The sequence below is a fragment of the Diadema antillarum genome, unplaced genomic scaffold, assembly GCF_040938485.1.
Source record: "Diadema antillarum isolate AM-2024a unplaced genomic scaffold, OU_Dant_1.0 scf00000040, whole genome shotgun sequence".
In the NCBI taxonomy this organism is placed as follows: Eukaryota; Metazoa; Echinodermata; class Echinoidea; order Diadematoida; family Diadematidae; genus Diadema; species Diadema antillarum.
The window spans coordinates 165,396-379,416 of record NW_027270929.1 but is presented as its reverse complement, the minus strand read 5'-3'; the positions used below and the strand labels follow the sequence as shown (position 1 = coordinate 379,416).

Below are 214,021 nucleotides of genomic sequence, written 5' to 3'. Positions count from 1 at the left end.
TGTGTCTCTCTTCAAACTGTCCCTCGGTTGGTCCACCCGCAGTCCACGTGTGACCTTCCTGATGTGGTTGATATCCCCTTCGCGGCTAACGTGCTGAAACTGTCTCGCCAACTTTTCTTATCCTGCGCGAAACGGTCACCTCATATCCCCGCCTTATCACTGATGAGAAGAAGGAGGCTCTGTGTGATGCCATTCTCCAACTCTGCCTTGAATTGAGACCTCTTGATGGCCCACCATCAGTTATATCCGCACACACCCAGCTCCTGGCTTTTCTGGTTTCCTTTCGTCCCACAATATTCGCATCGTACTTGGGCATGCAAAGAACAAGGACTGAAATCATGTTGCTGAAAAAAGCAATTCGTGAGTTGGAAGATGAACTACTCCGCCATGACCCTTCTGGTGCCTCCATTACATTTCTGATCATTGATGTTGCCACTGCCTGCCTAAAGAGTCGTCTTTGATCCCGTGGGTTGTCAGCAAGGGGAATATAAATGTTATGATCATCTCACAAGCGAGTAGGTTCCTTTTTCAGACAAGGGTCTAATCACTGCCCAATATGTTCAGCGACTGAGAAATCATCCATACAGCTTGGAGTCAAAGACTACATCAGGCCTCACACTTTCTCCACCTCGCAGCTGCGTTGGTGCCCTCGTATACCTCCTTGCTGATCGGTCATAACAACATATCAGACCACGTCACCTGGTTTGCTCTATCGACGGCGAGTGGTGCAAACATCCGGAAGTTCGTTGGCTCGACCATCTTCCTACCGTGTCAGACATTCCGACTGCTTGAAGGTCCCTTCTACCCTTTCTCCTCGTCACACATCGCCTCTTGTGGAATCTGATGATGAACTTGAAGGAGACGCTGAGGTTCAGCCCCACCTAGCCATCCCGCCTGGTTAGGCCCTACCTCCTACCCCTCGAACCTGCCGCCGATACTCCTTCTGCATCTCCTGATGACCTCCATGACACAACTGAGGACCCTGCTCCACCGTGCCCTCCCTTAGATGCTCTTCCTAGAGTTCCAAATTCGGCACAATTCTCAACATATCAGTTACAATAAGGGAGTTTAAGTGAAGGTTGCTTACCTGTACTGTTGTATGAAGACTTGTTCTAAGACATTTCAGTTAAGTTTTATGTGATTTATTATTCACTGTGGGAGAAGAGAAATCACGCCATTTGTTACATCGCCATCTTCTGTTATGAAGCGCTACCTGGTTCAGCCCTAGAGTTACTTCACGTGATAAAGCTCCTGGAAAGCTGCAGTGAATTGTGTGATTGTGTTCTTTATTACTGGCGCTGTGTATTGTGTATAGGACACGAGTTTGCATTTGCTTGTTGATTCTATTCAGTGACGTCACAAATATATCAAACGTGATCGGCGAATTCCGGCAGGTTTTTGAAAAAGAAAGGAGAATAGTAATTCTTCTAGCTTTGTGTTGCACAAATCTTTTTCCGTGAGTTTTCCGTTAAAATGATTGGGGCTAAAACTGGCTAAAACTCTCATTTACTATTCCATTCAATATGATTCATGTGTAATATCTTTGAATGTAAAGTTTGATATAGCAGTAGAAGTACAGCTTTAGTGAGCAGTTATCACTTCGATTTTTAGCAACACATGTTACTTCTCACTCTACCAATGTATCCCGTTTGCTATTTTTTTTTATTTCTTTCTTTTATTTATCCAGCCCCCGCGTCCGGTGCCAGCCAAGACTGGGGCTACGCATCATACATTAGTGGTGAAGATAAGATGTCGAGCGGTCTTGGTGCCAAGTACTCCTACATAGTTGAGCTCCGAGATACCGGAGAGTACGGTTTCTTGCTCCCTGAGGACCAAATCCTCCCAACGGCCGAAGAGAGCTACGCGGGCATGAAAGCAATGGCGAACTTCATCATAGCTCGAGAGGGAATATAACATCTGCACCCATCTCGCCAAGTGTAACATGAATAAAGAACCAGTAATTAAAGCTTGTGATGTGCAGGTAATAGATTTATACAGTGATGCAATTCAAGTTGACATTATACATACGTATAAGATAATTAAGAAATTTACACCTGTAAAATTACTTGAATATTCCAGCATCCTCAGCTCTTCTCTTTCCATTATCTCTATGTCAGGAAAGCCTTAAAATCAAAAGCAAACATGTCACGCAGCAACATGATGAACACCCTCAAGGAAATTTGCGAAATGTTTCTCAGAAAATTGCACCACACTGCGTGAGGGAAAGATCGAAAAGATAGCATTTTCAAATTGTTTCGGCCCTTTACATACATAATCTTAGTAGTGTATTAAGCTTATTACACGAGACTTGCTGTTCTGCTTTCAGCATACAACCAATTCGGGCATAACGGGTTTATTTCTCCTTCTTCTCCTTCATCTTCATTGTATTCTACTCTTTTATTGCCCTATATAGGATATGGAATCCTGGCTTGTGGAAACTGCTGTACAACGAGACTTAATTCTTTATCATTGATAAAGAAAAGAGGCATACGGATAATTAACTTCGCTACATTTCTGGAACACACTAATGCCTTATTTTTTGTTTTCCCAGTAGAACACTTAAGATCCAGGATTAATATTATTTCAATATCGGATCATTCATGTATCAGTTAAACTCAGGTGGTCTCCCCAATGTGTTTTCCTCGAAGTTTGTTTAAAAAAATCCGGAAGTTCATTCTTACCCCACAAGACAAAAAGATTCCTTTCATCTCTCTCCTGTACCGACTGTATCTGCTTTAAAAACAATAACTACTACAGTACCTAAATTTTGGAATGATTTGGATAGAGAAATTATCCAATCTCAGTCTCTTATTTCATTTAAGCATAAACTTAAACTAGTTTTTCTGAATTCATGTTTTTAGCTATTCTTCAATCCTCCTCGACATTCTCTGTCCATACTTTGTATTACTGTCATTATCGATTATGTAACATGTGCCTCGCTCGCTATTTCTTATTATCTCCTGGACTTTGTGCATATTTTGTATTTCTGCTATTGTACACTGTATTTGACTTGTACCTTGCTCAGGTGATTACACAACACTCAAGAAGTCTTTGTTTTCTTTGTCTTTTCTTTGTCTTTTTTATTCTTCGACGTTTATATTTCCCCAATTCACAAATTGTCATTCCTTACAATTGTAAATTTCAAGTAAGAATTAATCTCACATCCTCATCTGGGAATCTACAACCTACAAGCAATGCTTCTATGTAGATTCTTCATATTTCTCATGTTAAATTGTCCTAAAGCTGTACTTTACAATTCATCCATGCTTTTGTATTGTTATGTTCATGGTTAATTTATTCGTTGAAATGTCGAATATGGAAAAATTAAAACAAACAAACAATCTTCCTTTCTCTTCTTTTTCTCCTGCTCCTCCTCTACTTATTCTTCGCTTCACATCGGTCTCCCTCCATTGTGAATAGTATTAACTTCTGCATGTAATGACACCTTTTTTGAGTGATTAGAAGAATACGTATGACGATACTGCGAGCTCTGCATCAAGAACGGCAATACAATCCACTTCATACACGATACATACACTGATTTTATATTAAATATATTGACAGACCGGACTATGGGCCCTTAAGTGATCATGAACTACATTTTGTATACCCAGTTACCTGAATTACCCATGATGACGCCCAGTACGTCAAAGATTTGTAGATGGCCATTCAAAGGATCCATTCCTGAGCCTGAGGAGTTCCATGTAGAAATTAGATAGTAAAACAAAAATACAGCTGAGGCCAACATGATGGTATGCTGATGCGCATCGTCGTATATCTTATTTCTCTTATAAAATTCAAACAGAATGATGATAGATCGTCAGTTGTTGTTGTTGAGTTTTTGGCGCTTTACAGTCAAAATTGACTATTTACGCCACTCTGTACGGTGCGTTTGTTGTGCTTGTACAGTGGTCTAATCGGCACCGCCTGGTCTTTTGTTGTTGGTTTGTTATTCCCTTTCTTTTGTTAATAATTAGCTTTTGCACTGATGGGAATAGATCGTCAGCTCATCTTTCTTGCCATTTGAAGGGGGGGTGAGGGGCAGGAATCGGAGCTTAAAGGGATCATATAGTTTTGGTTGAGACGTAATTTCAGGTTTCTAACATTTTTTGGTGAGATAATGCGAAACCTCTCATGAAATATGAAAGAGCATGTAATTCCATGATGAATTCAAAGTTTATTCAATTAGAATTGGTTTTGAAATGGCTGAGATATCCCAAACAATAAATTCTAATAAAGTGTGGGACCCACCTTTTATTACAATCGCTTTTTTACTTTGTTTTTGGATGTTTCAGCCATTCCAAACCCGATTTTCATCAAATAAACTTTGAATTACTCTTTAATACCAATACTGTACCTTCCCTTTAAGAACGGGGAGTTTTGATCAGATTAAAAACCATAATTGTTTATTTCAGAATAACTATATACAGGTACAGAATATACATGGGAAATGATGATAGGAGCTTAAACTGAATAAATACAAAGAACTCACTCACTCTATGGGGTTTCGCCACGTTTCCACTCAGATTCATTATTCATCAAATACAAGATTTTAAAAATCAAAGATTTGTTTCTTTTTCAACTAAGTCAATTCATGTTCAAATACAACACAAATGCTCTCCACAATATATTTAATTCACTGTTTCCACGAAATCGATGTTTTCATGATTATCCTACTCGGCAGCCTAATGAGTTTCATTTACCTCTTTTCAGAGCCTTATTAGCTCAGAATACATTTATATACACCGGCCCTAAATTTTGGAATTCATTAAGTTCTGAAATGAAAAATTCTCCACCGTTATAATCTTTCAAGCGTAAATTGAAATCTTTTTTGTTAAATTCTGGCTGAGATATTTATTTTCATTACCTATATAGGCCACAGCAAACATGAGGTTCATCATCAGTTATTGAATTCATCCTTATGTAATGAAAATACGGCATCATAAAGTAATGAAATTCGGCATTTTATTTCCTTAGTTTTTCCACAGCTGAGTGCAGTCGCCAGCTGTTTGAAATACTTCCTCAATCCCCTCTTCCGTTTCTCTTGTCCAGCGTGTAGGCATTCTCTCTATCTCTTCTTTTTTTTTCCTTTCTTCCTTTAGATTTGTTTTTGTTATAGTCCTTTCAATCGTATCCCCCTCAGTTTAGTCATGTCATGTTGTTCTTTCATGTTCTCTCTCTCTCTCTCTCTCTCTCTCTCTCATGTTGTCTCTGTTGTTTGTTTCATTTTGTCTTATTTTCTGTATTATGTACTTGTAATTGCAATAAGTATTTTTGGAGATATTTTGAAGTGGTCCACAATCTCCAAGCAATGCTTTTAGTGAACCTCTCGGTTCTCATTTTTTAAGCCTTCAAACATAACTTTGTAATTCTAGTATGTGTGCATATCTATATAAGTTTGTTGATTACCATTGATTGTCACACCTTGTAATGTATATATGCTTATGATAGAAATTCTGATTTACTTTGTGTTATGTTTTGTTGAAAGAAAAGCGAGAATGAAATAAATGAAGTGAAATAAACCCCTTACGCAATGTTCTCTATGCCATTTTATTTCATTTCAGTGGTCAATGCTTGTAACTGTTGTGTGTTTACGTATTTTGTGGGGTTGTCGCGACGTAGAATAATATATATGTATATATATATATATATATATATATATATATATATAAATGTATATGATATATGTGCATACAATATATAAATGTATATATATATATATATACATGTACATACATATATGTTTATGTATATAGTTATATATAATGTGCGTGTGTGTGTTTGTGTAAAAAACACAACAATAAATCGTAATCAACAAATTACTTGAAGCAACAGCAGTCAAACGATATACACGTATACGATGTGGATGATTCAGTAAATAATGTCAGCAAATATATATATATATATACATTATATATATATGTATATATATATAAATTTTATATATATATATATATATATATATATATATGTATATAACAAACATTGCAATTGTTCCGCGTATTGGCAGTACTAGAAATAGCAATAATAAAGTCACAACAGAGGAATGCAGGGAATGCATTAATAGCCAATCTTGATTTAATGAATAATCCGAATTTTCGAGGAACCTTCCTCTTCTTCAGGGATGACAGTGCGAATATTCACAATGATTATTAAGAGTCATTATTATATTAATGATTATTAAGAGTCTCTTAATAATCATTGTGAATATTCGCACTGTCATCCCTGAAGAAGAGGAAGGTTCCTCGAAAATTCGGATTATTCATTAAATCAAGATTGGCTATTAATGCATTCCCTGCATTCCTCTGTTGTGACTTTATTATTGCTATATATATGTATATATATATATATATATATATATATATATATATATAAATAACAGCAAATAATAGTTTCTGCTCGGAGTCATAAGAAAGTATAGATTCACAACAGTAGGTCAATATAAACTCCGTTGAAGACGTAAATTTGACGAATTTTCGCCCATAGGGCTTTGTCAAGTCAATACATTTGACACTTTATTTTGAAGCAGATCAAAATAAAAGATGCGTCGTCACTGTGATGGTAGCGCGTCCATAACAAGATGCGCACAAACACAAAAAGCGCACAAGGGCGCACATAGACAAATAGCGCACAAGGTAGGACGTCACAAAGAAAACTAGGAAGGTAAGGAAAATACAAGAAGCGTACAAAATAGGACGTCACAAAGAACAAAGAGAAAGCACGTCACAAAGCAAGGAGGTAGAAAATTGCAGATGAGAGAGAGAGAAAGAGAGAGAGGGAGAAGGAAACGAAGATAAAAAAGAAGGATTATTCCCTAACGGAGAAAGAACGGAAAGAAACATTCAGTCCATTGGGGTGAAGGCAGCCGAGGCGATAGATTAGTTGCTCTTCTCGTAGTTTGCGGATTTCGTCTGGGCCATTATGACAGGTCGTCATTACACCGATCTTCAGGTGGTTGATGGTGTGTCCGGGCCGGTTGAAGTGCTGGGCCACTGGAAGTCCCGGTGTATTGAGCCTTACTGATCGGAGGTGTTCGGTTGCGCGGTCTGCTAGTCTCCGTTTCGTCTCACCTATGTAGATCTTGTGGCAGGCTGTACAAGTGATCGCGTAGACCACATTCTCAACGGTACAGGTGAACCGATCGCGAACAACCCAGGTGTATTTAGGACCTTTGATGTGTGCTGCCCTATCCACATGGCTACATGTGTTGCACCTTCTCCTTCCACAGGGATGGGTACCGCATTCCAAATCTGCTTCTGACTGTGCCTGGACCTTCAACCCCGTGTGGACCAACAGATCCCGTAGACTCCGGTCCTTCTTGTATGCTACGAGAGGAGGCTCTTTGAAGATTTCCTTGGTGGATGCATCTTCCTGTAAGATGTGTGTGTTGTCCATAATGGTAGAAACGAGCTTTTGCGTTGATGGGTGATATGTCAACACTAGTGGTACTCTGTCGCTGTTACGTTGTCTCCTCGGTTCCAGGGCTTCTTGCCGGCTCAAGCTAGACACTTTTCTTGTCGCCTTCTTGACAACCTGTTCAGGGTAGCCACGCCGTTCAAAGAAACCGGCCATTTCATGCGATTTCTGTTGGAAGTCTTCATCATCACTGCAGAGACGGCGGAGTCTAGTGAGTTGGGAGAACGGTATTGAGCGTTTGCAGCTGGGTGGGTGAGATGATGAGTAGTTCAGATAGCAATGCGCATAAGTAGGCTTGTAGTGTACGCTTGTCTTTATTCGATCTCCTTCTAGGCTGAGTTCAATGTCCAGGAATGCGATCGAGTCAGCGGAAATTTCATGTGTGAATTTCAGTGAGTTATGGAAGTTGTTGAAGTGGTTGATCAGCTCATTCAGGTGTTCGAGGGAGCAGGATGCAACTCCGACGTAGTCGTCGATGTACCTCTTTAGAAGCAGCGGTTTGGGGCCTTGGAAACTCCTTATAATTTGCTCCTCGATGAAACCTATGAAAAGGCAGGCGTACGAAGGGCCCATTTTAGTTCCCATGGCAACTCCCTTCTTCTGATGGTAGAAATTTCCATTGAACTGGAAGGTGGAAAGTCCCAGCACTAGCTCCGCAAGACGCAGGATGGTGGTGTCATCTGGCCGGTCAGGAGACGGGAACTTCCGCAAGAAATGCTGTATTGCCTGTAGGCCCTCCTTCTGAGGGATATTAGTGTAGAGAGAAGAAACATCCATGGTAAACAGATATTGGGGGCCTTGTGCTGAGAGCACAACTCACTAGACTCCGCCGTCTCTGCAGTGATGATGAAGACTTCCAACAGAAATCGCATGAAATGGCCGGTTTCTTTGAACGGCGTGGCTACCCTGAACAGGTTGTCAAGAAGGCGACAAGAAAAGTGTCTAGCTTGAGCCGGCAAGAAGCCCTGGAACCGAGGAGACAACGTAACAGCGACAGAGTACCACTAGTGTTGACATATCACCCATCAACGCAAAAGCTCGTTTCTACCATTATGGACAACACACACATCTTACAGGAAGATGCATCCACCAAGGAAATCTTCAAAGAGCCTCCTCTCGTAGCATACAAGAAGGACCGGAGTCTACGGGATCTGTTGGTCCACACGGGGTTGAAGGTCCAGGCACAGTCAGAAGCAGATTTGGAATGCGGTACCCATCCCTGTGGAAGGAGAAGGTGCAACACATGTAGCCATGTGGATAGGGCAGCACACATCAAAGGTCCTAAATACACCTGGGTTGTTCGCGATCGGTTCACCTGTACCGTTGAGAATGTGGTCTACGCGATCACTTGTACAGCCTGCCACAAGATCTACATAGGTGAGACGAAACGGAGACTAGCAGACCGCGCAACCGAACACCTCCGATCAGTAAGGCTCAATACACCGGGACTTCCAGTGGCCCAGCACTTCAACCGGCCCGGACACACCATCAACCACCTGAAGATCGGTGTAATGACGACCTGTCATAATGGCCCAGACGAAATCCGCAAACTACGAGAAGAGCAACTAATCTATCGCCTCGGCTGCCTTCACCCCAATGGACTGAATGTTTCTTTCCGTTCTTTCTCCGTTAGGGAATAATCCTTCTTTTTTATCTTCGTTTCCTTCTCCCTCTCTCTCTTTCTCTCTCTCTCATCTGCAATTTTCTACCTCCTTGCTTTGTGACGTGCTTTCTCTTTGTTCTTTGTGACGTCCTATTTTGTACGCTTCTTGTATTTTCCTTACCTTCCTAGTTTTCTTTGTGACGTCCTACCTTGTGCGCTATTTGTCTATGTGCGCCCTTGTGCGCTTTTTGTGTTTGTGCGCATCTTGTTATGGACGCGCTACCATCACAGTGACGACGCATCTTTTATTTTGATCTGCTTCAAAATAAAGTGTCAAATGTATTGACTTGACAAAGCCCTATGGGCGAAAATTCGTCAAATTTACGTCTTCAACGGAGTTTATATTGACCTACTGTTGTGAATATATATATATATATATATATACTTACAAACTGGCATACCTGGCGCTGGCATACCTCACATTTTAATCCGAATTCAGGTAAAAATTACATGAAAGGTCTGAACACAAATCATAGTGAAACTTCACCTGTGTTAAAGTTGTCTTCAACAGCTATAGGTTACAACAGGTGATTTTACAATGAGAACAAAACAAAACAATTCAGAGCAACATAATAAAGACAGAAAAAAACGTTCAGAAACAAAAAGCAACATCCTATATAAATCTTAAAAGTGATTTGCATGCTTGTATTTTATATCATATCTTATCTATCCCAATCTATCCCAAATTTTCTCGAATATTTCAGTTCGTTTAGAAAAAGTAGCGAAAGTACTTTGGTGCAGGCAATTGGTTTTTACAGGCGGAAACTAAGCATGAACAAAAAGGGTATTCATCGCAAAAGCTCGGAAAATTCCCCAAATCCGGTCAGAGTTGTACATATGCGCTTACATAATTTCCAAATTGTTGAAGTAACTTTTTCCAAAGCTTATTCTTCCATAGCGTTTAAAAATGTTGCCATGTGTTATAGATACATGTGCATTGTACTATCATTTCTGGGCGCTTTATTGTTCCGCGGAGAAATATGTAAATAAAAGAGTTCGACAAGATGACCGACATCGACCAAACACCCTGTTTGAGAGTCTGGGTATTTTTGGAGGTTATGATGGTTCTTTAGGCCAAGTTAACCTCCGTAACACATGATATAAAATAACAAAGATCCATCTATGTCCCTGTGCAAAGAGAGGAATGGAATTTCTCTAGCTCTATCTGTTTTGACCAAGGGAGTAATCAGGCAAGCACCTCGTTCTCCATGATGGAATGTCAATCATGCATGACAAAGGACCTACTTTAAAATGTAGGTCTACTCAGACTAGAATCTTTCGGATTATGCATTCTGCAGAGAACTAACATTCCCGGAGTGAATTCGCAGCGGAAGACATTATTATTTTCGTCGGAAGAGACACTTTGTATCTATGCAAATAAGCCTTAATTTGCGTAATTTATGCAAAAATATTTTTATAAATTAATTTTAAAATATATATATGCATCCAGCAGAAATACCTAATTTGGTAGAATTATTCTATAGAGTATGTGGAAACAAATCCTGCAAAAATTGATTTCATACCTATGTAAACAAACGTAAAATTAGCGTAGTTACGCAAGTTATTGTGCTAAAATCTGCATTTTTGAAAGAATTTCTAATCTATTAGGCTCGTTTTGGGGTGACCTCAGGGATCACTCGAAGATTTTGGAGTGATCCCTAAAGTCACTCCAAAAAGAGTGAAAATGAACATTTTCACTCAAAATTCAAGTCAATTTCACTCTAAATTCACTCTTTTTTGCATTCACTCCTTCAAGAGTGAATATTTCACTCGATTTTTGTTTATAGAGTACGGAAATTTTTGAAGAGTTTCATCATGTCCTCACAAGTTGATTTCCATTTCCACTTTGACCAGGGCAGTGTCTGGCACAAAGTTAGTTTTGCTAGATCGAATATACAGTGGAACGGTTTATACTATCAACGCGGTCGCGTCTGGATATTCAGAAATCCACCAGTGTAGCTACCTGCATGTTCAATATACACGTCACTGAAATAGTTAAATCATGCGTGCCAGCATTTTGTGTTGTTAATACAGACAATTCAAGGGGGCTATTTCTGCAGGGTGTACAGGTTAGATATATTCGGCTACAGTACAAACACGCAAGTGCATTACTCCTAATCTAGGTAAAATGTAAAAGCATTTTCCTCGTCGGGAGGCCATTGAATATGTTGATATGTTTCAGTTCAGTTCAGTTCAGTTCAGTTCATTTAAGTTCAGTTCAATTCATTACAGTTTAGTCAGGTACAGACAAGTTCAGTTCAGTTCAGTTCTTTTGTATTATTATTCAGTTTTACATTCATGTCCAAACATTAAAATGTATAATCACAAACGACGAATTAATTTTACATTCCATGTAACATAAAGGCATATTATAACAAAAGAAATGCATCTTCTTTCCTGAGACTGCTAAGGGGACTGCTAAAGACAAACTTGTATAATGCAGTCCCTTTGCTTACAGTACAATATTACACTCAGCAAAAAAGAAAGTAAACGCTTTTTCAAGTTTAGATTTATCATAGAATATTTGGCTGAAAGCTAATGTATTATATCATATTGATGGTAATTTAATTGACTATCAACCTGGTAGGGGAACAAAAAGGGAATTTTTGCGCATGAGTGAACACCCTTGTGTTTTTTCTTCCAGGGCGCAAAAGTAAAAACTGTAAATTTTAACAAGTTGTCAGTCATGCATATGTGCTCTTCCATAGAACAATAAGTACAAAACAACAAACTTCACACAAAAAGAAACATGAATTGAGTTGCAAAAATAAACCTTTGATCTGTATGATATCTTTAAAGCCAAAAAGATCACTATCTTATGCCAAATCTAAAAAAAAAAATGAAATAAGAGAAGATATTAAGTAATAATTAACAAAAATGGTAGAAATTTGAGCTTTTTTTTCAAATTGGGAAATTGTAAATAATGTTTGCTTTTTAAATTGTCACATGGATTCTTGAATCACTAGATTAAGAAAAATAAATACCATAATTCTACTCATTCAATCATGTTTATGCTTATTATTACCTATGTCACTTGAAGTTTGACTTGACAGAAAATTCCCATTTTTCCACTTTAGTTTCCCACTTTTTTTTCTTAGAGGTTATAAAGAGATGAAGAGTTTATATTCCACTCATGTCTCTCATTGTGTTAAACTGGTTTTTTGTTATCAATGTTTTCGTGAAAGGCAATTGAATATGAAAGAAAAAATGTAAATTTTTGCAATTTTTAATTTTGTGCCTTGGAGGACAAAAACGAATGAGCTCACTCATGCGTAACCTATTAACTTATTAGCCAATTGAATTACATTTAGTATGGTATAAGATACATTGATTTTCATAAAAATCTTCTATGAAAAATATGACCTCGAAAAAGTGTTTACTGTTTTTTGTTTTTGTTTTTTGTTTTTTTTTTGCTGAGTGTATAACACATGCACGAGCATACACGAATATTGAAGAAGACAGTGGAAATACCTGGCGTGATGAGGAATACAGAATGTAGAAAGCAGGAAACCAGCTGAGACTCAGACGGATACCCATTCATGATCTTCATTTATTAGCCATTTGTATTTCAGACACGTTCAACCGAATAAAACCAATACACATATAATACTGCATTCAGAGTCAATGTCATGTACAGATCGGCAGTTGCTGCCAAAGATGTATAGAGAAGACACTGTAACTATATCGGAAATATGTCTCCATACGGTTACAATGACACTTTTTTGCTGCCATGGTCTTGAGCGGGTTAATGGAATAAATGTTATCTGGTTATAGTTCGTCGACGTTTAACCACCGATGCAAGACTGGGTATTCGCGTGAGTGTGGTAGTGCAATAAAACTTTGTCCTAAACAAAACGCAACGCAACGCAACGGAACAAAACAAATCTGTTGACGAAGTTATGGTCGTTCCTTACCTCCTTTCTAGCTATGTTAGTTGATCAAAAATATTGTTAGGTGTCGGTGGTTGGCTTTGTCTCAACTCCGCTATCAGGTAATTTGCCATTAAATCGTTTTGGTGAACAGATGGCGCGCGACAAGTATCGGCAATCGCGCGTAGTTTTGATAGCTTATCACATTAATTGTGGCTCTGAAGGATCACGTTATCAGGTTATGTAAACAGTTTGAATGTTTACGGAAGTTTTTACCTCCTCCTTCTACAAAATTGCCACAGCACTCATTTTTCCCATCAATGTATGAAGTATATTATACCAGTCACGGGATTTGAACAAAATCAAGAAGTTGATCTAGATATGAACAGCTTTATTGGTCCGTAACCTATTGCCGAGGATTAACTGTATGATAACTGCGAACACCTAGTGTTGCACAGGTCAGAAGAGAACTCGACATCGACAGGATGAAGACGTGCTTGACTATTACTCTCTTGTTGGCGTGCGTTTACACAGCGCTGGGTCGGGGCTACGATGGGTACGTATCAAACCAAGAGATAGGCCCTATATCTTATATCATGGATATTCATCATGTTTCTATCTCTTCGTATCTCCATCTTATTCCTTACTCCCCCCCCCCCTTCATTATTTTTTTTTAATGTAAACCTTGAGAATTTTTCTGAAAGCATGGAAAACTCCAACGAAAGGGTGACGATTTTTTTTTGTCACTAATTCATTGAGCATTGCTGAATGCAAGCCTGGGGAAATTATCATGCAAAAGATGATTTCCTGTAGACTAAGAAATATCCCGGTGGTTTCTGTTATTCCTTCTGAAACACTCTCGTCTCTCAATTGTAAGTCATAGCAGTCATACAATTAGACACATATGTTATGAAATCATGATCAACATTAGTGGCTAATTCCAGGTTCAGGTTAGTGGAAATTGACGCATTTCATTCTTTTTTCTTTTCGAATGTATTCCTTCTTTGTTGGAAGAAAAGTAAGAAATTAACTTTTAATATAGATTTAGTAAACTTTGATGGGGTGAATGTAGGATTTTTTTGGGAGTCGTATTGATAAATAATTTCGATACTTGCCCTAGATAATTTTCGACACTTGGCCCCCGACAAAACGCATGATTTCCAAATTGTTTATTAGGTAGTTCGTAAATGCGGTTTTATTTCTCTTTCCATATGTTTAGAACATCCGCCAGTACTCACAATATCGATATAACAATAAGGATTAATAATTAGCAGTGCTTGCATATATAGGGTGTAACACATAATAAGTATGCCCCTATGCGCTCAAAAATGGAAAGCTTTCACAAGGACGAACAATATTCCAACTACATAGTGTTACAATGATAATTACGTTTGTGATTTTATCATGTTTGATGCAGAGATTTGCTTGATTCAATCAGATAAAAGAAATAAAGAAAAGATGTTTTGAATAAAGTGGTATGCACATGATGTGAGTGTTCACGCAGGTTTCATTGGCCATGCGATAGTCTCAACACGCAATTTTACCACATGTTCAAGTTGATTTTCAAAAGTTAAATGAATATGATATTATAGATAAATAACCATTCATAGAGGCAACAGCCATCCCAACATTTACACACCTGCAGACGCACAAACGAGATCGCGAAAGACAATTTTGCAGTCATTCGTTTATTCATCTATTTTGTATCTGTAACTGATCGAGACCATCACAATAACAACCCATCGACGTAATATCTTTCACAGTGTACCCTTTTACAGTACATTTCTTAGATACACTGTGCTTGTAACACGATTCCAATCGATTTCGTTGGTAAAACACCTAGTTGCACATTAATCTCGTAAAAATATATCCCATCGATCTCAAGCCCGTTGTGTATATTTATTATACTCGAGCTTTTTCAATTTACACGTAGTTGATTTCAGTCGTACGTGTAGTCACTGCTATATGTTTTGAGTTAACCATACCCAACGCTACCCAAGCCCCGGTGTATTTGGAAATGCTATAACTGTACTCTCCGGAGTACTGAGCAACGTTATTTCTGAAGTCGTGCAAAGTTCATCATTGTATGTTGGGACTTTTATATTACAAGACATTGCACTAACAGTCATTAACAGTGTCCATGGGAGTGAGAAAAAAAGAATCATTCTAGTGGAGGAGTGTATTGATCTAAAAACACCCCCCCCCCAAAAAAAAAAAAAAAAAAAACAAACAAACAAACAAACAAACAAACAAAAGGAAACAAGGTTTGTATTTCCGCATCCTCGTTTGAAGGCACCTCCTTTCGGATTAAAAATTATTTTCGGATGAATGATCCATATTTCTTTTTCAGATTTGATATACGGACCGTCGGAGTAACGAACATCAACCATACTATAACTCTGACAGTAGGCCTTTAAGCTTTCCCAGTTCCCCTCCCCACCCCCTCCAAAAAAAAAAAAAAAAAAAAATGGCGGATAATAGATTAGTGCGTTGTTTCTACTTAAGGCAATCAATTATTTTTCTTTATATCATTTTTAAATTTCAGTGTATAATTTCAGTTCCTGTAAAAATACATGGATTCATTTATCACATGCTTTTGTGCATTCAATTTAAAGTAAAAGACTATCAATGTCAGTGTCTGTATACATACACGTACCGTTTGTTATTATTGTTATCTTCATTATTACAATCATCATTATCATAATTACTACTACTACTACTACCTCTACTGCTATTTTAGAATTGTTTTCATGTATTCTGATTTGGATTAGGGAGGCTGAAAGAGGATAGGACTACAGGACTACAACCTGTTCCGCTAACTCATTTTTTTTTCTATGGAAATTGATTGTTATTTGTGATTTACGTCTCGATAACAATGACGTCTAAGGTTGTAATCATGATCTATATCAATCCAGAAATGCATCTCGATTAGAAAACCACTTTGCATCATTGTATAGTGTGTGTGTGTATGTGCATGCATAGATTTCATAAATTTGATTTATATGAATCGTAATTTGCTCTTTTTTCACTGAAACAATGTTGAAAACATATTAGTAATTTTGTTCATTTGCTTGTCTTTAATGTACGGCAAGGATCCCTCTGAAAATCAGCCATAACAATCAATATTACTGAAAAGACATTTCTTCCATACCTTCCCGGGAATCTTTCATATGAGCGGAGGATGACTGACTGACTGAATGAATGAATGAATGAATGAATAAATAAATAAATAAATAAATAAATGAATGAACAAACAAATTAATAAATGTATAAATGAATGAATGAATGAATGAATTAATTAATTAATAAAACATGAATAAATATATAAATAGATGTTCTCAGTGATGCATGTTCTGCCGTTTCAACGAGTAAAAGAATTCCTCCTAGATCTTATATCCCTAGTTTTCCCTATTGAAACTCATTCTAAGACGATGCTACACTTTACATCTCGAAAACTTAGTTTTCGTACCTGAAACAACTGTATAAGCTTCAGGCTACTTTCCCAAACTATTCGAACCATTCTTCCATTCTTATATTAATGTTTCGTCCATAGGTACGAAGTATTGCGTCTGACGCCCTCTCACGACGAACATCGGCAATGGCTACGGGAGCTTGAGCATAACCTGGGCGATATGGTAATTACATTCCGTCTAGTAATATTTTTTTTTCTCGTGTAAAAATTCGATGCAATGTCGTCTCTTATGGGTAACCCAATACGTATTAAAATGTGGGCTAAAGGTACTTTAACATTTCCGTTCTATACATAGGTATTAACTTGCTTTTGATGAGTAAAACAATCTTCCTAAATCATGTAAATAGCTAAATTCATTTTCCAAAAATTATCACAGAAACACAAATCTGCTTTCAAACGTGTTTTACTCGTATTTCACCCTTGAACAGACTCGGGTCTGTGTTCTTAACGACACTTGACGTCACAAGTGGGACAAGAGCTTTTTAAGAGACAAAAGAGCACCCCGAAGTCCCCGGATCACCTGTCTGTATGATGCATGCCTAAAACAGCATTTACCAGGTATCTCATCAAATGTCTGATCTGCGGGAGGAAGTTTGATAAATTATTTCTTTGAGATATAAGTTCTACTTCCAAGAAATTTTTTTGAAGAACATGTACAACTGAAAGCTATTACAACATTCTCACTATTCGGATATTTAGTTAATATTACACTGGTACTCGCGCATTGGTCGAGGAATGGTCTGGGCTCTGGCTGAGCTGAGCGCGCGCCGGCACTAGCCCTACGGGGGCCTGCACTCTTGCCAGAGCTGAGCTAGTCAAGGCTGAGCCGTTGAGCTGCTGCACCGCTGAACTGGCGATTGATCCATTATGTGCATTGGTGGTAAGCTGGAACCACACTTAATGATACATTTTTTGTTCTAATTTTTTAATGTGTATAGCTATTTTGCAAATTTAAATGGATTGTATTAAAACATATAGTATTGGTTGAGACGAGAATTCAGGTTTTAAAGGGGCATTCGAAATCTATTTTCAAAATTTCACATCATGCATGTCATGTGGTACATAAATCGACAGTTCCATTTATATAGATTTGTGGAATTCATTGTCGACCTTGACCAGGGAAACCAATATGCGGAAATTTTAAAACAAATTACACTGAACAAAGTTGATGACATGGAAGCCTCACAAAATCTCGGAAATGATGATGATGATGATGATGAAGTCTTGTATAGCGCCGGTATCCGCCAAGTCAGGCGCTCATGGCGCTTGCTCCAAAATAAATACATAATTCATAATAATGAATACATAATAAATGTAGCGGTGTAATTCCATTTAAAATTACAATATATACCGCTTGCTTAACAAGTTCACCTGTGTAGAATCTATGCACCAATTCTTCTTTTGTTCTGCTTCCTTGAGCCCCAACTCAAGCATTCTTATGGTGAGGCTGTTATGTCAGGTACTGTTCGTTATTCCGAAGGATCGTTATTCTGAAGGTTCGTTATTCCGAATTAGGTACGTTGATCAGAAACACACAAATTCCCCATACCTAGAGGTTCGTTAATCCGAAAATAAAAAAGGGTTTGTTGCATTTGTGGAGTTATTCCGAAGGTTCGTTATTCCGAAGGTTTGTTTATCCGAAAATGAAATAGGGTTCGTTATTCCGAAGGTTCGTTTATCCGAAAATGAAATAGGGTCCGTAACGGATCTCGAATTAACGAGCTTTGTTTTATTTTGGATTAACGAACCGTCGGAATAACGAACCGGATTTCATTTTCGGATTAATGGTCCTTGGGGAAAACAAACCTTATCACATTTTCGGATTAACGAGCCTTTGGAATAACGAACTGTAACCGTTATGTCATCATCCTTGTTCATTGCAATTTGATATAAATTTTGAAAATATTGTTATTCCAATAACTATACAGTCTGGAACTGTGTTCCCAGTATACGGAGTAACTAATCTTTAGTTGTTCAGATGGAATGCAACAAAAAACGAATAAATATCTGCAATATGCACCGAAAATAGAACTGGACGGCATTACATTGTAATGGGAGGCTCGCGAATCACTGTCATCATGGCCATCATGCCAGGTCTACGAACAGAGCATCATCAACACTCATTATGCCAGCTAGCTGGAGCTACAGGCCAATACCCGAATACAAAAACACCTCGACAAATTACACAAAATAGAAGGGTATTTGGATATATCTTTTAGCAAATTCAATCTTCCATTTTGATAATGTCCTTAATATGAATAGTCAAGTGTAACAATAACTGTACGAAAACTTGTTATTCCATCTTCAGCATACCAGCCAAGCCAGCTGGCCTATCTAATAAGTGTGAGTCATGTGAAGTCTGGATGGTAATATACAGTAACATGTCGCGCTCTAAACCTGCTTTAGGCGAGAGATCGATGTCGCCCAAGGTCCCACTTGTGACGTCATTAGTGTACTCGGTTTATTTCGTGTTCAAGCCAAGTGCATTCGTTCTGAGAAAGGTTTTGGAAACTGCTGCTTGCCGCCTTACACGTCGACGTTACAAACCTCATGGTAGATTATTTAGTTTGCGGTCTGATCAGTTCAATTTGTCCAATCTGTTTTATGATTCTTCGCGCAGGTACTTTAAAGGCATAATTTACCATTTGCCGAAGAAATAAAAACCCAGTATTAGCGCTTTGAAATATTAGTTCTAAAATGCGAGGTAAGGAAAGAAACAGCTACTGTAAAAATTTGAATCCGTATAATCGATGTTAGGTATTATTGAATACACAAAATTTGAACAATAGTTGTAATCATTTTTTTCTGATTAAACCGTCTACAGTTACTGTTTATTGAGAAAAATACTTATATTTCCTTATAGTTTAGACTTTATTGCAATATATATATATATATGATAGGATGTTGTGTGACACAATAGACCTACAAATATGCATCAAATGTGATATCTCGAAAATTATCTAAATCACTACTCACAAAGGTAAACAGGACCTTTAAAGAAAGAGTGAATCTATGTATATATCAATCCAATTCATCAGCTACGGCCGATGTGACTATTATCATTTTTAGAGCATGTATAGACGATACATTTGTTTGAAAATAGCGTCTCCTACCTATAGATTAGAGACTTACCGTGACCTGCAACACGTAGAAACGGGTTTGACAATTCTCTGTAAAGAATGATATTATTTAGATGTTACAGTAATTATAGTCAACCGGTTCTTTCTATACGTATCGCTTTAATACACGAGCCGTTTGTACCATATACACAGTACATGGGGGATATTACCAGCCATAGACAACACGCTGATATGTAACAGAAAAAAAGAACACGTCAGCTATCAAGTTTCCGTCACTTTCTTGATCTATTTTCCTTAATATTGTCTTGAATATCTATAAAAAATTATTCGTAATTAATCGTACTTTTTCACCGATTTTATTCAAAACATCAGAAAGATACACTTGGAAAGCAAAGTAATCCATACTCAATTTGCTTTCCTATTCCTAGAAATCCAAAAGATCTGTGAAATGTTGAAACTCAATCGTGAAAATTCTTAGCTGACACCCAAATGGTGCCAATGTCTCCATTATTGTATAAAATTAGAAGTAATGCAAGAATTATTCTTTTTTTTTTCAAGTATGCCTATTCGGTAGACGCTTCAAATCATATATTTGCAATTTGTTCATGGTTCCATTCTTCTTTGAATTGTGAGACACCAAGAAATGGTGTTGACAGCGAGAGTAGAAAAAAGATGCGTCACCAATTTATTCTGTAATCTGTCAATATTGCAATTATACACTACTCTCAATTCAATTCAATTCAATCATAGTCTATTTTCAATCAACGAAAATAAAAAAAACATAATACAAAGTATACATGTCATGAAATAATATTGTTCAAACGTTTGCTAAAGATTCATGTAATATACGAGACAAATTATAGAACAACATATAAATGTATGTACAATAATTAGGAAAAACACTGTATAAATACTTAGTAGGCGAGCGGAAAATAAATTCGATAATGGAAAATAGTGATCCACTAAAAAGATTGTGGACACACGTTATCAACCATCAAATATCAACTATAAAGTTTGGTGCCGTTTGATAACGATGTACCTCCAGCCAGATCCGATTGAACGTATAATCATCGGTTATCAGTGACCAACTGCTGTTTCACATGGCGAAAATTGGATTCAAGTTGACTTTGGGTGTCGTAATGGGAGTTGGCCCATTATTACTCGATAATGAATATTTGGAATTGATGTAACAGAATTTCCTCCTTCCACTTCATATCAACGAATTATTCTGCCCTGTTTAAACATTGCTGAAATGGGAGACTTACACTAAGTAGCACCTTATCAATATATTATCGTGATTCTCTGATATTGTAAGCAAACAAACGGTTAATACGCTAACGAGTAGAAGACGATAAGCGACCCATCAATCAATACAAACCGGGCACTGTGGTATAATTATGTTGAATAAGACTCTTGACAAAATGATGACCCGAGTTCAAATCCTGCCAGGTGCACACATCCTTCTTGAGTTAGGTGTAAAATAAATACTTGGCAATGTAAGGATTTAGATAATTAGAAGGTCCTCTAGACAAGGAGGAGTGGTAACAGTGAAGAGGCTCCCTTGGGCAAGGTTGGGTATGAAATATTGCTAGCATAGTTATTATTTATCATTATCAGTAGTAATAGAAATTTAGTTGGTATTACATTTTTGGACCCTAACAGGGAATCAACTTTCATATTCAACATTCGGACATTTTCTGACATATTTAAAGAAGAAAACAACAAATTACTTTCCCAAGAGTTTTCATTATGCACATCATCTTTTGATAGTTTGAGATACTGTTTCTTACAATTCAAATCTTCTTTAATTCTACTACAAAATTCTTCTTCGAATTAATTATTTACATCAAATGTAAAACAATCTTTTCCTGTTTTATTTCTTAAGAGAACATACAGGACAATGTACCAAAAAGCAATTGCCAAAGTCAAATGTAATTCGATCTTTTAATGAACTTTTAAGTAAATGCATTACTGTTACTTTCTTTACAGATTTACTAATAATAAATTGTACATAATCTTCAAATTGAATTACCTTGATATATTTTCTTTACAGTGACGTAATTTTATTCTAAATACCTTCGTCTAATCAAGTGGTTAATCAATTTATTGTTCCCAATACATTTAACACCTGTTTTGTTACTGTCGGGCCCACCACATGAAGATAAAAGTTTTAAAAATGTGTTTATTTGAAACATCATGAATAAGTTAATTTTTTTTCAAATAACTGTACGAATCATCATGGGCGTCAGGGGGGGGGGGGAGGGGTGCGTTGGGTGCGAATGCACCCCTTCAGCCCCTTAAGAAGTTTACATATCAATTATGTTTTGCATAATACATGACAATATATAGGGTGTAACTTTTTTTTTGACTTGTTAACTGATGAAACCTGGAAGTGGAACCAGAAATATAACAAAAGGCACCCCCTTGAAAAAAAAGCTGGTGACGGCCCTGATCACAGATATTTCTAATCATTCTTATACTGTAATAGTACATGTTGCTGTACAATCACGTTTTAATTATTCAGGAAGAGCCTGAAGTAATAAAGTATATAATAAAAATCAATTTTCGCATACATTTCTGCGTTTTGAATTTCTATTATGAATGCAAAATTACAATTTGTAAAAAATATATTTGGAAAATAAAAAAAAAAATCCGGTTTGATACAACGCGACGTTTTCATGACAAGTTTCATATCAATTACGCCACAAAATTGTGTACATTGATTGCTCGGTTCATACAAACCTTGGACCTACACTTAATATTATTCTTTATCTTTAACGAAGCCTCTCATATTTCAATGTCAAACATTGGAAGTTGTTTTTACATATCCATCTTATTATATTCCTTATATCCCAATTTGAATTCGGCAAAAGTTCTCATACACACACAAAAAAAAAATAAACCAATTAAAACCTATTTTACTCTTATTTCCTATCTTTGCACCAAGAGTGCTCCTAGGGCATTCCAGTGGAAAGCTGAGTGTTGGGATTTGTAGGTCAACCATTTAAATATTCACCCCTCCTTTTCTAAACTGTTTGGTCATGGTTGTTCCTTTTACTTTTTATATCCCATTTTGTTTACCAAATGAAAGTAAATTTAGACAATTTAATCTTTTTCATTATTTTTGTTTCGTTTTGATTCAGACATTTTGTCAGTCACAAGTATATGAACTATCTGACTTGTGATTTTCTTTTTCTCCAAATATCTGAAAGGTTTTACAAAATTATGAAACAGATCATTTAAGTTTCCGAGCTTTTTGAAGTTTTACGAACACCAGGCATAATTGTAGTTGATTTGCTCATGTAGGTCCATGATTTACTGGGGTCAATGTTGGCATGGTAAGAAATGATGCAGGATCTCCTTTCCGGTGGCACTGAATTGATATTGAGGACTTAACAAATTCCCCGAAATAGCATTTCCAAACATCTGTTTATGAAGTTGGAACAGTCCCGACAAGCCAGCCATCACGGTTGTCCTTAGGAGTGCCCTATAAAAGAATTGTATCTTCAACTTGCCAGGATGATTAAGGTACCCGTTGGGTTGGTAAACTGACTCTGTCATTCTTAACTGTAAATGTGTCCCCCTTCTATACAGCTCGACTTCTGGTCAGACGTGAAACAGATAGGCGGCTCGACGGTGGACATCATGGTTCCACCGGCCCTCCAGGCGGACATCCGCGACACTCTGGCAGCCAAGGGATTGGAATTTACGGTAATGACGGCCGATGTCGGGGCTACTCTAGCCTCTCAGGAACAACAACGAGTCCAACGACGGGCCTCCCAACCTTCCACCCAAGCCCTGAGCGATTTTGACTACTACGTATATCACACCTACGATGAGGTATACTGTAATATGGATGGAATTTTGCTGTCTTTATTTATGACATACCCTTGCATTTTTTATTATGCCTCCGCCACAAAGTGGTGCCGGAGGCATTATGTTTTCGGGTTGTCCGTCCGTCCGTCCGTCCGTCCGTCCGTCTTTCCGTCCGTCCGTCCGTCCGTCCGTCCGTCCGTCCGTCCTTCCGTCCGTCCGTAATGAATTTTGTGGACAGGGTAACTACCAAAACCTTTTGAGGTATCCTAATGAAACTTGGCATGTATGTGTATTAGGGGGTGAAGTTGTGCCTATCAACTTTTGGGTGCACATGCTCGAGGTCAAAGGTCAAAAGGTCAAGGTCAAATGCTTAAAATTTTACTATTTCCCCCATATCTATGCAATGCCTGAAGATATTTTCTGGAAACTTAGTGTATACATGTACTACCCAATTAAGATTCTCTGGTGAAAGGTTGGGGTCATGAGGTCAAAGGGTCAAAGGTCAAAAGGTCAAATAAAATGTTAAATTTTCACTTTTTTCTCTGTATCTTGGAAATTGTTCAAGGTATCTTCATGGAACATAGTATATATATGCATCTACTGACTGGCAGTGGTTATCTAGGGAATTTAGGGTTCATGGGGTCAAAGGTCAGAGGTCAAAGGTCAAGGGCAATACTTCAAAATTTTACTATTTTCCTTATGTTTATGCAATGCCAGCAGGACTTTTTTTTTTTAACTTGATGTATGCATGTATAACCCAATAGAGATTCTCTGGGATTTTTTTTTGCCAAGAAGGTCAAAGGTCAAAAGGTCAAAGATCAAGTGAAAGTGCTGAACTTAATTCTTTCTCCATATCTCGGAAGTGGCTCAAGTTATCTTGAAACTTAGAACATGCTGAATTTATGTATGTTCTGCCTGACAGTGATTCTCTTATAAATCAAAGGCCAGATGAAAATGATAACAATTTACTGTTCAATACAGAAATTGCGCTTTTTCTCCATACCTTGAAAATTACTCAGTGCATAAACTTATGAAATGGTCAAAGTCAAGTTAAAGTTCTTAAATCCCCAAATACATGCTCTCCTATTCATCCAATAAACATAGGTCAAGGAAGGTAAACATTCAATACATTTGTGACAAACATGTCATTTTAATATTTTGCCAATTTTGTGAAAATGTAATCACACATTGTCCACATGTACTATAGACCTATTAGGAGAATCATGCATTATGGCGGAGGCATACCAGTCGCCATAGCGACATTTCTAGTTTCACCTGTTTTTAAATGCCCAATATCCTGCACGCTCTTTTGTAAGCTTGAGGTCTAGGAATTTATGTAGAACTTGAATTGGATTTAAATGAATAAAAAAAATATCGTCCACTTGATGAGGTTTTCGTCGTGACAATTTTTACCAGCATGCCACAGACGCACACGCGCTCTTGCTTATCTTTATATTATATATATATATATATATATATATAAAGATATATATGTATACATATTATATATATATATATATAAAGATATATATATATATATATATATATATATATTTATAATACATATTTATATATACATAAATTATGTAGATACATAATTGGACTTGTAAATGTATATGTATATGAAATTATTTCCTATCCCTCCACCAGAGAGCTTTGCTTTCGTAGCAAATTTATGTAACTGTATGTTTAACTTAATGTACAACAGAGTAGAAGGTTGAGATGAAATTTTAACTTAAATTTCAGATCCAGCAATGGGTTAACGACGTGGTGGCTGAGTATAGTAGTCTGGTGACAAGGTTCGAGCTGCCGAGTGAATCATATGAGGGCCGAGTAATTTCCGGATTAAAGGTGAGGTCTTTGCACTGAAGCGAACAAATGATAAAGACATATATTCCTCTGTCTCTTTACCCGTCTGTGTCCATCTGCTCATCATTTGAAAACTGTCTCAACTTCCTATCATTCCCTTCCCTTTTGGAAACTATGTTAGATTTTATCCATCCCAAATGCCCGAGAAATAGGAAATGATTATTTGGTCTATATCCCACATCTATTAACAAACTTGAGATTTGATAAAAATGTATTCCATCAACCACACAGATTTTTAGTTTCTAATCGTGTTGAATATTACAACACAGGCGGTGCAACCGCTGTCCGCGGCAGTGAAGACTTAAGACTATAACAATTTGCGACACTGATGTGTCGATGATTATGTGATGTGTACGGATGTGTGCCACTAGAACCGCTTCTCGCGGACTTGGCAGTGGCCAATCGCGGGTATGGTAAAAAGTGCTTACGATAAAGTATATCACATAGTTGTGTGATACTAACACCACATGGATGCTGGGAGAAAAGAATCTCTCGATCACGTGTTCCAAATTCAAGTAATCCTACTGGTCTAACATACTGAAGTGGGATATAAAGCGTTGTAATGTCATGAACACATTGTTAATCATCAAGTCATAGTGGTAACCCTATCCAGGCCGAGCTTTTTTTTGGCCGGGGAGGGGTTGATTCAACCCCCCCCCCCCCGAGATCTCGGCCGTCGATCGCACAATCGCCATGAAATTTGGCACGTGCATTACCTGTGGCGTAATCTACCAAGCTATACAAAAAGAAATGGAAATTTTCGTCATAATAATTAATAATTATGCTAATATGTGCATGAAATCATACATTTTGCTCTAAATCAGAAATTAAAGCTCCTAGAATCCTAATTTTTGGTGAAACATTCTTTGTAGTATTCAAACAATGTACTTGAAAAAAAAATTTGGTATCAAAATCAGTTTCTTATGTATTTTATTGTTTTATGAATTTCTTATGTATTTCTTTGTTTTTCGACCTTTTGTTTTATCATTTTTTTTCCGCAAAATTTATAACAGAACCTATTTCAAGCATAATTATGCTAAAATTAATTAGTTTCAGCCAATGAAAGTGAAAATAATCATATCTTTATGAATAAGAAGAGAAAACTCCATTTGCATAGACTTTGTACACAAAATCACGTTTTTGAGCCTTTTTCGGTTTGACAGGCATGTATAAAACGTTATGCAGCGTCGTAACGGTATGCGCGATTTTCGCGAAAATGGCGTCAAAAGATGCGTGAGACTTGAAAGTAAAAAATCAGCGAACGGCGCAGTCAAAAAATTTCGCGCGGCGGAGTAGTCGCGAAAAATGTCGAGGGGGGGTTGATTCAACCCCCCCCCCCCGGCCTTTTTAGGGTTAAACAGAACTATACTATGTGAACACCCTGAACACTGTGAAACATTACAGCTGAAATATTTCTCTGAATGTTTGTATTTTCTTCTATGTAACTATACTGTTTGTTTATATTGCTCATGTAAGGGACCCCTCTGTAAAACAGCGCTGTTGCGATAACAGTGCTGAGTAGGGTCATCCCTCCGTTGAAGGTCTATTTCATGTAATATGTCTTTCTTTGTATATCTTTTCAATGACTGAAAATAAATACAATACAATACAATACAATACACCAAAGTGTGAAATCATTTTCACACTATCAACCCGTTTCGTAAAGGAACCTGGAGCCTGTTTATTAAGTCTATGAGGATTTCAGAATTTAGTATCGAACGGGTTAAATTCGAGAGTTCCCACATTGCCGACTATGTGAACACACTGTGAACACTCTGTGGGACCCTCTGTTCTTTCCATCAGGGTTGTTCCTTCAACCCACCTCAACCATCCTCATGCAAATCAAATCAAACATCATAATCTGCCAATCCTGTGCATATTCTTATGCAACGGATTCACTAAATGACGACATATACAAAGTCGTCACGTGACTCTTTCTCTCTCTTCAGATCTCGTCAGGGGGCGGTGGCAGTAAGCCGGCTGTGTACTTCGAGGGTGGCATCCATGCCAGGGAGTGGATATCTCCTGCAACTGTCATGTACATGACTGCCAATGTGAGTAAGATATTTTTGGGAAAAAAAACCCACACATTTCAACATCAGCAGATGAAAATGAGATTATGCTAGAAAAACAATAACTGAATTCAGAAGTGTGTGTATTATCGTTAAAACTTTGTTATTCCTATATTCGGTATAGGACAAGTATTAGCACTATAGCAATACGTATATATAGAATAAGATAGGTCTATAGATATGAATGTGGTGTGTTCAACAAGAGAAGCCTCGTCGAACTATTTCAATGTTCCCATCATTTACCCCAAACATAAGCATGAGTTAGGTCACCGAGATCAAGATGAACACAGTGCATAAAACACCTTGTCAAAGATATCAGGCTGATCATCACCATTTCCCTTTGCTTACTTTATACTTGTCTATAGCTGCTTAGCGACTACGGTACTGATCCAGACGTCCAGGAACTCATCAACAAGTTAGACTGGTACATTGTCCCATCTCTGAACGTGGACGGATATGTATACACGTGGTCAGATGTAAGTGATGTCTCCTCTCTCCCTCTTCCTCTCTTCCTATCTACTCCGCTTGTATGTTTTGAAGTATGAATTATTATGATATAGGGATATATCACAGCTCGACGGGCCACCACTTTTTTAGAATATGTATGGTCTGATGGCCACCAAAAGAAAAATGATATATATATATATATATATATATATATATATATATATTATACATATATATATATATATATATATATGTATATATATATACATACATATATATTAGTCTAACCCCCAAACCCTAATTGTCTCAAGGGGCGACCAATGTTGTACAGAGGCGGATAAATGTTGGTCTGGTCTGTTAGCTTCTTTCTGTACTGGTCGGGGGTTAGGTAATCACATAGACACCAATCATCATCAAATTTCTCAAAAGTTAGAAAGAGACTAGATATTGATTCACAACAACAGTGAATATAAAATGCGGGAGAAGGATAAAATTTACATGGATAATGTCAATGCTGCTAACAGCATATTTATTCAACGACCTGCCTTCCCGTAGGTCTGAAATAGAGACAAGATTACTACACAAGCTTCTTCCTTCTGAATGCAACTGAACATTTCACTCATCACTTAACTCTTCTACACCTTTGGAGACCATTACTTCATATGTACCATCTTATGCTATGGGAAGGGAAGGGATTTGGTTAGTAGGGAAAATGATGTTAGTGGGTGTGGCCACTTATCTCGACATCGGTACGGTCGACGAATGAGGTCGTCGTCTGCATGTCATTGTCGATCTCGTCAGCGGGGCTGGGGCGTCCATCGAGCGGTCTGCTTTCACTGGCTCATTTAACAGTTCATTATCATCATTGTCCACTTCGTGTCAGTCTGACAGGGCGCTTCAACATCTCCGATGACACCAGTTGACTATTTGGAGTTTGTTGCATTTGGGTAAACCAAAGTTCTGTCTTGTCGTGATGGACCGTTTCTCGACTTGTCGTTGTTCACCGGCTAACTCATTAACTCTTGGGCAGTCCAACCAAGATCCTCGTCGCATTCACAGCGTCGATATAGTTGATTAAGATGGAGGGGAACATGATGTACAAGGAAGGGGATCTCCTGACTCTATCTCTGTGGTCTCCAACTGTTCTTGCCCCTTCTCTATCTTCCGGTCTCTCTAATCACGTAGCTCCTCAATCTCTCTTTCCCCTCTCTTAATCTCAGCTCAAACATGGTCTTTTTTTCTATATTGGTATCCTTTCCCTAAAAATATTTCAATGGCTCAATCTTATTTTGGGGTGTGATTTTCACTGGAAATTAATTTCTTATTGGTCAGATCTTCCATTGGCTCCTCCCAGTTGTTTTTGTGGAACTCAGTTTTCTCTGATTCATCTCAATTTCTGATTAACTCGCCCACTGTCTTTTAGTTTCTTTATTTCCTTCTTCTCTGTAACCACTGGTCAAGACTTTATTATTTCTTGGATAATAAAATGATAAACCAAATGAATGCTAGTGTCCTAATGACGTCCAACGTTATCGTCATCATTGTTCTGGGTCGTTGTCCCTGAATTTGACTTTGGAATTCCTGTCTGACCTACTCCAATAAGGTACATTGAAATAAGAGGCAGGAAAACGACATTCCAGCCCAGAGGGTCATTCATGTTTAGGGATCAGAGGGCAAAAACACATCATTCCCGTAATCTGGACTGGGGCTTTGGGGACGGAGAGTGCAGTGAACTGACCACAAGCGGGGGAAAGTAGCCATTGTCAAACTCATAAATTCCTAAGACCAATAACTTTTCTTGGGAGAGGAGAATTGACAAAAAAAAAGGAAGTCTAGCTGGAAGCAAAATAAAGGGTTTCATAAACTCCAAGAAGGGGAAAAGACTGATTCATATTGACGTCACGGGAAAACTAGGAAAACAACTGCAGTGTTTTGTTTTCTTTTACTTTTTATCCTTTTCTATATATTTTGTTTTATTCGTTATTATATGTGCTAGTAGCCATCTGGGCTACATATATATATATATATATATATATATATATAATTTTGGCTACTTGTATAGCGCACATGTCCACTTTTCAGTGCTCATGGCGCTTCAAAAAGGAAAAGATATATATTTACATGCATATACATATTCAAACATTTCAACAAAGAAGAAAATGGTAAACAAAAACAAATATATGCGAAATAAAGAATACAACATATACCAATTAAAAATACAATATTGGTCCAATATTAATGACATACAGCAATTACAGTCCTCAGTATGAAAAGAACAGATAAGTTTTAAGTTTGGATTTGAATGACTCTGTAGATGACAGTTCCCTTAACTGAATAACTGCAGATGTTGGTATTGTATGATTATCATGTGTTTATTTGTATGTATTTGTTCATGCAGGGCCTCCAAGAACAACAGTGTTTAACCCACTGATGGAGCCACCCTGTGAAAATAAAACATATAAATAAATAAATAAATAAATAAATAAATAAATAAATAAATAGGTAACTGATTCCACAATTTTGGTCCCATAACGGAAAAAGCACGATCACCATATTCATGTTTTACTCTGGGTGTTTGGAGTAAGAATGTATCTGATGATGAACGTAGCCTTCGTGTCGGATTGTATTTTTGAACAGAATTACTTATGTATATGGGGGAAAAAGAATGAACTGAATGATGTACTAATAGCAGAATCTTGAAAATAATCCTTTTTTCTACAGGTAACAAATGTAAGGAACGGAGAACTGGTGACATGGAATCAAACTTATTACTAAAAGTAAACAATCGGGCAGCAGAATTTTGCAACCGTTGAAGTTTTGTGACACCTTTTTTTTTTGGAAGATTACACAACAATGAATTCAAAAAATCCAACCGAGAAGAAATCAAAGCATGAATAAGTATCTCAGCTGCAGATTTAGACAAATATTTCCTTATGAAACTTAAATTACGCGACTGATATCGAACATTATATATATATATACATATATATATATATATATATATATATATATATTAATATTAATATGTAATCGTATAATATTAATTATAACAATAACAACAACAATAATAGTAATAATAATAATAATAATAATGATAATAATAATAATAATAATAAGGTTTATTTACCCAGGGTAACCTCTTCAACGTTACCACTGCTCTACCAGAGGGCCCTGCCATTATTATTACCCTAGCGTTGCCAGGTACCCATTTATACACCTGGGTCGAGAGGGACATGGTGGGTAAAAGCACCTTGTCCTAGGACGTAAGCACCGGGCGGGATTCAAACTCGAGTCCTCCGATCGGGAGTCGGGAGTCTTATCCACTATGCCACAGCCCCCCTCCCCCCACATGTATGTTTATATATATATATATATATATATATATATATATATATATATAATTTCCAGATTTTAGAGATGCTGGGCAATTTATTAATTGGTCTATGATTAATTAGAACAAAAGGGAATTCTTTTTCAAAAATGATATTATTTTTGAGAGTTGAAGCCAAAGAGCATAAAAGCGCTTGTACTCGTTGGTTGGAACTAATCTTTCATGAGATAGATAAGTTAAAATATACAATAAAGATGAATATTGGTTCAATTCTTCTTCTTTCTTTCTTTTTTTTTTTTTGGGGGGGGGGGAGAGAGGGGAGGGGGTTTTCATATTCTCCAGCAGTTGTCCTTGTCATTTTTCTCTGTTATATTATGCATGATTTCTCATAAACAATTCACCTCATTTTTGTTGTTGACAAAGTCATCGGAATTGTGCATTTGCGATAGATTGTTAGATATAGAAATTCAATATATTTCTGTAATTTTGATCTTGTAAATCAAACCAGTGTCAGATAAAAGCTAGTAATGTGTACACAGTTTATCATAATATCTACAGCGACAGACCCATTTGTATAGTGGTGACAGGCAGATTTCTGAGTGGCCATTGTGGCACCTTTACTCATTTTTATTTATGGACTACATACCTTACGCTGTGCAGGACCGCCTCTGGCGTAAAACTCGCTCCAGCAATACACAAGACACTGGCTCAGGATGCACAGGCACTGATCCCAACAGGAACTGGCCATACGAGTGGGGAGGTATCGCTCATTTAACAACGTTATGACAACTGATTTGTTCCTAATGCCCCTTTCATAAACTCAGTTATTCGGATGATGCCGGCATTTGATTACAGGGTCGTATCAACCATATTCGAACAATTTATTGTAGTTGATTTTTAATCTATTTTGTAGGCACGTACGTGTCCCTCATAGTTATGAAAGTCAAATTTAATTTTGATTTTGATCCATGTCAAGCAGCTGCTTATTATCGCGGTCTCCTACTTTCTTTTCTTTTCTTACAATATTCCCAAATTCATCAATTCAAATTCCCCTTCTTCTCTATTTTTCTTCTACATTTTGGTTGTCGTAATGACGTAATTTATTTTGAATGATTATTCAATCACTATCTAGCTATTTAGTTAACAGTTGTTGTTTTTTAATCGGGCCTGTGAATCATTTTGTAATACAGTATGCGAAGGCTTATTCATGATTTAATGTTATGCTCAGAATGCATGTCTGTGTCTTTGTTACGTGTGATTTGAAAAAGCAGAAATAAAACCAACCAATCAAACAAACGAGGCAACGAAAAATAAAATTCAAATTGTTAATGCTGCACATTCACCCCCCCCTGCAGTACAGTATATTAATATTTTTTGTGCCTTTTTTGCTGAATTCTTCGTATCATATCACCCTTCAAATGAGGATGTTTTAATCGATGCGTTGAGACTTACGCTTATCATGACGCTGATCATTCACTTATGTTGTTTACCCAATTTCCAGGAGAGGGCACGAGTGCTTTTCCTTGCTCCAACGTTTACCGCGGCACGGAGTCTCTCTCCGAACAGGAGGTCGAAGCTGTGGTCGATTTCCTCAGGGAGATAAAAGCTGGCGGACAGGACTTCATCTGGTTCATCGACTGGCACAGCTACTCACAGCTCATCATCTCGCCGTGGTCCTTCTCAGCCGAAGTAGACGATCCAGAGGACATGGCTGATCAGGTACTAGTTGTGATGTGGCCCTGATCTTTGGCCACCCAGGATCTTTGTTGTATTCACTCCATGACATCACCGTCCATACACTTTGCCATTCCTGTACACTTGTCACGTCGATCTATAGTTCTGGTTTATAAACACCATGCCACTTTATTCCAACACACACACATTGATGTGGAACTGAAATGAGGAGAGCAATCGAGGATAACCTCTTACCCTTGTGCCTTCATTGATTCTCCTCCTATCCAAAATTACATGTTTTATTTACATTCTTCGTTTTGTTAAAAGTTAGGTTCTAGTTTGGGGGGATTCGGGTCGTTGATTTGTTCTAGATCTTAAAAGAGAGGCGAAGTGAGAGGGGCGGTGTTTTTTTTGTGTTTTTTTTTTTAAGGTCAATTTTGATAACGGTCACTTGACGGTGGAAAGGGTGTGATACGGCTTTGGGAAAATGAAAGAGTTGTGAGTTCTACCAGTGCCTTGACCATCTTTGAAAGGTAGATAGTGACTGGAGAGGGATCGGAACTTTATGTCGGGCTTTTCAGGGGAAGAGAATGACTGTCTTCTTCTAGGACGGAAGGAATTATAATACAATTGTACTGTCTTTCGAACCGGGGTTCCACATGACAATAGTAACGCATGCAATCCTGGTAACAAATCGATTTCTCTTTCCCTTCCTTTTCTGTCTGTCTGTCTGTCGGTCTGTTTGTATGTCCCCTCCTCCCCTTCCCCTCTCTCAATTTCTTTCTATACTTCTGCTTGTGTTTTGCTATCTTGTTTCGTTTGTTTCTCTTTGTTAGTCTTTGTCGTCTGTCAGTTCGCATGGTATATATATATATATATATATATATATATGATATATGCATTTATCTTTGTGTCTATCTATCTATGTGACTCTCTCTCTCTCTCTCTCTCTCTCTCTCTTTATCAATGTTCCCTTCTCATTTTGTTTTTGTATGTTTTTGTTTTTCTGTCTCACACTGTCTGCAAAATACGTGTGGATCGATGTCGATTCCAATGACTCTGTCATCATACACTATACACAGCTTAGTTTGTGAGGGTGATAACTATTTTGAATCTTGTTATATTTTTCTCGTCTTTTTCTTCTTTTCGTTCTGTTGATACCACAATGCATGTTCACGCCATTTAAGTCCAATTAATTCTGCATTCCGTTTTCAATACGACATATAACAGGATGTAACAAAATGTCATGAATCGTATGATTTGTTCCTACGCACTAGCACACATTATGGAGTACCGTCGTACAAAGGAAAACAAATGAAGAGATAAATGTAACACAATGTCAAATTGAATGTACACTTTGTACGAGAGGGAACACTTCGAAATAAATTTCAAGCTCTTTCCTTTATGTCTGCATCATATTCATTCAGTCAGTAGAAATGTGAATGTCATTTCCATTTATGAAATGAGCTTTAGAATATTTGCAATCTGATAGGTCAATCATCATATATTTCTTTTTTTTTTTAGTGATCCGTACTGAGCCACCTCGTCCGGTAAAATCCGAACGCATGGCTCAATCCTCGTATAGCAACTGGACGCATGATGGGGGAAATTTAGAATTTCATGAGTTTATAGGCCCGTTTTATAAAACGAATAATGCACAGGCCTATTTCATGGATCGGTAAAAATTGGTGGAAACAGTTTAAAAACCACTCGCTGCGCTCGTGGGTTTAAACAGTTCCAAAGTTAAACTCCTGCTTACAATATTCTCACCGATCCACTCCGTCCTGATACATCATCAATCGTATATTAATCCAACTCCCCTCTCCGCTCTTCATTTTAACTCCCCCTCCCTCTTTCTCTTCTTGCTCTCTCCCTCTCTCTCTCTCTCTTTAATGTGCGTCATCAGCTTGATGCGGGGAATGCAATGGTCGACGCAATCCTTGCCACACATGGCAAAACTTATACAGCGGGACCAACAGCTAAACTATTATGTGAGTGCCCTTATACATTTTCTCTTACAATCTATATTTGTATATTATGAACATTAACTTGTCCTCTTATTTGATGTGTCTTTAAAAGATAAGTAAAGAAAGAAATGGTATCGCTGGGATTTTTGCTACGTAAGATCCTTTACTTTTAGTTATAATAACAAGACCGACTTGAACGACACATTCAGTAAGATACGGAAAATTAGTTTGTTTAGGCTGAGGAACGTTGGAGAGGGTTCATTTAGGCCCTACAATTTAACCGGTTCTGTCCTTCAAAATTACTGGTGCGTACCTGCTCATAATTGTAACTTTTTTTCTCACTCAGAAATTGACGTATAATATTCTATTCTTGCAATAGCTCGTACGAATTCGCACCACTGCAGCGTGTATGTCGACCACTGAGGTGATTTCATACACAAATCATTATCATTATTATCACAATCAGTTTAATCATAACCTTATTCAGTGTTATCATCAATGTTACAGATGCTATTATGATCAACATTGTTGCTGTTGTTTTTACTTATACTACAGTGTAGTAATATAGAAGGGGAAGTAGTAGAATTAGTAGTAGTAGTAGTAGTAGTAGCAGTAGTAGTAGCGTACTACTACTACTACTACTGCTTTTTTTTACTAATACTACTGCTGCTGCTGCTTCTATACTACATAGGTGTCCTACTACTACTACTATTCACTGTACTACTACTATTCACTACTACTATTAGTAGTAGTAGCAATAGTGCTGCTGCGTCTATACTAATATTTCTACAACAACAACTACTACTACTACTACTACTGCTTCTATACTACTACTACTACTACTACTACTATACAACCGTGTTGTGTACTTAAAGTAGCAGTAGAAGTACAGTTTCAGTGAGTAGTAAGTCTACTATATACGGAATATCTCTTTCATTTTCTATTTCATTCCGTCTTTTATACATCAGACGCCGCAGCCGGTGCCAGCAATGACTGGGGCTACGTACCGTACGTTGCTGGTAACGATAAGAGGTTGGGAGGTCTCGGTGCCAAGTATACTTACGTAGTTGAGCTCCGAGATACCGGGGAATATGGTTTCTTGCTTCCGGAGGACCAAATCCTCGAAACGGTGGAAGAGAACTACGCGGGCATGAAAGCAATGGCGAACTTCATCATAGCTCAAGAGGGCATATAACATCTAAATCCATCTCGTCTAGCGTGATATTAATTAAGAATCAGTAATTCAAGGTTGTGATGTGCAGGTAGTCGATTTAATACAGTGATGCAATAAGCACCGCGGCATTCAATATACAAAATCCCACCCTTTACACCTGTAAAATTTGTAAAATATCCAAGCATCCGCAGCTCCCTTCCCACTATCCCTATGCCAGGAAAGCCTAAATCAAGAGCCCACATGTCTAGCAGTGCCATTATAATGAACACCCTCAAGGAAATGTGCGAAATGTTTCTTTTAAAAAAATGAACCACACTGCGCTGAGTGAGGGAAAGAACGAAAAGAATATCATTTTCAAATTGCTTCGGCCCATTACATAATCTTAGAGATGTATAAAAGCCTACTAATGAGACTTGCTGTTCTGCTTTCAGCATACAACAAATTCGGGCATACCGAGTTTATTTCTTCTCCTTCATCTTTCTTTCTCTTCTCCTCCTCGTGCTCCAGCTCCTCCATTTATTCTTCGCTTCATATCGGTCTCCCTCCATTGTGAATAGTATTAAATTCTGTAATGACACTTTTGGCAGTGATTAGAAGAATAGAAAGATACTGTGAGCTCTGCATGCATCAAGAACGCCAATATTATATTTTACTTCACACACGCGTCTGATTTATATCAAATATTTTGACAGACCGGAATATGGGCCCTTAAGTGATTGGGAACTATAGTCTATATCCAATTACCTGAATTACCTATGATGACACCCAGTAAGTCCAAGGCTTGTCATGCTTGTATAGGGCCATTCAAAGGATCCATACCTGAGCCTGAGGAGTTCCATGTGATGGCTTAGAAATTAAATAATATAAACAAAAATACAGCTGAGGCCAACATGATGGTATGCTGATGCGCATCGTCTTACATCTTATTCCTTTGATAGAATTCAAACAGAATGATGATAGATAGTCACCTGACATTTCCCGCCATTTGAAGGGGGGCAAGAATGGGAGCTTAAGAACGGAAAATGTCCACCAGATTATAAACCATAATTGTTTATTTCAGAATAACGTTACAAAATGATGATAGAAGCTTAAACTCAATAAAGACAAAGAACTCAAAATATTACGCAACATGGTCTATGCCCTTTTACTTCATTTCAGTGGTCAATGTATGTAACAGTTGTGTGCTCACGCGCTTCTGTGCGGGTGTAGCTATATATATATATACATATATATATATATATATATATATATATATATATATATATAGAGAGAGAGAGAGAGAGAGAGAGAGAGAGCAATGGGTATGTATAGATATAGAAAAACTAGAAATGCATATTACGAAAAACGGTATGATGGTTTTCCTTTGAATATTCGGAGAAATTAACGATTTATATTCTGTTTTTGCAGCGGGTTTTTCTGTGTCTATTTGAACAACAGTAAAATGAAATATAAATGACACAGTAATCAAATGATAAACGAACAAAAAATACTGTGTACATAGATGTTTTTATATTCAATACAAAACCTCTTGATAAAAAATAAATACAACTTTGATTAAGTCAGAAGGGAAACAATATATCGTAAGCAATACATTACTTGAAGCAACAGCAGTCAAAAGATACAGACGTATACCGATATGGATGTTGATGATTCAGTAAGTAATGTTAGTAAAATAAAAATTTGCCACTTTATCTGTCATGAATGAAAATTGTATACGTTTATACGTAAGTCTGCGAGAGTGAATTGTACAGGCCTACTATAGTGCAGTTTGTATATTACTGTGAAATTCGACTCAGAGAGGGATTTGTTTGGTTTAAAATGAAAAGATGAGAAAGCACAATCACGTCTTGACATTCAAATCAATGATTCATTTAAAGATAGTATTAATAATAATAATAATAATAATAACAATGATAATAAGTAATTTCTTATATAATGTATATATATATATATATATATATATATAGTGCTATAGCTATTTACAAGCTACTCAGAGCGCTGGCATACCTTGCATTTGGATTCGCAATCCGAATCCTGGTAAGCATTACATGAAAGGTCTGAACACATATCATAGTGAAACTTCACCTGTGTTAAAGTTGTCTTCAACAGCTATAGATTACAACAGGTGATTTACAATGAAATTAACACAATTCAAAGGAATATGATAAAGATAGTTAAAAAACGATCAGGAACAAAAAACGAAGCAAAAAAAAAACCCACCATTTTCAAATTTCAGATATATTTCACATTGAAATATCGGTTGTCGTGACATCATGGTGACGCAACATCCTATATAAATTGTAAAAGTGATCTGCAAACTTATATTAATACCAACTTTTGCTTGTTTCGGTATTTATCATTGCTTGAGAATACAACAGTTTAATCGTTTCACGAATATTTCAGTTCGTTTGGGAAAAGTAGCGAAAGTACGTTGGAGCAGGCGATTGATCTTTACAGGTGGAACTACCCCTTCAAGGCCCAAGGGGGGGGGGAGCACATATTGGGCCCCCCCCCCATATAATTATGATGTATGACCGTCATATTTGGCACATGAGTAGAGCAACTCATACTCTACATGACCCAACATTTGAAATTTCTCAAGGTCATCCTCTAAGGGCGCTATTTACCAAAATATAAAGAAATATTTAGGAAATACGCTAATATCATGTTTTTTCTTTATATTTCTTTATCCCCAGTATACATGATTTTATTTTATATCAATTATTTTCATATTTACCAAAAAGGAAAAGCAAGTCAACCTCCACTGTTTGTTACAGTTGAAATTTCTCAAGGTCAACATGTGGGGGCGCTATTCATTACAATATAAAGAAATATATGAAACCTATGATGTATTGCTTGAAATAGTACATATATTGGTTTCATATTTCAAAAATATGGAACTTTTGAGTTTGCAAATTGATAATATGATAAACAAATTATATTACAGGCAAAGCTTGTGTGATAATAACACAAAATAAAAGGGTAGTCTTTGGAAATGCTGTATTTTTATTATTTCTATTATGTCTATTATTTGATGATTATGTCATACAGAAATAAAGGAAATAATAAAAAGAACATTTCGGGGCAATTCAAAACCATAATCACTTCACATTTAGGTCCTCCAGAAAATTACAGCCAAGAAAACCCTCATTTCATCCATTATTATAATCATAGCTAACTGAAATTGGAACAGAAAATCGTGCAAAATCTGACAAACATAATATGGTTGTCAGTTTACTGTTGCCATGGCAACCAGCAATATCGGACATGGCTAAATTATATATCAAAATGTTTGGAATAAGATTTCAGGAAATGTCACCAAATTTGGTTGAAATCGTGTAAAGGGTGTGGGAGTGGCAAATGAAAAATTATGGTAAGAGGGCACAATGTGCCCCCCCCCCCTCCCTTGGGCTTTATAGGGTTAAAAAATAATGCTGCCATGATATAAAATAACCAAGGTCCATCTATACCTATGATAACTTAGATATCAAGGAAGTGTAATGCAATCCAATTTTCACGTCGATTTGAAGAAATAGAGTAAAACCAAATAAAACATTCGTGAAAATCGGACGTGAAAAAAAAAAGATAGTTTACAAAAAATACCTGAGTTTACCGAATAATGGTATTAATCATTCTCATACCATCACCTAATATGTTCAGACTCTATTGACAAAAAAAGGCAAACTTTAATATCAAAAATAGAAACTTATTCTGGTCAGTATAAGTATAACAACAAGCCATTCCACATAATACTCAGCAGTGCTGGATGATTGCAATATAGAAATAATTTGATTACCAGGGTTAAAAGTAATTTTTGATTCTGTTTGTACAGTATACAAATGTAAGACCTGTAGCTACCAGTAATATCACTGTTTCTTGAAAGGGTGTGAAACATCACGACAGCCGAATTATAAACTACTTGAGCTAGTACCATACATAGTGTTGTCTGTTACACTTTACTCAATTTATCAAATGAAATTGAACTGCAACTTAAAAAGAGTCACAAACATGACAAACCTCACATGAGCGATATCGCACTCGATTTTATCGCGAAAAACCGTCACGTGATGGCGCTCTTCAACTTTACAGGCTTAGAAATGTCCCCGAGCTTCTTTGTACTATTCAGTCTATAATAAATGGAGAGTTTGAGTCTTGTGTCAAGTTAAGATCATTTTTGAGAATATTTGAGATATTTGCGATTAAACCTCCTCAAAGAAAAGAAAATATCTAGAAGCTATGGATTCTTTTTATCATACCTTCAAGAATGATCCTTGTTTTGCAAAAAGTGAGGCGCCATTGGAAAGGTTTTATTTTTGCTTTATTATTGATGATTAAATGTTTTAAAATGCCGCTTAACACATTTTGCGATTAAACTCTTCATAATCATCTATCCAAGGCTCAACATTAGCGGTGGCCCGGTTATATGGTGGTATACGGGACCACCAGAAAGAGACGTCGGGCCATTACTTCAAAGAAATCGGATAATTTCTGGTGGCGCGATTGGACCATCAGAAATAATATGAGTGCTTACACTGTTTTACGGTTGTTTTTCTCATCCAGAATAGGGAAGAAAAGCTCGCTGATAAGTGTTTGATAACTGCACGCATTTCAGCTAGCTGTCGCGACCAGAATTGTCAGGTCGGTGCAAGTCTTAGTGATGGTCTCACTCCGACCCAATGGCTAAATTCGACCTTTTTTCATTCTCTCACAGCCCAATCCATTGGCGATTTTTTTTTTCTATGCACTGTTAGAGCTTTTGAGTCATTCAGTTTCGCCTATGGGCAGTCAAATTCCAACCATTTTCATTAAAAATTACGTCATGTTTTTTTCTTTTTTCTTTTTTGAAAAGTTGAGAACTAAACGTGTAATTCTATGTGACTTTTTGTTTCATCCACACACTGTTAAGCAGTAAAAGTATCATATTATTTTTGACCTTACATAACTCGAGTTTGTTGTTCTGTAACGCCCCTTTTCTTTCATACATGTCATTATGGGCCTACATGTACCAATACTACAGATTAACTTCATTTTTTACAGTCATGACAGCACAAGTTAGATACAGACATATATCTCAAGACGACAGAGAAAGAATTACAGGAACATTTAGTGATCATAACCTTGACTTCCTAGAACTGGCCGACACACTCGGAATAAAGCGCTCGACGGCCATATACGGTGGCCACATGCACTATCTTCGGCAGAGCGGACTGGGAGACTCGATAAGTACATGGGGGAAAGAAAGGTGTTGCCAAAATCTCCAAAATAAATACGGAATATGAAATGTAATGATGCTTACAAAACAACTATGATGAAAAAGAAAAGAAAAGAAAGGAAGAACCAAAGCGTAAACATGTCTGTTAAATTGACTGCAAAAGATGTTAACTTGGATGTTCAAAATTGAATTGAAATGAACGAGCGCAGCATTACGCGATCACGTGACTACATGATTCTAAATTGAATGAACGAATAACGAAATGGTGCTTGTCTTGCGAATTTCAGATGAAAAAGTATTGATTAGAATGAGGTTAAAGTTAATGTGAATGCTCCAAAATGAATTTGAATGAAGAGATCATGAAATTGAAAAACCGAACATGTCATTTACGCTAAAGTTTGCTATAAAGTGAATGCAGCGATGACTAAAGAATTGGACTGACAAAAGTGCGAAAAGTGCACTATGTCATACCTGCTCATTTTTTTCATAACTATCATGGTTCATGATAATTTGGATATCTTATGAAAAAGAAATGATTGCAAAATGTATTTCTTAAATGCTTTTCTTTTTTTTTTACTTCTTAGTCACAGTACGGGGTATTTGAAGCTCTTTATCATACCTTCCAATTTTCACATGATTATCAAGTTTATTTGTTGCATTTTGATACTTCATTAAGGGATTTCATTTTTCATATTTTTCTTTTTTTTCAGTGCCAGCAACTTTAATTGTTGGGCCACACACACAAAAATATATATATATGATTTTGGTAATCCGATCAAGTTACCAAGAAAAAAAAAATAAGCGTCAAGCCTTGGTCTATTTCACTATGCGTCTATCTATCTATCTACCTATCTATCTATCTATATATCTATCTATCTATCTATCTATCATTTTCTTTGTCTCTTTCTTATAGCTATTTTGGAAAGACAGGTTCATACGATCGATATGGAGAAAGAAGAAACAAGTACACTCTAGTTTTCGCTTGCATGGAACATTCGCATGCATTGAATTGCGTTTTATTGGTTGCCTATTAAAGGGATCGTATAGTTTTGGTTGAGACCTAATTTCAGGTTTCTAACATTTTTTGGTGGGATAATGAGAAACCTCTTATGAAATATGAAAGAGCATGTAATTCTATTAGGAATTCAACGTTTATTTGATGAAAATTGGTTTTGAAATGGCTGAAATATCCAAAAAAGAGCGATTCTGATAAAGTATGGGACCCACACTTTATTACGATCGCTTTGTTTTACTTTGTTTTTTGGATGTTTCAGTCATTCCAAACCCGATTTTCATCAAATAAACTTTGAATTCCTCTTAAAATGGTATGCTCTGTACTATATCATAAGTGTTTTCTTGGTATCTCGCAAAAAGTTTAAAGCCCAATTCTCATCTCCACCAATACTGTACTATCCCTTTAAGCAGAGAATCATGTATTCAAAACTTTGTAGATAGTATAGAGCTATTCATAGTACAGCACCGATGTATTATACAGGAACTTGTAGAGTTAAAATCATCATTTCAAACATTAACCATCTCTGAGGTTCACGGGATCAAACACTATTGATATACCAGTCAAGAAAACCAAAATGTCAAACACTCTTGAGCCTTTTTATCTTTGCCTATGAGTGTCAGACTCGTGGGTCTTGTTTGTCTACCGGGTCGGACTCATGGACCCTATTTGCATACTCAGTATTGTCGAACTCGTGGGCTGTATAATGACTCTAGACTTGGGTGTCGCACTCGTCACGTGCACCCGTAGTCGATCACCGAGGTGGCAAAGGAACAGCTCAATTATGCCTCGACCTGGTGAAGAACGACTGACCAACTAAGAATGATCGATTGAAAGAGTGAATGGATAAACGAATGAATAAATGATTAATTGACTGGCTGACTAGTTGAGAGATCAAGATATTTAGTAAATCACAATGATTGATTGACTGGATTACTGACTGACTGGCCAGTGTAATGACTGAATGAATACGCGTTTTGAATGGATGAATAAAATGATCATACTTGACCGACTGACTGACTAATAGTTATTGAATAATTCAATGGAATCAACAAAGGAAGAAAGACGACAATTGGAATCTGGAATAAGAAAAAAGTATACCTCCGTTTCTTTTCACACGATCCATTTTCTTGTTTTTGTTTGTTACTGGTTATAACCCAAATTGCCCGAAAGAATAGAATTCCTTGGTCATCTTTTGTCAGCTCGTAGGCCTATACGTTTTGCGAGCACACGTGCAAATAGCATGTAAAACAAAAAGAACACTGAAAATTATTTACATGCATGCACGCATGTACAAAGGGTTAGTTTAACATAAGCATTAGCATTAGTTTAGTATAATGTTGAACCATTGAATGCCCGAAGTGAAAGAAAATATGCATCAAGTCAAGATCTTCAGCTAAAATAACTAGAAGACAACTGTTTCGTCACGTGTCTTCTTTTACTGACTATCAGTTTCTATTTGGGTAGATTTTGGTAAGTATTATGCGTGTTTGTTAGTGAATGATTTGCAGCCCATTTTATATCGATCCGGAACCATTTCTGAACAGTTCACATTTGCTTTAGTGTTATGTGAAAAAAAAAACAATTATGACGTAGGTGCTATAACATGAATACATATAAAAAAGTTCTAAATCGAAGAAACCACACTTAGTATACCTCGCAAACAGGACAAGCAAAATGAATAGAATGGTTTACAAAAAAAAAGTTTCTTTGGACAGGACGAAAAGAGAAAAGTTACAAGGTCTTAACGTAATATCTCAACACGATAGAGATATCAAGCTTACCACGTATGCAAATTAGAAGGATGTTCTGAGGTCATTCTCATCGTAAGTCTCCCATTGACTTAGACAGCAATATTCACTCTTTTTTTTCAAGTGCAATGCAAGAGAAGAAATTGTAGATTCTCCACAAATTACTGCAGCCCTGTAATAACCAAGCAATTATGACTTGCACAAGGAAAGCGCAGTTGTAAAGTATATACGCGGTGTAGTTGGTAGACCAGGATATAATTTTCGTAATTTTTAGTGCGTGTTATAGACCTACAACTCAAGGGTGTTGTAAGGTAGTGACACCTTTGTCTCTGTCAATCTCCATGAGGACGGTTGCAACTTTTAGAATCGCCAGCTCCTTGAAAATGAGCGAAAAATGAGTGATTCCACACTCCGTCACTGGTAAACACGATGGTGAACCCCTCGAGTTTTATGATAGATGTGTTTGGGTGCCATAACATGTCTAAGGATTCCGATAAAGTAATTTCCTATTGATGTCACATAAAAACATTTAAAAAAGTACTGATAATGCGCCATCAGGAATTTAAAAAAAAATGAATAAGTAATAATGTGTTTTACATTGATTTGTGATAATTACCTTGAAGCAACTTAATTGTAATGTCACATAAATTCCGGGTAGTCCAATTGCTATTTCAAGTGATAAACTATCGCTGTTACAGAATACTTTTGTTTGTGAACAGCAGTCTCATAATATCCCCGTCACTCATAGATGAAACTGAAGAAGAAAACAAAAGGACACTGAAAAGAATAATGCTGCCAGAACTCATTTGGGGGTGGGGGGGGGGGGGGGGAGAGAAATGCCGTCGACGTTGAGGTGTAAAGAATAGGCCTATACCTCATACATAATTCATACTGACATGACACCAAGATCTCCGCAACAGCTCTATACACAATGCCGAAGTTTTATGGGAGGAAATGGCGAATTTAAAAGAAAATGCCGGTCTGCCGGCCGGCGTGCTTTCTTTGCGGTTGAAAAGACCCAAAAGTTTCTCCTGGTCGCACTGCACCTGAGTGGCCATGAACCAGTGTGGATTCGAGTCGGCGTACATGAAACGCGAGCACTTGTTTGCCAGCGTGTAGTGCCTTGCCTGTTGTTCGCTCCCGTTACTTGCTCGTAGTGTGATCTGTGTACTTTCACTACGTAAACTTCAAAACGCAGGAGTAGCACAGTAGTGACCAGATCAGGAAGCCGTGAAAGAGAAAAAGAAATACAATGTACGCAACGAATATGGACGGGGACTCGATGTCCCCGTCATTGACGTTGTGTTTCTGGATTGGTTGCCTCGTATGGCCACTCCTTTTCGTCATCTTATGGCTGTCTTTAACGAAGATATACACCGATGTGGCTATGGCCTGCGGAACCGCAATGAGGTAAGTAGTTATTAAGTCAGCTCATATGCAGCGCAGCGTCGGGCTGGCGGGGCAGTCCCTCGCTACACAGCTGATCGCAGTGAATGCTCAGATTTTTCTTTTTCCTTTTGTTGCTGTTGTTGTTGTAATATGATTATGCTAAGTGTTAGTTGTCGTGTGAATATCCTTGTGATTACTGGAGAGTTTGACGTGTATCGCAGCATCACTATAAATAGGTATGTCGATCAAAAGATGTTTACAAAACAAAGTAGGATTGATCGCGCACCTGTGTCTGTTTGTGACGTATCAGCTGATGATCTGTGCTCTCTTATTTTAACTCATGATAGTCACTGTTGCATGTTTCCCGCCCGGTTTGCACTATACCCATGGCCGAAAGTCCTCATCCATTTTGGTAGTGACCTAGCGCTTTAAACTATGGTTTGTCCCTTATATGTACCTCAACCTGTGCTGTGAGGGTATGATTATGTCTCCACGGGCTTAAACTGATTTATTCATCCAGTCTTAATAGTATATATACATAAATGTATGATGGCACGCACCTACAAAAGTGGGGTGATCGAAATAGCCAGCTCCCTACTGCTTACACTATGTTCAGGTCTGAATCCTTAATGATGTCAGCCTTTCACTGTTCAGTATTGACATCTCAGTGTGCAACGACAAGCGGAATTGGCAATTAACTGGTATGATAACTGGGCCGAGTTTCGTTTTAGGCCTATTTACACTCTCTGGCTGGGTCTTTTAATTCATGATGCAATGTGTTCTGATCCTGTAAAGGAGCGTTAATCGTTGCTGGCAATTCATGCATCAGCATGAGCAAGGACATCACATTAACCCCGATCCTTGGCTTTAGTGAGTGGAAAACATGCATGCGGTATAGTGCACTCCTTTAGAAGCCTGAGCGTGGATTCATATCATTAACTCAGTGAATTCGTGAATATTGTTTGCCTGAGGGGGGAAAAACATTATATAGATATTTGCTGTACCACGTGCTGTGTAGGGGCATGATGTATGTAGACCTATAAATATGTGTAGGTCAATCTCAGCGGATGTGTATTTGCTGAGTGATTGTCTAGACATTTTCTCACGGCCATGGGGCCGCGTCTTGATATCGTGGCTGTATATTATGCACTTGATTCAACGCTCTCGCCGTGTATATTATGTCTTCTCCTTTTAAGTCATACTTCATTATGTTATGTCAGAATTGGAATGAATGGCGTGGGTTAGCTAGCTCCCACGGCGTGGAGGCGGCCATGTCCGACCAATCGAGGGATACTACATAGCATAATATGGACGTAGACGTATCTGGATGGCCTTGACATAATATTGCCGAGAGGCTTGCGAGCATGTGTCGATCGGATATGCTGGTATCCGGCCCCTATCTCCTGCTACGCTGGATCACCGCCATGCTGTAGCAGACAAGAGTACCTATGTATACCTATCTCTTGCAATTACGGCCTTACACAGTCAAATCTATCGCCCAAGTGCTAGTGACTTTTTCCCCCCTCCATGCAGCGAAGCACGAAATGCATGCAATGACTGAGCCCTCCGTGTATGCGGGTAGGCCCCTATAAGAAAAGCGCCCTGCCATGCATACACGCGTGTACTTGATTTGACACATTGTTCAAAACGTACGTGCGATATTTTCCCTCCGATATATTCTTGAAATACGAAGGCACATTCCTGCATCTGCGACCAAGCGTTCAAGACACACATAGATGCGTGCATGAGGTTTGATGGATTATGAGGAGACAGAGAGAAATACAAAGGGCAAATAAAGGGCAAGAGAAACAGTTACCATCAAGGAAAGCTAGAGAGCTAAGAGAGACTGAGAAATATTAATAAAATCAGATATGAGCGTGAAAGGGCAAGAGGAACAATGACCATCAAGGAAAGCTATGGAGAGCTAAGAGAGACTGAGAAATATTAATGAAATCAGATATGAAGGATTCTGTCATTCAAATTTTATTCAACTTTTATTCCCACATTTGTAAAGTAAATGTTAATACAAGATAATATATACAAAATGCTTACATCTATAAAGAATTTCATATCAAATAAATTTCATTGATACATAATACAATCATAGTAATCCTGTCTTCATTTTTCGACAAATGAACTATTAAGCAATTAACATTATATTGTTCAACTGTGTACGGAAAAGAAAAATCCACAAGAAAAAACTATTAAGAAAATAGAAAAGGAAGAAGGAAAAGGAAAGGGCATCTCAAGATCAGTCATTTCATCAGGGAACAGTAGGAGAAGGTAAATGTACAGTATAAATGAGAGAGAAATCTTTAGAGGAGGACAAAATGAAAGAAAAAGTCAAAGAAAGTGTCAAAGGTAGATCCATGCAGTCTATAATCATGGGGGTAGAGAAATGGGCGAAAAGTTTAATCAACAGGCTAATTGATGGGGGGGGGGGAAGGCATTAACTTACATGTAAAAAATAACATGCATCATATTACACATCTTTCCATGCAGTATAAAAGCTGAACTGGATAGAGAGGCTAAGAATGCGGGAAGTCGGGAGCGTTACCATTTGAAATTCAACGAAATTGGAAAAGCATCATCAAAAACCAATGACAAAAAAAGAAAAAGAAAAGAAAGATGACAGTTACGGTGTTCATGAATATAAAACGATGATGGTAGTGATGATGCAAATATTGATATCACTGTTTTCAGTCCTATACGGTTTAATCAATATGATTATTTATGTAGGATATGATAGTACAGTGCAAATACAGAGTTAATCAAGCTTAAAGTGCTCTAATAGACAAACCGGGCATGTTATACGCTACAGATATTGAACATTATAAATGACAGTGTCGCTTGGCTTCAACGGATGAGAGTCAGTATATGGTGAATTTAGGTAAAAGTGCAATGCAACATTTCAAATCAAGAAGACTTTTGTATATGAATGAAACGAAAACCAACGGAGCTGAAGACATTTTATTAAAATCAAACATGAAATGAGCCACCGATTTGAAAGTTTCCACTATACACTTACAAAAGACTGACGTATAATGGTGCTCGCAACAGCGTATATTTTGTTACATGCAAATTATAATGAGTCAGGTTTGGCTTCACTTAACATCTCTTGCATTGGTTTGTATTCAAACTCGGTTATAATTTTAATGTGTGTGGATAATATATCAATTTGTAGGTTGGAACAACGTATGATTACCACAACAACTACAATAATTTGATACAGCAGACAAAACCTGTTAAAAGTAGATTAGTCAATATTTGAAAACATGTCAGTGGGAGAACTTAATTTCATCATTACCAACTTCATTTGTATGTCTTTACCTTTCACAACGTAGTTTCAATCGACATCACTCTTTCCTGAAAACATGATTGAGCCTGAAATCCCCTTCTGATTTTTTATAATGCTTCTGATTCGAATGAAACTTATGTTATACCAAACGTGTTTACAAGTGTTTTCTAGATACTTATAGGATTAGACTTGAATGTAAAGATTGGTATTCCACTTTAAATCCAATATTGGAAAGTGCATTGAATACACTGGGAAGGTGAACTGAATGAAAAGCAACGTCCGCCGTATGATCTTGAGACTGCCAGAAGTCTGCAAGTCACAGAGGGGCAGTGTATAATATCTAGCACTGACTGGGTGATCTTCCTGATTGTGGCTAGAAATTGACGCAATTTGCACTGAAAAGAAAATTGTGTTTTCCTTCCTCACAGGCTTGTCGCTATCGCCCACGCTGTCACCCTAACGGCCTCAGGGATTCACGTGATGTCCGTCACCTACAAAGACATGTTCTACCACGAGTAAGTATATCTAAATAGTAATACAATGAAACCTTTCCTGACAATATCATCCGTGTACATACGGTACACTCTCTTCTGAATGTCGACTGGTTTTTAACTGATTCATTAATCTGTATTGTAGCATAAATATACGTTAAAGCCATGTCTAGCTACACATAACCAATTGAATTTTGGAGTATATAGATAATCCATATTATGACATCAATATTTGAATCATGATATCTATATACATTTGAGCACACACACACATATATGTGTATATGTATATATATATATAATACATATATAATATATATATATATATATATATATCGCATATACATATGAATTTACGTATAAGACATAAAAGTATATGATACATCTGAGTATAGCATATATGCGATAATATATAAATATATATTCATATATATATTCATGTATATATATATATCATATGTATACATAATATATATATTCACATATAAGCATATACATGCATGTATATCTGTGCTTTCCATCTATCACTTCATCTGTGTATATCTTGCGTGTGCCCTTTTTCTCATGTTTCTCCAAATTTCATTAATCAATAGCTTGCATCAAACATTGAAGTTAGGAGAGGTGACAGCAGTAAAGGTTCATTTTGCGGTAATCCTGTCCGATAATTCTTAATGAAATTGACAGGAAACAATTAACCTACGACACATTGTATGTAAATTTTGCCAATGCATGAATGTCATGCAGCGACGGTGTTCATGCTTGTTGGATACAGCTTCAAATTCTACCATTCCTCCCTATTTCCAGCATTTCCGTATACTTAGAATATTTTATTTTGTAAACTTATCCTGTATAATAACATTTATGTATATTATGATAGAATTTATGTATTCAATTTCTGTAAAATATTTATATGTTTCCGTTGGAAATGGAAAATGAAATGAATGAAAACATATTCTGTTCTTCTGACTGTGAAACAGCTGCCACCTACTGGATCAGAGTCTCGCCTTTACCGGGATCTACTGGCCCTATGACGTCATCGCTCTCTACCTAACATACCAGCGGGAGAAGCCGCAGGGGGAATCCCCGCCCTTCTTCCAGAATCTGAAGATGTTTCTCAGGGACCACAGACTAATTGTCTTCCACCACATCATCGTCGTCCTTTTCGGATACCCGCTAGTTTTGGTGAGTACATGTACCTTGAAAGTACAACCAGGTTGAGCTCTATAAGCACTTGTAAGGGGTATATACTGTGTCCCCTTTGGATGTACTATCTAAGCCAGTATATTTATATGGGGGTATTTTTTTTTTATTTGTTGAAGGGCCCCGTTCAATTCAAACTTATGATGGCAGTCTCCGGAATAAAATATATTTTGTTTTCTGTTTCTTGTGCGTGTGCTGATAGCATTCAGTATTTATTCTTTCTGACGTTGGATATGCTGTTAAAGGGGAATGAAATCCAAATAATGTATCTTTAGTTGATGCAGAAGTTGTATAGGTTTGTTATCCATTTTGCAATTTCGCTAGTCGTTAGACTTGTAAAAATAAAAACAAAACAAAACAAAACAAAACAAAACATGTATAGCGAAGTGGTCATTCAATTCAGCGACAAATTGTGATGTTGTGCAATTTGCTCTGTTTTAGTATTCAAATTGTTGTCGGAGCAATCTATTTAACACTTTGAGCAATAACACGATAGCTGTTGATGTATCTATCTCATGTATATTGTTACAGTGTATTATGAAAATGTCTTCTGATTCGTTGTGTTTTATTGTGTACATTTCTTTTTTCATGTATGCCTTTATTCCTGCAAAGGTTCGTATTATTCTATTGTAAATGAAATTATGAAATTGCACTCCGGTATTTTCAGTCTTTTAATATAGGAGACTTACATGAACACCAATGCTCATTTTCCTTGCTTTTGAATACATTATGTTGTGATATATGTTATTCTTCCTTTGATAAATGTCTTGTTTTTATTGGGGAAAGTACATATGATATATATTTTTTCATTATTAAATTTTGTTCTTTCATCGGAAAACCAAGTTGTTTATATACACCTAAAGATGATTATTGATATACGCATTTGCCTTACGCTTTGCTCCATAATTGCAAGTTGAAGTAAGAGAAAGAGATATAAAATGAAATTAATACTGACCCTTGCAGACATCGAGTGCAGAATCATTTATTTCCTCCTTGCAGCTATTGTAACTTACTCAAATTTGAATAACAAAACAGGCCATTTATTAATATTAGTATCATTATATTTGAAGTTCACTTTTTAGAATGCCAGTATTTATTATTCGCAGCTCATTGTTACGCTCAGGTGCGAATTTAAATCCTATGGTCCAGAATAAGCTTCCTCGGTTTCTGACTAATGTGAATGCTCTCGAGGGGCATTGGTATGTACATGATAGATTGTTTTATCAAAATACGAAATTTAAAGACCGAGAAACAAGTTTTATTGTCTAACTCCATGGGGCTTTTTTCGCGTTTTTGAATGGACCGATAATCAATTATTGAATGATCTGTATTAGTAGAACATATTCACACGATACATTTCTGCCCAGATGAGATTTCTGAAGGTTGTTAGAAAGCAATCTTAAATGTGTATATATATAGACGCAGGAATTTATATTCGTAAGCAGGAGTTGCTGTAAGATAATTCCAAGTCAAAGCTGAGTATTATTTTGAACGTATTGAAAAACATCGCAAAGTAATTGTTATTAATCAATATAAGAGACCGTGCATCATCATTTCACGTTTGGTCAGGCTCAAATTCTCCGAGAATGAAAAATGGCGGGTGGTTACTGGGCATGCAAATTTATTCAAAAGCTATAATGGGTGCCAATAGCCTTCTGATACAAAGTGGGAATGCGGCAACATCCAACACTTGAATGGAAGGAAACAGGAATGAAAAGTCGACTTGAAGAGACCGGCCCGTCCTCTGGCCGACTTTAATAGTACTGTAGTAGGCCTATAGCCGATGAAAATAGAACCTTGCGAATCACACCACTTTTGCCACGAGTATAACACGTGCTCATAGTCACTTGCCGGTTGACGAGGGTATCTAAAGGGTCATGTGGCGGAGATCAGGGGAGGGGCTCAACAAGTTTGCCATCATTCATACATGTAGGCCTGCAATTCAAGTGAACCCTACAAGTATTAACTTAAGAGCAACTCTGTGCAATGACAGGAAGGGAGACCCTTAGGATGCATGCATCTTTAATTTTCTCTAGCTCTATTAGTTTGACCAAGGAGGTATCAGGCAAGCACCTCATGCTCCATGATGGAATGTTGGTCATGCAGTAATTAGGACCTATTTTGAGATAAACGTAGGTCTACTCAGACTAGAAACTTTCGGATTATGCATTCTGCAGAGAACTAGCATTTCCCTGTGTGAATTCGCACTGGAAGACATCACTCCATAGATAATTGCCTTTGTTAGTACATTTGCATGAACAGAGCAAACTGTCCGTGAAAGGGGATATTGTAGAATTCATTACGCCTCAGAGAGCGGGGAAGAAAAGGGTCCCAAATGGGGGCAGATATAGTGTACCATTATTGTAAAGGAGACATTAAAATATCAGGCCTGGTTGCCCTCAACTATACCGTATTATAAATGCCATTAAACTCTCGTGCTGAACAGTTTTCAGGTGGCACGTACCTGTACATTAATGCATATGGGGGTAAACCGCACTATGAAGTTATTACGCAGTATTTGTTGCGGAAAATGATTATTACTGCTCATGTAGAAGCGAATCTCTTATTTGGCACTGCGTGGATATCACGTGGGCACCCACACTCGATCTCTTGATATTTCATTCTATTTTGGGAGTTCAAGGAGTAACGTTTGGCCACGTTCAATGCCCTTACTGCCCAGAGATAGGTATTAACATGCAGTGTGACAGACCAGCTTAACATGTCTCCGGAGTATTACAAGAATCCATTTCCACTTTATAGATCATGGAACACTTTTTTTGAATGATTATTCTTCATTTCTTTCGATATCGTTATCGTATTTACAATGAAACGAAAACAACTGAACAAACAATTATTTTATGCAGATTCATGCAAACAATAGGACTTACAGTATACAAAACCTTTCACGATGTAGGGTCTATACAGAAGTTGAGCAATATCATTCACAATTCTTACAGTTCAATATTTCCCCTGATAAACTCGATCAAATAGACAATGCAAGTCAAGCTGAGTTAAATGTCTAACATTTGAAGTTGAAAAATGTTTCAATCACTATGCTACAAATTGTGGGTGAATGTGTAGTATGTTCTGACATTACGGAGATTTTTGAAGGGTTTCATCGATCAGCTCCACACAAGTTGATTTCCATTTCCACTTTCCCCAGGGCAGTATCTGGCACAATGTTAGTTTTGCTAGATCGAATATACAGTGGAACGATATACTATTAACGCGGTCCCGTCTGGATATTCAGAAATCCACCACAGTGCAGCTACCTGCATGTTCAATGTACACGTCAATGAAATAATTAAATCATGCGTGCCAGCATTTTGTGTCGTTAATACAGACAATTCAAGGGGGCTATTTCTGCAGGGTGTACAGGTTAGATATACTCGGCTACAGTACAAACACGCAAGTGCATTACCTCCTAATATAGGTATAATGTGAAAGCATTATCCTCGGCGGGAGGCCTTTGAATATATGCGCATTAGTTAACCCGACCCGGAGCTCTGTTTCACTATACTATGAACATCCAATGCATAGACTTGCCCATGATAGGGACAGAGTGAAATTCGAGGCTACATTATAGGGGCCTGGACGGGCGAACCCCTTCCTCTCCTCCCCGTATCCAGTCGACCTCGCCACTTGCTTACTTCTGAAAGATATCTTGAAATATTATCTCTTTCTTTGATGTAATATATAGAGTGCCGGTGCGTTTAAAAACAAACAATAAACAAACAAACAAACAAACAAACAAACAAAAGACGATGCTTACATAAAATCCCGTGCGTTCACCATTAGAACAGATCCAGGTACAAGAAGCAATAATAGCTGCTTGTGCAATGGTTAAAGCCACTATTTATCATTTGAAGATGGAAAAAGAAACACTGCTTTATGCCTCAATATATTGTGGGTTTTTTTTTTTTTTATGCCTCCGCCACGAGTGGTGCCGGAGGCATTATGTTTTCGGGTTGTCCGTCCGTCCGTCCGTCCGTCCTTCCGTCCGTCCGTCCGTCCGTCCGTCCTTCCGTCCGTCCGTCCTTCCGTCCGTCTGTAATGAATTTTGTGGACTGGGTAACTATCAAAACCTTTTGAGGTATCCTAATGAAACTTGGCATGTATATGTATTAGGGGGTGAAGTTGTGCCTATCAACTTTTGGGTGCACATGCTCAAGGTCAAAGGTCAAAAGGTCAAGGTCAAATGCTTAAAATTGCACTATTTCCCCCATATCTATGCAATGCCTGAAGATATTTTCTTGAAACTTAGTGTATACATGTATTACCCAATAAAAATTCTTTGGTGAAAGTTTGGGGTCATGAGGTCAAAAGGTCAAAGGTCAAAAGGTCAAGTAAAATGTCAAAATTTCACTTTTTTCTCTGTATCTCGGAAATTGTTCAAAGTATCTTTATGGAACAAAGTATACATGCATGTACTGACTGGCAGTAGTTAGCTAGGGAATTTGGGGTTCATGGGGTCAAAGGTCAGGGGTCAAAGGTCAAGGGCAATACTTCGAAATTGTGCTATTTTCCTTATATTTATGCAATGCCAGCAGGATTATTTTTTTTTTAACTTAATGTATGCATGTATATTACCCACTAGAGATTCTCTGGGATTTTTTTTTTTGCCAAGAAGGTCAAAGGTCAAAAGGTCAAAGATCAAGTGAAAGTGCTGAACTTACTTTTTTCTCCATATCTCGGAAGCGGCTCAAGTAATCTTTAAACTTAGTACTTATTTATGTATGTTCTGCCTCACAGTGATTCTCTTATGAATCAAAGGCCAGATGAAAATGATAACAATTTACTGCTCAATACAGAAATTGCACTTTTTCTCCATACCTTGACAATTACTCAAGTGCGTAAATTTATGAAAGGGTCAAAGTCGAAGTTAAAACACACGCTCTCCTATTCATCCAATTAAACATAGGTCAAGGAAGGTAAACATTCGATACATTTGTGACAAACATGTCATTTTAATATTTTGCCAATTTTGTGAAAATGTAATCACACATTGCCCACATGTACTATAAACCTATTAGGAGAATCATGCATTATGGCGGAGGCATACCAGTCGCCATAGCGACATTTCTAGTTTTGAATGTGAGTTAGATTAGAAACAACCAAAGTAAAAATGTCAATCAGTTGCAATCCAAAGTAAAAATGTTAATCAGTATAATCAATGTGACTATGTGAACAGTAGTTTTAATAAAATCGTTTCTAGAATAAACCGTCTACGGTTATGTAGGTATTGAAACACTTAACGCGTTGCATTAAGAGGTGAATTATGCGTCGTGTAAACGTGAATGTGAACGCATTATTCAACATTGTCATTGCACGTAATTGCCGGTCAGTATTCAAAAACAGCGTGCCTCAATGTATTCAAAAACTTTGTTGCTGTTGACGGTTTGATCCTGATACTATCTTTTATTCTTGTCTCGTTCGAATCTTCTTTGCAGCATTATCGTCGTGGAAGAGGCGCTTTCCTCATATCGTGTGCACTCCTCAGCGAGTTCAGCAGTCCCTTCGTAATTCTCAGAAAACTTCTCCTAAAGGTAGGTGAAAACGGTGATGACAAAGCATAATTATTGTGCTATGCGAACTATGCCGCAACTTAGGCCATGACAAACCAAAATGTATGAATGGAACCAGAGAGGTGAAACTGCAACGAGCTTTAGTCAAACCAAGCAGTTTTCCTTTGCGAGAGCTCGCCTAGTACCTCCTTGATCAAACAAGGGCTTCGTCTTTATCCAGTCACATAGTTCTGTTTGGATGATATATCAATATAATCACAAAATAATTATTGTACTCATAACAATAGTCTTCCCCGTTTTCCCAAATTGCACAGGAGCGGGTCGTATTGACTTTGGACACTGCAGCCAGTGCGCGCACACACCATGACACACACACTCACACACACACACACACACACACACACACACACACACATACGCAAACACACACACACACAACTCTCTCTTTCTCTCTCTCTCTATCACACACACACACGCACACACACCCTCACTCATCACACCACTCGTATGAAATCATTTTGTGTTTAAGTTCTGCCCTTGAACCAGAACCTCCAGCGCAACTATTAGTGTTACCAATAACAACTATTTGAATGGAATAGTGGGGCGCGCCAAGGGAGCCGTTGTCTGTCTGTCTGTCTGTCTGTCTGTCTGTCTGTCTGTCTGTAGCAGCTAACTCACTGTACCTTTCTAAGAGCGCTCTGTGCAGCATAAATGAAATTTGTCAGTCACTGACCACTGCTTTAACTTACTGAAATCCTTGCATCTGATTGGCTGAAAGCATTTTTTTTTTTGGTGAAAATCACTGCCAAAACACTCGATGAACTGCCCCCCCCCCCCCCCGCCAATCATGGGAAAATAAACTGATTAACACATATTCCCATAAAAAGTCGTAGAAAAATTTAGGGCAAGAAAAAATCAGTAACATGCACTTCTCCTATACGTCTCCTCTCTCTCTCTCTCTCTCTCTCTCTCTCTCTCTTATGGTGTGACTCAATCCAAATTTAATTTTGTTTTCATGCGTTAAGTGTCGACACAAATTACATGTAACATACATCCACAGAGATCAATGAGTGGTAACAAATTTTTGAAAAGTCAGTGAATATTTTATGATACATAATATTTGGTTTATCAATAAAGTTTGCTGTTCTTATATTAACGAGTTATTCAAGTGCTTGAAAAAGTGCTTGAAAAAGTGAAGATATGGGCCTATAATCAGAAAAGGTTAGGATTCCCTTTTTTAAATCAGTATTACCTTAGCCATTTTGATTTTTTACGGAACAGTGTCAGTTTTGACAAGTTAAAAATTATGTACTGAAGAATGAATTATTTGAGGAGCAACATCTTTCAATGAATTATTCGAGATATCATTAAAACCAAAACTACTTTTGTTTTTAAGCTGTTTTATTTTTATCTATAATTACATTCAATACTTCTGGTTCATTCCTTGGGTGTAAAAATAAAGATTCGGGAAGGAATCATGCAAAAAATATGAAAAGGCTTTGGAGGGGTGCGATTTCTGCACCTAAACCAGAACCTATATTCACAAAATGGTTATTGAATTCCTCTGCTATAACTTGACTACATTTTTTCAATTTCATCACATATTGTCGTTTTCATTTTATATTTTTATTTTATATTTTCATTCTATATTTTCATTTTATATTTTCTAACAATTTCTTAAAATAAACATTATTTGTCACACTCTGTGTTTCTGAAATAAGGGGTAAACTCGTATTAGTATCCTTCAGTGTTTTATGAACGTTGGTTTTGATGTTGATATTCATAATTGATTCATAATTGATGAGCTCCTTTGTGGAGACAATATGAGCTCCCTCGTGGAGACGATATGAGCTCCCTCGTGGAGACTTGGTACATATAATATTTAATAATCTTGTTTATATTTTTCTAAGATTTATAATGTCTGTTTTATGTTGAGTGCTGTCTGGGGCAAATTATTTGTATGGGGCCCCATTTTTCTCTGTCTTCTTTCTTTCTATAAAACAACAACAACATAATTGATTAACAGAAAAGAAATCAAAACTCACCCGAAAGACTTGGAAGATGTGTTATGAAGTGCACTATATCTTTTAACCTTTTTTTTCGGAAAATTAAACTTTCAGAGCAGGTTTTTTCTTTCGTTTGGCCCTTGCAGCACATCATTATTCATTACGAAACTATTGGGCCTAATTAAAGTAGCACTAAAATCAAGCTTAATGATGGGGCTTATACTTTCAGTCCTGAAAACTGTCCACGAAGATTAGGTGTATATGTGAGTGAGTGTGTATGTGTGTGTGTGTGTGTGTGTGTGTGTGTGTGTGTGTGTGTATGTGTGCGTGTAATTTATAACTCTCTGATTGCCTGCCATCACACTTTGCAGTCGTTTGTCGAAAATTGTCTCCTTTAATCTTATACAATCAGGCTCGTACTTAAATATCACTAATCAACGCACGTTATCCTCGTGGATAGAGTCGTCAACAATAGAGCAGGGGAAACTTTAAAAAAACAAACAAAGAAATAGACAAACAAAAATATAAACATAACAAAGAGTGATATTTGTCTGAAAATGAAACATTTGACTTATAATTTTTTTTTTTTTTGGATGAATTGATAATTTGATAGCTGACTACTTCCAGACCAAAATGATGTGTTTTCTTTCGGTTGTGTTTTTGAATGAAACATGACTGGTTGTTTTCCATTTTGAATGGGTCTAGAACGTGTCTAATGACATGTGCGTTTGACTGCGTCTAAACATTTCATTCGATTTTCTCAATTTTTGATCGGATGACTTGCTTTCTTGTCATGTCTGTTGTAGTTTGTTGGTAGTTTTATTTGTTTGCCTGGTTATTCGTTGTTTTAGATAACTTGTAAGGGAAAATGATAGCAACAGATTGCCAAGACTCCGGAGAATTTGACAAAATTAAAATACCAAAATGAGAAATTGCAGTAAAATAGGCCTCTTATATAAACTGGTCATGGGATATATATCTCGCCTTTAAATACACTACAAACGTATGACTGCGTGTTGAATCTCTCATAATACTGGTAGGTGATTGTAATAGAGACAACGGTGTAATCGATACCATAGTGGTATAGGAACTTTGTTGGCAGCTCGTTTGTGCAGATTTATATACTGAGATCCATATGAACAAGCAAACGAGTCTGGACAACATACGCCATGCAAACAAGATAATTCAAAAGGGTGCCCCTTCCTTGTCTGCAATAACTTGACAAACTACATAACATCGCCATAATAATATCGTCATATAGCAGCAATGAATGTCATGGAGTTACATTTTCATAGCAGACTTTCCTATGAGTTTTTTATAACGATAGTATACAGCTTAATCATCTTACTCCGTAATGATTATGTATTGGCCCAAAGCGAAATATGATTACATGAGTGTAGAGAAATGTGCTCACATGTGCATAGTCCTCGAATAGTACTATTTTCTGACCCTATTAAAACGGATTCCCAACTTTCTAGAACTACAGCGACCTCAGTAACCCGCACATGATGTGAAACACGGTCTCATTTACGTCTTTGAATTTATGAGGGTATTGACGCTGGGGTAAACGGACTATTGTGGTTTATAGTAATAGCAGTGATTATCCATAGTCTCTACTCCACATGTAAGCTTACTGCTCTGCGGAGTGTTACCCTGTAATGAGGTTGCGATTTTGTTCTGACATGGTATATAGTTCACGCATGGTATGATACTCAGTGCATGTTCATTTTTTTTTTATTGTATCACACATTTTCTTATGCCGTGTATACAGAACGATCTCATATTAGAAGGAACGTGTTTTCATATATAGGTCTATGTTAATTGCTATTTAGGGTGGTTCTGGTATACCCTTGTGTCTAGGAAAGGTACTTATCTTTTACAGTATTAACCCCCCCCCCCCCACCCATTTATTCATTGATTTATTTGGTTTTGTATTACTCTACTTTCCGTGAAAAACAGCAACAAAAATTCACAAGGATATAGTATATTAAGATTATCATGGATCTAGGCGTGTACTTATTAGAGTGAATGTGAGTTCGTGTTTATATTGAGGAGAAGAAGAAAAAGCAGAGAGACAGACATACTGACAGACAGACAGGCAGACAGACAAACAGACAGACAAACATAATGACTGGAAATGCAATTCTGATACGGTCTCCTATGTGAAGCAATCAATACATTGACGAATAATTATGTTCGTACGGTGCTAACACTGCTCTACCAGATTCGAGAATAGCAAGTCTTCATTGTTATCACGTTAGTCTAGCATACTCTCTAAAAAAAGAATCGAGTGAAAATATTCACTCTTAAAGGAGTGAATACAAAAAAGAGTGAAATTAGAGTGAAATTGGAGTGAATTTTGAGTGAAAATGTTCATTTTCACTCATTTTGGAGTGACCTCAGGGATCACTCGAAGATTTTGGAGTGATCCCTGACGTCACTCTAAAACGAGTGAAAATGAACATTTTCACTCAAAATTCACTCCAATTTCACTATTTTTTTTGTATTCACTCCTTTAAGAGTGAATATTTTCACTCGATTCTTTTTTAGAGAGTACTGGGCAATTGACATAATCTGGCAAATGTCCCGCTCTCTTTCTCTTTTATAGCGATCTGCAGACAGTGATGTTTACATGCACACTTTGTCTGTGTTTGTTATGTCATAATACATGCAGCTAGATGTGTCTGTGTACATGGAGAGTTGGCTAAGCACCTTTTTCAAACAGTTAATTAATTGTAAGTCTACCATCAGAAAGCGCAAAATGTGTTTTTTCTTTTCTTTTTTCAGTGATACCTCGCTCGCCATGTTGCCTGTGGGCTCAACATCATACAAAATGTAGGGCCTGTTGCATTGGTTATTGTGTTCCCCCGAGTGTCAATAAAGTTTACTCAATACTGGTATACGAAGCGAAATTGTCGGTCTTAACACTACCATGATCATGAAAAAAGAAAAAGAAAACAAATTAATTCTTCACAAATTCGTTGTTAATCGAATTAAATTTTATAGCAAAGTAAAAAAAAAAAAAACCAAGAAAGAGAAAGGCTTCCCCCTGCCTTAAAAGAAAACAAAATATGATTTTTGACATTATGACTTTTGTATCAATTAATGAACTATCATTTGTTTTCTTCACAGCATGGTTTCATGGACTCGTGGATGTTTACCGTCAACAACATACTGATAGCTGTCACGTTTTTCTGGGTGCGCGTATTCCTCTATCCAGCGATCTACCTGTTCTACGGTTACTCGCAGGGGTTGAGCCCGATGGAAGTAGTACGCTCCATGTATTTCGGCTGCCACGTGGGTATGGTGGTCATCGTTGTCCTCCAGACTGTATGGTATGTGAAATTCCTCCAGGGCGCGTTCCCGCATCTGCTTTCCAGTCAGCTCAGTCGTAATGGGGCGTCGCATCAGCCACGCCTAGAAACAACAGCTCCGCCAAAGATCGTCCACCAAAACGGAACGAAGAAGGATTAAGGTTGTGAAATCGTCATGACAAGAGATCGACGTTACGACATCAAGCAAATTATGGGTGACCCGCGATTTCCCCACACTGCGAGATGCTGAGATGTTATGAATCGGATCGTCGAAGAACATGACCCGATTATCAGCACACTCGCGTGATCATGTATTGAGGAATGTCAGGGATTTGTATTTCTATGTCTTGCTTGGTTTTGAGGGCGACGCAGATATGTTATTTCCTTTTTGCGGATGGTGATAAACTGACCTCGGAAACGGTCTGTGGAGAGAAACTGTATTTCTCCGCTAGCGATTATCTAAGTTTGTACTTTTTTTATGATGCAATGTATTATGTGGAATAGTGTGCAATTACTGGTGCGATGCACATCGTCTGACATATCTTTAGTTACTTACTGTGACCAAAGAGATCCAGACTGACTTAGATTAACCCAACTTCAGTTACCTTGCCTGATTCGACAATTCACAAGAATGGAGAGTTTGATATTGCCGTGTAACAGCATGTACAGTGTATACTATATGCCGCTAATAGATATTCATAACGCAGAGGCTGCTATGATCGAGGCACGTGTACGTTAGGAACGAACTAGTTAACGCAACAAATAAACAAATAGCACTATATCGTTTACACAGCGGAGTTAATCTCGAATTTTAGATCATGGTATAAATTTTAGGTTTCACTCAGTAATTACTGACGGAATAGACGAGCCTGGGGTTTTCAAGCTCAAAACTATTGAGTCCATGATACACACGTCGAATGAAATTCACTGTAGAAAAATAATAAAAGGTTTGATATTGTATTAAGTTTTCTCTTTTGGCATGCATGGAAGCTCTGATTCAGCAGACATTATGTATAGTGTCAAAATTTTGCAGGTTCATTCTGTCAGTGTGAGTGACGAAAAACAAAGAAACAAACAAAATGTGTCATCGAATTCCGCAGGCAATGACTGTTATTTGAAGGAACGCCTTCTTTGACGTTTGACGCTTTCTTTGTGACGTTTATCTAACCATAAATAACAAATCGTGTTTTCATGTTCAAGTGAAATAAAGTAGTAGATAAGTTCGTAATCCCGGGTGGTGTAGGTACACTTTCATAGATGCATTTTTAACTGTAAAATGGCATCATTTTGATATTAACTTCAGATATGAACTCGTTCACCATTACTGTCATCATTTTATATTACGCTATTGTGCAAAAAGATAGAATAAGGAAGAGTAAGTCATCCGATGTGTTAATCAAATTTCGTATATTGTGGGACATTATGCAATTATTCTCGTTTGCGTATGCATATTGGATACACGGTAATTTTACAAGTAATCGACAATCTGCTACGTATAGGCCTATATAGCAGTATGATAACGACTGTACCCTCTATATGAAAATCGTGCGTGCAATTTAGCCAAAAGGTAGATGTATAGTACGAAGAGGCAGCCTTTCTTTAATGCAATAAAAATCTCCAATTCTGAAGAGCAAATTTGCAAATTTGAAGAACGGGCATTTTGAAGAGATCCTTAATAGTGCAATGACGAATTACTGAAAATTTGATTTTATTTCTGGCATATAGTCTTCCAAGCTATGACAACTTCAGTAATTCTGAGTATACATGTGTATTATCATATACCTGAGAGACGTGATACGTAGTAGCCGTTTGATGTCTTTACGCGACTGAGGCGTTGTTTATATCAATTTAATGCAGTATTACACGCCTCAAATTGCATTTATTTTGCATTTTCTTCGCTTCGCTCCATTCATAGTTCAGATACATAATATTGTATCTGCAGGATTATGGAGACAATTGAGGCCATTTACATTATTTAGTGTCCTGTTAGCAGCAATATTCTTTTGGGTTTTTTTTTTTATACTGATACAATTATATGTTTGTATTTTCCTATTGCTATTTTCAATGACTTTAATCCAATCAGCGTTTCTTCAAGTGAGAAGCTCATAAAGGTATTCATAATGCTGCTATCAGCTTTATGGGAATCTTGTGATTTTCTTTTTTTAGCTTATATAAAATCATATTTGCTAAACCAAATTATTTTATCTCAGGATTGTTATGATGTCCATGGTAATATTATCGCAGGAATATCCATGTGTAAAGAGGAGACACCAAACTGAAGCAAAATAAATGTTCTGCTCAGTGAGCATACAGTAAATCTATTGTTTTCTTCTATTTCCCCAAATATTGTATGGTGTTAATCACATTAGAAGCGAGAACATCTCGTATATGTTCTAACAGGACCGTGCAGTGTAGTCGTAAAGACTGTGTGTGACGATAGCGCTTGGCAGTAAACATTGAATTTCTGTATAAGATTCAAATAAATAATGTTGGTATTAACTCAAGCAATAACAGATGTATCAAATTCACGGAACTGAATTACCAAATGAAGCCGGTGTGGTTCTTCCGTCCTGTTTCCGTATTATGTGTCTATCAACTAGGCTTGAAGAGATGTTTATTTCATGGTTTATCTAAGGAAAGTAATATTGGCATCACAGGTCAAGTTTAAATATCAGGTCGCTAAGCAAATGAAAGAAGTTTACCATTATCACATAGTGTACTGCAATTTTTGTCTCTACGAAAAGACATCACGCATAGACTTACAGACGAACAATTAACAACACGCAATGACAATGAAATAAATAATAATGATAATTGTAATAAATGGTCTTGTATCCTCGGTAGTTCACGTATCCATAAGTCTTGCATGTATACTCTTCAAGAGATAAATGTATGCCACCATATTTCATATATACGGTAACTTTGCCTGCATACTCTCTTTTACATACAAACATTTTTAACAGCATTCAATGACAGTAAAAGTAACAGGCGTCTGATCCTTTTTTTAGACTATACTCTCTTTAACGCATTAACATCAATACACTCTAGAATCATATACACAGAAAACAAGGGAAAGAAAAAAATGGAAAAAAATAGCCTTTAGTGGAAACACTATATACATGTATTACTCAAAGCAAGACAAAACAAACCAAAGGCACAAGAACACACACTACAATGAAAAAAAAAAATAATAATAAAAAACTGCTCTGCCAGAGGACCCTGCCTATATGAATTGCCCTTGCGTTGTCAAGTAGCCATTTATACATCTTGGTCGAGAGGGGCATGGTGGGTAAAGATATCTTGTCCAAGGACATAAGCTCGTGACGGGATTCGAACTCTCGTCCTCCGAATGAAAGACAAGAGTCTCATCCACTATACCACAGTGCTACCCAAACAGCTTACATCAAATGCGACATTATAATTATTGTTGTGTATTTACTACACTACATGTATTTGCCACTCCAGCGGTTATGACCAGCAGTCAGTCCACCTAAGTCATAAAAATATGTGCCTTTCATTCTTTCTTTCTTTTTTCTTTTTTTTTGTTTTTTGTTTTGTTTTGTTTTGTTTTTGTTTGTTTGTTTTTGTTTTTGTTTTTGTTTTTGTTTTTGTTTTTGTTTTTGTTTTTGTTTTTTTTTTTTTTTTTTGGGGGGGGGGGGGGTGTTGCGTAGCATACCGGCACCGATAATCGGTATAGGGATACACCTCGAGCGGATGTTTTTTTTTTCTTTTGTCTACCAAACACAATTAATGATCATCTTTCCTATACAAGCAGCAGTTCACACAGTTATCAGCGTTTCTTCTACGTGTAGTTACGGGTATTATTTCGCACATTATTGTACACTCACCTCCTATTCACGGGTGAAAGCACCAAGAGGGTGCAGGGTATTAGGCCGGTACATGTATTATTGAACTAATTGGGCCCCACCCGCATTTAATTTTCCAGGAAGTTATAGGCCTAATATATCCCACGCTGTAGAGAAGGACTAATTGTTACATAATCTTTTCCATTTGTCCGTGGCATTAAAGAAAAAGCGACTTTTCGTTTTCGTGGTAAAGGCTGATAAAACGCTAACTTCCGACCCTGGTTAGATTGCCGAATCAAAGTGATCATGGACAAAAGATCTGTCACTGGTTGGTAATTAAAGAGGAAATCCAGTCCAAAAATAAGTTAGTCTGATAAATAGAGTAAAACTTACGAGTTCAAGGTGAAAATTTTCACTGAAATCGGAAGAAAAATAAGGAAGTTACGGCATTTTGAAGTTTTGCTAATCTCTGCAAAACAGTTCTTGTACAGTGGATATGAATATGCAAATGAGTGAGCTAACCATGTCATACCCTCACAATTTCCATTGATCGTGTACAAAAAAAAATGACGAAAATTCAATGTTTCTGTCATTGAAATCTGAAATATGACGTCATTCTTGGTTGTATAACTTCAGAATAGTGATCAGTTAGATATACGAGGACTCGAACCTCGGGCATAATGTCATGTTATGTCATGTCATGTCATGTGGTGTCATGTGATGTCATGTCATGTCATGTCATGTGATGTGATGTGATGTCATGTCATGTGATGTCATGTCATGTCATGTCATGTCATGTCATGTCATGTCATGTCATGTCATGTCATGTCATGTTATGTCATGTGGTGTCATGTGGTGTCATGTCATGTCATGTCATGTCATGTCATGTCATGTGATGTGATGTGATGTGATGTCATGTCATGTCATGTCATGTCATGTTATGTCATGTTATGTCACGTCATGTCATGTCATGTCATGTCATGTCATGTTATGTCATGTTATGCTATGTAATGTTATATTATGTTTGTATTATATCCTCTGTTCTGTCGCTGAGATTCTGACTATAGTTGCGTAAAGGGGATGCTATTGTTTTGTTTTGATTGAGATGGGGGATGCATAGTTAGTTTAACGTTTTGTGAGATATTTAGAAACCAATTATGGACTACCAAAGAGCATAATTATACAATTCTAAGAGGAATTCAAAGTTTATTTGATGGAAATCGGCTTTGAAATGGCTGAGATATCCAAAGCAACTTACCTTAGTAAAACAAATTTTAGGTGGTCCTAACAAAGGGTAAGTCCGACCTTTTAATAGAAATATTCGAGGCACCGAGGCGCACAGTTTTAACCAGAAACTCGAAATTAGGCACGTTATACTTGTCCTATACTTTGGATTAAAAATCTAATCAAAGGAAGTAAAGGGGAAAATAAGTCGAGATGTGTAGTGGATATATGTTGAGGACGGATTCTACAGTGACCGTATGAGGGCAACTCCCTCCCTCCCCCCCCCCCCCCCCCCCCCCCCCCCAAGTGCGATTACCTCCCGGCTAAATACTACATGGTTAGTGACAATGAGTTATTAACAAGACTAAAGTTTGGGTTAGAGTTTGCGTTAGGGTCGTACGAAGCACGGCGTGATGTCGCATTTGCTTTGTGATGTCACACTTGCTCCGAGACATTATTTACAAAGTGGCCGTGCGAAGCAGCGCGAGATGACAAAATTGCTTTATGACATTTCACCAAGTGACGTACGAAGTAGCGCGTGAAGTCAGAATTGCTGTGTGATGTCACATTTGCTTTGCGATATTTTTACCAAGTGGCAGTACTAAGCAGCGCGCGATCTCAAAATGATTATTGCTTTGTGACCTATAGCTCATTTTACAGTTTACCGAGAATGTCAAACAGGCCAACATATTGAAATAGTTGAAAATATACACAAAAAAATGACGCTCTTTCAACTAATCACTAGATTGTACAATAACTTTGATCCAAAATATGACACCATTAAAACTGAATTTACAAATTAAGTTTACAAGGCAATAAGATAAAAATACATACGTATTATTTATTAAACGATAGGGCTTACCTATAGCAATTGCAGTGAAGATTGCAATCACAATTCTGCAAAGTTTCGACTATTGAGAATGTGTATTGATACGATGCCTATTATACTTTTCATCATGCCATGGCACATCTTTTCTGGGTGCTCTTCATTAACCCTCCTTGTGTGGCCCTGGAGGTACATTAATGTGTGTGTGTGTGTGTGTGTGTGTGTGTGTGTGTGTGTGTGTGTGTTTGTGTGTCTGAGTCTGTCTGTCGTGAGTCCGAAGAGAATGGACGGAGGATATAGGGTGAAGGCCATCGGACAAATCGTGGTTTATTATGTACTTACAAGTCAAGAAGCACAGATATCATATAGCTTTTATATTCAAGGTATATACATTGCCTGGACACTTGGATCATTCTTTGTACAGAAACTGGAAGAGGGATTGTATAATCAAAAATACAAAACCGAGCTGGCCAGTGCCAATTGCCAATCCGGTTATATATATGGTGAGGGGTGAATTTCAAATGCGTGCTGTTCTTATGATTATGACAGTATCACAACACACTTCCAAAATTTGTCGGCAATCTGGATGATTCTGTAAGGCTCTAATACCATCGTGGTTCCTGCAAGACTCTTGTCATGTTTGCAGACATGTAATAAGGTCACGCATTTCCCGTTTTCGAGAGGTAGTGAATGGATTTGGCTCTTGAGGTCTGGGAAAGGGCTTTCACAACAAAGCAAGCTATACGCGACTTGCCATTTTATTTCTCTTCCTCTTGAATATACAGTAATAAGGCGTTTCAATAGACGATATGGCTAATGAATGGGCGCTGGGTGAACGTGTTTAGAAAGGGCACCTACATGAGTCGTTTATCCGGCAGGCTCGGGATGTTATTGCAGGAAGTCGTAGAAATACTGACTTCCGGCAAAGGGTTCATTGCGCCACTCCAGCCACTATACCTATACTCGTCTTTCTTGAGCTTCTTTCTTTACTACTTTCGCAACTCTTTTCTTTATTCCTTTATTTTTCTTTCTTTTCTTTGTCTTCTTCACTGCAGCTTTCTCTCCACGTTTCTATACTTCACTCTCTGTTGAAGCCACCTGCGTGTGTATAGTGCGTCGTGGCAGGGGCATTGGTGAATGGTTACAAAACCGGACGTGTTGGCACCAATTATTTGCCAATCTCTTTGAGATAAGTACACCTTTATAATGTTATTGCTACCCCTACGAGGATCGCTTCAATAACAATGCTTCTTACAAGTGTGCCATCTTCTCAGGCCTTGGGGGTTGGACGAGATACTTTCCACCATTTTTGTTAATTTTATACTGATCCCTGGTTGGATTCTCTGAAAACGTATCCAATTAATGTCATGCATGCAGTAAACTTGATGCCTCGATCGCCTACTGTCATTTCCGATCATTATGTCTTTACTTCCTCAGAAGCATGTTTCTTTTTTAGCACCACGATAATATTCTCAGTAGTTTAGTGATTTTTTCTTTATTTCGACTTTATTTGGTGACATTGGTACAGCAGTGAGACTGTAAAAAGTCATACTGTAGTGTGTACAGATAAGACCTAATTTTTACTCGCGGTAAGCATGACGGCTGTATAATGACCCCCCCCCCCCCCCTTTCACTCAGCGGGCGGTCAACCAAACAAAATACGGTTGTATGCTTGTTCCATAATTAAAAAGCAGTTTAGTTTTAGGTGGTGATAGAAGGAAGGGGGGGGGGGGGAGAAACTAACCTTTTCGAGACCCCATTTCTGCAGGATTGCTTGGGGAAGATTTAAAAACTACCCATAATGAAAAATGATTTTGGAAAAAATACTGATAGATCTCCTAATTCAACGATTTTTCGGGATTTTTCCCCAAAATTGAGCCCCTAGAAATATCAATCCATATACCCTTTTTCTCGAAAAATCGGGAACGCGTATAATATGTGACACAGATGACCACCTGAGTGGTGGTGGTGGGAGAGTGACGCTCTCCCCCTTTTCCGCGTGTACATACATATTACATTTGTGTTTTTCCTGTCTAGAGACGCATTTCATATTCACTATGGTAAATATGAAATGCGTCTCTAGATATGAAAACACAAATCGTATCGCGTACGAACGTAGGCCCTACCATACAATGTATAAAAAGAAAAAAAAAATAGCTGAGCTCCTCGATCGCAGCTGCAGTTGTCCTTCATTAGTAGCATGACAACGTAGAGGGCGTGATGAAAATTAAAAAACCAAAATAGACTTCACTGTGCTGAAAGCATTCATTCCAATTCAGCATTTCATGAAAGTGTGTGAAATGTACCACTCTGAAATTAATCTTACGTGAATAGAAGTCATTGATGCTTCAGAAAGGAAACAAAGAAAAAAAAAAACTAAATTACAATATTATATTTGTATGCCCTAATTCAAAACGGTTAAGTTTTGAAACATCAAAACTGTGATAATTTACAGAGGTTGCAGATACATGTACATTGTGTATAGTGTAAAAAATACATGAAGAATGAACAAGTCAGATGTTGCTTCCCACTTTAATGGTGGGAATTCTTTTTTTTTTCAAAGACAACTGGTCAACTCTGCTCATGCAATTCAAATGAATAATTCTCATATCGCGCTGTTTGTATTGCAGCTGACTGACAAATTTACTTTTCATAGACGTATAATCACTAATTTGAGAAATAGCCATAAAAATCATGGGCATACACTGTGATTTATATGCTAGGGTGCATATGATGCCTGTGCTAAAATTAGTAAGTTTCAACTAAAAGCTTCATTCTAATTGAACACACAGGAAATTTCCCCTGAATTAAAGTCAATCCCATCCAGAAATACCCGCAAAAGAGTGTCTTACAGCTGCATGTTGTGAAAGTGTTTGAAATCATACACCACTTCAAAGCCAAATTCATCACTCTTCTGACATTCCGCCAAATGAAACTGATATGAAATAATATTCGAGAATAGCTCTTCATAAATCAATATGTCAGGAGTGGTCGGACATGCCCATTCAAGTAATTTTAATCTTTATGCAATCAATTTTTGTGCAATTTCTATTCGGGCATCCTCCCACCTTTATCATTTTGTATCGCTCATATTTCATGAGTAGCGATGGCCAAAAAGTAACTACCTATTATCTAGTGTAATTACCAACCATCATAATGACACACCTTACTGGCTGGCTGGCTACTATGCAATTAGACATGAATCCATTGTCTTCCTACCTCTGAGCCAAAGCCAGTTTGCCACATACATATACTTCAAACATTTTTGAGTGGCGGCATTGAACAGGAGTTCACAGGGATTATACAGATACTTGTGACTATAGATTCTTTTAATCTTCCTTGGTCACACAATCTACATCAATAAGACACAGACACCATGGAATGTCTTCACGTAATATATTATATTGATGGTCTTTTGTTGATCAAACTTATCAATCAATTCAATTTCACAACAAAATTAATACTCATGGGTGCAACACACAAAATGACATTTACACACAAAAAAAAAAGAAGAAGAAGAAAGATTTGACATCAGGACAGAAAGAAAAAAATATCAATTTGAGACAAGGTAAACATATTGTGAGCTTGCTTTTCATGTGTTTTTGCAGGCTTTAAACTGTAACCCTGATTTGAGAGAGAGAAAAAAAAAGAAGAAGAGAAAACAATCATTAGTTATCAAACATCATACAATCTAAACTACACATAGGTACACTACATAGTGCTGACAATGAACTGGTTGTTTACACTGCAAGTACCAGTCTGCTATTAGACCAGGTATATGTAGGAGTCAACGAGGTCGGTGCGATAAGGTCAGTGTCCGAAGGACATGATCTATATAAATGCAGTTGCTGACTTGATCATTTGTTTCTCTTATTTTCTCATTCCTCCTTTCCACACACTCCACAAAAGGCTGGCAGTATATCAAGGTCACCTACAGTGACTGTCAATGTGACTCTTCTGATATGTGTACACTGATTACAGGAATTTGAACAATACATATGCAAAGCATAATAAACCCAACTACACAAATACTTCAAAGATACTGTGAATCCCCACATGATTTCTACCTTCAAACAGATCAAGTCACTTGAAGTCGCGGTAACTCTTCTGAATGTGTACATCTATTACAGATTTGGTATGCCAGCATCAACCTAATTACACAAACACTTCAAAGATACTGTGAATTATCACACCGTTTTTTCCTTCAACAAACTGATAAAGTCATTGAAAGTTGCTTTGAATGTGTATGTACACACATTATGTGAATTTGCACTATAATTGGTGTACACAGCATCAACCTGATTACAAAAATTTTACAAACATATTTTTAAATGGCATATCATTTCTATCTTCGCCCAAGTTGACATCAAAAACATTCCTTCACATAGAACCTCACACAAGCAATACAGTGCTACTCTTTGTATAATATTTTGTTCTGCACCAATATATCAATCATACACATACATATACACACCAATAAAAATGCTCTTCTCTTTCCAGGGCATAATATCTAAAAAGCATTGAATGTATTGTTTATGCCAGCATGGTATTTCTAAAGAGGAAAAAATGAATGAACTCATACCTTTACTTGCATCACACAGATATTGATAAACCATCACTGCAATTATATTGAATAAAATACCAATCACATATCATATAATTAAGATTACACTTCAAATTTCAGGAAATAATTCATTGATGGAGTAAATAGAAAAATTAGGGGGGTGTCTACACACTGACATATTTATGATTGTTACCATAGCTGTAAAAACATTAAAAGTAAGATTTAGCAACACATGCACTCTGTTGGGCAAAGATCTCATCATTTTTTTTCCCATTTTTTTTTCTTTAAATACAATATGACATTGAAAATGTTGCATACATTCTGCCCTTTATTTGTACTAAGCTTATATTGCTGCAGTCAAGCAACTTGCATAAAACAGGCAAAATACATGTACTTAGGAGGATACCATGGCCTGCATTATAGCAAATGTTACCAGTATAATAAAAGAAAAGGATATTAATAGAAGAATAAGTTAAATTTCTTTTCCATCTAGACAAAAAACAACAACAAATAATCCACTTTTTCTTAACCTTCCCATACTGAGTTATTAGCATGTATCCCATTCAACAACAACAACAAAAAAAAATAGTATATGTTGCTCCCAGAACCTGTAGTCTCTCAAGCTGTAAGAGTCAGACACTTAGAACAGATACAAAGAGGAAATTGGAGGCAACAAAATTGCAGTTTTCAATAATTGTGATTATTGTGGTTTGAAAAGTAGCAAATTAAGAAGTCATGTACTGAAAAGATCAGGATTCATATCTCCTCTCACTACAAAGAGAAAAATGAAATTTATAAAATAGGACACACATACAAGAAAGATAGACCAAAAAAGGTAGCAATCACAGGAAATACTCAAAGCAAAGAATACAAAGGAACTAGAAATGTCGCTATGGCGACTGGTATGCCTCCGCCATAATGCATGATTCTCCTAATAGGTCTAGATAGTACATGTGGACAATGTGTGATTACATTTTCACAAAACTGGCAAAATATTGAAATGACAAGTTTGTCAGAAATGTGTTGAATGTTCACCTTCCTTGAACTTGGTTTAATTGGATGAATAGGAGAGCATGTATTTGGGGATTTAAGGACTTTAACTTGACTTTGACCCATTCATACATTTATGCATTGAGTAATTTTCATGGTACCGGTATGGAGAAAAAGTGCAATTTCTGTACTGAATAGTACATTGTTACCATGTTCATCTGGCCTTAGACCCTAAAATTCATAAGATAATCACTTTCAGGTAGAACATGCATAGATATGCAGTAAGTTTCACAATAAATTGAGCCACTTCCGAGATATGGAGGAAAAAGTTAGTTCAGCACTTTCACTTGATCTTTGACCTTTGAGGCAATAAAAAAAGAAAAAGAAAAAAACTCTCCAGAGAATTTCTATTAGGTTACACATGCATACACCAAGTGTTTAAAAAAAAAAAAACTTATCCTGATGGCACTGCATGAAAATGAGGAAAATAGTAAAATTTTGAAGTGTTGCACTTGACCTTTGACCCCTGACCTTTGACCCCATGAACCCTACATTCTCTAGATAATCACTGCCAGTCAGTACATGTATATATACTATGTTGCATGAAGATACCTTGAACAATTTTCCAATTTACAGAGAAAAAAAAGAAGTTTTAATACTTTTACTCGACCTTTTGACCTTTGACCTTTGACCTCATGACCCAAACTTTCACCAGAGAATCTAAATTGGGTAATACATGTATACACTAAGTTTCAAGAAGATATCTTCAGGCATTGCATAGATATGGTGGAAATAGTGGAATTTTATGTATTTGACCTTGACCTTTTGACCTTTGACCTTGAGCACGTGCACCCAAAAGTTGATAGGCACAACTTCACCCCCTAATACACATACATGCCAAGTTTCATTAGGATACCTCAACAGCTTTTGATAGTTACCTTGTCCACAAAATTCATTACGGACGGACGGAAAGACGGACGGAAGGACGGACGGACGGACGGACGGACGGACGGACGGAAGGACGGACGGACGGACGGACAACCCGAAAACATAATGCCTCCGGCACCACTTCGTGGCGGAGGCATAAAAACAACATCCTACAGGAAACACTAGGGGGTAATGTGCACAAATTTCACCTCACATCTCCCTTGTAAAAGAGGTATACAGCATATCAGTTGTGATTTTTCCTCTATTATTCCTAGTATAAAGCATCATAGAGTGTACAATGTACATGTATATAGTTCCAAAACGGTGACAATTACATAACATGATCTCTCAAAACTGTTTCAGTTTTAACTCAGCTGGATGTCCATTCTGTACCTATCTGAATCAAAAACACATATTAAACTCCAAGGACATGAGCACTACAACAAGATAGTTGAAAATAGGGCACATGTGCAACCAAGTTGTAAGCCCTTGCCAGTATAGGTGAGTACTCCCATAATTGGAAAAAAAAGTGAGCAAATAAACAAACAAATAAATAAATAAATAAATGACTAAATAAATAAATAAGTAAACATAAAATAACAACATAAATAAATACAAAAATAAATCAGCTGATGTCCTGTGTAACAATCTGAAACTGAATAAGGGCTTAAGACATCAATGTGACACTGAAAATGAGATCCCTGTTTTGAAACCTACATATTTTTTCCTCACATTATACAGAGACACTGATCATGCAGTTCATATATCTTTGAAGCTATTGATGCATTTTAATGGCATCAAGTGTAGAATTCAGGTTCAGATCATTTAATTTTTCATCTTCCTGCATTATGATGATGATTTTTCAAGGACCCTTGCCTATGACTGTTGATTAAACTGAACAGTGCCTCATTTCTCTGCATAAGCAATGTCTCATCCATGGGACCAAAAAAAAGAGAACTTTCTTTGAATCTTGTTTAATACCCGTGCATATGGAATGTAACCTTTAAAAGACAAACATTGTACATCAAAGAAAACAGTAAAATGAGGAATTATATATATAAACAAAAGAATACAACCAAAAGGTGCAAGGGTGCAAGATTATATCAACAAATCAGTTAACACCTTGGGGGAAAAAAAATATTACCACATAAGCATTATAAAAGGTGAGATAAAACTCCATCAAATTAAAAAAGACACATCAAAAGACTAGGGGAAAAAAACACATATATAATCTCACAACTTAAGTTCATTACACACAAAAGGTCTACAAAGGCAGAGTTATGTACAGTCCTTGGATTACGGAACAGCTCTGTATTATCAAAATCTCCTTGAGATTGAACGCTTATAACCACTACTGCATGATGCATCAAATTTCAAGATAAGCAAAGTTTGTTCTCTACATCCTTTGTGTGTGTGTGTGTGTGTGTGTGTGTGTGTGTGTGTGTGTGTGTCTTTCTTTCTGACTTCAGTGGAAATCAGCATTTGATACCCCAGTAACTATTCATTATGTGCATGTGTTTCTTACAAATCCTTCAACGAATGTGACTCCATACAAACAAAAAGAACATGTGTCAACTGCAACTTGGTGATTTTAGTCTACATGTAATGTTTACCACGCTGTACAAATCAGTATTCCCGGCTCTTTCTGTCACTACATCTACAATGTAGATGATGTCGCAAAAGCCACACTTCAAAGTACAAATATTCAAACAGTGCATATTTGGTCCATGAAAACTTCTCCTAGTACTTCAAAGCAAAGCCACATGAATGACAATTGTCTTAACAATGATTAAAATCTGGTGGTGGTGCAAAATCTACTTCTTAGTTTAAAAGGGATGGCTAGTAACTGATCACTGGGAATCAGTGGGAATGCTGGGGGATGACTGTTCCAATCCTTGTGGGATCCACTTAAGAGTACTATACTCAGTGTCGGGGCGACACTGTACAGTCATGCTAACCTGGAAACATTGAACTGCACATTACTTGAATGAGACCAATCTGAAGCAAATAATTTTCACACAACAATAGATATATATAATGTACTCTTAAATGGATCCCACAAGGATTGGAACAATCATCCCCAAGCATTCCCACTGATTCCCACTGATCAGTTACTAGCCATCCCCTTTAATAGTAATTGGTTTATTCATGACTATCTTCAATACAGAATAAAATTTGTCATTACAATACACAAGTTTAGAGTGAAAACTAGAACAAATTTACAATGTATGGTTGTGCGGTTGACTATGGTCTCTAGCATCATGGCAAAGGCATAAAATAAACAACTAAACAGGCAAACCATGCTCAGATATGAATGCCTAAAAACATAATCACAATCACAAAGTGCTAAAAAAGATTAAATCAATCATGACATTATACTATCAATTAAGAGTATATTAACCTACAACGAGCATACTTTGATAAGGTAGAACACTCATATTTCTTTTCCTATTCTTTGCAATTCTTCGCAGCCAATCATCAACCTTTAAGATACACATTGTATGTCCACTACAACTTTTATAGTATACATTTTGTAATATCATTCATAAATTGTTTTTCCTGCCATTTGAAAAGATCAATGGTATGTTTACTGACTTCAAATGCAATTTTGAATTAGCATTATAACTATCAGTAAAGTGAATTACATTTTGATGGTACAATTACTGTAGGGTAATAGTAGATGTAAAAAGACAAACAAAGCTTTATATTGTGTGAACATCTTTTAATATTTTCGTACAAATTTGGATGAGAATGTCTCAAGCTGCACAAGATTAGTGTTTGTTTTTTGTTTTTTTGATATCAATTGACCTTGGAAAGTTTCAAAATTAGCAATGTCACATTTACATGTACCACATATATACTGATGAAGACTATAAGCAGAACTTCCATGAAGAAGGAGCCTATAGTTCAGAAATCCTTCAAAGATCAAACAACTACATGTACTGCAAGCATATTTCTTTCCATTATTCCTAGTGAAATATAATTGCAACATAGAACAAGCTTTCTCGGTTTGCTTGAAGGAAAGTCACCACTTCACTGATCACATTGAGATGTAATTTGCCAATCATGTCCACATTTTGGACAATTCATGGGCATGAAGAGGGATCAACCAATAAATCAATTATATCAATGATGATGAAACCGACATCTGTAAATATTTCAATGTGGAATATTTTCACATGGCACTAGACACATGCTTCCTTCACAGCTTGGTCAATATCAGGTTTACATATTCCACAAAAGCTTCACATTCCCCACACAAGTATCCCCAATTCATTCTTATTTTTAAAAAAAAAAAAGTAAAGAGAAAGGAGTGCAGCCCCTGTATCCCATTTAGAAGGTATCATATAAAAATAGCACAAGACAGTGCAACTACAAAGTACACTAATTCATACTCACATAGTCACATGAAATATATTGTAGACAGTCAAAGTGCACAACATATTCATTTCCACAATTAATGCACATTAATAATCACACCACATCTACGAACCAGTCTGCTTCATCATATAATCCCTGATCTGGCAATTCATGGGACTCATCAGAGGCACAATCAGTCCTGTATAATTCTGAGTACCACACAAAACTCTGTATGATTTTGACCGCACATGATTTTAGAAAAATAGCAACCAATTTTTACAGACAAATCTTCCTGCATGAACTGTCAATATTGCTTGTCCCCCGCAGTGGAAGAATAAATTAGAAACCCTTGGTCTCTTCAGCTGCACCTCAACTAGTCAACTTTCTTACCATTAACATCCACGTACCCATTGGCTTCTCCTGCTGCCATCGGCTCTTCTTTCTTCAACGTCTTCTTCGGGCTGACCAAAGTTTTGATGAAGCCCCGGGCAAAGAGCACGAACCACGATGTTTGGAGAACCATAACGATCACCATGGCGATGTGACAGCCCCTGGGCATGCTGGTTATCACCTGTTCTAAAGTCAGCTCCTTGTTGATGGCATAAACGACATACATGGTCGGCCAGAGGGCAACACGCACAACAAAAAAGGTGATGAGGACGATGAAATTGTTGATGACAAAAGCCAGAGAGCTGCCGTACCCATTCTGCAAACAGCCAACAGAAAGGGAAAAAGGTATTAAAGTATATTCCAAATTTTTTGTAGAAACAGAGCAGACTGCATATTTTCATCATATTCATATCTACATGGGATATATGACACGTCCTGCTCTTGCATGGAAAACAACAATAACATTTTTTAGAAGTGAGAGATAGTTGTTTTCTCCAAAGAAGTAATGCATTCACACTGAGCTCTAATCAAAGGTAAAAGGATACTAGTAGAATGTACATGTATTGTGACTATCCCAGTAACTGTTCAGTCATGACTCTTAGCATTCTGACTTGATGCATGCATAATAACTTCCTGCAAAAGGTAATTCCACAACTCTGAAGATTTAGGTCTTGATTTCATGAAACTTATCACTCAATTTGTCTTTTTTTTTTTAACTTTTTGATGCCGACTTGAGCATGGTGTAGAAAATAACTTTGAAGTGATGAAGCTACAACATGAGATTGTGTTCTACTGTATTTCAAGCTTACCCTAATGAGGATCTTTCTGAAGTTAACAAAAGGAGTACTGTATTCGGTGATGTAGACACAGCCCACGATGAAAGTTCCTTTGTTGTGTCGATAACGCTGCAAAGTATTCAAGGCAAATAAATGACAAGAATGAATAATTTGCAAAATAATTGGACCAATGTTGCAGAACAATTTGAATTCTAGTAAAGTTTGTTGTCTATGATTATGTAACATAGTTAAACACACAGAGATGCTTTTAGACATACAATGATTTACTGTCGATGTGTTTCACCCTTTATCAAAGTAATATCTTATCCGAATTTACACCATATGTCAATGTGCCTTCTTGTTCAAAAAGATGGATCATATAATAATGAAATGAGATGACTTTAAATATCATGAATTACCTGCATTTTAGAGACTCTTTTTAGTTTAGGTACCCTTTCTTTCAATAAAATAATTCCACATGCACCAGTTTTGGAGGGATATCATGGCATTAGGACATGCAGAGATGAAAACAAAAAAAAAACAAAAAAAATTCTGAATCACTGAATTTCAACCGGACTTCATTTTGTTAGCCCATCAAGTTTGGGCAAAATGATTAACTCCCACTTCATGCATCAGGCATAAAGAACAGACTTTGCACACTTTCTTTCTCGCCCTGTATTCTCATTAACTACAAAAATTTTCAAGAGCTTAGAAGACATTGAAATGAAGGGAAAAAAGGAGTTTTTCGCCCTCTATCCTACCAGTATAATGGGGTATCCGAGGAATGTCGAGATGGCATGATGGAACACTTCGAGCTTCAACCCTTTCAGAAATGCAGTGAGCTGCTTGGAGAATGGGGCCTCGTTCAGATTCTTCTCCCGGATGTGCACATGGAACATGGCATAGGTGTCGTAAGGCATGTATGAGTAGGCGAACGCAGCGAAGAAATTCAGCAGCCAGTGACTAGTGTTGGGAAAGATATCATTCAAAGAGGACTCAATAAAACATCATGATTATTGGCAGGTACTTTACAATAATATCATGCTGTCTGAAAAATTAAAACATAAAAAGGCTGAAACTTTTTTTTTTTAATGTGATGAGAAAAAAAAATCCATTAATTATTGGTTGCTAGTAAATATCTTCTTGATTTCTATGCGCACAACTTTCAGGAGAACAGTTTTAGAGTGTGAAATGGACAGCTGCTCGGTGAAGGGCTTATTGAAATGCTAGTGAAGAGTTTGATATTAACAGTATTTCAACAATTCAAAAGGGACTTCTAACTGCTGTCTTGAACCTTGACAGCTACAATGTATACTCACACTTTCTATTAAGAAAATGCACGGATTTGAGTCTTCCTTTACCTTCCTGAAGGACTTGATTCCCTCTGCCTTTGGAAATACTGTACATTATATGCACAGAGCTATCATGTCACTGATACATTTTCAGCAGAATAGCCATATTTCAAGTACATCGTACAGGAACTGTCAAAGTCATCAACAGTACACCAGGGAGGTGAGTTTCATCTCACCTCCCTGACTACACAAGCTAGTAAAAGGAAACAACAAACAAACATTACAATCTAAGGAATGACAAGGAATCTCAATATTGGATGATTTACTGACAATCGAATCTCATAAATGTCTGTAGAGCTCTATATTATTATGTACACTCAGCAGCATTTCTAGGGCATTGCCTACATGTACTGTGCATGCCATGATGGGACATTACTCACTCATCATAAATGATGTCCTTGTAGGTGTTGGCTACCGAGATGGTTCCTACTATCGAAGCCATCACAGCATGGATGATGGACACAAGCCTGTGGGAAAAGGATGATTATTAAAACAGGCATTACAGCAGTGTACTATAATTATCAAAGGCCAAATTAGTAGGAATAGTAAGAGGGTATTTCACAGGAGAGAAATCTATTATTAAAAACAAACCAACAAACAAACTAGGGGTCTTTATTACACGTGGGTCTTCTTCTTCTTCTTCTTCTTCTTCTTCGTCTGTGAGAACTCTGCGTGATGACTACTCTGTCACTTTCAAGGTCTAAGTTATGTGAAGTCTTCAGAGGGTTCAAGTACATGTAGTTGCAGAAATAATCATCATCCAAATAAGTGAATAAATAAATAATCAATGAACTGGCAAGTCCATTAATAATAATAGTAATAATAATAATAATAATAATGAAAAATGAGTGCTCAGCAACTACTTTTGGGCCGAGGCTTGTGATACAAATTGTTGATGGTATTGGCCTCAACCACCTCCTGGGGTACTGTAAAAGTGGAAATTTTTGCGCATTTTGCGCAACCAGAAACTACCGCGAAAATACGCGAATATTTTTGCTAGCCATATGTTCCTGTGCGTCATGTCTTGATTCCGCGGAATTAAAAACACGCCAAACTCTTCTTACCCGGCCAAGCGCGAAAAATTAGTCGCGCGAAAATATCCCCTTTTACTGTAATCTGTTCCAGTCTTTGATGGTTCTTGGTAAGGAGTTTTGGTGACAGGGAGTTGTGCTGGGTGAGACCAGGTATTGATGGTTGTGAGTTCTTCTTTGACGTATAGGGAGTGGTTGAAGCTGTTCCTTGATCATTTCAACATGTGCAAGATTATGCATTATCTTATGTACAGCATTGCTCGGCGTGCAATTCGGCAACTGTCTGCAAGAGTCAAGAGGGCCACTGCAGCTCCTCTTGGTGTAGCGCTGCATTACAAAACGTGCTGCCCATCTCTGCACAGCCTCAAAGCCCTCAAGTATCCTGATCGGGTATGTCCCAGATGGTATGGCCATATTCAATAATAGGACGAACATAGGTCTTGTATGCAACCTCTTTTTAATCCGTCTCGAGGAGATCCTTGAGGTTGCGTCTGATGAAGCCAGGAGTCTTCAGATTGTGGTGATGTGCTCTGACCAAATCAAATCTGATGTGATGGTGATTCCTAGATATTTCACACTGTTACGGTTATCATCAAGCGTGTGTCCATGGAGCTTGTATTCTGTCCACAGTGGCTTCCGTTTATGGGTAACAGACAGGGCAACACACTTATAAAAAAGGGTGGAATAGCATGTCCCATTTCTTTTCCCATTCGACCAGTTAGTTTATCCAAGTTCTGCTGGATGGCCTCCTGGTTGCTTGCAGTTAAACTACAGTGTAGGCCTACATCATACAGTATGTTGTTGTGTCGTCTGCAAATAGCCCGACACTGAAGGTGAGCAGTTCTGGTATGCCATTGATGTAGACAAGAAATAGACATGGCCTCAGGCCCAGCACACTGGCCTGGCCTGGGTTGATCGACAAGTATTGTCTAATTCTGCGAAAAACTTCTCATTCATAATAATGACATTGGGTCAGTTTTTCGCTTCTTTTCAAGAAGCGAAAAACTGACCAAGCCAAGTCATTATTATGAATAAGAGGTTTTTCGCGGAATTTAAGACATACTTGTCGGTCAATGGCCTGGGCAGCTGCGGGATTCCAGACTGTACATCAATGAGATCCGTAACGAGTTCCATTATGGCATTTATCGCCACAGCACAGCTTGACGTCTGCCAGTGAGGAAGTTGCAGATCCATTTATCTGTATGCCCTCTGATCCCGTAAAATACTTTAGTGGAGCTTGTGGACCAAGAGTGAATGGTTGACTCTGTCAGTGTCATAAAGCTTTACCGTACAACTGCAAGACTCCAAGAGTCATGACATAAGTACTGTATCTGTATAGACAAAAGACCTAACTTACTTAGAGAAGTCTAGTCGCTCTAGACATCATTTGAGTTTTTTGACATGCCGTCAATGTTGCATTTTGTCAAGCATATTACAAAGTGTAAGTTACTGCTGAATAGGGGTTTGCCGGGGTTTTTTGTTCATGCGAGAATAGCATAACGTTATTCATATAGAGGTACCGGTAGTCAAGTCAATGGGATGGGCCGCCGCACCCATCGCTGACGACTGGTCGAGTAACACACATCTTCCACCGCTCCGCTCCGCTCCGCTCGGCCTGCTGAACCGCCGAGGCTGGGCACCTCACACCTTCCTCAGCCGTATAAACAACAGTACACAGTGGTCAGCGCATGAGCGGGGGCGGCTCAGCTCAGTTCATATGGCGTCATGCCCCGGGAAGCAACATCTAGGGACTTCACGTTTCACCTCATGGAAGTAAAAATTCTGGACAATTCATTAGACATGCGAGTAACGCTGCCCGAGTCTAGACTATCTAATATTTACGTATTCAGCTAGCTAGTCCGCCTTGCCCTTGCCTAGGTCTAGTCTATGCCTCCTTCATCCGCATCCTTCCTACGAATTGATATCCTAATTCCTATTCATCATGGACATGGTCTGTACTCACCGCATTGCCATACCGCATGACTGCGTTTCAGTAAATTTGCCAGATCTTTCAAAAAGGTACCAAGTCAGGTGAAACGTACTTGGCCAAAACACGCAGCCTGCGAAAAAGTTTGGCATTATATACCAGGGAGTTTCGCCTGGAGCCTCCATGATGTTGTATGTCTCCTCCACACAATCCTTTGCCCGATCCCTCTCCGCACCAGCCCTTTACTTTACAGCTATAGTATTGTACTAGTAGTACAGAAGCAAAGATTCTACGCTGTACTGTACTTTCATGTATACTGTATCATTGTACAGGCCGCGTACAATGACTGTGCCTTGTTTGCGCGCCAGCAGCTCGAGTACAATGTAGGGTTTCCCTGTTCATTTGTGGTGGACTAGAATGGCTTCATGCACAGCGCGCGCACAGGTCATGCTCGTGCGCTCACCCAGTCCTCTCCGAAGTTGAGCTAGCTCGGTGGTCATTCTCTCAACAAGAGAAATCCGTGAGTGAAGCCAGAAGCAGTATGGAAAATCCGCCAAAATTTGGGTTTTTTGTTGTTGTTGCATTTTTATTTGTGGGTGAAAACATTACGTTGTCTATCATATTTAGCTCCAGTAATCCCCGATACTTGGAAAAATTTCAACATCATTGTTTAGTTATCCCTGACAGTTTTATAACAGAATTAAAATTTCCATACAAACTATAGGCCTAATGCATTTTATACAACAGGCAAAATGGTAGGCCTCTTTGAGAATTTAGTATGCATCAGTGTATAATCATTCTTTTTTTTTTTTTTTTTTTTTACTGACAGCCACTAAGTTTGATGAGATTTTTTCTTGTTTGTTTGTTTGTTTTTGTCGTTCATAATCTGATTCGCACAGCCAATGCAGATTAAAGATAAAAGATCTCATAAAATCTCAACCTCTTATGTGTGTCACAGATCCTCATTTGCATATTATTCTGTTTCATTACTATGTTTCATTCACTTCCTAATTCGCTGACTATATGTACTAGTACCTGGGCGGATCTGTGACTATGAATGATTGAAACACCATAATATTTCCAGTCTGGTGCGTCTGGTCCTAACTGCAGAAAAAATGAAAACATATATGTTACTGCATCCGCATGCTCGATGTTAACTCCGATATATGATATACTCCCTCAATTTCATTAACATAGAAATTACTGGCAAAATATGCAAGTTTTTGCCAGTAATTTGAATGTTGATGAAATTGTGGGATGCTATAGGATGTGCATGATGTGTAGGCCTATAACTTCTTTTTTTTTATCAAGCCCCTGCACTTTCTCACTATATGGGATGAAATCAGTGCTTAATTGTTTGTGTTTCTGTCGAGAATTTACATGAAGTGTACCCATTAAAAAAAAAATGATTATATTATGGCAGCCATTCTGTTTGGGCAAATTCCGGGGACCATTAAAAAAAAAACTCACCATAGGCGTACTCGTTAACTATCGCTAGGAACAACTTTATATACTTCATGTTTAAAGATGCAGGTGATATAGCTTTGGACTGCATCTCCGACAAAGATGTCTTTACTTGCACCATCTATATAAAGCAATGTCTATTCTATCATTCCTATGACATTTCATGAAAATAATTTGTCTTTCAATGGAACGTGTACCGATGGAACGTAATGTTCGCGTTACTCAAGGCATTTAAGTATGACTTTGAGCACTAAACTTGCAGGGTTGCTTTTTAATGTGCATCCCAGTTTTGTAGAACAATCATTCTTCTATATTTCTATGAGATTTTATGAAAACAAAACTGTCCGAGTTACAATAATCACTGTATGACCTGACGACTTCAAAGGCACATAAGAAAAAATAAACTTGAAAAGCTGTAAGCCTAATATATATACTTGAGCTGTAAAGTGCATGTTTTCAACGGACTGTGAGGGTCTATTTATATAGGGGTAACTTTGGACACCTCTCAAGGGGTTGCAGTTGAATGTTGACCATTCATTATTGTTCGGCAGACGCAACGCCTCCTTTAATATTTGATTACATCAAAATAAAAGTTCAAAAAACAAAAATCGCCGTATATGTCACCTCTTTTAACCCGTTCCATACGGGAAACCTGGTGGCCTTTGTATTAAGTATATGGGGAATCCGGAATTCAGTATGGAATGAGTTAAATGCCACTTCTACATGTGCGTCATCTCTGTCACTCTGTACGAAGAAACTTTTACATTTTTAGAAGTGAAATTAAATGATCTGATGCACACCTTTGGGAATGATATTGTCAATCCAGTCTTAAAAGGGTTATATACCGAGCTGAGGTTTGAGAGAGAGTGTGCTAAGGGTCGCATCCACCTGCTCTCCACCCCACACCCCCCGGCCACACACCCACCCCCCCCCCCACACACACACACACATACACACACACACAACACACGCACATCACACAAGAAGGAGCTATCGCATTTTCAGAATTGATTTAGATTCTACGATCTGCATGGTTCACACACATTGGGTAAAATATTTAGTCAGTGATCTTAAAGTTTATCACAAAAAAGTAACACATACGCTATGGAACCATAGCCTCAGTCATGGAAGGTAGGTCATATCTGTTCCGCGTTCCGTGTGACTCTTCACCAAGTCATTGAAGTGGATAGCCTCACGGACCAAACATCACTCGTGACATGACCTGGGGGGGGGGGGGGTTCATCAACGAGTTCGTCGGAGGTTTTCACCGACAAATTTGCTGTCCTCCAATCAGACGCAAGGATTTCAGTAGCTTTTAACAGTTGTCAGTGTAAATCACTGACAAAAAGTTTCATGAAACGGTCCCCAGATTGTGTATTCTCACACTACATTAGGATATCATGAAAGGTAGGATCTGACGACAAACCACAGGAGAAAAGTAAACAAACAAGCAAAGAAACCATAAAACAAACACCCCCGAATTTATTGCGTGCGGATTTTTCATTTTCCGATCACATCACTTGATTGAGAATCCCAATCTCTGAGTCTATTAGGCCTACAGGAAAAGAGAGGACGCCCGAGAGGTGGGGATGGGGTTTATTAGGGGCCTGGGTGCCATCACTGTGCCCTCCCCCTCCCCCTGCTCAATTAAGTCCCCCCACCCACCCCACCCACCCCCCCCCCCCCCGATGCTCATTTCCCTATCATTTTCGATTACCGGTATCGTGGCAGATATAGGTCCATAAATCTACTGCCAAAACTTTAATTCCTTGTGTTCTTGGATCATGATTTGCTTCAACATCTTGACAAAATAATATGTTTTTCTGTGAAGATGAAGAATAAACATTTTCACAATTATTGTTTTAAGTTCAGGAAACTTTGAAAATTATAGGGCGATGTTATTTTTACTACGTAAATTCGTCTGTATTTTCATTCGTAAAATCTCATTAGATGATCACAGTGCAGAGGTATCCGTCTTTTCAGGATTATGATATCTCAATTCATTAATAACGCATTTCATAGTTCTTCATTTTTTATTCTTCTACTCATCTATGCGCGGCAAGTAATGAATTTATCCATTTTTTTTTATTTACTTCTAAGGCCAATGTAGGTCTATTTGCTCTTTTGTTTGTCTTCATATTTAATTATACTTATCACCGTGGTTGTCTATCTGTTCTATTTACATATCTATTCATTTATTTCAGTATAAAATATTGTCTATTATTTCACCTGCTAAAGTACCAGGTATTCGTTTTATTGATTAATTTACCTTTTCTGGTGATGTGTAGGGCATACCATCAACAGTATGGTGGCATAATGGGGTCGTTCATGTTGTAATTAGCCTACCAGTATTATCATTAGCATTGATTTTTTTTTTTCTTTTTTGAAAATATCAGCTTGCCAATTTGCAGCCTTAAAAATCACAGTACAATGTAGTGAACTTTGACCGCTACCGGTCAAACCTGTTGTTGTTATTGTTTTTTTCTCTTTTATTCGACCAGCAGCATGAGCGGATAACACGAACGAATACTGGCCTACTGCATCTCTTTACGAACGGAGTGGCAGATAAAACTAAGGTTGCTTGTAATTCATGTATCGGTGAGTGTTTATTAACGAAAAGTAAATCGTTTGATATTTGAGAAGATATTGAGTTTATTGATTGCGTTGACATCCGAGTATAATTGCCACGACGTTATTCTATAACATCTTTTTGCGTAGAGCCTTTGACTGTGTGAATGTATGGATGTAGTCCCATGTATTGATATTGTGGCTGGGCATTTATGCTATCTAGTATGGTTGGGGCACCACCTATCGACAGGGCACCTTCCCATCGACACCCTGCGTATCATGGCTGTTTGCGTATAGAACAAAAAAGTACGCGCGGGATTAAGTGTCATTAGCTATAAAAACAATAAAAACGAAGAAACGAAAATCAAACTCAAACAAACCAAGCTAAAAATTACACATCCGATCAGTAACGACGCATGGCTGTGAAATTCACGTGTATTACCTATGGCCTGTGAAATTCACGTGTATACCTATGCTGTGAAATTCACGTGTATACCTATGGAGGAGAGGGGGTGTCGATCGCAAGGTTCCCTTTTTAGCTGCGCGAAGAAAACGGAACGCACGCACTAAAATTGCGCTATTTTAAAACGGAGATTCATAATCAACGAGACGGTCACGACATTCAAAACTGCAGTATTTATGGCATATTTGAGGTAAGAATTAGGCGGATTTGTATTATATTTTTAGAATAAACAAGCTACAGATCCTTAGGGTGTCGATACGTGGTACCCCCAACCCTACAGTGTATCACTAATGACACTAGCCCTCTAGTCTGGCGCCGGCTCGCTCTTCCCGTCGTGTGTAGACATATGTGATATGTGTGGTACTGTGGGTGGCGGCGCGGCGCGGCATCGCCTATCAAATCTGTTCTTTCTGGGCAGTTAAAGCATGCATGTGAAGTTAGATAGGAATGATTTAGTTGACATGTAATTATGTAGATTGTAGCTCACCTTAATTTTAAAGATAATAATCTGGCTCAGCTTGATTCGTGACAGATCGTGTATCATGATTGATAGCGAAAGATAGGAAAAAAATATGATCATCCGACATCATGAATCAATGACTGAATTGTGTCTTGCCAACTCTCACTCTCAGTTCGGGAAACCCACTCACAAGGGGGGCCCCTCCTTATAAGTAACCCGTCCCCCTTATAAGTAACCCCGTCCCCCTTAATAAGTAACCCCCGGGGCACCCCTTATAAGGAGTCTCCACGCTTTTTTGCAATGCAATGCGAAAATGAAAGGACTGCGGCAATTCGCTTGATTATGTCCATAAAGGTTCACAAGTTTCCTAGTTACTCACGAAATTTGAGCAAAATCGGTTTGAGGCATCATATCTACAATCATGGATTTAAATGCGATGTCAAACGACCCATGCGAATGCTGAAATGCGAGAGATTACTGGCGTGAGTGTCGCCAGGCGCGGCGGCGCGGCAATGCTTGAGTGCAGACGTGGCGACTGAGTACAAAAGTCTCCGTACTCAGTCGCCACGTCTGCACTCAAGCATTGCCGCCCCGCCGCGCCTGGCGACACTTACGCCAGTAATCGCTCGCATTTCAGCATTCGCATGGGTCGTTTGACATCGCATTTAAATCCATGATTTTAGATATGATGCCTCAAACCGATTTTGCTCAAATTTTGTGAGTAACTAGGAAACTTGTGAAGCTTTATGGACATAATCAAGCGAATTGCCGCAGTCCTTTCATTTTCGCGTTGCATTGCAAAAAAGCGTGGAGACTCCTTATAAGGGGTGCCCCGGGGGTTACTTATAAGGGGGACGGGGTTACTTATAAGGGGGACGGGTTACTTATAAGGAGGGGCCCCCCTTGTGAGTGGGTTTCCCGAACTGCTCTTGAGGGACGTCAGTCTCAATCTCGCATACTCTTGGTGAGAAAATTTGGATTGCCAACATCTGTTAGTGTTACGGTTGGTGAATTTCCTGAAACATGCACAGCTTCACAGCTGCAGCCATGCACCAAATGCAGGTAGGCATGACATGGCTCAAAAAAGATAGCTGGTTGATGATATGAAATTACTCTTCATCTAGCTAGCTTAGCACCTTGACTGATGAATAGAGATACTATGCATCAAAGACACGTCACATTTTAGTCCATATATTTGCCACATGGCCACATATACCAATATACTAAAGCTGTGGTTAGTGTTGGTCGACAAGCTACACGACTGTAAACACTACTCACTGTTCTACTCTAGTCTCTATAGTTCCATGCATCCTGCATTTTTCTGTGGAGAACAGGCTGATATCAAAATGATACCTTTTTTTTTCTCTGTGCCTTACTATAATGCATGTATAAATAACGCTATAATTTTACTCAGTGCTCCAATGTGCATGCATGCCATATTGCTGAGGACAAGCTGATTTTGCCGTAAAAGTTATGAGAATATTACTTTCTAAACATTTGCCCAAGGATACTTACCTCTGGCTAGTCTTCAACAGGTTAACATTTAGGTGTATTATCGATTGAAGATTTCCAGTCAATGCAGCTGACTTACACATTCAACTTTCTGTCTTTACTTCTTGGACACACCTAATACTGATATGTCCACTTTTTTATACCTCCGCCACGAAGTGGTGCCGGAGGCATTATTTCATTTGTTTTGCTAGCATGTTGCTCTTGGACTGTAAGTGTTTTACGCTTGAACCATTGTAGTACAGTGCACACTCTTACATGTATGATTACAATACACATACAATATAGGGACCTATTTATTGGTGCTGAACTAAGCTTTGAAGTACTTCAAGACAAAAGAAATCTAACAATCTTGAGCAAAGAATTACCATTTCTTCAGAAATGTAATTTTAATGTTGATCTGTTAAGTTTAACTCCATAATTTGCATTGGTTTTAAAGAGGACTGGATTTGTAGAAAGCGCACTTCACCCATGAAAATGCGGAGAACCAAGTCTTCGGCAGCGGGTGCCCATAATCCTGGGAAAGGGGACAAGCTTCACTCGGCCAGCTCATTGTCGCCAGACCAGCAGAGCACCGACTCCCCGGGCCAGACGTCCCAGTCAGACTGGACTGGGGGGAGTGGGGCAGAAGGTGAAGGCAAACCCATAGAGGAGGGCACAGAGGATGCTGCCAAGCAGAGCAGCATGAGTGACAGCACATCATCCATCCAGGATATGTTAGCTGAACTTTATCGCCTTGTTAGAGACACCCATCAGGTTAGTAGCATACAGAGAAAATTGTATGTGCCACATACGTGGCGAAAGTGGTCAGGGATTTTACATGAAATACAGGTGGGTACATGCACACCTGTTACGATCTCATTCCTCACACTTTGATGTGTGAACCTCTGTATGTACATTATTTTGACCATCCCTGTGATGTCTTGCAGACAAACTGGTCTGTTACCTCATTCGCTAGTGAGAAAATTCTGCGAGGAGCAAATGTTTATAATGGTGGCATTAACAAGCACAGAGAGACTTTTCAGAGGTATGACTGAAGACAATGAATCCATGTTTGTTTTTTGTTTTTTTAATTCTGTGTAATCATTACACTAATTTGAACGAGTCTAAGTGCATTGCTTTCTTCAGGCATTCCAGTTTTGTTTTTTGTATTGTTTTGTTTTTTTTGAGTCATGGCTTATTTCAGACTTATCTTCCATGGCATTGTGTCAGGGTAGTTTGCAGGCACAAACCCTTGTTGGTCGTGAAGGAGTCTGCGCCAAGACTACTACACGCAGCATTGGCACTGTCCCATAGGCCCTGTACTGTAGCTTGCAGTGCCAGTGGTGCATGTAGTAATAGTAGTAGTCTTGGTGCAGACTCCTTTACGTCCAACAAGGGTTTGTGCCTGCAAACTAGTGTCACGGTTGGCCTTCAACCCCTTGCCTTTATGATATTGGAATTTCTTATAATGTATTACAGGACACATCCACTTCCCGTGAACAGAGGGTTGATATCTGATCTTCAGACTTAAGATAAGATCGAGATGTCATATGACCTATGGATGAGATGTGTATCTGTGTGCTGTCTGCGTGTCAATGTGGAAACTGGCAGAATACTGCAGGAATGTTGTCTCTCTCTTTTTATCGGTCTTGTTTCAGTGCAAAAATAAAAGTGATAGCAACCTCAGCAACATTTCAAAGATTCAGGAGAGAGTGCATCAAGAGCAGAAGATATCATCATACTACCGTGCAAAACTACGTAGCCTCTACCAGACAGCACTTACGGATGCTGAAACAGAAGCTGAGTAAGAACAATTCCAAGAGCCGCATTTGACTCATGAGTCAGACTCTTATTACACTGTAATGGATCGCCCAATGAAAGCACTAAACGCCCAGAAGTTCCCATATCTCAATCTTGCAAAGTTTTGGTGAGAAATTGCATTTACATGTGAACAACATGATTGAGAGATCTTAGTTGAGCACATCTTATTGGTGGAGACCTTACAGTCCTGATCAATTATACTTGAAGTGTCTACCCATCAAGACAGATTACAAGAATTTTTTTTTGTTGTTGTTATAAATGTTGTACGAGTTGAAATTCAGCTCTTGCTGGACTGAACAATTATTTCACTCCATAGATGTAATACTTTTAATTGTATATCTCAGTGTTCTATACCAGTATCTTGCATTTCACTTCACGCCCTAGCCAATCCTATGCAACTTGCTCGTACATCGTCTCACCCATAGTTTGTCTGTCTGTTTTGCCCCAAGATGTTTGAGGAAATCGCTGGACAAGATTAATGCCATCAAAACGTTACGAAATGAACAGCGTCTCCAGGCAAGGAACGCTGGCCATTTTTCTGACACGGATGGACCTCGCAAGATCATGAGGCGTGGGGTCTTAATGAACATGCTGCAGCAGACTGCCATGACACTCCCTCTCTGGATAGGGCGAACTGAAAATGAGTGAGTCAACTTGTATGTCATATTTTCCCATGTGTATGACCACATTGTTTGCAGCATATGAAAGGAAAGTTCCAAAATCCAGGCAAGACGTAACCCTAGCCCACTGAAAATAAAATGTAGTATTTAAGATGGGCATCTGGAATTAAAGATTTTGGTACCTGCTATCTATTTTTCTATATTTGGTAATCAACTTGGAACTTATTGTCACATTTGTATGGATGTCAGATAATGGAGGTATTGCAGCACTAGTTTGTACCAATCTTGAAAATGCTGTATAAACTCATCTTGTCATTTTTTGCTCTGTGTCTCCTCAGAAAACCACCTCATTTATGTGGATCAGTTCCGGCAGAGTCAAACTATGTATGTAAACCAGGAGACTACGTGGCGGCCAGAGTTCGAGGCAGCGACGGCGATGAGAACTGGATTCTGGCGGAAGTCATATCCTTCAACTCCAGCACTAACAAATATGAAGTGGATGACATCGATGAAGAGGGAAAAGAGTATGTTTGAACAGTTGATCATTATCTTGCATTTTGCATAAGACAGAGCTGTACAGTATTCTCAAAATGTATTTTTCTTTGATTGTGAAGTGGGAGGTGTGCTAGTGGTGACTGATTATTATTATTGTTATTATCATTATTATTATTATTATTATTATTATTATTATTATCATTATCATTATCATTGTTATTGTCCCCGCCGAACGAGTTCGAGCAGGGGACTATGAAACGGGCTCTGTACGTGTGTGTGTCCGTGTGTCCGTCTGTCCGTCCGTCTGTGCGTCCGTGTGTGATCAAAATGTTCAAAATGCTACTCCTTCGCCATTTCTAACCCGATTTTGATTCTGTTTGCTTTATATGATAGCACTACATGGGAGCTTTGAAACTTCTATACAGAATTTCAGTTGTGACCTTTGACCTTGACCTTTGACCTATATTGTACATTTTGCTTCAAAATGCTACTCCTTTGCCATTTCTAACCCGATTTTGATTCCGTTTGCTTTATATGATGGCACTAGGTGAGGGCTTCAAAACTTCTTCACAGAATTTTGACCTTTGACTTCTTTGACCTTTGACCTTGATTTTTTACCTATATTGTACATTGCCTACAAAATGCTACTCCTTCGCCATTTCTAACCCGATTTTGATTCCGTTTGCTTTGTGTGATGGCACTAGGTGAGGGCTTCAAAACTTCTACACAGAATTTTGACCTTTGACTTCTTTGACCTTTGACCTTGATTTTTGACCTATATTGTACATTTTGCTACAAAATGCTACTCCTTCGCCATTTGTAACCCGATTTCAATTCCGTTTGCTTTAAGTGATGGCACTAGGTGAGGGCTTCAAAACTTCTACACAGAATTTTGACCTTTGACTTCTTTGACCTCTGACCTTGATTTTTGACCTGTATTGTACATTTTGCTACCAAATGCTACTCCTTCGCCATTTCTAACCCGATTTCGATTCCGTTTGCTTTATGTGATGGCACTAGGTGAGGGCTTCAAAATTTCTACACAGAATTTTGACCTTTGACTTCTTTGACCTTTGACCTTGATTTTTTTACCTATATTGTACATTGGCTACAAAATGCTACTCCTTCGCCATTTGTAACCCGATTTCGATTCCGTTTGCTTTATGTGATGGCACTAGGTGAGGGCTTCAAAACTTCTACATAGAATTTTGACCTTTGACTTCTTTGACCTTTGACCTTGATCTTTTTACCTATATTGTACATTTTGCTACTAAATGCTACTTCCGGCGGGGACATATATTACGCACCGCGTAATTTCTACTTTTCCTTGTTATTATTGTTATTATTATTATCATTATTATTATTATCATTATTGTTATTATTATTATTATTATTATTATTATTAGTGATTTTTTTGCCAGAGTAACTAAAGAACAATTTTGGTAAGATTACTGTGAATGTATGCATGACTTGACCATAGAAAATGAGATGGTACAGTAATTGGTACTTTAAATACGTACTATAGTTATTGCAAGTCAGCTTAAACTCCCTAAGTCAAAGACCAAGTGAAATTTTATGAACATTTCTCTGAAATGCTTGGATGACATGACAAAAGGAACAAGTGAGGGAAATATGTAGATACAACATAAAGTTTATCTGTGTAAGCAGCAGATTTGCCATTGCAAATGCAAGTGGTCCATCTTTTATTTGAATGCCAGTAAATCTTAATGTAATATTGGTTCATAATCCCCGAGGGCAATTACCCCCCAGCTAAATACCGGTTATTAATATTAATAATAAAGTTAGAGTAGAGATTATGGTCAGGGTTGGCTTTTAGGGTTAGAGTTTGGGTTAGGGTTAGGATTAGGTTCAGGATGAGGATTAGGGTTAGGCTCAGGGGAAGGGTTAGGCTCAGGGGAAGGGTCCTGGGTAATTGCCCCAGACCCCCCTTACAGATGGTAGAAAAATATGTTGTGTAATCATGATTGTAATCCCTTTTAGAAGAATCCCTATTAGAAGAATCATGATTGTAACCAGGAATTTCTTGCATCTGAAAACAAATTGTTGTAATCTTGAGTTTAGAATCTTGATTTGCAAATTCGAAGTGTTTTCAATTCTTGATGCGCAGTTTTTATCTTAAAGACTTGACCTTCAAAGAGCCGAGTTCAACCCTTCATTCACTTCTTACCAGAGACCGGGCAAAATGTAAATGCAATCAACCTGATCTGCACTTGATAGCATGCACTTTGTGAGTTTGATTGACAGGTCTGGAAGCGCATGCATTGTGCTTCCAAAACTTAAATCAAGATTACATTCAACGGGAATTTATAAATATGATTACAGGAGAGGTTTTTCTATCATCTAGAAGAGCTTTACATTACCTTTTTCACATTCAAGCGCCTGAACGTTGTGTAACTCAAATCAAGACTACAATCAAGATTCATAATTATAAAAAACAGTGATTACAAAACGAATTTTTCTTTTGTATGAAAGTGTTCTGTGTTACTTTGGTCTTTTTCCAGGAGACATCTCTTGTCGCGCCGGAGGATAGTTCCATTGCCGCTGATGAAAGCAAATCCAGAGAGCAACCCAGATGCTCTGTTCAAGAAAGGCACTGTAAGAATGGAATTTGGATCAGGGTTTGGGTTGTAGAAAATTATGTATTTGTAATACTAGTATGTAACTATAATCTGTCACAGTGGAATGAGAGCATAGATGTTCATAGCAAGGGCAGGAGTGGCAGAGATATATGCAGTACAATGTAATAATAGCCATGTATGTCATTGCTGTGGTGCCTGTGGTATGTTACTTGAGACTCAAATTACTTTGTGCACAATCATATATGACAATGAAAACTGGACTCTTGACACTTGCAAAGCACAACTTAACTGGAATGTCATGATGTATAATATTTTTTATATTTTCCTGTGTGGATTTTTCTGGCATGTAATTCTCTTTATCTATTCACACTTATACAGCTTGTGATGGCGCTGTACCCTCAGACAACCTGTTTTTACCGTGCTCTTGTAGAACGGCCTCCTGAGGGGGTAAGAATACTTCATTCTTGACCTTCACCTTGAATACAGTAAACCTCGGATAAGTCGACGTCGAGTGAGTCGAAAATCACTTAACTCGAAGCAAAATAAAAAGTCCCGATTTTTCCCTATGTATTTTCTCTAAGAAATATTTGGATAAGCCGAAGTACGAGAGTCGAATTTCGGCTGTGTCGAAGTAAAACATTCAGTCCCTTTTGTACAAAATACACGTAGTTTACATCACTTGAGCCGAAGAAGATTTCTCTGGCATATGAGAAATGAGGAGAATAAAAAAAAACCGGCATGTCGCAGAACCCCGTCCCTCTGACCTGCTGCAGGTAAGCATGCACACTCACCGTACCGCTCCGCACGCATGTCGAATACATACACATGTATACATGTATACACACAGCACATCGATCCATACTGGTCTTTATCCATACACACAGCACCTACATGTCAAGCTAGAACTCCTTGGTCAACCAATCGCTGCTTTAATATTTTAGTGACAGGCCAAGTGGGCGGAACTTGTTTGTGCGTGCCCGGCTGGCTGTATAGTTTTGTTCAATGGAGGTGGGATGGGCCTGGGAGAGTGTTTGTCTCATGGTAGGTTGACAGAGATGGCTACCTATATTGCACCATAGACATAGCACATGCACATTGCCACATTAGCGCAGACATTCTCAGAACTACGTTTAACTACTAGTATTGATACAAATTCCATGTTCAATTTAGAACAAAATAAGAACATTATCTTCAAGAACAGACAAATTTGAATGCAAACACACACACGCGCACACACACACACACACACATGCATGCAAATGTACTGTAATACATGTACATAACTGTGAGTTGAAAAAAAAAATCGACTCTTGCGAGAGTCGAAGTTCACTTAAGTCGATGCATTTTTGTCAGTCCCGAGAGCTTCGACTCATGCGAGGTTTACTGTATTTTCATTTTTTGTGGTATACTGTAAAAGTGGATATTTTCTCGTGACTAATTTTTCGCGCTCGGCCGGATAAGAAGAGTTTGGTGTGTTTTTAATTCCGCAGAATCAAGACGTCAACTGCAGGAACATACGGCATGCAAACATATTCGCGTGCTTTTATTTTCGCGTTAGTTTCTCGTTGCGCGAAATGCGCGAAAATTTCCACTTTTACAGTATGCAGGCATACATGAATCGATCAGTCAGACACTAATGCAGGCATTTGAGATCATTGCTCATGCTTATTTTCACACCCTAGCAACTGTTGACACACTTGATACATATCTTGACAGCTTGGTATACCAGCACCTTGCAATTTATGCATAGTTATGCTATGTTTTTGTGTGTGAACATACACAGAAACAAAAACAAACATGATTATCACAGACAGACAGACAGACAAGCACACACAGACCAATAGTCAAGCAAACTGTTTCGTGCAGTGTACTATGAAACAAAATAGGCTCTGTTGTGATGAAGAGAAATTTAAACTTATGCAGTACAGTCAATGTCTGATCAAGCAGTGTACAGTTTGTCCTGGAAGAGGAGGTTTTGATGGACATGACCACACTTCTCACATCATGTGGTTTTTAGCACCCTGGAATATTTTTATTCTTTTTCTAAAGAGCTGTATGGTAGGTAAAAAAAAAAGAAGGTAAAAGTGATTTTTAGTGCCTTATGAAAGAAATTTTTGTTGTTATCGACGGGCTCAGCAGTGCAGCAGCATGACATCAGTGCTTATGACACGCTCAGTGCCACTGATCTCAGTGTCCCACACAGGCAACTGCACCACACTATGCATTTACCAATCCATGTAGGGCTACCAATCCATGTAGGACTAAAAATAAGTAATCACAGGACAAGTTTGCGGATTAAAACAATCTCATTCTGAAATACTGTTCAAAATCAAATAGACATGATTTCAAAACATTCGAAAAAGTGTCATCACTATTATTACCTCTGTCAAGGAAGTTCCTTTTTTGCTGGTGTTGGTTTGTCTGTCTGTTTGCAACAGATTTTGATGAAATTTATGTGGAAATTTGGTAATGACACAAGGAACAGATGATAAAATTTTGGCAGTGATCTGCAGATTTTTATGCATTCTAAAGGATTGTTTATCTTTTGGCAAATAGGGTCAATGAACTTAGGGGTTCAAGCTGCGCAATTTTGAGGTTTGCATACACGCATTAAAGCGCATGCTTTGCTTGAGGCGCTGCGCAGGAGGAAAGCTTTTGAGGTAAACACAAGGCTCTTTTATCATTTTTTTTTTTTTTTTTTTTTTGGGTGGGGTGGGGAAATTGGGCATGCAAGTATGGGTGGAAAATAAGCTGCTTGCCGGAGGTATGTGCTCTTCGAGTGCTTTTCTAGTTACCTCCGCCAAGGAGGTTATTTGCTTTTGTCGGCGTAGGTTCGTCTGTTTGCAAAATACTGTAAGTCAAAAAAGTTTTGAACGGATTTGTATGAAACTTACAGGAAAAGGAAGCGATTATCAAATTTTTGGTATTGACTTGGGAATTTTAATGAGTTTGTGAAGGATTTTTTTTTTCTTTTGGCAAATAGCATCAATGAACTTCAATGAACAGTTGAGTTCAAGCTACGCGTACTATATTTGAGGTTTGCATTCGCGCATTAAAGCGTATGCTCTCCCTGCTTCTGATGCTGTGCAGCAGGAAGCTAGCTGCTGAGGTATATAATTCACAGGGATTCTTATTTGTGAATTGGGTGATTTTACATGTATTATTGTAACTATTGAATTTACAGTTTGTCTTTTTAATTATGCCTGGGCTTAATTGGCATTGGGATCATTATTGCCGACTGCAAAGTTTTGGCCGCCATGGTGGCAGTGTGTTAATAAACATCTTACAAAAATGAGATGGTGCCATACAATGTGGTACCCTTAGGTATGACGGTACCCTGGAGGACCCTGGGGTACTGCTTGGTGCATCACATGCAAAACACTGGTCACTGATCATAAGCTAAATTCAAATGGATTTCAATGTTCTAATCAGATTTTGACTATCTTGCAATGTTTCAATATGTGTATAATCTCCAGCTATGCATCTTGTCCATGAATTGGTATGCCTGTTAATTTCTTGTTTCACATCAATACTTGTCCACAGCCCATCGATGATTACTCAGTGCTGTTTGAGGATAACTCCTACGCAGATGGCTACTCTCCCGCCCTCTCTGTTGCCCAGCGCTATGTGGTGCAGGTCAAGGAGCCACGAAAGAGGTGAACTCTCCCCCGACTCAATCCTCGCCAAGCTGCAGGAGCCGTCATGGAGACAAAAACAAGGCACCTTGAATGGAGACATTTGAAGATGTGCTTGGCAGACTTGACAGAGGAACTTAAAGGTAGACTGTTTGTGATCTAGCTTTGACATCGATTTGCAGGCTGAATGTGCCCAGTAGCTGCCAAAGGAAATGTACCAACCAGTCGCTGTAAAATGGTTTTATGGTGCCTTATGACGGTGCACCTGTGGAGAAGCAACTCTTGCATTGTATTAATACATGGTACATTGTCCTGTGCTTGACATTTTTAGGCCAGATATGTGGTACTGAATTTTGGCAATCTTGCCGTAGTTCATCCGTAAGTCCTGGATGTGATGTAGTGAATGTTTTCTTCCATGTAACCTCTTTGCTTGGCATGATGCGTCATCTTTACTACTGCGTTCTTCTTTCTGTGTCTTCGTTTCTTCCGTGTGGCGTATAGACTAGCTCAAGAGCGATTAGCGCGTCTTCCGAAATCTCATTAAAAACGATTCAATTACTACAAATTATTGTAACAAATACATATATTGTCACATTTCAAATTGTCAATATCTATTCATCTTGGACACTCTTGCATTTCATTCATTGGACTTCAGGGATCTATGGATGTATTTTGCATTGTAGTGAGCAACAGTATATGTTTTATGAATTGTATTATGATCAGTCATTTGCATCACTATGGGACAATCGTTTATCATGAGTGCATTAACAAAGTGGGAACCAATGTGTCAATATTCAATATGTGACCATGCATCACAAAACCAACAAAAAGTTGCACACACTGATTTTGTGTGAGGACTGAAAATACATGTGGGTGAAATGAGTCAACCCAGCCAATTGAGTTATTCATATTTTCTGAAAGAGCAAGTCTTCTACACTATACAAAGTTTGGAATAATAAAACAAAAGGAAGACTTGGTTTTTAGCAGTTTTGACAAACTTTTTGGTATAGAATTGTGTGATTAGGTGTGTCTCATAGAGTCCCTTTTTATTTCTTAAAGACCCTGTCCACACTCTTCACTTTCAACTCTAATAACTTTTGAAAGGATAATGCTACTGCTTTGAAAGTTGGCATTAATCATTTACAGACTGTGTTAAAAAGCACACTCAATTTCAGCTTAATCTGAAAATCCCTTCACTGTTGGTGCTCCAGTGGTTTACATCCTGTTTATTGTTCCATTCATCGCACAGCTAGCACCGCTTGGTATTAAGATTAAGCACTTGAATAGACCCTTAGATACTTCAGAGCCTCTTTTCTCTGTTCACACTTTCCAGAGTGTGTGCTTTCTTTCCAATATTAGGATAGGTTAGGAGAGTCCATTTGAATTGAGTCATACAAAGCTCTTTTCAGAATCCATGTCTGGCGACTTTTTGTTGGTTTTGTGATGCAGGGTCACGTATGTGAAAGAGGACCAGGTAGGTGTACTATGGCTTTCACACCAATTACAATTCAGCATAAGGACATCAGTGATGCTATTGGTTTATGTACATTATTTTTTAAAAAAAGAAGAAAAGGAAAACAAAACCAAACGAGACATGAAAACTCGTCACATTGAGGACGAGTTAGGTGATACGCTTGTGGTCATCAGATGACAGTCATCTGTGATCGACAAAGAAAAGAATGTGATATAGGCACCTTGAAGTTATATTGAGCGTGCATGCGAAACCGTTTCTGTAACCACTCGGCCACGGGTCATCCACGGAAATGGTAAGACAAAAAAAAAAAAACAATGTATAGATATAACAGGGGGAAAGTCAATGCCCACTCAACTAACGTGGCCGTGTGAACATCTATTGCATTGCTAGACGGAAAAGCGGCCTTGTAACGACTGAGGTCGCTATGCCATTTCTGGCAACTTGGGAAAAATACGTCCCGCAGACATAAAACCTATAATCGGCTGGTTTTGATACCTTGCCTTTAATCACAATTTTCAGTGTAATGACGTCATCAAATTACAAAACAATGACATCGTCTTGAAAGACAATTGTTCAAAGTACAACACCTCAGTCGTCGTCATTACATACTATGATCGGTTTGACAAAGTCAACCTGCAAAATGTTGCTGCAGTCGAAGCAATGTGGTCTCCAACACACAAAAAAGAGGGATATGGCGTGTGTGTGTGTCTGTGTGTGTGTATAGGTGCGTTTATATACGAACGTGATTTCTACATGGACGAATATATAATACAAATTGAAGAAAAAAAAGTAAAATAAAAAAAAATTGTTTCGTGATCTTGTGGGGTTCGAACCCGCAACCTCACGTCTCTGAGACGGCGCCTTTAACCACTCGGCCATACGTCTCGACGAGAAAATATGGGGAACGTAAACTTATGTATATGAAAGATACATGAGGAATCGTTTTGTCCACATTCCATTTTCATTTTCAGTTTTAAACTGCAAAATTGTCAATCTGATGAGGAGATTTCAAAGAATAAAATGCATGATTACTGCAGCTTATTGTCTCAGCTACAACATACTAAAGTTTCAGAGGAAATGAAGCAAAATCAGCTGAGATAAAGGTGCTTAAACGTTGTTAAGTCAATGCATGCTTTTAAAAAAAATCACCTCCCATAGACATAACACGTAAACTTGTCCGATTTTGCATCTTTACTTTTAATCACAATTTAAAGTATGATGACGTCATCAAATTTCAAAACCATGACATGGACTTGAAAGGCAAATGTTTAAAGGACAACATATGTGAATTTGGGATAATATTGAGCTTAAACAACAGAGATACGAGCAAATGAATGTCAGAAACAGTACCTCAAAAAAATCAATTCCACTTTTTTTATTCAAAATGACGATATGATCACTTCATCGCGTTTTCCTGGCAATATTGATACTAGGAATGTTATTTACAATTCATATGCTTTTGTAATATGCAATAGAAATATCGGGTCAACGGACGATTTAAAGAGCTATGGCGAAATAAACAAAGACATGTTTTTTCACTATATTTGCAGAAAGACGCGCGCGCGGAATTTCAACTTTGACGCCAGTGCATTCCTTTGTTATAGGTCAACATCGATCGGAAATCAGTGGATATTGTTACTCAAAGTATCAGGAATCCAAATCAGTCAAAAAAATTGCATTTTCATGTTGGTTACGCCCTCTGCGCGTGAAATTGCGCGGACGGACGCGCACGCGAGAAAATGTTTGAAACGCTTAAAATTGTCTGAAACTTCGAGATTTCCCATTGGGAAGTCGTTTTGAGCCTTTTAAAATTTTGACGCGCGCGTAGGCGCGCGTAATGAAGACCTGGGTAACTAGCGTTAAAAAGTAAGATAGAGCGTGACCTGAACTTTATGTCCACCGAAAATGATGCAGAAATGACATCTAGTTATGAAGTTATGATCGATCATGTGACAAGGTCCGAAAATCACAAAATGGCGCCTAGATGACGTCATAGATATGTTACTGTCATGAAAACCTTATTGTGGCTAGATATTGTTATGAGACATGTTGACTGAAAATTTCATGTCATTCCGTAATGTCATTGTTGAGATATTGACGACACAAAATTGTCCAGAAAGAAAGAAGAATAAAAAAAAATAAAGAGAGATTTTGACAATCACAATAGGTGATACGCTGATAGCGTATCACCTAAAAAACAAAAAGCAACTTTTGATGCAGAAGAACCCTTTCTGCAAATCAGCAGGGCATTCTTTTGTTGTTGTTGTTGTTTTGTTTTGTTTTTTTTTGTTTAGCACATCACTTGTTAAACTAGCACAGAAGACAAAATGAATACAGCTGTGTTCTTTGTTAGGAGTGTATGCTTTTATTTGCATCACTTCTTGACTTTGAGAACATGTATCTCATCAGTCTTGTACATGTACAACGAATCGCATCATGAATGCATGATCTGTACTTTCATACATCACCAGGAATTCTCATACTCTATCCTCATAGGTGTATGCACACAAATCATACATGCAACTTGTAGTACTCCACATGCATTACATTGTACATGTACTTGTACATGTATTTTATAATGAGCATAATTATGCTGTTACAGCATGAAAAGACATACAGTGTACATTTATGTTTAGGGAATAATTTTCCCACTCAAATTTGATTAGAAATTTAAGCTGATAAACAATATTCCAAATTGGTATCCTGTACACTTCTATGGAACTTCTGTGTAGCAGTGGTGTAAAATGCATAAACAGCAAATTGTGATGTGATAGCAGGAAAATTATTCCCTGTATGTTCTGTATTGGCCTACATAACATATTTTATTTCCACGTGAACACATTCCAAGTATGTTTTTAAATGTGATTTTCTCAACCTTTTTTTTTCCCCTTTCGATCACAAATAGATGTTGATTTGTGTTGCTTGCCTTTAATCATTATACCGACATGAAATGCCATAGGGAATGCAAATGCATGTCTTTTCTTCACAAGAGAGTCATTGATACTGAATAAGTTATGAAACTTTATGTGTTTGTAATGGAGCGTAAAATACATAGCATAAAGAACTTTCTAGGAATTACACAAATTATTAACCCATTGAGGACGCTTTGATTTTGGTACAACATGCATTTCCCATAGACCCTTGCCCGAGTATGCTCGGGACTTGTCCTCAACGGGTTAAAAACACAGTGAGACAGCTATCCCTATGAGGCAACTTTCATACAGTATGGCATTTCATCTTTTAAGAGGTTCATTTTGATCTGAAATGCCATTAGTACCTCCGCCAAGGAAGGAGGAGATTACGTGATCATTGGTGTTGGTTTGTCTGTTTGCAAAATAACTCAAAGTTGTGTACGGATTAAAATGAAACTTGCATAAAAAGTAGACATTGACCCAAGTAACACCTCATTCAATTTGGGTAGTGATCCAGGAATTTTAATGGATTTTTGAAGGATTTTCATCTTTTGTTGGCATGTAAGGTCAGCGAACTTTGGGTTCAAGTTGTGCATACTGGAGGTTAACATACGCGCACTAAAGTGCATGCTCTGCTTGGGCAAGGTGCTGTGCAATGACGTAAACAAAATGCTTCTATTTTGGGAAATTGCATGCGTATAAGGGTGGAAATGAGTTGCTAGGCTTGGCAGAGGTCTGTGCTGTCCGAGTGCTTTTCTAGTTTTGGTAATTTATCATTAGTATATTCTTTATGGCACATGGGATACCCTTATAAATGTTGTTCGTGTTTCTGAGCCAGACTGCTGACATTTAGTACAATGCTTTGTGCATAAATCATCATTTAGCCATGTCTTAAGGGAGTATTGCTGGAAACTGTGTACAATGTATAGTTATAGTTATTGTTACCCCAAAATTCTACTCGAAAGGGAAAATTCAGATCATGATGACACTATTTGGTGTTGTGTTCTCTCATCATAACTAAATTCATTTCTTGTTAGAAACCCACTTTCACAAATGCTAATTCATGCTATTGATTGTGGAATCACTCAGTTCATGTTTTTCTGTAAAGCATCCATTCCCATAAATATTTCATTCTGCAGAGAAAGTGGAGTGTATGGATTGTAGTGTGAAATATGTTTATATGTTGTCCTCTTGTTAGGTTGTCCCTAATTTATTATTGTTTGTGGTCTATAAAATATAATATGTTTTTTTCAACTTGAAGTGATGGCATATACACTGTACCGCTAGTTGTATGAAATTTGAAATTCTAGGGTTAATGTCTTGGCCTCAGCGTCAGCCTTGCAACGAGTTACAAAGTTTAATGTGCTGTTTCATATTTTATCACGTGAATTATCACATAGCTGTCACTCTTACCTTCTTTTGCAGTTGAAACCCCGTGTAAATTTTGTTGTAGGACTTGCAGTGTCAACTGTAGTAGCCATTTGACTTATGAGCCAAGAAAATGCTTGCTTACAGCAGTACGTGTGACTGTGAACAATTCTAAAATGGTTGAAGATAACCAGAAGCTGTTGTTTGTGTGTACATTGTGAATGCAGTCCGAAATAGTACTGAAGCTTTATAGCGTGTGGTCAAAACATTGTACCATAACATTTACCATGTGTCAAGAAGTGAAATGTGTACAAACCAATATTGTTTAAAACATATGTGTATTTATTCTGTACATTGAAGCAACAATTACAAAAAAAAAAATCATATGGCACAAATTATTATTAATATAATAAAGCCTCTTAGGTATTTTACAACTCAAATCAGTTCTATCTCTGATCCATTGTGTCATGTTATCCTGTCATCATCCATCTTCATCATATTCTTCATCAGGAGCACACTGCAGAGAACAAGTCAAAAAGAAACAAAATTTTTTTTAGAGAGTGTTGTAATCACATTGGGATATAATATTCGATGAACAACACAAAGTGACATGATAATGTACAGCGTAAGTTGTGAGGCTGGAGCTACTCTTGACTACAGTGAACTCGCATTACGATGTATAACGAAGTGCTCGGGACCGGCAGTTTTCTTTCGTTATACCAAAATTTCATTATAACCAAACATATAAACAATAAAAAACTAAGAGCTGATAATGTTGGAGCCTAAATTTTTACTTTGTTGTAAGTGGAATTTTGTTATAACCGTGTTCATTATAACAGGAGTGCACTGTACTCAACACACTCACTCTTCTTGAGGTGACAGTAACAGAGACATCCATTTAGGTCAGTCTACCAGATTGTCGGAAATTGACATAAACATTGTGACAGTAGAATATATAAGGGTAATTCCGTGAAGTTGGGGCACAAAGTGTGACATTTTAGCACAACTCAATACTAATTATGCTATACATATATTGTTTATAGGCTTTACATTTGTATTGAGACCATACATTTTCCTGGAAATTTTGTGCCATTCAGACTCAATTTTGATGAAGTTATTTAAAAACAAATGTAATGGTGTCCTGTAGCATCATGACGTGTCCATGTAGCATCGTGATAGTTAAAATGTGGTCCTAAAAGACAAATTAATGCAATGAGCTTGACCAAAATTTGATATAATATGCATAATTACTCGATTAGTCAGATAGCTAAATATCTTAACTCTCCTTTCCACAGTTTTACTTTTACAAGAAAATTACACAATGTGTCACTATGCTACGCGGTGTCCACCAAATGTCACAAAAAAGGACACCGCGTAGCATCATGATACATTTTGTAATTTTCTTTTAAAATTAAAACTGTGTACAGGAAATTTGAGATATTTAGCTGTCTGACTACAGTGTAATTTAGTAAATATGCATATTGCATCAAATTTTGGTCAAGCTAATTGCCATAATTTGTCTCTTAGGACCAAATTTTAAAATATCACGATGCTACATGGACACTTCACGATGCTACAGGACACCGTTACATATTGTTTAATAACTTCATCAAAATTGAGTCTGAATGGCACAAAATTTCCAAGCAAATGTGTGGCCTCAATGCAAATGTAAAGCCTACAAACAATAAATGTATAGCATAATTTATATTGAGTTATGCTGAAATGTATTTTTCAGATATCACGATGCTACATGGACACTGCCCCAACTTCATGGAATTACCCATAAGTACAGCCTGTACTGTAATGCAAAGCTGATCTTTCAAGCTATGTTCTGGGAGAAATTTATAGTGGTTATCTCTGAATACGCAATAAAATGAAGATTTCTATGCAAGTTACTGTCCATTACATTCCCACAGCTAAATGTTCCACGGCTCTCATGTGCTGTGTTTGATAATACAAACTGTCAAATTTTGCACAAATTCAGCCATTTGACAATACATATGTACATTGTGTGTACATTATACCTTGTTTCCACTAACATTTGAATACACTTGCAAATAATCTATGGGGTAAATTCTTGTTTGTGTGAGATTGATAACAATGGAAGAGGTACTGTATATGCCATATATTTAGCGAGTCTAACTTTTTTTTTGTGAATCGGGACTTCCAAACAATTTCACAAGTAGTTAAATTTGTAATCATTGAGTATAGTAATGAACAGAGAAATTAAGCATGCATGTCACATTCATATCATATCAGAGTTGATATTTTTGTGTGCTGTTGAATTCCCAAATAACTCCTGACTTATGAAATTCATTAAAAATAAAACCCCTGCAAAAATATATGGCATATACAGTTAAGTTCTAAATGTCCCAACTCACGTAGTATTCAACAAAGGAGATCTGTCCGTCCTCATTCCTGATCATGTACTGCAGTGATAGGAAGCCTCGGTTGTCTGTCCGGATGGAGACTTTGCTTGATTGCATCAGGGCCTTGATTGAGGGCTTCAGCAGGGCGAGCTTGTACCTGCAGGATCCAGGATAAAAGAGCCATGGCACAAGTTAAAAGCTTGATCGTCTGCTAACCTGTTGAGGACGGGCCAATTTTGCTACATGTACACGACCCATTTCCCATAGGCACTTGCCCGAGTACACTCGGGACTCCTCCTCAACAAGTTAAACCCCCTGAGCAGTAACGTCTAAAGCGCATAATTCCAACAATTAGCATACAACCATGTTGATAAAGCGTACATAAATCACCACCCAAGGAAGTGCACATGTTGTGCAGCCTGTACATCCAGGTATGCAGAATACAGTGGACTCCTGTTTATAACAAAATCCTCGCGCCTGGCAGATTTCTTTTGTTACATCTAAATTTCGTTACAACCAAACAAATAAAGAATAAAAAAAGATAGAGCTGATAATTTTGCGACCTGGATTTTCATTTCGTTGTAACCGGAATTTCGTTATAACCATGTTCGTTATATCGGGAATGGACTGCACACAAAACATGCAAGATGACTAGCTCACCTGTTGGTTTGTGTCTGGGTACACTGGAACGATTCAACCATGTCGGAGTCCTTGGGAAAATCGGACTGCACATAAGGGATAACAAGAGCGACAGGAAAGGCACGTTATCGCAAGAACACATTTACAGTCACATTAAGTATTTACTCTGCACACTTATTCTCGTTATGAGGAATAGGGCTTGGTGGGTAACTGACAGAATATTACTGTATATGCCGAATATTTTGCGAGGTTTTTATTTTCCTGAATTTTCGCAAGTCAGGTGCTATTCGCGAAATTAAAGACACGCGGAAATATTGACTCTGATCCTGATGTGAATGTAACATACGCGTGTACACTTCTCCGTTCCAGTACATGACTCCACAATCGCGAATTTAACCATTCGCGAAATTGTCGGGAATTCCTGATTCGCGAAATTTTAGACTCGCGAAATATATGCCGTATACAATAAATTAGTTGACAAAGAAATGAAGATTAAAAGTAGAGAGAAGTACACATATAGCCACAGGTATGACAATGCCAAAGGTGCATTCTTGTTTTCTTGAATTTACAATTGTACAACGAGACATGAAAACTCGTCACATTGAGGACGAGTTAGGTGATACGCTTGTGGTCATCAGATGACAGTCATCTGTGATCGACAAAGAAAAGAATGTGATATAGGCACCTTGAAGTTATATTGAGCGTGCATGCGAAACCGTTTCTGTAACCACTCGGCCACGGGTCATCCACGGAAATGGTAAGACAAAAAAAAAAAAAAAACAATGTATAGATATAACAGGGGGAAAGTCAATGCCCACTCAACTAACGTGGCCGTGTGAACATCTATTGCATTGCTAGACGGAAAAGCGGCCTTGTAACGACTGAGGTCGCTATGCCATTTCTGGCAACTTGGGAAAAATACGTCCCGCAGACATAAAACCTATAATCGGCTGGTTTTGATACCTTGCCTTTAATCACAATTTTCAGTGTAATGACGTCATCAAATTACAAAACAATGACATCGTCTTGAAAGACAATTGTTCAAAGTACAACACCTCAGTCGTCGTCATTACATACTATGATCGGTTTGACAAAGTCAACCTGCAAAATGTTGCTGCAGTCGAAGCAATGTGGTCTCCAACACACAAAAAAGAGGGATATGGCGTGTGTGTGTGTCTGTGTGTGTGTATAGGTGCGTTTATATACGAACGTGATTTCTACATGGACGAATATATAATACAAATTGAAGAAAAAAAAGTAAAATAAAAAAAAATTGTTTCGTGATCTTGTGGGGTTCGAACCCGCAACCTCACGTCTCTGAGACGGCGCCTTTAACCACTCGGCCATACGTCTCGACGAGAAAATATGGGGAACGTAAACTTATGTATATGAAAGATACATGAGGAATCGTTTTGTCCACATTCCATTTTCATTTTCAGTTTTAAACTGCAAAATTGTCAATCTGATGAGGAGATTTCAAAGAATAAAATGCATGATTACTGCAGCTTATTGTCTCAGCTACAACATACTAAAGTTTCAGAGGAAATGAAGCAAAATCAGCTGAGATAAAGGTGCTTAAACGTTGTTAAGTCAATGCATGCTTTTAAAAAAAATCACCTCCCATAGACATAACACGTAAACTTGTCCGATTTTGCATCTTTACTTTTAATCACAATTTAAAGTATGATGACGTCATCAAATTTCAAAACCATGACATGGACTTGAAAGGCAAATGTTTAAAGGACAACATATGTGAATTTGGGATAATATTGAGCTTAAACAACAGAGATACGAGCAAATGAATGTCAGAAACAGTACCTCAAAAAAATCAATTCCACTTTTTTTATTCAAAATGACGATATGATCACTTCATCGCGTTTTCCTGGCAATATTGATACTAGGAATGTTATTTACAATTCATATGCTTTTGTAATATGCAATAGAAATATCGGGTCAACGGACGATTTAAAGAGCTATGGCGAAATAAACAAAGACATGTTTTTTCACTATATTTGCAGAAAGACGCGCGCGCGGAATTTCAACTTTGACGCCAGTGCATTCCTTTGTTATAGGTCAACATCGATCGGAAATCAGTGGATATTGTTACTCAAAGTATCAGGAATCCAAATCAGTCAAAAAAATTGCATTTTCATGTTGGTTACGCCCTCTGCGCGTGAAATTGCGCGGACGGACGCGCACGCGAGAAAATGTTTGAAACGCTTAAAATTGTCTGAAACTTCGAGATTTCCCATTGGGAAGTCGTTTTGAGCCTTTTAAAATTTTGACGCGCGCGTAGGCGCGCGTAATGAAGACCTGGGTAACTAGCGTTAAAAAGTAAGATAGAGCGTGACCTGAACTTTATGTCCACCGAAAATGATGCAGAAATGACATCTAGTTATGAAGTTATGATCGATCATGTGACAAGGTCCGAAAATCACAAAATGGCGCCTAGATGACGTCATAGATATGTTACTGTCATGAAAACCTTATTGTGGCTAGATATTGTTATGAGACATGTTGACTGAAAATTTCATGTCATTCCGTAATGTCATTGTTGAGATATTGACGACACAAAATTGTCCAGAAAGAAAGAAGAATAAAAAAAAATAAAGAGAGATTTTGACAATCACAATAGGTGATACGCTGATAGCGTATCACCTAATAAACTGTCTTGGAGAGTTGGTAGAAGATCACTTTGAATGGCAGCTTTCACAAAGAAAAAGAAGGAAAAAAAATACTAATGAAAGTGAAAGATAGAAGTGCTGTTATACCTAGTTTATATATGACAAAAATAGCACATGATGTAATATTTAAAATATGGAACATGACATTAGAATGGCTCTCTTTCAATCTTTGTTTATGTTCTAAAGTAGTCAAATGATATAACAAGACACCTAACATATCTACCAACTTTGCCCTGTTTACAGTACAATACAATATGTTTACAGTAAAATACAAGTATTTCTTCCCCCTACAGCAAATGCATGCTACCCTAATTAATCTCTTACGTGAGCACTGCCCGCATGGCCAAACGTTGAAATACGGAAGAAGGGCTTGTCAGGAGACAGGAGGATTTCAATCACTTCGCTGGATATGTCCAACTCTTGGAAGGCATCCTTGAGACAGTCACTCTGTGTGGTCGTAAAGCAAAATAAGTGAGGCAAAAGAAACACACCCACAACTGAATATTCACCAGATTTTTTACAACAAACATCAATGTCTTGAGCATTACCAGCACTGAGTCACCTTGTCTCTATATTCCTGTTACTGCTGCTGGGGGGAATCATTACATACAATGTAATGTGTTAAATTCAAAGAAGATGGTACATTAGCAGGTTTCTCAGATATTGTGATCATACTTGTACAAAATACTAGTCATTGGCACTGAACATGAAATCACCTAATGCCACAGAGTACATGTTTTGTTTTGTTTGGGTTGTGTTGTTACTGTTCTCCTTCAACCTTTATCATAAGATCAGCAGACATGTTGTTGTATGCCATACATAAATTAAACTCGCTTCTGCTCAGTGTATGGACTTTGCACCAACAAATTTGGACAATCAGGTCATCATTTCTTGTGCATAGCACTGCCTTGTACTCTGTACACCCCAGACACATAGTAGGCCTATGTGCTATGTGACTGGGAGAATAAGAAATCAAGAAGAGATATTGAACACATTACAATTCGACATACTATGTGTCAATATAAACATCATACAGTTCGAAATCGATTATCTGGCCATGTCGGGACCGGCGCTCATCCGGATAAGCGAATTGGCGGGATATGGGAGACACAATGTTAATGTATATAGCTGCCGTCCAAGCTGCCGTCCCAGTGCACTGGCAGCTAGGCAGGTAGCGTACCCCACAACAGTGGTGTAATCTATGTCATGATTTACTGACAAGTTTTCCATCCATGTTCTTATGGTGAATTTATAGATCATGACTGCTTACTCTTACAATGATAATGTGGTGTGAATTTATGTTAGTTCTGTCGGGAATATTGTAGGTAAATCGTGTGAGTTTGGTAGAAATTTTAATTGAGTTTAAAGTCACTGTTTTTTCTCAATTTTTGGATGAAAACAAAAATCCTTCACTGCGTGAACGCGTCCGGATAATAGAGATTTCCAGATAAAAGGAGGCCGGATAATCGAGGTTGAGCTGTATTAGTGTGCATTTTCATAAATATGTGGCAATCGAATGATAATATTTAGACAGTATGAAGAACAACATGTCCATATTTTTCAATTAATTATCATGATTATTTATAAACGTGTTGCTGAGAGACTGAAAGTGACAAGGAAGTCTCTGAGATCTTGACAACATCATCATAAAATGATTTCTATGTTATCGCAATTAATACTTCTCCTGCTTGGTATTTCTTCTATCATTAATTGTGTTCTGGCACCCACCTTCATGATGATTTTATTGATGACGTTGGCACTGCAAAAGTTAAAATCCAACATCTCATCGGGTTCCAGAGTCCTGATGCTACAGTCTGTCACCACTCCACTCTCCTCTAACCTAGAAAGGAAAGAAAGAGGCACAAGACTTTCACAATGGCTCAATTACAGCATACACATTTGATGTATGTCATACACTGTATAACATGCTATGCAAAATATACTTCAGGGGGAAGTCAATACATTTACTTGGCATCATAGAACAGGGCATAGCTAATGCCTATATGAGTATGCATTGATACAGATTATAAAATGGGTTCAAGAATGTAGCCAATAGGAAGCGCTGAAATGAGACACACCTCCTTCCTTTACTTCAGTACAACTGCACTGCCTGTAATCCTATGGTAGATTGCCGATCGTCTGTGCGCGCGGCGGCTCCTTTGATGAATTGCATGCATACGCGTACGCGCTGTCAATCCTGTAAACAACTTCTAGTTCGGGCTGCCGGCCGGCCGGCCTGTCTTCCCTTGTGCATAACATATGTGGCGTACGTACGTATACTGTACTATACGTACACTTTGTACAGTACAGTAGACCAAGCGTTATGGGACCGGACGCGTACATGGAGTCACTTTGAAGAGCAAATCCAACGATTTAGCAGGTTAATTCTCACGCCGTTTTCAGAGTATGTTGTCTAGTAGGCCTATATGAGGAGTCTATATCAAGTCTTTAAGGTAAAGGGTGCATATTCTATGTAAAATAAGTAAGTTTTCATGCGGGTGTCCGGAAACCCAACCCCCCATTATACTTATACACACTGTACTGTATGTGCGGGACTTCCGCGAGTGCGACGAGCGTAAAAGTTTGGGACGAACATCTTCGGACGTCTTGACCCACAAAGGTACGTGAAAAACGCTGAAAAATGATGTTAGTTTTCGAATTTTCGACCCATTTTATAAAACAAATGATGCACAGGATTATTTCGTGGCGTTAGTGTAGGCGTAGCTCACTCTCGGGTATTTACAATGTAGTGCAACATGCACTCGGCTTCGCCTCGTGCATGTTTCACAATTGTAAATACCCTCGAGTGCACTACGCCTACACCAACGCACTCTATCCTGTGCATCATTTGTATAGTATTAACTTGTGTTGTAAAACATATTTCAGGAGAAACAGAGCATCTCTTCCACATAAACAGAAGTCCATATCAAGTCATTATTATCAGTAAATTACTACACCATGTAATTTCATGGAAACCTCCTATTGAATCTGAATGGGCAGCGAAAAGCGAACTTGTAGACTGTCATCTGTAGGCCTAACCATCTGAGTATATACAGTATATCAGTGGTTTCTTCACATGAGAAATGGATTGGGTTCTGTGCACAGGGTAGACTCTCCTACACATTGGACTGATGGCTGTAAGTTTCCTCCAAAGGACTTGGCAATGAGGATAAAGTGCCTTACAAAAGGGCACTACTGCTAGGTTGAGATTCATATCTCACATGTGCATGGAAGCCGCATGGTCTCATTCGCAGGGTCTGAAATGTTCACCCACGAGAGCACTCCCTACAAATGCTATGCTATGCAATACAAAGCACGGGATACGGGTATGAGATGTACAACATGTAGCTTACATGAGAAGTAGTGGTGAACCATATCCTGCATAGGACATCTTGAGAGCTGGAGTCGCCCCACCCATTGGATTACTTCCGAATATATTCAAGCAATCCTGGAAATGAAAAGACAGAGAGATACATATGTGTATGTTCTTACCCAAAATTATGACACATTAACCACAAGTCAAAAGAGACTGTCAAAATATTCACTAAATTTTAGTGAAATGTCACAGATGCTGAGCAGTTTATCCATACAGTACAATACTGTGAGATGAATATTTAGCACTAAGCAATCATTTCTATTTCAATCCATAGTATAATGTGAGTTTACACTTCTGAAGATCAAGACATTACGGTATTTTCATTCCGGCGCAAACAGAAGACTAACTTCAGCACTCAAAAAAACAAACAAACAAACAAACAAACAAACAACCCAACTCTGATGCCATTTCGCCTCTGTCGTAAAATCAAGGGGGATTTGAGAGGGCTACGTGTAAGAATACAGGATACAGAATGAATGACTTAAGTTTGATCTAAAGTTGAATTGAGGATCATCTTAAAAACAACCTACCAGCAGAACAGACAAGTTGATCTTAAAGGTTGCTGTGGGGTCCCGCATGTAGTACTCCTGAAAGATGTTGGATTGGATGAAGGCGTTGGCCTGTACACACTTGGCATCCTCCACTGTTACCTTAAGTCCATTCTCACTTGCACAGAATGTGGCTAGCTGGGGGTGGGGAACACAGAGATGTTATGTGTACAATGTAATATACAGGGTTTGGAGCGGCATACTGTAATTCAGAATGTAGGTGTGCCAATTGCATTTGTTTATCATTTTATTGTCAATGTGTTAAAAAGTACCTGTCCCTTTCATATAAAAATACTGTGGAGATATGTCAGTCAAAATACACTTGTTGAAGGTGCTTGTTTAAGAAGTCTTCACGCAAAACTAACAGATTTTGTCTAATGACTTGCTTTAATCTCTGAGCAGAAATATCAGTGAATACCAACCATACTACATTTCAAGAAATTATCACTGTTCTTATTTTGATATAATGCAAAGACTGTTGGAATTATTAAAAGGGCTGCTTGAATCACGAAAAAGTGAGTGAATATCTACATCTTACCAAAGCCCATATTCTTCTCGCCTTACTTTCCTTTCGCTCTTGGTGTAAGTGTTATTTGTATGTGTGTGTGTGTGTGTACACGTGTACTTTATATTCATTTCTTCTTTTTGTTACAATAGAGAAAGTGGAGAAATATGGAATGAACTGAATAAAAATAAACAAGAGTAAATTGTAGAAAAGAATACTTTTCTTTGTGGTAGGCTACATCAGAAAATAATTATTTGTCAATTCCTGCAAGAAAGCTCTAGATTTCAGTTGATTATCTGATTCCCATTTATCCACTGTATCTTGTAAAAAAAAGACATAATGGACATAGTGGTACAATTCCATACATGTACATTTTATGTATTTGAATACAAATTGAATTCATCAAATGAGCGAACTTAGTTAATAACAGAGCGGAGAATGTTTATCATAATTATATTTAGTCGAGGTTATTTGATAAAAGAATCATGGAATAAAAAGAACACTGATTTAAATCTAACTCGACATACATATAAATCAGTGTAGTTGTTTTGTAAAACTAAATACTGCATGTCTTTGCATGTCTTTATCTTCACAAATAGCACCTGACTCGCGAAATTCGCGAAAATAAAAACCTCACAAAATATTCGGCGTACAACGTGTATGCACAGTACTGAAGTAGTGGAGAATGTCTGGGGCCTCTGGTCGGTAAAGGAAAACTTAGTTTAACATTGACGATAGTTCACTATCGTGTTTACCTCCAGATAGATTTAATATGATCTATCATTTGATTTAATGAAACTCTTGTAACCTGGGTCCTGGTTTACTATCTTGAATCTGAGTGAATGTTTGATGGAACTCTTGCAACGTGGGTCCTGGTTTACTATCATTCTTGAATCTGAAAGAATGTTTGATGGAAGGCACGCTCGCTGTGAGTGTAGCTGCAATCTAAACAAGGGTAGGAGCCTAGTTCTAAGGAGTTCATTGACATTTGTGATAGTAATGTTACAATAATTAATAATTGCACATAGTGTAACAGCAAGATTCACAACATAACAACAACTTGCACGTTGTTTAAACAAAAAGCACTAGCACCAAAGATCCTACCATACGTAAGATGGTCAACTCTCAATCAAAAAGTGAAATGCTGCCACTTGGAATTGTGGGATTTTTAAGGAGTGCATCAACTAGCGTTGAGCGGCTAAAGTTTCCAGGTGAGCTGTACATTTTGTACTATTGTAGATCTACTTTCCCGATATGTTTGTGTCGGACCAAGACAGGCTATAAGACAAGAAAGAAGGAATTTTCTGTAAAGAATCATGACTAAATTTAAGAATTGGTGAACGCATTAAACTGCATCAATACCTACAGCAAACCTAACCCCGGGGCGCTCTTTGTACACTGTTGATACTGTAGCGTTGGGACTGGTCGCAGTTACAGCAAACCATGAGCACGTTTATCATTACCGGTATTTCAATTTCCAAAAGACTGTGCACAGCTAATGGAACGCTTGTTCGATCTATCGTCATCGATATCGTAAATACTCAATTCTGAGTGATACATGCCATTAAAACCAAAACAACAATATCTTTACCACTGCAGCACAGTGTACCCGCTCAACACAAGCGGGTGGCAGCCACTTCCGTTTCACCAGCGGCCCTGTAAAATTGAGAGAGTTGACCATCTTGAATTCTTAGGTAGTGTGTAGGATCTTTGCTAGCACCTTGTAGTTTTAATAGACCCAGCCCAGCCCAGCCAGGCCAGGGCCTCATTGAAGGAAATGAAACAGCCGTCATCCTCAATTACATTACCAAAAAATTTACTAAATTTAACCAACTATGGTCATGGAACATCTTGTTTTTGTAAGTTGTATTGCAGTCCACTGTAGATCCTACTACATAGTTATCAGAACAATTTAATTCACTAGACCACAGCCTATAGTCCAGAATGGATCTAGACTAATCTAGTAGACAGACACCTATCACATTTAGACTCTACATATTACAGTTTACGATCGTGCAGCTGCAGCATGTAAGGGTATGACCTTCATGGGTAGCCTTCGGTCCCACATATTACTTCACGTGTTGGTTATGATTACTTCGTAAATTTTATTTGATATTTGAAACATGTGTACATCTTGTACTTACCTCACGATCCTTGAAATGAATGGCCTTCAGAACAATCGAAACATTTCTTGCATTATCTACCCGCAGAGAAAACACATTTTGATCATCATCGTCACTTTGCTGAGTCGATAATGACATTGTCATTTGCTTGATCTCAGTGTTGTGCTGGATATCAATACTGAGTATAGTACTGTACTTAGGTATTTTAATAATGGGATGAACTCGGATTCAAGCTTGGCGCAATATTTCTAGATGTCGCCCTCTACAGCTCAGAATCATACAGTTCATATACAGTAATTTATAACTTCTTCTTTTTTCGAGCGCTGCCACTGCTGCACCTTTTCTGGTGTTCACGGAAGTAACAAATATGATCCTATTCATGAGCATAATTTAGTACCGAGGGTATTCACAGTCTCAAGGTGGGGTGCAAGTTTTGTTAAAGAATTTGACCGTGCATCAATAACAGCTGACTTAACACACTGTTATGAAATCGACATTCTCCACCTCAGAAATTCTGATTTTGTGATACATATTTAAAAAGATCTGTGAGAGCTCAAGATAAATTCCATGACACTTCATCTGTATAGGACAGCTGTATCTGCCCACTATACGTAGGTTCTACTATTTGCTAACACCAAGAACCAAAGACAGTTTAATGTTTACAGAAGGGTAGATCACGGATAAATAGAAGTGCAAAGTTTGTTTTCATTAATGATATAATTACAAAAGACAATTTGCAATGTGCACTCCTTTATGATACACCTTGGAAAATTAATTCAAGACCAAAATCGTGACAACTGCTTTATATCTTCATAAACACAGATTATATCAATCACTAAATTTGTTTTATATTCATGTGTGTGGGGGTACTGCAATCATGAAGTACACCATTCACAACAGCATTCTGACAGTGATTTCGTAATATGCCACTCTACTTAAAGAGGCCTGCAGTGTTTACCCATAATCTCTCCGCTCCAATTGCCTTATCCAAATACCAGAAAAGTAAGTAATAAAAGTTTTCTATATTTTGTATTCCTTTTCTAGCTGTCTTGATACCCAATTCTTCCCAATTTACTTAATGAAAATGATTTCATGTTCAATGGTTGTCTAGATATAGTGAATAGCAGAGGCATGCAGATCTGGGGGGAGGGGCACATAGGTTCGTGCCCCTCTATGGATTTTTTTTTTTTGTTGTCAAAACAGAAGAAATAAAAAGAAAAAATGGAAAGGGGCGTGTGCCCCCCCCCCCCCTTAATTTTGAAAAGGCACCCCCTTTATGGAATTCCTGGATCCGCCCTTGGGCAACAGCAAGCTATAATAGTAGAGAACTAGCTGATTGTTTAGGCTCCAAGGTCTTGTATCAAATTGCATAATAAGGAGCTTCTGCCTAATACATTACATGACATACACACTCACACTCACACACACACACACACACACACACACACACACACACACACACACACACACACACACACGTTTTATCATACTTTTGTATTACATAGTTCCCTCACCTTTGTGGGCTATTACCTTTAATAACTGGATATTCAACCATGCAGTCACTTGAATGCAGACAAAAACAAACAACAAAAAACAAAAAGCAAAAACAAAACAGATGACCAAACACTGAACCTGCAGACTGAAAGAGAACTCCCCCCCCCCCCGCACACACACAAACACACAAACACAATGTATTCATAATTTCGCACACACCCGACTGCAAATTCATATCTCTATGCAGCTGACGTGGTATATAATTATCTTTCTCAACATGGATGTAATCCAACACAAAGCCTCTTAAGAAAGTGAAACATTTTATTAGGAATGTTTTGCACTGTCGATTGTACAATTTACAAGAAGTAACAATGCAGTTTGCTTCTCGTAATACAAAGCACATGGTACAATTTATCTATAATTCATTGAGTAATGTGTGCATGTGTGGGTTTGTTTGACTAGTGGCCAAATACTTTGTGCGTCTTAATGACAATCTTGTCACCAATCTCAGAAAACAAAGTAGAAATCTGTGTATCATGTCGTCACTCATTCTCCAGTACACATATCGGAAGATATTTTTAAAGACTCTTTCTTCCCTTCCAGGTGCTCAGTTAAAAACAACAATAACCCACAAATATTGTAGTGTGTTTATCTTTTCCATTTGCAGTAATTGTTCACGAACTGCTGTGGTCAAAGGGAACTATGCCACTATACACTACGTGTATTGAAACTTGAAAAGTAGGCAATTTTTTCACTTGAGTGAGTAGCAAATTTTTCTGAATTTCTGTTGAAACAGGTTTGATAAAGCATCTGTGAAACTACAGTGCACTCTCCTCATAATGAGCATGGTTATAACAAAATTTCTGTTTCAACAAAGTAAAAATTCACGTCCCCAAATTACTATCTTATATAATTTATTTCTTCGTTCAGACAAAATTTTGAATTAAAAAGGAAAGAAAACTACCGGTCCCGAGGACTTTGTTAGGACAGGAGTCGCCTGTACCATGAAAAGTGAAGTCACTGTGAATGTAACCTAGCAGTCTCCATTCATTAATCAGTGATAATCCATTCATGTACACTGCCTTATCTGAAAGAGCTCATGATTCTTTAAAGAATAACATACAATATCTCAGAAAACAAAGCATGTATGTGTGTGTGTTTTTTTTTTTTCTGCTTTTTCCCCCCTGATCATGTTAACCTGTTCTATACGGGAACCTGATAGCCTGTGTATTACGTCTACGGGAATTTCAGAATTAAGTATGGAACAGGTTAAAGGACACGTTCACCTTTATAGACATGTGGGTTGAGTGAATGCAGCAATATTAGTAGAACACATCAGTGAGAGTTTGAGCAAAATCGGACAATCCGTTAAAAAGTTATGAATTTTTGAAGTTTCTGCTCAGTCACGGCTGGATGAAAAGACTAATATAGCTTGTGATGTCACATGAGTACAACGATATAAAGAAAGAATAAAGAAAATTCGACATATTTCCATTTTTCTAGCATAACAAAAGAACACTCGACTTCTCTCTTTCAGAAGGCAGGGGGAATAATATTACCCTTAACATACGTCAGAAGCAAGTCGAAGAACTGTGCACTTTATTTAAAAAGTAAAGTTTTGTGAAATTCTCTCTTTATTTTCCTTATATAGTTGTACGCATGTGACATCATACACTGTCGTAGTCTTCTCTTCCAGCAGTGACTGCGCAGATACTTAAAATATTCGTAACTTTTGAACGGATTGTCCAATTTTCCTCAAACTTTCACGGATGTGTTCTACTAATATTGCTGCATTCTCTCAATCCTTATGTATATGAAGGTGGACTTGTCCTTTAATATATTCTTCATACTACATTGCAAGTAGGTAATAGGTTATTAAAGTGTCAATGTGTGTGTCTATGTGTGTCTACGTGTACTTCCACTAGCAAGACACACTGCATAACCACTGGGAGACAGTGTTTCAATAGATGAGGAAGTACTCTGTCTCAACGAGAGTACTTATCTCAAAAGTATATCTACACATGTGAAATTCAAGTATCTGAACCAGAAGTTCCATGATTTTTTTTTTCCTTCCACACTTTCAAAAACAGATCCCTGTACATTAGGACTACTCTACTCCTTCCTTCTCAATCAACAAATATTTTGGTGAAACTCTTAAGAGACTACAAGCCTTGGGAACTAAACAACCACATACTCATGTGCAGTGCAAACATCATGTACACATAGACCCAGCCACAAGGTGACACGCCAATACACATTTACAAAATAGGAAACATACAAACCAACCAACCAGTAGGAATCTTTTGCCAAAGTCATTAGACAAATACCACGAGAGAGACACACATTGTAGTAAAAATTCTATGAGACGTCCCAAAATATACATAAACAAACCATCAGGGTACAATTAAATCTCACTAATCTGCAAGGTATAAACAGATGGTGTCAATGCTTCCAAAGACACTATGCCACTATGCCGACTCGACACAAATACCTACACTTGCATACACAATGCGATGACATCACTTTAACACAGACTATGACAGAAAATTGATCGTAAAAGAGGCAGCTAGGGGAACGCGACGATCATTCTGCTAATACCTGTACCTCACAATGAAGTCCTTTACCTACACTACAACAGTAATGAACTGCAGTCACCAAACCTGATCTCAAGACTTGCCGAATAAGCGTTTTATGTTTCCACGGCCCTGTTTCATAAAGCTGTTTGTAAAATTACACATGACTTTACGAATGACTGGAATATGAAGTGCCAAAATGTGTGCAATGTTTTTTTTTCTTACATTTTAACAAGGTATGACTGTATGTAAATATTTCATCTATATTGGGGCAAAAATACACTTTCAACTGAAAATGTGCATTAACATGTAAGAATAATCATTATCACCTGCAAATTTCAAATTAACAATAATTAGGAAACCCACTTGGCTTGCCATATTTAAGTGCTTCGTAAAGTCATGATTAACTTTATGAACAGCTTTATGAAACAGGGCCCAGGTGATCCCAGCACAATGGAAACAAAGTGACGCTATTGAGCTAAACACAAAGGCAGAACAGGGTAAATGATATTTTAGCGACATAAAAACATACATATAAAGTGACAATTTTAAAATCTCTACTCTTGCGGCCTTTGTCATCATTCAGGGAGTAAACCTGGTTCTTGCTGCGGACCAATGCACGAGGATGTTTAGTGGCCATTGAATGAAACTGAAGGACTCCATGCAGAGATCATGAAACAAAATATGTAAAAAGCAGAACACAAGTGTTTGCTACACTTGTACACATTACCTGGAGCAGCACAACTTAAACAATTAATTTGGCAAAATAACATACAAACAAACACAAGTGGCACATTGTGTTTCCTTGAGGGAGACGGATGTAGCTCAAGTAACTACTGGGGCTGGGTGACCGAGGGACATAATATGGGTGACCAAGGAGGTGGACCTTTTAACCTCCCTAGTGTAACCGATGACATATCAAATCCCCATTTCCATAACTCCAAACTCTTTTAAATTTCATCTTTGTGTTTCTGCATTCATTTGTCTTCTTCAATATGACAGAGCAGCAAATCAGCCTGGCTTCTTGCACACCAAAGGTGCTAGTACTCTTGATTGGTAGTCAGTTCGGACATTCACTTTGCACATAACCAGAAAACAGTCATTTGTATGAACAGGTATGCTGTTTTTTAAATTCACTGAGATAAGCATCTGTGATGTAATGATAATTCATCTCATCTTCATAAATGGCACTTGCCAGCACATCCACCAGTCAGCAAAGTCTGGTATTTGGTTTGGCAATGCTTCAAAGCAAAACAATGAAATGAATATTTCCCAAAGTGTTCACTGACAGACCATTCTGGTCACCAAGCGAGATATTGCAGCACACAGCAAAAAAAAAAGAGGTCTAAATAAAAGGTGAGTCCCACTTTTTATTAGGACCACAGTTGTTTTACTTTGTTTCTTGATATCTCAGCCATTTCTAAACCCTATTTTCATCAAATGAACTTGTAATTTCTCTGAAAATTGTATGCCCTTTCATATGTCACATATTAAGTGGTTTCTAAGTATCTCGCAAAAAGTTAAAACCTGAATCCCCATCTCAACCACAACTATACCATCCCTTTAAAGTTTCAGGAAATCTGAAAATCCCTGCAAAAAAGTTGAAAGAGCCTATATCTATTCTCTTTTCCTGCTATAATCACAAGGAGTGAGAAAGGTATGTCCAGAGATCCTTTTGGACAACTTCAAGGTCCTTTTCTTAAAGAGTAACTTTCCATGATGTTGAATTATCTGTCATTTACAGAGTCTTTCAAAGGGTTAAGAACATCAGCTTTGATGTGAGTGCTATTATAACATCTGAAGGCTATGACTTGCTTCTTCTACAATCTGCCCAATACTGGAAATCTTGCCTTTGGATTCCATGTTGGCTTAGTAATGCGAGGTAACATAATATACAGCAGCAATAAATGCTGGGGAATATCAACCACTGTAAATTTCTGTTGATCAACACATTTGCACAGGGATAGGACATTCATTCAACTAAAATGCGTAAATGCATGTTTGTTTGTTTGTTTTTCTTGCTTGTTTTGTTTTGTTTTGTTTTTTTGCGTGGGAAGGGGGGGGGGAGGAGGCAGTCAAACTTAGCATAATTGTTACAAGTCTTCCAATGGAAAATGAGTAATATCCATTCTCTCAAGTCCAATATCTATTTTTTTTTCTCTGTCTCTTTTTTGAGATACTGTATCTATGGTTGCAAATTTTGGATTTAAATACCAGCCTGGAAATCTGCAGATGGAGTCAAAATCGTGTCATCTAATACAATCTTCTCAGCTTAGTGTAATATCAGTGTACAACAATCTACCAACAGTCTCTGAAATGTCCATTGCTTCAAACCATTACAAACCATTTCATGAGCTTCGCTGAAGTTTACATTCAAAGTTGATAATCATGCTCGGTCAGAAAGTATTTCAGATACCACTCTGAACTGTCTGCGACATTTTTGGCCTAGAAAGTATTGTACTGTACACACAAAAATATGCATAGGTGGGACTTACTCAAATAACATTTGAACAGAGATTGCGCCTGAAGGTGCATGAGGTTTGCCAGCATCCCTACTGACTTTGTATATCTACCCGCCTTTTCTTGTTAGATGCATTACTGTAAAATCTGTTATTTTCTTGCATGTGGAGGTCACAGACATTTTAACAAGATGTTGTGTTTGCGATTTGATACCAAGCCTATCCTAAGTGCACTAATGCCTGTTCGTAAATCTAATTTGATCAAGATCAGGTGGTGAAATTTGTGCGTGTTGCTAAATGCGCAGCCCAAAAGTGGTTTGCGAAATTTGCGAAAATTAAACCCTTCTGAGAATAGCAGCTTTTACACATATCAATCATGATTGTATAAACTCTATGGCCTGTATTCACTAAGGTGGCTTAAATTATAACGATGGTGTGTATTTAGTCCAAGGATTGAAATAAGCTTGAAATATGCATACCTTGCACATGCAGGTATCAATGTATGGTTATTATGTAGGTATACGCAGTCTTTCACACACATTTGTGCACATTTAATTTGCATTAACCATGGAGTAAATCTAACCTACTTTCGTGAATGCAAGCCTATTATTATCTAAAATGGACATCATGACTCTTTCTTTTAAAACCACACACAAAAAAAGAAAGATCCATTACACAAATCTAGGGACATTTCAGTCATACATTGTATGCATATTGCCACACTACTACCTAATGTTAACCTTGCCACTTTGAAGAGATGAAGGTGTACCAGACACTCTGAAGTTTGATGACTCGAGCAAACTGCCCGTTTCTGGTGCAAAGATATGCCTGTACCCTAGTTGGCAATGCAAATCAAAATGCTTGTTCTCCTCGAGTCCTACGAAGTAGGAGACTGAGCTAGAAACAAATACAAATAGCAGCGATGCATTTTCCTCTATCTAAACATATGACACAAAGAAGATCAACCCACCACAAGAAGAAATGTAATAGCAAAAAATTAAGCGTACATTACCCTATAAAATGCACACCCAAGTTGATAATACTTGTACCATTCTCCATTCTTTTCTATTTTTTTTTTCAACAGTTAAAATTGCAGATTTTCAGATTTTCAAATGAAAGGTGATGGTATGTATTATAATCTACAAAGACAAAACAAAGTTGGGATGAATATTGCTATGGTTATTAGTACTGGGAATAAAAAGCTCGTTTCATCAGCAGCGTACGGATCGACAGCCTTCGGTCCCGACTTCCAGCGGGTCTGCTTGGCTGGCTTTGCTACGTCCTCCTCATCCTTGTCCTCATCGTCCTCCTCCGGCTCCTCATCGACGTCGTCGAGACCGGGGATCGCCGGTAACCTCGGCACGTCTGAAGGATCAAACATGCAAAAAGAGATCAAAGATCAATTTAGAGCTATTCCAAATGATATAAAGCATCAAATAAGGCTATGTACAAGGAATTTTGGGAAGCAATACGGGCATAGTATTAGATGTCTGTACTGGCATAGTATTAGATGCTAACAATTATCTTACGATATATCAAAACATGACTTTTCCTACAAGCGAAGAATTTCTATCTTGAACTCTTATGTCCAGTAAACTGGGATTAAATTCCTATAAAGCTAAGAGCACAAATACAACAAAAGAAAGGTAATCATTTATCCTTGTAATGGATAATGGATGATGCAGTCAGAACATCTCCAAAGTTAGACTATATGCTCCCAAATAGTGGTTTTTGATTGAAAAGTGAACGTACACTGTAAGCTGGAGCACAAAGCATTTAAAAAACATATTTGAATAGATCAAATATTCTATTTTTGTTTCTTTTTTTGGTGATATGTCATTTTTGGGGGGTCAAGGACAATTTCCAAATAAGATAACATATTTCTTGTTCATCAATGTAACCTGTAGAACACACAAAACATTTAGACTTTTTGAGGTACCGATAACTCATTTTCTCTCAACAAGACCACAGACTGCTGATCTTGAGGTTCCTGGTTTCACTACACTGGAAACTATAGCTGCGCTAGTAGGCAAAGCATTTCATTCTACATGCCTTCTCCATTGGAGGGGACTGAAGGAACCAGGTTCTGTGGTGCTAGCAATAAAATATTCACTCTCTAATGGCTTCCTCAGCTCAGTGGCCATATGAAAGATACATGTACAGTACTCTCCGCTTAATCGGGTACTCTGCTTAATCGGGTAAGAAATGCTCTGCCAGACAATACCCGATTAAATGGAGACTACTGTAGTTATCCAAACTCGTAGTCAAACATAAAATCTCACCGTCCACTGAGCCCTTGTACACAACGATAGCATTCACTTTGGGGTTGTCCAGTTCTCCCTATAAAGTCAAGAAAATAACACATTTAGTAAAAAACAGACTGAGATATCTTTAATGAAAGCAAAAGATCATTAATAAAAGATTACAACTGATATATTTGTTGTAGCAACATTCTAATATATCTGCCTTACAGTCTTGCCACAAACAGCAATCGCACTATAATCTCTCATTGTCAGGGGTATTCTTCAGACTCACTTTTGCACACTTCACTCTAACTGCAAAGGAAGAACACATAAAACTAATTATGGCAATCTATTTTAATGCAGAGCTTTCACCCGCTAATTTTTATGACTTCACTCAAACTGAAAGGAGAACACATAAAACTAATCGTGGCAATCTTTTGATGCAGAGTTTTCATTCATTAATTTTTATGACTACAATGTACTTGTGTACAATGTATGTTATAGTAAAAATGCACATTTTGATTGATTGGAAAAAATGCGGTGAGGTGCCTTTCCTGCTGAGAGTGTTTTATACACTTGTAGGTTGCTGGTACACAGTGTACGTGTTGCACAACTTCTGAAGGTATTAGATGTACCATCAGAAGTGGCAGAATCACACACTGTAAAGTCACTTCCCCTAAATGTATACATAATATAAGCATGTTATGCCACAAATTTTGTTCCTTTAACATTTTCTATGATGCTCATGTCATCTTTCTGGCAAGTTTAGAGCACAAAGTGTATTATTCCTTCTGTATGAAAACACATAAATGGCCTTGATTCTGGTGGATTACTATCTCAGTGCAAGTCAATAATGTTACCCCATGCAGTGTGGGAAAACCTCAGTGAGCAAAGCCTGGTACTGCATTTGAGATATATTTTCATGCATCTGTTCCCTTACACAGGTATGCTTGGTGTACACATACAGGGTCATGTTACTGACCATCTGGTCTTCATGCACTCTGAGGCACCCAATTTTATATATGATCTGGCTGAGCAAGTCTGTTTAATACCATTATCTACTTGGAATTAAGTTAATATCAGCTTATTGTTTCTTTGAGACTTTGGTAATCATCCATGAGTAGTGTATGAGCTGAAATTTTCGCGTACAGATATTTTCACGAATTGCTACTTGGAGGACATTTTCGCGTGTTGTTAATTCGCAGTTGCGAGGGTCTAACTGAACTTACTTATTCGCGTGTTGTTATTTTTGCGGTTCAAAGGCGATTCGCGAAATTCGTGAAAATAAAACCACCGCGAAAATTTCAGCTCGTACAGTATTATATTTACTGAGAGAGCATTTTTTTTTCAGGTATTGAAGCAATACATATATGTTCAATTTAGATTTTGCTATCATGACTTTAACCTACTGTATTTTCTTCTCTTGTTCATTAACTGTAACTTCCATCATGTCTCTCAGAATAGCTTCTACTAGATAGATGACACAATTTAGTTCTCTTATACCCCTTTTATACTGTGCACGACTTTTAGCTCGCTTCTGAAGCGAGCTAACTGTAGCTTGGGCTAAGTCATTTTATACTGCCAATCTCGACCACCCACTGTGCTGGTCTATTTATTTATTTATTTATTTATTTATTTATTCATTTATTCAATTATATTTTGCTAGTTCAAAGAGTTCATTGACAGTTTTACCGAACAGCGAACAGTGACAGCGTAAAATACTACACCAGTGCATGCGATGCGTAATACACAGCGCGCCGGTGGCAACAGTAAACTCGTACAGCAGTCAACGTACATATTGGCAACCGGGAAGCACCGTACACACTTTCCAGTCATGGGTCAGTGAATTTAGCTCAAGCTTTCTTGAGAAACATTTCATACTGAAGTTAGCTGTAGCTCGGACCTGAAGCTGACCTGATCCACCCCCCTAGAGAAGACTAACTTTAGCTCAGGCTAGCTATTTTTCGACCTTTTATACTGAGAGTTAGCTCGCTTCAGGTCCGCACCTGAAGCGAGCTAACGCCCAGTATAAAAGGGGTATTACCAGATGTCTTTCTAGACTTATCCTTATTTGTTTGTACTTTATAACCTTGGTAAAGTCTTCACAAGATTACTACATTGTACATGTCTCTTACACCACTGTGATACCAGGATGAGGAGTGCATACAATACTTGGGGATACATTTTAAGAGATTTTGTAATATATTTTACAAATATGAGTAGGACCAACTGTCCACAATGTGTTGTTATTATGAACCTGCTCTGCAACAGTGTAAATGTACCTTCAATCAAACACAGATTACCACAAATGGGGATGGAAGTTGGCAGAACATCAGACATGTCTACAAGAAACAAGCTGATCTTATCCAATGGAACAAAAAATACTGACCAACCATGTCTGCAAGAGGCAGAAACTCTACCCAGCCCTGCTCATTGCTAAAGCATGCTGTAAGTTATGAAGCCACTGAATTTAATATTGCGGCACTACACATACCAGACATGCCATGATTGCATACGGTACCATGATTCTAAACCCAGAACCTGGATCACCTCAATCATCTTGTATGACTTTGAGAAGGCCCTCCTGGGCTTCTACTCAAGACTAATACATGCTGCTATCTCATTGACAAAGTGTCGAGTGTCATACCACATCATCTGGTAATACATCCCACACTAATCACAACATGAAACTTTGTGTCACTACTGTCACATCCTGTATGTGCACACTTTAAATAGCTGTTCTTCACTTTTAAAGGTGACTGAAAGATAGCAGAAAGCCCTCTATAAAGTAGTTTGAGAAAGGCAAAGAGAGGATGTATGTACTAGAAACAAAAGCTCCTCACTAATGGCTCCTTGAGCACTGATTGCTTGAATTCTATGTAAAATGACAGAGTACCATGTAAAGTTAATTTCCAAGGAAATCTGCATGCATGGGTAAAATGAAATACCAAATTTCTAAAACTGGAAATACGAAGTACTACCAATAATAACCTTAGGACTCAAATAGAAATGTGTTGTCTTAATGCAAAGTATATAATTTGTTCGAAAAAAACCACTAAGCAACAACTTTGCAAATGTGGAATTGTTAAAAACTTAAATCTATAAAATGCTTTCTTCATTTTAAATTGCATGAAATGCATTAATGTCAATAATTTGTTTCTCCCCCCCCCCCCCCCAAAAAAAAAAAAAAAAAATGTGGAAGCAAAATTTGGGACTCTTTGGGTTTGTAAAATTTTTTACTTGTACATGTAGTTAAAACTGTGGAGGTGGGAAAAAATTCGATATGATGGTTTCCTGCACATTGCTCTGGCATTGATAACATTTTCTAAAGACTTTACTCCTCATATATTGTCATTGAAATGGACTAATATTACATCCTTTACTGTTGGGGGGGGGGGGGGGGGGAGGGGAGGTAATTAACTACAACCTAGTTTCAGTACTGAATAATGCCTCCAGCACCCTTAGGGCGGAGGCATAAAAATCTGTCACTTCTACACTTAGCATGTATACAGTGAGTATGTTTACCAGTCCAGTCATGCCACTATCCAGCAAAAACACCCATATTTGATTGGCCAGTGACTATTGACCACATATTGTCTTTGAATGCAAACTTCACATCTCCTAAATGAAATGAAGGGGTTGGTGCAATATAGGGCTAACCCACACTTTTGTCAAAATTGAGTTACATGCATTTTCATGATCCTTTACCCTTCACTCTAACCTCCGTGAAAATATCATATTTGAATTCAACCAATAAGATGGTAAAAAATGCATGCATTCACGTTTTATTAATGTACAATGTATGGACTTTCCAAACATTTAACAGCGATTATCTCAAAATGATCATTGTGTGGGTTAGCACTATATTGCACCGACCCCTTCAAATGTACATCATGTAACAGAAATACAGTGGACTCCCGTCATAACGAAGTCCTCGAGACCGGCAGTTTTCTTTCATTATATCGAAATTTCATTATAACCGAACTATTAAACAGCAGAAATGCATAGTGCTGATAATGTTGCGGCCTGAATTTTTCCTTCGTTATAACTGTGTTTGTTATAATGGGAGTGCACTGCATTGGAAGGGGGAGGGGTCAAGAAAGGTATTGCTACAGTACGACAAGATTTGAATAATACCTTCTGGAACTCCACCCTCAGATTGCCCCCAAAAGTGGACACTTCATCCTGGACCCTAAGTTTGCTCTTGCTGACTGTGAAGGAAATTACTTCATCATGGGCTGTCCCCCGCCCGACCTTGTGGTAGATGTCCAGTCCTGGGACCACAGTGTGCTGTTCATTCAGGACAACATCAAACACCTGTGCAGAGAGGAATAGATCAATCAGAAGATTATAAATAAGCCTTCTGTGTACTTTGCTTTTCATTAAAAAGGATCAATTAAAAAAAAAAGAGACCCGGGGGTCACGCGCTCACCTTGGGAGTATCGCAAGTTCACCTTCCATGCTTTCTTGCAGACTCTTACCTGAGAACATTGGAAACTTATGGTGGGGGTACAATGTAGCTTTGAGAATGGGGGCATGGTGTCCATTTACATTCCATCACACTGGTAAAAATACCTACCAAGTACACTGTACTTTATAGAATGTTGGATTATGCAGCTTGGGAAAAAAGTCTTAAAGCCCTATCACTTTTGATTAGAAAAAGAGAAGAATATTATTTAATATTCATTGATTTAGGTTTGGACCCACTGCGGCCCCCAAGGAGAGCATGGTGCCCACTCAAACACTTTGAGATCTTATCCCTAAGATGGGAATGCTTATACTTGACAAGTATGGTGAAAATTCATTATGTTGTTTTCAGCAAGAAGATGAAAATTTAGGCCTGCATTTCGACCCCCCATCCCATCCCGCTTCCTTGGGTCCCAAGGGGTGGGGGGGGGGGGGGCACCTCTGATTCTCCCATGAACAAACTTGAAACAACAGTCATCAATATACTGACTCATTGTATTAACTTAGCTCAATCACTTCCAGTTCTAGAGAAAATCTGTAAAGATTCCTTACAGGAGGGGGTGTGGGACCCCTGGGGCCCCCCAGGTGGGGCATGGTGTCCATTTGATGGAATTGAGATTCTATCCCCCTAGGGATGCTACCTGCCAAGTTTGGTGAAAATTAGTGATAGGGTTTTCAAGAAAAAGATGAAAATTTACAATTTCCGTCCAAATTTAGGCCCCCTGGGCCCCCCCCCCCCCCCCCCAGGTGGGGCATGGTGCCCATTTCATGGGAATGAGATTCTTTCCCCCTAGGGATGCTACCTGCTAACTTTGGTAAAAATTCATGACGGCACTTTCAAGAAAAAGATGAAAATGTACAATTTGGGACCCATTAGGACCCCTCTCCACCCCTCTCCCCTGGGTCCCAAGGGGGGCACCCCTGATTCCACCATAAAAAAAAAAAAACTTGAAACTACACTGTACAGTCATCAATGTGCTAATTCATAGTATTAACTTGGCTCTATCACTTTTGGTTCTACATTGTAGAGAAGAAGATTTTTTTAAGATTCCTTAATTTTGGGGGGTTTGGGCCCCTCTGGGGGCCTCCAGGTGGGGTATGGTGCCCACTTGAACAAATTGAGATCCTATCCCCCTAGGGGCAATTCCACGGTAACTGACGTTACACGTAAGGATTTTCATGAAATTGTTTACCTTGTAGTTTTGTGAAGGAAAGCACCTTGGGCTTGCTATTAGCATTGATGAATAAGTTCATGAGAATGAAGAAATAGGTGGAAAGTTTTTCTCTCAAACTGCATTTCTTATCACATAGCAAGTGAAAATGTGTCGGTAACTGACGTTACGGAAAAAGGACATGGGAAATTATGGTGTAGATGTAAATGGAAATATCTCATGTCCCTGACTTTTAGCCTTTATGTGTTTAATATGGCAATACACCTAGGTTCTTAGGAACAGGTGTGCAAAATAATGTGCACTTTAGTTGTCTCCTTTTACCACCATGCCAATTTCAGTGAAGGCATGACGGTAACTGACGTTACGTAACTGACGTTACGCTTACATTTGCCATAGGGTTTACACATGCAAAATCATGATTGGGAATAGCTATGTGATATTTCATAATTTTGACCATTCAGAATGATTTGGTTGATATGGAGTCATACCTTGGTTCATCAGTCATAAATACACAATGAAATGAAACAGTAGTCCATTTTCTTTGTGTTCTATGAAAACTTAAAGGTAAACATGTCAGTAACTGACGTTACGTAACTGACGTTACACATACTTTGCCGTGGGGTTTACAGAGAACTAATTTATTTAACAGGCTATTATACTGCTGCAATGTACCAGTGACAATCCCAGGCAACTACAGCAACAAATTAAAACAAAATCTAAAGACACAAATAATATTGGGTGGGACCTTAGGGGGCACCCCCCCCCCCCCATGCCATAGCACAGTTGGGCAAAAATAATGTAAATGCACAAGAGGATATTTCTTGACATTTGTCTGAAGATTTAACTTTTATTCAACATTTATGATTACACAGAGCCATTAATAGATTAAGCAGTTCCAAGTATAAATATATTGACATGACTAAGGGCTTTTTTGTTTGTTTGTTTGTTTGTTTGTTTTTTAATGAACAGGAAAGTTTTTATCTTGTGCTCCACCCATAATACCTTGTAGTACTACACAAAACATGGATATTTTTGTGCTTGAAAAAAATATCAGAATATCTTCCAGGTCATGGGGAAAAAAACATGTATCAACTCATAAATATGCATAAATATGTATGAAATCTATTGTGATGTATTTCTCGTTCTTTTCTTTATTTTACTCCTGATGATCTCCATCATCAATTGATTTAAATGAAAAGTGCCGCATTTTTAATATTTCTCTGTGAAGAAGAAAAATAAATGCTTTTTGGTCAAAAGAGCGTTACTGTTTTATTCCTAGCTTGAAGTAATTTAACTGTTTTTCTTTTCCTTTTCACTGATATATCACGGCTTGCAAATACATTCGAGATACCAAGAAATTGGACTTTGCAATGAAAGAATACTAAAATCAATATAAAAACTCTTCCTGTTCATAATTATCATGTGTTGTATTACAAAACGTCCCTGCATGAATAGAATAAAGTAATCAACAAATACACACTGTATGAACAATTTTTTTAAAACCCTATAGAATCCTCTCTCACTTTGAGCAACATCAGTGTTAAGTTTCAAACAATAATGAGTACATGCCCTACGTACCATAATACAAGTTGAGCCATGTTAACTATACCACACATTTAAGTGCAAGAGAAGAAATATCTGTTTGTGCATTTGCCTTGAGGTAGAAACTTGACTAAGCTTCCTGAAAAAAAAAAAATGCCAGCAAAAGCAAACATTGGTGAAGATTGTTAAACTGTTGGTACTAACATACAGCTGTGCAGAAGTTTGTTTGTTTGTTTGTTTGTTTTTATAGAAAATGTGGTTAACATGCAATCATGTCACTGATTAGGCCTACAAACTTTGGTAGCTTTATCATCCCGTAGGACTGGGAATGTACTAATTTGAGTGCATATACTGCATGTGGCAAACTAAACTTCCAGATGATATAACCTTAAACTTGTGCTGAATCAAAAAAAAAAATGGTAAATGAATGAATAAATGAATTTAGAAATAAAATAAAATTTTAAAAAAATATCCATGGACATACCATGGCAATGACATCATTCCCTATGAAAGGGATAGCTGCTCTTTGTTGTAAGTTGACTTCCCAGATGTATTGAAATGGTCAAAAGTCAAAAAATTTGCCTCAGTTATAATTACTGTCATGGTAACTGACGTTACATACTCATGTATGACGTTTCGGTAACTGACGTTACACATTTTGTAGTGTTCATTTTGACTCGCCAGTATGCCAAGTATCCTTATTTCTGGTATTAAAATAAAGGCATATGGGCATACATTAGAAATCCCAAGTTACATCATACAGGTCACTTCCTTTGATGAATAAACTTAAAAATTCCTTGTTTTTGGTAACTGACGTTACATCCATCATTATCAAAGTAATTAACAGTTTTTATCAAATTCTTTAAAGCTACCAGCTTTTTTTTCTATCGTGTGGTAAAAGACTTCTTTGGTAACTGCATACATATGAAAGATTGTTGTTTAGAGTACTAATAAAGTGGATATACAGAGAGTAATTTATGCGACAATACACTCTTTTCGCCATTGAGTTATAGGCATATTCTGGCAGCCATTTTGAAATTCAAAATGGCCGCTTTTATTGAAAAACATAATGATTCTTAAAACTTCAACTCAAGTACTGTCTGAAAATGTATGGTGTTTGAAACAAATATCATTTTGAATTTTTGGCACCTGTGTCCTAGTTACCGTGGAATTGTCCCTAGGGATAATACCTGCCAAATTTGGTGAAAATTGGTCAAGGGGTTCTCAAGAAGAAGAGGAAAATGTAAAAGTTTACGCACGCCGGACGCCGGACGAAGAGCGATCGCAATAGCTCACTTGTAAAGGCTCAGGTGAGCTAAAAAGGTGACAGGTTTGAAACAAAGATGGGTGAACCCTGGTAGTAACTGCACAAATGACTCAAGATTGACAATGTTAAAGCTCACCATTAGCCAACCACAAGGGTATTAATTGTGCCTTTTCATGGCAAATTCAAAACTGTTTGATACAATACTACCATTGTTGCACCAATGCTTACCGGTAATTTTGTGCCTGAATGTAACCTATGTCTTCAATGATGATTAAAGGCATTGTTTACCATTTGCAGATGAAACAAAACCCTAGCTGTAGTGCTTCAAAATAGTTCTAATATGTGAGTTAGGATAGAAACAACCAGTGTAAAAAAGTTAATCAGTAATGTTAAAGGGGATGGCTAGTAACTGTTTAGTGGAAATCAGTGGGAATGCTGGGGGATGATTGTTCCAATCCTTGTGGGGTTAATTTAAGAGTTCATTATAGATCTATTGTTGTGTGAAAATGATTTGCTTCAGAATGGTCTCATATTCAAGTAATGTGTAGTTTACCGTTAATGATTGCCCCGTCACTGTACAGGCATGCTACATGTAACCTGGAAACATTAAACTGCACATTACTTGAATATACCGTGATATGAGACCATTCTGAAGCAAATAATTTTCACACAACAATACAGTAGATACAACTTCACAAGGTACTCTTAAATGAATCCCACAAGGATTGGAACAGTCATCCCCCAGCATGCCCACTGATTCCCATTGTTCAGTTACTAGCCATCCCATTAAGTATTGTTAAATAGTATGTGAACAATAGTTACAATAAAATTGTTCCTAGACTAAACCGTCTACAGTTACGGTTTAGTAAGAAAAATAGTGATATCTCCTAATACTTTAGGCTTTATTGCAAAATGTTTATATGGTAGGATGTTTTGTGATACAACTGACCTACACTATATGCATTGTAACTCAAACATTTCTTGAATCACTGCTCCCAATGGTAACCAGTACCGGTACCTTTTTAATAAATTTTCAGGTTTTGTCATTCATACAATATCATTTAGTGACACTTGGCAAATCACTTCATTCTGCACATTTCTTGACTACTATCTGTGATTTTATAAGACTCATGGACTGATGGGGCAACAGGTTACAAATACTGAGAAAAAGGTCACTTTTTATATAAGTTTATGGGATGAAGACACACACAGGAATATGCAGGGTGTTTGTTCAGACCATAGGAAACATCTGACTAGACATACACATGACAAAGCCAGTGACTGTCCCCCTCCCCCTTCCATTTCTAATTTTCCCGATTGCAGTACCTTTAACAAAATTGTTATCTTAATCATTGATCCTTTGATCATTGATCTACTATTCACATATCAAACTTCATTTCTGAGAGTCACAGCCTATATTACATTCTCAAAATATACAATGCAGTACTATAGTATACAGGTATGTACACTCCAGAGGATCGGGAACAAAATACAGCTTTGACCTTTTAAAAGTACAACTCATTATGTGGATTCAGTAGTTTCTGTTAAGAATGGTATTGAATCATGCTTAAAGGGATGGTATTGGTTGAGGTACTTGTAAGAATTACACTTTTAACATTTTTGCAAGACACTTGTACACCACTTTCTGAAATGCATTGATAAATATATTTAGCATACAATTCTGACAGGAATTCAAAGTTTATTTGATAAAAAAATTGGTATTGAAATGGCTGAGATATCAAAAAACAAAGTAAAATAAAGCGATCCCAATAAAAGGTGGGTCCCATCTTTTATTAGGATCGCTTTATTTTTGATATCTCAGCCATTTCAAAGCCAATTTTATCAAATAAACTTTGAATTTCTCGTAGAATTATAGGCTCTTTCATATTTCATAACAAGTTTCTATTTATATACATGACTTGTAAATAAATAATCATCGAAAAACATTGGAAACCTGAAGCCCCTACCTCAACCGAAACTGTACCATCCCTTTAAGCTACATGTACGCACTCAACGATGCCAAATTTCATGAACCAACTTTGTCCATCGATAACAAATTTGTGGCCATAAATATTGGACGAATGCAAAAATTGCACATTACTAATTTGCTACTTGCTCGTTACTTTCCATTACGATGTTTATCAATACAGTATTATACGCGTATGCCTAGCGTATGCCTACATGTATGTTCTGCTGAAATGGGCCTGCCACTGGTAATGAATTGTACGGGTAAGCTGGTTGCTATTATGCTCCTGAAGTGTGGGATGAATGAGGAAATTTACCCTAGATTGGTTGTTATTTGATTGTTTGCTCTTTTGCTCTTACTCTCTGTTTTCACACTGAGCAAAGAGAGAGAGAGAGAAACAAAACAAAACAAACCATTTTATTAGGCAAAGTAAAATAACAAACATGTTTCTTGTTCCCGCCTGCTTCAAATTTTGAAGCCACCTTAAAATATTTCTCACCTTTTATCTAATCTAAAAGATGGTATTCAAAAAGTTTTAAAAACCCAGAAAATCTCAAGAAAACAACCTTGTACAAACTTTGCAATCAGATATAGTACTTTATTTAGTATCTGTCAGGAAACATGTAGATCCTACACATCTACTTGCAATGTCATTTGCATTTTTGTAGTAATTGTAGACCCTCAATCTCTCAATCCATTATTCAAGCTGACAGGCTTTTGGGGGGCATTTCATGAAGCATTTTTGTCCGACAACTTGTCGGACAAATTTGCTCTTAGCCAATCAGATGCAACGATTTCAGTAGCTTTTAACATTTTGTCAGACGAAATATCTGACAAAAAGCTTCATGAAATGCCCCCTTGATCTCATTTGCGTGGCACATGCTGCATGCACACATCACATTAATATCAATAAAATGACTGTCCTAGTGAGTGGCATTCATGCTACACCACATTTAACTCTGCAAATGCACATAAGTATGTACAGTATGTTAATACACTAGTGTACGTGCGAGCTAGAGCTTTCACCCCACCCCACCCCCCCCGGGCAGTCAACCATACACATGCGTGTTCCAGATTCTTAGAAATACCCCCTATTTGGAGGGAAAGGGGCGAGGATTTTGACCCCCTATCACAGGCTTTCAGAAGGGGAGCCATCAAAATTACCCTCCTATTTTAGGGTTTTGGAAGGGAGACCAGTAGAATTGCCCCCCTATCACATGTTTTTGGAAGAGAACGAGAAGGCCAGCTGGAGCCTGGCATGCTTTACAGCAAAACATGCACCCCTGTTTCAGATTTTTTTTTCTCTCTTTTTTTCTTGATCCAGCTATTTCAGAATTGTTTGGGAAAGATTTGTAAATTACCCCTAATTAGAAATATTTCGGGGAAAATGATAAAAGACCCCCTAATTTAAGGATTTTTCGAGGATTTTTCCCCCGAGCTGAGCTTCAAAAATATACCCCTTTCCCGAATAATCGGAAACGCGCATGCGGTATAGATGACCACCGGAGTGGGGGGGGGGGGGGGGGGCGGACTTTCATCATCTCAATGGCTATCATGCAGTTTATATCATACATCCTGGTTTAATACAATGTTTCTGTGAAAAGTCAAAGTCATGGAGATCAACCTAGGTTAATACAAGGCTAGACAGCGGTGAAATAGATTTCGGGCACCTCTTTTTAAAGGAAACCAAAGCCCAAGTGTGAATTGAGTGAAAGCAGCAATTAATGAAAGTAGAAAACATCAGTGGAAGTTTGAGCAAAATCGGGCAATCAATTCTAAGGTTATGAAATTTTAACGTTTTGGTGTCGTCATCGCTGAATAAGGAGACTACTAAACTTCTTGACGTCATAAATGGACAATCTAGAGGAAGTCAACATTGGATGGAATCAGTGCATTTATATTTTTATTTTTCTAGCATCATGATGAAAGAGCACATGTCATAAAAAGCAGGGTGGGGGGTTGGGGACTGTAATAATTATTATAAGAAGTCGATGGAATGTGCAAATTACTTTTTCTATTCTATTCTATTCTAATTTTGGCAATCAGGTAAAAAGCGTATGATCGTCAGATGTAAAACGCACTGTCGACATGATTAAAACCTAGAGATTATATTGGTTCATTAATTAATTTGATGTTTGTGTGATTATAAAAAAAATATATATATGATTATGAATATGAATATATATATATATATATATATATATATATATATATATTTAGAGTCTAAATCCAATAATCAATATCTAAAATGACCAATTGTGAGAATAGCTGTTGCATGAGCCCTAAGTAAAGCCTAACATTAACAGTAAGTCCTCTCTGGATAGCCCAATGACTACCGGTACATGGTTTTTTAATGCCCTATTATGTACATGTATTATAATTTAGTATTGGGCTATCTATCTCTGAGTCCATGACTGAGTATAGAATATGGTCATGGACACTTTTTGCTTCTGAGGCTAGCTGAGTGTGACTGTGAGGAAGGAGTCTGCTTGCATGTTCAATGTAGGCCTATGATTATAGAGGTCTACACATACACAGGCCGTTTCTGGAGGAATCAATCAGCTGATCATATACAGTTTGTATGTGTGTGTCAGTAGGCCGTAGGCTAGGATGGAGTTCCGAGTGCATGAGTGACGACCTGGCTGATAAGGGTAAGAGATCGAGTACAATTAAAATTACCTTCATTTTTGGGGCAGTAAACCACACTTCACAAAACTTGAGCACCAGCACGTAATCTCCGTCCTCTTCAATGGGCACATCATAGCCGAAGGTTGAGAGATGATAGCGTTCTGTCTGGTACAGAATAGCGTCACTTGGGGGTACCCTCGCGATGGGCATGTTCTTTCCGTAGTCAGAGGCGATACCGATGGTCAGCGGGTCCTCTTCGTAGCGGGTGCCGTACATGTCTACGTGCCCAGGCCCTCCGCTGTTCACTGCAAATATGACTTCACCGATTCCGGCACATTTTGTGATCTCGTGCATCAGAAACCAGACGGTTACTAACATGACATTGGAGATATGCTTCATCAATTTCATGATCACGATGCAAAATGGGCTCCACCCTCGAAACTTAAGCTGAGAAACTGCTTTTATAGAGAATATGATTACAAGTAGCCTGGACGCGGGCTTCACCAGTTGAGATACACACACATGCACTCACAACACACACAGGCCGTACACACACACACACACACACACACACACACGTAAACGCTTACACATACGACTAGCCAGTTCGTGGCATTTGCAAAAACAAGTACGGTAAACTGTAGTGTACCGTGCTGTGTGGAAACCATTCGCACGTGTGACCGATCCTTGATCCTGTTGGCCAATACAAACTGCACGCGTAAGGTAAAGCCGGCTTACTAAATTGAAATATCTACTTCTGCGATTTTCAACAGAGTACATGGTTGTCCATAAAATTAAGAAAAAAAATATGTTTATATCTAAAATTATTTTTTATCTATCTTAAATTTGAATGAATAATTTGAAATACAAAATAAAGTATTATGAATCTTCACATCAACTACCAGCAGCACTTTCAACTTATGGGGGGTGGTTTATTCCATCCTTGCTTTGCTAATTTATAGAAGACTAGGTTCAGACCGTCTCAGTCCACAATGTTCGTAGCAAAGCGTATAGAAGCTAGCGCGTCTACACTCTTTGGTTCCACCTTCAATCCACGTATGTACGTACGTACGTAGTGTGTACAAAAAACCGAACGTGTGTGTGATAAATTGGTCAACATGAAAAATGTGGCGCTGATGGCGTCTACTCTCATGGCCCTTTTCGGGCTTCTGCTTTTGACAAGTGAAGTCCAGCAGGGTAGTGCTACACAATCATCTGTGGGTAATTAATATACCTGTCCCATGTCACATCTTATTCCAAATATTGTTAGTCTATCGTTCAATAAGCATTTTTTTTTTTTTTTTAAACTGATAGTGTAGAATTCCAGGTTGTGTACAGTCCCGCACTAAGAGTTTGATGTTTGCGATAATTGATACGCAGCCCTGTAACGTTACACTTTACAGGGCGCGCGTACAGTGCAGGGCAAGGGCAAGGCTCCGTTTATACACAGCACATTCGTCACTGGATCACGGATCACGGTCACCAGCCCACTGGTCACAGTTATTTGAGTTATACTAGGCCTAGTGGTCTATTTATTGACTTCGATTTCGGGCCGATCGCAGTTACCCTGTCTGTATGTCATGTATGTAGATATTTAGCATTTTCACAATTCATGACTCAGACATGAGTAAGTTTGTCTCCCATGCATGGCCATGCTCATGGCATATACTAGTCTATAGGACGATAGGTAGACAGAAAGATCCGTCTGTCCGGAGGAGTCTTTTGGCATAGGACGATCGATAGGTAGACAGAAAGATCCGTCTGTCCAGAGGAGTCTAAATGTATTTTTCATGTTATCGCTCTCCTCCTCGGAGAGGATCCGTGAAGCCAGACGCAGTCTCCGCAGAACATTCCGCAACAGCCAGATACAGACTGATCTTTAATAGGTCAAGGCCATGCATAGGATGAGTGGCATGACCCCCATGTTTCAGAGTGTCAGTGTGTCTCTTTTGCTGTTGATAAGTGTTATTGGTGTTAACCCTACTAAATTTATCATGTTTAAAGTTATCAAGGTATGAATGCCCATAATTCGTCTAGCCATGATCCTATGATGGTTAAAACTTGAGTTTTGACTTGTATCTTGAACTTCTCTCTATAATTATTTAGGAATATGACCTGTGTACATCATTAGAACCTGTTATAAAACACTGATAATTTAAAGCTGATCATGCTGATAGGCCTATTTACATGATTTAGTGTTATTAGGCCTACTGATAATTAGCAATCTCGGTGATCTGTGCTTACTCGGGTAAACTTTATAATTTATATAGAGTCTAGAACTTCTACTCTACTGCCTATTAGTATATTTTATACAAATCATTTTCAGTTTGTACCCGAGTATTAAAGCACAGATCACCGAGATTGCTAATTAACACTGATTGACATGTGACAATGATTGCTGTAATTTGATGTGAATAATATGAATCATGATCCTGAGTTCATACGACATATTCATAATTGTTTGTCCAGCAATGGTCATATTTGGCACGTTCTAGAATTTGCAGAGACTATCTACATGTCCGTAAGTGGAAGAAGGTATGAACTGCTAAATACGGATAGGCCTGAAATTACTCCAAACTCTAAAATCAACCTAACCCTGGGGCGCTCCGTTGCTGTACACAGTTATACTATACAGCTATACAGATTACAGGCATGATATTCTGTAGATTTAAATCTGATTTCAGATTTTTTTTCCCCGAATTCTATACACATTTTGCTTTTTCGTGTAATCAAAATCACCTGAAAATTTTGATTTCTAATTTTTTTGACAAACCTCACTATCAGCCCTGCCTGTAGGAGCTTCGCGCTGGGCTGGTCGCAGTGTACAATCAACCCAAACATAGAGTCTACACATACATGTATCAGGATTACGATCACTCTGAAAAAGGAAAATGTTGAATTATCAGTAATGGATTGATTGCCAGGCATCAAAATAAATTGGGTTGTAGCTGACTTTGCCAAGGAAAATCTAACTCACATATGAGATGGGTATACAGTGCTTAGTTTGAGTTTGTTGTATAATTGGGGTGTTGTTGTTTTTCCATTTACAGAGGCTTTTAATTTTTTTGCTGTCTTTTTTCCTCTTTCTTCCTTTCTCTACTACCACAATGTAGACACAAACTCTGAACCCTGGGGGAATGATATGTTTGTCATTTTCATCTCGGTGATTGCTGTGGCAATTGGCTTGATTTTTTTGAGTAGACAGAAGCGCAATGATGTACAGATAAAGGTATATTTTCTTATTATCTTTTACATTTCTTGATTCATTGTCAAAATGGAATCTTGATGTTTATTTTGATTCACATTGTTTCCAATGTTTCAAATCAATTAGTTTGCAAATACTGTGATTCTGCCTTTGTCTTGTCACTTTAACGAATCTGAAATATTTTTGTGAACTTTGACACTGGGCGTGTCTCCAAGGTCTCAAGTACCAGCCTTAAGATAATATCCTTAATCCACAATTTATTATTGACTCAACTGGTTACAGAATGTTCATGACTATGACTGAAAAAAAAAATAATGCAGATTTATAAGATGTACTGCACCATAAATGGTCATTTTGGTCAAACTTAAGATGAATACAACAACATATAGCTTTTATAAACTTGCAATTTTCTTAAATGTAAAAAGTATTTTATCCACATGACTCTCATGCTACGTATTGAATAGTTTATTAAAAACACAAGTCTTTACCAATCATCTTGTACAATGAGATACAAACCATCATAGTTGTGTGCATGATTAATGTTTAGTTGTGTTGTTGTCATCGCTGTTGTTATATTGCTCACTATAAAGAATAATGTTACTGTAATTTGGGTGTTGTTTATCATGGTGTCATAATCATGTCAATGTTTATGATTGAGGCAAGGCATAAAGTATCATAAAAGTAGAAATTTTAGCACATTTCACGCAACCAGAAGCTAGCGCAAAAATAAAAGCACACAAATATTTATACATGCCATATGTTCCAGTAGTCAATGTCCTGATTCTGTGGAATTAAAAACATGCGAAATTCATCTTACCCAGCCGAGCGTGAAAAATTATTCGGGCGAAAATATATCCACTTTTACAGTAGTGAGGTTCATGTACTATACTTGATTTGTTAGATGATGTACCTTCTCTTTGTTCATGTTGCAACCTGACTATACTTTTAAGATACAAAAACTGTTCTATGCACCCAACAGATAGAATCAGCTGGCGATGCCTCTTCACAAGTGCCTTCTGGGAAATGTGAAATAAAGACCCTCAGAGTCTTCTATGGTACCCAGACTGGAACTGCCAAGGTATTTAGACATCTTTCAAATGTGCCTAGTTTTCTAAATGTCATACAACATTGTGTTTCTCTTTTTGCGTAGGTGAAGGTATTACATGCCCTATAAACATGTTATTCCTGAGTTACAATTTTCCAAAGGTAAACCCACTTCCCACTGATGATTGGTAAAAGATCAATAATAAAATTTTGACATTGAGGAATTCTTGTTTAAGACATACATTTTTGTGTGTGTGAAGTTTTACCAGCTGAAATGCCACTGAGAGTATTTCACATGCAGTAGTTTTCAATTCTACAGCAGAAGTGAAATTAATGCAATGATGAAGAGACTGACAGTTCTAAACAGTAAGGCCAGAATTCTCATAACTGATTTAAATCAAACCCATCATTTGAACTTAGTTCATGGACAAAACAGCCACAAAATAGGTATACCTGGCACATGTGCTTGTAAGCAGGCATTTATTCTTGGATGTGTGGTGGAATAATTATGTGCAGTGTGCCACTTTGCATGGTTGAAGTTTGTATAATCTATGAAACTAGATTTAACCTGTTGAAGACTAGTCCCGAGTATACTCGCGCAGGTGTCTATGGGATATGCGTGATATAGCTAAATCAGCCTGTCCTATTTGAGTTAAAGTACCTTCAGGAAGTATAGTTTCTGTGTGTTTGCTACGGATCCTATCAGCTCTTTTGGTAGCCATGCATGAAACATTATTTTCAACTTTATGAAGAGTACATGGCAGTATTCATTTCTCAATATTTACCTCCGCCAAGGGAGGAGGTTATGTTTTCGTTGCGGTTGGTTTGTGTGTTTGTTTGTCCATGTGCAAAATAACTCAAAAAGTAGTTAAGGGATTGTGATGAAACTTGCAGGAAAGGTTGAGAATGACACAAGTAACAAACGATTAACTTTTGGTAGTGATCCAAGATTTTGGGGGGAATTTATGAAGGATTTTTGATAATTTTGGCAGGTAGGGTCAATGAACTTGGGAGTTCAGGCTGCGCGTATGTGAGGTTTGCATGCGCGCACTAAAGTGCGTGCTCTAGTTTCTGCTAGGGCGAGGCGCGCCGTGCAGCTGAGGGTTTATGACGTAACAAAGGCTTCTATACTGGAAAATCGGGCGACTTTCAGCACACAATGCTATATAAGTACGTATGGGTGGAAATCACTGATATCTCTATGGAAGAACAAGATCAGTGGTGGAAATGAGCTGCATGCTTGTCGGAGGTCTGTGCTCTCAGAGTGCTTTTCTATAGTTCTCATTAATATGAGGAAGTTTTGATTTGTAAAACAGAGTAGCATCATTAAAGCATGTAGGTTTTCTTCGCAGATTTGTAGATGCAGACTGAATCTAAATTTGTGACTAATTAAATTTTCATATGATAGATTTATATTTCCTTTTCTTTATGGCTTAGAAATTTGCTGTTCTACTAGCTGACGAAGCACAAGGTTCTTTTGCTACAGAGACGGTCAACTTGAAGGATTTTGATCCAGAGAAGCATGTCTTGCAGGAAGTAAGGCTTCATTCAAGACTTCATTCAGGACATTTGAGTTAAAGATTTAATGCACTGTAATACCTGCAGTTGCCAGTGATACCTTCAGATTTGTTCATTTCACATAGTGTAGGTTCTATCGGATGTAGCTCATGGTAACTGGATGAAATTTATGTTGCTGATCTCTTTTTCTTTAGAATTTATGCATTACATCCTATACATTAGGGCGTATTCAAATGATCAGTATGATATTTTGCTTGCTATATGTTGATCTATGTTGATTCTATTTGCTATTAAACAATGTTAAAGAATGAGATTTATTTGTCAATGGAGATTTTTTGGTGTACAATTATCCTAAGAACGGAAAGGAAGAATAATGAATTTTAAACATTCACTGAGGATCTATGAATAATGGGTACAATAATAGAGAAGGATTGTGAAAGAATTCCTGTCATTATCATGGTGTCACACCATTGCCAAAGTGTTAGTTTATGTTCTGTCAAATGAATGTAGGTACCTTTTTCTAAGCATCTATATGCATTCAGATGACAGATCAGATACATTTGCAGCAGTGTGCAAATGAATAAGATGCATTGTTGAGGGAAAGTCAAATTGAACTAAAACAAAGAAAGAAACCAGAGACTTAATTTTTTACAAATGAACACATATGTGTGGCAGATGATATCTGACAAGCCAATAATATAGTTTTCGGTTAAATAAATGAAGTGGGAGAGTGTTGTTGTTGTTTTGTTTTGGTTTTTTTACTCTGCAAAAGTGACAAATCCCATGTGTAATCTGTGAAAAACATATTAATGACACTTTTTTCACACATGTAGATTGATATTTTAAGTTAAAGTCTTTTTTGTCTCATGCCAGCTGTCTTATTTAGTGCACATTTTTTTTGTTTGGATATTCTTTGTGTGCCAACTCATTCATAAAGTTGAGGGCTGAAGAGATAATGCGATTCTAAATATCAGTTTGGAAAGTGTTTTCTCTCGGAATGTAGTTCTGATAGGACCACCCCCAGTACATCACTTGACAAAGGTAATTATCCTTCAAACAAAAAGCATGAGGGGAATAATCAAGTTACTTGCACTTGCACTTTGCATGGTATTTTCATACACTGTTTGGCCTTCTACTATCTAGGTTGATGGTCAGATTGCATTTGTCTACGTGGTGTCCACCTACACAAATGGAGAACCTCCTGATGTCGCAAAGTGGTTCTACCAGTGGCTGCAGGAATCCGTCAACGATTTCCGTGTCCCAAGGACCCTATTGAGGGGACATCGCTTTGCTGTGTTTGGGCTTGGAAATTCACTCTACCAGGACCACTATAACACAGTGAGTTGGAATCTTTTACTACTGGAATCATAATGGGTACATTTGGTCATAATTGGAAAAAGGTACATCTTGTTGAATTTTGTAGTCTTGGTGAAATGATTATAAAAAGAGCAGTTGTCTAAGAGCCTTAAACTAAAACATAACAGAGTAGATGATATGTTGCTCAAGTGAAAAAAAAAGTTGTATTTTTGTTTTGTGTTCGTGGTTTTGAGTGCTTGCAGAATAATCTGTCATAAACTTTTGTGATTTTCTTTGGTGATTTACAATTTGTCCAAGGAAGTGATTATACAGAAATGATGTGATGTCAAGTGCAGTGATAACAATGCATTTATTTTGTCATTCATTCATAAAATCTATCTACCCGTGTTTGTTTTCATCAGGTCAGCCAAAATATATCCCAGTGGTTGCTAGACTTGGGAGCCAGTCCTCTACTACCCAGGGGAGAAGGTGATGAGAATGTCGCTGGTAGCAAACATGGAGGTGAGCATAAAGCTGTAGTGATGAGGTAGTAACCAGGCAGGTAGTGGCCAGGCAGGTAGTGACCAGGCAGGTAGTGGCCAGGCAGGTAGTGACCAGGCAGGTAGTGACCAGCAGGTAGTGGCCAGGCAGGTAGTGACCAGGCAGGTAGTGACCAGGCAGGTAGTGACCAGGCAGGTAGTGTCCAGGCAGGTAGTGACCAGGCGGGTAGTGTCCAGGCAGGTAGTGACCAGGCAGGTAGTGTCCAGGCAGGTAGTGACCAGGCAGGTAGTGACCAGGCAGGTAGTGACCAGGCAGGTAGTGACCAGGCAGGTAGTGACCAGGCAGGTAGTGGCCAGGCAGGTAGTGTCCAGGCAGGTAGTGACCAGGCAGGTAGTGACCAGGCAGGTAGTGTCCAGGCAGGTAGTGTCCAGGCAGGTAGTGACCAGGCAGGTAGTGACCAGGCAGGTAGTGGCCAGGCAGGATGCTGAAATCTCTTGGGGGATCCATTTTAACTGGGAAGGTGGGCATATCTTTTTTTTTTTCACTAGTCTGTCATGAAGGCTTATTCTATAGTGAAAACCTTCCTGCTGACAGCACTAGAGAGCCCTCACCCTTTAGTTCCTGATCCAGCTGCAGTCACCCTTGCGTGTGTTATGTTTGCACTTGTGCAGGTTCCAATGTGTGGTGTAAAAATGTGGAATGTTTCTGTGCCTGGTTCTTATAATTTCTGCTACTCTTCAATTTAATCTCTGCAGATACACCATCAGTTCCATGTTTAAGCCATGCAAAATTGTGTGGAATATAAAACCTAAACCATTGCTGTAATACATGATTGAATGTTCTTGAAAATGAGGTTATGTGTAATTAATTATTTTTCTGTATACTCTTGTCTTTCATTTCATAGGAACGGAAGCAGATTTTGAAGCATGGAAGTCAAGTCTTTTTGAGAGCCTTAAAACAGGCAATGAGGACAAGGGCTGTGCTTGCAATGAAGGCGGGACGTGTCAGACAGCGAACCAGAAGATCAAAACTGGAGACCAGGTCAGTGGCAGTATTAGAAAGAGAAATATTAATCCGATTCGCTATTTACTATTTCACAATTTCTGTTCAGGATAATACAACAATGTAAATGTATAATTAAGCTTCTTAAGTGAACTTTATTTCTGAACTGCCAAGTGAAAACATGATTGAACTTAAAACTTCTGAAATTTTATTAAATGTTAACCTTTTTTTGTTTATTTCTTTTGAGAGCAGTAGGCTACATACAGTTCCCAATGAGGTGTGTCTGCTCTCAACTTATGTAGCCTTCTTGTAAGAGCATTGGAAACCTCTCAATAGCTATATCTTGAGCTGTTCCTTTATTTCACTCCCAGTCAGCAGATGTAAAATGAATATTTCATGAATAATGCGTCGTTTCGAAAACCTAGGGGGAGGGATGATGCAGATTTGCTGTTGGGTTGTGTTCTCAGCTGTGATATGATAATAAACAAGCAGTTTTCTTCCGAATCTTCTGTACGGTTTTCCAGTCCAGTGAGAGGAACAAGTCTGAGAGAGAGGATGATGGCCTCGACAGCGACCTCGAGGACGATGGCGAGACCGACGTCATCGATGTGGAGGACCTTGGAGCTGTCATGAGCAGGATGAAAAATGCCCAGGTACTCTTCTTCCCTACAGTCTGTCTGTCTTCAGTATTCAAAGGGAACCAATCAGCATATATTACGCTTCTTCAGTTTTATTGATCTTCATTTGCTTCCCACTGCAGTACATTTGAGAACCGTAACTGGTGGAGGCATATAGGATTGCCCGTCAGTGCATAATGTACACTGATTTGAATTACAGCACAAATCCAATGTGTTGCCTCGAAAGTTGGCCAAAAAGAACTCCATAAAGATAACCGCTCAATATACTTTTCCATATAGAGCTGTTCACAGTAGCCTGTTATGCGAGTTTTTTCCAAGTAAAGTGTTATAAGAATTCCTTGATGTATTCTGAGTAGGACTTTATCAGTTATCACTTTCCAAAGAAACAGACAAGTCTGTTATTTTTTTAGATTGTTTTGTTTGTTTGTTTTTTAACAAGTATTGTCTAATGTACTGTAATATCATTGTATTATTCTCATATAAAGGGAAGAAATAAAATTCCTTTTTTTTTTCTTTACAGACTGTCAATGGAATCCACAAGAACTCTGAACCAAAAGAGATGGTGACTCCCACTATCCGCAAGAATCTCACCAAACAAGGTAACTGGAGATGGAAGACATTTGCCAGAATTTACAAACATGTGACTTAAATTTAGTCTGTGGTTTTTATAGATTTATGCGCATAAATGTATGACTCCTCATAGGTAAAAATGACAAATGGACATACATTTACCGTTCCCCTATATCCCTCTTCATTATTGGACCTCTCTTTATAGCATTAGTGATAAATTGCTTGCATTTAGGCACTCAAAATATGCATTCCCCAACCCCATATTTGGTTATCTTGCTGGTTACTCTGCATTAAACATGAAAATGCGTCAACTGTCTTTGCTGCATTTCTCTCACTGTCTTCGGTGTTCTTTTTCAGGCTATAGAATAATCGGGTCCCATTCGGGAGTCAAGTTGTGCCGATGGACAAAGGTGAGCATGCAATGACATTCAACGTGGGGATCTTGCAGTATTTACATGGTTTCATTAATGGTGGTTGCCTGTGTTTGATGTTTCATGATTAATTTGCTTTTTTCTTTTCAGACCTGTTTGTGTGCTTCCACAAAAACCTAATCCACTATACTGCCTTTTGTCCAGAAAAAATGCAAGGCCATTTGGTCATTTGAATCAGATACCCAGGGTACTAGTGGAATGACATTTAGCAAAGAATTTTGCTGGGAATGAATGGAAGAGTACTATATGGGAGAAAATGATTGAAACTTCTAATATTATGATTATTGTGATTATCAGAGTTTGTCGGTTATTGTAGGGGAGAAAGTTTTGTTTCAGCTTTGTTTGGGAATTGCTTACTGATGGCATTGCCCACATCTGCAGCAAAATTGACGGTGATGAAATGAAAAGAGCTTAAATCTTGTCTACAGTGAACCTGTGATCCAAAGTTTTTGGACACTGATACCATGTGTGAAAAAGATTATAATTCCATTCCATTGGAATCATCATACATGTAGTAGAGTGCTATGTGCTTTAGATACAGGAAAAGTAGAGTTTCAAGTGAAAGTACAAATTCAAAGATGATAAATGGCACTAAAAGCCAACCTTGGTCAAGGTTATGCTTCCTTGGAAGTCAGTAAGTGATCTAGACTTTTACCCCACTTTCTTTGGTGTGTCCAGTACCTAACGTGTGGTGCACAGAAAAATGTGAAACACCCTCTTCACAATACTCAATGAGGACATTTCTCTCCCCTCCTCCCCCCTTTGCCTTCACAGAGTATGCTGAGGGGCAGAGGTGGTTGCTACAAGCACACCTTCTATGGGATCGAGAGTCACCGATGCATGGAGACCACGCCCAGTCTTGCCTGCGCCAACAAGTGTGTCTTCTGCTGGAGGTGGGCTTTGTTTGACATCATCACCCAGATGAAATGGTTGACATGGTTGGGATGGAGATTGGGGGGGGGGAGATGGAGGAGATGGAAGAGAACTTAGAGGGTTGGCCTTGAGCAGTTCCCTTAAACTGTCTTCTATTTGAAGTGTTGCAAGGTATATAGGGCAGCTACATCCTTCATGTAAAAGTGCATGTGCTGAAGACACACACACACACACACACACACAAAAACCACCCCAAAACAAAAAAACAAAACAACAATGTCCCTGTAACAACCACAAATGATGAAGTCTAGTTCATATTTCAGTTTAAATACAAATGATTGAGAGTTGGATATGTAACATCTCACTCCAAATCATAAACTTCTGTTATACCATTACGCTGTGCATACATAAATTGCAAACTCATTACAAAGCGTCCAGGTGACCCAACTTGTGGTGAGAGTGCCATAAGAGGTTAGAGGATCAGCTTTCAGTTTCTGAAGAATTTTAAAATCCCTAAGCTCAAGTGCAAGTGTATAGGAAATTTAGGCCACAACCGTTTGCTGAAAAATTCCAAACCCAGACATACATACGTGGGACTAGGAATTAGGTGTCTTGCCATTATTTCACAATATAAGGATGGTACTGTCAAAGTTTAAATGTAGAACAAACATCTTTGTCATTACCACAAAGATGTTTGATATAGCTTTTTTCCCCTATTCACATAATTGACAAATAAATGCAAGGCTTTCTAATAAGCCATTGTTTTATTTATTTTGGTGGTAATTTCCCTGAACTAATCATGTGCTTTGAAGCTTTGATTTTAGTTTTGTCTTGATGATGCATGAGAATATGTTATACATTGTTTGTTTTTTTTCTTTGACCTGGTCAGATATTTTATTGTCATATATATTTCTTGTCAGACACCATACAAACCCTGTAGGCACGGAATGGAGATGGCAGATGGATGATGCAGAGTCCATTGTAGAGGGCGCTCTGCAAAATCACTACAACATGATCAAACAGTTCAAAGGTTAGATACAATGATGCCTTGTGTTAATGTTACTTTCTCTATATTCACTTCAGTCTTGTGTGTGTTGTTATATGGAATGAAATATATCATATGATATAATTACTCTTTGACAGGGCTGCACACTGGCGCCGGTCCGACGGTCAAAGACCGGTAAAAGTCACTGTCGGACCGGTAACTTTTCAGGAAATCCACAAGTTATCGGTCCGACATGACCAGTAAAAAAAAAAGCATTGGTGGGGTCAGTAGAAAGGAAAAGAGCAGCCCCGATCAGGGAGAAACAGAATGCAAGATATCGCACTGTTCAACAAGTTTTACGCAAGTTTTCGTTTATGTCTACCGGTACAATTTGTACAGGGGGGTGTTTCATAAAGCTGCTCGTAAAGTTACGAACGACTTACGAGTGACTGGTGATCAGTTCTTGTGCTGAATTATGGAAATTCTGATAAGTACAGCACATCAGAACTGATCACCAGTCGCTCGTAAGTTGTTCGTAACTTTACGAACAGCTTTATGAAACAGGGCCCAGTAAACATACTACTAGTAGTACAGTAAACCTCGGATAAGTCGACGTCGAGTGAGTCGAAAATCACTTAACTCGAAGCAAAATAAAAAGTCCCGATTTTTCCCTATGTATTTTCTCTAAGAAATATTTGGATAAGCCGAAGTACGAGAGTCGAATTTCGGCTGTGTCGAAGTAAAACATTCAGTCCCTTTTGTACAAAATACATGTAGTTTACATCACTTGAGCCGAAGAAGATTTGTCTGGCATTCTCATTACATTTAGAGGAGAACAAAAAAATCGGCATGTCGCTGACCTGCTGCAGGTAAGCATGCACACTCACCGTAACGCTCCGCACGCATGTCGAATACATACACAATAGATATACATGTATACACACAGCACATCGATCCATACTTTATCCATACACACAGCACATCCATACTTTATCCATGTCAAGCCAGAACTCCTTGGTCAACCAATTCGCTGCTTTAATATTTTAGTGACAGGCCAAGTGGGCTGGCTGTATACTAGTAGTTTTGTTCAATGGAGGTGGGATGGGCCTGGGAGAGTGTTTGTCTCAGGGTAGGTTGACAGAGATGGCTACCCATGTTGCACCATAGACATAGCACATGCACATTGCCACATTAGCGCAGACATTCTCAGAACTACGTTTACTAGTAACTACTAGTATTGATACAAATTCCATGTTCAATTTAGAACAAAATAAGAACATTATCTTCAAGAACAGACAAATTAAATTGAATGCAACACACACACGCACGCACACACACACATACACACACATGCATGCAAATGTACATGTACATAACTGTGAGTCGAAAAAAAAGTCGACTCTCGCGAGAGTCGAAGTTCACTTAAGTCGACGCATTTTCGTCAGTCCCGAGAGCTTCGACTCATGCGAGGTTTACTGTAGTTTTGAGCACTAGCAGTCGACCAGTTACATTCGCGCTCGCTTGCGCATTTGGCGCTGCTCACGCACTGCCATGCAATGCAATACATGCAAAGCAAACGATGCCAAGGAACTGCTTCTCGTTTGCTTGCGATCGGCGGTCATGCCAGACAAGAAGCATTGAAAGAAGCGCACGCATTTCTGGGTCATTTTACTCATGATTTTTTAACGCAAGATCGATCCGATCCCGGCTTCGCAGCAGCGTGGCAGTTATGTTAGAACTAATTTGCTTGTGTCGATTTTAGAAAAAGTAAAAACACATTCGATATTCAGCGATAGAGTAAATGGATCTGATTGCGTTTATTTTCATTTTGCACAGTCATTTTACAAATTGATATTTTCATTCGCTCAGAATGTTCTCATAACGAAGATAGGCGCAAAAAGGATCACGAAATTTTAATCGGCCCTTCCGTGTACTTTTTAAGAACGCATGCACAAAATGTGAAGAGATAATACTAGGGAGAAAAAAAAAATCATGAAATCATGGCAGTCCCGCTTACATATTTCAGGTAGAAATCGTCCCAAAAAGGATCATGAATTCGACCGGCCGCGTCGTATCTTCCAAAAGATAATGTACGAAATGCGAAGAGATTATAGAGGAGAAAAAAAAAAAATAAAGGACACATTTTGGTGAGTGCATCATAAACGATTACAGCCGAATAACAATTCATGAAATCAACGCAATCCCGTTGAAATTTGAGGAAATAATAGGCGCAAAAAAAAAAAAGGATCTTGAATTCAGTCCTGCATGCCGTCTTGGTTATCAAAAACGCATACGCAAATGCGACGAGATTATCGGGAGAAAAATAAAAAAGACATTTTTACCCTTCTGGTGCGTGTATTACAAAAGATTACATCCGAATTAATTCATGAAATCGCCACAATCCCGCTGATATTTGTGATAGAAATAGGCGCAAAAAGGATCGTGAATTCGGTCGTGTCGTATACCTTGTAGATAAGAACGCATGTACGAAATGGGAAAAGATTAGCGGGAGAAAAATAAAGGACACATTTTCACCGCTTTTGGCGCTTGCATCATATAAATTACAGCCGAATAGTAATTCATGAAAATTTCGCAATCCCGTTGGAATTTGAGTAAACAATAATAGACGCAAAAAGAATATCGAATTCGGCCCTGCATGCAATGTATAATTTTGAAAACGCCAAATACGAAGAAATTATCGGGAGAAAAATAAAGAACGCATTTTCAACCCTTCTGGTGAATGTATCACAAAAGATTACAGCCGAAATAATTAATGACATATCGCAATCCCGCTGATATTTGATGTAGAAATAGGCGCTAAAAGGACCGTGAATTCGGCCGTGACGTATAGGCATGTACGCAATGCGAAGTGATTATTGGGTGAAAAATGCAGCACACATTTTCAACCCCTTTTGGCCCGTGCATCATGAAGATTATAGAGCCGAGTGATATTTCATAAAATCATCTCAATCCCGTTGAAGTTTGAGGAAACGATAGGCGCAAAAGAATCATGATTTTTGGCCGTGTCGTGTATCTTTTAAGAACGCATTTACAAAATGCGAAGAGTTTATCGGGGAAAAATAAAGGACACATTTTCAACCCCTTTTGGCGCGTGTATCATAAAAGATCGCATCCGAAGTCATACATGAACTCATCGCAATCCCGCTGATACTTGAGGTAGAAATAGGCGCAAAAAGGATCGTGAATTCGGCCATTTATGTCGTTTATACCTTTCAAGAACGCATGTACGGAATGCGAAGAGATTATGGGGAGAAAGATGAAGAACGCATTTTCAACCATTCTAGCTGGTGCGTGCATCACAAAAGATTACATCTGAAGTAATTCATGAACTTGCCACAATTCGTCTGATATTTAATGTAGAAATAGGCGATAAAAGGATCGTGAATTCAGCCGTGTCGTTTCCGCATGTACGAAATGCGAAGAGATTATTGGGAGAAAAATACAGGACACATTTTCAACCCCTTTTGGCCCGGGCATCATAAAGATTACGGCCGAATAATAATTCATGAAATCATCGCAATCCCGTTGAAGTTTGAGGAAACAATAGGCGCAAAAAGAATCATGATTTTTGGCCGTGTCGTATATCTGTTTAGAACGCATTACGAAATGCGAAGAGTTTATCCGGGAAAAATAAAGGACACATTTTCAACCCATTTTGGCGCGTTTATCATAAAAGATTACTGCCGAAGTTATTCATGAAATCATCGCAATCCCGCTGATATTTGAGGTAGAAATAGGCGCAAAAATGATCGTGAATTCGGCCGTGTCGTAGAACGCATGTACGGAATGCGAAGAGATTATGGGGAGAAAAATAAAGAACGCATTTTTAATCATTCTTGCCGGTGCGTGCATCACAAAAAGTTACATCCGAAGTAATATGTGAAATCGCCACAATTCCGCTGATATTTGAGGTAGAAATAGGCGCAAAAACTATCATGAATTCGGCTGTGTGGAACATCTGTAAGAACGCACTTACGAAATTCGAAGAGTTTATTGGGAAAAAATAAAGGACACATTTTCAACCCCTTTTGGCGCGTGCATCATAAAAGATTACAGCCAAAGCAATTTATGAAATCGCCACAATTCCGCTGATATTTGAGGTAGAAATAGGCGCAAAAAGTATCATGAATTCGGCTGTGTGGAACATCTGTAAGAACGCACTTACGAAATTCGAAGAGTTTGTCGGGAAAAAATAAAGGACACATTTTCAACCTCTTTTGGCGCTTGCATCAGAAAATATTACAGCCGAAGTAATTCATGAAATCGTCACAATCCCGCTAATACTTGAGGTGGAAATGGGCGCAAAAAGGATCGCGAATTCGGCCCTGCATGTCGTGTACCTTTCAAGAAGGCATCCACAAATGCGAATAGATTATCGGGAGAAAAATAAAGAACCCCTTGTAGCGCGTGCATCAGAAAATATCACAGCTAAAATAATTCATTAAATCGTCGCAATCCAACTGACCACCAAGAGCAGGTTACGCAGCAAGTTCGTGTGCCGATGTTTAGAAAAAGTCACAAACGCATTTGATACAATCTGATTTTGTTCATTATCATTTTACACTGTAATTCACAAACAAACATTCTATTTTTTCCTATCTTTTTTTTTATTTTTTTTTGTGCAATAAATAATGCAAGTTTAAAAAAAAAATATTAATCTGTAAAATGTACATGGGTGGGGGGGGGGGGGGGTACGTCCATAAAAAACAAGAAAATAAGTTTGCAAGTCATTTAATGTTTTTTTTAGGTTGTTGTTGTTGACCGGTGAATTTTCTGTTCGGACCGGCAAAAAATGGTAAAACGGGGCATTTACCGGTCCGACAGAGACAGGTTGGACCGGCAGAAAAAATGGGTTAGTGTGCAGCCCTGTCTTTGAGTTTGTATGCTACGAAGTCTTAAAGGTACTAGCCCACATTTGTAAACCTGCAGCAATTGGTCTCATAGTTAGCATGGAGTTTGGGTATGATTGCAGTAACACCTGTGCAAAATTTCGTTCCAATTAGTCCATTACTTTCATAAAAATAAATGAAAATGCACCGCATGCATGCGTATAACGCTCGCTAGCTCCGGTCCACGTACGTACTACTTGCATGCGATACATGTGTAAGTTACATGTACCTACTAGTAGCTAGCCCCGGAGACCGCGCCTTGCGGCGCGGTCCTGGCGGCTACCTCGCAGCTGAGCGGGAGCAAAAATCACTGCCACATTCACGGCGACTTCACAAATAAAGCACGGCTAAATTTCTATCATAAACACAGTGACAATTAATACATTACCTTTTCGACTTGGTTTTTCTCACCCATTTATCTAGAAACTGCAAAATTTTCTACATTTTTTTAGGAGTAATAAGCGGCCTGCCCTAGTGCAACAGTGGAGAGACTTGCTGCTATATCCATTAGTACTCATTACGCATGCTCTCAATGCACTGCACTGCATGCATGCTGTGCGCCTGTGCAAGTGATTGTGAGTTTCAGTGAGCATCGGTGATTTGAAGATATTCGCGTTATAAGACAACATTTTCTGCATCATAAGCAATGAAATGCATCAAACAGTCGCCGAAATTAATCATTTAGGTTTAATCGACCCATGTAAGTATTCCTAGTAGTTTTTGTTGAAAAATTAAGGAAATATAGCGCCGAAACGGCACCCGTTTTGTACAACTCCTCGATCTGAATGCGAAAACGGCACAGCCCCAACACTGCACGTTGGGGCTGGTCGCAGTTAGTACGTAGCTAGCCCACGCTCGTAATTCAATTTTGGGTCGGGTTGACCCGGTTTGAAAATTGATTTTAAAACGATGATTTTCTCTCTTTTATCGAATGGTATAGACAAAGAGCATTAGGTGAGGTATGTTACTGTTATAACTTGTACTTGAAGTCATATTGGACCTGTTTTATGCAGTTTTGATTTTCGTGGGTTTGCAAATGTGGGCTAGTACCTTTAATGTACATAGAGCTCTACAAATGTACATGATGAAATTCCGATTGTCATCAACTCTTGTGAATTTATGTAGACCTACCAGTAAGTCTCACATATTAGGTGTGAGACTCATGCCCCATATACTTGACCAGCTTTTTCTCATGCCTCACCAAGGAAAGAAAAAAATTAAGAAAAAATGAAAGTAAACAAGGATTGCAACGCAAGCATTTTTTTTACAATTACATTGCTATTTATTTGACTCACTGACTTTTTAATTGTCATGATTTTGACCATACTTGTTCCATTTCTGCTCAAGTTTGTCTGCAGTAGGTTTATGTTGTTCCATAGCTCTGTCTTTTTCAATCAATTTCTCTCTTGGCTTATGCCCACCTTTAATGCCGAGTCTGCACAAAACTTGCAACCTTTACCTCGACAGGAGTCCCTGGGGTGAAGCCGGAGCGCATGGGTGAGGCCATGAAGGTGCAGCACTGCGCCCTATCTCTGGTGGGCGAACCCATCATGTACCCCAAGATCAACCGCTTGGTGCAGCTGCTCCACAAGGAGCGCATCTCTTCCTTCCTAGTCACCAATGCCCAGTTTCCTGATGCCATCAAGTGAGTCGAAGTGTCTATCACACAGTCAAGTATATTAACCCTAAAATGGCCTGGGGGGTTGAATCAACCCCCCTTCGACATTTTTCATAACCATTCCGCTGCACAAATTTTTTACTTTCAAGTCTTGCACATCTTATGACACCGCTTTCGTGAAAAATCAAGCATACCATTATGACACTGCACAACCTTTTATAAGTGCTTGTCAGACCGAAATGGCTCAAAACATGATTTTGTTTACAAAGTCTAGTATGCAAATAGAGTTTTTTTCACTTTATTCAAAAAGATATGAATATTTTTCTTTTTTATGGCTGAAATCACTTACTTTTAGCTTAATTAGGCTTGAAGTAGGTTTTGTAATAAATTTTGATGAAAAAACAGGAAAAAAAAAAGGTCAAAAAACGACGAAATACATGAGAAATTCACAAAACAATATTATACGTAAGAAATTAATTTTGATTCGAGATTTTTTTTCAAAGTAAATTGTTAGGAATGCTACAAAGAATATTATCACCAAAAGTTGGATGCTAGTAGCTTTATTTTCTCAGTTAGAGCAAAATTTGTGATTTCATGCATATTGATTCATATAAAAGATTAAAAATTCAATTTTTTTCTTTCATAATTTGGTAGATTACATGACAGGTAATATATGTGCCAATTTTCATAGTGATTGTGCAATCGACCGCTGAGATCTCGGGGGGGGGGGGGGAATGGTGCCTTCTCGACTGGTGCTATTAAAGGGATTGTATAGTTTTGGTTGAGACCTAACAGGTTTCTAACATTTCTTGGTGAGATTATGAGAAACCTCTTATGAAATGTGAAAGAGCATGTAATTCCAAGAGGAATTTAATGTTTGTTTGATGAAAATTGGTTAGAAATGGCCGAGATATTCAAAAGAGAGCAGTCTTAATCAAATGTGGGACCCACCTTTTATTATGATTGCTTTGTGTTACTTCATTTTTGGATGTCTCAGCTATTCCAGAACCGATTTTCATCTAATAAACTTTCAATTCCTCTTAGAATTGTATGCTCTCTGCTATTTCATAAGTGGTTTTTGATACTTTGCAAAAAGTTTAAAGCCCAATCCTCATCTTCATCAATTATACTATACCATCCCTTTAAATGTGTTTCCATAGAAACCTGGTGCCGGTCACTCAGCTGTATGTCAGTGTGGATGCCAGCACCAAGGAGAGCCTCAAGAAGGTGGACCGGCCCCTCTTCAGGGACTTCTGGCCTCGCTTCCTGGAGAGTCTCAAGGCACTATCAGACAAGGTAGCTGCGTTGCGTCCAGTCTTTATACTGGTCATCTGCTTTGGTTGCTTCTGCTTAACTGTATGGAGTATACTACCTATATTAGGCCTACAGGATAGATATAATAGTAAAGGTTATGCTACTATTAGTATGTCCATGATGATGATGATGATGATGATGATGATGATGATGATGATGATGATGATGATGATGATGATGATGATGTATGATGATGATGATGATGATGATGATGATGATGATGATGATGATGATGGTGGTGGTGGTGGTGGTGGTGGTGGTGATGATGATGGTGGTGATGATGATGATGCTGGTGGTGGTGATGGTGGTGGTGGTGATGGTGGTGATGGTGTTGGTGAATATAATGATGAAAGTAATGATCACAAATATTATGATACTGATGATATTGAAAGAATTAGAGATTTGGCTAAATCTAATGGCTTGCTTCGTTATAATCTGCATTGATTGATATTAGTCTGCAGATATTATTATGCAGGCGAGCATGAGGTAGAAATACTGAAATTGATGCAGTACCAAAAATTGATGCAATACCAATTATATGAGTTGTTTCACAGGAAAAAGTTGATATTTTGTTTCCCTTCCCCCCCCCCCCCCCCCCCCCCCCGAACTGTTCATGTTTTGCCATCCCTTTCCAAACTTGTCTGGGATGCTGAAACTTTTGTTTCTTCTGCCCAGGGTCAGCGAACTGTGTACCGTCTCACGCTGGTCAAGTCTTGGAATGATGAGGAGATCCAGTCATATGCCGAGCTCATTGAGCTGGGCAAACCAGATTTCATTGAGGTCAAGGTAATCTTTCCTCAGTACTTATGTCAGAGATAGATTCTACCTTTCATCTTTTTTTTTTTAAATACCTCTGCCACAAACTGTTACCAAAGGCATTATTTTTCCTTGAAGAAGCTTTCATTTTACATGTATTACAGCAAGAAGCTGTCATTTAATCCATTGAGGAAGAGTTCCTAGTATACTCGGGCAGATGTGTATGGGAAATGTGTGTTGTAGCAAAATCAGTCCGTCCTCAACAGGTTAATATCAATCAAATTTGTAATAATTGAAGTAGATGTAAGCACACAGAGCAGAAAGATTTTTGTTGTTGTTGTTGCTGTGTTTTAAGTTTTCAGAAAGGGGATGATACCCTAGATATGGCATGATTTCCTCGACCCAACACATTTATTCAAAGAAATGTAAAGTGCCAACAATTATATCACAATACTGCAACTCAAATGCTACTGATAGTAATCACATGCTTGGGTATGCACAAAAAGCACTTTGCTACAATGTCATAACACTTTATCCCTGATGTATCTTGATAAAAAGAATCTTGAAGAATTTAACATTCAAAATAAAGGAAACAAATTCTGCAAGCAAGCACATTGGTCATTTGGTCACAGTTAATTATTAGGTAATTCTGAGATGACATCCTTACATTCAATTTTCAAGAACCTTCCACTCATACATATTTTTATGCCTCCGCCACAAAGTGGTGCCGGAGGCATTATGTTTTCGGGTTGTCCGTCCGTCCGTCCGTCCGTCCGTCCGTCCGTCCGTCCGTCCTTCCGTCCTTCCATCCGTAATGAATTTTGTGGACAGCGTAACTAAAAAACCTTTTGAGGTATCCTAATGAAACTTGGCATGTATGTGTATTAGGTAGTGAAGTTGTGCCTATCAACTTTTGGGTGCACATGCTCAAGGTCAAAGGTCAAAAGGTCAAGGTCAAATACATAAAATTTCACTATTTCCACCATAACTATGCAATGCATGAAGACATTTTCTTGAAACTTAGTGTATACGTGTATTACCCAATTAAGATTCTCTGGTGAAAGTTTGGGGTCATGAGGTCAAAGGTCAAAGGTCAAAAGGTCAAGTAAAAATATTAAAACTTCACTTTTTTTCTCCGTATCTTGGAAATTGTTCAAGGTATCTTCATGGAACATAGTATATATACATGTACTGACTGGCAGTGATTATCTAGAGAATTTAGGGTTCATGGGTCAAAGGTCAGGGGTCAAAGGTCAAGGGCAACACTTCGAAATTTTACTATTTCCTTCATATTTATGCAATGCCAGCAGGATCATCATTTTTTTTTTTACACTTGGTGTATGCATGTATAACCTAATAGAGATTCTCTGGAAACTTTCTTTTTTTCTTATTTTTTTTTGTTTGCCTCAAAGGTCAAAAGGTCAAAGATCAAGGGAAAGCGCTGAACTAACTTTTTCCTCCATATCTCAGAAGTGGCTCAAGTTATCTTGAAACTTACTACATATTTATGCATGTTGTGCCTGACAGTGATTATCCTATGAATTTTAGGGTCAAAGGCCAGATGAAAATAGTAACAATGAACTTTTCAATACAGAAATTGCACTTTTTCTCCATACCTTGAAAATTACTCAATGCATTATAAACTTATGAATGGGTCAAAGTCAAGTTAAAGTCCTTAAATCCCCAAATACATGCTCTCCTATTCATCCAATTAAACCTACAAATGTAGGTCAAGGAAGGTGAATATTCAACATATTTGTGACAAACTTTTCATTTTAATATTTTGCCAATTTTGTGAAAATGTGATCACACATTGTCTACATGTACTATAGACCTATTAGGAGAATCATGCGTTATGGCGGAGGCATACCAGTCGCCTTAGCGACATTTCTAGTTTTTAAATAATTTTGGCTTACATGTTTTTATGCCTCCGCCACGAAGTGGTGCCGGAGGCATTATGTTTTCGGGTTGTCCGTCCGTCCGTCCGTCCTTCCGTCCGTCCTTCCGTCCGTCCTTCCGTCCGTCCGTAATTAATTTTGTGGACAGGGTAACTACCAAAACCTTTTGAGGTATCCTAATGAAACTTGGCATGTATGTGTATTAGGGGGTGAAGTTGTGCCTATCAACTTTTGGGTGCACATGCTCAAGGTCAAAGGTCAAAAGGTCAAGGTCAAATGCTTAAAATTTTACTATTTCCCCCATATCTATGCAATGCCTGAAGATATTTTCTTGAAACTTAGTGTATACATGTACTACCCAATTAAGATTCTCTGGTGAAAGTTTGGGGTCATGAGGTCAAAAGGTCAAAGGTCAAAAGGTCAAGTAAAATGTTAAAATTTCACTTTTTTTCTCTGTATCTTGGAAATTGTTCAAGGTATCTTCATGGAACATAGTGTATATGCATCTACTGACTGGCAGTGGTTATCTAGGGAATTTAGGGTTCATGGGGTCAAAGGTCAGGGGTCAAAGGTCAAGGGCAATACTTCAAAATCTTACTATTTTCCTTATATTTATGCAATGCCAGCAGGATATATTTTTTTTTAAACTTGATGTATGCATGTCTAACCCAATAGATATTCTCTGGGATTTTTTTTTTGCCAAGAAGGTCAAAGGTCAAAGATCAAGTGAAAGTGCTGAACTTACTTTTTTCTCCATATCTCGGAAGTGGCTCAAGTTATCTTGAAACTTAGTACATGCTGAATTTATGTATGTTCTGCCTGACAGTGCTTCTCTTATAAATCAAAGGCCAGATGAAAATGATAACAATTTACTGTTCAATACAGAAATTGCGCTTTTTCTCCATACCTTGAAAATTACTCAGTGCATAAACTTATGAAATGGTCAAAGTCAAGTTAAAGTTCTTAAATCCCCAAATACATGCTCTCCTATTCATCCAATTAAACATAGGTCAAGGAAGGTAAACATTCAATACATTTGTGACAAACATGTCATTTTAGTAATTTGCCAATTTTGTGAAAATGTAATCACACATTGTCCACATGTACTACTGAGTATAGACCTATTAGGAGAATCATGCATTATGGCGGAGGCATACCAGTCGCCATAGCGACATTTCTAGTTTGATTTGTAATTTTGCATTGGCTCCCCGTGCATTGTTACGTGTAGACCAGTTTAACACATTACAACCAGATTCTAATTGACCTTTTTGACTCAATATCATTAATCTGTTTGTGATCATTGTAATATAATACAGGGTGTCACCTACTGCGGGGAGTCCAAGGCGAGTACGCTGACGATGCAGAACGTTCCATGGCATGAGGAGGTCGTCTTCTTTATGAAGAAGCTTATGGATCTCCTGCCCAGCTACGAGATCGCCTGCGAGCATGAACACTCAAACTGTGTCTTAGCAGCCAACACCAAGGTGTGCATTCAGAGGGCAACAACACCCAAGAAAGTTTTTTCTTCAAATAAACAATTCTTGCATTGAGTTAAAATATATGTCTTTCTTATAGCAAATTATAAACAAAATTTCCCTTAATGTAAATAGATACCAGTTATTAAGTGTTTGAGAAGTAGCCATGATAAGAAGAAATCAGAACCTAGCTATCAGGCCGAAGCTTGGGAATCTAGTGGATATGACTAACTCTGCGAATTTGCAAATATTGGCGCCAATATTCGCGACTGGTCGCGAATATCGCTGTGAATATGTTCTTCAACATTCACGACAAAATTCATGACTCGTCGTGAATATCGGCGCCAACATTCGCGACTGGTCGCGAATTTTAACAAAATTCACGACTCGTGAATATCGGCACCGATATTTGCGACAAAGTATGGGATATCGCACATTTGGTCGCAAATATCGGCGCCGATATTTGCAATTTACGATGTCCCTTCAGGACCACCATAATCAGGAGGTCATGGTTTCAAAATCCACTCGAGTATGTATGCCCATGATTATTATCATGGCTTCTACTCAGTTACTAGTAATATATGTTTATTTCCCATATAAGCTGAATGTATGATTAATGTTTGTTAGCAGCAGTTACACCCTATTCTCTTATGATTTAAAACAGTAATAACACACGGTTTCATCAAATGTTAGTTTTATCATTGATGATAATTGTGAAATATTGTAATGCCATCTAGTAAGAAACCATGTTTTCATAATGCACTAAAAGTTCATAGTCATGAAAAGATAGTGGGTTTATTATGTGTTTATGTTTAGAATATAGACATAATCATGGTTTTTGATAAGTGCACTCTCTCAGCTCTGTTTCTGTGTACTCACAAACTGCATTGTGCATTTAACCTGTTGAAGACTAGTCCTGAGTATACTCGGGCAGGTGTCTATGGGAAATGTGTGTTATAGCAAAATCAGCTTGTCTTCAATGGGTTAAAGGGACTGTACAGTTCTGGTTGAGGTGAGGATTTAGCTTTAAATGTTTTGGGAGATATTCAGAAACCACTCTATGACATGTCAAAGAGCATGTAATTCTAAGGGGTATCAAAAGTCTATTTGATGAAAATCGGTTTTGAAATGGTTGAGATATCCAAAACAAGGTGAAACAGAGAGATCCTAATAAAAGGCGTGGCCTGCCGCCTTTTATTATTATCACTTTTACGGATATCTCGGCCATTTGAAAACCAATTACCATCAAATAAACGTTGAATCCTTCTTAAACTTACATGCTCTTTCATATTTCACAAGAGGTTTCTCATTATTTCACTTACGAATGTTCAAAACATGAATCCCCACCTCAACCAGTACTGTACAGTCCCTTTAATGATGGTATTTTCTTTTTCTTTTGATTAGATATTGAAGGATACTAAAAAATGTGCTAGATTTTTATCGTTTGTGATTAATCAATTTTTGTAATATGGTATCCATTTTGCTGCATGCAGTTCAAAAAAGATGGGGAGTGGTGGACTTGGATTGACTACCCACAATTCCATGCGCTGATGGCTGAGTATGAGGCTAGCAATGGAGAGAGGCTGTTTTCTTCTGAGGATTACATGGCTAGGACACCCTCGTGGGCCGTGTACGGCAGCAAGGAGCAGGGATTTGATCCCGAGGAGACCCGATTCTTCAGGAAAGGAAAGAAAAAAGACTTATCTGGCTGTTGATGAACAGTCTTCATCTCAACTCGTGTGTATTTATTAGGAGTCGCATTTCATTGGAAGCATTATGCTTAATAACAAACACTACATTTGTTTGCAATACCTGTGTATGGGTGAAAGACAGTTGCAGGAATCGAAATCTAATAGGGAGAAGAGATGGACAGATGGATATACAGTTATTGCGTGTGATTTTATGAGCTAGCATGAGAATCCATTTATTTAGTACATAAGAGGTTGCTGTTTTTTGAGGGGGTAGGGGATGGGGATTTATGTGTCACCATTTGTGATGTGCAGCAAAATCTTTGCCCACAACAGCAAATTGTATGATGATGACCCAAAGCAAACTCATTTGCCTCACACAGAGCACAATTTCTATCTCTATAGCTGTATGAGTACCAGTTACATGACGTGTTATGTCAAATTATGTGTTTGTAGGGTATCGGCACATTACTAACTGTAAACGATAATTTTGAGGAAGTATGAATTACAGTTGAACTCCCATGTTTTAAACACAATACAAATAAGTCTTCCAGTTGTGTGAAGTGATGTGTTTGAACGTGATTAAATACAGTGTACTAATTATGAACTCATCCCAGGCCAGTCAGAAAGGATGAAAACACACTCTTTGTTCAAAGAGACATATTGTTAAGAGAGCAATTAAGAAAAAAAAAAACAGTGAAAGTTCTATGAAATTCTTTTTAGAATAAAGAAGGTTGTAGAATGTAAAGGCTTTGTATGAATTTCATTAAATAATCGCAACCACAAATGCAAATTCGATAGGTTATGTTAGAGGTAAGCAGATCTCCTGTTTGCTTTTCTTGCAAGTTCTCACTAAATTTTCTTGTTTGACAAATTCGTAGAGATATTATCTTTAGTACCAAATTGTTCAAGAATCAACTACTGGGCGGTGATGAATATGTAAAGAGGGATAATGTAGTTGCTGAATCAGTAACAAATTAGACAATGTTCTCTTTTTTTTTTCCTTTATTAATGTGCAAACATACTTTTGCAAAACTTTTGCAAATTTATCGAAGAGCGACAATTTGCAAAAGTAAAATACATGCAGATGTTTTTGTCTACAAAATCCAGTACTTGGAGTATATGTAGATACAGTGTACTCCTAATTTTTGCTTGGTCTTCAATTCACAAATAATTCATGTTGTGGAAAGGGCTGTTTCCATTTTGTGAAAATTTGATACGGCTTATATTTCTGTTTTTACAGTATTCAATCATGACCGATGACACTTAAACAAAATATGCACAACCTTACAATACCTATTATTTCACATTTTGTTTGACTTCATTGATACTCATAACTGAACTTGTTCGTTTGAGTTTACTCCTTGTATTTAGGTCCACCTTGAACTCAGAGTGGAGTTTTCCTTAACCCAAGATGTCCTTATAAAGCTGTATGCTGAGTGTTGCCCACACTACACAATGCTGTATCTCTCATTGATTCTAATCATTTTATTGCTCCACTCAATGCTGGCAGTAAAGTGTACTGAAAGGGAGATGGAGTTACCAATTTGAACAGATGTCCAAGGCCAAGGGGGACGGAGATTATGCTTAGGCAATTATTTATCAATGGTATCTATCTCGGGTCATGAGTTTTAGTGTATGCAGAGTCAGAGCCAGGAAGATACACTGGCACATTGCTGGATGCTGTGCTATTAATCCATTGCCTGCTGGAGTGGGGTGTTTTACACATTGAATCCATTGGAATATATCGTGTCTAGGAGGCAAGTGGTGAAAGGGTTGTCCCAGTTCTTTACATTTAATGGTGATGATAATGGTGATGATAAAAATGCATGTGACATTTGACTCATCGGCGCGCTGCAGGCTGTGGTCACTGTCTTTGAAAGTGTTTTCTGTCACTGATGTTATAATCAACACTAATTCACATAATCAGAGGAAACCCTACATTTGGATTCCATTCAACTGCAAGTTTTGTTGGTAAACTTTTTAAAAAAACTGCTGCAGTGTCAGTGTACATCATTGATACTTCTACCATGCTGTAACTTGTTTTACCCTCTCTGTACATACATTGTATTTTACCGTTTATCTTGGCACAAACATATGCTAAATACAGTAAATACCTATGATGCTGACGAGTCAATGCAGAGATGTCATTTATTTCTTCTTCTTCTCTATGCAGCATTATGTACCGTTTTTTCGCCCAATGTGCATGTCATGGAAAATAATTACAGTTTTTGCAAATTGTGTTACTGCATTTTACACATGTCTATGGGAGGGAAGGTTAATGTACTGTTTTACACGCACATACACACACACACACACACACACACACACACACACACACACAGACTCCAACTCTCCCGTTTTCGACGGGAGATCTCCCGCCGAAAGCCCATTTTTGCAAAATCTCCTGTTCTCCCGCTTGAGATTTGATTTCTCCCGCCCTGGCTCTGTGTCTCCCGTTGGAATGCATTTCTTACTTATTGCTATCGTATGTTGAAAAAATAAGCCTTAGATAGCACCAGAGAACAACTAGAACCGTAGGAACTTCGCGCTTCGCACACATCAACTTGGAGTCTCCCGTTTGCTAGGGGTTTCGGGCGGGAGAATCTCCAGATCAGAAGGTGCTTGGGGTTGGAGTCTCTGCACACATACTCAGCTTTTCAGCCTAGAGAATTCTGCAATGCTGTTTACAAAGTTGGCATCCTTGACAATGTTCACACCCTATTGAAACCATTTTAACCTTATTTTCACTTTGAAGTATAATTTTGTACATGTACAATTTTAACCTGCTGGTGAACCATATATTTTTGCGACTTTGTTCATCACTATGTCGCAGATTTCACAGAACTAAAAGTTGATGAACATCTTCAAGGAAACAGTGATCTCATAGGTTTTACCTTGTTAGGAAAGGCGTCTTTTCTTTTCTCTTTTTTTTTTTGTCTCCAATGAGGATATACAGGGAGCAACTTGAAATGTTATTCAATATTTGGTTTGTGAACATGGATTGTTTTCATCTGCAGTGGTTAAGTTATAAGCATGAAATACGTTTCAAAGCATAATGCTTTCAGAATACAAATGTATTTCAATTTTTAAACGTTACACAAACATATAAGTGGGGAACTTGGCTTGCATTTGGTACATGTAAACATTTTCTACAGAAATCTGATGTATGTACAGAATTTACACAATCCCTTTCCTACATTGCTATCAGAGTTATTTGTTTTACATATCACGCATAAATGCATTTGTGCTCTAGATATAAGTGTGCTTGTGATTGATTGAATGCATAGCCATGATTATGTGTTATATTGTTTGTACTGTGCCAGTGTCATCACAAATAATGATGAGCACAATGAACTAGAAGCTACATGCAGAGAAACAAAAAAATGTCGGTCTAAAGTGTATGAGCAAGGAATTAGTGTACAATGTACTAGCCAGGCTCATAAATACATCATTTGTACCAGTGTGCCCAATCAAATACCGATGGGTACCTACATAAAACTTTTCCTATAATACTATTTAGTTTTCCAGTTAAATTGTGTTTTTGTTTTCTTCCTTTTTCTAAATTTGATTTTCTATAACCTTGGCATATGGTACATAATAGTAATAATAAATTATACAGATGTAAATAATTTTCTCTTGGCATACATGATTCATTCTGCAATGTTCTGTGCAGAATTTTTAGGGCCATACAAAATAAGTGTAAATATTTGCATTCATATACAGGCATTTATGTACATTTTATTGTAACAAAGGTGGATTTCCCCTTGCTAGTTGTAGCAATAAGGTCTTAGGCCCATTCTGTATTTTGTTTTGGATATTTTAATGCTGTTATATGTGGAGGCACCATGAAGTTCACTAGGCACAATAACCCACAGTTGGCATGAAGACACAATACTCGTTCATTCATTCATTTCATTCAATCTGGTTTATTAAAAAATACTGCCATGACAGGCAAGAGGCTGAAAAATATATAAATATTAGAAAAAAAAAACAAATTGCAAATGAGTCAATTAATGATGTGACACACACACAAAAAAATACTATTCCAGAATATGTACCAAAATGGGAGATAACGAAAATTACTGAAACAAAAATTGATTCCTATTACTATCACTAACAAATCTGAATACTCACAAATAAAAATTTAATAAAAAATGATTATTATTTGATATGCTGTGGGAGATTATATGCTGAAACTGAAGCAAATGATGAGATCATTCGACCAAATCAAAGACATATTGCTGCAAAGAATTTTGATTATGTATGAAATTACAAGTATGTTGAAGAAAATAAAATCGAACAAACATACAAATTTATCAAAAATAGAGACAATTAAAATCCGTAAAGAAAAGATGTCGATTACAAATTACTATTAATAAGAAATCTGAATGTACATAATCAAGCAATAAAAAGCAGAGAACATTAAGCTGTAGGATATACAGAGCTCTATTGGGAATGGAAGTACACTTGTATGCTGAATCTGTGAATAAGGCAGTAAAATCATGTCTAAAACTAACACCTTAAAGTTAAATATCTTACATAATCACTTCAAATAGCACATAATGCATCAGATCAGAAATCAAAATCACTTGCCGACAACCCCCCCCCCCTTTAAAAAAACAAAAACAAAAACAAAACAAAACAAAACCTAATGATGAAGTAGGCCTAGCTACATTTTCTATATACACGACTTATAACTAAAATTTATTCACACACACACACACATATATATACTGTATACACTGCTTCGCAGCAGATAAATCGTTATTCTGGAGGGAATTTGTTCAATACTCACGTAGTAACTCACGTGTATAAATTGCACAGACACAACTCTGCAAATTCTACGAAACTGTATAACGACTTAAAGGAAACGGCACCTGTGGCAGTATGATTAAAATAATCATTTTACATGTAAAATAGATGTATTTCATATTTCTTTCTTTGCATTTTTTCTTTTCCGTCTGCCTCCGCTCAGTGATTGCTGTCCATCTGCCCATACGCAACATAAGTTTACATTGTATTTTGAGACTAAACAAGTGTGACGAGTAGATAGGGCAAAATACAGGCCCATCAAAGAACTTCCACCTAAATGATGAAGGGTCATACCTATGTTTGTACCTGAGGGCGGAAGCACTTTGTTGACCGCCGACTGCAGTCGAATTGCGACAAACCTAAGCAGTTTACATGTACTATGTAATGCTTTTGAGAAAATGATTTACCACCAACAAAGCTTTAATACAGGAATGCTAAATATCAGTGGGTTTAGCTGTAAACCTCGAGTTATTCCAAAGAAGCAAATTTCATTATAAAGATAATGTATTGTATAGTATATTATTCTATGCATGAATAACGACATACATTTATCTACTTAAGTTGAGGCGTTTGACATTAGATTTTATTATGTTAACCCCTAAGACTCCCCGTAATTTGGAAGAGAATGATCATTAGTCCATGCTCGACTTGCATTGCGTAATTGAAAAGGAATGTGTATAATTAAATCAATTAATGGTGCATGCAGTAAAAGTCTCACGAAAATCACGTGCCTACTTTTCACACAACTATTACTGCATGGAGTCGCCGCGGACCTTGTCAGAAGTCTACACGATGCTCTCCTCCATAATACAGGCGTCATACTGTCCCGAATTTGAGCAAAGATGGACACACAATAAAGGAAATGTTTAAATTTGCCTCTGATCGCATCATATTTCGGGCCATTTGTGAGGGCATAATTCTTATGCCATCGTGCGACCGCCGATGGAGTTTCTCAGGATCCGGCAGCAACTTCGCGAGCGGCGGTAAAATCTTTTGCAAGCCCAAAAATACACTGTAGCCCGAGTATCTTTACAAGGTTATTTTGATAAATATTATAATTTCTCTGAAACAAAAAGCAACTAGAGATTGTAATTTGTCATTACTGACAAATTAAGGTGATCCGATTTTTTTTTAATCAATGATTCGAGGTCTGATCGCAATAGGCATGACCATACAGGTTTCATCTGTGTTTAGAGACATTGGCCGTGTGATGTTTGGATTCTCATTTAAAAAAGGGAGTCATATCTGTCATCTTTGGTACCAAATTCTGTATACACTAGATAACGAAGATTCAGCAACAAATACATAATTTAGGCATGACCATACAGGTTTCATGTGTGTTTAGGGACATTCGCCGTGTGATATTTGGAATCTCATTTACAAAAGCGAGTCAGACCTGCCATCTTTGGTACCAAATTCCGTATACACTGTAACGAAGATACAGAATGAAGTATATTTGACCATGGACCCCACTTTGCACAACCAGGATGGCATCTAAGCAAAAAGTGGTTATTTCGTAAAATGATTCTTGTAACATGGTCTTTGCGTGTGCAAAATATGGAAGAGATAGGACATGTATTCACTAAGATACAGAATGAAACATTTATGACCTTTGACCCTAATTTACATACCCAAGATGGTGTCTGACTAAGAAGTTGTTATTTTATGAAATAATGTACGTGACATGAACTAAACATGTGCAAACTTTGAGGGTGATAGACGCTGTTTTTCTTGAGTTATTGCAAAGAAAGTTGCAGAAAGAAAGACATATCTCAATACATTGAAGATAAGCTTTAATTTCAACCAAGTTTTTTAACGTGATCCCGACATCGTATGAAAAAACGAAGGGTAAAATACGATAGCCCAAAGTCTCAGCTACAACATATTAAGATCTGGGAGCAATTCACCGAAGCATAAGTGAGCTAGTGCTCGAAAAAGATAGTCATGTCAAATTTCATTTGCAGAAAAACTGCACTCCCATAGAGATAACACGTCATAATGAAGATACAGAAAGAAGAATATATGACCTTTGACCCCACTTTGCACAGACATGATGGCATCTGAGCAAAAAGTCGTTATTTTGTGAAATGATTCTTGTAACATGGTCTTTGCGTGTGCAAAATATGGGAGAGATAGGACATGTATTCACCAAGATACAGGATGGAACATTTATGACCTTTGACCCTAATTTACATACCCAAGATGGTGTCCGATCAAGTAATTTTTATTTTATGAAATAATATACGTGACATGAACAAAACATGTGCAAAATATGGGATTAATAGCCATTGTTATTGTTCATCTATTGCACAGAAAGTAGTAGAAAGAAAGAAAAATAAAGAAAAAATTATGTTATTTTTATAGAAATTTGAAGGAGAAGCATGAAAAAATCAGAAAAAGATAAAGTTAGGAAAGGAGATTCAGACTAACTAAAGAAAAAGAAGAAAAAAAGTGTTTAAAAAAAATTTAAAAAAAAAAACTGGCAGGGGTGAGCATCGAACCAGGGACCTTAGGATTACGAGTCGGATGCGCTATGCAATGACCTATTTCATGCTCCATAGGCCCTGTGTATTAAGCAAAATGACGCTGCATCGAAGCCACATGCAATTTTTCAACCAAGTTTTTCGACGTGATGCCGACGTCGTATGAAAAAATGGAGGGCACACTTACGATAGCTCAAAGTCTCAGCTACAACATACTAAAATCTGGCAAAAATTCACCGAAGCATAAGTGAGCTAGTGCTCGAAAAAGATAGTCATGTCAATTTTCACTGCCAGAAAAACTGCTCTCCCATAGAGATAACACGTAAACTGGTCAAATTTTACAAGGATACTTTCAATCCATTTTTACGAGGTGATGACGTTATCCAATCAAAATGTTGTTTTTACATTAATGAAAGAACATTTCATAAGCTACAACATACTGAAATCTGGGTGAAAATTGGCGAAATTTAAGTGAGATACGCTCGAGTGAATTTGAAATTTGATGACGTCATTTTGAAAATTTACTTTGTTTACTTTATTAAGAAATGTGATATCTTTTAATCATTTTTTCAGTATCGCCAACCCATGAAATGACATGTACAACTCATCAGCTTTTAGAATATTACAAGAAAATGGGGGATCACCGTCCATCCTGACGAGTAAAATCCGATTTAAAATTGGCGGTTTTTTGGCATAGTTGCACTGTGTATCCCCATTGACGCACGCGCGGAATTTTGAATTTGACGGGTCCGTATGACGTCATATTGAGTCGGATCGACTTGAAACTTGATAGAAATATTCCTTGACATTTTGGACATGCGATCCGTGTGAAAAAACTGAAAATTTCTATTGCATATGAGCTGTGCGTGCGTATATGCGCGCGCGCGTACGCGTCCGTCCGATTTTTTCAATTTTTCAAAAAATGCTCCAAATGGTCTGAAACGTGTGCAAAAAAAATTTGAGCTCGATTTGAGCATACAAATATTTCAACGCGCGCGTACGCGCACGTATCAAGAGAAAATGTGAATTTTGAGAATATGAGTAAAATGCGCATAACTTGAAATATATGTGACGTAAATTTCATTGAAAAACTTCATTCCATTAATGAGATATGATTGAGAATGTGTTTTCATATAATGACGTCATAGTGACGTCACGGTCGACTGATCACTTTGATTTTAGTTCGATTGCCGTCTTTGGGACACGATACATACATGGTATAAGTTTGAACTTGATAGACATAGCACTTTCTGAGCTAACCTCTGCACAACTTTTGGGGAGAAATAAAGAAAGAAGAAGAAGAAGAAGAAGAAGAAAGAATCCGTACAGATACAATAGGTGATCCGAGAGGATACTCGGATCACCTAACAAAAACGTGAAGGCCGAGTTAATGAAGGCTACCTGCATTGTACGCTCAAGTGAGCAGAGACGTCACATGGCACCGTTCGAACACTCCGAAAAGACATTCAAATCCGTCCTGTAGGACCGTGAAAAAGACTGGAGGGTACCGCGCGCTAACGTCCCTTGACGCGATCTTCCTGCGACGCCCGAGTCGATGTCTCGCCCATTTGAAGTACATGTACAATGTACTTATATCGTATTTTTGTATCATATTCGGAACGTCATCAACCCTGTAAAGTTGTAAACCCGTCTCATAATGACATTATGATTGTGTGGAAGCCCCATACTCCTCACAAATCGGAATAGACAGCTGATCGACCAATTTGGATCAAAACTGTCTACAGAGATAGATAATATTAACATAAAATACATTAAAATTACTAATAGAATGTGTATTATTGTGTCTTGTATATACTAGTAGACCATTACATATTGAAATGCCTAAACAAAACAAAAAACAAAAAACAAAAACCTGAATGTTGCTAAGGCCACTGTTAAAAAATGAAATAAAATACTATATACACTGTACATGTATTATATACATGTATATTCCTTCTAATGCTGTATTTTCATGAAATTGTGCCCAATCGTGTGTTTAAACATTGTGCGCTAACACATAAGCATAAGCACACATTAACGTTTCTAGGGTCTGTACGTGTCAAAAAAAAAATGTGATTGAAGGCAACCTACGAAAGTGCTGGTTCATTAAATGTTCTTGTTTTGTGCTTGGCTATCCGAGGTATCTGTGTTTTCTTTGGGAAGTAATGGCTTGCATTCTGGGGCTTCTTTACCTTTGAAGAAACCATGGACCTAACATGGACTATTCACGGCAGTCTTTCAATAGGCGTTTTCACATCAGCCCGATGTTTCGAAATAGCGCGCTATTTTCTGACTTGGGAAATTGGAAAATATCTCGAGCTTGGATTTTTATCGGGCTGATGTGAAAACGCCTTTTGATATAATGATCGTCACCGACACATGGTTATGTGCATCTAAATGAGTACATTCATGTGTCTTGACAATAACGATTGTGTAATCATGTGTCGTCACTAACAAAAGAATCGTTTCCCTCATTTCAGTCTCGTTTTGCAGATGTGCCTTTTTCAGACGGAAATGTCTTTGAATGAATACACATGATGAGGAGCGGTAAAACCTGAGATCATGACAAATTTTGTGCCAAAAGATGGTCAATTGCTGATTTGCACATTTTTGCACACGCATAAGACCTTGCCTAATGGCAAGATATACCTGTTCTCTACCATTATCATCCCTTTTTGCTCTGGAATAAGCTGCAGAAAATGAAATATTGAGATCACAAATGACAATCATTCTGCCAAAATGTTAACTTTGTTTTAAAAACTGCCTGCTATCCTAAGCGAAATTGTGGCATGATTTCCTAACATACGCCACAACTGCAAATTCACTTTACTTGATTTTTGTGAGTTATTTTCTTCTGCGTATAATTTTATAGTTTTAGATTTCTCGAATCTCCGTCTTGTTCTTCTCCCGGCTTGCTGGCGGTGACGATCATGGGATCAAAGCAGTGAAGTATGATAAAAATTTCTTTGTGGGGCTTTTGAGATGTACAGGTGCATGAATTAATCAACGATACGATGAATGTCCTTGTTTATTAGGTCCATGAAGTAACACATCAATCTTGGCAACAATCTTGAGCAGTACGTCGATCTGCTCCCTGCACTCTCTTTTACAGCTTCACTTATATTCTCTTCATCGGTTGTTGTTTTCCTCGTACAAAATGGTTCTTGAACCTGTGTGTCTGAAGATACTAGACTTTTGTTTCCTTCATCTCTCTCGTTATTTCCAGCCGAGTAATCTTCTTCGCATCTTTCTGTGCCATTATCTTCGTCAGACATACTCGAGGGGCAGGCATCATTGTCTGCGTTTCCATTTTCCTCGCAACATACAGAATGCGCCACCAATTTGACCATACTGGCATCATTTCCCATCTCAGTTTGTTCAGCACCTGTCGATATTTCGACATTCGCATTTGGTATCCCATCTATCTGGGAATTATTTCCATTCATATCATCTTCTCTTGTGGCATTAGTTTTCTCTTCCAAGTACTTTCCACTCCCAACTAAAGCTTCATTCATAACTCTCACAGTTTCAGGTATCCCTTCAGGTTTGTCTGCCTCATCGGCGATGCCATTTATCGTACCAAACTCTCTCACGGACCCGTTTTTACCACCGTCATGACCGTTCATGGCATTTGGTTCAGTTACTCTCTGTGCATCGCACTCCCCTTCCGTGTCATTGTCTACCTCTTCCCCAGGTATTACCCCTGTGCGGATTCCATCATCGCTACGTTCATCTTCCTCTTCATCATCCATTCCGTCCTCTGTGTTCTTGTCATCCGCTGCATCATCGCTCGCAGGATGCTGTTCGTCACAAACCCCTCCGCCGGCGGGTTTGCTGGGTTCCCCTGTCTCGGTCGATTGATCCGCGTCAGCCTCGGTTGGATGTTCGGAACTTCTATTCTGAGTCCTCTCTTCTACCTTGGTTTTACCTAGGTATGATAATAAAACATAATGTATGATGAATGCGGGGAATTTATGGATTTCTGTTTTTTAATGAAAAAGTCTCATGGGAGTGAAATCGGGTCATTAAATTTGCATACTGTATGAAATTGGCAGTGGTGATTTGTAATATGCATGACAAATAAAAAAAAGATCGTAAAATAGGCTAGAAATCTAGGATCCAAACCGAAGGACATACTCTATACAGTGCTTTTTTAAGATGGCATTGTGCTCGTACACTGCTGAAGAGGCGGGTGTTTGCAACTACACAACCATGCTCAAGCGATCTCTCCGTTTAGCCTGTTAACCATGGCAAATTCTATGTGCAGAATGTCGGTGGCACATAATGTAATACATAGAATGAGTGGTCATTACTGGGATAATTAACATATATGAGCAGATGTACACTGATTAGATTCGTTTGTACCCTCAAGTGCACTCGTCATTTGACACGCGGAAAACCCGTTTCCTCACACGTAACGTTGTAGTGTATGAGTGTGTGATAACACCACTTGGCAGTTTTGTGCAAATTCATACGACTGTAATTTTCAGCGCGAATGTGGGAATTTAAGATACATCTATGCGATTCGAGTAGTCACCTTTTGCTTTCGATGCATTTTTTGCAGACGCCATGACCTTGCGAATCACGTCTATCGCTTCCGACCCTGTCATGTCATGTGACCGATACCATCTCCACAGCATCTTCACATTGGCGTCCTTTCTGACAAGTGGATGACTGTACTGTATGTGTCGAAGTGTAATCTCGGGAAGGCCCAACTGCTTGCCGATGTCCCAGAAAGATTGTGGGTCGATTTGCCGAGCCAGATTAACCAGCACATCGTGACCGATATCACCGCTGATAAAAGAAACCAAATTGATCCTGATTTTATTTTTTCCCTTGGCGCTTGCCAAAACGCAGTCGTCAAAAATTAGGCATAAATTATCCTGTCCTGTAAAGCATCTAATAGTTCTTACCCGACCTCCATCCCCCTCCCCGTATCTGTACCTCTTGTATCAAAATAATGCAGTGCACTTCCATCATTACAAACAGTTTACAATTTTGTAATAATGTAGAAATTTTAAAAAGCAAAATAAAATATTTTTGTTTTTAACGTTTTGGCTTGTTCTGGAGATAGAAAGGCCCGAATTCACGAAGGTGGTACTATTGAAACCATGGTTTAAACTTATATGGAAAGTTTGTACGGAGCGTCAAATGTCGCATGGCCTACTTCGTTATGAATTATCATTTCGTTACGAAATAGGCCATGCGACACTTGGCACTCCATACAAATTGTCCATGGTTTAAACCATGGTTTCAATTGTACCACCTTTGTAAATTCGGGTCAATGTATTTATAAATCTAGGTAGGCACTATATACTTTATATTACAGTTTGTATTTGTATCATGCAGACACGAGTGTCCTATTGCAACGCAGTACATTTTATGTGCATATTTAGTGCGCTATAGAAATGTATTATTATCATTATGCCATTACAGAGTCAAACATGCAGTATTTGGCAGAGGTGATAAAAATAAATTTGATATATACTCACTGAATAGGGTCAACATTGACACCTCCAACAGCAATTTGTGTTCATAGAGGGAAAAGAGAAATGTGGAATATCGATTGGAGCAGAAACTCGTCAAAAATGTTTTGCTGCTTGAATACAACATTATGAAAGAAATTAACTTTAAACACTTGTACTCATAAATTATGTCAAAGATTGTCATCCTTTCTTCGCCTTTGGTGATCAATATGAGTGGGTGTATGTAAAAAGTACCTTATAATGTCATTAATATAACATAAACATTTGCTGTACAATATAACATAAAACAACACGCTGGCTTATGACATTCATTTTAATTATAATGTTACCTACATACGCCTGTACGAGCAACACACATTTACGACAACACTGGGAATTCTTCGGATGATTTATCTGTCATTAATTGTTAATGTATAGCAACAATGTGTAATAATCCTCGACAACCAAGCCGTGTGTTATCGATGCAGAGTTTGGGACGGAACGTCTCCCGTTCCTCGTTAAATGTATTTGCATATTTTACTTTATCTTCTTTGCTGACTTTCGCCATCTCGCTTTGATCATTTTAAATAAACTTACAACCATGAAGAAAAAAAAAAATACCGGTAAACCGTAATGCATTACCTTCTATACTTATTTCGGCCTTCTCCTTAAGTGAGTTGATGACTTTGACAAGAGTCTTGTACGGATTCGGGCCATTGTATTCTCTCGTCCACCTCAAGAGAACGTCGAGGTTGGCTTCTTCCCGATTTCTGAGTCTCCGGTACTCTATGCTGTCTAGCTGAGGGATGGTGAGCCCAAGAGCCACACCCACGTCGTAGTAATCATCTATGTCTATTTCCGCGGCCAGTTCGACGATTTTGACGTAATCTGGCGCATCTTCACAGACGCTTTCGCAAGGTTCTCTGAAGCGTAAAAGCATAACAGTTGCGCGCTACATGATGACTTGGAAGAGTTGGGTTTCATAAAGACGCAAGTAAAGCCGTTTATAGCATTGATTTTGTCAAGTTATGGGATTTATTGGTCACAATAAGTATTGCGAAAAGGAGAAGACCAAAGCAAACGAATAAAACACGCATGACATGTCGGATGTGACTGTATTGTGTGAAAAGAACAATCACAGGTTTTACTTTTTGCGAATGTGAAACAATTTACATGTTGACCAACTAATAAATGAAATTGTACTTCCATCCAGAGTGTGTTTACCTGCAATCTAAAATGACACACTTGCACTATGGAAATGTGACCCAAGAAACGACCAAAGAAGTAGTAGCAATAGCCTACATTGCAAGATTGAAATTCGTGTAAAATGTAGGAATCAGAAGATACGCTTAAACAGTAATGTCTTATATATGCACCAGAAGACAATGTTCATTTCATGACTATGTAACAGGGCTTTGGTAATCATACAACTGCTTGATTATGCTCAATAAATACTTGACAATATTTCGGGCAGAAATACTCACTCTTTGAACTGCGTGCCTTCAGTAGTGATAGCCATGGGATGAAAAGATCAAACAAACAAACGAAAACAAAATATAAATATGTGACAGCTGATCGGTCTTTAAAAAAATGAAAATCAACGCAAAGTGTAAACTGCAAACTTTAGTAGGCTACAGGTTAAAAAAATCCAGTGGACTTATTATCTAATAAAAAACACTCGTCTTTATTTTTATTGGTCTTTGTTGTAATCAAATCCAAATTGGAGACGATTTGCATGGGAAACGGTATTACGAAACCAATGGTTGGCTGGACAACATCTACAGATTTCTTTGTTTGGAGGGGATGTTGGTCACATTTTGGTAGAGGTTTCTCGGAGAAAAAGACTGACCTTTATAGCAGACGAGGAATGCAATCTCGTGTGAACTGCAGTTTCCCTGGCTAATCTTAAGGACGATCAGTTCAGAGTCCCGTTGTGACGGAATGACGTTTATCGTTTCCATGTGTGTTTTGCTTTCACAAAGAACGTGCGGTTCATGTGTCTGAAGAAAAATACAGTTAGTGTAGTGATAGCAATGTAATATGCGTCTTTGCTCTTAGAGCAGCAAGCGTACACGAAGTTATGCTCACTACAACATAAGTTTACGATATTTACAGTCATCTATTTACAGACCATCAATACAGACTATACAGAACACATGCAGACCATTCCCTTTGCTCATTGATGATCATAAGATATATTCAGACAACCAGATTTGATAAGCAACGGTGTAATTGAAATTTTACATTCAATTGTAAATGAAAATATTTGTATTGTATTAACAATTGCGGCAATTAGAGGTTCACTGGATAATGACATGCTGTTATAGTGGGGAGATGTCAAAAAACTGCCATTCTTGACATTGCGAAGCAATTTGATTGATCTGTCACAACAAAATGACGTCACGTCCGCTTCTCTCCTCACTCACTACTGAGACGAATGCCGTGTAATAAAAAACAGAACTTTCGCTTTCTAGTCCCTTTTCTTATTTATTCCTTTTACTTCTGACGCGAGATTATGGTACTGTACTTTACACAAAACACATCCCACATTATATACCCACCGTTATGACCTTCTCGTTTTGATCTCCTTGTTTGCAAGATATGACCACATTTTCTGCATTCAGCTCCACTCCAAGTTTGAGGGGGCCGTGGGCTGCTCTGAAATGGTTAGCCGTCTCTTTTTCCTGCAAAGTAAAAAATACAATAGTTAGTAAATAACTAACTAACTAACTAAATAAATAAATAAATAAATAAATGAGTAGTGGATAAGCCAGGTTACATACAAAAATGCAAACTAGAGGAGTTAATATATCTAGAGCCCAATGCCCACTGTTCGGCGACCTTGTGCGACAATTGGATGTCCACTGTCCACACTAAGCGACCTTACCATCTCAGGGTTCCCGGGAGATCGGATAAGATCGCTCTAGATCGCTGGGCGCAAATCTCGCAGGGGGCATTGGGCTCTACTTTCATGTAACAAGCTGCAGTTCTAATCCTGGAATCGCAAATAGGCTACACCGTTACGACTGAAAGTTTAGCTATATAACAGAAAACAATGACTGCTGTGGTATTCACGTCATAACTTGATTAAATAGTCATGTGGGCATGTCACAGTCATGTCTCTCAAAGCAGATAGTCTTTACAAATTCTCAACTGTAGACTTTTATCTGTCAAATCTTCCAAGAGGAGGGCTGTTATTTTGCAAGCATTTACGCAACGGACAAAGATGTAAATCCTTCATGAATTAAATATATGTAGACTACTCCGGTTTTTGCATGAATGCAAACGCGACATGAGCGAACAGCTTTCTACAACCACACTAAAACTTATGTACGGAGGACTTTGTAGCCAGTTCATTTGGTTGCGTGTGGTTACCTCTGCTCTCGATCTCTCGGTATTGTCGTGGAAATGGAGCCGTATTGTGTATTTCTTGTCACGTTCAAGGCTTTCCGGTTGCGGTATGTACGGCGTGCATACGAGCTGTTTCCGCGCCACGTCTTTCTTCAACCGTATAAGGATCCACCAGTCGGCACAGCAGTCGACAAATAGTTCAAAGTGGTGTTCATCAACCTTGCAGTAGGGCCGGGTCGAGGAATCGGTGGCCTCCCTGGATTGTATTGACCCATCTGGCGGCAACAAAGGCGTTACGTTTTTCGTGAATAGGTCGTAGAAGAAAATAGCAAATGAGGTCCAAACACAGAAAAAACTCCAACTACTTGCAAACAAATTTCCCACGAAACACTTTCAATTCTCATTGTGTACCCACTTATCTACAGCGAAATCATTTGGGATTACAGGAGCTCCAGTTTTGAAGATGACATAAGACGTTTCCATCTTTTCTGTGTAACACGAGATAAAATTTCGTGGGTGGCAATAAATCTACTAATTTATGTGTTGAACCTGATGTTACAAGTGGCTCGACACTGTCATGAAAGATTTAAAGGTCCATCACAAATGCGTCTATATCACAATATTGGTATGTTTATTTCTCCCCTTACACACACGTACTCTGAACCTGTGTAATCACAAGTGCAATCTGGTGGAGTAGGCCTACGTAGCTGGTAGGAAAAAGGGGGAAAGACGAAAAAGAAAACTTTGCAAAATTCAGTCTGTAACTGCTTAATTAAGTGAAAAAGTTTTTTTCGATCTATGCATTAACCCGTTCCATACTGAATTCAGAAGACACACGTAACCGAGTTCCCGTACCGTTAACTATAAAGGATTTTTAGATGTGCAGACAACTAATGCGAGACTAGGATTTAATATAAATCTCTAAAACAATGTTAAAAGTATAAGGTTCCCGTAATTTTAGCCCCGCGATAATGGTCATTGCCACATTAAGCAGTTTGTGTGTGAATGTGTATGGTATTAAAAATGGCCTGTGAGTGTTTACGAAAATAGAATGTGGAATCTTGATCGCACAAGTCCGTCATCGGAGAGTAGGTGTACTTCGCGAAGTGTCGCAGGTTGCCAGATTTGAAAATTGCTTCAATCATCGGTATATCACTGTTTATACATGAATCAAAAGATGAGAGCGTGATGAGAGAGGATATATCACTGCTTACCCTTGGGATTGCGAGAAACGATTATTGGCCTGACGTCTTCCGGTCTGACTATTTCGGCCGAGTGAGGAAACCGAATCTTCACTGGGTGATTGAAGTGGACCGTCGAGGTGGAGTACAGACGAATGACGCCGTAGCAAGCCAAGGGTTCCTTGGGTTTGTATTCAGCTGGTGGGGAAGATGGCGGCTCAACACTCAGTGAGACGGACGCGTCCTCCTCTTCGACTGCCCCGGCGGGGATGATGGCAGTCATGTCGTGGTCTTCCAGGAATAGTGTTCCCCCGTCACGCCCTATCGTACTCTCCAGGCTTCTACGTAACGTCTTAGGGACTGACAAAATTCAATGAAGATGATGTCAGAATTGACCCAACCCAAATATCACGTTCATGTCATGTGCACATTAAAGGACATCTACTTCAGGTACAAGAAAGAGCACGTGCGCATTGAGTTTTCTATCAATTTTAATGTCGCCTTCCTAAATAGACATTTCGGAATCCGTTTCTCATGCATGTACTAAAAGTATTGTAGGACAGGCAGGCTTAGATTTAGTCTAGCATATCAACGAATCCTATTCAGAGAGCTTGTGATGACTTTCATCGCACTTGTGTAGGATCAAAATAATGTACTGAGTGACATCCCTTATCAACGCTCGCGATTAGGATAAAACCGCCCTATACAATACAAAGAGAGGAATGTTTCTCACAAGTCATGACGAAGTGACGACAGATTATTTCGTTTCTTGTTTCTCATACCTCTGAAAGGTTCCAGCAGGGAGGTGGCTTCCCACCTCCCTGGTTCCAGGCAATCCTCTTTTTCACATTTTCCTTGCTCCAAAAATCTGTAAATAAAGACGGCACACACAAAATCACTCGAATATAGGTAAACAGAAACGCATATATAATACATTAAGCAAAAAAAAAAAAAAGAGAGAAAGTAAACACTTTTGTAGTCATAATTTTATTTTCATAGACACACCTAGATGGTTTTGATAAAAACCATAGTACAGTGTATTATAAACCATATTCAAGGTATTAAATGTATAATTTGCTATCAACCTAGTAGGTTAATACAAAGGGAACATTTACGCAGGATTAAAACATATCTGTTTTTATACTCCTAGGCAAATAAGTAAAAATTGCAAACATTGTCATTTGTCATTCATTTGAAAATGTCCTCCACAAAAATAATGATTATACATGACTAATTTAAGACAATGAGAGACATGACAGAAATAGCCAAAATAAGTTTTAGCCACGTATCTCCTTACAGCCTCGACAAAAACAAAGTGGGACTCTAAAGGGACATAAAACTGCGAACTCAAACTTCAAATGTCACTGGGGATAAAGCCACTAAGGTGATTAAATGGACAAAATTTCATTAATTTTCATTCTTTTAATTTAAGAACTTAAGAATTCATTACACAAATTAAAGGACCAAATATAGTTTTAAATTTCCTAATTTTAGATAATTCAAATGTCTACTATCTTTCTTAATATTACTTCTTTTCTAAGGTCACTTGAATTTGGATTTTACAGAAAAGATTCTTCATTTTCCTCCATCATTTCAGTCGCCATATAGGCGTTCATAATCTTTGGGCTAAATAAATACTAGAGACAAATTATAGAGATCTGACTTAGGTTTATTTTTGCAAATTGATCCATGATCCTTCAGTGTTAGAATTGATTTTTGTTCTCATTGTTGTAATGTAATGGACATTTGTGGAGGGCAGTAACTACGGGGGGGGGGGGGGGGGGGGCACGTGCCCCCCGCCCCCAATCCGCTGGTTTAAACAAAAATACCAAAATGGTAATTCAAGGGTTAGTAAACTGCTTTTGAACTCGACATGAAAGGGTGATCATGAAATAAGACATTTCTTCTAAGATTTCTTTTAACAATAATAAAAGGGGTATAATATAGTGTGAACCATTGTTCAAAGAGCCCGGAGCCGACAAAAGATTGTGATTCAGCGTGATTCCTGGTTGGCATTCTGAATATAAGCAGGATGTGCGCAGTGTACTCAGAACATCAGAACGGCAAAAAGAGTCGCTGCAATGTTGCGCAGTGTGATTTAATGTACACCTTTGTACCTTACGTTTCGTTATATCAAAGCTAGCTCATTGATTTTGCAGTGTTGCTTTACATACTAGTCTATATCAAAATGCCTTGCATTGCCAATAATAAGACTTGACCTGGGCTATTTCCTAATTTTTTCATGTATATAAAACACACACACACACACACACCAACACAAACAATTAGGGGATGATCTAAAGTGCAGATTTTGGACATCCTTACCCCGCTTGGTGACTTCGCGCCCCCTCGCTGGTCATACCTCCCCCAATCATTTAACATAAACCGACACCCTTGACTACCAGTGGCGGATCGAGGGGGGGGGGGGCGCACCGGGCGCCCCCCCCCCCCTTTAATTTCCAAAGCGAAAAAATATCGCTACAAACGGCAGTTTTTGGACTGTAAAATGAATGTCAATATTTTCAAGCTCGCTCGCATTTAATCGTTATGCCATTCTGCTGATGTTACTGCCGGTACTGCCAGCCGTTGCGCCCGGTGTGGCACCCCCCCCCCCCCCCCTTAATTTTCAAAGCGAAAAAAATATAGCTTACAAACGGCAGTTTGGGGACTGTAAAATGTCAAAATTTTCAAGCTCGCTCGCTTCGCTTGCTCGCATTTAATCGTTATGCCATTCTCCTGATGTTACTGGCTGCCAGTAATTGGCAGTTGCGCCCGGTGCGCCCCCACCTTAAATTCCAAAGCGAAAAATGTAGCAACAAACGGCAGTTTTTGGACTGTAAAATGTCATAATTTTCAAGCTCGCTCGCTCCGCTCGCTCGCATTTAATTGTTATGTAATTCTCTTGATGTTGCTGCCAGTAATTTGTCGTTTCACACCGTCATTCGATAATCCATGTAAGGAAAAATTACAATGTTGCTCAATGACTGCGCTGTGGAATGTATCACATTCCGTTATGTATTGTAGTCCCATTAAGTTTGCAGACTGACAGCGCACGCACACACGCGCACACACACATACACACGCACTCACGCACAAGCATGGACATCCTCAAAATAACTTTTCCACGAGGTGCCCTCCCCCCCCCCCCCCCCATGTCTTGACCCACGGTACGCCACTGGTGGAGGGAAAAGGTAAAACAAATGCGTTTACTCGTGCGTTAATGTTCCCTTTTTATTGAGCTACCAGGTTTATACCCAATTATATAACCTCTAACCCTATCTTAACGGGGGGGGGGGGGGTAAATTGACCCCCCCCCCGCCCCACGACATTTTGCGCCACGATTCCGCAACTCGCAAAGATTTTGCCGCGCCACTTCATGACTTTTTTCATTAAGTTCTCCCGCATATTTTGAGACCAAATTTGCGACGTCTGGGTACACCGTTTTGAAATTACGTAATGTTTTGCATATAATTCATGCATGTCAACCCGAAAACATCTTAAATTCGTGATATTGTGTGCAAATCCAATGCAAATTGTTTTTTGTTAAATTGATATAAATTAGATTATTTCAACTTTTAATCATTGAAATTTATCAATTGTAACGTAGATTACCTTGAAAAAGTACATGCAACGAATTTCGGCCAAAAAAAAAAGACGACAGAAGGTCGAAAAACAATAAAACACATAAGAAATTAACAAAACAATAAAAATAATATCCACCACGTATTAGCATTTTTGAGTATAGATGTGATATCAATTACAAAACAGGCAAATCAATAAAGTAAACGAACGCCTTGTTCATATAACATCTTAAAAATTGGAGGTTGCATCAAAATGTAATAATTATCTGATTATTAAGAGGAAGACCCTCTGATAATGTGGATGAAAGCTGATGCTAATACTAAAGGCACGCTTACGAGTACGGTACGGGCAACGGGCCGGGGTTTTGCCATGGTACACCAAAAGGAACCATGTTTGGTTCTGTTATAATATCACTTCCCCGCTAATAATTTCGTAACAAAATTAATCTTCTACGGGTGATTTTGTTGCTCGTGATTTGGACATAAGAATAACATTTTAGGTGGTTTTGTACCGAATTACTGATTGGTTTTAAAAGAACCAAGCATGGTCCCTTTTGGAACCAGAGCAAAAACCCGGACCGTTACCCGTACAGTGCTAGGTGTAAACGCGCCCTTACTTCGACATTATCATCTGCCGGATGACTTCGTCTCCCGCATACTGGCAAGGAATGTTCCCTAGCTTGTCCTTCTCTAGGATATTCGCTCCGTTGCTGCGTTTATGGCTGAGGAGTAGGTGGACGAGCGTCGCCCCCGGATGGATTTCTTCTTTGCCGTGCTCTTTCTTCAATTTTTCTGATACCTGAATTTTGAAAAATCGAATGACGGTTTCAGCAAAAATAATGTCGGAGGGTGATTCCAACATTCTATAGACGAATGGTACAGGTGTATATACAATATTGAGGTCATCATGTTTGTTCTCATATTTGGTCAATACAACAATTAGAGTATAGTTCAGTTTTATCAACAATTAACCCTTGTTAATTATCGTAGTTTATGTTGAGATAAAAATGTAGTCTTTTTTTGTGTCAACAATGAAGGAAACCTGCCAAAGTGACGTCATTATCAATGTGGCCAAGTCAGTTTAATCTGAAGTCGTCAGATATCCCTTCAAGCTGAATTCCATTCCGTGCTCAAATCACCTCATTTTTTTTCTTTTCAAATGATAAAATTCATTCAATATTTCTCGAAACATGACTCTATGCATGATTTGACACAAATTTTTACTTTACAAAAGAAAAAACGTTTACATTTATGCCTGTAATGGTCTTCATGCACGTTGAATTACCATTCCTTCAATCATCCGCTTCACTGAAGAATTTTCCTTGCAAGTTTGTTCGTTGTTTATTTTTGTTATAGTTTTGTCTATGTCACCCGAACGACGATACCTTCTTTGTCTCTTCCGTGGCCTCCACGCCATTTTCCGGCCAGCTGCAAAGCTTGACCGCTGAATGAAGACAGCAGCTACCGTCATGTGACTTGACGTTCACATCTGCTTCATACTCCAGAAGAAGCTCCACGACCGACGTACACCCCTTCTTCACGGCGAGATGGAGAGGCGTATGCCCATCTTCATCGGGATGATTCACGAGAGTAGCAGTCTGTAGAGCACACACTCACACACACACACACACACACACACACACACACACATACACACAAACCCACAAAACACATACGTTATCATGAATTGATAGAAATTCGTGTAGTATATACAAGTACATGCTCCAGTATTTGAGGATAATCTAATACGTTGTAGTATGGTTTTATACAGCATGTGAATTTATTTGATTCAAAATTATGCACTATTCAGACATTCGCCTTCATCTTGCAGGCTTGTTATTTGTTTTATGAATTTTTAGACAAGCAAAACGTGTCCCTCCAGCTCCTTTACCTAAATGCAAGACTAAACTATATATATATACATGTATATATTATATATATATATATATATATATACATTTTAAATATATATATATATATATATATATATATATATATATATATTCTAGGCCTGTACTACATATAGAAAAATATATAAATATATATATATATATATATATATATATATATATATATATTGTATAAAGCAAATTACAATTGAGTTTATCCTACGATTTAGTTGGTATAAATTCTTTTTTGAAAATTCGGGCACACCTGGTTTTATTAACTTTAGAATGCATGATTGCGTGATATTTTTGAGCTGCGAAGTTAAAGGTAAGACCAGGACAGATGTACATTGATGCCCATAACATTGTTAACAAGAATTGAGGTAGGAAATTCGGATGATATACACGATGAATTGCATCATGTAACCATGTATATCACATGTATAATCATATCAGAAAGAAAGATGGAAGACTATTAATGTTCCCTTCCCGAACTAACCTCGATTTTGCTGATGCTGGCTGTGCATTTCAGAAGCAATCTTACGACTGCGTGATAGTTGCTCTGCGCAGCCATGTGTAAGGGAGTCTTTCCATCCTTTGCAGGGGCTGTAATATCAGCTCCCTGGCTTACGAGGTACTCGACAACCTGCACGTGACCTTTAGCAGAAGCGTGGTGGAGCGCCTGTTGGCCAGTGTTGTCTTTTTCATCGAATTTAGCTTTCTTTTTTGAGATCAAATACTTCAACACTGCAAGACAGCCAACGCGTGAGGCCTCCACAATGCCGTACGATCTGTGCTGTAAGAGATACTGCACGACTTCGGGATGATCGCAATCAGATGCATGATACAAAGGAATCCATCCTTTGTCATCAGGTGCATCTACCAGAGACTCGTCTTTCTCAACAAAGAACTTGACAGCTCGGATATTGCCGATACGCGAGGCAAGATGGATTGGTTCTAAGCCGGCAATTTTCTCCTCTCTAAATTCCGCCTCCTTCATTAGAAGGTATTCCACGACTTCAAGATGAGCATGCTCACTTGCATAGCATAGAGGCGCCTTGCCCTTTTTGTCTCGTTTCGTGAAGGTGCTCCCTTTATGAATCAGGTGAGTCACTATTTCTAGATTCCCGTTCTGTGCTGCAAGGTGGATAGGCGTCATGCCGTTGCCTCTGACAGCGTTCACGTGAGCACCCGCATTGGTGAGGCGTCGTACGATAGGGAAGTGACCGTATTTCGACGCATAATGCAGTGGTCTGTCACCGCTCCCTGTGGGCTCACTCACCCCACTCCCCGCTTCGACGAGGAGCTTCACAATTTCCAGGTGTCCGTGCTTCGACGCGCAGTGAATGGCTCTGTATTTCTTGTTATTTTGCTGGTTGACATTACACCCGACTGACAGAAGATATTTCACGATGGTTGTACTTCCGTGACGTGAAGCAAGCAGTAATGGCGTTGTTCCCTTGTCGTCACGCTCACTATCTTCGCTGCCTCGGTTGATAAGACATTTGAAGACATCCAGTTGGTCGCGTTCAGCAGCATAATGGATTGGCTTCCTACCTTCACCATCGACTGATTTTATGCCCAACTTGTCATCAAGATTGTTTTCTCTGCACCAATCTAGTAGGCACTCCACGACATGTTGGTGTCCTTTGCCAGCTGCAACATGAATAGCTTTCCTGCCTTCTTTATTACGCTTGTCAAATCTGGAGCCTTTACTCAAAAGATACTGCACCATGTCTAACTTGCCCTCCAGAGCTGCTAGATACACTGGTGTCGCTCCTACGAAGTTCTCGTTATCAATATCATCAGTTATGCGAGCGTCAATGTTCGCACCACAGTCTATGAGAAGTTTCAGCATGCCTTGCTCACAGTAAAGCACAGCGATGTGAAGTGCTGATAACCCGCATCTGGTTCTGATGCTGACATCTACGCCCGACGAATACAGACGCTGAACTTGATCAACGTTCCCGCTGTGTTGGGAATAGAAGGGGAATTCGAGAATGCGCATGACAAATGCATCTTCAGACGCTTGCATTTCTACCTAAAAGAGTTTGGGAACCTTAAAAAAACAATTAAAGTGTCATTATTATTTTGCCATAAAAAGATTCTCCATACCCCGAGGTGTAACGTTGAAGAAATAATTGTTATGAGAAAGATGTGCAGCAGTATTTCCTTGATGAGAATAGTATTTCCTGGAAATTCAGGTCAGGCGTTCGTTTGAAAACTTTAAAAAAAAAGTCGTCGGACGCCTGTTTTGACAGAAATTTGGCGCTCGCAATGATGATTGCGGAATACATTTTAAAAAAAGGAGGGATGCGTTTCGATCGGTAACTGTATTGAGGCTTGAACAAGATCATGTTGGAAGAACAAACAATGTACTCAACGTAAAAATTTTATCATGTTTATAGCCCCTTCTGTCCGCACTGTCTACTCTCACTAATTATTTCGCTTGCAATATGAATGGGTATATGAAAAAGTGGTTTGACATGTTAGGCACACAAAGTTTCTTGCCTAAAACCATTTCATTCTGTCTGGCACGATACCGTGTAAATTGATAATTTCCTGCAAATATCATAGCATATTTCGTAAATATATTTACACTTATTTCGTAAATTACATTTAATATTACATTAAATATAATTACACTGCCTTAACCAAGATCTTGACGATCTGAAATATGTCTGAAAAGACAGAAGGTTTGTATCTAATATGAATTGGAATCGTATTCACATTATTTAGACGTTTTGTAGCTGCCTGTCAAATCGTATTCTTTATGTATCATAATATTATGTCACATTTTATTTTGTACCTGAATGCAAAGTGAATGAAATTTCTTTGTGGAAAAAAAAATGGAACAAAAAACAAACCCAACGGCGAAAAGTGGTTGACTACGATGTACATCAGGCCGATTATCTCAGATTAAATTTTTGGCATACAAAGTCAAACAGTGATTTCTATAAACACAAATTGAGACAGATTCACGGGTATATAGGGCCTAAGGTATAAATACTTGTAGATGATGTAGCGCTCGACCACTAGCTTTTTTCTCTCTGGTGGCCTGTTCGAGCCACTAGAAAGTTTTTGAATTCGAATTGTTGGTAGCCCGGAAAAAAGAATGAAAGTAGGGAATTTAAAGATTCATTTTGAACTTTAGCTGTACGATCGGGGCACCGAAAGAAAAATCTTCTAGCCCGACATCTATTTTAGTTGCCCCACGCCACCAGATATCGCTAAAATCGAACAAATATCATTATCATAATATGTATATATATATGTATATATATATATGTAATATATGTAATTAGATATATATATATATATATATATATATATATATATATATATATATATATACAGTGCTTATAAGCCAAAATAAAAGGTAAATCCAACTATGGAGAGCTATACTATTTCCTACTGTCAGCTATACTAATTGTGAAGAAAGGAGAAATTCTTTCCATTGATACATAATTATGTTGACAAATGTTATGCATGAATGAGCACTTGAACTTCAAGGGCAACAATAACATATTGCCTTTTTCCAAGTTTGGGTGTCATAATTATGACGGGACAATGAACGTCTAGTTACTCTTACTGATACCATGGATGAGATCTGTCAAGGCCAGCTCACACGACTGCAGGTTTGTGTTTCGGATCTGTGTTTAGGGTTTCTTCGAACATTTTATGGTCCATGATCATGAACATGGCCACCTGTTCGTCGTTGTTCCTTCACGATAACACCCATACTTGGAAAAAGTGCAATTTGTAATTGTTGTCATTAAAGTTCTTGCGCTCAGTCATGCGTTACATTTGTCAACATAATTAGGTACTAATAGAAAAGGAAGAGTACCCCTTTCATCGCAATCAACATTCCGCTCTCCATTGCTGACAATTATGAAAATGTAGCCCTGCAAAGTTGGATTACCCTTTTTTTTATACGCAGTATATATATACATATATATATATATACATATATCATATGTTTATATATATATATATATATATATATATATATATATACATACATCATATGTTTGTATATATATATTCAGACAAAACAGCACGTGGAGTGTACAGCCCACCTTTTTATGGCATTGTGAAATCGGGAATATCCTTTGTCGTCCCACTGATTGACGTCATCGTTTATCCTCGGAAAACTTTCCGTTTCGGCCATGATAGTCAGTGAGCTGTGAATCTATTCAAAGAGCAAAAACATTCTGAATGTAAACCGCTCAGATTGCGACAGGGTGCATGTGTCGCATATTAAATGGCAATTATATCTGCAAACCAGAGGCTATAGGAATGAATCTATATATCTATGATTCACCATCCTGTTTTGACAAAATGTTATGTATACTCTGCAGATGATATACAGTCTTTGTTTATGCACACAAGGACGTCAATACCATAGAAACAATATTGGACACTGAATAAAATCATTTGATTCTTGGACGAGTCTTAACAGATTGAAATACGCAAACCCACTATGTCTATAAAAACAAAACATATATATGTATTTTGTTTTACTTATTATGCACTTCCTTGGCGAGACGGCAGGGAAAATGAATTAATATTACTTTTCTAGATTCATAAACCGTGTGTGTGTGTGTGTGAATGCATCTGGGCTAAAAATTGCATTTGATACTGTGATATTACCGGATTTGATACTATAATGCAGTTCGGTATTATATAGGGAATACGCTAAGTCCTACTAAATTCAACTTTTAACATCTTGCAACGAAAGCTCCAAAATGCCCTTATACGTCGATGTAGAGCGATTTGTCAATCAGATGCAATGTAATGTTATTTGTTTACAAGACACACAATATGACACACACACACAAAAACATTGAAACAAAATTTTATAAGCAAATCTTAGTAATCATGACACAAGGGCAGATCTATTTTCTCTCCCTATACAAGAAATAATGTCAAGCATACATCTAACTCCAAGTACATGATGAAATTCCAACGATCTTTAGGTAACTTCGATCTTCGATCTTTAGGTAACAACTTTCAGCTGAGGTTTTCTTAACTTAAAGCTCTAAATGTGCAGTTGTGATGACATAAATCTTTGTAACAAAATTAAAAGTGTGCAAGCCATAATGACGCAGAAAATGCAAAATGTATTGAGTAACCGTTTGTAGGCTTTGGTTCTGTTATTATTGTTGCCATAGCAACAACACATGCAATGCTAATTGACAGATACACTTTGTATATCATATACAATGTATTTAGAGGAGGACACTGTGGTTATCACAGTTTGTGTTTTTAAGTTTTGATTTTATCAGTGTATTAACAAAATGTCTGTAGTACATTATGTCCATATTTTGTAAATTTCATTGTAATGCATCACATGGAAGGACATGAAGTACTCAAGCAACTCTGAGTGGGCAATCCATCAATTTTCTAACATCTTTTTTTTCAGCAAGTCCAAGTGTAATGTCCCCTCAGGCCTCAGATGTTCAAAATTCATCTCCCTTGATTTAGAAATAACTGATATCATATTGTAGCCAAAGAGTAAAATCATATTTCAAGCAAAGAAAATTTAAAATCATGCAAATCTATGAATAAACTTAAATAATTCATCGATAAATTTTGCCTTCATTTGCATATCAAAATAAGACCTTTTGTATGGGACAAGTATGAAATATTCATCTACAATTGCCTGATTTTGTTTTTGACCATACAAGTTCCTGTATGGACATATCCCATCTATGATCTATAGAGAAATTTGCTTTTGGTAAGACCTGGGCCCCATTTTATCAAAAGATAACATCGATTTTAAATGTCACGTCCTTACCACACAGGTTGCCATAGACTTAGAGTTGAAATCAACTTCATAGTCAATTTTAACTCTTCATAAAACAGGGCTAAGATCAGCTAATCAATAATGCAAATTATGCATTGTCCCAGAATAAAATGTCCCATACGTAAGGATTTGAGTACATTTTTAAAGTTTTTTTTTCTCTAAAGATTCAAGACACTGACTAAGCATACTTGGAGAAGTGGTAATGTTCTCATTTTGACTCCTGATCAACAAAGCTATAGGTGTTAAAATCTAATTAGTCTTTAAGTGCCCACAAAATGTCAAAATCGTGCACTAATGTCAAAATTACCACAAATGTCATAACACGTCAAACACACATCTCAAAGGTTTCATTTTTACTGCAAATGTAATAACCCGTCAACCACAAAATGTCAAAACTTATTGCTTGCATTAAAATAATGACAAATAGTGAATCATACTTATATTTGATCAACGTTTGTACGTCCAGGGAGGTGAAAAGTGTTTCTTCCAACCTCCCTGGTCTGTCTGTGGGATGAAACTTGGTGGGTGGATGAAGGCTGATCCCAGAATTACCCGCAAATGCAATAACGCGTCAATCGCAAATGTCAAACCTCATTGATTGCGTTATGATAGTGTATATGTGCATATAGCACACATGTATACATGTGATTGCACCAAATTTTTCTGAGTTCACTCGCATTTTATGCTACTGATTTGATAACTTTTGAGGTAGCTCTTCTTTTGTTTTGCCCAGTTCAAATTGATCAACATTTGTTTGTCTGTTTTCAGATTTCATTTGAATGATATAATAACTATGTCAACGAGTAAAAGTTGTTATTACGGTAGATGAGCACTTCCATTTCTGGCGACTTGGGGTATTTAAGGTTATAGCAAACTTCGGATTGTATATCTAATATCATCCCGGATGTCCCAATACAATGTAAAGCTTTATTGATATCATATTTTACAGGTCTAACCTCTCGGATGAATTTAACTAAAAAAGTTGAATTATTCTAAGGGACAAAATATCGTTTTAAACTGTATGAACAAGCTGGCGACACAGAAATTGCACTTTTGCACACTTTTGGGGAGAATGGCTTTCTAGGGGTCTATCAGCGTATTTCATATAGGGAGTGCGTGTCTGAATTATGCCATTATCGTTTTAACTATGCCATTACATGACGTATTAATGCTCCCCGGTTCCTCTCAAAGGAAATGCACCGGGGTTGCGTATGTCACCGAGAAGTGGAAATTGAAAGACAGAGGGAGGGGACGGGGGGGGGGGGGGGAGGGGGGAGTAGACTTATTAAAACTCATTGTTCAGATACTCGAAAGAGTCAATGTTGAGTATATAACACCAGTGAGTACAGTAAAGTGTAAGGGGAAGGTACTAGACACCAGGAGACCCTGTTCCTTCCAGTAATGTTCCTTGTAGGTTTCCCTATAACTAAAAATGCATACAGATTATTTCAATTCTATATTCACTCGTGTACAGTCACTGTCATCATGCTCAGTGTAGGCCTATAAGATGTGTCATTTTAATTGCTTACCCCGATGCAACATTTTTCTTTCTACCACCGAGAATAACCTTGTAGTCCTATTTTATTTCCATCAACAGCAAACTTTCAAAGAGAATGTCCGACAGTTTAACATTATCTTTCCGCATTTTACGGTATAAGTTGCATGCATACATAATAAGATGCGGTCGAAGCATGGGGCGACAAGACCTCGTATCTACAAAATGTCAAATGTTCAGGAGAGCCAAAAAACATGGGGGCCAAAGCACTGTGGCGAATGGGATAGCCTTTCCTTTGACATGCCGTGGTGGCTTCATTTTTGGAGTAAGATGTTTGACGTACCATTTATCCAAAAAAAGTAATTTTCACCAAAATTGCAGATACAAGGTCTTACGAAATCACTCCAGCGACGAATAGGGCCTACTAGCTGTCTCAAATAAGCCAGATCGTCATTAGCTCATGTGGGCCATTCTTTGAAAAGTGAACCTAATTTCAAAAAAATGAAGTTTGTTCTATGGAATGTTGAGTTGATTAATCACACAGAGCATTGTCTGAAGTTGCATGAATTATATTTTTATTTTGTAAGTAAGGTCATTATTGTGCTCATTTGCATATATTTACTAGACATAGATTATACAGGAAATATTGAGCATTTTTGCCCTTTGTTTGACTGGTGGAAAGGTGTGTCTATCAACTTCCTTTCTGTACTATGTGGTAAAAATATGTTTGTCCCTACGTGATGGAACATATCTAGCCTAAGAATGATAGACATAATGAAATCATACGGAAGTAATTAACATACAAAGTTAATTATCTCTAAATGTCACACACGTGACCGAAAAACAAGAAAAGTTTATGCTAATTAAAAACCTGAGCCATGATCAACTTTCTTTTTCATGTCAAAAGCTAGTTTGATTGTATCTTACGTTTCTCCAAATATAAGCATCCTACAGTATCAGACTTAATTAATAACAAGCAAATTAATTGGTCACACACGTGACCACTGGTCACGTGTGTGACATATGTGTGGTCACGTGTGTGACCACCAATTCATTTGTACACTTTAATACTGCACATCGTCGCCCCTTATAATGACAAGAATGTACCCATATTCAATGGTACACTCTACACAGTTATTTCAAGAATGATACCCTTAAAACAATGGAGTGATTGTGCAGTGTCCAGCTCTTGGTCTCTAGTTTGACACTTTTGATACCAGAATGCACAAAGTTCATTGTAACTTCCTATTCAAGCTGGTGAGGAGTCTGCTGCAGGCGCGCCGGAAGCAGTTTTGGATTGGGGGGGGGGGGGGGGCAAACATTGGAGGGGGCTCAAGATTAGACCATGCGTATGTTACACAATATACACATACACACACACACACACACACACACACACGCACACACACACACACACACATATATATATATATATATATATATATGTAAAGTGGCGTACGGTGGGTCGAAACATGGGGGGACCATAAAGTAATTTTGACGGTCTGTATGCTTGTGCGTGTGTGCGTGAGCAATAATGGGACTACAATACATTACGGAATGTGATACATTCAACAACGCAGTCATTGAGGAACATTGTAAGTTTTCCTTACATGGATTATGGAATGACGGTGTGAAACGATCGACAAATTATATACTGTCAGCAACATAAGGTGAATGGCATAACAATAAAATGCGAGCGAGCGAAGCGAGCGAGCTTGAAAATTTTGATATTCTACAGTTCCAAAACTGGAGTTTTAATTGTAGCTACATATTTCGCTTTGAAATGAATGGGGGCGCATCGGGCGCAACTGCTGGCAATTAGTGATTGGCAGCAACATTAGGAGAGTGGCTTAACGATTCAATGCGAGCGAGCGAAGCGAGCGAGCTTGAAAATTTTGACATTCTACAGTCCAAAAACTGGGGTTTGTATAGCTTTATCTTTCACTTTGGAAATTAATGGGGCGGCGCATCGGGCGCAACTGCTGGCAATTACTGGCAGCAACATTAGGAGAATGGCATAACGATTCAATGCGAGCAAGCAAAGCGAGCGAGCTTGAGAATTTTGACATTTTACAGTCCAAAAACTCCCGCTTGTAGCGATATCTTTCGCTTTGGAAATTAAGGGGGGCATCGGACGCAACTGCTGGCAATTACTGGCAGCAACATTAGGAGAGTGGCATAACGATTCAATGCGAGCGAGCGAAGCGAGCGAGCTTAAAAATTTTGATATTCTAGAGTCCAACAACTGCCGTCGTATGTTTTTCGCTTTAGAAATTAAGGGGGAGGCGCACCGGGCTCAACTGCTGGATGCGAGCGAGCGAAGCGAGCGAGCTTGAAAATTTTGACATTTTACAGTCCAAAAGCTGCCGTTTGTAGCCATATTTTTTCCCTTTTATTCATATATATATATATATACATATTTATTTTATTTTCTTTGTTTATTCATTTATCTTTGTTATCATTATTATTATTTTTAATATTTTTTTTTTGGGGGGGCTTTTTGGGGGGGCAAAAATGCGTTTTGCCCCCCCACTTTTTGGATTGGGGGGGGGGGGGGGCGGCCGCCCCCCCCCCCCCCCTGCCCCCCCACTTCCGGCGCCTATGGTCTGCTGGACAATTGTGTTGCAATTATGTCACTGTCAAACAAAAGATATTCACATTTAATTTCTTGTTACACAGTAAAACCATAACAACTGTTTGTATGTAGTGATTACTTACGTGTATCTCATGAACAGTTGTTTCATCTACAATATCCACATACATGATCTCATATGTTTTGTAGGTGCATTGCATGTATTTTTTTTACTATCTTAATTTTTTAAAGACTAACAGTTATGCCATTGAAAAGAATTAGAATTGTGTATACATGCAAATATGTAAGTAGCATTATCTGGTCATTCTACCCTGAATTAATTTGACATATTCAAACATTGCCAAAGTTAAGTTAAACTGCACAGAATTTTGTAGTCATGTTTGCATGCTGCTCATCTGATGTACTACATGTATGTACTGTAAAGTATTGCGCTACACAAAATGTGTAAAGCAACTAAGCATTGACTTTGATCATCTTTTTAAAGACATACCAGAACTGGGAAGCTGCACTTCATCTAGCCAAATATTTGCAAGCAAATTAATTGCAACAATTAAAGAATTGATGAAGATATCTGAGAACAAGAGCATCATTATTTAAAAATGTTATCTACCACACTGCTAATGATATAGGGAAAAGTACTTGATGCTTGCTTTATGATATCAAGTTACCAATAAAGATTTGATTAGAAATCAAAAAACAGTATCTAAAACATGAAGGATGGATCATTGCAAATTGAATTAGCAAGGCTCAAAATGATTTAGTCAGAACAGTTTGATGTGAGTCTGATTTGAAATGTGATAGAAGAGTGAGGAGAGCATTCACAAAGTTCTTCTTTACAGTACTATTTATAAGGAAGGGAGATTGCTCAAGTTCTAATTTACTTTGATAATCAAACTACACTGTATTGATATCACTCAGAGAAAAGTAGTAATTTGTGTGTAAATACATACATTTATAAGGACAACAATTCTGCTTGCATCTGATTGGCATGAACCATTGTATGATTTTGTGCATGTTTGCATCTAGGGTATTGATTTTTGCATAATATTAGAACATGCACACAATAATTCAATGTAAATCAAATAGATACGTAACGAATGGTTAGGTTTTAAAAGACAGCATAACACATAAAACCAGCCTATAAGTGCATGTTCATTATTGTATCATATACACATTATTTTGATATTTCTGCAGTAAACATTAACTTTGCATGAAACTGCCTGCTTTTTATACCATTTAATGAACTTAGAAAAATAGAAATGTTTTAGGTCCCTTTTTGTTTCTTTATTTCTAAAATTAGCTAAACTAAATTTTCACATCAGATAAAACCATTGATAGCTGAAACTATGAATTATTAGATCTAATTTAGCACAGGTTTTCACCATGCAATGTTCCTGGATTTTCTTGGTCAGTATCATGTCACACACGTGACCATACATCAACACATAAAGTAATACATAAACAAATACCTGTAATAGATTTATACTATTTGTGGCTCATTTCCTATTTGCAAAACTCTAATGCATGTCTGCTAGAATTATAAACATTCTAGCTTAAGAATTCACAGAGTTTGTAAGTTAAGTCTTGATCATGAAAAATCTAATTCCGTGCGAGGTCACACACGTGACCGACCTTATTTGACCTCTGACCCTTAATCAACAAAATGAACAAAACATTTTAAATCGTCACCTGATAGGTTTTGACATGCATATTAAGTCAAATACACACTGACAACTAGTATACCTGTAAGGCCTTTAGAGTTAAATGAGATACTTTTCCCAATTTGCAGTATTTTTGGTCACACACGTGACTAAGAATGGCCCATGTGCACATTGGTACAGATGACCTTGACCTTCTTTGTAGGGCACTTCACTCCACTGGTTCACAATGCCAATTACAAAGAATGAACCTGCGAACCAGAAAGTGGGTAAAATGACTCGTAAAGTTACACTTGGGGAAACATCCATTTCACTGTTTTGTACTGAATCCATTAACAACCTTTCAATTCACATTGCCAATTAAATACCAGGCTTTATCAAATGACACAATCGTTTGCTGTCAGGTGGACGTGCGGGTAACCACGACACTATTTATGAGGACTATAGGCCCTACGCCAAGTGTTTACACCGATAATAATCACTCCATCACAAATGTTCTATCATATACTCAGTGCAACCATCATGTCTATAGTACATTATCACAAAATGATCCTTTCCCCCTGCGGGAAGTGGAACCACGAACTGAGTTGATTTCCTGGATTGATTTCAGCTAGTCGTCTCTTGACGAATGACCTTTTCCAGTTGAATATACATGCAGATGTTCGACGTCAACACAGTAAGCGAATACATAAGTAGCATTCACTACCTGAGTGTGTACGTACCTTCAAATATACCCTTCACCCAGTCCAAGGGCGCTTATCACGAACCATTTCACTTCGCAGCATTCGCTGTACAGCTCCCTGGCAGAATCGTCTTGATCGCAGTCTTCCCTTTGAACAACCACTTAAACATTTTATTCACATTCCCATAAAATAACGTACATTCGTACTTGTACCTGCATGTATTGTTGTTCTGCCATTGAGTGGATATCCTGCGTGAAACGACTCGAGTGTTCGTAGGCACGTATATTACGCAGCAAGGGTTGTTAAGCGCTCTGCTACTGTGCACGCGAACAATGTTAGTATGGCAGGCACCCTAGGACAGTGTACATCGAGATCATGATGGGGAATCCCCGGCCCTCAACCATGTCAACGTTCGTGCTACAGCGAGAGTACACGTCACAAAAAGCATCATGGCGATGAACTGGTTTGGCGGCAGTGGGTTTAGTGAGTCAGCAAAGCCGGGCGGTCTAGCTGGTAAGTGAACACTGAATTGATGTTCAGACGTAACCATTGTCACTGTAGATTACATTACTGCCTCCTTTGGCCCAGTCTTGGATCACTGTTCCTACCACTAAGAATGAGAAAAAAAAATCCCCATCAACATGTGCATGATTGTATGCTGCATTCACCATGTTCCTTCATTGTTCATGTCTACATGGTTGCATAGGCGGGAAAAGAAGCATATCCCCTGATGTACTACAAGGATCGAGGTGCAGGACTTTTTCCTCCTCTTCTTCTCTCTTTCTTTCTTTCTTTCTTTTTTAGCGTGTGATGAGTTTTGTCAACTTTGGGTCGATGCTCCCTTATTCCCCGTCTGCGGTATAGATCTAGGGCTTGTTATAGCCAGCCTACATGACTGTTTCTCTGGCTCATCTATACTACATCACAGCTCCCCCCCCCCCCCCCATACACACATTTTTTTCAGAAGATTTTATGTGACTTTTGTGGTCCCCCTCACTTTTTCTTTTCAGAAAATATAGGATCTGATTATTTGTTGTTTGTGTTGCTTCTCAAGTGATGTTGGTTAAAAAAAAATGGCAGCGGAAAATGTTCAGACTTTTTTCTTTTTCTTTTTTCTTTTGCTTGTCAACCGATTTTGGGACGTAAATAACAGTGACAAGATTTTGAGACTGTTTCCCTCCTCCCCACCCCACCCCGATTTGGTATAGACAAGCGGCAGCAAATTGCCCCCCCCCCCCCCCATCCTGATCTCGAAAGCAATCAACATCCATCATCCATGTTCCCATATTAAAGTCGGCCCCCTCACATTGTAAAACATATAGCGCCGCTCCAGCATTGCATATAGAAGTGTGTCTCATCACCATTATTCTAATGTTATCATTATCACCTTTGAACAGAGATAGACACAACGTTTGTTTCTGTCCGTGATTTGCAGTTTGATGTGAATTGTTTTTATGCATTTTATATTATTCACATCAGTCTAGATAGGGCCTAAGTGTCTTGTGTTAGAGTCAAGGTCCATGACAGCGACCCGCGATGACAGTTATTCTTATTTACCTGTCATGAAAAGACCTTTGAAATGTACACTGCACTGAGTGGTTGTATCAGGGACTCTACTGCTATGTAGTAGTTCAAAGGTAACCCGCATGCAGCCATTATGCCTAGAGGCTCTATTTCGTGCGCTGTATATTACTCCATTGACAAATGAGTAAGTATATTAGTATTAATCAAAGCTTGTTATTTTTCAATCACAAATACAAAGGGAAGAATAAGTCTAATCGTGCCAGCAAAGAGAAACTGGCAAAGTAAACTTGTGTGGTTATTATGAAAGCTGCGTATGTTATTTGCAAACTACAAGACAGAGAATACACTTTAATGTATCTCAGTTACCAGGAGAAGGAGAATTATTACAGCACCATTGTCAGTTCATATCCTTACAATGAAATACCACTTGCTGACTTGAGAATATATAGTAATCCTATACTGCATTTAACACTCCATACGAAATTGTTTACACGCTATTTTCTTCATGGGTGATTAATTTTGTCCGTCAGTGTAAGTTGTGCTGTCCTTGTTAGCTTTTTGTCCTGTATTTTTCATCCTGAATGATCATCTACGTAACTATTTTTGTTTCGCGTGGATCTCCCTGATTACCACATTTGATTACGACGAATACACTGAAATTCGAGCATGCAGTATATATTATAGACTTCGCTGATCATGCTTTAACACTTAAATTTTATAGGGTCTGTATGATTTGTTACTCTGCTGTTTGATTGTTTAATCTTCTGTGCTGTCATTTTTCTTCTACAGGTACAATGCTCTCCTGGAGAGACGCTTACCTTCGTCCCTTTGAGAGAGGGTTCTTCTGCTCTGATTTAACCATTAAGTATCCTTACCATGAGACGGATACTATCCCTGTCGAAGTTTTGGTCCTCATCCTGATAATACCGAGCATTGTCGTAAGTTGTATCGCGTCGTCACGTCATCCTATGGCGTAAAACGTAAAGCAAATGCTTAAATTAATGAAAGTTAAAAGTTTTCTTCTCGTAGCAACATCAAATCAGGAAGCTCGATTCTTGTTGTTGCCAAGACACTTAGCATTCCAGCAAGAGTTGTTATCGAACCCCGATAAACTTTACTTGAAATGGAGCACAGGAACAACAAGAAACCGCATATTTAATGACATATGTATGTATATCATTATATAATATATATATATATTATATACATATATATATATATATATATATATATATATCATAGTTTTACAATTATAGACACGAACAGACCTCTCTGGCGGTGAATATGATATCATGATGTACCCATCGTTTTCATACAAATTTTGTATACCCACAATTACCTTTGTTCTCAACAATAATGGACCAGTATGATATTCTTCGGGCACGGTATATAGATATATACTGTATTCACATATTCCCCCCCCCCCATACTTATATACATGTTATATTGTATGCCCCTGTATAATCCATTTTGTATTCATTTCATTCATTGGCACATAGAAAATAATGCAGAAATACACAAAGCAGTGACTGAACGTAGAACTTAGTATAAAGACTGGAGAACATTTTGGCAATTTTTGCAAAACTCACTTACCACAAGACATATCAACGGTAACTTTCAGTTTGTTGAGGATCTTAAAGCACTCTGTTGTTTTTTCTGATGCTGATCCCGAGATTAACAGTTCTACAATTACAATTCAACACGAAAACTAGAACAAAAATCAGAAATGTTCAAAACATCTAATTATCCTTCCGTAAAATAAAATTTTCTTATCGTTCGTATTCCAGTTCACTGTAGCTGCTGAAGTATTCTCCTGTCGCAGGCTGCGTGTCGCAAACCGGATGTACATGTACGGCGCCCTCAGTACAGTCTTCGTTGCGACCATTCTCAGGCTTGCTTTCGGTCGCTTGTCTCCAAACGCAGTGGATGCGTGCAAACTTAATGGCGCAAATGACTGGCAGGACAAGTTGAAGTGCAGCCCGCTGTCAAGAAAACTAGAAGTCTCGTAAGATTCCTAATCGTGAGATTTGAAATTGCGCTTTTGGGATGTCTTAAAAAGTAATGTTCTTCTGCTCCTCGTGTGAAGTATATGATCATTGATCGTCATGTATATATGCGGAACCACTGTACAAATTTTCTTTAAAAACGTATTCATGTCCTGCAAAGAATAGCATTTTGATTACTCAGAAAACTGGATCTCACGTATTAGAATTGAAAACAAACAACAAATCTTTAAAAGATAAGTAAACTTTGATTTGAACAATCTGAAAGTTTCAATGAATTGATATTAAAAAATAACTTAATAACTGAGCATTTGTGATATCTTTCAACGTAAAAATTCAGCATTATACCTCAGGAAACTCTGAATTGTGTGTGTAAAAGAGAGAAAAAAATGTCAATGATATTGATTCTCTTCCCGAGAGTACGAAAAATATTCTTTGCGTTTCTACATTCGACTAATATGAAACTTCTTTGTTTTAGGAGGTAGTTACAGGATGTGTTGTTTGTTTGTCGCATTATTCTTATTGTCGCGTTAGATTATACGATCGTTAAAATAATATAAACGGTATAATTACACAGATACATGTGTAGTTGATTCAGAAGTGCTTAGTCTATTGAAAAGCTTACATTCTACATCAGATCAACCTCAACAAACATTGACAAGAAAACTTTTGTTCCCTTTTTTGTCCCTGTCAAGCATCCGGTTAAACCCTTAAAAGTTAACGACTATACCCCTATTCAACTTTGTAATTTTGTTAGCATTGATGCAAACCTGCAACCTTGAACTTTTCTATAATCCTCTCCATTCTCTGTCTTTTTAACCGTACACGACCCTGTACAGGCAATCGTTTCCTTGCTTATATTCAACGCTGTCTTCTTACGCGAGTACCTTCATCATGGTAGGTAATGTAATGTGTGAATTTCTTGAGCGAATTGGAGAGTTTCTTTTAAGTACAATTCGAGAGGAACATTGATTTTTGATTAATTACACCACACTTCTTTTCTCTTTAGTTAATGATTTTAGTGAAATTTTTCATACGTCTATTGTTCCTGGATATCTTTGACAAAGTAGGCCTAGCATGTGTGCTTTATTTAGGGAAGCTTTTTCAACTTTGTGTCATTTATTTATTTTTTATTTTTTTATTTTTTTTGGGGTTTTTGATGAGCTATTATAGTGGTTGAACGTCCGTCCCTTTTTGCATCAGATTAAAGAACTTCTGCAACTTATTTGGAAAGTTAGGATATGAATGCGAATGATTATATGTCGTGCTTATTTGTGATTTCGCTGCAGAGTCAAATAAGCAATTTAACTTTTGTTGTGTTTCGTCTTTTTTTTTGATAAGGTATTTTGCTTATTATTTCCGTAAATAGCTTTACAGCTTTACTGGTGCGGAAAATCTTGAATTACTGCACTAACCGTGGTGTAGAAAAAAGAAACTTTGCTGTCAAACAAAGCGAACGACTGTATTTACATTAGCCAGGATAAAAATCAAAATATTTCAGTTGATTTTTTCCTTTCGATAATCAAAATCTCAGAGTTCTGTCCTAATCATCCGCAGATGTTATCTCTACAATTAATGGAGAGCTCAAAACCCTCGCCAAGTATTGTCCGGCCTCTAGTCACCACTGCTCTCACCCTCGTGCTAGTCATCATCTCCATCACTCGTTACCATGACTACAAGAGCCACTCTGAAGACATTATCGCCGGACTGCTTGTTGGGGCTGGTTCTGCATATATCTGGGTATATTGTCAATTTAGATACTAGTAGTCTAACTGTGTTCGAATATTGTATGTACATGTGATACAACGTTTTTCTGTAGTGTAATTCCGTACCTTCAACAATTAACGATATGATATTTGAAGCTGTAATACATTGATACTCTAAAAAGGTTATGAACAAGATGAGACGATGTTAACATTCACTTGCATAACACGCATACAAAGGAAAAAACACATGTTTTTAGGATTATGAATCTGCTTATATGGTAGAGGAAATTAGGATATCTGTATGTGTGTCTGTCTATCTGTGTTCATCTTACTGGAACTTTTGACATGTGTGCAATACAATTTCACACCATATTCAAATTTAGTTTTACAAAATGAGACAAACAGAATGACGAAAGTTTATCTGCATCGGACAAGCAATACGAAAATTCCGGTCTGGGTTTCTTCAATTTGCCTCCCTCTGCAAATCAAATTTGTTAAGATCGCAACTGCTGATCTGTAAATTCACAAATATTTTAGAAAAAGAGGTACCAGTGGGACTCGAACCTATTATCTATTGCTTTCCGGGCAGCGAAGCTATCACCTGGCTGTCCCTGGTTGCCGGCAGTGACACGATGAACATGGAACAAATACCCACGTTCAGAAATTCCGACATTTTGTTAGGTAAAGTAGACCAAGGCGGACAAGGCATATTGAATGGAAGAAAGATATTTTTAGGAGGGGTGAAGGTTGAAACCGATTTGTGAGGTTGGAACGCATTTGTGAAGACATGAGAAATTTTAAATTCCATGATTTATTAGATCCAATTTCGATCATTATACATCTGTCAATCTTTACATTTGAGTTTACTTTAATCATATGGAATTACATGCACCTTTAACGGGTTGTTGTTGTTGTTTTTTTCCTGCATTTCATGCAGGCGCATGAACTTTTTACATCAAGCAAACGGGGCAGCAGTAGCACTCAGCCTCAAGGCACCGCCCGAGGCAACGACAGTCAGGAACTGCAACACCTGTCTGCGGATGATCTGAAAGTGGATATTTTGCTTCTACTCGCCACTAACTTTGCGTGCTGGTTGTCATACAACACTCGTGATGTGCACCCGATCATCTTCTACGCATCTGTATCCGTTGAAGTGGGCATATTGATGTTAAACGTAAGCTACAAAAATACTGACCGGTGCTGTTTCATTTAAGTCTTTTATTCTCCTCAGAGTGTGTTGTTTGAAAATACTAATTCTACCTAGCTCTCTGAACTTGCAATGTACCTTGAAGATGTTGGTTACAATTATTATGATACGAAAAATGTTACTAAATGGTAATGAAAATGTGTGTTTAATGCACGTCTTGGCTATCACTGCGCTCTCTTTGGCTTTCTGACGTATTAGGAGTCCCCAACTACCATCTGTAATTCCTGTAAATGAGTTCTGTGGCCCTACTGCTTACAGTTGACGTCTTTACAGCCACAAGTTACACTTTACATCTACACAAGGACATTATCCTTATTTGTTTTATTTTCTTCTATAAGGGAAGGGCTCACGTCCACTAACATCCGTGAACTAACCCTGCTGGAAAGATCACTATAAGCCCCGTCTTAACAGACGTTCTTCCCGGGTGCGCCCGGGCGCGCCCGGGCGCACCCGGCGAAGATATAGGCCTACATTCCACAGATTCCATGAAACACAGAGAGCAACCCGTTTTAACAGGCATTGCTCGAAAACCTTCCCCGGGGAATACACGTTCTCAATAGCCCCGTCTTAACAGACCTTCTCCGGGCGCGCCCGAGTGTTCGCCGGCGAAGATTGCATTCCACAAATTCCGTAAACACAGGTTAACCACCAAAATGTCCCGTTTTAACAGGCATTGCTTGAAAACCTTCTCCGGGGATGATACGCTCTCCTCGACCAATCACATACGCTGAAAATGAAGCATGTGGTTGAGTACTAATGTACAAGTGTGTACTGCTGACAGAGGCATGTTGGAACTAGTATCTACCGAGGCGTTTCAATATATATTAGACAAACTGTGTTTGTTTACTGTGAAAGCGTTTTTCTTTTGTCTTTTCATAATGATCTTTCAAAAAGAAGTAAAGAAAGAAGAAGTCATGAAATCAACACAGGATGTTATCAGAGCACGTCTAGTACTATATTGTGCAACCCACAGAACTCGAGTTGTGTTACAACTGTTTACATAATACATAAGACGTGTTATAAAAAGCATTTCACCCTCTACAAAATGAATCTTTGAATGTTTTCATTTTCGAACTACCTCCAACAAAATTGTACTCTCTCCAGCTATTGCTCATATCAATGCCAGTGTTACATGTTCGTGATATATAGTTTTTTTAAACTATATATTAAACATCAATAGCGGGATTTTTTTTGGAACACCTATAATTACTAGTCCGTGAGTACACATAAGCCCAATACGTCTGATCGTGCTACAAGTAATCTATAGGGAGAGTTTTTTTGATTTGCACTGGTCACGTGACGCCTCGGGGGAAGATTCACCCCGCGAGCGTCTTAACAGACACCATCGCGGGGTAGCCCCCGGTGGTTCGCCCGCGGCTACCCAGCGTCTACCTTGGTCGATCGAAGGATGAGGTTTCGCCCGAGGCTACCCCGAGGCTACCCCGCGGCTACCCCGAGGCTATCCACTGTGTTGCGTCTTAACAGACACAGGGGAAGATTCGTCACCCGAGGCTACCGCGAGGCTACCCTGCGTTTTTAAAGACTTCGCCCGAGGTTACCCCGCGGCTACCCCGAACCTGTCCACTGTGTTGCGTCTTAACAGGCACAATCGTCTCAGGGGAAGATTCTTCACCCAAGGCTACCCCGAGGCTACCCTGCGTTTTGTGGCCTGTTAAGACGGGGTATATGTCTCACAGTGTGTTCACAATGTGTTCACATACAGCGTAATGTGTAGTCGACTATATGAAAATTTGTGTGTTCACAATCTTGAAACGCTCGAATATAACAGTGTGAAGAGAATTCACACTGTGTTCACACTATGTTCACACTGTGTTTCACATTGTGTTCTATATTGGTGTCGAACACTGTGTTCTTTCCAGCATGGTTGTTCGTTATGACGTTATCATCGTATCGTATAGGATGATAACGCGACCGTGCATTAATTAGTCATACAAGTATGTAAACACAATAACTTATTGATCTCGTTCTCCTATCTGCCAATTATTTTTCCAGTTCTTCGTGTCGGTCATGAGGCGGCCAAAGCGTAAGTGTTGTTTGCAATATTCTACATCTTATCAACAGTGTCTTTACCATGATGCAATTATGACGACGAGGTTATCAAGGTTTAATTGATAATGTTCATGATGAAGTTGTAATCACCTCGATCACTTCGCTAAAACCCAACTCATACATGATAGCCAGTGACCTCATCAACATCATTTTTATGCCTCCGCCACGAAGTGGTGCCGGAGGCATTATGTTTTCGGGTTGTCCGTCCGTCTGTCCGTAATCAATTTTGTGGACAGCGTAACTTAAAAACCTTTTGAGATATCCTAATGAAACTTGGCATGTAGTTGTATGAGGGGGTGAAGTTGTGCCTATCAACTTTTTGGGTGAACATGCTCAAGGTCAAAGGTCAAAAAGGTCAAGGTCAAATGCTCAAAATTTCACTACTTCCCCCATATCTATGCAATGCCTAAAGATATTTTCTTGAAACTTATTGTATACATGTACTACCCAATCAAGATTCTCTGGTGAAAGTTTTGGGTCATGGGGTCAATGGTTTAAGGTCAAAGGTCGAGTGAAAAGGTTAACATTTCACTTTTTTCTCCATATACATGTATTGGAAAAGGTTTGAGCTGTCTTCTTGGAATACAGTATATATGCATGTACTGAATGGCAGTGATTATCTAGGAAATTTTGGGGTCATGGGATCAAAGGTCAGGGGTCAAAGTTCAAGGTCAACTCTTCACAATTTTACTGTTTCCCCTCATATTTATGCAATGTCTGCACTTTTTAAACTTGTTGTATGCATGTATTAACCAATAAAGATTCTCTGGGATTTTTTTTTGCCAAAAAAGTCAAAAGGTCAAAGATCAAGTAAAAGTGCTGAACTTTACTTCTTTCTCCATATCTCGGAAGTGGCTCAAGTTTTCTTGAAACTTAGTACATATGCATAATCTGCCTGACAGTAATTCTCTTGTGAATTTTAGGGTCAAAGGTCAAGGGTTAAAGACCAGGTGAATATGGTAGCAATTTGATATTCAATACAGAAATTACACTTTTTCTCCATACCTTGAAAATTACTCAATGCATAAACTTACAAAGGTGTCAAAGTCAAGTAAAAGTCCTTAAATCCCAAAATACATGCTCTCCCATTCATCCAATTAAACATAGGCCAAGGGAGATGAACATTCAACACACTTGTGATAAACATGTCATTTTAATATTTTGCCAATTATGTGAAACTGTCATCACACTTTGTCCACATGTATTATACAAGTAGACCTATTAAGAGAATCATGCATTATGGCGGAGGCATGCCAGTCACCATAGCGACATTTCTAGTTCTATTTCATTTATCAAAGCTTTGCAAGGTACGACGGCCTGAGCGTAATTATGTCATTTTTTTGAAAAATGAAAGTATCCATATTGGTTTGAAATGATTGAAATATGAATTAGAGAAAACTCCACACTAAATTTGCCCCCTGAATTAAATAAGATGACTTTCGCCGTGTTTATACAGAAGTACTCACTTCTCTTATTGTTTGGCAAAAACAAAAAACAAAAACAAGCCCAAACCTCGATTAATTGATTGTTTCGGTGTGATGATAAGCGTAAAGATGTGTGGGGTAGAAAAGCCAACGTTCTGTGATCTAATCCATAATTTACTGTCCCAATCATCTCAGGTAAAAAACCACGTAAAAGCCTCCGCGTAGCGGTCTGCTCTTCCGCCGCGCGCAGCAACGTCGATGGTTTCGTGGCGGAACTGGGAAGTCGATTTGTGGACGTGGTAAAAAATGTCCAATTCATTCAGCTCCCGTACAGCAAGCTCGACGATTTCGACATTGAGGGCGCCATCGAGACGCAGGAGATTGATGTGCTTACCCTGTGTCACTCGATCGAGAACAGACGGCTGTCGCTCACCGATGTCACCGACGCCCTGTACGCAAATTTCATTCCTCGCGTCTCGGCCGTGCTTGGTAAGTTTCAGTTTTTCAGTTTCAGTTTGATTTTATTTGTCCACTTGTGCAAATATGCAGAATTACACCCAAATATACAACAACAATCTGACGAAATCGGGAACCTCTAATCTTACTCGTAACATAACACAGATACACAAAAGAAAGTGACATATGGTGAACAGTCATAATTATACATTGTATTTTAAGGTACAAGTGGCAGGAGACGGTCATCAATACTTGTAAGAGCAATGTGCTTGACTGGCCAGGGGTGTTGGTTAACATGATACATATGGGAAATCGAAGTTCTACTTGGAGCTGAGCTGTAAAGTAATGTCAGATGTGGCAAGATGGTGTCTCGGCTAAAACCAGTTGCCCTTATCGAATGGTAAAATCAAATGCTGATATCGCCTCAGAGAGAACACTGCAAACGGCATGGCTCAATTCAATCCCTCATGTCCAAAATACGAGACAAAAATCACCTGCTTTGAGCAATGTATATAGAAATGTCTACGCAGTACTCATTGCATCTCCAGTAGATTTGATTTAAAACTTGTTTCTATGCAGTGGACTCCCGCTATAACGAAGTCCATGGGACCGGCAGTTTTCTTTCGTTATATCGAAGAATATCAAACAACCGAACAAGTAAAATACATAGAGTGGATAATGTTGCGGCCTGAATTTTTACTTCGTTGTAACCGGAATTTCGTTATACCCGTGTTCGTTATATCGGGAATGCCTTAGGTTCAGTGTGTCGAGGAAAGATGACAAAAGATTTGATGTCGACGATGTCGACAATGAAATTGGTACCAATCGGTGCATGAATCATTAAATGATTAGTAGTTAATCCTTTTGGACCAAACACGATCTTCCTCCGTTAAGATACATAGTGCAGTTGGTGGTGCTGTTGAAAACATACGATCTTCATCTGAAGAGCACATTGTCCAGTGAGTCTTCCCTTGTGTAACTATACTTATAGTAGCTTAAATGAAGCTGAGGTGGCTTGAACACTGGTGGTGCCCAATTGGAAAACTTGAAATATATCGGCATCTTCTATGTTTAAAAAACAACAACAATAAAAAAACAAGCTCTTGGGGTTGTACTCTGTTAACTTAAAGAAGACTGTAAAGTGACTTCAAAAGATTATTCACCGTCGATGATAATCTACTCAATCGTACCATATCACCTTTCTGCCTTCCTACACATCCAGCAAGTTCCTGACCGGGGGAGGTTGTGAATCAATTTCAATTTAAGGTCAATAATATTAGCAGAAATCTTTCTCCAATTGTCGCAGCAACTCTTCCTGTTGGACAAAAATGACAAGCTATATCTTCATTCACTCCGACAACTACAAACGAGATTCAGTCATTTTTAGAAGCACTGTAGCCAGTCTGCAAAATAACCAGCCTGTGCCTGACTTTTCATATTGGTCTAAAAGTCCTGAACGAGTAAATGTGCAGTTTCAGAGAATGGATGTAAGAGTTCAGGAGGATTGAACATCCCGTGACAGACACAACTTATCTGGAAATGTCTTTGACAAAACAAAATAATCAGAGATATGCTTCGAGGTAATCCTCATTTATACCAGCCCAGATTGTCGTGAAGCGATAGGAAAGGAATGTATTAGGCGTGTCAGAAATCTTCAGTTTACTCGGGCTCCCATGAATGACGATGATATTTCTTTTTGTTTTTAAGAGATATATACACACAACTCTACAGTTCTACAAAGCTTAACCAGAGAGAGAAAACACTGGAGAGGGAAGGTATATATATAATATATATATATATATATATATATATATATATATATAGCATCATATATATATATATATATATATATATATATAGCATCACACACACACATACACACAAAGACAGCTAGTAAGAGAAATAGACTTTTATCTGTTATTACGTTGTTGACATCAATGCATAAGATCTTCGTGTTGTGTTGTGGGGATGTTTGCCCATGGTCGAACGAAATTATATTTTTGCCTTCCCACAATTGATTCAAGTCCTACGGCCGCGTTCTCTATGTATAGCCTGATATCCTTCTACATGTTGGGGCGCTGTGGCATAGTGGATATAAGACTCCCAACTCCCGATCGGAGGACCCGAGTTCGAATCCCGCCCAGTGCTAACGCCCTTGAACAATCTGGCAACGCTAGGGTAATAATAACGGCAGGGCCCTCTGGTAGAGCAGTGGCAACATTGAAGAGGCTACCCTGGGTAAATAAGACCCTACTATGATTAGTGTTCTTCTTCTTATTATTATTATTATTATCATTATTATTATTATTGTTATTATTATTATTATCATCATCATCATCATCATCATTATCGTCGTCATCACCATTATTATCATTGCTACTATATTATGTCTTTGTTACAGGTAAGACGAAATTCCTCGTGGTTGCCCACGACTTCAAATGGGATGTACACGAAGCCACAAAGTACAGCGAGAACAAAGGAACACTCAAGATCAAACAGCCGACGGTCTTCGATCACGCCGAGATCATACTGGCGGGAAAACTGGACGGGAAGAGTTCGGTTGAGGTATCGGCGGCTTGCTGGGAAGAAGTGTCGCATTTTTTGAAGGACGCTGCACAGCAATCTTGATAGCTAACACGATGTTCTGTACCAACAGATAACTTGTCATCCTAACACTTAAATCTAACAACTTTTGGTTTTACCGTATAGATAGGACTAATTATGATAATATGGTTGGCTTTGTCAGATTGATGCCAAATCTACGTTACCGATCGGCATATAGAGATTATTAGTCCAAAGATGTAATAACATCTAGTATCATATAACACTATCAAAAATAGGGTCATCTGCATTATGCCATTTAAAATGAGAGAAAAAAAAAAGAAGTTGAAAGCTTCCATGACTGTATTTTCATTGCACATTGCGGTGCAGCCAGCGGCACAACGTTAATCCATTACGTGCTAGTATTTATCCACCTATCAGATTGTAAGTGAAAACATACGTGAGAACTCACTTATAGTCACAGCTTCAGTGATAGAATCATAGCAGATGCTTTTGTATGACTTTGCTTTATTGTAATACATGTTTGTACTCAAGAAAACTCGTCAACTTACTGAACTATTATTGTTGAAATCAGTAGTGTGAAGGAGATCAGGCCTTAAGAATGTTGCTAATGTATCTTTGACGAGTTCCTTCATACTTCTCTGCTTCTATACCATCTGTTATTGATAATTAGTTGATGATTATTATGCGCTGTTTAATTATTATTGTTATTATTATTATTATTACTATTATTATTATTATTATCATCATTATTTCCTCATCATCATCATTATTAGCATTATCATTGTTGTTATCACTGTCTAGTTATGATGATAAAAAAATTGTGTGTTTTTTTTTCATGCCTGTTATCGGTGAATGAGTGGCAATATTATATTATCAGTATCAAGCGTCAGCATTTGTCAGGTCTACATACCATGCCCATGCACTTGTCAAAGATTGCTAAGAACATGAATTCTCGGCTTATCGTATGGCAAACAAGCGTTAGCTAATCTGTCAGGAAAGTGCTCTGTGACGATTAAAATGAGACTTGTGCAATCCTCTTTTTTAATTGATGGTACATTTCATTGTATTACAGTCTACGATGTACATTTTGATTTTGCTGGTGCCAGTTTTGTTAGTGATTATTATGCCAACGAGATACGCTGTTAGTAGAACTAGCGCCTTAGTAATAGTCGGGTTTTTATATCCTTTTACAATTGACATTTCTATCCGGTACGACTGTTATTCAGTATTGTCATCAATAGCCCTTGGAAATTCCTGTGGTCATTGCAAATGAATATCAGTAGAAGTCGATGAGTTTGTGGTGAATAATGCATAGGGAAAGTTCTTTGTGTCGTTATTCTTTGTGTTGGTTTAGCTTTGTCTTCACACGCGCTACTCGGTTTCTAGGCTTGCATAAATCACTTTTAAGTCACATTCCTCTCGATTAGTTAGTACATATGCTAGTGTTATTCATGACTTTCATAAGGTGTTGTATAATGTTGTGTGCGCACGCGCACAATATTCTATAATCTCTTAGCAGCTGCAAGATTTCTGTGAGCTTTCGTGATAATTTCTGTTTGTTACTGGCTAAATTTGGAGAGAATAATGATTGCACGAATCGATTTGTGTGTATTACTACGATCTGATGACGAGTTCTTTTTGATATACAATACTTTTTTCCCTTTGAAATTTATTTCATTTCAATGTTTTCTCTGCACTTCTTCCTCATTTTCATCTACTGAATTTCTTCCCCTGCTCAATATGTGAAGATTTTGATGAAAAAAAAACGGATTAAGCGCTATTTGATTTTTTTTTAAAGTCTGTCATCAAATTGAGCAAAAGTAATCCTTTCCAGTATTATATCAATATCTTATTATTTTGTTGGTTTTTCTGAGCAGCTTTAATCACATAATAGGATGTCTCAAAATGACGAGAATAGAGTGAAATCGTTTTGCGATCTAACTCTTCATATTATGTGACTCGTACTGCGTTTTATAGTTTCACTTTATTTCTTATTCTTTTGATATTTACATACATGCAAAAAGTTATGTTTGCCGTAATTCTTTTGCTCGCATAGCCTCGTCATTGTTCGAATAGTAAGTCTTTCTTTATCATGTTGTTCCGTAATTAAATAAGTTGTAATTCATCATATTGTCCTCATTTTGTTTCTTTTTAAAGAATTGTTTGTTTGCTTTGTCTTTATTGTAATTATTTGCTTGCCAGCTTTGCGACAGCTGAATAAACGAATAAGTTTTGGTCTTCGTGCTTTGATTTGACACGATTTCCAACAAACTGCACAAGTCACGCTTTGACACTGTCAGTAGTACATTGTATTGCACCGTGCAACTGTTGCATGCTATATTCTCGAGAAAAATAACTGAATCCATAAACACAGTATGTATCTAATGTATGTAATGAGAGAGAAAATCAAAGACACGTCAGACTTTGGCTTTGATTCGTACGTCAAGACACACATTCCCTACGTTGACCACACAGGAGAGATAGCTTAATACAGGACTCAAAAAGTCTGTACATGGTACATGATTATGCAATGTACACACTGCTGTGATGGAAGACGTCTAACAACCAAACTACTTATGGCCCATAGATCCTGATGAAGGCTATGATGTCAGGCCGAAAGCTTGACTAAAGGGGAAAATATATAGAGAGCAACGTCCGCCTCAAATCTGATTTCTCTTACTTTGTGTATGTATATAG

The 214,021-nt window shown here is 38.0% G+C and overlaps 10 protein-coding genes and 1 long non-coding RNA gene across 11 annotated transcripts; 6 read left to right on the top strand and 5 right to left on the bottom strand.

Annotated features, from left to right (window-relative positions):
- Positions 1-6,807: 6,807 nt before the first annotated feature.
- LOC139711213 (uncharacterized) lies at positions 6,808-8,193 on the bottom strand. Its single transcript, XM_071623135.1, has one exon. It carries the CDS (start codon positions 8,191-8,193, stop codon positions 6,808-6,810), a length of 1,386 nt encoding a protein of 461 aa, XP_071479236.1.
- Positions 8,194-8,291: 98 nt separating this feature from the next.
- Positions 8,292-35,947, top strand: LOC139711202 (carboxypeptidase A2-like). The gene is made up of 10 exons (XM_071623124.1): positions 8,292-8,977; positions 16,502-16,583; positions 23,095-23,340; positions 25,063-25,167; positions 27,135-27,239; positions 27,623-27,733; positions 31,696-31,795; positions 32,537-32,754; positions 34,616-34,700; positions 35,645-35,947. The coding sequence occupies exons 1-10, from the start codon at positions 8,292-8,294 to the stop codon at positions 35,869-35,871; spliced, it is 1,965 nt and encodes a 654-aa protein (XP_071479225.1). The 3' UTR covers positions 35,872-35,947.
- Positions 35,948-45,053: 9,106 nt separating this feature from the next.
- Positions 45,054-50,054, top strand: LOC139711713 (uncharacterized). The gene is made up of 3 exons (XR_011709534.1): positions 45,054-45,235; positions 48,941-49,027; positions 49,981-50,054. It is a non-coding gene; the product is annotated as an uncharacterized lncRNA (long non-coding RNA).
- Positions 50,055-50,110: 56 nt separating this feature from the next.
- Positions 50,111-61,910, top strand: LOC139711193 (TLC domain-containing protein 3A-like). The gene is made up of 3 exons (XM_071623111.1): positions 50,111-50,185; positions 55,654-55,749; positions 60,867-61,910. The coding sequence occupies exons 1-3, from the start codon at positions 50,111-50,113 to the stop codon at positions 61,206-61,208; spliced, it is 513 nt and encodes a 170-aa protein (XP_071479212.1). The 3' UTR covers positions 61,209-61,910.
- A 14,932-nt stretch (positions 61,911-76,842) lies between these two features.
- LOC139711704 (TLC domain-containing protein 3A-like) lies at positions 76,843-82,458 on the bottom strand. Its single transcript, XM_071623566.1, has 5 exons — positions 82,258-82,458; positions 79,644-79,730; positions 78,673-78,874; positions 77,945-78,040; positions 76,843-77,451 (listed from the first exon to the last, which is right to left on the bottom strand). Exons 1-5 carry the CDS (start codon positions 82,404-82,406, stop codon positions 77,119-77,121), a joined length of 867 nt encoding a protein of 288 aa, XP_071479667.1. The 5' UTR covers positions 82,407-82,458; the 3' UTR covers positions 76,843-77,118.
- A 3,744-nt stretch (positions 82,459-86,202) lies between these two features.
- LOC139711692 (SAGA-associated factor 29-like) lies at positions 86,203-99,368 on the top strand. The gene is made up of 8 exons (XM_071623554.1): positions 86,203-86,283; positions 89,125-89,441; positions 90,326-90,471; positions 90,938-91,132; positions 91,447-91,632; positions 94,126-94,219; positions 94,582-94,650; positions 97,747-99,368. The coding sequence occupies exons 2-8, from the start codon at positions 89,157-89,159 to the stop codon at positions 97,861-97,863; spliced, it is 1,092 nt and encodes a 363-aa protein (XP_071479655.1). The 5' UTR covers positions 86,203-86,283; positions 89,125-89,156; the 3' UTR covers positions 97,864-99,368.
- A 4,047-nt stretch (positions 99,369-103,415) lies between these two features.
- LOC139711682 (cell cycle checkpoint protein RAD1-like) lies at positions 103,416-115,974 on the bottom strand. Its single transcript, XM_071623545.1, has 8 exons — positions 115,858-115,974; positions 113,191-113,346; positions 112,638-112,732; positions 111,013-111,124; positions 109,609-109,731; positions 106,622-106,686; positions 105,974-106,118; positions 103,416-104,109 (listed from the first exon to the last, which is right to left on the bottom strand). The coding sequence occupies exons 1-8, from the start codon at positions 115,972-115,974 to the stop codon at positions 104,074-104,076; spliced, it is 849 nt and encodes a 282-aa protein (XP_071479646.1). The 3' UTR covers positions 103,416-104,073.
- A 6,067-nt stretch (positions 115,975-122,041) lies between these two features.
- On the bottom strand, positions 122,042-138,120 carry LOC139711671 (malectin-A-like). The gene is made up of 4 exons (XM_071623534.1): positions 137,699-138,120; positions 128,743-128,922; positions 124,645-124,702; positions 122,042-123,727 (listed from the first exon to the last, which is right to left on the bottom strand). Exons 1-4 carry the CDS (start codon positions 138,053-138,055, stop codon positions 123,495-123,497), a joined length of 828 nt encoding a protein of 275 aa, XP_071479635.1. The 5' UTR covers positions 138,056-138,120; the 3' UTR covers positions 122,042-123,494.
- Positions 138,121-140,768: 2,648 nt separating this feature from the next.
- On the top strand, positions 140,769-165,138 carry LOC139711183 (S-adenosyl-L-methionine-dependent tRNA 4-demethylwyosine synthase TYW1-like). The gene is made up of 16 exons (XM_071623100.1): positions 140,769-140,876; positions 141,832-141,930; positions 143,334-143,432; positions 144,558-144,752; positions 145,133-145,232; positions 146,116-146,252; positions 146,738-146,866; positions 147,372-147,450; positions 147,779-147,831; positions 148,627-148,745; positions 149,646-149,755; positions 156,088-156,265; positions 157,399-157,534; positions 158,228-158,338; positions 161,523-161,690; positions 163,175-165,138. The coding sequence occupies exons 1-16, from the start codon at positions 140,790-140,792 to the stop codon at positions 163,394-163,396; spliced, it is 2,022 nt and encodes a 673-aa protein (XP_071479201.1). The 5' UTR covers positions 140,769-140,789; the 3' UTR covers positions 163,397-165,138.
- Positions 165,139-172,561: 7,423 nt separating this feature from the next.
- On the bottom strand, positions 172,562-198,661 carry LOC139711659 (uncharacterized). The gene is made up of 15 exons (XM_071623523.1): positions 198,409-198,661; positions 190,211-190,323; positions 186,631-188,101; positions 185,631-185,843; positions 184,863-185,044; positions 181,447-181,532; positions 180,698-181,024; positions 179,508-179,758; positions 178,694-178,816; positions 177,982-178,132; positions 177,617-177,632; positions 176,775-177,055; positions 176,160-176,181; positions 175,205-175,461; positions 172,562-174,595 (listed from the first exon to the last, which is right to left on the bottom strand). Exons 2-15 carry the CDS (start codon positions 190,300-190,302, stop codon positions 173,667-173,669), a joined length of 4,401 nt encoding a protein of 1,466 aa, XP_071479624.1. The 5' UTR covers positions 190,303-190,323; positions 198,409-198,661; the 3' UTR covers positions 172,562-173,666.
- Positions 198,662-198,818: 157 nt separating this feature from the next.
- On the top strand, positions 198,819-213,010 carry LOC139711173 (uncharacterized). Its single transcript, XM_071623090.1, has 9 exons — positions 198,819-198,882; positions 200,683-200,831; positions 201,681-201,898; positions 202,736-202,793; positions 203,454-203,636; positions 204,540-204,776; positions 206,823-206,853; positions 208,499-208,792; positions 211,161-213,010. The coding sequence occupies exons 1-9, from the start codon at positions 198,819-198,821 to the stop codon at positions 211,385-211,387; spliced, it is 1,461 nt and encodes a 486-aa protein (XP_071479191.1). The 3' UTR covers positions 211,388-213,010.
- Positions 213,011-214,021: the final 1,011 nt, after the last annotated feature.

Coding starts and splice junctions, on each gene's coding strand:
- LOC139711202 (XM_071623124.1), top strand. CDS start 8,292: ATGGCCGGTTTCTTTGAACGGCGTGGCTACCCTGAACAGGTTGTCAAG. Junction 23,341..25,062: donor TATATCACACCTACGATGAG/GTATACTGTAAT, acceptor CTTAAATTTCAG/ATCCAGCAATGGGTTAACGA. Junction 34,701..35,644: donor ACCAACAGCTAAACTATTAT/GTGAGTGCCCTT, acceptor TTTATACATCAG/ACGCCGCAGCCGGTGCCAGC.
- LOC139711183 (XM_071623100.1), top strand. CDS start 140,790: ATGTTTGTCATTTTCATCTCGGTGATTGCTGTGGCAATTGGCTTGATT. Junction 144,753..145,132: donor ACCAGGACCACTATAACACA/GTGAGTTGGAAT, acceptor TGTTTTCATCAG/GTCAGCCAAAATATATCCCA. Junction 148,746..149,645: donor AAGTGTGTCTTCTGCTGGAG/GTGGGCTTTGTT, acceptor ATTTCTTGTCAG/ACACCATACAAACCCTGTAG.
- LOC139711671 (XM_071623534.1), bottom strand. CDS start 138,055: ATGAAATTGATGAAGCATATCTCCAATGTCATGTTAGTAACCGTCTGG. Junction 128,923..137,698: donor TTACTGCCCCAAAAATGAAG/GTAATTTTAATT, acceptor CTCTCTGCACAG/GTGTTTGATGTTGTCCTGAA. Junction 124,703..128,742: donor TGAGGGTGGAGTTCCAGAAG/GTATTATTCAAA, acceptor TTGACTTTATAG/GGAGAACTGGACAACCCCAA.
- LOC139711659 (XM_071623523.1), bottom strand. CDS start 190,302: ATGGCCGAAACGGAAAGTTTTCCGAGGATAAACGATGACGTCAATCAG. Junction 188,102..190,210: donor TTTCACAATGCCATAAAAAG/GTGGGCTGTACA, acceptor TTCCCAACACAG/CGGGAACGTTGATCAAGTTC. Junction 185,844..186,630: donor CCAGCATCAGCAAAATCGAG/GTTAGTTCGGGA, acceptor TGTGCTCTACAG/ACTGCTACTCTCGTGAATCA.
- LOC139711682 (XM_071623545.1), bottom strand. CDS start 115,974: ATGTCATTATCGACTCAGCAAAGTGACGATGATGATCAAAATGTGTTT. Junction 106,687..109,608: donor GCCATGCGGGCAGTGCTCAC/GTAAGAGATTAA, acceptor CCTTATGTGCAG/TCCGATTTTCCCAAGGACTC. Junction 106,119..106,621: donor ACCCAGACACAAACCAACAG/GTGAGCTAGTCA, acceptor TGGATCCTGCAG/GTACAAGCTCGCCCTGCTGA.
- LOC139711193 (XM_071623111.1), top strand. CDS start 50,111: ATGTTTCTCAGGGACCACAGACTAATTGTCTTCCACCACATCATCGTC. Junction 50,186..55,653: donor TCGGATACCCGCTAGTTTTG/GTGAGTACATGT, acceptor TCTTCTTTGCAG/CATTATCGTCGTGGAAGAGG. Junction 55,750..60,866: donor TCAGAAAACTTCTCCTAAAG/GTAGGTGAAAAC, acceptor TTTTCTTCACAG/CATGGTTTCATGGACTCGTG.
- LOC139711173 (XM_071623090.1), top strand. CDS start 198,819: ATGGCGATGAACTGGTTTGGCGGCAGTGGGTTTAGTGAGTCAGCAAAG. Junction 200,832..201,680: donor TGATAATACCGAGCATTGTC/GTAAGTTGTATC, acceptor TTCGTATTCCAG/TTCACTGTAGCTGCTGAAGT. Junction 203,637..204,539: donor CTGGTTCTGCATATATCTGG/GTATATTGTCAA, acceptor CATTTCATGCAG/GCGCATGAACTTTTTACATC.
- LOC139711704 (XM_071623566.1), bottom strand. CDS start 82,406: ATGGAGGCTCCAGGCGAAACTCCCTGGTATATAATGCCAAACTTTTTC. Junction 79,731..82,257: donor TCATGCGGTATGGCAATGCG/GTGAGTACAGAC, acceptor CTTTTCCCACAG/GCTTGTGTCCATCATCCATG. Junction 78,041..78,672: donor TCGGATACCCCATTATACTG/GTAGGATAGAGG, acceptor AATACTTTGCAG/CGTTATCGACACAACAAAGG.
- LOC139711692 (XM_071623554.1), top strand. CDS start 89,157: ATGAAAATGCGGAGAACCAAGTCTTCGGCAGCGGGTGCCCATAATCCT. Junction 94,220..94,581: donor CTCTGTTCAAGAAAGGCACT/GTAAGAATGGAA, acceptor ACACTTATACAG/CTTGTGATGGCGCTGTACCC. Junction 94,651..97,746: donor TAGAACGGCCTCCTGAGGGG/GTAAGAATACTT, acceptor ACTTGTCCACAG/CCCATCGATGATTACTCAGT.
- LOC139711213 (XM_071623135.1), bottom strand. CDS start 8,193: ATGGATGTTTCTTCTCTCTACACTAATATCCCTCAGAAGGAGGGCCTA.